Source organism: Antechinus flavipes, chromosome X, assembly GCF_016432865.1.
Source record: "Antechinus flavipes isolate AdamAnt ecotype Samford, QLD, Australia chromosome X, AdamAnt_v2, whole genome shotgun sequence".
Lineage (NCBI taxonomy): Eukaryota > Metazoa > Chordata > Mammalia > Dasyuromorphia > Dasyuridae > Antechinus > Antechinus flavipes.
Genome location: NC_067404.1, coordinates 46,196,968 through 46,485,325, shown reverse-complemented (window position 1 = coordinate 46,485,325; position 288,358 = coordinate 46,196,968). Strand labels below are relative to the sequence as shown.

At 40.0% G+C, this 288,358-nt stretch overlaps 2 protein-coding genes and 1 long non-coding RNA gene across 6 annotated transcripts; 2 read left to right on the top strand and 1 right to left on the bottom strand.

Annotated features, from left to right (window-relative positions):
- Positions 1-93,507: 93,507 nt before the first annotated feature.
- SMARCA1 (SWI/SNF related, matrix associated, actin dependent regulator of chromatin, subfamily a, member 1) lies at positions 93,508-204,627 on the bottom strand. Of its 3 annotated transcripts, none has more exons than XM_051967791.1 (24): positions 204,391-204,627; positions 195,356-195,430; positions 192,089-192,255; positions 191,708-191,808; positions 191,489-191,589; positions 188,533-188,712; positions 168,351-168,506; positions 167,116-167,247; positions 165,499-165,567; positions 154,259-154,368; positions 153,194-153,420; positions 152,832-152,953; positions 146,569-146,721; positions 142,406-142,538; positions 141,421-141,569; positions 139,547-139,666; positions 132,533-132,643; positions 131,987-132,103; positions 121,931-122,053; positions 115,375-115,507; positions 113,793-113,911; positions 113,475-113,687; positions 96,153-96,268; positions 93,508-93,993 (listed from the first exon to the last, which is right to left on the bottom strand). In XM_051967791.1, the coding sequence occupies exons 1-24, from the start codon at positions 204,493-204,495 to the stop codon at positions 93,930-93,932; spliced, it is 3,096 nt and encodes a 1,031-aa protein (XP_051823751.1). In that variant the 5' UTR covers positions 204,496-204,627; the 3' UTR covers positions 93,508-93,929. The 3 variants fall into 3 exon arrangements, with proteins under 3 accessions (XP_051823751.1, XP_051823749.1, XP_051823748.1); XM_051967789.1 differs by having other exon boundaries at positions 96,158-96,268; positions 131,990-132,103; positions 204,391-204,623; XM_051967788.1 differs by having other exon boundaries at positions 96,158-96,268; positions 204,391-204,622.
- A 4,768-nt stretch (positions 204,628-209,395) lies between these two features.
- LOC127542430 (uncharacterized) lies at positions 209,396-210,401 on the top strand. Its single transcript, XR_007948675.1, has 2 exons — positions 209,396-209,460; positions 209,884-210,401. It is a non-coding gene; the product is annotated as an uncharacterized LOC127542430 (long non-coding RNA).
- Positions 210,402-215,986: 5,585 nt separating this feature from the next.
- Positions 215,987-272,211, top strand: OCRL (OCRL inositol polyphosphate-5-phosphatase). 2 transcript variants are annotated; one of them, XM_051968010.1, is made up of 23 exons: positions 215,987-216,069; positions 225,606-225,685; positions 229,832-229,870; positions 233,447-233,560; positions 233,970-234,068; positions 234,513-234,633; positions 234,724-234,885; positions 237,231-237,332; positions 238,287-238,401; positions 243,222-243,338; positions 243,422-243,603; positions 245,444-245,555; positions 250,526-250,635; positions 251,840-251,975; positions 256,725-256,835; positions 257,356-257,521; positions 258,680-258,915; positions 264,704-264,727; positions 266,521-266,637; positions 267,541-267,625; positions 268,229-268,356; positions 269,462-269,573; positions 269,740-272,211. In XM_051968010.1, exons 6-23 carry the CDS (start codon positions 234,545-234,547, stop codon positions 269,862-269,864), a joined length of 2,229 nt encoding a protein of 742 aa, XP_051823970.1. In that variant the 5' UTR covers positions 215,987-216,069; positions 225,606-225,685; positions 229,832-229,870; positions 233,447-233,560; positions 233,970-234,068; positions 234,513-234,544; the 3' UTR covers positions 269,865-272,211. The 2 variants fall into 2 exon arrangements, with proteins under 2 accessions (XP_051823970.1, XP_051823971.1); XM_051968011.1 differs by having other exon boundaries at positions 215,996-216,069; positions 229,835-229,870.
- The last annotated feature ends 16,147 nt before the right edge of the window (positions 272,212-288,358 follow it).

Genomic DNA, 288,358 nt, shown 5'->3' with positions numbered 1-288,358 from the left:
CCAAAGACCAATGCCATACTTTTTTCACTAAATATTCATATTCTGCCTCTCTAACACTAGGCCAGTGAACTTGTCTATAATTCCTGCCATCAAACCTATATCATTTCCTTTTTTTCAGAATGACAAGACTACATCAGGAAACATCTCATAAATAGTAAACTTGTATATCAACTAAACATTTGACAGTCTCAAATGCTATTCTTCTGGACAAGGTAGAAAGATGTGAGTTCAGAGGGATGGAGCTGATAAAGCAAACTACAAGCCACAATCCAGTTGGACTTTCCCAACATTCCCCTCCAAACAACTTTAAAGTAACTCTTTACATCAAATTTTACATGGACAAAGATAGACATTTTTTCCAGCCTAAGACAACTTAGGCGGTTAGCAGGAGACGTCTTGACACTGGTTGGGGGGGTGGGGGGGAGTGCTGTGCTGGAGCACAACAAGAGCACAATAGTGTATGGCTGTAATAGCAGCAGCAGCTGGAGAAGCTTCAGGAGATCTCAATCCAGAGATGATAAGGGGTTCTGACAACTAGACAGAAAGAAATTACACAGGACCCTTTGCTAGCACTGGGTGCAATGGAATCTAATTGCCTATGTGCAGATCTGAGTTATAGTTCCAGTAGACAGGAGAACTGGTGGTCAGTCTCAAGGGATCAGGGACCCTGGTCACAATTCCAAGATAAACAGGAGTGCTAGTGCTTGTGGCTTCAGGAGAACAGAGGGAGCAGCACTAATTTTTGTGACCACAGGTGGGCAGGGGCTCTTCCTGGGTAAAGACCAGAGTGAAGACAAGAAGAGCAGGGACCACTCTCCCTGGCTCACATCACCTTGTAAGCACCCAAAACTTGTAGACCTGAGAGCTATTTCTGAAAACAGCAGCTCAAAAAATCCTGAAGCTTGGAATCACCATCAGATGAACAAAGCCAAACTTTAAGTTCAAAGTCAAGAAATAGGCTGGAAAAATGAGGAAACAGTGACAACAACAACAAAAAAAACTTGAATATAAAAAGCTATATGGGATTGTGGGGAAGACCAAGACAAACTCATTATACAACAATGTAAAAACAACTACAAACCAAGCCTCAAAGAAAATGCTAACTAGACACAAGACCCAAGACAACAAGAAGTCCTAGAAGAGTTAAAGAAAGAGATAAGACTGGGTGAGAAAAAATAAAAGTGATTATGTTGAAATGATATAAACAATGAAGGGACAAGAAAGAGAAAATGCATGAAGAGTAGAGGAAAGAGAGAAGTAAAAGGAAATTTTTTCACATAAAAGAGGCTTGCAAGAGAGAATTTTTATACTGAAGAGGAAAATGGGGGGATGGAGGCAGTGCTTGAATCATCAGCATTGGTTCAAAGAGGGAAGGACCATAGGAAAACAAGAAGGGAATGGGATAAAATATTTGGGGGGATAATATAGAGGAAGATCGATTATGGGAGGCAATGATCAGAAGCAAAACTTCGACAAGAGACAGGAGACAGACAGACAGAGAGATGAAAGAAAGAAAAAGCTTTAATAAATAGATATAAATATAATAATAAATATAATATGTAAATATAATAAAAAGAAGAAAATAGGGATAGAGAGAAATACATAGTAATCACAACAGTTTGAATAGGATGAGTTAACCCAGCAGATATCAGAATGGATCAAAAACCATAATCCAACAATATGTTGTTTAGAAAAGCTATACTTGAAACAGAAAGACACACACAAAGTTAAAAATGAAGGGCTGGTAAAGAATCTATCATGCTTTAACTGAAGAAAAAAAGAGGCAGCAATAACAATTATAATCTCACACAAAGCATAAGTAAAAATGAACTACATTTTCTGAAAAGGTATCAGGAAAAATGAAGTAATATTTTAAAATTTTACAGCAAGTTTCTCTTTAAAGATTTCATTTGTCAAATATAATATGTATATATATATATATATGTATGTATGTCTATATTGAATATAGAACTGAGTCAAATTTATAAAAATAACAGCCATTCCCAAACTGAGAAGTGGCCAAAGGATATAAATAGGCAATTCTCAGAAGAAGAAATCAAATCTCTTTATAGTCACATGAAAAAATATTCTAAATCATTACTGACTAAAGAAAGGCAAATTCCAAGAACTCTGAGATACCACCTCACACTTATCAGAAATGACAAATGCTGTAAGAAATGGAGGCAAAATAGGGACAGTACCAAACTGTTGGTGAAATAGTGAACTGGTTCAACCATTCTGGAGAACAATTTGGAACAATGCCCAAAGGGCTATAAAATTCTACATATATCCTCTGATCCAGCAATACCATAACTAGGTCTGTATTCCAAAGACATCAAAGGAAAAAAGAAAACTTATATGTACAAAAATATTCATAAAAACCCCTTTTTATGGAGGCAAAGTGAAAATTGAGGGGAATGTTCACTAACTGAGAAAAGGCTGAACAAGTTGTGGCACATGCTTGTGAAGGAGTATTAGTGCTATTGGAAATGATGAGGGAGATGATTTCAGAAAAACACGGCAAGATCTATGTGAAATGATGCAGAGTAAAATGAGAAGAACTGAAGAATCATTGTTCACAGTGACAGCCATGTTGTAATGATGATCAACTGTTAGAAACTTGCCCTGCCCCCCCTGATTAATATTATGATCCAACATGATGACAGTTCCAAAGGACTTTTCGTGATGAAAAAATGTTATCTACCTTCAGAGAGAGAACTGACAAACTTAGTGCAAAATGAAGTGTCAGTTTTCACCTTCTTTAATTTTTTCAGTTTTCTTTTTTTTATCCTCTGGCTTATACGGAAATAAATTATATATGACTTCACATATATAATTAATTGGCATCATTTTGCTGGGTTTCTCAGTGGGTGGGGGAGGGATGAGAGAAATATAATTTGGAAATGAAATTTTATAAAGAAAATGATCTTAGAAATAAATAAATGATAAATTGTTGAATGAGAGAGGGGAAAGGGAGGGAGATGGAGAAGGAAAGAAAGGGAGAGAGAGGAAAAGGGAGGGAGAGAAAGGGAGGGAAGAAAATGATTGAATCTAAAGAATGGTCAATAGAGGTTAATATCAACATGAAAGCAAGTCTCTAGTGATATTTACCAGAAGTCTATGCTTGGCTCTGAGTTGCTCCCAGTCATACTTAGTGTTTTCTCCACTAGAATATAAGCTCATTGTGAGTAGGAATTTTGTCATTCTTTGCACTTGCATTCCCAGTGCCTAGTGCATAATAGATGTTTTAAAATATTTGCTTGTTGATATAAGAGTTAAATCATTGGCTTGAATAAAGCTACATCAAATTTGCAAATGACAGGAAGCTAAAAAGGATAGCTAATATATTGAATGACAAAGTGAGGATACAATAAAAATGGCCACAATCTGTACCATGGGTAGAATAAAATAGGATGAAGTTCAATGGGGATATATGTAAAATCTCACCTAAAAAGTTGATTTCTCAAGTTTCCTCCATTTCAAAAAGAAAAAAGAAAGAAGAAAACAATGAGGGAAAGGTGAAAAAATAAAGGAAGGCAGGAAGGCAGGAAGGAAGGAAGGAAAAATGAGAGAAGGAAGGAAGGAAAGATGAGAGAAGGAAGGCAGGAAGGCAGGAAGGCAGGAAGGCAGGAAGGCAGGAAGGCAGGAAGGCAGGAAGGAAGGAAGGAAGGAAGGAAGGAAGGAAAGATGAGAGAAGGAAGGAAGGAAGGAAGGAAGGAAGGAAGGAAGGAAGGAAGGAAGGAAGGAAGGAAGGAAGGAGGAGAGTAGGGTGGTATTTGAGATTTTTTCTAATACACTGTAGACTCAATAGGAATTAACAGGGTTCTGTGAAAGTCAAAATATCTAATACAGGTTGGGGCTACATTAAAATGAAAAAAGGCCTGCTTTCTTCAGGATATAGGAATATATACTTCAGGATATTCAGGAATATCCTTCAGAAATAAGGAGATATACTGTACCTACTGTAATTTGTCCCAATCAGACTACGTTTGGAACAGCAGGTTCAGTCCCGACACCAAAGTCTAGGAAAGACAGAGATGGCCAATTACAATGGTGAAAGACATTGAGTCCATGTCCCATGTGGATTGTTTGAATCAAATGGGGTTGTTTCATCTAGTGGAGAGAAGGGTCCAGTGCTATATGGTACCTATCTTAAGCATTTAAAAGGCTATCATGTGGAAAGTTATTAGCTTTATTCTGTTTAGTCCTGGGGGCAGGACCAGGAGAAAACAAATGGCAGATACAAAAAGATAGACTTCAGCTTGAGGTCAGGAAAGACTCTCTAAAATGAGTCTCTCTAAGTGGGCCGGGCTACCTTGGAAAGTGACAGTTGGCCTTCTCTAAAGAGTTCTGATCAGAAGCCAAATGAGGACATTTCTATTGTTTCTGAGCAGGTCTTTTCTCAGGTACTAGTTCCATTGAATAATCATTAAAATCTCTTCCAACCCTAATCCTGTGATTCTTTAAGGAAACTCTTGCCAGCTCTGAAAGCTGCCCAACAGTAGAATGGACTACATGAGGAAGTAAGACGTCCAGAGCAGCTAAGTGTTGCTGCAGTGGATAGTCCTGGAATCGGGAGGACCTGACTTCAAATCTAGCCTCAAACACGTCACACTTACTAGTTCTGTGAACTTGGGCAAATCACTTAACTCCTACTGCTTTGCAAAAAAAAAAAATTTAAAGGAAGTAAGGAGTCCCTTCTTCCTGACCATCAGGTAGAAGTTGGATAGCCACTTGTCAGAAATACCATGCAGGGGGAAGGGGGGGAGGAGCAGCTAGGTGGCTTAGTGGATAAAGCACCAGCCCTGAAGTCAGGGGGACCTGAGTTCAAATCTGGCCTCAGACACTTCACACTTCCTAGCTGTGTGACCCTGGGCAAGTCACTTAGTCCCAATTGCCTCAGCTAAAAAAAAAGAAGAAGAAATACCATAGAGGAAATACTTGGGTCAGCTACAAATTGCACTGGGTTCTCTCTGGTCCCTCTAACTTTTAGATTCTGGGTTTATATCACTGAATGAATCTCAGATCTGTTGCTTCCCACCTGAATGATTTTGACTAAGTCAGTACTACTCTCTGGGCACCAATTTCTACCTATCTCTCTGATGAGAGGGCTGTACTAAATTTTCTTTAAGGGGCCCTGTCATCTCTATATACTACAATCTTAAACAAAGGAAGGAAAGAATCAGATTGTAAAAAGTGATAAATGCCAGAGAAGCAACAAGGTCTTTATATTTGGCAGACAGTGGGGAACCAGAGAAGCTTTTGGACTGGAGGAACATGTATTCTTTCCTCCCACCTCTACCTTCTACCATCAAAGCAAGTACTCTAGGTAGTAGTGTTAGCAAGTATCAAAACAGCAGTCCAATTTTCCTACAGATCTTAATGTGTAGGTAGCCCTGCTGATGATGCAGATAGCAAGCTGCAGAGACATATGCCCACCCATCCCGTGAGAATCTCATCCACGGCCTCAATCAAAAAGCAACAAGCATTTATTAAGGGCCTACTATGCACCAAGCATTCTGCTAGGCTCTAAGATATATAAGCACAAAGAAGGGAACACTCTCTAATCATTAGGAGCTTGCATTCTAATGGGGAAAACAGTGAGCAAATGTTTGCAGCATAAATAGAAAATGAATAAATGCAAATACAAAGAAATGAAATCCAGGGCAATTTTGGGAGGAAGGGCATTAGCAGTTGAAGTTGAAGGAAGAACATCTTAAAGAGAGGCAGAAATAAGGAGGAAAGCATGGGAGGTGGTCTCTACAAAAACCTGGAGGTTTCCCTTCTTCCTCTCTCCCTCCATTCTTCCCCTTCCCATACCCTGTTTCCTTTCTCCCTCTTTTCTTCCTTCCTCCCTCCCTGCTTTCTCTCCCTCTCCTTGACTCCTTCCCCCTCCTTTACTTCTGTTTTCTTTTGCCCCTCTCATGAGGGCTGAAAAATGACCTCGCTCTAAGAGACCTAAAATTATAAAGCAGAGGTCATGAAAACCATTCAGTACTGGCTAAGAAACAGAATAGTGGATCACTGGAACAGGTTAGGTTCACAAGACACAGTAGTCAATAATTATAATAATCTAGTGTTTGATAAACCCAAAGACTCCACCTTCTGGGATAAGAACTCACTATTTGACAGAAATTGCTGGGGAAAATGGAAAATAGTACTGCAGAAATTAGGCATTAATCAACATTTAACACACTATAAAAGTATCAGGTCAAAATGGGTTTATGATTTAGATAGATAAAGGGTAATACTATAAGCATATTAGGAGAACAAGGGATAGTTTACCTCTAAGATTTGTGGAAAAGGGAGAAATTTGTGGCCAAAGAAGAACTAGAGAACATTATGAAATGCAAATAGATACTTTTGATTGCATTAACGAAAAAAAAAGTTTAGCACAAACAAAACCAAGGCATTTAAGATTAGAAAGGAAGCAGAAAACTGGGATAAAAATAAATTTTATATCCAGTGTTTCTGATAAAGGCCTTTTGCTAAAATATATAGACAACTGACTCAAATTTACAAGAATATAAGCCATTCCCCAATGGATCAATGGTCAAAGGATATGAACAGACATTTTCCAGATGAAGAAATTAAAGCCATTTCCAGTCACATGAAAAATGAACTAAATCGCTATTGATTAAAGAAATGTAAATTAAGACTACTCTGAGATACTAGTCTTTATATCTCCCAGATTGGCTAAGGTGACAGGAAAAGATAATGCTGAAGGTTAGAGGGGATGTGGGGAACTGGTACATGAATGCATTGTTGGTGGAGTTGTGAAATGAGCTAACCACTCTGGAGAGAAATTTGGAGCCCTGCTCAAAGAGTTATCAAATTGTGTGTACTCTTTGATCCAGCAATATCTCTACTTTCTACCAAAGAAATCACTAAAAAGGGAAAAGAACTCAGAAGTGCAAAAACGTTTGTAGCAGCCTTTTCTGTAGTGGCAAGAAATGGGAAATTGACTGGATGCCCCTCAGTTGGAGAATGGCTGAATAAGTTATAGTAAATGAATGTTATGGAATATTATTGTTCTATAAGAAATGACCAGCAGGCTGATTTCAGAAAAGCTTGGAAAGAGTTACATGAACTGATGCTGAGTGAAGTGAGTAGAACCAAGAGATCATGGTACACAGTAACAGCAAGATTATGTGCTACTCAACTGAGACAGACTTGGCTTTTCTCAACAATGAGGTGACTCAAGGCAATTCCAATAGACTTGGGATGGAGAGAGCTTTCTGCACACAGAGAGAGAACTATGGAAACTGATTATGGGTCAAAGCATAGTTTTTTCACCTTCTGTTGCTGTTTGTTTGGTTGGGTTTTATTTTTCTTTCTCGTATTTCTTTTTTTATTTTGATCGAATTTTTCTTGCACAGCATAACAAATATGAAAATATGTTTAGAAGAATAGCACATGTTTAACTTATATTGGATTGCTTCCTGTATATGGGAGGGAGAGAGGGGAAAAAAAGTAAGAAAAATTTGAAACACAAGGTTTTGAAAAGATTAATGTTGAAAGCTATCTTGCATGGATTTAGAAAAATAAAAAGCTATTAAAATAAATAAATTTACAGAATGAGCATTTGCACTCAGAAATCAGCAAGCACTATGAATCTGGGCTTGATTTTTTTTTTTGTTTCATTGATTGTATTGACTTAAGAAAGTGATTTCAAAAAATCATTCTAATTAGTGTGCCCTGCATATATATTTTTCTTCTAGAGAGCCAGTTAAATAATTAGCAGCACACTGATACATAGAAGATAAGGGAATCCCCACCTTGTGGCTCTCAAGAAAATGAGAAGGTAGGCAGAGACAAGATGACAGAGAAGACACATGCATCATTCTAAGCTACTCTTCTAGCCTCACTAATAATTACCAAATTCAGCCTCAGGAATAGTTCCTTGACTGGAAAAATGCACGAATACTGAGAATAAAACAAATTACCAGCCGAAGATAATCTGGAAGATCCCCAGAAAAAGTTTATCCTGTTGGGGGGGAGCAGGCCAATGTAGACAGGGAGGCAGAACATGGAGGATGGCACACTGAGCTGACCAGGGGTGGGGGAGATCTCTACGGGTGGAGAATTTGCAGAGAGGACTCTACCACAGGTTGGCTTGCTCCACTTTAGTTGCAAAGCAGTAGATCAGCAGAGAAGTTAAAGCCAAAGGGAGAGTGTACTCCAAAAAACACCAGAATCAAACAGGATCTGGCCACACCCACCCAAAACCAGAAGTGACTCAGCACGAACCACAGCACAGCTGTGCAGCCGCATTCTGCTGGGGGGGGGGAGGGGAGCGTTTGCCCAGGGCAGCCACATTTCTGCACACTACAGGGGGGGTGGAGGGGGGAGGTCCTGCCCAAGGCAGCCACATTTCTGCACAGCAGGGGACCTCTGTCCTGGGTTATAGAATTTCTACAGCTGGGATGCTCTTCCCACGGCAGAAACATTTCTGGTGTAGGGCTCTTCCCAGGGCACTTCCGCAGCTCAGCAGCTCTTAGCAGTCCATTTGCAAGATAGCTACTGTCCATATATCTATCCCTGCTCTACAAAGGAAGCTTGCCCTGAAGGAAGACCTCAAGGGCTTTAAAAAAAATGAGTAAAAAAGCCAAGTGTATGCTAATCATTGATAGCTTCTATACAGAAAGAGAGAAGGTTTTCAACCCCAAGGAGACTAATAGCAGACAGTCTCCAGACAAAACTGCAAAGGGGGATGTAATCTGGTCCCCATCACACAAGGCTCTTCTAGAAGAAATTATAAAAGATCTTAAAAGACAGCTATAAGAAAAATGGAGAAAGGAAAGAGAAACTATGCAAGAGAGTATGGGAAAGGCATATAACTCACTTAAAGAAAAAATTGATAAAGTGAAAAAAGAAAACAACGTCCTCAAATGTGAATTGGCAAAGGTAAAGAACTCCCAGGGAAACAGAATTTGTGGATTGGAAAAGATAAAGAACTCAGTAAAAAAAAAAAAAAAAAAGTAATGAAATAGAAAAAAATTCCATAGAGCAGAACAACTCATTTAAAAACTCAATTGGACATATACAAAAAGAAGTTTAAAAAAGCTAATAAAGAAAATAACTCATTAAAAATCAGAACTGAACAAATAAAAATTAATGATCCATTGAGACACCAAGAATCAGTCAAGCAAAAGCCAAAAAAATGAAAAAATAGAAAAAATGTCAAATATCTACTTGGAAAAACAACAGACCTGGAAAATAGATCTAGGAGAGATAATCTGAGGATTATTGAACTTTCTAAAAATTATGATGAAAAAAAGAGCCTAGATACTATTTTACAGGAAATTATTAAAGAGAACTGCCCAGATGTAATAGAATCAGAAGGTAAAATAGGCATTGAAAGAATTCATTGAACACCTTCTGAAAAAGACCCTAAAATAAAAACTCCAAGGAATATTGTGGCTAAATTTCATAACTATCAGACTAAGGAAAAAATATTACAAGCAGCCAGAAAAAAAACCAATTCAAATACCGAGGAACCACAATAAGGATCACTCAGGATCTAGCTGCTTCCACATTAAAGTATTGAAGGGCCTGGAATCTTCCAAAAGGCAAAAAAACTTGGAATGTGGCCAAGAATAAACTACCCAGCTAAGCTGAGGATTTTCTTCCAAACAAGAAGATGGACATTTAATGAAACTGGTGAATTCCATTTGTTTCTAATGAAAAAACCAGAGCCAAACAAAAAATTTGACCTGCAACTGTAGGACTCAAGAGAAGCAGAAAAAGGTAAAAAGAACTCTTGAGAACTGTATTTCTGTTATGGACATACATAAAGAGTGCATGTATAATTTGATTTTACTGATATAATAAAAAAAGGAAGTAAAAATGGAAAGGGGATTGTATCAGAAAAAGGGAAAAGGGGAGATAAAAAGAGGGAAACTACATCCCACAAAAAGGCAAAGGAAAACTATCATATTGGAGGAAATTTAGGAGGGAGAGGAACATTGTGTAAAGCTTACTCTCATCAGATTTAGCTCAAAGAGAAAATAATTGACATATTTGGTTTACCCCCAATCAAATACTAAACTTGAAATTCTAAAATTAAAAGGAGAACTTGATAAAATTGAAAGTAAAAAACTATTGAATTAATAAATAAAACTAAGAGTTGGTTTTATGAAAAAACCAAAAAAAATAGATAAACCTTTGGTAAATCTGATTAGAAAAAGGAAAGAGAAAAATCAAATTGTTAGTCTTAAAAATGAAAGGGGAGAACTTTCTAACAATGAAGAAGAAATTAGAGCAATAATTAGGAGTTACTTTGCTCAACTTTATGCCAAAATTTGATAGCCTAAGCGAAATGGATAACTATCTTCAAAAATATAGGCTTCCCAGATTAACAGAGGAGGAAGTCAATTGCTTAAATAGTCCTATTTTAGAAAAAGAAATAGAACAAGCTATTAATCAACTTGCTAAGAAAAAAATCCCCAGGATCAGATGGAATTACATGTGAATTCTACAAAACATTTAAAGAACAATTAACTCCAATACTATATAAACTATTTGAAAAAATAGGGAATGAAGGAGTCCTACCAAATTCCTTTTATGACATAGACATGGTACTGATACCTAAACCAGGTGGGTTGAAAACAGAGAAAGAAAATTATAGACCAATCTCCCTAATGAATATTGATGCTAAAATCTTAAATAAAATATTAGCAAAAAGATTACAGAAAATCATCCCCAGGATAATATATTCTGCCCAACTAAGATTTATACCAGGAATACAGGGCTGGTTCAATATTAGGAAAACTATTAGCATAATTGACTATATCAATAACCAAATTAACAAAAACCATATGATTATCTCAATAGATGCAGAAAAGGCATTTGATCAAATCCAACATTTATTCTTATTAAAAAACACTTGAGACTATAGAAATAAATGGACTTTTCCTTAAAATAATCAGTAGCATCTATTTAAAACCATCAGCAAGCATCATATGCAAGTATTCCCAGTAAGACCAGGAGTGAAACAGGGTTTCCCACTATCAGCATTACTATTCAATATTGTGTTAGAAATGCTAGCTTCAGCAATAAGAGTTGAGAAAGAGATTAAAGGAATTAGAGTAGGTAATGTGGAAACCAAATTTTCACGCTTTGTTGATGATATAATGGTATACTTAGAGAACCCCAGAGATTCTACTAAAAAGCCATTAGAAATAATCCACACCTTTAGCAAATACAAAATTAGCAGGATACAAAATAAACCATCAGCATTCTTACATATCACTAACAAAATCCAACAGTTAGAGTTACAAAGAGAAATTCCATTTAAAGTAACTGCTGATAGTATAAAATATTTGGGAATCTATGTGCCAAGGGAAAGTCAGGAACTATATGAGCAAAACTACAAAACACTTTCCACACAAATAAAGTCAGATCTAAACAATTGGAAAAATATTAAGTGCTCTTGGATAGACACAGAGAATATAATAAAGATGATAATACTACCTAAACTAATTTATTTATTTAGTACTATACCAATCTGACTCCCAAAAAACTATTTTAATGACCTAGAAAAAATAACAACAAAATTCATCTGGAAGAACAAAAGGTCAAGATTTTCAAGGGAACTAATGAAAAAAAAATCAAATCAAGGTAGCCTAGCTGTACCAGATCTAAAACTATATGATTAAGTAGTGTTACCAAAACCAGTTGGTATTGGCTAAGAAATGGACTAGTTGATCAGTGGAATAGGTTAAGTTCAAAGGACAAAACAGTCGATAACTTTAATAATCTAGTGTTTGACAAACCCAAAGACCCCAGCTTTTGGGATAAGAATTCACTGTTTAACAAAAACTGCTGGGAAAATTGGAAATTAGTATGGCAAAAATGACACATTGATCCCAACTTAACACCATACACCAAGATAAGGCCAAAATAGGGTGATGATCTAGGCATAAAGAATGAGATTATAAATAAATTGGAAGAACATAGCATAGTTTACCTCTCAGATCTGAGGAAGAGAAGGAATTTGTGACCAAAGAAGAACTAGAGATCATTATTGGCCACAGAATAAAAAGTTTTGATTATATCAAGTTGAAAAGCTTTTATACAAACAAAACTAATGCAGACAAGATTAGAAAGGAAGCAATAAACTGGGAAAATATTTTTACAGTCAAAGGTTCTGATAAAAGCCTCATTTACAAAATATAGAGAGAATTGACTCTAATTTATAAGACATCAAGCCATTCTCCAATTGATAAATGGTCAAAGGATATGAACAGACAATTTTCAAATGAAGAGATTGAAACTATTTCTAGCCATATGAAAAGATGCTCCAAGTCATTAAGAATCAGAGAAATGCAAATTAAGACAACTCTGAGATACCACTACACACCTGTCAGATTGACTAGGATGACAGGAAAATATAATGTTGAATGCGGGGGATGTGGGAAAACAGGGACACTCATGCATTGTTGGTGGAATTGTGAATACATCCAACCATTCTGGAGAGCGATTTGGAACTATGCTCAAAAAGTTATCAAACTGTGTATACCCTTTGATCCAGCAGTGTTACTACTGGGCTTATATCCCAAAGAGATCTTAAAAAAGGGAAAGGGACCTGTATGTGCAAGAATATTTGTGGCAGCCCTGTTTATAGTGGCTAGAAACTGGAAACTGAGTGGATGTCCATCAATTAGAGAATGGCTGAATAAATTGTGGTTTATGAATATTATGGATTATTATTGCTCTGTAAGAAATGTCCAACAGGATGATTTCAGAAAGGCCTGGCGAGACTTACATGAACTGATGCTGAGTGAAATGAGCAGAACCAGGAGATCATTATATACTTCAACAACAATACTCTATGATGATCAATTCTGATGGACGTGGCCCTCTTCAACAATGAGATGAACCAAATCAGTTCCAATAGAGCAGTAATGAACTGAACCAGCTACACCCAGAGAAAGAACTCTGGGAGATGACTATGAACCATTACATAGCATTTCCAATCACTCTATTTTTGTCCGCCTGCATTTTTGATTTTCTTCACAGATTACCTGTACATTATTTCAAAGTCTGATTTTTCTTGTGCAGCAAAATAACTATATGGATATATATACATATATTGTATTAAACATATATTTTAACATATTTAACACATATTGGGGGAGGGGATGAGGGGAAAGAGGGGAAAAATTGGAACAAAAGGTTTTGCAATTGTCAATGCTGAAAAATTACCCATGCATATATCTTGTAAATAAAAAGCTATAATAAAAAAAAGAAAAGAAAATGAGAAGGGAAATGAAGGTAAACTGGCTACTGCAGTCACCAGCCTATCTTTCCTCCACCTCAGCACCACAATTTTATCTGTATAGAACAGGATCGAATAGAATGTCAGAGCTACAATTAGTTGGCTTTCCTCATTTTCTACAAGAAGAGAAGCCCCAAAATGGAAGGTGACTTGGTTGAGCAATCAGCTCTTCCCAGATGCCTCACTTGACAATTTGGCCAAAAGGACATTTCTCAGTTGGAAAAGGTGTGCTGAGCCACTTGGGGAAAGTGTCATCACTTTCCCAAGGACACCCAACAGATGGGACTGTCAAATCCAGATCTCCTGCGCTCCGGAAAAGCTCTGTGCCTCATTCAAGATACACAAAGGAGCCAGCTGTCAAAACAGTGATATCGAGAGAAAGAAAACACGCTGGCACTGATCAGGAAAGGAAAAACAGCTGTAGTGATAAAGCTGGGAAGGAGGATCTATCAAGTGATGCTTGCCTTCCTCAGGATGACAGTGGTCTTTAAGAAAGCCCAGAGGCAGGCGGGCAAGCAAGTCCTGACGCTAGTGATCTAGCCTGGACAGTTGTCTCTACTTTAGCAGGGGAATTTAATTGTTGAATTAAGCAGGGTGGATACTACCATGTAGACAGCTGTGTACCTACGTCCATCCCTACCAAAGGGTCAAGGCTGGCAGACTCATAAAAGAAGAGAGCTGTATCAGTAGCTGGGCCAATCCCTTTCAGATGGGATTCAGACCAAGCATTCTGCAGCCATCCCAGTTTGCTGGACCCTGACTGTTTGCCAGACCCTGATTGTTTGCCAGTCACAGCGAGTGGATCCATCCCTACTACAACTATGTGACTTGTTGCCATTGTTTCTGTTCTCTTTACATCAATTCCAGGTCCTAAAATAAAGATTTTCCCTGCTACCATCTCCATCCTCTGCCCCTGGACAGCATCTCCCAAGATTCTCTTCAAGATGCACTTCTAGGGGCTGGCTAGGTGGCCCAATGGATAGAGAGCAGCAGCCCTGAAGTCAGGAGGACTTGAGTTCAAATCTGATCTCAGACACTTAACACTTCCTAGCTGTGTGAGCCTTTGCAAGTCACTTAACCCCAATTGCCTCGGAAAAAAAAAAGCAGCACTTCCAGTTGGCCACCATTTTGCCTCCCATCAGTGTGTAGAAAGTGTAAAGCTTTGTTATCTCATTTAATCCTCACAACAACCCATTATCATTATTCCCATGTTACAGGTAAGTAAACTTAAGATGATAATATTTAAATGACTTGTTCAAAGGCACACAGCTAGTAAATGACTGAAGTGGGATTTGAACTAAGGTCTCCAAATGACAAGTCTAGCATTCTAGCTGGACCTGAAGGACTCCGCATCTGCTCCTTCAACCTCCCTGCTTTTTGAATGCTTATCGGGATAAAATTCAAAAGTTTGAAAAGGGATTATGCAAATAACTTTGCTGAGCACTAACTGACTTGGAGTCAGAAAACCTAGGCTCCGAGGTATACTAGATATTTGTCCTTAAACAAATAAATTGAGAAACTGAGCCTCAGTTTCCTCATCTATGACATAAGAATGCTTGCACTAATTATAGAAGCCTCATTTCTTTTGAAATAGTATTTTATATTTCCAAATATATGTAAAGAAAATTTTCCACATTCATCTTTGCAAAACTTTGTATTTCAAATTTTTCTTCCTCCCCTCTCATGACAGGAAGTAATCTGATATAGGTTAAATATGTGCACTTCTTCCATATTCATCATGCTGTGCAAGAAAAATCTGATAAAAGAGGAAAAAAACATGGAAAAAAACCCAACAACAACAGAAGGTGAAAATCCTATGCTGTGATCCACATTCAATTCCCACAATCTTCTTTCTGGATGCAGATATCTCTCTCCATCCAAATCTATTAGAATTGCCTTGAATCATCCCATTGTTGAAAAAGAGCCAAATCCATCAGAGTGGATCATCACATAATCTTGTTGTTGTCGTATACAATGTTCTCCTAGTTCTGCTCACTTCACTTAGCATCAGTTCATGTAAGTCTTTCCAGGCTTTTCTGGAAGTCTGCTTTTCAAAAGCCTCAATTCTGTAGCAATTTGTAGCTTACAAAGCATTCCTTACCTTATAGAGCTGAGGCTATGGAAAAGTGTCTTATGATCAGTGTAGGACAATAGAAATGTGAGAAATCATTAAGTGAGGCTGGGTTTCTTGGTGGAAAGAGCATGGGACTTAGAGTCAGAGGTTCTGGTTCAAATTCTGATTCTGCTATTTCCTACCTGACTTTGGGCAAGTCTTAGAACTTTTCTCGGCCTCCACTTCTGGTCTCCCAATTCAGTCACTTTGGGCCAGATAGTCTCTAAGATCCCTTCTAGGTCTAGGATCAAGTGATCCTTGTGAGCTGGGGAAAAATCACTCCCCCTCCTTGGACCTCAATTTGACTCCCTATAAAATGTGAGAATTGAACTAGCTAATTGTTGTTATAGATACATATCTATAAATGCATGTGTGACCTCGAGCAAAACTCTTCATTTCTCTGGACCTCAATTGCTTTCTCTGTAAAATGAAGGGATTAGACTGGATGACCTGTGTGTTCTACATTATAATCCTAGGAGTTCAAATTTGGCCTCAGACACTTCTGTGTATCTCTGAGCAAGTCCCTTCACCCCATTTGTCTCATCTGTAAAATGAGCTAAAGAAGGAAATGGCAAACCATTCCAATGTCTTTGTCAAGAAAACGCCAAATAAAGCCATAAAGAGTCAGACAGGACTGGAAACAACTGAACAACAACCATAAAAGGAAAAAAGAGGGACATGGTTATGACAATATAAGAAATGTTCCTTCAGGGGCACAGATTGATCTGACACAAGCCATAACAGGGGAAAAATTTTACTTAGCTCTGTTTGACTCCAGGCAAGGTCATAGTTAATAGCCAATCATGTAGCAAAGTTTTACATTTGTTCACAAAGTATCAAAAGCCAAGCTCAGAATTAGCCAAGTGGGAAACTTTCCTATTCAGAAAAAAAAAACCACAATGGGGAAACTGAGTCACTAGATTCCTATCTTTGTTTATGCCAAGATCATCCTTTCAACTTTTCCCATGGACAAACATCCACCTGTAGCAGTACTCAGACTGCACTCTCCTTTGGACAGCACATGATATCCCCCTTGAATGGTAGACTATTAGCTTCATGGCAATTCAGACAATCATACAAATCAAAATTTAGAATGAGTGAAAAACGTGATAACAATAACTCATTTTGAAATTTTGACAGAACCATTCATATGAACTTTGGCTTAGAGCAAATGCTGAGAGATCTTCAATATCAACTTAGCAGCCACATTCACTGATATTGATGCTGAAATATTCTCAATGTTCATTTAATCAGCACATTTCATCTAAAGTCCCATATGTTCCACTTAGTCATCTGGTCCTTTAAAACATTTTCCTTAGACATTGAGAATGGGTGATCATGTTGCAAGAATACTTGATGTCATTATTATTGGGTTTTCTCAGTGACTTTGATGATATGTACATTTCCCCTAACTAGTACATGGTGAGTCCTCTTGACTTAGTTTACCTATAAAGTCAATTTAACATTGTTTCCTTAAGGGATATATATGATTATGATTCTTTAAGTTTGTTCACCTTTAAGGGCATTGAAGGAGAGGATTTTGATTTGCGATACTTCTAGTCCCAGTACATTTGTTTTCTACTTCCCTAGCTTATAGCCACTAGTTGTGCACTGAAACCCATCTAAAATGGCTTGATAAGCTTTCTCTGGCTTTGTTCTATCTGAACATTAGACCAAAAGGGAAATTATACATGTGTCTCCTTTTGAAATGTTTTTTGAGCACGACCACCCCCATCCAAGCAAGACTTTTTCCCCTAATACATACATCTCTATTAGGAAAAAGTATTTCTTACTTCTTAAATACAGGAACTACAAACCAAACTTTTCACTACATGACTTTTACCCAAGAGATAAGGTCTATATCAAGAATTTCCAGAAGAGCACAGAATACAGCCAGCTTAGGAAGGCCCACTGCAGGTGCTACTGACCACTCCAACAGCAATAAAGATTAGAGAAAAAGATTCCTGGATACAGGAAAATTGCCTGTTAGATACCTTTGGTAAATAGGCCCTCATTACCCTCTGCCTTATAATCTGTTAAGACTTTGGGTGAGTTGCTATATTAAAGCCTGTTCTGAGTAGTTCCAGAGAGGCAGGCTCATGTTTGTGTGCTTGACTGACCATGACCATTAATTACCTTATAGCTAGTGCTCCATGTGGGACGAGTCATCCGTGGATCAAAGGGGAGAGCTGAGAAAACAAAAGCGACTATTTTGTACAGTTGTTGGAATTAAGTCTCATTTTTCAAAGTTCAGTTTTCCTATAAGTCACACAATTTTGAGGAAATTAGTTATTATTATATCACTAACTATTTTGTGGAGGCAGGTGAATGCAGCCAATTGGCATTTCCTAACTCTAGAAAGTTCTTAAATCTAAAAACAGTAATGCTAACAATAGTAACTGTACTTTACCATAAAAATCCCTTGTAAATCTCTCTTTGGGATCCTTGTGCCTACTGAGGAGGCCCTGGGCCCAATTTGTTTTGCATTCATGGTCAATAAATTGCATTGTTGGGGCTTTGTTTCCTCAGTTATTACAAAATTACTCATCACAGTATAAAGTATATAGTATAAAGCAATGGCTCTCAAACTTTTGTTTTCAGTATCTTTATCCTATTAAAAAATGATTGAGGATCTCTCCAAAGCATTTTTATTTATCTGGATTATATTTATAGACATTTACCATATTGGAAATAAAAACTATTTTTGAATTTGTAGACCTTCTACTAAAAGGGTTTCATAGATTCCCTAGGATTCTCTCCAGGGGTCCTCAAACTTTTTAAATAGAGGGCCAGTTCACTGCAGACTGTTGGAGGGCCGGACTATAGTAAAAACAAAAACTTTGTTTTGTGGGACTTTAAATAAAGAAACTTCATAGCCCTGGGTGAGGGGGATAAGCGTCCTCATCTGTTGCATCTGGCCCGCGGGCCATAGTTTGAGGACCTGTCTAGACCATACTTTGAGAACACTGGACTATAAAGTATAAAGAAGTATATAGTATAAGGTATAAAGAAGTATAAAGTTTATAGTATAAAGAAGCACATTTCTTCTAACAGTTGGGTAAACTGAGACCCAGAGAGGGTCTCAATTAGGAAATAGCAGAATGTAGAATTCAAAAAATTGCATCGTCCCAGAATCTCTCCCTCCTCACTTCTACCTCCCACTTCCCTGTCTTTCTTCAAGCACTAACTAAAATCCCACCTTCTACAAGAAGCCCTTCCCAATTTCTCTTAATTCTAGTTGATTCTTCCTTCTGTTGATTATTTCCAATTTATCCTGCAAACCCCCTATTTGGACATAATTATTCATGTTTTATCTCCTCTATTAGATTGTAAGCTCCTTAAGAACAGGGACTAGACTGTATTTTGTCTTTCTTTGTGCCCTCAGTATTTAGCATGGCACCTGGCACATAGTAGGCACTTAATAAATGCTCATTGACTGACAGCTAATGAGAGTCACCAGAGAAGAGATGACTCCATCACATTCTTTAACCTGACTTATTTTTTAGGATAGCAAGCACAGATTTGGGTTCTGATTCTCATGAAACCCAGAAATCACATTCAATCTCCCAAGGCTACTGGCCAGAAGCAAGGATCCACACGTAGCACAGGAAGGGTTTACTGGATTCAAATGGGACAGTGTAGAAGTACAATGAACCTGGCTGCAAATGACTGAAGTCCAGCAATCTGCAGGAGGGAGAAAGGACCACTCCTATTGTGAAAAGATCAAATGAAGCACAATAAAATCGAGCGCAGAACAGTACTGAAGGGCACCCACCTAGAATACTATTAGGGTAGAACCAAAGCCATCCCACCAAGGAAAGGATCCTGAATAACCAAGTGAGCACAGGTCTTCCTCATGGTCAATCCTACCTGGAGCTAAGTTCTAGTATTCAATAAGAGAGAGCCAGTGAATGATGACAAAACTCCAAGCTAAGGTCTTGAAACCCAGAGGAGTCCATGCCCAAAGACATCCACATGCATTCTCAGCCTGACGGGTTCCTGGGTAACACGTTTGGCATACAGGGGTCCGTGTCCTCCACCTACTGGTGCTTCCAACCACTACCAATCACTAGATTTGGAACTAGAAGGGATCCTGAGAAGTCATCTTCTCCAGCTCTGACAGTAATATGTTGAATTTCTTAGAATATATACATTAATCATATATTATATAAATATTCATGGCTTCATTTGGAACACTCTTTTTCTGCTGTACTGGGTAGAAATGTTCTTTCTCCTTTTTTTAATTCTCAATAAGAAAAATAACTTTAAAAAAAATAACATTTTTAAAAAGAGAAAGCTCAGGAAAGCTAGGTGCTTCAGTGGATAGAGCACCAGTTCTGGAATCAGGAGAACTTGAGTTCAAATGTGGCCTTAGACATGTACTAGCTGTGTGAATCTGGGCAAGTCACTTAACCCCAATCACCTCAAAACAAAGAGAAAAATCATATCCTATACCCCCACTCTTTTTTTTTTACAAATGAGGATACCAAGGTTATTCAGCCAGGAGGGTTCTGAATTCAGGTCTTCAGACTTTAGATGGGGAGGCTGCCAAGTGATCAGGGTCAAAAGTCAATCCGAACTGAGCTGGACCAAGAAGAGAAGATTTTCTAGAGACAAAGGACTGAATAAGGAAACATGGATAGGCAGAGAAGGGGAAGAAGGTCTCAGTTCCCCCGATGCTGCCAGAACAGAAAAACATAGGGAAACACGTTTGCACCCACAACAAAGGAAGATACAAAGATAACCTTCAAATCATTATTCTCTCTGGCAGTTTTGTTGTCGCCATTAATTGACTTGCTGCTATTAAAAACCTAATAATTAAAATGATAGGCTTCTATAGATGAATCAATTAAAATCTTCCTTGGCTAATCAATTTCCTTCTCAATGAATGCCATAGGGCAAACAGACATTCCATGTTTCTTTCTTTCGTTCCATTCCCATATCCCAGGAGCCCAGAGCCCTTTGGCTTCCCACAATATCTTCCTGTGACACTCCACCCCTTTGGGAATCTTCCCAACACTTCTGTATGCCCAACCTTCCCCCTGTTTATAATAAACAGACAGTTTATAATATCAGAAAAAATCAAGGAAAGCTCCCAACACATTGGATGGTCTCCCTTGTGTTGAACCTGTGAGACAAGAGTAGCACAGATGAGTAGGAATCGATGGATTGCACTGGAAGAATTTCCTCGTCAGTGATACCTTTTGGCATCCCCAACATGCCATCCAGCAGCACCTTTGACAGGGGATTCTTGGAATGCCCAAAAGATCTGGGATTTTGTTAACTGAGGGACCTCCTGTTTTAGAACTCCCTCTACTGAACCACATCGTGACTCATATATGACTTAATAGATAAATCCCAGAAGGTTGTTCAAATCAGTTAGAGAATGACTTGTCTTTCAAATGTCAAATGTCAAATTTACCCTACCAAATGTCAAGGGTAAATTTTGTGGGGTTAGAAACGCTCCAAACAAACCCCAAATTCGGTGAATCATTTAAGCACTTAAGGGTATCAGTTTCCTCCAATATAAAAAAATGGATGGAAAGCTTAATTAGATGGCCTCCATAGCTCCTTCCAACTCTAAATCTATGACCCTATGTGTGTTCATACATGTGTTCAGTTTCCTCATATTTAAAATGAGAATTTCGGACTATATGGTCTCTGAGATTCTTTAGGACTCTGAACAGTCATCCTTTTCCTGGTTTCTTGCCTAACGCTATCCACTACACCATTCTATCTCTACCTTACACATGGTAGGTACTTAATAACTTGAATCACATCAAACTGGATTAAATTGGATTGAAAGAAAGGGATGAAATGAAAGCTACTAGAAGAGAGATTGGCAGTGGCAAGGAGATGGAGCACTTCTTTAGCTGAAAATAAATCAAAGGAAGAAAGGATGGAGGATGGTGTAGTTGGGTTTTGAGGTATATAGAATTACGGAGAAGAGCAAAGTTACTATGGATTACTTGGATTTTGTCAGCACAAGTGGAGGTGAGGCCTTTTCTTCCCTAGAGCCAGTAGAGAAGAGTGCTGCACGAGCATGAAGAAAAGAAAGATTAGCACATTTATCTGCAGGGAGTGGACTGGAGAGTAGATCAGGGAAGAATAAAAGCACTATTCTGCAGAGATCAGGGTCCAGTTGAGAATGTGAAACCAATTGGCAACAGAGTCAGTCAACACTGCTGTATGGCTCTCTCCAGAGATACTCAGCATCACACAAGTAGGATTTGGTAAGGTATGAGGGGTAAAGAAGAGCAGAAATCTCTCTCCTGGCTTGCCTCTTCTTATCTACTTGACTGCTCCTTTTCATTCTCCTTTCATAGCCTATGAACATAAGTGATCTCCAAGATTCTGTTCTGGGCCCTCTTCTCTTCTCTTTCTATTCTTTCTATTGGTAGTGCCACCTGCTCCCATGGACTTAACTATTACCTCTGCAAATGAGTCCCATATCCCTATATCCACCAACCCAAGTCATTCCCTGAGCTTCTACCCCATATCCCAAACTGCCTGCTGGGTATTTCAAACCATTTAAGAAGCTTCTTAAACTCAACATGCTTGACACTGATCGTATTTCTTTCCCCCCGCAAACCTTCCTCCTCTTCCAAGTTCCCTATGTTCCCAGTCTCCCAGGTTTGTAACCAAAACTTAAACCTGGCCTCTATAATCTGTCAGCCCAAATATCTCATCAGTTGCCAAATCTCACCATTTCTACCTACATGATATCTCTGGCATCTGACCTCTTATTTCTCCTTTTACACATCATTTATTTCTACCTTATGAATGAAGCCCTTCTTGATCCTCTTCACTGCTAGCACCCTCCTTCCCAAACTAATTTGTAGCTTACGATTTTGTATATGGTTATATTTACTCACATCATACTTATTCTGTATATATTTATGTACTTCTTGTCTGTACCATTAGAATGTATGCTCCTGGGAGGCAGGGATTGTTTGAGTCTCTGTACCTATATCACCATTGCTTAACATAGTGCCTAGAATATAAGTGCTTAATACTTACATACACGTGAATTCTGGAGCTTTATTTTTACTAAAAACTTCTTTTATTCTTCAAAATACACGCAAAGATAGTTTTCAACATTCACCCTTGCAAAACTTTGTGTTTCAATTTTTTTTCCCTCCTTTCCCTCCACCCCTTCTCCTAGACACAAGTAATCTGATATAGGTTAAATGTGAAATTCTTCTAAACCTATTTCCACATTTATCATGCTAGTGCTTAATAGTTTTGGATTCTGATTCATAAAAGGTTCCAAGGTAGAAGTGATGGATTTGTACAAGAAAGAGGAAGAAAGGGACTGGAAGTCTCAGTGATGCAGTGGAAGAAATGAAAAAATAGGAGATTACGATCAGAAAGGGGGATTTCAGAGTTCTAGGCTACAGAAATAGCATCGTTATGGGCAAAGGGTAGATCTAAGGTATGACCATCACCATTTGGTAGCTAAAATAGAAAGATGGTGGTCATGGGAATTGAAGAGGTTGACAAGTGCAAAGCCAAGATGTTTAAGAGAATATCAATGAGTTTATTGAAGTTCCTAAGTAAGTATGTAGGTGTAGGGATATAGAAGAAGATGGTGATCCACATACTGATCACCTTAGGATAGGACAAGATGTCGTGGGGTCCAACAACCAGGCACTGATCAGATGGCTACACCTGGAATCTGAATAGAGCGATAAATTCCTGAGTTGTGGGAACAGAGACAGGACCTGAAAGAGAAAGTAAGGTATAATAATGTATGTAGTTATTATATACCCCTCCTGGATCACTGGCTTGTTGTGACAGAGGGGCTTACAACTCAATGAAACTATGAGTTATATTATGTAGAGATAGCCAAGATGGACAGGTTATAATGAAGAGTTCTGACAAAAGGTGATCCCACGTGGATGGAAATGGCGGCCCGCCCCATTATCTTTACCAAGAAAACTCCAAGAGTTCTGACAAAAGATGATCTCTCATAAAAGGAAATGGCAACCTACCCCAGACTCTTTACCAAGAAAACCCCATGAGCAGTATTAAAATGATAAAAGATATGGCACAAGAAGATGAACCTCTCAGGTCAGAAGATATCCAACTCATTACTAAGGGAGAACCGAGGACAGTAACTCCAGTACTAATTCAGTGGTTAGTCCAAAGCTGAAAGGAAGCTCAGTTGAGGCTATGTCTGGTGACAAAAGGAAAGTTCAATGCTGCAAAGATCAACAGAATATAGAAACCTGGAATGTAAGATTTGTGAACCAAGGTAAGCCGGATGTGGCCAAAGAAGAGGCAAGAAGATTAGACATTGATATCTTGGGTGTCAGTGAATATAAATGGATGGGAATGAGTGAATTTAATTGAGGTGATCATTACACACACTACTGTGGGCAGGAATCTCTTAGAAGAAATTAAATAGTTAAAAAAAGGGGGGGCAGTACTGAGCTATAATCTCAAAACAACAGAACAATATCTGTTCAAATCCAAGGCAAACCATTCAACATCACAGTTAATATGAGTCTATGCTCCAACGCATTGATGCTAAACAGGACAAAGTTGATCAGTTCTATGGAGACCTAGAACATCTTCTAGAAAGAACACCAGAAAAGACGTCACATTCATCACAGAAGGTTGGAATGCTAAGATAGGAAATCAAAAGACAGTTGGAACAGTAGGCAAGTTTGGCCTTGGAGCACAAAATTAATCAGGGCAGCAACTCATAGAGTTTTGCCACAATAACTCGCTGGCCATAGCGAACATCAACAATCCCAAAGGTGACTTTACATGTAGACATCACCAGACAGTCAATATTCGAATCAGATCGACTCTATACATAGCAACCAAAGATGAAGAAACTTTAGTCAGTTAAAACAGACTGTGATTCAAATCATGATCTTTTTATTGCAAAATTTAGAATCAAATTGAAAAAGTAGGGAAAACCATCAGACTGTATAGATATGACCTAAATAACATCTTTTATGAAAAAGAAGTAGAAATGATGAATAGATTTAAGGGATTAGATCTGGTAGATAAAAATGCCTGAAGAACTATTGACTGTGGTTTGCAATGTTGTACAGAAGGCATCAACAACAACAAAAAACATTGCAAAGAAAAAGAACAGCAAGAAAACAAAATGGTTATCCGCCAAGGCTTTAGGAGTAGCTGGGGAAAGAAAGAAAGGGAAAGGGAAAGGGAAAGGGAAAGGAGGAAGGAAAAGATATACCCAAATGAATGCGGAATTTCAGAAAATATCAAGGGAAAACAAGGTTTTCTGTTTTTTAATAGTTTTTTCTATTTTTCCAAATATATGCAAAGATAGTTTACAATACTGACCTTTGCAAAGCCTTGTGCTCCAAATTTTTCTCCCTCCCTATCTTCCCATCTCCCCTAGACAGCAAGCAATCCAATATAGGTTAAACATGTACAATTCTTCTAAACATATTTCTATAATCATCATGCTGCACAAGAAAAAATCAGATCAAAAGGAAAAAAAAGTAGAGAAAAAAACAAGCAAACAAATAACAAAAAGGTGAAAATACTATGCTATGATCCACATTCAGTCTGCATAGTTCTCTCTGTGGATGTTGGAATTGTCTTGAATCACCTCATTGTTGAGAAGAGCCATGTCCATCACATTTGATTGCCATATAATCTTGTTAATTGTGTACAATATTCACTTGGTTCTGCTCACTCCACTCAGCATCAGTTCATATAAGTCTTTCCAGGCTTTTCTGAAATCAGCCTGCTCATCATTGATAAGAAAGTTTTCTTAAACAAGGGGAAGATGACACTCATTGGAAAAGACCCTGATGTTAGGAAAGATTAAAGGCAAAAGGGAGAGGGGATGGCGGAGGATGAGATGGATAGATTATGTGATGGATGCAATAAGCATGAGCTTGGACAGAGTTTGGGAGATAGTGGAGGGTAGAAAAGCCTGGCCTGCTATCGACTCAGGGGTCCTCAAACTACGGCCCGTGGGCCAGATGTGGCAGCTGAGGACGTTTATCTCCCTCCCCCCAGGGCTATGAAGTTTCTTTATTTAAAGCCCTACAAAACAAAGTTTTTGTTTTTACTCTAGTCCGGCCCTCCAACATTCTGAGGGACAGTGAACTGGCCCCCTATTTAAAAAGTTTGAGGACCCCTGGCTCGGAGTTGCAAAGAGTCAGACACAATTGAAGGACTGAGCAACAACAAATGCATTATGTACATTTGTATGTTTTGTGTATCATGTATGTTTGTATGTATGTGTACGCCTCCCCCTCCTCCTGGCCCACCAATTGGAAGTGGGAGGGAAAGGTAGAGGAGCACCCTGTACTGGAGAGGATGGCCAGGAACATAGCATCTTATTAGGGCCCTTTTTGTGCCTGGAAAAGTCTGCTAAAGCCCACTGATGAACTTCCTTTTCAGAATCATGTTTTTAAAGCGCTAAAAGAAATATTAAATTTCATTTTGTGGTTAGTGAAAATAAAGATGTTGTCTTTCCCTTCTGGGTTTGTGGAGCATCTGATATCGATCTAGAAAACCACTGAGGTTCCATGGACCCAGCAGACCCCAGGTTAAGAATTCTTGTGGGAGGAGGTCTAGAAGGAAGGGGGATCAGAGGCTAGGATGAAAGGGGAGGGAAGACAGAATATGGTCCAGCTGAAAGGGAATGAGAGACCAGAGAGAAGGATAAGGGGAGAAGGGGTTTCACTCTGGCACACACTAGCTCTAAAGGGCAGGGAGTAGGGAAGTAGAAGGGATGCTTTGCTAACTAACCATTGGATATTAGGCAATGCTATCCTAAGGCTTCCACCCTCCAGGGCACTGTGCTGATGAATGAGGGCATCAACCTGCTCTCCCAAATACCAGGGACAAAGAAATTGAGTGGGTAGTCACACCAGCACCCTGAGGTCAAAGAACTAGTGTTCCAGTCCCCAAGGGCCTGGCTAAACTCAAACTCACCTCCAAGGTCCTATGCTACCCTCTGAGATATGGGGTGATGAATTACAGATAAGGAGATATGTTTAAAAGGATTGTACGTGTATAAGCTATATTGAATCGCTTGCTGTCTTGGGAAAAGAAAGGAAACTGAGGTGGTGACTTGCCCAAGGTCACACAGATAGTATTGAAAACTAGGTCCTCCAACCCTACCGTCAGACTCTTTCCACAGTATCATGAACGTGCCTTTTCTCACATGACTGGACGAAGGACAGTAGAGTATGATAGTCTCTTAGCCCATGACAGTTGATTCTGAAGCAAGAAGGCTTCCAAATGCACTCCTTGGGCTGGCCACCGGTTACAGGCAGTTCATCCAGGGGCTGGAGGTAGGTGGGTCTGTGTCACTATTAAAGCAACTCAGTGACAAGATGAGTTCAAAGCTAAGGTACTCATCCTTTACTGGTGGAGCCAGGGACATTCTATATGCTTTTCTAGGCTCTGACTCCCACCTTTTCATAGGATCAGAGAGAAGCAGACAGAGACAGACATCCAGAGACAGAGAAAGACATACAGAGAGAGAAGAGACGGAGACAAAGCGTGAGACAGAGAGAGGGACACAGACACACAGAGAGAGATGAGACAGAGAGACAGAAATGGAGAGACACACAGCATGAGACAGAAAGCTCAAAGAGACCTCACGGGCCCTACAATAGAATCCCTTCACTTACGAAGGTGGAAACTGAGGAACAAGAAGGTGAGGTGATGCCCGAAGTCACAGAGGTTGAAAATGACAGAACTGGGATTCAAACTCAGGCCTTTTCTCCTCCAGCTCCCAGCTTTCAGCCAGTCCCGCTGCTATACTGCACTCTCCCCATCCACCATATACAGCTGTGTTTCCAGTACAAGCAAACAAAATCCAAAAAATTGCAGAGAAAAATTGAACCCACAAGATAGTTTCTCAGCAAGAAATTAACATATGCTGCATAAGCAAAAAAAAGCCCATATTTTAAATTAAACCTTTATTAAATATTGAGATCAGTGAGTTTCCGTCAATATTACACGTGTCCTGAAATATTGTAATCATGCATATTTCATTAACTACATAGCCACATCTTTCTAATAACATTCACAATTTGGTCCCCCCACCCACCCCATGCTTGGTAGGAAGGCACTTGAAGCCAGTGAAGGAAGAATGGGAGGGGAGAAGGTACGTGAGTTCTCTTCCTGCTCCCTTTGGGGACATTCGTGTATGAAGATGCAGAAATGAAAACGATTTGTTTGGTTAAGGGTGTGCTCCATAGGAAAAAAGTGAGAGTCTTAGAGGGTTACATCAAAAGGGAATGGTAGGTTTCTCATTATACCTAATTATTCATCAATAAGCATTTATTAAGCGCTTACTATATGCCAGGCACAGGGGAGGCAAAGACAAGGAATGAAAGGCTCCCTACTCACAATGGGGCTCGTGATGGGAGGGAGGACTATATAAACACTCATACACAGCATAAATATAAAAGGCAGAAATACGAATATTTGCAAAATTGCTAAATCTAGCTGCCCCACAGCAGTGTGGGAGGGAGGGCTTTATGCAGAAGATGGGGCTTAAGCTAAAGGATTCTATGAATTATACAGGATTTTGATTGCTCTGTTTGCTGGGATTTCCCCCAGATATCCCTGGTTTCCTTTCCTTTTTTCCTACAAGTACATGTTATCCAGAAGCTTATTCAAGGCCAGGTTATGCAGAGGGAGGTCTGACCAGCCCGTCTCACCTCCCAAGACCCCCTGGGGCAGATTGGACCCTTTCCTTGCTCCTTCTATTTCATTGGTTGCCTGTCACTCACTTTTCAAGCCATCTTCTTGGGTTTGAACTTCAGTTGGGCAACATTAAGTCCTTGGAGTGACCTGAAATGACCTGAGTGCAAAAGACCACTGAATCTGATATCAGAGGACTCGAGTTGGAATCCAGACCCTGTTACTTATTCATTGTGTGAAGAGGCCTCAGTTTCCCCATCTGCAAAACTTAAAAGGTTGGACCAGGCAGTCTCTAAAGTCCCTTTCAGTTCTAAATCTCAGAAGACATAAAGGAAGTACACATGCCCATGATCTGGTCTCTGGGAGGAAAGTTTACTTGGAATTTGTGTTTATTTTAACCAACATCCACCCCTCAATGGGCAAACTGTGATTGAGCACATGTATAATACAGTGTAACCTTATTTGTTTTAATAAGGTCATTCAGAGCAGCTGTTAAATGATCCATAGTGTTAAATGAAAACCCCAGGTGTTCCAAACACAAACCTTATGGCCCACAGCCCCCCAGGCTATCACATCATCATTACAGTTATCCCTTCCACATTGCAGGGCTGGAGGGATGGTACCCCTGAGAGCTGGAAAATCCACATCACGTTTTTGGCCCTCCCTTTGTACCAGAGAAAAAGTTTGGATTCTTACGATGGTCAAAATTAAAATATGAATATGTTGATATTAAACAATCCCTCTCACTCTCTTTACTCTCTTTCTGTGTATACATACATAACATATATATGTGTATATATATATATATACATACATATATACACATATATTATTTATTTCAGAGTGTCTAAACTTTTGGCCTTTATGTATCTACAACTTCCACAAACCCCCCCAAATTTCTTAAGCTGACCCCCAATATAGCAAAACCACAATGGAGAAAGTCACAATGTGGAACAGAAAGTCACAATGTCCATTATTTCTTCACTTAATTCTCTACCCAAGTGGCTTCTCTCACAAGAAAACCCTGACTACTGGGAAAAAGCCCCACAACATGAGAGGATAGGGTCAATAGCTGCCCCCAGCAACCAGGGAATACAGACACTGAAGAGGATACTGCAGATTGTCCAATCTGACATCCCACAAGGTATGGATGAGGAAAATGATGCCCAGGAGTCATAGATCTCCAGAGGAGCTAAGAGAGACCCCAGAGACCAAAGCCAACATTCCCATTTTACATATAAGGACCCCAAGGCCCAGAGAGGTTAAGCAATTTGTCCAGAATCCCACAGGTAGTAAATAGCTGAGCCAGGATTCAAAGCCAGGTACTTGGATCACAGAGCCAATATTAATTCACTAGATTGTATTGTATTCTCTTTTTAATGTTCTCTGGCCTCTGGCCTCTCTGATTGATTGCCTTCTTTCTATTCACTTGCTTTCCTCTTCTCCATAATCAGAATTTATCCAGCACTGAAGCCATAACTAGCCTGAAGCAACCGGAGCTTTGCCTCATGAGCTATTTTGGGAATAGGTGGGAGTTTCTTCCCTGAGGGGATGCCATAGTAATGTTCCACCAACCCTCACTTCCATACTACATAAGCACCTGTGGGCCACTCCTCCAGGGACCGATCATCATGGTCCCCTCCTCCTAGAGTCGATTTCCCCCACTCAATCCCATAGTCACATGGCTCACACTTTCTGAAGGTGGACCATATTCCTTTCCGTGGTCACATTGCCTTCTTTTCACCAAAACCTCCTTCGTGCCACTTGGCTAACTTGGCCAACTTGGCCCCTGGCAGAATATTTCCTAGTTATGGCTCTACAGAATTCTATAATATAACCAGCACTGTGACAAGTGACAGAATTAAGGCCCAGAAAGGGACATTTCTTGCCTAGGGTCCCATTACTTTCCAGTAGCAACAGTGGTAATTTGTGACAGTCAGGATTAGAACCCAGACCCAGGGTAAGTGGTGTAGAGATAAGTGTTCCAGATAGTACTGTAATGCTGGAGAAATTGAGGTAAGGTAGAGATTAGAGAGTATTTAATATTTTATTTGAAAGGGAGAGATTTACTGGGACCAAATGGATCCATGGTTTGGTCCCAGGGCTGAATGAGACTATGGTCTCCAAGAATCTGGCAAACAATGCGAGTTCTCAATGACATATATACACGTGGCTCAGATTTGGGGGTAGACTGAGGCAGAGGCGGAGTCAAGGTGCTAAGAGCAGGAAGGGACTCTGACAGGGTGGGGGGAAGCACCAGAGATGGGGAGAGGGATGTGATAATCTGATGAGGTAAAGTATCTGGTATTCTAATAGATTGGGATGGGGAGTGGCATCTGATGTTCTAAAATATAAGATCTTTTATCCTTATCAAATATTCTGATGATTAAGAGAGAGGAGTGGTTTTGCAGGCTTGAGCAGAACAATTAGAAACTGAGGCAGAACAATTCAGGGAAACCAAGGCAGGATAATTTAGGGAAACTCAGGACAATTAAGGAAACTGAGTCAGAACAATAAAAGAGAACTGTGGCAAAACAGTACCTCTCAAAATATCTTCAAGATCCACCTGAGGGAATGAGGTCAATCTCCTGAGAGCACGTATTCAGGCCCATGGTATCACTTTACTGTATTGTCAGGAGACCTAACAATGGAGAAGTCAATATCTGTTCCTTTCTTCACCCAGTCTATCTATCATGGGCAGAAATCCAAGAAAATGGCCAAAGTCTGGGGCTAGGGATAATTAAAGCAACTCAGTCTCCTGCCTCCCAGTCCAATGCTTTTAAGGGGTCATAGTGTCCCTCCAGCTCCCTATCCATAAGCAGATGAGGGGGCTCACACCACAAAGCAGAGGAAAGCCAGGGCAGAGAGTTCCTGCTCTGGAGGCAAACGTTGGCCCCTGGTTGTTCCATGAACAAACTCACTTAGTTCTACTAGGTCCTGGGCTTTGCAATTGGATGTTTTCAACTTAACCCTCTTACTTTCATTTGGGGATAATAAAGTCGGTTTGTTCCCCAATGGGTGGTTGAACATGAGCAAAGAAATGGATGATCATAAATTTAGAAGGTACCTTAGAAGTCTTCTAGTTGAAATCACCCATTTTACAGAGGAAGAAACTGTTTTCTAGAGAGAAAATCATGCAGGACCATCTATAATCCTAGGTATTTTATTTTAAGCATTTAAAAAGATAATTCTGTAAGTTACAGTATATGAAGATAATGGAATATTACTGTTCTATAAGAAATGATGAGCAGGCTGATTTCAGAAAAGCCCAGAAAGATTTACATGAACTGATGCTGAGTGAAGTAAATAGAACCAGGAGAACATTGGACACAGTAGCAACAAGATTATGTGATGATCAACTGTGATGGACTTGACTCTTCTCAAGTATGAGGTGATTCAAGGCAATTCCATTAAACTTGGGGTGGAAAATTCACATCCAGAGAGATGGAATGGAGACTGAATGTGGATTGAAGCATAAAATTTCCACCTTTTTGTTTGTTTCTCATGTTTTTTCCCTTTTGATCTTATTTTTCTTGTACAATGTGACAAATATGGAAATATGTTTAAAAACATTGCACACGTTTAAACTATGTAAGATTCCCTGCTGTCTTGGGAAGGGGGGAAGTAAGGGAGGGAAGGAGAAGAATCAGAACATAAAATTCATTTTATAAAAATGAATGCTGTAAAACATCTTTACATGTATTTAGAAAAATAAAATACTATTGGAAAAAGTAAAAATATAATTTTGAGAAGGGGTCCATAGGCTTTCCCCAAGAGCAAAAAGGGTCCATGACCCATAAATGATTAAGAATTCTTGTCTTAACACAATGGCTGGCATTAAGTGATTAATAAATGCATGTTGTTGACTAATTAAGCACAAACAGGCTTGTCATGAGAAGGTTGACCACAAAGGATGAATTTTTCTGGCTATAGGAACTGACAAGGTTTATTATCTAACATGCATATGGGTTTGGGGGGGGCGGCATTTTGTCAGCAGAGGGAATCCCTAGTCCTCAAAGTATTTGATCAATTAGTCAATGCACAAGCATTTATTAATCATGTATTATTTTCCAGATGTTGTGGAAACAATTCCTACCTTCAAGGAGCCCATGACTGGATATATTAATGAAACTCATACAATTCAGCAAAGATTTCTGAATCACCTTCTATGTGTCAGGCACTGTGCTAAGTGCTGGAGATTCAAAGACAAAAGTAAAACTTGTATTCTTATAAGCAGCTTACATTCCTTCAGAGGAGAAAATATAGAATTATATGAATAACAATGATTATAATAATCCTTGTTAATAAGGAGAGGAAACTAACATCCTTAACAAAACCCTTCTAAGAAAAACAAGAAGATTATGAAAAAAAGTTAACCAACTAGAAAAGGAGATGCAGAGTCTCAAAGATGAAAATAAGTCTTTGAAAATTAGAATTGGAAAAGGGGAAGCTAGTGAATCTACCAAGAAATAACAGAACATTATAAAAAATGAAAAAATAGAACAGGATGTGAAACATCTTATAAGAAAAACAACAGATCTGGAGAACAGATCAAGAAATGAAAATATAAGAATAATCGTACTCCCTAAAAGTTGTGACCAAAAAAGGAACCTTGACACAATAATACAAGAAATAATCCAAGAAAATTGTCCTGAAGTGATAGAACATGAGGAGAAAGTAGAAATAGAAAAAAATTCACTCATCACCATCTCAATTAGATCCTTTGTGGAAAACACACAATCATATTATTGCCAAATTTTGAAAGCCCCAGATCAAAGAGAAAATTTTGCAAGAAAAAAGAAAAAAACAATTCAAATACACTGGAGCTACAATTAGAATTGTACAGGATTTATCAGCAGCCACAATAAAAGACCACATAATATATATATCATGAAGAGTACAATGCCCTCCAAAATCTATAAAGAAATGACAGGGGAAGGATGGGTAGAGGGCAAAGAAAAGAGTGAGGGAAGAAAACAAAGGAGAGATCCATGGGTGGGGGGAAGTTAAGTAATAGCAAGGAAAGTTAAGAGCAGAATTAAAGTAGAAGAGTTAGCAGGGATAGGAAAGGTATGTGGTATGTGTGTGGGAGGGTGTATGTTTATATGTATGCATATATCTACATATGTACACATAAATATCCTTTCTTAATTATAGCTTGCTTGGGGGTAGGAGGGATGAAGGGAGAAAAAAGAATAAAGTAAAAAAAAGTGCACAGTACAGAACAAAAGAACAATTTACAAGGAAGTAAAGAAAAAGATGAACATTTGTGAATATACTTTCTTCTACTAATATTTTCTTGAACTGTTAATTTGTTGTTACATATTTTGAATCCTCTCTGATGTTTTGCAGGGCACAAAACATGTTCTTTTATTTTATTTTGTCTTGTGTTCCTTTTCTTTTTTTAATAAAATAAATGTAAAAAATTTAAAAAGACACTTTTTCTGTTCCATATAAATAAAAAGCAACTCAAGAATGAATTTCATGCCAGACTGGAACCTAATCCAAGCAGAGCAGAGGGACTTTCTTGGGTATCTCTGTGTTGCTAAGTAAATGGTGAGGGAGAGAGATGGGCTGGTTTTTAAGATGGGGCAAGGGAGAATACCAGAGACAGACACAGAGACAGAAAGACTCAGAGACAGAGAGAAGTCATTTTCACATGATCTCCAATTTTATATAAAAGCTCATTTGAGTCTTGGAAAGGCAAAGAGCCAATTGGAGTATGAAAAACATAATCTGATTGTGGACTCCATTGTGTGTCCTTGATCAATAACAATCATTACAGTTTGGGCAGGCAGATTACCCAAAATTCTGCAGTGTGTCATGGTCTTTGGGATGACAGAGTAGACTCAAAGTATGTCCAGTGTCTCAAATATTGCCCATTAAAATGCTTAACAAACCGCCCACACTCTTGATGAAGTTAGTGGCAGTTAGAGAGTTGTGAAAACCCCCTTTTGGCCAGAGGCACAAGTTCTTCGTGAAGGAATTCACAAAATCCTAAATATTAAGTGGCAAAAATGGAAGTTTATTGTTGGACAGAAAGCCAGTTTTGCTAAGAGACTGACTTCTTTAGTGGCAAAATGCTATTAGGGAATTGAAGGCCGACACTGAGAAGAAAATATCTTCCCAGTGGGCAGAGTCCTTTGGACTTTCTACAAAGAAATGAGTAAAAGGAAACCTATTTTATGTGTGGCTTTGGGGAGGGGGGGGGCTGGGACAGCCTGAGCTGGATTAGACCAGGATTTCTCAATTGAATGAGAATTTAGAATTTCCTGAATAAGGATGTGACTTTTCCAAAAGACCAATGGGAGTTGATTTGCCCTTGAATAGTGTTGCTTCTCTCATCCTGGGAGGATGGGCTCTCTCTCTAGACTCCTTGGAGCCTAGGAAACTCTGATCTCTTCTTCAAAGGGGACATAGTTTCAGAGTGATAATTTTAAAGGAAACACAGTTTCATTCCCCCTTCACTCTCCCAGATTCCCAGGGCCTGGTCCTCTACCCACTGTGCTAGAGCCTTCGGCCACAGGCTGCTGCTGAGCCCAGTCTTTCATGCTAAGGAGCAGTCCTGCCAGTTCTTATATTCCTGCCCTACAAAGTGAAAAGAAAATCAGGGCTGAGAACAGACTTTCTGCCTTCAGAACAAAGGTTGACCCCCCCCAGAGTTGTTCACTGAACAAACCCAGCCACCCAGACTAGATCCCGATCTTCCTGGTGCTCCTGTTTCCATTTGGGAAAAATAATGTAAGTCAACCCCTTCAAGGGTTGGGCTCAGCATGTACAAAGAAATGATGATAGTCTAGAATTAGAAGGAACCTCAGTCCAAGGAGGGAGCATCTAGTGCAACTCTTTCATTTGTCAGAGGAAGAAACTGAGGCACAGGAAGGTTAAGAGATTTATACAGAGCAAGCATTAAAAGAACCTAGTTTTCCTAACTAGGAGACATTGTATAAAGATCAAGAAGGCAGTCCCAAAGGAGCAACAGCAACTCAGTGGAGTTGTGAGGATGAATCTAGAATGTTTGCTCACATCTTGAACTTGGGAGTTGACATCCAAAGTCTGAGAAGATTCTAAAGATGGGTTCTGCTCTGACTTAAGAAGCTAATGAATTGAGTGGCTTGGTCATAAAGCCACAAGGGCTGACAGGAAGTTAGGAAGAAAGTGCAAGTGAAAGAAGACATCAACCAGAGTGTCCTGAAGCCAACTCAATCAGCCAACTGCTAAAATTTTGGTGTAATCATTTATCCCTCAGAAATAAGCAAATGCTACAAAACAAGGCTTGATTCATTGGGGAGAGGGTATTCTGATTGTCTAGACTTAAGAAAATAAAAAAACATGTTCATATGCAGATAAATAAAACTTAATAGTGAATCACAACCACATCTTCCCTCTGGACAGCTGATTGTTAAACATTTACCAGAACATCTCTGAAAAAAAAAAAAACACCCATCCCTGTAATGTCCAGGCTAGCTTTCTGAAGGTTCTTCAGATGGACCTCGGTCTCAGCAGGATAGACAACAAGAGAATGGTCAGGATTAGAGTCTAGAGTCTTTATTCTGGCCGAGTCTTGATCTTAGTGCAGGAGGCATGAGAACCACTACAAGGCTGGTCAAAAATAGAATGTCTCTCTTCCAGTCCTTCTCAGTCCTTATATACCTTATTGTAATTACATCATTACAGCATACTGAGTATGTGTGAACTAGAGAGCCATGACATTATCATGCTGAGCACTAAGTATATATAGGAACTGGAGAACCATCATCTCATCAATCACACTGAGTTAACACCTTGTTTCGAGTATACTTCTGCAGAGTTCCACCCTCTATACATCCATCCCCTGCTTTCAGTAGAAGGGAACATAATGCCGAGGCTTGACTCAGTAGAAGGCAGAAAAGGGATTTCTGCCAGGGAGCCAACATCCATGTGACTCTAAATGACTTTGGGAACATATTTCTTAAGGAATAATAATTATTCATTTTAGGGTCCTCTGCTTTGGTTTCCTCCTTCTTCTAGTAAAATTTCCTTTAGTAATATGTTGAGCTATATGATTGCAAGAAGGAAGAAAGTAGGGGTAGGGAAGCATGCATATGTTTTCCCAAAGGAGGGCTATAAACCATGAATGCAAGAAAATGCCCCTCAAATGGACTTGGGGTAGATCACTGCATCTTAGGAAATGATGAAAAGGATAAGTTTCAGAGAAACTTCTGAGGTTCTATATGAACAGAGTCAATGGATAGAATCAGGAGAACAATTATATAACACTGTGAAGACAAACTATTTTTTCTCAATAGTGTATGGAATAGAGAGAGAGATAAGATGGAGAACTTACAGGAATGTATGAATTCTTTTTCTGTATTTTATTTTCATTATTTCTGTGTTTCCCCTATGACCTGTATAATATGTGCAGACTCATAATTACTTGAGCCTTGGCCAGCTAGAAATATATTTACTTAACCTGAGCTGATGACATTTATCGGTATTTGACATTTATCGATATTTAGCCTATTAGCTGGACCACTATCTGCTTGATTAAGCCTGAAGGCCTGATTTTCTCTTTCCTAGAAATCAGGAGATTTCCCTGAAACCTTCCATTCTAATCTCTCCAAATAGCAACAACCAATTAGATGCCTCCCCCTCCCCTTCTCAATGCTCTCTTACTTGTGATGTAATTTCTTGTATAAAAGCTATGTATCTTTACTACTTCTTTAGCCCTCCTACTGCAAGCTTTCTCTTTCTTACCTCCCGATGGGACAGCTCATCCTCCGGAGGTTTTTAATAAACAACTTTTCTGCCTTCTGCTGAGTGATGTCTGAGTAATCATTTTGGGTAAGGGTCTTCTACATCCCTCACAATAGTATTTTATTATTCCAAATACATGTAAAGATAGTTTTCAACATTCATTTTTGTAAGACTTTGTGTTCCACATTTTTCTCCACCTCCTTCTTATCTCGTCCCTCCCCAAGAGAGCAAGAATCTGATACAGGTTAAATATGTGTGATCCTTTTAAACATATTTCTATATTTGTCACGTTGTGTAAGAAAAATCAGCCTGACAAGGAAAAAACCACAAGGAAGAAAAAAATCAAGCAAACAAAAAGGCAAAAATAGTATGCTTCAATACATATTCAATCTCCATAGTTCTCTCTCTGGATGTGGATGGCATTTTCCCATCCCAAGTCTATCGGAATGGATCAACAATTTCTGAAGACTTACAATTTCTGATCAACACAACAACCAATCGGGATTACAGAAGTGCTACCCACTTTCTGACTCAAAATCAGTAATGAAGGTATGACTAGTGTGTAGACTTGCTTTCTACAACTATAATGATAAATTATGAAGGATGGGGTTTTATGGATGAGGACAAAATATAGAGGAGGCAATGAAAGAGAAGTAATGATAGTGATAACAATTAAAAAGGAAGGCAATGAACAATTTTCAGACAATGAAATTAAAACCATCTATAGTCATATGAAAAATTGATCTAAATCATTATTAGAGAAATGCAAATTAAGACACTTCTGAGGTATCACCTCACACCTCTCAGATTGGCTAAGATGACAGGAAAAGATCATGATGAATATTGGAGGGGATGTGGGAAAACTGGGACACTGATACCTTATTGGTGGAATTGTGAAATGATTCAACCATTCTGGAGAGCAATTTGGAACTATGCTCAAAAAGTTATCAAACTGTGCATACCTGTTGAGCACTACTGTGTCTGTATCCCAAAGAAATCATAAAGGAAGGAAAAGAATCCACTTGTGCAAAAATATTTGTAACAGCTCTTTTTGTGGTGACAAAGAATTGGAAAATGAATAGATGCCCAGCAACTGGGGAGTGGCTGAATAAGCTGTGGTATATGAAAGTAATGAAATATTATTCTATAAAAATTTTGAACAAGATAATTTTTTGCCATTTGTTTTATTTTATTTTATTTTTAATAACTTTTTATTCACAGAACCCATGCCAGGGTAATTTTTTACATTATCCCTTGCATTCACTTATGTTCTGATTTTTCCCCTCCCTCCCTCCACCCCCTCCCCCAGATGGCAAGCAGTCCTATACATGTTAAATAGGTTACAGTATATCCTAGATACAATATATGTGTGCAGAACTGAACAGTTCTCTTGCTGCACCAGGAGAATTGGATTCAGAAGGTATAAATAACCCGGGAAGAAAAACAAAAATGCAAGCAGTTTACATTCATTTCCCAGTGTTCTTTCTTTGGGTATAGCTGCTTCTGTCCATCCTTGATCAATTGAAACTGAGTTAGATCTCTGAACAAGATAATTTTAGAAAGTCCTGGAAAGATTTACATGAACTGATGCTGACTGAAACAAACAGAGCATTGTACAAGTAACAGCAAGATTGGGCGATGATCATTTTTAAAAGACTTGGTTCTTCTCAGTGGTTCAATGATCCCAGGCAATCCCAATAAACTTTGAATAGAAAAAAGTAGGAACAGAAGGTTTTACAAGGGTCAATGGTGAAAAATTATCCATGCATATGTTTTGTAAATAGAAAGATATGATAATAAAAAATAAAACTTAAAAAAAGATGAATATTGAAAACTATCCTTACACAAAATTGGAAAAATAAAATACTATTGAAATTAAAAAAAAAACACAGGGCAGCTAGGTGGCACAGTGGATAGAGCACGAGTCCTGAAATCAGGAGGTCCTGAATTCAGGTCTGTGTGACCCTGGGCAAGTCACTTGACCCCAATTGCCTCAGGGAAAAAAAGAGAGAGAGAGAGAGAGAGAGAGAGAGAGAGAGAGAGAGAGAGAGAGAGAAAGAAATTTTAAAAAACAATACAACAGTATAAGATTGCCTGCCATCTAGGGGAGAGGGTGGAGGAAGGGAAGAGTTGGAACAGAAGTGACTGCAAGGGATAATGTAAAAAATTACCCATGCATATGTACTGTCAATAAAAAGTTATAATAACAGAGGCAACAAATCTTGCCTCTGACATTTACTACCTATGTAACACAATCTCCCTATATATCAGTTGTCTCTTCTGTAAAGGAAGAGTTTGGAGTAGACATTCGCTGAATTTCTTTATCATTCTAGATCTTAGAACCTTATGACCATGGATCTAGAGCTGGAGGTCACTATAGTAGATCAATTCAGAGAAGAACATGAATGATTCAAAGAATGGGCTCACTCCAATGGACCAAGTCCAAGTCCCTTTTTTATGTACAAGAAAACAGATTCACAGAGGACTGAAGTCACTTGCCCAAAGTCAAGAAGGGAATGACCAATAGAGATGGACTTCAAACTCACATCCAGGATACATTCTTCTGTACTATGCTTGTACTTGTTGCTTACCAGTCATTTTCAATCATGATCCCATTTGAAGTGGTTTGGCATTTCCTTTTCCAGATCATTTTACAGATGAGGAAACTGAGGCAAATAGGGCGAAGTGACACAGCTAGTAAGGGCCTGAGATTGGATTTGAACTCAAGTCCTCCTGACTCCGGGCCCAGCACTCTATCTACAGCATCCCCTACCTGCCGACGCATGCTCATTGAATGAACATTCAAGATAAATCCAGGCTCTGAGGGATATAAAAGAAGTTAAAGAATACAGAAAGTTGGCATATAAAAAGGGTCTTAGAACATAGAATTTTAGAGCTTAAAATATAAAACAATATCAAAGCTAGGAGGAACTTGAGAATGTAGAACACAGCACATCAGAGATATGAAAGACCTTAGAACGTAAAGAATATAACGTCAGAGATTGAAGGGATGTTGGAAACTGTCAAATCCAATATTCTCGTAATACAGAAAATAAAATGGAGGTCCAGAAAGCGGGGAGTGAATTGTCCAAAATTCTATAGGTAGGTAATAATAGAGCTGAGACCAAAAACCAAATCTCCTTACTGTATCCTTGAAACATGGCTACAACAAAACAACAGTCACCTTTCTACTTAAATGTAGCCTCTGACCTTTTATTACCCAGCCCGGCAAGGACCCTTCCCCATGGTGAATTCAATAACGTGATTGGAATTGATTTGACTTTTATGAAATTGATCATGACTGTTGTATTTCTCACAGCTCTAGAAATTGATTTATATTCTGGGGGTGGGGAGAGTGTCAGACTATAGAAGGCAGTAATTAGTCTGAATTAAAATCACTCAAACTGTGAGAAAAAAAAAATCCCGTCAAGGTTTCAGGAGTGTTTCTGTCCAAGCTGGTGTGAAACTTACCAGTAACTCTGAGTTTAAATTAAGCCCTGATGAGGCCCAAGGGACATTTTGCTATCGATAGATTGAAAGTCTTGTATTTGGAATCTAGTTTTAATGAGGCAACTGTGGGATACAAGTCAAATTTTCCATCTTAGCATTCCCAGGGTGCATTTTGTCACGTGTTTTTAGAGTGTTTGGGCTCCCCCCACCACTTTCTCCATATTGATCAAGATTCATCCATTAGCTCCTTTGTGCTCTACAGTAATAATATGAAGAGAGGGGAAGTATGAAATTAAAGTGCAAATAAAATACTATTTCTTAGAACCTAGAGACTATAGGCTTTTGGAAGGACTATTTTGGGAAAGTTTTTATTTTTCCTATACTAAATATGTTTTAAATAATTGTATATGTATAACCTATATCAGATTGCTTGCTGTCTTAGAGAAGGGAGAGAAAAGAGAGTGAGGGAGAAAAAAATTTTGTACACTAAAATGAAGCCAAATCTTATTCCATCGTAATAACTTACCCCAGAGAAGAAATAAAGAGTCGTTTTTTATCTTTTTCCCCCCATGGAGAGAGGTGGGTATTACAGTTACAGAATGTTGCATGCATTACCAGATAGGGTTCTTGCGTTGCTTGGTTTTATTTATCTGCTTTTCCTTGTTTACAGGGGATGGCTTTGAGGGCAGGGCACATATCCAGAATTAAACTAATTTAAAAATTAAAAAGGAACAGAATAAAATTAATGAGAAGAAAGGAAATGGTAGCACAGAATAGTAGGAAAAGCAGTAGGCTCAGACTCAACTCAGAAGACTTGCGTTCAAGTCTCAATGTTAAATTTATTGTCATTTACCCTCTCTGAATCTTATCTGGAAAATGGTGAGAGTAATGCTCGTCCTGCCTACATCACTATAGTGGGGAAATATTTCATAGGATTTCAATTTGCAAGAGATCGTGGGATGCCTAGCACATAGTAGGTACTTTTGATGCTTATTGATTGAGATCAGCTAGTCCAACCCAACCTTATCATGTCCCAGATAAGGAAGCTGAAGTCAAGAGAAGGCAAAGGACATGTCCAGAGGCACACAGCAATCAACACAAGACTTGTTTATAATAAACAGAACTTGAAGCCTGCTCCTAAGACTTCATATCCCATATTCTTCCTAGTCCACCACACAGGGAGAAAAGAACATCTGGAGTCAGATGATATGGGTTAGAATACTGCATCTGCTATTTACTTCCCATATGACTGAACAAAAAATAATAATCTCTCTGGGTTTCAGTTTCATTAGCTAGAAAATGAAGGAATTAAATTCACTTGGACCTCAAACGGCCTCAAACATAGCACCAAGCTGTAGTACTCATTACATGGAACTTAGAGATCATATTGTCTAAGGATATTCGTTTTCATCGATATCAGATAAAGTCCTATAAGCATAAAGCAAGATATAAATTCAAGTTAGTATGCTTTATCAGGGTACCAACTCTTTTGAAAACGCCACTGGCTACCAGATGAAAGAAAGAAGTCAATAGCTTTTGTCTGAATGAATGAATCTATGAAATCAAATAATGAAAGTGCTCTAAAAATCCTAATGACTACTATGCATCGGGAAAAAAAAAACAGTCTAGAGTCAAAAGATCTGGATTCAAATTTTGCCTCTGCACAGTACACTTGTGTTAGGTGTCTCCTTAGTAAAATGAAAGGATTGGACTAGAGGGCCTTGGAGGTCCCTTCTTGTTCTAGATCTAAGAGTTTAAGCTCTCCATTGTAGAAATCAGAAAATTAGAATTATAGAGTTGGAGGGGCCTATAATCAACCAATGCAGAGAGGAAAAGCTACTGAGTAGGAAGGAGAGAGAGAGACAGACAGAGAGAAACAAAGAGAAGGAACCTGGTAATGGAGGGAAAAGAAAGATGGAAGAGGTCGCAAAGGATGAAAGGTGATATAGAGAAAAGAGAATGGATACAAAGAGAAAGGATCACTGGGAACTGAGGTGGGCAGAAGAAAGAGAGCACTGGAGTGGGAGAGAAGAAAAAAATAGGAAAGGACCAATGGCAATGCAAACACAAATAAAGGAAGAGGAAGAAAAGGATCAGGAAGGGAGTTGAGAAGAGACAGATTAAGGAAAGAGGAGAGAAAAAGAAACAAAAGGAAAGAAGCACTGCAGAGAAAGAAAGAAAAAAATGTAAAACATTTATCAGGCACTTACTGTGCGACAACAATATGCTAAGAGCTAGGACTACAAATACAAAAGCAAAAATAGCACCTGGTGTCAAGGAGCCTACATTATCATAAAGAGAAGCATCTATAGGGGAAACTGGGGCACTTGAGACAAAACTTCTAGAATCAGTGAGAGGATTATGTTGTTCATTCTTTTCAGTCATGTCTTAGTGAACCAATTTGGGGTCTTCCTGGCAAAGATACTGAAGGGGCTTTGCCATTTCCTTCTACAGCTCATTTTTACAGATGAGCAAACTGAGGCAAACAGAATGAAGTGACTTGTCCAGGCTCACACAACTTGTAAGCCTCTGAGACTGGATTTGAACTCACGTCCTTCTAACTTTAAGGCCCTGCACTCTATCTGCTATGCTCCTGCAGCCCCTAGTAAGGGGGCTTTAGGGAAGTAGATGGACACATCCTTTTCAAGAATTATAGCCTAATCCAGAGAGAGAACTATGGAGAGTGAATGTGAATCAAAGCCAGTATTTTCACCTTTTTGTTGTTGTTATTTGCTTGGTTATTTTCCTTTCGCGTGGTTTTCGCCCTTTTGGTCCAATTTTTGTCACACAATATGCCAAATATGGACATAGGTTTAAAAGAACTGCATATATTTAATCTATATCAGCTTGCTTGCGGTCTTGAGGAGGAGGGGAGGAAAAGGAGAGAAGGAGAAATGTTTGGAAAACAAAGTTTTCCAAAAATTAATGTTGGAAACTATCTTCACCTGTATTTGGAAAATACTATTGAAGATGTATGACAAAATATATAAAAAAGAATGATGGCAGAATTGATTTATTCATGGCTTAAGACCCAAAGGGAATGAAAGGAAAGATTATTCGTGATAACTTTGCTGGGAAGGCTGGTTAGAAAAGGGTCAAGGAGGAGAGAATGAAGCTAAGGATAACTGAATTGTGCTGGAAATAGCAGGCCAGATGAGGCAGTCATCAATTAGTAGAACAGAGCTCCAGGACAAAAGTTCTGCAGAAGTGAAAGGGAAGATACAACTAAGGAGGGAGGAGAGGGAGCAAGACAAAGGGAAGGGACCACTGGGGAGGGAGCATAAAGAGAGAACAATTAAATAAATCCCTAGGGACGGGAGGAAAAGAGAGAGGCCAGAGATTTTGAGTGGAGGAGATAGGTTCTTGGTCTTGAGAGGGAGCTACAGCTGTTTTATTTCCTCTCTAGAGCCTTCATCCAGAAAAGTCTTTGAGAACTGCTGATTGTGAGAGGTACTTCCAATGAGTAGTGTGGCTGCTGTGACACAGATTGAATTTTCCAGATTTGACATTTTCCCTCCATCTAGGCTCCAATCTGTGATGGAAGATAAGGATAAACTGTCCTGTCTCTGGTATCTAAGCAGAAAGCCCCTTCTTCCTTCCTATGATGCAAAAATTTCCAGCTGCCATATTTCCACTCTCTCTGATCCATAAAACCAATTTAGCGAATCAGCCTTGGTTACATGATTGTGGGGAGGAGGAGCAGGGGTGCCACTGGAGATGGAGAGGAAGTCTGAAATAAAAACAATTGATACAGAAAGTGCTCGATGATCTCACTGAGGAATATGGCAGTTGAACAATGGATTTCTCCTTGAAATTTACTAACTCCACGATGTTGCCGCAACTGCATTCTAAGGCTGTCCAAGGTTATAAGTGGGTGAAATAAAACCCAAAGAGGGTGATTTATAATCTGAACTTGAATTCCCCTAGCTACCTTAACAAGACCAGTAGCCAAAAAGAAGCATCCTTCTTCCTCTGATTTCTTTTTCTACTCATTTTATTCTTTTTTTGCCCTGAAATTTAGAAATTTCAGTTGTGATTTTGAATTTGAACTGGTCACAGAATCATACCCTCTGCTTTTCTTCTGAAAAATAGGATTGTTCAGTAACTGCAAATCAGTAAAATTGCGATTCTTTTTACCCTGCAAGATGGTTTGTTGATCATGTTGGATTGTTTCTTGTTTCTCGGTTTCATGTGTTGTACTTCGGTTACTGTGCTTTTTCTGTCCCACAGTGTTCTGCTCTATTGAGTGAATAAATTTTTCAATATTCTTTTCTGACTTCTTTTTTGGAAGCCAAGTAATTTTGTTTCATTTCTCGGTTGTATACTGGAATTGTTTCTCCAGAAAATATTCCAGGAAAGCCCTATTATTCTCATTTTTTCTTATTATTTTATTAGATGTATCTATAGACTTTTTCAGACCAGCCCGGTCTTTGATACTCTATCTGCTACTAACCTGAAATTATTGTTATGTAATGTTCCTATTGGTGAATTTTATGGATGCACTATGTATTTATACGCAAGCTTTGAATGCTTTATGAGGGCATAATACTTACTAGGTGTTAGTATAGTTCGTATTTTGAATTCACATCTTTTGTTTTTATATTGCTTTGCATAGGGACTTATTATTTATGAACTGCATTATAATTGAATAGAACTTGGCTTGCTGTAATAGCATACAACTTTATTGTTCAAATGAATATTTGGAATATTGATGAAGTTGTTGTACATGGTACAATTTCATAAAAAGTTGGAAGTTGAAAAAGTGAATTGTATTGCCACATGTTGGGAGCAGGGAATTATGAGAGCCTCCTGATAATACATATAGACCCGGATTATAAAGATAAAGGTTTTTTAAAGACTATTCCACAGGAACACTAAGGGTTTGGAAGATTATACAATTAAAGTTATTGAGATGAAAGCAAGTGAAATAACTCAATGAGTCTTTGTGATATTACCTGAGTCACCGGGACATGAATGCCTCCCTGAGGAATATATTAGGAAGTTTTACCTGGGATCTATATAGTGGTCCATTCCCTGAGGAGAAAAAGCTAATTAAAAAACCCTGGCATTCATACTAAGCAAAAGAAGGCTTTATTACCAAGAAACTGAATGTCACAATCAAATTCTGAAATACTACTTCCTCTAAATCCTTTCAGGAGACAGATACTGCAAGTTAAAGTTTGACATCTTCTCTTTTTTGTCTTGTTTTATTTATTTATTTTGCTGCATTTTGAGTTCTAAGTTATCTTTCTCCCTCCCTCCCAACCATATATAAGAAAAGGTGAACATTTGATATAGAAATATATATCTATGGAACCATTAATACATACTTCACATGTCAGTTCTTTTTCAGGACACGGATAGCATCTTCCTTCATTGGTCCTTTGTTTTTGATCATCATATTACACAGACTAGATTAGTCACTAACAGTTATTCTTCTGTATTAGTCACTAACAATTAGTCTTCTGTATACAGTGTCATCTTGGTTCTGCTCATTTCACTCCGTATTACTTTATTCAATCCTTTCCATGTTTTTCCAAAAACCAACCTATTCATCATTTCTTACACCACAGTCACATTCCATCAAAATTTGACATCTTCTCTAGACAGGAATCATGTTTTCTAGAATGGAGAAAAACTTGCATTTTCAAGTCTTCACCACAATGAAAGCAGTGGAATGAACTAAATTAGAAAGGCTAATTCATGGCGTCAGCATAAAACTGATTCACGTTAGGAAGTTTCATATCAAAGAGGAGATGTGTGATTGTCTGAGAATACCACTGAGCTAACAAAGGAATTGAAAGAAATCTACCCATCATCAATTCACTAGTCCACCAGACTGATTTGGGAGGATATTTTGAGAGGCTTTACGTATAGGAGGTTTAAAAAGAGTTCTGAGAAAAAAGCAGAAGATGAAAGAAAAGTCTGAAAGGAGATACATTCCCTACCTCAAGGAGATACGTGAAGAGCAATATCACTACACTAAGACTCGTTTCCTCCCCAGAATTTGTTTCCTGAAAGACTATAAGAACTACTGATTGCAGAGGTGCTGCCATGGGATACGCAGCCTAAATGAGTCTCCGCTGGGTAAGACACCACCTCTCAAAAACATTCTCTCTTCTCTGCGGCTCCAAGATGGAGGGAAGGGAGGGAAAGCACTGATTAACACACATACACACACACACTCTCTCTCTCTCTCTCTCTCTCTCTCTCTCTCTCCTAAGCAGAGATCCCCCCTCTGTTCTCTATAGTCAGAAATCACTAGCTACCATATTTCCAACAGACTGAGATGATCAATTGCTCTTTCCATTGAATGTTCTGCTCTGTCCCTTCCCCTCTTCTATTCTGATTTATATTTCCTGATACATAAGATTAAGTTAGTACACTAGCCTAGACTACGTAATTATTTGGAGAGTTCTGGAGGTGAATGCTATATATAAGAGAGATCTGTAGTACACTTTTCTACTATATTTGAAAATGCCTATTTTATTTGCTGTTGTTAAGTTGCAAACAGAAATATTTCTAACAGATAATTGGGGATCCGATGTCCTGCTGAGCACAAGACAATGTTTTTCTTTTTTTCTCATTTTGCACTTAAGTTCTAAATAAGTAAATCATTTTTAAGAGAGAGAGAGAGAGAGAGAGAGAGAGAGAGAGAGAGAGAGAGAGAATATGAATATGAATTCAGAGAATATTGGGGAGAGAAGGGCCAAGATGGTGGAGGAGCAGGAAGAAATACTACAAACTCCACACTGCTCCAATTTCTCCAAACAGAGCTACAAAACACATCATACTGAATCCTGATCAGAAAATCCAAGAAAAAGTCACAGTTAACTATTTTTCCTATCCAGATCGACACAGACAGACAATGGGGTCCATGGGCAATGGGGCAGGTACTGGTCAGGAGTGAGCAGTGAGCAGTCATGTTCATTCCAATATAGGTAGAAGCAGTATACCAGAGCAAAAAGAGCTCCCAGACAGAGCAAAGGGGCTTAAACTAATGCAGAGTATAGGAAGTTCTGTTGCTCCCTGCCCAGTTCTGAGTCCCAGATCCAAAGGTAGACAGAGGAGGGAACCAGGAGAAGCAGACAGGCTGGTCACAAGCCCTGTGCTGTGTATCAGACAAGGAGCAAGTTTCAAACTAAACTCAGCTGCCGAGGTTGGAACAGGGTTTCTCTGGGAGAGAAGACAGGGAAATGATCAATAGGGAAGGGGAGAGGGAAGAGGGAAGTGAAAGACACTATTGAGGATGAGGAGAGAGACAGGGGTAAGGGACAGATTAGGAAAGTGGGAGAGAGAGAAGCACAAAGAGATCAGACCACAGGGATGGAGTGAGGGAGACATGGAGTAAAGGGTCCACTGAGGTTGGAGGAGGAAGAAAGAGATGGAAGGAGTAAGAGGGGGAGGCACAAGGGAAGAGAGCATGGGGATATAGGGAAGAGAGAAGAGGGGGGAACAAAGGGGAATAATAAACGACTGGGGATGGAAAGGGCGAGGAGAAATAGAGTGAAGGGATCTCTGGTGAAGAGGAAAGAGACAGAGGGAAAGGACCACTGAAAAGAGGAAAGGAAGAACAGCTAGGGAGAGAAAGAAACCCCTGGGGAGTGGGGAGGGAGCTGAGATAAAATAAGGCAAACACTGACAAAGAGGCAGGAAAGGAAGGAGGGAGAGAGGCAGAGAGGAGGGGGAGAAAGAAAAAATGAGAGAGAGACAGACAACAGACAGACAGAGAGGGGGGAAAGAGAGTCAGAGACATAGATAGAATCAAAGAGAGAGAGACAGAAAAGCAGAGACACACAGAGAGACAGACATACAGAGAGACAGAAAGAGGGACAGAGAGAGACAGAAATACAGAAAGACAAAAACAGAGACACAGAGACAAGAATAGAGACAGAGAAACAGAAACAGTCAGAGAGAAAAAGAGAAACAGACAAAAACAGAGAGAAACAGAGACAGACAGAAAGCCAGAGACACAGACATACAGAAAGAGAGAGACAGAAAGATCAGTGAAGATGGAGATAGAGACAAAGTATCAATGGGATTCTTCCATCTATCTCTGTCTCTATCTCCCTCTTCTCCCCATTCCCTTCCCTTTGCCTCTTCCTACCACCACCACCTCCATTGGTCTCTCCTTCCTTCCTAATCTATGGTCTCTTCCTTCTGACCTTCTCTTCCTCTCCTTCCTTCCCAATATTCCCTTCCCCCCATCTCTCCCTCCTTCCTCACTGGGCAACAATCCCTCCTCTCCCTAAGGATTCATGGGATTTCACCCTACATTCTGTTGCTGAACCCCTCCTCTATATGTTCTCTTTCCCAAACATAAAATCCTTGAGAGAAGTAAGTGTCTCAGTTTTCCCTATCTCAAATGTTCTACATAGAGAAATTGCCCAACTTTTTTTTCATTCATCCATTCATTTCAGTAGACTTGATAGTTTACAAAGCACTCCCCTAACAAGCCTCTGAAGAAGAGACCCTAAGAATATACCTACTGTGCTTAGACACGCCTTCCTCCCGGACTCTTGGTATCCTTGACAAGGTTGAAGCCTCCGGTTCCCTTTCAGTCGGTCAAGAAACATTTATTAAGTGGCTGCTGTGGACCAGACATGGTGCTAAGCACTGGGGATACAAAGAAAGGCAAAAGCAGTCTTTGTTCTCATGGAAGCAAGCTGGAGACACAATCTGGCTCCAGGAAAGCAAGTTCAAGTCCTATGGAGAAAGGAAAAGGAGTCTACCTCCTTTTCTACCTACCTCTTTTTTTTTCTTTCTGAGAAGCGATTGGGGTTAAGTGGCTTGCCCAATGTCACAGAACTAGTAAGGGTTAGGTGTCAGAAGCCAGATTGGAATTCAAATCCTCCTGATTCCCGGACCGGTGCTCTATCCACTAGTGGTGCCATGGAGCTGGCCCTCTACCCCCTTTCTCTAGAGAGCATTCTGGAGTCCCTTTTTAAAGGCCAAAGGCCAATAAACTAGCCTGTGTCTGAGTCAGTGGCAGAAAGGAGGGCTCCTCGATAGGTCAATGAAGCCTTGAGCATGAGATTCAGAGAGAGGAAATGTTCCTCCTGAGCATGTGTGGACATACTCATTACCTTCCCAGGTAAGGCTCAGAGTGGTTAACCCATCTACCCATGGTCACGATCTCGATACCAAGCTTCCTGGCTCCATATTCAGTGACTTTCCCCTTGCACTACACTGTCCCTCAGAGGGAAACAGAACCAGATCTAAGCCAGCTGGGTCTGGGTTGAGCTTATAGGTTCTTCCAGAGTGCATCTCATACCAAGTGGCAGCAAATCAATAAGTTCATTAGCTTTTCAGAAAAAGGAGATCCCATTAAGATAATGAAGACAGGGCACCAGGAGCTATTGCTTAGTCTGAGGAAAAGAGCCATCGAAAGATATCCTTCAAGTTGGTTTGTGTGACAGAGTCAGGCTCTGAACACAGCAGAAGCAATGTCAAGCATGGGGAAAGGCTAGCTTGAATAGAGAAAAAAGTACAGAGCAGAAGTCATGTGAAATATGGGTGGAAAACCATACCGGGTAGGGTTTTAAACGTTGGCCTGAAATGGTTTGGATTTTATTCTAGAGGCAATAGGGAGCTACTTGAGGTTTTCGAGCGGCGAAATGCTAAGCTGTACCTTAGAATAAATTGGTAAAGTTGGATTGGAAAGAGTGAATTAAGAGGCTATTAGAATAGTCTGAGACAGAGGTAACCAAATCTTGAACTAGGATGGTGACTATGAGTAGAGACAGGGGGAAAGACTGGTGAGATATTGGAAAGATAAAATCAACAGGACTCGACCGTTGATTGGCCGTGAGGGAGAATCAAGGATGACTGAAGTTACAAATCTGGGTGATGGGTGAAGAACACTCTCCTCCTCCAGGAGAGTGGGGCAAAAAGTTGAGCCCTGGGACCAAAACAAGGACTCTGATATGATCACAGGGGCTGCCAGATTCAAAAAGAGCATCATTTATCGCTGGGAGAGAAAAACTTTCTTGCATTAAGGGATCATTAGTAGAGCTGAAATGGCATTCAGCCCAGGAAAGGGAAATTTGCCTGAAAATCCTAGCAGACAATTGTTCCTTCCCGGGGCCCATATTGATTTTCTTATGCCTTTAGGAGCCCTAATGCTACTGCTTTTAATTGATTGCTCCAGCAGAGGCCCCAGATTGCATACTTCTTCAATTGAGACACTAGAATATTCATTGAATGCAATTGGACAGCCCCAATTGACTCAAGAGACCTCTGGCTATCTATAGTAACAGAATGGCAGGGATACACAGTGTCTCTAAGTGGGATCATTTGGATAATAGGGCAGCTGAGAGTATTATTCTGCTCCCTACTATTCCCCTTCATTACTCCCACCCTGAGAAGATCCAGGACTTTGGGATCAATCATTGAGACAAGGACCACAAAATCCCCATGCACCAGAACACTCGGGAAAGCAGAGAGCCCAGACAGGTAACCAACACTTAAAATTCCTTGTTCTTCTTGTCACGAATCTTTACGGATTTTTGCCTTAGTAGAAAGAGCATATAGTCTCTTTTTGCTAGCTGAGGAACTTATGGGGCCTTCAAGGCATTAATCTAACTCACAGTCCAGGGCTGGAGACGGAGCAGGAATAGGAGAGTAAGCCACGTGACCAACACGCCAGGGACATCCTCAGAAAGCTCTTTGGTTGCTTTCTGGGATAAGAGTTTGTCTTCCAGAAATGATGGTAAGTTTGTTCAGGAGTTCTGTTCAGATTCATGTTCCCAGAACTATATTCTATAGTTTCCATGCAAATCTGTAGCTGTCTCAGAGCTCTCTGTCATCGAGAGGTTAAGTTTTCTCAAAGGTTCTTACCTTCAGGTCTTTCTGATCCCAAGGCCAACACAATCCACAGCAAGATTTCTTGGGGAAAAGTTGTCTATGTTCCACGGCCAGCGTTTGAAATTTGATTTGTGACTTCATCACTCACCTGAAACCTATCTCTTTATTTCTTTTTGAAAGGTCTTTTCTCAGACTTAATCCCTTTGGACCCACATGCTGCATTTCATACTATTAACCACCCTTTCCTCCTGAAGATTCTCTCCTCTCTGGATTTTGACGATCCTAAACTCTTCAATTCTGCCTCCTACCTATCCGTCCATTACTCAAATCCTCTACTGACTTATCATCCACGTCATGCCCCCTAACTCTGGGTGTCCCCCAAAGGTCTATTGTAAGTGCTTTTCTCTCCACAAATTCTTGTTCAGTAACTTCATCAGCTCCCATGAATTTAACTACCACACAGATGACTCCAAGATTATCCAGCCATAATCTCTCCCCCAAATTTCAGTCCCATGGCGCCAATTGCCTATTTGACATTACAAACAGAATGTCTCCAAGACATCTTAAATCCAGTATGTCAAGAAGTGATCAATTTAAAAATATGTATATGTCTAGAAAAAAAAGAAGTGATTTTTATTATCATTCTGCCTAAACCTCCTCTGCTTCCAAATTGTCCTCTTCCATCCAAGGTATCACCATCCCACCAGTCTCCCTGGTTCATAAGTTCAACATTATATTCAACTCCTCACTTTCTCTCACCCCATATATCCGATGAACTGATGACTATTACTGATACTATCTATATAACATCTCATATATGATGCCTTTTCTCTAGTCTAGGCTCAGGCCTTCATCGCCTCTCAGCTAGATGGCCACAATAGCCTCCGCATTGGTCTCCCTGCCTCAAGTCTCCCACTCTGGTCTATCCTACCTACGGCTGCTATCAAGCCCAGATCTTACCATGTGACTCTTTTATTGAGCCAACTTCTGGGGGCTTCCTATCGCCTCTGGGAGAAATAGATGCTCTTCTGTTTAGCTTTTAAAGGCCTACCCAGTCTGCCTCCAGCCTCACTTTCCACATGTCTGAGATGAACTTCTTCCAGAGCACTGTTTCAGGAGTGCCCCTTAAGATCCATCTCAGACACCATTTTCTCTTTTCTTTAATTTTAATAGTATTTTTCAAAAAATATGTAAAGTTTTCAGCATTCATTTCTGTAAGATTTTATGTTCCAAATTGTTCTCCCTCCCTCCCTTACCTCCCCCTCCCCAAGACAGCAAGCAATCTGATACAGATTAAATACATGTAATCCTTTTAAACATATTTCCATTTTTGTTATATTATGCAAGAAAAATAAGACCAAAAGGGGAAAAACCATGAGGAAGAAAAAGCAAGCAAACAAACAAAAAAAGAAACACCATTTTCTTCAAGAAGCCTGTCTGTGGTAATGATGATGAAGATAATAATTATTGTTATTATTTTATCAACCTCTGCCATGAAATTCCAGAGAACATTAAATATCATATAATTTGGCAGGATAGTGACTGATCCAGGGCAATTTCTACCTAGAGAATTAGAATGAGATAAAAATAAGAACAATAATAACTGCTGAAATCTATATAACATCTTCCTATAAGACATCCCCCTGAAATGATGCATGTACTAATTTTACAAATAAAGAAACTAAAGGACAGAAATGGGCCAAGTGCACAATCATCCTGGTGACCCTTGGGTTCTTTCATCTTAGTAGGTCAGACTCTCAGGTTGCTCTTCAGTGCGAGCAAAGAAGCTTGTCTAGAGGGATGATGTTGGCCGTTACTGTACTTCAGAACTACTCTGGCAAGTTCTACATTTGCAGATGCTTCCTCCCCCCCCCTTCCATACATTTCCTTCCCAAGGAATGACCCAAAGTCACAACCAATAATATTGATGAGATTTGAATCTAGACTTCTGACTCCATTTCCAAAAGTAGAAAGAGTGTGGAGGGAAAAATTTCTGTGAATTGAGCATTCTGATTAGTTGGGTTCTGATTGATCAGCTCAATTTACCAAATCATTAGCAAATATTTACTATGTGCCAAGCCCAGTAGTAGGTGCTACAGGGGATGCAAAAGAAATATGACATAGGACTAGCTTCCCAGGAGTTGAGAGTCTTATTAGAAGAATAAAATTCAGGCATATTAAACTCTGAAAAATATAAAACAGACAAAATCCAAGGTCATACTGTCTCTGAGGACACTAGAATATCTGAGAAGAGAAAATGTAGTCAGGGAAGGCTTCAAGAAAATGGATGATACAGGGCAGCTAGGGGGCGCAGTAGATAGAGCACCATCCCTGAAGTCAGAAGGACCTGAGTTTAAATCTGGTCTCAGACACTTAACACTTCCTGGCTGTGTGATCCTGGGCAAGTCACTTAATCCCAACTGCCTCAGCAAAAAAGAAAAAAAAAAAAAAAGACAATGGATATTGAGCTAGATGGGGAAAGAGCATGAGGGGGAGGAAAAACCTCAGTAAAGATGTGAAGGTGGTAAAGAATATGGGATCAGTAAGAGAAAGTAAGATCAACCTAACTCAAGCAAAATAGTTGGGGCTTTGAAGCAGAGATTCCGTCCAATGATCCCACGAATGTGTCTCATTCCAATTATCACTATTCGGATACAGCCCAGTGTGTCCCCTAAAAGAGAATGATCCATAACATTCAAAGAAGGCCATAGGTTGGAAAGAAATGGCTCAGATGAAGCATATATCCCCTACGTCCACAACTGGAGGAGTTTCACAACTCCACAGCAGACCCCACCTCACCCAGGGGCTAGAAGTATCAATACAGTATTGAGCACAGAGCAAAACCCAGATGGCGCTGAGTCTAGGGCTGCATGTCCCTTTTATGGCCGGATCATTCCTTTCCCTCACTTAGCAGATAAGTGTTGATTCTTTTTGTACCAGAAGGAAGTAGAATTCAGACCAAGTCTCTTAGAATTGGCTCTCGCACCCCAGGAACCATAAAGAAGGCAGAGGGCAGGATCCAGGAACTATTTTAGTGTCCATATGCCCCAGATGCCATTTTGATATTTGCCCTGAAGTTGAGCTGCCCCTTTGCCCAATCCTTCAGGCCCACCGCCACAGCTCTTTCAGACACTGATACTCCTGTGACTCCTGGAATCACATGGCTTACTTGGTTGCCTGCTCACATCTTCCATCCCCATCCCTGAGTAGAAAACATGAACACTTTACTAAGCTCAAACCACTTTCATAAAGAGCAAATACGATGACTACAATAATGTGAATTTAAAAAACACTTTTAAAAACCCCAAATCTGTATGATTGGAATGATTTCAAAGAATAAATGAAAAAAAAGCTACCTGCTTCCTTTAAAGAGGGTGGAAGTGAGGAGCATTTCAGGTACAAAATATCGCATACATTGTCAGTATACACAGTAACAGTGTAAGTTAGTTTTGCTTAACTGGTTTTTCCTTTGTTAAGGGAAAAAGCATAAATATAGAATTGCCTCCGATGTGAAAAGCAAAGGCACGAACAAAACATGAATTTTACAAAACCAGTGACAAATCTGACGACTTTTTCAATTTGAGATGGCCTGTAAACCGGACCCCAGAGGAACACCCAACTTGCCATCTGAATCCTAGGATCATACATAAATTAAAACACAAACCACCACTTGGTGTCAGTGTGCAGGAGGAAAAGTATGGAAGACGGGAGGAAGCATCTGCAAAGGCAGAACCGGCCAGAGTAGTTTGGGAGTACAGTAATGGTCATCATCATCCCTCTAGATAAGCTCCTTTGCTTGCACTCGAGAAGAACAACCTGAGTTGAGATGAAAGGACCCCAGCGTCACCAGGATGATCGTCCACATGGCACAGTCCCAGGAGAGAAGTGAAAGCCCAAAGGTAGTTATAGCAAAAGTCAGGATCCTTCCAGCCTATCACCCCATAGACAAATTGACTTTACCTAGAGTACAGAAAAGAGTGAAAAACAAAGTGAAACTGCATGAAGGAAGATAGACATTTTCCTTTGCTGACCTAGTGTGGCCATTGGGTATAGGATACCCACAGGAAGAGGATGAAGGCAGTTTCCTGGCTACAAAGTATAATCTGCTAGGAAGGGTATCAAAAAGTCAGATAAAAATGGAAGGGATGAGCGGGAAAGTCATTTGCAGCCATAGAACTCTTCAATTAGAGATTTATACTATCATCTCTCTTGGAGACATTGAATAATGAACCACTGAAACTCCCTGTATACAGGGAGCCAGCCCCTGACTTTTGGAGTTTCTAAGATTTAATCCCCCAATATATAATATGTTGGGAAGATGGTGAGAAATGGCCCATAATAAGCACTTATTAAATGCTTCATTCATTCATTCATTCTTAAGATCTCCTTGCTTTTCAGCAGCATCAATTCCCTCATTAGTCAATTTCATTCTGCTCTTTCCAATATGAAGACCATTCTCCTTTGCAGAGAAAATGGAAACAAAATGAGAATTGGGTAAGCCTTCCTTCTCTTGGCCATCAGTTATGATCTTTCCATACACCCCAAACAGCTGATCATCAGCTCTTCCCAAATGGAGCAAAAAGAAATCTTTAATTGTTCCTGCTTTGTCACACAGCTCACTCCTAATTCTAGTTTTCCAGGACTACATCATCCTCATCTTCTTCCTCTTATCCATCTTTGCTTCTGGGTTCACTATATTTTATTTACAGGAAATATACTTTCCTCCAGAGAGGTGAGGGACTACAGGTGCAAGATATTATAATACATGATAAGAAATCCATTGTGTAAGTTTGGCCTTGTTCATTGGCCAAGCGGGTGAGTTCCCTGTGCGTCCACATCAAGTCCTTCAGACAGATGTTGTTCTTCACTGGAATTAATTTCTTTTGTGTTCAGAAATTCATTGTTGAAATCTTCCCAGACCTCCTGGGCTGACTTCCCTTGAAGCATCTTAACAGTACAAGGAGTCAATTAGCTTAGCTGACCAGCAAGTCATATTCAGGAAGCCGGCATTTCACAAAGAACCCCGGATATGGAATCAAAAGTCTTGGGTTCTAGCCATCCCATTACAGCTACATGACTCTGACCTCTCCTCATTGTAAAATAGAGAAAACAATGGTCCTATCCAAAGGCTAGGCAGCTCAGTAGATTGAGTACTGGGCCTGGAGTCAGGAACACCTTTCTGGCCTCAGACACTAGCTCTGTGACTCTAGGCAAGTCATTTCACCTCTGTCTGCCTCAATTTCTTCTTCAGCAAAATGCAGATAATAATAGCATCTACCCGCCAAAGTTATTTGGAGGATCAAATGAAATAGTATTTGTAGAATGTTTAATAAATCTCAAAGCACTCTACAAATGCTATTATTATCACTACCATGCTACATAAATAGATACGATGAAGAATTCAGAGAAACATATAGAACACAAAGTCAGAAAGAAAAATTTCAGTTTCAGTTTCTGAAAAAAAATTCAGAAAATCAGAAGAGTTCCAAGGGCCTAGATCTGAATTCTACCTCTGCTACTAAGGGAGCCATCTTGGACAACTCACTTCACCTCTTCCTCACCCAGTAGCAAAGATTGTTTCCAGTTCGAAATTTTCAATCTCTCCAGTTACTTATTATAAACTTATGCAGAGTAAAAGATATAGAAAAAGGAAAAGCAGCACAGAAAGGCACTGGAACCCAGATGAAAGGCAAGGATAAACATTGAATCTAGATGGAGAAAAGGACAACACAAAAACTGTCGCTACATTTGTTGGGCTTTGCTTGACTGTCTGTCTCTGTCACACAGCAAGGGTCTTGGTGTAGGGAGGGTATTTAAGGAAATAATTGTGATGTGGAAAAATGTAGACATTAGCAAATGTTTCTTTAACAAGAAATTTTTTCTTCTTGGAAGGGATTTTAAGGAAAAGAAACACTGCCTTACTCTCCAGAAGCAAATTTAAAGAATTCTAGAATAATGTACAAGTCAGTCTTGAAATTGGGGTGGGGTAGATAAGGGAGGGAAGGAGAAAAAAAATTGGAACTCAAAATCTAACAAAAACGAATGGTGAAAACTATCTGTACATATAATTGGAAAAATAAAATACTATTAAGTTCCAAAAAAGAAAAGAAAAAATAATAATATATAAGCCACACGTACAGACTTGTACAAAAAGAGATGAGCATTCCCAAACTCGTTATTATTCCAAGTCCCTACTTTAATCTCATATAGGGAAGTGAAACCACATCCAAGGGTATCTCGGTTCCAGGCAATCCCCTTCGGTTCAGATCACCAAACTGTCCTGGATGGCCCCCAGATATTAGGGGGCAATGGAGTTTTACGCTGACATACAAAGAGATCTGGATGGGCCAATCCTGGATGAGCTCACCTTAGCAGCCTTTGGATATTCTGCTCATAGATAGGTTTGATAAGGATAAACACGGAGAGGAATTTAGAATTCTTTGGAATTGCAGGCTATACATAGGGATTTTTTCAGTCCTTCCGGCTGTCACTGTCCCTGTCTTGCCCCCTTACTCCTCCCAACTCATTCTCTGGGTGAAAGAGCCTGATATATACATGCACACACAGAGAGAAGTTCAGGGAAATCTTAGGGTGATCAGGGGAAATTTCATAGAGATGGTGGACTTGACCCTCCCCAAGTTGTCCCGATTTGCACAGACCAGAGTTCTCTCAACATGACACCAAAAGAATAAGTGAGAATATAGATGGCTTACTCCCTCTGTTAGAATACTTCAAAACTTATATCCTAATGACAATTTTTCACAGGCTGACTCATAGAACACAGCTACATGAACTGGAAAGGCCTTTGACACATGGACTGTCAGAACGGAAAGGGACATTGGTTCATCTGGTTCAACCCATCTACTACTACTATACACGCTTGCATACAAACCATACATATGCACTCACACATGTACTTGGCAGAGGAGGAAACCGAGACCCAGACAGGAGGTACCATCACGAGCATCCTTCACGTCTAAGGCTGGCACATTTATCATGTCTGATCGGACAGGTATATTTTATGGCTACTGAACAATATTCTCCATTTCATGGTAAGGCACTGGTCGGGAACCTCATTAGAAACCAAATTACTACCTGCACCAGGTTTACACTAATGTATTGACAGCTAGAGCACTCGTTAAATGAACCATGAACCCAATACCCTTACGTCACTTTCGACTGAATCAAATCCGGCTCCCCTGCCAAGACCTACCAGTGTGATATCCGTAATGTCTAACATGTTCAGGGGGCACCCGAGATCATTTCAGACAAAGAGAAAATTGTGGAGCCATGAAGCCGTGCAGACTCAATTGGACACACGGCAGGCATACTAACAGGCAGCTCTGAGTTTCGAGATGATAATTGACTCTAATTGACTACTTGGTGGGGTCATCCAGGCAGCCATGACTCTGTGTTTATAGATCCGCCTGCACAACACTACTTTCTACTGGCCTGCTCCCTGGTTCTTAAGCATCATAACAAATCTGCTCTAGCCTAACAGAGCTGGAGGAAAAAAAAGAAGGGATTGAGAGAAAAGGGGAGGGGGAAGGCCAATCTAACTTAAAGCACTCTGCAGGAAACAGAGCAGAGAAAATCCTCTTTGGACCTGATGAAGGTCTGGAAGGAAATTTAAATATTTTTCCAACATAAAGATGCTAACTGGGCTTCCAGCGTGCTTCCTCTATATATTTCAACCCCACATAATGATGTCCCAATGAACCTTGTCTCACAATAATGGCACTAAGAAATGGTTAGGGAAAGAATGTTTAACCAAACAAGGGATGAAATACATAAAAATAAAAAGACAAGTCAGCGAAGATAGAATTCGAAGAGAAATAGGGAAATGTGTGCATCAATTACCATTGATAAAAATTATTACTGTAGCAAAATTATGTGATGGTCAGATGTGATGGTCTTGGCTCTTTTCAACAATGAGATGGTAATTCCAATAGGCTCCAAAAGGGCCATGCTTATCTAAAGAGACAATCACGGAGACCGAATATGGATTAAAGCATAGTATTTTTACCTTTTTTTTTTTGTTTGTTTGAGTTTTTTTCTCTTGTGTTTTTTTTTTTTCTTTTTGATCTTATTTTTCTGGCACAGCATGACAAATATAGAAATACAGTCAAAAGAATTGCACATGTTTAACCAATATTGGATTACTCTCTAGGGAAGAAGGGAGAAAAATTTGGAACACAAGGTTTTGCAAAGGTGAATGTTGAAAATTATCTTTGCATGTTATTTGGAAAAATAAAAAGCAATTTCAAAAAATTATTGTTGATATCCAAAATAAATAGAGAATTGATTCAAATGACACTGAGTCATTCCCCAATCGATAAACAATACAAACAAGTAAGTTTTCAAAAGATTTGCAAACTAAAAATGACCACATGAAAACATGTTCTAAGTCATTAAGAGGAAGAAAAATTCAAAAGAAATGAGAAATTTTATTTCACATCAAGAAAGTTAGCAAAGATGATAATACATGAGAATTGCCAGTGGTGGAGAGGATATGGAAGGATAAGTATAAAGTGGTTCCCATCCATTTCTTGATGGCTTTCATTATTGAATTATACAAGGAAAGTAGGACACTGGTCTTTAATTCAGGGATTCCCACCCCTGGAAATATACTCTCAAAAAGACAAAAACATACCAGAAAATCGATAGCAGAATTCTTTTGGTAACCAAGCACTGGAAACAAAGTAGCTGCCCGGTGATTGGGAAATGGCTTAAAACCATGGAATATGAACATGTAATGAAGGATTGGCTAATGAGCATGCAAGTAACCCTTGGGAATCGCTAAACTATACAATACACTCCAATGTCTTAGTTTCTCATTTTATTGCCAAATCCCAGCTTTTCATCATTCTCATCTGTTTATTTACCCCTATTTGCATACTCTTAAACAGAAATACATAAAATCATGGAACTATGTTATTGGATCAACTGCAAATTTGTGCTATATAACCTCAGTTGGGCCCTCAGTGCAGTAATGGCTAGAGTGCTGGGCTTAGAGTCAGAAAAAGCTAAGTTCATTCAAATCTGGCCTCAGATACTTATTAGATGTGTGACCCTGGGCAAATAATTTAATCTGTATGTTTCAGTTTCCTCATTTATAAAAAAGGGGCTCATCAGAGCACCTATCTCTCAGGATTATAGTCAATAATAAATGAGAATATTTGTGAAAATTCTTTGCATATATTAAGTGCTTAATAAATTATTTTTATTCATTCATTATTTCTCTTGAACTTCTGACACTGTCAATAACTCTCTTCCTCTGGATGCCCTTTTACTCTGAATTTGAGGGATACTACTCTTTCTAAGCCAATCAGCTCATTTTACTTTTGCTGCTCTTTTTTATAAATCCAATCTTTGTTATTTTATTTTTTCCTCATTTATATGCAAAAACATTTTCTTTTTTTCTGTTCATTTAAAAAAACAGAATAGAAAAAAGAAAGACAAAAAAAGAAAATAAAACAAAACACAACACAACGTGTTATGTGTCCAGCAGAACATCAGGGAGGATTCAAAACATATAACAATAAATTTCCAAATCAAGAAAGAATATATAACAGTAGAAGAAATTATATTCATGAGTATCCATCTTTTCTTTGATTCCTTGCAGGTTGTTTTGTTCTCTGCTTTGCACTTTTTTTACTTTATTATTTTTCCCCTTTCATTTCTCCCCGCCCCCCACCTCCCCTAAACAGGAGATAGTTAAGCAGAAATGTATTTATGTATACATATAAAGATACATAAATACACATATACACACACATATACATACACATTCATATCCATCCACAGATCCTCCACATACACATATCTCTACATACATACTTACATGTATTCAGACATATATACATGGATTTATGTATATGTAAATAAGCATCTAAAACAATATTAATATGGCTGATATGATGTAGATTTTTCTCATCAATGAATCTTTAAGTTTCACTTTGTCTAAGATCAACAATAACTACCGATACTTTTTTCCTAATAAATTCTACCCCTGAACCTTGTTGTAGTGTTTGTGCCTATCTCTTATTTCCTATTCCTGCCGACTCTTCTACTTTAATTCTTCTCCTTAACTTACCTTGCTATTGCTTAACCTCCCTGACCTAGGGATCTCTCCCTTGTCTTCTTCCCTCCCCCTTTCCTTTATCCTCCCCCCATCCCTTCTTCCTTATTTCTTTATAGATTTTGGAGGGTGCTATAATCTTCATGGTATATATGTAGTGTTACCTATTTAACCATTCCCCATGTGAATAGGTTTTCAGAGCTATGAGCCCCCCTCCCTACTTCTAATGCCTCTGTCTCTATTCTTTCTCTGCACCTCATTTGTATAACATAAATTACGATTTTTACATTTCCTAGACAGTTTTACTTATCATATTCAACTCTGCTCCAATCTTTCTTTTGAGCTATCCAATTGCTGATGTCAATCTTAAACATATGGCGTACATTTCCATGTAAAAAATACAATTTGTCCTGTTAAGTTCCTTGAAATAAATCATTTCTATTGGCTTTTATATGTTAAATTCTCTATTAAGTTCGGATTGAAAGAAAATCCTGAAAATCTACAAATTTGTGCAATGACCACTTTTTTATTCAAGATTATGGATAATTTTGCTAGATGTGATATTTTTGGCCACAGGCCTAGTTCTTTTGATTGCTGGTTTATATGATTCCAGGACCTGTGGTCTTTTATTGTGGCTGCTGAAAAGTCCTATAAAATCTAATTGTAGTTCCAGCAAATTTGAATTGGTTTTTTCTTGTTTCCCGAAAAATTTTCTCTTTGATCTGGGGGTTTCAAAATTTGGGAACGATATCCCTATGTGTTTTCTATAAAGGATGTCATTGAGGTGGTAATAGGCAGGTTTTTTCTATTTCTACTTTCGCCTCATGTTCTATCACTCCAGGACAATTTTCTTGGATTATTTCTTGCCTTATTGCGGTCAAGGTTCTTTTTTTGATCAAAGCCTTCAGATAGTCCAATTATTCTTATATTTTCTCTTCTTGATCTATTCACCAGATGTGTTGTTTTTCTCATAAGATATTTCACATTCTGTTTTATTTTTTCATTCTTTATTTTCCATTTCATTATTTCTTGGTCTCTTGCAGCTTCACTGTCTTCCCCTTTTCCAATTCTAATTTTCAAAGAGTTATTTTTGTCCCTAAGACTGTATCTCTTTTTCTAGTTGGTTAACTTGTTTTCATAATCTTCTTGTTTTTCTTGGATGGTTTTGGTTTTCTGTTTGGTTGGTTTTATACTGTTTCCTCAAGATTTGATTTTTAAATTTCTTTTTTGAGCTCTATAAATTCTCTTTGGGCCGGGAGCCATTTTACATTATTCTCTGGGGTAGAAGAAGCTTTTTTTACTCCAGTGTCCTGCTCTGTAGATGAACTCAGTTCTTCCCTATTCCTACAGTAAATTTCTATGGTTGGATTCTTTCTTCTTTGCCATTTCAGTTTTTTTTTTTTTTAATGAGAAGTATTCATGTAAGCACCTCTAATCATGGGCCAAGGAGATGATGCCTTTAGCTTCACTTCAGCTCCCCCTCTGTTCTGGAACCCCAAGCCAACAGTCCCCTCTCCTGCAAGCGTCCATAGTTAGCAGCACCCCTGTGCCACTGCTACCGCACTCACCAGATGCTGGTTCTTTCTCATCCAGGCCCATGTCTCTGTAGCACAGCTGGGCCTGGCATTCCTAATCAGCAGAGGTTCACCCCCAGAAGCTGATCTTCTTGGACTCAGATGCCCCCTCCCCCACCACCAACTCCTCAGGCTGTTGGGGGAGGTAAAAATTTCTGTGGTTCCTGCTGAGGCTCCAGCCAAGCCCAATGAGTCCGAGGGCTCCCACTTGGTGTTTCTGCAGAGCTAACCAGAAGACATTTGCAATTCAAACAGATTAATAATCCCCAATCTAGGGTCTTTCTTCCGGTCTTCCTGAGTTATACATGAAGAACCCCTGTACTGACCAAAGTCTCCTTGGCTTTTCACCAGTCTAAGCTTATTCTGAGGCGTAAATTTGTTCTGTTTCTGGGGGAAATCTGGAGAGCTTGAAATTAATGACCTCTTCTGCCATTTTACCAGGATCTTCCCATAAAAACAAATTTAACATCCATTTTTAAAACTTTAAGATCCAGATTCTCTCCCTTCCTCCCTCCCCCAACTCCTCCATTGAGAATGCAGATAATTCAATATAGGTTATACATGTGTAGTCATGTAAAACCTTTCCGTAACAGTTATGTTGTAAAAGAAAACATAGACCTCCAAAAAACCCTCAAGAAAACTCAAATTTTAAAAGGAAGCTTCCATCTTTCTTCAGACACCATCAGTTCTTTCTGTAGGTATGGATAGCATTTTTCATTCCAAGTCCTTTAGAGTTGTCTTGGATCATTGTATTGCCGAGAATAGTTATATCATTCACAGCTGATCATCTTACAATATTGCTGTTATTTTGTACACAGTACATTTCACTTTTCATCAGCTCATGGAAATCCTGCTCATCATTTCTTATAGCACAACAGTATTTTTATAGCACAATAATATTGCATCATAACCACATACCACAATTTATTCAGCCATTCCCCAATTGATGGTCATCCTCTCAATTTCTAATTCTTTGTCCCCAGAAAAGAGCGGCCATCAATATTTTTGGTACGTATAGATCCTTTTCCTTTTATCCTTTTTAGCTCTTTTGGGATTTGCCACTATCTCTGAATGCAGTGTTGTCACTAAAATCTGATTCTGGCCAAGATGCCTTCTCTATGGATGGTAAATGGAGAGTAAATCCAGTGGGGATCATGCAGATCAAGATCTGGTCCCAGCTTCGTTATCATTTGCTCCTCCCAATCTGGGATGTAATGTGCATACTCTGGAGTGGATTGGGCACCAGCAAAAAAAAAATGGTACCCAGAAAACCTCCTACACAGCACAATGATGCTGTAAGGGAAACAAAGTCCCAGGGTCAGATCTCAAAGAGCACCTGGAAGCAGTGAGCTCCCTAGCCTCGACAAGTTTCTGCTCAGTGTTCATTCCACTCATTCTGACCATGCATTCTACATCCCACCAAGTAGAGGCCAATTTGTTCCCCCAGATTCCCTTTCCTTTCATCTGGCTACTACAGATGTTTGGTTGGTTGTTGTCCTTCATACTTGAAGAGCTTCAAAATGACATCACTTTGTTGGGGTCAAAGGACAGTGTGTCTGACTGTGGTCTGAGGTGGGAAAACTCTACTATAGGTCAGACACAACATAATACACCTGAACATTTGGGGTGGAGAGGTCTCTAAATTTACACATCTCATTTCTTTTGACTACTGCAATTTTGCTTTGCTTTTAGAGTCCACTAGCTTATTTGATGCTGGTGTACCATGCTGGGCAGTTCTGTTCTGGCTACTATAAATAACTTAGAGGAAATGCAGGTGCCATCACCTACCACTCACCTGAGCGCTCAGGGCAGGGAAACGTAACCGGGGTCATCTCGCACACAACACACAGGGCACCAACCATACCCTCTTCGATCTACACACGGCCCAACATCCCACTCACAGTCCGATGCGGCTAACGTGGAAGGGTCAGCCAGGAGGCCGAGGGAATTCTCAGCCAAGCTTGCGAGGCCGAGAGAGAGCCTTGTTTACTCAGAACCTCCACAGTCCAGTGACTTCCCATGAAAGTCTCCACATCTTAAAGTACCCTGATGTCTTCCCAGCAGCTGGGCACACGCAGTCTGATTTTGGAGTGGAATTTTGAAATGTTGACAGCAGGAAGCAGATGGGAATACTGTGCTAGCCCTGGTCATATCCCTGTAACTGTTTATGGGTGTTGTTTTTTCCAGGCTGTTAGCCTGTCTCTAAAAAAATAAAAATAAAAAGACTCTTAATATTCTCTATAAACATGTTACAAATGAAAGGAAATGTGCCCAGTAAAAAGCCCTAAGTGATACACTGTGGTTGTAAACGCTTTGTTCAATAGCATAAAACGTGCACGGGCTTGGTTAGTCGCAGAGTACCATTCAGCTTGGAGACAACAGGACACCTGGAAAACATTTAGCTCCCACTAAGTGACTTGGAAGCATGTTCCATCCCCGACCAAAAAAAAAATTCCCCCAACTTGAATATTAATGGTAATATAGTCTACATTACCCACCATCAAGAGTCAGCCCTGGTAAAGGGCAGAGCCTGCGACCTCCATCTTCACTTTTTAAAATCCATTTCAAATGTCACCTCTTCTATAAAGCTTTCTCTCATCTGACCAGTTGAAGTGTTCTGTCCTGCCAAAAATTTTCCCAAATCATTTTGCCTAGACGTTTCCTTTGCCTCCATTGCTTTCTACCTCACAGACATACACGTTTTTATTGCATGAAAGAATGAAGTGGTGCAGTGGATAGAGCGCAAGCCTGGAGTCAAAAAAAACTCTTCTTTCTGAGTTCAAATCCAGTCTCGGACAATTAGCAGCTGTGCGACTCCGGGGAGGTTACTTCCGTCTGTTTGCCTCAGTTTCCTCACTTGTAAAATGAGGCAGAGAAGGAACTGGCCAACCACTCCAGTATCTTTGCCAAGGAAACCCCAAATGGGGGCACAGAGAATCAGCCATGACTGAAATAACTGAACAGCAACGACCAACCAATATGTCTACTTTCTCATCATTCTAGAAACTTTATGAGAATAAGGTATTCATACACAGAGATCAAGAGCACCTTTGGCTAAGGGACACGAAGGGAATAGGTGAGGTTTTGTAAACCATATTCCAGAGCAGAACACAACTAAGAACTGTCTGTAGAATACAAGACTCTACTACATTTATTGTTTGTTTAAAAATTGTTTTATTAATATAAATTGTGACCACAAATGACTCTCCTCCAATAAGGCGTCTTCTTGCAAATGTAAAAATCAAACAAGATTTCCAAAAATATTCAGTAAGAGATAATTTTGTTTAATGTCCCTCTGGATGTTAATTTCAAGCAAGAAATGCTTGTCAAAGGTGGCTTCCATCGTCATGATGGACATTCAACACAAAATTGAAGTTGAAAAGAGATTCCCTAGAGATGATGAGATCCTCCAGGTGCTCCTGCCTGCAAATAACATTGTACTAATTGCACTGAGCTCCAGAGCATCACTAAATGTTCTGAATGAGATCCATGATTACTCAAAAGAGTTCAGTCTCACAGTCCACATGATAAAAACCAAGCGGATAAAAATGCTTATTATTCGGACTATGATAGGCAATTAGATCTCAGAGCTGATCCATTAATATACAGTATTTATTTTGGATAGATGGTGCAGATGGGCAATGATCTAGGCCTGAAGAAAAGGAAGAGAATGGATTATGCTGCCTTTGACAAGGAATGGAATACTTTTAATATCACCAAATTTCTCCTTTTTTGCAAGGCAGTTGGAGTTAAGTTGTAATATTCTTCTCTAAAACATAATATTCTCTGGGAGCAGGTTTCTTGGGGGAGGGAGGCTTCTGAAAACAGCCTTAGTTTCAGTTCAGTGTAATCACAAGTGCAGCCAGAAATTAAAGTCCAAATCCTTAATTGTCTCCTTCAAAGTCTTGTCTCTTTTCCTTGGGCCGGGTTAGCTTTAATAGAGGCCTATCTCTCTCCTTGGTTCCGAGAGTTCCTGCCGCCAGTCCTTTGCCTCTGTCAGCTTCAGCCTCCAGCCGGCACAAAGGTAGAAGATGGAATGAATCTGACTCCTCCTCTGAGAGCTTCTAGTGGGCTTCTGTGTCTGGCCCTGAGAGCTTTTTGCTCATATGCTGTACACCCATCATTATATCACTAGGAAACCATTATTTGTTGTAGGATTAAATCAATGGTAAACTAGATTTAACCATTGTCTCCTCAATTCCACTTACTTAGCACCTTGTAAGAATCCTAACATTAAGTGACTTGCCTGGGGTCACACAGCTGATAAGTTTCAAGTGTCTAAAATCATATTTGAACTCAGGTCCTCCTGACTACGGGATCAGGATTCTATCCACTGTGCCATCTAACTACCCCTTATCACCAAAACAAAGCCCCATCTTTTTATATTATGTTATATTCTTTAGTGCTGCTGTATGGTTGCAAATCATGGAATACCATAGTTGCTCCGCAAAAAATTTAAATTCCAAGTCACTAGATGGATGTGTGCTGTGAATAATGTGAACAGGCTACAGCATATTGCCAAAGAAGATCACTGTCCGGACCACTGGCATAAAGGACATATCTCAAATCAATGTATGACTGAAAAAGGAGATGGGCCAGTCATGTAGTGAGTACACGATATATGATCGACAGCTGTTGTGTTCCACTGCTGTCTATGTGGTATTAAGAGACCCAGAAGAAGAACACACATTGGGCAGACTTATTGAGAAGGATTTAGAAAAAGACATAAAATGTAAATGTGGAAACATGTGTAGAAGAATTGTACATATTTAATATGTATTGGATTACTTGCTGTCTAGGGGAGGGGATGGGGAAGGGAGGGAGAGAAATTTGGAACATAAGGTTTTGCAAGGGGGGATGTTGAAAAGTATCGCTGAAAATCAAAAGTCATTATTTTAAAAAATAAAGTTGTTTACTTTAGGAGGAAAAAAGAAAAAGACATAGACAAGAGTCACACACCATGAGAAAGAAAGAACCAACGGATTGTAACCTACAGTGTTGGAGGACGCAGCCTCATTGATGATACTGCATTCAGGGATAGACCAGGGAATAAGCAGAGAAGCAAAGGAAAGGGAATACACATTTATGAAGCACCTACTATGTGCTGGACATCGTGCTAGGAGCTCAAAAAATGTCATATCATTTGAGCAAAGTACCTACTTCATAGGGCCGTTGTAAAGAAGGTGCTTTGTAAACCCAAAAATGTTAGGGAAACATGAGCTGTGATGAGAATGACGGCAGTGATAAAGATTATAATAATGTTACTACAGCTTCCATCATGTCACTATCTTTTTATACCTTGTCTTTCCCACTAGAAACAAAGCTCCATAAGGGGAAGAACTGTGTCACTCACAGGATGATAGGATGGCAAGACTTCCCAGAACTCAGCACAATGCTTTGTAACATAGGGAGTGTTGATTGATAGCCTACTGAGCTAAGAGTCAGAAGCAAGACAGGTGAGCCACCTGGCAGGAAGGCAGCAGCGGATGCCATTAATGAACCAGTAGATAAAAGCTGGGCAATCCAGCACTTTTGGGTCAGTGCTTCTTCGGCGAGCTCTTAAATAGTGAGTGAAGAGTTGATTGTTTGGGTGGAAGGAGAGGGAGAGGGAATGAGGATGAGGAGATAAGAAAGAAGAACGAGAGAGGTTATTGAGATCCCTGTGTGGCAAAGCAGTGTCACTATGCAGAGCTGAGTTACCCAAATAGATTTTCCTGGACTTATGAGTTCCCCTGAGTGTGGGAGTGCGTGTCTGTGGGTGTGCATACACAATGTTTCTGAAAAAAAACCCAAAATGAAAACCCCTAAGAACATTATAGCCAAAATCTTGTTGTTGCCGTGTATCATATTCTCCTGGTTCTGCTCCCTTCACTCTGCACCAGTTCATGTAAGTCTCTCGAGGTCTCTCTGTATTCATCCTGTTGGTCGTTTCTCACAGAACAATAATATTCCATAACATTCATATACCAAAATTTATTGAGCCATTCTCCAACTGATGGACATCCACTCAGTTTCCAATTTCTGGCCACTACAAAGAGGGCTGCCACAAACATTTCTGTACATACAGGTCCCTTTCCTTCCTTTATTATCTCTTTAGGACACAGGCCCAGTAGGGACTCTGCTGGTATGCACAATTTAACAGCCCTTTGGGCATAGTTCCAATGTGCAAAAATATTTATAGCTTCTGTTTTTGTAGTACCAAAGAATTGCCAACTGAAGGGGTACCCATCAATTTGGGAATGACTAAACGCTTTATGGGACATGTGCAAAAATGTTTGTGGCAGCCCTTTTTGTTTCGGCAAGGAACTAGAAACTGAGTGGATGCTCAGCAGCCGGGGAATGGCTGAATAAGGTATGATATATGAATATTAAGGAATATTATTGCTCTGTAAGAAACGACCAGCAGGATGATTTCAGAAAGGCCTGGAGAGACTTACAGGAACGGATGTTGAGTGAAATGAGCAGGACCAGGAGATCATTATATACTTCAACAACAATACTGTATGATAATCAATTCTGATGGACGTGGCCCTCTTCAACAATGAGATGAACCAAGTCAGTTCCAATAGAGCAGGAATGAACTGAACCAGCTACACCCAGGGAAAGAACTCTGGGAGATGACTATGAACCACTACATAGAATTCCCAATCCCTCTATTTTTGTCCACCTGCATTTTTGATTTCCTTTATGGGTTAATTGTTCACTATTTCAAAATCCAATTCTTTTTGTACAGCAAAATAACTATATGGACATATATATTGTATTTAACATATACTTTAACATATTTAACATGTATTGGTCTACCTGCCATCTGGGGGAGGTGGTGGAGGGAAGGAGGGGGAAAATTGGAACAAAAGGTTTTGTAATTGTCAGTGCTGAAAAATTACCCATGCACATATCTTGTAAATAAAAAGCTATAATAAAAAAAAGTGGTCTAAAAAAAGAGAAAAAATAAAATAAAATATGATCAAATCATAAAAAAAAGAAAAAAGAAAATCTAACTTAAAAAACATTGCATTCTTATTACAAAGAAGTGTTCTTACTAGGGGACAGAGGAAATTTGGTTCAGTGAAGAGTATTAAGTGTAGAATCAGAGAACCTGGGTTCAAATCCTTGATCTTCCATTTGTTACCTTTTGGGCTTTAGACAAAGCACCTAAACTCTCTGGGCTTTAGTTTCCACATATGTAAAATAAGAGGATTAGACTAGTGGATCTCCAAAGTCCCTTCTAGCCCTAAAACTGTGATCAGAGGAGCCTATGATTATATGAATGAGAGAAAGAGAGACAGAATCAGAGACAGAAAGAGAAACAGAAACAGGGAGAGAAAGACAGAGAGAGAGACAGAGACTGAGAGAGAGAAGAGAGAAAGAGAAAGAGAGAGAGAGAGAGAGAGAGAGAAAAGGAAGAGAAGTGAAAAGGGGAGGGAGAGAAAGAGCATCAATAAAACATTTCCTTTTTAAAATTGCTGAAATAGGCGATGCAGACTTCATTTACCCTAAATGAAAAGCTCACCCAGCAGAGGAAACGAAACTAATAATGCAGCCCGTATTGTCAAGTGTTATATGTATGTAGATAGAGGAAACACATATTGACATAATAATAATAAATATGTAAAGAAAGCTCATGGTTTACCAATAAAATCATTTACCATGTTGCTGACTTGACTATAAAACAGTGAATGTTTTATAGCCAGTCCCTCAATTTGATTGATACCTAATTAAAAATTCACTCAACTCAACTTCAGGCATGTTGAGTTCCACTGAAGTTGCTGCTTGAACCTATGGAGATCTAATATTGTTTAATGAGAGAAAAGCATTTATTTAGCACTTATAAATAACCCCCAAATTTACAGACCTGCATAAAGTCTGTAACTACATGAAGAAAAAGAGCAGGGCAGATTCCAAAGGGGACTGGGATCCAAGAGATTTGGGGAGGTTGGCCACCAATCTATTGGGTGACCTTGGTCAAGTGCCTTCTCTTCTCTGGGGCTCATATTTCTTCCTAATTTCCTTATTCATTCTTTCATGAAATATGCATTTTGAAAAGTCATTATTTAAAGGAACTTAAAGGGGTTTGGGGGAGAGCTTGGATGAATCCCTGCCTTTACTCCTTTACTTCGCCATCTTGGCTCCATCTCCCAAACAAGCATTTTTCAAAGTCGCTGGTGTATGAAAGAGTCCCTGCCTTCAAGAAGATTCTATCCTATTGGAGAGAAACAATAAGAGAGACAGACAGACAGAGACAGAGACACACATGACGGAGACATAGAGAGAGACTGACAGAGAGGATGGTAGAGAGAGAAAAGATTTCTTTGCTGGAGGTATTTCAATTAGTGAAATCAATAAGCATTTATTAAACCCTACTTTATGCTAAGTGTTGGGGATACAGAGAAAAGCCAAAAGTAGTCCCTGTTCTCAAGGGGCTCCCAGTCTAATGGGGGAAGACAAGGATCCTGATACCTGCCCTGTTTACAAAATAATATTACTGGCCTTTCATTTCAAAAGCTATTTACTATGTTAGAACTCTGAGAATAGGTGCAATGGAGAATTCAAAAAGCCACGGGCCCAGCCCTGAAGGAGCTTATGTCTAGTGGGAGAGATGTGACAGAGCAAATGATAAAACAGAATGTGAAGCATGCAGAAGTAGCAGGAACAAAGGGCTAGCCAAAGTTGAGGAAGAAAAGACCATTACTGAGGAGTTATTCTGTAAAGGAGCTGACCTTTCTTTTCCTCGGGCCTGGGTAAAGTTTACACAGGCCCAGAGAAGAGGGCACTTATGGTGGAAGGAAAGACCTGAGCAAAAGTTCCTGGACTTCTGAGGTGGCATTTAACACTGAGTCGATAGCTATGATTTACTGGGTGCTTCACAAGAGAGTGAACTGGCTTTCCTGGATGTGCTGGCCTACCAGAAATGTCACAGAATCTGAGCATAGGATCATCTCCTCCAATCCAGACCTGGACAGGAAGTCCCTCTAGACCATCCCCCAATGAGTGATCATCCAGTCTCTGCTGAAAACCCAAAGGGATAGGACTAGAAGATTATAGATTATAAATTCACAGAATCCTACATCTAGAACCGGAAGAGACCTTGGAAACCATTGTGGTCAACCCACTCACTTTTCAAAAGGGGGAAATTGAGGCCCAGGCAGAAGGGACTTGCCCAAGCAAATTAACTGTTTGGACATGTATACATATATTGTATTTAACACACACTTTAACATATTTAACATGTATTGGTCAACCTGCCATCTGGGGGAAGGGGTGGGGGGAAGGAGGGGAAAACTTGGAACAAAAGGTTTTGCAGCTGTCAATGCTGAAAAATTACCCATGCAGATATCTTGTAAATAAAAAGCTATAATCAAAAAATAAAATATAAACTATAAAAAAGAAGGTACTTGCCCAGAGCCACAAACATAAGTAAGCATTGGAGGAAGTATTTGAAATCAAGGACCTAGGGCACCAGAGCTCCTACAGTAGGTTCTGAGACCCCCAAGCCTCCTATCCCACTTTGAAATAACTCTAATTGTTACCAAGCTTTTCCTAAGATGAATGTTCTCTACTCTGAGACTCCCATCCCAATCACTTCTGCTCTTCTGCCTCCTCACTATTCTAGTTACTCTCTTCATTAAGAGGACCAAGATTCCAAATCCCACAGGCAAGTCTCATTACATGATTCCCCTCTGATTCTTTATTCCTTTCTATTGGCTTTATTTGTAAATGATCTCTTCAGGTCTCAGTTTCCTCATGACTCTTCCCACCTCTAGATCTGGGCTCTTTCATTCGACCTCGCGAAACTCCCTTCCCCTTCCTGGGACTCAGTTTCTCCCTCTGTAAAATGGGGGGGGGGGGTTGGACCAGCTAGCCTTCAAGGACCCTTTCAACTCTTGATCAAGGATCTTATGCTTTAGTTAATTGATGTCCTCCCCAAAATGTGATGCCCAAAATGGGACACAGTGCTCCCAATGTCAACAACTGCCAGGGGGGTGTGGGAGCACAATATCCCCCACAATAGATACCCTGCCTCTCTTAAGGCTACCTATAGTTTCAACAGGTATGGGTAAAAGGACTCTGTATGGACCGATCATTCAAGCAAGATGGCAAGACGTCCCACTCATCAATAGTATCATAGTCGGAAGGGCCTTTGGGAGGCATCCAGTCCAACTTGCTCATTTTAAAGAAAAGGAAGCCGAGTCCCAAAGAACTCAAATGGCTTGCCCATAGGATCATAAATCTAGAGCTGGAAAAGAGGTCAGAGGCTATCAGATCCAATGCCCCCATTTCCAAAGGGGCAAAGTACGGCCCGACTAGTGAGCAACAGACAGAAACCCGGGATCTCGGCTACCCTCCGTTACTCTTTCCCCGTCCTCCTTCCCCGGCCTCCTCACCTAATCTGTAATACAAACAGGTCCTTCTCCTACAGCAGAGATGATGTGTCAGTGGAATTTGCCCACTCAGATTAGGCGCCAACTCATTCTTAATAAATGCTCCACAGATAAAGAAGTGAATTATCACGCTGCCTCAACTCCAAGAGGAGGTTGATAACTTTTCGTGGGCTCAGAAAGCTTGTTTTATTAATATATGGAGTAACAACATCCTGTAAACAACTCATCCTTCTTAGATTTACTCCCGTTAAAGAATGTCCTACTTAAATGCTCACAATTGACACTTGAACATGAAATACCGCTGCAAATAATGAGGATATTGTAGATGTATTTTATACCTCTCTTTCCCAAATCAAAAGGTCTCATAAATACAGTCTCTAAAAGTGTCAGTGGGGGAGTTAACATAACTGTACAAGCAATAAGCCTGACCTTTCGATGTGATTTATTTCTGACTCGCCCAATCTTTTTTTATTAAAAGTGGCACATCTAAAAGCAGAATTAAATCCTATTACGGCAGGTGTGTGAACAGATCGGCCTCGTTCCCCACCATTGGCCCGCTCTAATCAGAGTTACCTTGTTTCCTGGGGAAGAACTTGATTGAGGTGGCGGGGTACCTTTGGAAGGTGTTGGACTTCCCTTCCTAGCAAGGAAATGGGATTTCCGAGTTGGGGAGTGGGGGGGGGGGGTGGAGGTGGGGAATACAGCAGAGACTGGACATTAAAGAGTAGGGCGTGAAAGGGGGGGAAAGGCTGGATTTGGAGATAGTGGACTGGGTTCGAACTATACCTTTGACTCCTACAAGCTGGGATACTCACTCTGCCCCTCTGGGCTCTCTGTAAAATAAGGAGCTGAGACTAGATGGCCTCTGAGATCTCTCACAGCCCTAGATCCAGGAACCTATATTCTTTAATGCATTTGAGAAAGTCATCATGGGAAAGAAACATCTTTTGCTAAAGATTCCTCAAATTTACCTCTACCCTGGTCCTTAACTGGAAATACTCTTTGGAGAACCCAGACAGGAAGCAAGTCATCATGGGAAACATCTTTTGCTAAAGATTCCTCAAATTTACCTCTACCTGTCCTTAACTGGAAATACTCTTTGGAAAACCCAGACAGGAAGCAACTGCAATGTGGAAGCCTGACTAAGAGGTAATGATTTTGTTCTGCTATGTCTCTCATGAAGCCCCATCTCCTGAGGCGTGGAAAAATGGCGACCTCACACGGTGGGGATGGGGGACCCCAGCATGTCACCACTTTAACACTTTAGACCAATGTGGGATAAGTAGGGTAATAATGATGGTTAACTATTCCTATGGTCCTTTCAACTCCTCTTTCCCAGTGAGATTTTAGAAAGGTAGATAACATAATAGGAAAAAAAAGAGGGTCAGAATTATGCTGAATGATCCTAAGCCCACCCATCCTTCCCCCTTCCCCAAGCTGCTGCCCCTTCCTCAAATATTATTGATTCATCGAGGTTTTGTTTCCTTATTCCCCCCTTCCTAAGGAGCTCAGAGGCTCAGCTAGGTGGTACAATGGACAAAATACTAGTCTCAGATCTGGAAGAACTAAGTTAAAATGCTGCCTCAGCTGCTTATTGGCTGTGTAAGCACAACTCACTGAACCTCTTTCTGACTCAGTTTCCTCAACTATAAAATGGGAATAATAATAGAGCTTATACCTCAGGGTACTCATGAAAATCACATGAGGCAGCATTTGTAAAGTGCTTAGCACAATATCTGGCATAAGGTAGGAGATTAATAAATGCTTATTTCTTTTCTGGTTCACACATTCATGCTGTCCCAGTATAGGATAGAAGATGAAGCCAGAAAGAACACAAAATCCCATTCCCAAGAAAGAGCAAAATTTCAACAATGCATGTATATGACCAATACTGGGCTAATGGGGAGCTCAGGGAGGACCGGCACTCCTGGTGTGAGGGCTTGTCCAGCCTTTTCGAGAGCTGGTCATCTACCTTGGGTGTCCACTCTCACCCAACTCTCAGCTGTGGCTCCAAGAAGCTCTAGCAGGCACAGCGGCAGCCACACGCCGGTAAACCGAGGCAGGTGAAATCAGGTTGAAGATAAGTAACAGACCTCAAACCTGTTGGTGAGCTGGGGAGATATTTGCATCGCTTTCTCAGTGATGAGAAGTAGTACAGCCAGTAGCACAGCTATCAAGAAAACAGCTGGACAGCCTCAGCACTGTACTTGATAGAGACAGGGATAGGGCTGGGACTTCCAGAAAAGGAAAGACCCTCTATTAATGCAGTGGCAGCCCTTTCTGAAACTTACAGTCTTAGCTGGACCAAGATGTTCCCTGGATCACACAGCCAATATCTGGCAGAGGTGAGACTTGAATCCAGGTGCTCCTGGCACCGAAGCCAACTCTTTGTCCCTAAACCACACTGCTCCTCGTAACATATGTAATATCATCGAATTCATAAATTATTGCTACTGTTTATAATCGCAGAACTCAGGAACCCCAGCCCTAGAAAAAGCATCCTCCAGTCTCACTGCCTTATAGAAGCTCAGCTCTGGAAGACAATGACATCTCCTGGGTTTTTATTACTCCGTGCCTTCCCTGTCACTCCAGTGCACGGATCCCAGTGTGGTCCTAGGCCTATGACCATGGTCCCATCCTGCACTGGTTCATCGGAAATAACGCCATTTTTCACTAAATCCCTTCCTTCCTCTGCAAAGGGACTTCAGGTTTAGAAATAAAGTCTAAGAAAAGCATCCAAACAGCCCTCCAATCGAGATTGAATTTTACACCCACAGACAGTTCCTGGAGTTTTCATTTCTGTAATATTGACTGATAATTAACTGTGTTGGTGCTCTGAATTGTATTGAAGGTATTGGACAGCATGGCAGATTTTTTTTTCTATTGAAAACAAAAGAAAAATCAATTTCAGCCAATTCTATTGTTGCCATTTTATGAACTTAAGGTGCTCGATGTAAATTAATGCTTTGAATTTATGCTTTTGATCAATAGGTATAATTATTGATTAGCATCGCAGGAAGCCCAAAGTGAACCAGTCATTCTTGACACTGTGGTTTTATGATGTGCAAACAAATCAAAAACCTTACCGAGCCTCTAGGCTACAGCCCTCTGAAATTAGCCATCGAGGCAAAAGAAGGCAAATTCAGTCCGTCTTTCCTCTCTGTCTTGTTCAGTAGAAAGAAATTGCAATGGAAAAAAGCCAAGGACTGCACTAGGGGCATTTACTGGATTACATCAATTTTAACAAACCTTTATTAAACACTTAATGTATACAGGTAGTTATTATTAGCATCTGGGGAAAACACAAAGCTAAAATAATACCAGCAGCAACAACAATTGACATTTATTTAGCAATTTGAAGTTTGCAAAGCACTTTATAAACATTATCTCACTTGAGCCCTCCCAAGAAGCTCACAAACTCTAACTGGAGGCTGAAGCAAACAGGATCCAAGTTGATAAAGATAAAAGTAAAGTCCCTGATTTGGGGCTCAAAAAAAACCAACTGCATAAATTCTAGATAGGAAACCCAAGATTATGCAATCATTTTTTTTCAAAGGACTTGGAGTTTTTCCATGGACTGCAAGTTCAATGTGAATCAACCAAACAATCAGGCAGATAAATACTCTAATTTAATGGGGTTGTAGTATCCAGCCAAGTAACAGTGCTACTGTCCTCTGCCCTGGTCAGCCCTGTCTGGGTACCACATTTTAGAAAAGATATCAGTAAGCTGCATACAGCACATCCAAAGGAGGAAGAACATGATAGTGAAGGGATATAAAACCATGTCACATGAGAATCTGTCGAAAGAGCTGCAAAAGGATAGTTAGGAAAAAAAAAAAAAGACTTAAGGGGAACATGATACATGACTTCAAATGCTCAAAGGGTTGCCATGTGCAAGAGAGATTACATTGTTTCTACTTGGTCCCTGAGGGCAAAACTAGGATTAGTGAATAAAAATTATAGGGAAACTCAATTTAGGAAAAAGCTTCTTAACAATAAAACCTATTCAAACATGGAATGGGCTACTTCAAGCATAGTTATTAGTTCCCTGCTACTGAAGTTGTTCAAATAGAGAATGCTTTTGAAGAGAGGATTCGTGCTTCTTTTTTAAGAGGTAAGTGGGGTTAAAATGGTTTGTCCAGGGTCATGCAACTAGTCAATATTTAAAGCTGGATGTGAGCTCAGATCCTCCTGACTCCAGGACAGGTACTTTATCCAGTGTACCACCTATATTCTCCTAGGATTTGTGCTTCTAGTTGTGAGATTGCCCCCAGACAACAATATCTAGGCCCCCTCAAGATCTTTTTCTCTTTTTATTCCCCTTCCCTTATAGAAACCCCCCCCCTAGTCCTCTCTCTAGTTGATTAAGAACTAGTAAAAGTCCTTTTGGCTATTAGCAGCCCTCTGGCAGGGAGGGCTGGGCTCAGGCTTAGCTTAAAGCATCTACTACTAGACTCAAGAAGGTATTTAGCAATACTGGTGGAGGAGGGATGGAAATGGTGATCTTTGCCCCCTTCTTGTCTTAAGGATAAAGGAATCAGACCCCATTACATAAGATTTTATGATTCCCAAAGAGGGATATGACAAATATAAATACAGTACAAAATGATCAATTTCAAGCACATATATTAAGAGTTCCCACACCAATAAAACCATCAAGTTTTGCAATATTAGAAAAAAGAATATAAAAGCAAATTTCAAATGCTACCTGAGGTGCTAGAGATGGCTTTAATACTAACATCCTTTTAGTTCAGGTTTGATGTTGGCATGAAATGAGTTACTTGCAAGTCATTGAATGGTTAACAAAATGGGATTTACTTTGCTCTAACATGATTAGAATACACTATCAAACACACAGTGGCAGTTACTTTCTCCAACTCCATATAGAAGTTCATCTGGTCATCAGGACACATTACACTAACTGCCATGGAAGGTGATCTCTGTCAAGTCAAAGGGGCCCCAAGTGCACTTGGGTGACCAAGAAGCTGTGTCACAGAAACAGGGCCTACTTAGGTCGTAGGACTCCCTTGTCTACTTTTAGAAAAACCAAACTCTACTGCAGGAGTGAAGGAGAAGAATGTATCTAACCCATGTTGCGAGGAAACAACGATTGATAAATGTCCTAGTACGTGAGGTCAAAAAGATGAAGGATAATAATTAATTGGGAAGACTGAGGAAGACTTCACGGAGGAGGTGGCATTTGAGCTTGATGCTTATTAATTAGCTGATGAATACAGAGAATTGATATACTTGGTTTTTGTGTGTGGAGATGAGATTAGTATCTGTAGGTATGACTTTAGCAGGATGGAACAATGCACAAAATCTCACAGGTAGCACAAGCTGACTCTTCACAGGAGAGAAGATAACATGTGGTGTGAGAGTTGAATTATTGAAGACCCCTGTTTAAATAAATTGTCCCTGAAAGGGGAAACACAATGATCCACTATCAACATAAATTAGCTTATCAATTACCAAGACCCAAAGAGTATAAGTCAGAGACTGGGGAACTTTTGACTAGAATGCAAGAAGACAAAGAATTCTGGGAAGATCCATTGAATGGGCACCAGGATCTGATGATCCCTGAGTACCTGAATAAAAAAGCACCAAAAGAAAAAAGAAATTCCTGAAACAAACAATAGAAAGAAAACTAGCTTTGGAATCATTAGTCCTGGGTGCAAATCTAGCCCATCACTCATGACCTGTGTGACCTCCAGCAAATCACTCCATCTTGCTGTGCGCCTCAGTTTCCTCCTCTGGAAAATGAGGTTACACTAAAATGTCCTCTGAAGTTCTTCCCAACGATCTTCCTAATGATCCTAGGAAAGTGGAAGAGGTATCAGTATCATTGAACTAGAGCTAAAAAAGAAGCATTTGAAGAGTGGAACCGAAAGGGAAAGAGTCTTGCCAAAAGTCACTCAGTAAGTTAGTGATAGAGATGAGACTCAGACTTGTTTCCTGACTTTATAGTCCAGTGCTTGGTACCAAGAGCCTGCCCACTGTCATACTTCTAACAAAATCCAGTGTCACCAGTTCCTAGGGATCCTGGCTTTGAGCAAGGCTCATCCCTCCCTCTGGGACACATCTTTCCTGGTTTTTTTTTTCACAACTTGAGCTATAGTTACGATAAGAAATGGAAAATGGGGAAGCTCTTAGCTTCTCAGGCTTGGATTCAGGAGCCTCCAGGTCACTGCCAGGGGCCTGGCTCAGGTGTGGGCTTAGCTAAAATCAATTATTCTAGAACAGCAGGTGGCATGTGCTTTTGGAACTCGTCAGAATATTTGGTTCCCTATTTCTAGGGAACAGCTGGGCTCCCAAGCTCACCATCCCTACCCGTGGCGTATGGCTGAAACATCAGGGAAGATCCATTATCTGCCAGCCAGGATTCTCTCAGGGTCAGGTTCGGGGCTGTGGCGGCCAGTTGGAAAACATCCCCCCGCTGGCCTGCCCGCTGGCCGAAGAAGTCGAATTCTATCGGCAGGGCTCAGAATGGGCCCCCTTTTCATTAAAAATGAAATTCACAGAATTTAGAGGTTCATGGGGTTGGAACGTCGGGTCGCTGAATCTACCGTTAATGCTCTTTCATTTCTCATCAGCGGCTTCCTGTGCTCCGGCTTCCTGCCAGGTTTTCTATAATGTGAAGAAAATAGCCCCTTCTCAGCATAATCTCTCAGTTGAGAGATTCAGAAATGACAAAGGAGGGGTGGGGGGAGAGGGAAGAGAGAGCAAGTGCCCTGCTTAGCTAAATTCATTTCATTTGTGTCCATCACATTGGGTGCTTGGGGTCTTTGAGTTCTGTTTGGGGGGAGGGTAGTTCATTTCTACATTTATCAAGCAACATTTCTCTAGAATTAATGATAACCACACCCAAAAGTCAGAAAGAAGTCCTTTAAATCAGAAGGAAGACAAAGTACAATGAAAATAAGGCTGTGTGACTGAGTTCATTTCCTCCTCTCTAAAACAAAAAGGGGCTCTGGAGTCCCTCCCAGCTCTAAGATCCTATATGTGACTTTGGACAAGTGACTTTCCCTCCCAAGACCTTGCCTTCCTCCTCTACAAAATGACGGGGTTGGACCGGGACCCGTTCAACACTAGACATCGGATATGATCATCTTCCAGACTATCCTGATTTCTGCCTCTTCACTTTCATTCATGCTGTTCTTTGTCCTTGAACTTCAGCCTTATCTAAATGCTTTGCCCCCCACCAGGTCCTCCAGAAAGCCTTCCCTAATCCATAGGTTCTCTTCCACCTCTGCACTCCCAGAGCATTTATTTTAGCTCTTGGTTCAGTATCGTGGTGCACCAGTCTCTACCGGAGAGCACTGAATCTGCTATCTGCAATGAGCCTGGAAGATTCCTTCCCCTTGCTCCGTATCCCCCACAGTGTAGCCTAGCACAGAGCCGTTCTCATAGGAAGTGCTCAATAAATCTCCCCGAACGGAACCTACGCCAGGTCTTCTTGCCTGAAAATGGCTTCCTGCCTGCCTGTTTAGCAACTAGGGTACCAAGAGTGAGCCCCAGGTTTGTTTTCATGGGAGGCCCATTATTTGCTGGGATTTTAACTCTTGGCATTTGCTATGGTCATTGAGGGGCTTACATCAATATTTTAGCCATAAGAAAGCATTGAAAACCACTGAAACAAAGACAATGGCAGGTGTTTGGCCCTAGAATTTGGGGTCTCTCTTTTAAAAAACCACTTTCTAACCCGTGTGAAGGACAAATCCTTCTAGTTTTAAAAGTAGACACATCCAAGGCCAAAGTTAGCAGAGTGCATTACTTTAATGGAAAGAATATTCAGGTGAGCATTTCCTAAACCAGGATGGTCGAAGCGATGTCAGGATGCAAGCGGATGCATTTACTCTGGGAAGAAAGCAGGTAAACAGAGAAGAGGCTTTCATTAAGCTGTAAAAATTGATGGGGCCGATTATCTCCCTCCCGAAATGCTGCCAGTGGAGGCAAGAAGACACAAACGGCTTCGAAATGGGTCACACAGATCTCAGCAAATAGCATAGAAACAGCTTTAGGATAAATGGGGGAAGAAGCAAGAAGCAGGAGGGCCCCTGCTTAGTAGTAAGATGCAGCTGGATTCACCAAGTACTTTCCAATTCTGTATTTAGAGCTGGAAAGTGTTTCAGGGGCCCTCTAGCCTAACACTAACAGGAAACTGAGGCTGGGAGATAAACTCTAATGCTCTCATTTGACAGAGAAGGAAACTGAGGCTGGAGGTAAAGTCTAATGCCCTCATTTGACAGAAAAAAAAAAAAACTAAGGCAGGGAGGTGACGAGATTTGTCCTTCCATACAGAGAGCAAGGGAGACAGCCAGGTTCTCTGAGTTCAAACCCAAGACTCTTTCCACCATCCCACTACCACATTAGGCACCTAATATAGTTGTGTCTAGGGAGGGATGCAAGAAAAGGTACCGACCTCAAGGAATCTCTAGGTTGCTTGGGGTCACAGGACAAGTGAAATAAAAGAATAGCTACAAGATGATTTGCAAACACCTGCTAACGTAAGCTGTCCAGGAGAAGGAGAACAATAATGGTTATTGCGAAGATAAATCTTGTGATTATTATTATAGCTCACATATTTCTAGGAGTCACTTTGGGAGTTTGCTTTTTGTACAGGGCTCCTGTGAGGAAACACAAATATCATTCTCATTTTCCAATCACAATCAAATTCCCATGTACGGGATAGATGGGGCAGATATACCTTGAGGGTAGCTCATCTGAAAAAGATCTGAGCACCTTGGGAGATTGAAAGTTCAAAGTCAGCAGTGGCAGCCAAGAAAATGAACGTAGGGGCAGCTAGGAGGTGCAGTGGGTAGAGCACCAGCCCTGAAGTCAGGAGGACCTGAGTTCAAATCCGACCTCAGACACTTAACACTTCCTAGCTGTGTGACCCCTGGCAGGTCACTTAACCCCCAACTGCCTCAGCCAAAAAAAAAAAAACAAACAAAAAAAAAAAAAGAAAGAAAGAAAGAAAGAAAAGAAAAAAAGAAAATGAATGTAATTTTATAACTGAATTACAAAAGGCCAAGTTTTCAAGAAAGTGATCATCCCATTGTCTTCTGCCTTGGTTAGACTTTATCTAACATCTGAAAGAATAATAAGCACTATGGTTTAGGAAAATCAATAATAATCTGTGGAGTTTCCAAAGTATAGAGGTCAGGATTGTAAAAGCCTCACAGAGCCATCTACACCCAGAGAGAGGATTGTGAGAACTGAGCGTGGACCACAACTTAGAATTCTCACTCTGTGGTTTTTTGCTCGCATTTTATTTTCTTTCTAACTTTTTTCCTTTTTGATCTGATTTTTCTTGTGCAGCAAGATCACTGTATAAATATATATATATATATATATATATGTATATATACACACATGTTGGATTTAACACATACTTTAACATATTTAACATGTATGGGACTACCCGCCAGCTGGGGGGGGAGGGGGGGAGGGAGGAAGAAGGGGGAAAATTGGAACAAAAGGTTTTGCAAGTCTCAATACTGAAAGATTATCCATGCATATGTTTTGTCAATAAAAAGCTTTAATAAAAAAAGCCCCACAATCATGGCAAAGATAAATTAGATTAATTTGAGATGGTAATCACAGAAGATGGGCAACTTTAGGAGAGAACATGACAGTTGTCTCCAAGTATCTGAAGGACAGTCGTGGGCAAAAGGGAATGGGCTTGTTTTCAGCCTGACCTCCAAGGGTACAACAATGAACAATGGGCAGATGATTCCAAGGTGGATTTAGATTGGACAAAAGAAAAAACTTCCTAATAATTCTTGAGTTGCCCCAAAATGAGATGGATTTCACTGGAGGGCAAGCAGAAGCTAGATGATCCCTCATCAAACATATTCTAAAGGGGATTCTTGGTAACATATAGACATCTACATCATGACACACACACTCTCTCTCTCTCTTTTTCTTCTCTATCTGTACATTCTCTCTCTTTCTCCTCTCTATCTGTATATTCTCTCTCTCCCCCCTCTCTATATATACACACATATATACATATATATAACCATAATTATATATATATATAATGTATAGATCTAGTCACATGCATACTAGATGCACTAGATGATGGATCACAGAGGTTCCTTCAGTGTAGGAGAGGAAACCAAAAATGAGAGGCTATGGCATCCCCACAGTCATTAGATTTTGAGTTGGAAGGGATTCTAGAAGCCATTTTAACCCACCCATTTTACAGCTGAAGAAACTAAGGCACAGGGAAGCGACTTGCCAAACATGAAACAGTATCTCAGTCTTTCTGACTCTAAGCCAGTTTCCAATCTATGCTGTGATGCTTCCTTAAGCAGGGGAAAACTTTTTAGCACCTAATTCCCTTCTTCCACCCCGAAGTCCTCTCTCCCTCTTGAAACCATCCGGGAACTAACGTTCCCACCCCACCCCATCCTCCTCCTTCCCATCCTCCTCCCTCCTTGACCTCCACATCTCAGATGGCAAAGGATAAAGCTGTTCCCCGGTTCCGGGAGGGGGGTGGGAGTGTGTATCAGGTCCCTGTGTACTCACAACTAAAAAGCTTTTGAATTCAGCTCAATTTGTCATCTCTGTGATACCTCCTAAATGTGAGACTTTTTCTTCTGCTTTGTTTCAGCCATAAAAACTTTCACAATGGCAACTAGCGAGGCTCATTTAAACAAAAAGAAAAGCAACGCTCTGCTACTTCTTTCTCTGCCTTCTAAGTAGCCAAGAATGCTTTATGGAGTTTGTAAGCCAGGGGCTTTGATATGGACCATAGAAATCTCAAGCTGCTCTGCCCTTTGTTAGGAAAAATGTACAGAAAGCAGGTGCACAATGCTCCGAGCACTCAAGACGGGCCCCGCCCTCCATTTGGCTGTTGAAGATTGGGAACACATGATTTTTGCTTTTTAGATTTCTTTTTCTCTCTTCTACCTCCCCTTTTATCTCTCTCAGGGACATTTTTCTTTGCAAGAAAAACCCATTGACCCCCCTCAATGCTTAGTAACCGCATGCAGCCCAAGAAATGGAGTGTACATCCGTTACCGGATTGTATTTATGTCATGAAGACAATTTTCCTTTAATACAGTGCTGCATATGAAGAAGTTTTGTGCTTTATAAATTAACTTTCTGAATCCCGACTGTCCGGGAGATTTTTTTCCATAAGTCGGCTATCAAGGAGTCTTCAAAGTAATGAGCTCTTCTACCCCTGAGTGTCAGATTCTTGCTTGGCAACAGCTTGTTAAAACTCACTCCTAACAGCCAACATGGGGAACTTAGGATTTGTTAAGTTACTAAAACTTTTTGCTACCATTTTCTACAATTGTGTTTTCAGTTTTAATACTACATCCGTTTATTTCGCCTTCCTTCCTTCTAGGTAAAAAGTTCTTTGGAATCTGAATTTAAAAGAAAGTTTGAAAAGTATTTTTAACCTCTTAGTTTTTTCTGTATAAAAATCTCCCCCCAATTTTGCCTCTTCTGAGACCCCCAATTTTGCCTCCTCTGAGAAATTCATTGTCACGTATTGTCCACAGAGGATGTTGGAAAGTTAGTTTCCACAATGAAAAGGATAATCAAAAAGAGCTACTTACCATCCTGGTAATACTTGTATTGGGCTCAGAAAAAAAAAGAAAACTAGAAGGCAAAGAGGGCCCTTCCTAGGTAAAAAGACAAGAGCACCGATCAGAAGAATGGTGACCATACTTCTCCCCACATGATACTCCCTTGAAAAAAACCAAAAACTTACAAACTCTCAGAACTAGCTCTGAAAAAAGCAGCACAACAAACCTAAAGCTTAGCACAATGCCTCCCCACCCCAAGGTGAGCAGACCCTAATTCTAACTAAAGTTCAAAGTCAGGAAACAGACAGGAAAAAGAAACAAAAAAGCAAAAAGATAATTTGATCATAAATAGCTACTGTGGTAGCAGGGAAAACTGAGACAAACTCAAAAGATGGTAACAATGTGAAAAGCCTCAAAGAGAAAAGCTAATTAAACCCAAGTCCAATTAGAATTCCTAAAGTAGTTTTTTTTAAAGAAAGAAAAGTGGTACAAAGAAAAGTAGGGGAAAGAAATTTGAAATATGAAATATGAAAATATGAAAAGTATGAAAAAAACAGAATAAACAGTTTGGGGAAAGACACACAAAAAACATTGGCGGGGGGGGAACACCTAAACAAAAAACAAAACAGACTTAATGATAAAAAGAGGAACGAAAATTCACTGAAAAGGCAGAATTAGCTCACTAAAGAAAATAATTTCTTAAAAATTAGAATTGTGCAAGTAAAAGTTTATGACTCCATGAGACATTGAGAAATAATAAAACAAAATCAAAAGAATGAAAAAATAGAAGAAAATGTGAAATATCTTATCAGAAAATCAACTAACTTAAAAAAAAAAACAGATCAAGGAGGGAAAATTTGAGAATTACTTAACTACCTGAAATCCATGATGAAAGAAAGAATGTAGACATCTATTTCAAGAAATTATCAAGAAAAAAAATGCCCCAATATCTCAAATCCAGAGAAAGTGAAAAAATCTACTAATCATTTCCTGAAAGAGATCCCAAAATGAAAACACCCAGAAACATTACAGCTAAATTCCACAGTTCCCAGTTCAAAAGGAAAATACGTCAAGCAGCAAGAAATAATTCATATATCATAGAGCCAATGTCAGGATCACATAAGATTTAGTGGCTTCTATATTAAAGGAGCAGAGGACTTAGAATATAATATTCCAGAAAGCAAAGGAACTAGGATTATAACCAAAGATAGTTTACTCAACAAAAATTGAGTATGATCCTTCTGGAGGAAAAAGATATACTTAATTAAATAGAGGGCTTTCAAGCAATCCTGATGAAAAGACTGGAGGTGAATAGAAATAGTGACATTTGACATTCAAGCATAAATAGATAAACAAGAAAGAATAATAGTAAGAATCTCAATATTAGTTAAACTGTTCACATTCCTATATGGGAAGATGATACATACAACTTCTAAGAACTTTATCATTATTAAGGCAGTTAAATGGGGTTTAAAAAGACAGAGGACAGAGATATAAGTTGATTGTGTTAGAATAATCTCCCAAAAAATGAGAAAGAGAAAGGGAGAGATAAAATGGGGAGATTTCTCTCTCAAATAAAAAAGCATGTAAGGAGGGAAAATCAGGAGTGAGGTAGAATGTAGGGGGATAGGGAGTGCTTGAACCTTAGTCTCACTGGAATTGGTTCAAAGAGGAAGGGGAAAAAAAAATATATATATATATATATATATATGACACAAATATACATACACACATTAAAGTCAGTTGTATCTAGAATGTAATTTGCCCAATAGGGATATAGGACAGATAGGTGATAAAAGAAAGAGAATGGGAAATAAAAGGGAAGAGAGATTAAGGGAGACAGTAGCTAGAAGAAAAATAGACTTTTGAAGAAGGAAAGATAAAAAGAAAGAAGAAAGAAGAAAAAAGAGGATGGAAGGAAAAACACAGTATTTGTAACTATGAACATGACTGGGATGACCTCACCAACAAAACAGAAGGGGGTAGAGCAGAATAGATTAGAACATGGTCTAACAATATATTGTTTACGAGAGACACACTTGAAACAGGAAAACACAGAGAACTAAAATAAAAGGCTAGAGCAGAATCTAAAATGCTACAGTTTAACTACAAATAAAAGGCAAGGGTAGCAAGCATAATCTCAGACAAAGCAAACACAAAATTAGACCTAAAGGGTACCATAGGCAACGAAGTTAATATCAGAAATTTTATAGCAAGTTTCTCTGATAAAGGCCTCGTTTCTCAAATATATACAGAATATAGGACTGAATCAAATTTATGAAAAAATAAGAGCCACTCCCCATTGAAAAATGGTCAAAGGATATGAACACTCACTTTTCAGAGGAAAAAATATTCAAAGCTATCTATAGTCGGAATGATGCGGGAAAGCTTCCTTTCTAGATTCCCACCCTCTCCTAGTTAATAATGTAAATTGCCCTTTAACTCACAAATCTTGGTCCCTTTGAATTCCAATAGAAGATCTGACTTGTTCCCAGCCCCACCCGGATATGAGCCAACTTTGGGGCTACACCCGAAAGCCCCTCGAGCTAAGTCTCCTGTTATAAAAAGGCCACGCTGGGAACCCCTCTTTGCAGAGATTCCAAACATGGCTACCATGTGAGGACCCTCTGTCCACTGGACTCTCTGTCCACTGCCCTTCTTATCTCTACCTTCGCCTATACTTTAACTTTGCTTATCTAATAATAAACCTCTTTTATCAATCTAGCTCTCTGGGCCAATAAATGCTTTTATTGGGAACTCACGCTGCTACTAGACCCCCTTGAGCCAAATCTGTAACCCAAACCTGCCACTAGACCTTAACCCTAATTTCATTTAGGTACCCCAAAGCTAGACTTCAACAATAGGAAAAAAATACTCTTAAGTCACTAGTGATTAGTGAAATGCCCATTTAAACAGCTCTGAGGTATCACCTTGTCCCTCCCCAAAGTGACCTAGAGGGGATGAGGGAAAAATAAACCGTTGGTAGAATAATAAAGTGGTCCAATCATTCTGGAGAACTATTCCCAAAGGGCTATAAAACTGTGCATATACCCTTTGACCCAGCAATCCCAATCCCAAAGATATTGACAAAAAAGGACCTATGTGTATGAAAATATAACATCTCTTTTTGTAATGGCAAAGAACTGGAAATTTCCCAGATTATCAACTGGGAAATAGCTAAATAAATTGTGGCACAGGATTGTGATCTAATACTACTGCGCTATAAAAAATAACAAGGAAAGTGGGTTAGAAAAACATGGCAAGACCTATATGAACTGATGCAAAGTGAGGGGAGAACCAGATCATTGTGCACAATAAAAGCAATGTTGTTAAGATCATACGTGAAAGACTTGACAACTCTAATCAAGACAATGCTCCAAAATAACTCCAAAAGACACATGATGAAAAAATGCTTTCCACTTCCAGACAACTTCTGAACTCTTGAATGCAAATTTAAATATAACTTTCTCATTTTAATTTTCTGGCTTTTTTTTGGAAATATGGCTAATATGGAAATGTTTTATATGATTTCACATGTATAATTGATACCCCATTACTTGTGTTCTCAGTGGGCAGTCTACTTACATTCATGTCCCTTGTCTACGTAAAGCACTTTAGGTGCCTTTCTCAGAGGGAATTTGAAACTCAAATTTTTAAAAATAAGAATGTTAAAAATTATATATATATATATATATATATATATATATATATATATATATATATATATATATATTTTAAAGGCAAAAGAAAAATAGATTATCAAAGCGTGACATAAAGTTCAAGTTCCTTGGCAAAGGGTTGGTGGCCTGACATTTAAAGAGATTTTTTTCCCCACTAGCTAAGTAAGTTGTAGCTTAATTGTAGCTCAATTTCCTTTTCTAAATTGTATATAGTGGTGAGTCATCAAGGGCAGGGAGGTCAGTCAGAGATAATGAGAACTCAGTTTCCAGGTCCATCAATTTTGACAATTAGATTGATTCCATATTATCTATTAGCTTATTTTTTAATCCATAAGCAGAAACAGGAATGATATGCAAGTTAATGATTTAGGGTTTTTTTTTTAAGGATATGGAATCTTTCACCTGTAAAAACCCAGTCTTCTGCTCCTCTGCATTCAAGCAAGCTTTTTTCAAATCAAAGGCTTCTTAAAGAGTCTTCTGAATAGCATGCAAGAAGCAGTGTAATACACAGGAACAATAGGATTATATGCTGATCAACTCTGATGGACATGGCTCTTTTCAACAATGAGATGATTCAAGGCAATTCCAATAGACTTGAGATGGGAAATGCCATCCGCCTCCAGAGAGAGAACTGTGGAGACTTTGGGGATCAAAGCGTAGGATTTTCACCCTTTTGTTGATGTTTTTTTGTTGTTGTTTTTTTTGTCTTTTTCCCCCTTTGATCTGATTTTTCTTGCCCAGCATGATGAAGGTAGAAATATGTTTAGAAGGATTGGATGGCTTTAACCTATATTGGATTGCTTGCTATCTTGGGGAGGGAGAGGAGGGACAAGAGAGGGAGAAAAATTTGGAATACACAAAGTTTTGGAAAGGTGAATGTTGAAAACTATCTTTGCATGTATTTGAAAAAACAAAAAGCTATTTTAAAAAGTAAAAATTCTTTTTAAAAAAGAAGCAAGGCAATATAGAGGAAAGGAAACTGCCAGCCAAGTCAAGGGAACTGTTCAAGAATCAGCTCCGCTACTTCTACCTACATTACCTTAAGCAAGTCACTTGCTCAATCCCTCCTAATTCTAGAGCCTTCCCTCTGTTGATACTGTTATTTATTCTCTCTCTCTGTATATACATATACATATATATATATATATATACACACACACACATACACACACACACACACATATATACATACACACACACACACACACACACACACACACACACAGAACTTTGGATATATAGATGTGTTTACTTGTCTCCCCCCACTGCTTAGCACTATCTCCAGAATATAGTTGGTACTTAATAAATGCATGACTAATTTCTTTAGGTCTGTGTTCTCATCTTATAGATGAGGATGTTAGACAAGAATAGGAATTCTTAACCTGGAAATGTGTGAATTCGACTTTTATTTTACGCATTGAAAACCATTATTCTGATACATAGATTAGCTAGGCTTTGCCAGACTGTCTGCCAGGAGTCCAGGAAGCAAAAAAAGTTTAAGAACCTCGGGACCAAAAGATCTCTAAGGTCCAAGCTATGTCTAAAGCTTGTGACCAAGTCTTTTTTGCTTACTCTTTTAACTTAAAAAAAAAAAAAACCCATGAATTGATTGGTCATGTGAACAATGACCACCAAAGGTGAGGCTCTCTGCTAAATGATGGGAATATCAAGAACACAAAAATACTATCCTGAAGGACAGTCTGTTCTAATCTATGTAAATAACAGATTACAGACAAGATATAGTCAGAGTAGAAAATTGGAAGGTAATGGGAGAGGGGAAGGCAGTATTAGCTGGGGAGGACAAGGTAAGACCTTTCTGCAGAAGGTGGGATTTGTGTTGCCCTGGAGAAAGGCCCAAAACTAGGAGGGAGTTGAGGAGGAGGAGCATTCCAAGCTCGAGAGACAGTGAGTGCAAAGGCAGGGGATTGTAGCGTGTGGGAAGGCAGTAAACTAGCTCTATTACATATACTAGGAGGCCTCTAAACACTACTTTTAGGCTTTCTAAAGGGAAATAAAATTGTTGATCTGAAAAATAATAATTGCATTTCCAGTCTGATGAACCCATTAATTCTGCAGACACATCCCATGTAATTTAAATGCTAACTTAGGATGCCTACTGTAACGCCAATTACGATGCCCCTACAGTCACATAGGTCTCCATAAATAAAGAATCCTACTCTTTATGTTTAGGATCACAGCTTTATAAATTTAGAACTAAAAGCCCATAGAGGCCATTAAATCCAACCTCCCCATTCTATAGATGAGAAACTGAGACCCAGAGAGCTCAAGTTTAACCAGGGTCACATACCTACTAAGCGTCTGACGGGATTTGAATTCGGGAAAACCTTCTCCCAAATACCGATCTGCACAAAGTAAAAATGGTTTCCCCAAGATATACACAAGGGTGTCTCTTTCTTTTCTTTAGTCACCCCTTTTCCATAGGCCTTAATGAGGTGACTTTAATCACCATATACATGGAATAAATTGGCCAAAGGGTATGTAATCATTTGGAGGGCCCATTTTGCTCCCCGTAGAGTTTTCAAAAGCTACATGGGGGCAAGTATACTTTTAAATTTGTTGCAGAGTATAGGAATAAAATATTAGCCTGAGTTTTCTACAATCCTCTCTGCTTCTTATTGAAGTGACCATCTGTGGTGAAAATCTAGTGTATTCCCACCGTCCATTTGCTCTACATATCCCTTGAGTCACTTCTTAATCCTAATATTCAGTTAATCCTATCATGTTAGGATAACCCTTTGTATATTTTTAAGACACACATACTCTCTCTCTCTCTCTCTCTCTCTCTCTCTCTCTCTCTCTCTCTCTCTCTCTCTCTCACTCTCTCTCTCTGAGGTAGCCATGCTGGGAATAAACCCATTCCACATCTGGGTTCCTTCTCCAGCAGTTCCATCTCAGACCAGCAGCAATGTTTTAATGTGTTTCTACTCTGCCATCAGCTCTACATTTCAAAGAGAAGAACTGATTTTTTTTCCTTCTGTCACTTTTGCTGCTGTGTGGCATTAATCCCCAACCAAATAAGCTATTAATTCACAGGAGAAATTTCTTGTTCTGGTAAAGAAATGCTGTTTCTAAGGGAGGAAAATTGCACTTCAAAATACATTTGGAAAAAAAATCTAAAAGAAAGAAGACATAGACTGTTTCTTTTTGTTCTTTTCCTGAGATTAGCTTGCAAATGTTTACACAATAGAAAATGTATTGGCAGACACGTTAAAAGTGCTAACAGCACCTAAGAGCCATCCTGGAGGATTCATCATTGGAGACGACACTTGGAAAGTCTTATGTACCGTCTTTTGACCCCTTTCCATTCTGGTCATCTGCCAAAGCATATCTGTGTTTTTTTAAAGCCTCAAGGGAGCGGCTCTGGCTCTCAAGCCACGGTTCTTCAGTCACCATCCCAATAATCAGCCCAACCCGCAGCACCATGTAAGATGCCAATCACCAGTCGTGTCTTGGCTAGCCTCTGCAACGTCTCACCCTCTCCTCCCACCCCGACCTTAGCTCTGATGAACACCTGCTCTTCATAAAGAAAACCAGGGAATATACCTGGTTCATCGTTTCAATTTCCTTTTTAGAAGGATAGCCTTACAGGGTAAAAATAATATCTAAATTCAAATCTCTTAAGTGATAAAATGAAATACTGCCAAGTATATACTGTTTGCATCTTAAAAACTATAGAAGCAAACCAAAAAAGAGGTTTTCTTCTGGGCAGAAGCGATCCCAACCTATGGCTAGCAGTTGTCAATTCTCTTAAAACTGCCCCGGCGTAGGAAGACTGAAAAGTACTCAAAAGGAAGGAATATAGAAAAAGCAAGGAGGATGGTTGGGTGACATATATAAATTCCCTCAGGAACCACAAAATGTGATAGCAAAAAAAAAAAAAAAAATCCTAACAGGTAATGAGATTTTCAGGAAAAACTCCTTTTGGAATACTTCATAATCCCTTGTGGGACTGGCCAGGTACCAGTCTAATGCCAACACATTCAATCTCGCGTATTTCACGATGCTCACTCACCGTCGCGTCCATGTTTTGGTTTGTCCAGTTGAAGATCAGAAGTCTCTACGCTCCCAAGAGTAACTCCTGATACAACAGAAGCCTGAACTTTCAGTTGTTAACAACTTCAGCTTCTAATAGACCCAATGAATTCTCCAGCACCTGCTGATCTGAGAGGGCCGTGGACCCCTGAAAGAGCTTCTGGGAAATGCCCTTAAAGTCAGCAGTCATCTCTGATGGCAATGCCCTAAATTCAAGTGCCAGTGGATGAACTTTGTGAGAGAACCCTAAAGTGTAAGGCAACTCTCATACGCTTAGCTCCCTGCTGCCAATATGCAGGGTTCTAGCCTTGGGAGTCTGCATGTAGAAAATCCTAGACCAGCGGTCCTCAAACTACGGCCCGCGGGCCAGATGCGGCAGCTGAGGCCGATGATCCCCCTCCCCCAGGGCTATGAAGTTTCTTTAAAGGCCCACAAAACAAAGTTTTTATTTTTACTCTAGTCCGGCCCTCCAACAGTCTGAGGGACAGTGAACTGGCCCCCTATTTAAAAAGTTTGAGGACCTGTCCTAGATCATGATTTTTCCCTGTCCCTCCGAAAATGACCTCTGGTGTTTCTGACTGTCAACGTGCCTTGGAGCTCCCATGGAACAAAGCTGCTCCCGTTCTTATGAGCCCACCTCTGGTTTAACAACCAGACTCTGGCAGCCATGTCTCTCGTATGTTGGATCTTAGTAGCAAAGTACCTGGCACAAAGAAAATGCCTGATAAATGTTTGTCGATTGATGGACAGAGTTGGATTTTCAGTTCGGGTCTTAGACCACACTGAAGTCAGCAACCAACGAGTTAACTTATTGCCAAATAAAGTAGTTTATAGTGAAGAATGCAACTCGGCAAATATTACTGCCGTACCGCTGTCCCCCACCCCCAAATAAGAATAATTAAATTTCTCATAGATACTTCTTTATTATGTTTTCCCACCTGAATATTTTAGAGAATAATTTAAATGTAATGTGTACTGACAGCAAACACGGTATCAAATATTAGCTTTCTAATTTTTTTTTCTTTTCTCACCCTTTATTCCAGTAGGGAAAAAATATTTAGATGACCTCAAAGAAACAATTATTATGCTAATCAGTCTGCAGCTCATACTCCCGTAGAAAAGAAAGCAACAAAGAAGTCAGAAGTCTATTTCTGCTCAAATCTTTTTAATTTTATTTCTGCACAACCATATAAACTTTAAGTATGAAAGAAGAAAGATACAACTATAGAATCTAGGCTCTTTTTCAAAGCTGCAGTAGTGTTACAAAACATAGAAAAGCTCAAGTCTCAGCACGAACTTCCGAAGGATAAGGTCTGGGGGGATATTGAGGAAGGCATGAAATTCACAAACTACAGGACACAATTTGGGGGGAATGGATAATTATACCTTTTAGGTAAAAAGCCTTGTTAAAAGATAGAAAATGTGCAAAAAAATTAGAACTACCGAGAGAATTTTTATTAATTATTCGGAATACAATAGAACTAGCAATTAATGTTTGACCATAAAGAGGAGGAAGTTAGAGGGCTGGAGTAGAGATTTCTCAGTCTGCACTAGTTTTGGCCGATTTCACTTTCTTGGTGTGCTTCTTTCCAGAGCACTCTGCGGCTGGCTCTGCCTTTCTTTTCTGGGTCTAAAATAGAAAAGAGATTTAATACTCTGCTCCAGTATGCATGGGAGAAACCTCACCCCATCATTTTAAATCTAGGAAAATCTTTAAAACATGGCGATTCACTTGAAGGTTAAAAACTCTTAAGTTAACATTCTATTTGGTCCAAGAAAACAAATTCACCAAATAGTTTTTATAAGGAAAAAACCAACCCCATGATAACCTTCAAATAAGAGGCACTCTTGGTCCACCTACACATGCATGGGAAACGTACTTTTATCTTTAAAAAGCACTTTATTTTCATTAAATACATTTCTTGGACAAAATTTAATTTAGAAGAATGTGCTTTACAACCCCGAGGGTGGACGCACAGACAATCTATCCCAAGTTCTCCCAGGTAATGCAATTTATTAAAATAGTTCAGACTGTCTACACAAAGTCAAGACTTTGATTCAGAAGCCAGAGAAAGCTGATTCCACAACGAATTACCTAATGACTAAGGAAAGGTTCACGGATTGTTGGAGGTTCTGATTTACATGATGGGAGACAGAGGCCAGCCTAAATGAACTAACGGAGTGAGAACTCGAGTTCCTGTTCAATCCGGTTGGCTCCACAATTAGGGCTCTTACCTCATTCAAAGGGCACAGGCTCATAGTAGAAGTCATGTATCCACAACCCATTCTTTTACAAAGGAAGAAATCATTTGTTGTAAGCAACAAAGCTGAGATTTTAACCTCAGATCCACTCTTTGCACCGGATCAGACTGCTTCTAGTTATGTGGCAATATTTTAGAAGGCTTTTTAAATCATTGAGTCCTATTAAGAAAGAACTAGCGGGCAGGTAGGTAGTCCAGTGGATAGAGCACTGGCCTGGAGATGAAAGGACTGAAGTTCAAATCTACGCTCAGATATTTGACATGCTAGTATTTGACATACTGAGCAAGTCACCTAACCCTGATTGCCCTGCCCACCCCCAATTTTTTTTTAATTAATAAAACCCTTCACAACTAGCTATAACTTACCTTTCCGACCTTTAGTCATTTTACAACCGAATCAAACTGTCTCTCTGCTTGTTCCTCACACACAATATTCTCTCTCCCATCTCTCTACCTTTGGCTGGCTGTCTCCCAGACCCTCCTTAAACCCATCTTTATTAAATAAAAGAACTAGTAAGTGTATGATTATAGCATGATTCTTGTCAACAAAGACACTTACAATTCACAAAATAATGTGCAAGCTAAGTGCCACTATCAACTTGCCTTATTCTTTTTTTCCCCAAAATTAAGAGGAAAGATCTAAAATTGACTCTAATCGGTTTTAAAATAATTTGTTTTGTCTGGGACACTGATACATTGCTAGTGGAATTGTGAATACATCTAGTCATTCTAGAGAGCGATTTGGAACTATGCTCAAAAAGTTATCAAATTGCATGCCCTTTGAGCCAGCAGCGTTTCTACTGGGCTTCTACCCCAAAGAGATTTTGAAGAAGGGAAAGGGACCTGTATGTGCAAGAATATTTGTGGCAGCCTTGTTTGTAGTGGCCAGGAACTAGAAACTAAGTGGATGCCCATCAATTGGAGAAGGCCTGTATAAACTGTGGTATATGAATGTTATGGAATAATATTGTTCTGTAAGAAATGACCAGCAGGAGGATTTCAGAAAGGCTGGAGAGACTTACATGAACTGATGCTGAGGGAAATGATAAGAACCAGGAGATCATTATATACTTCATCAACGATTCTATATGATGATCAATTCTGATGGATGTGACCCTCTTCAACAATGAGATGAACCAAATCAGTTCCAATGGAGCAGGAATGAACTGAACCAGCTACACCCAGTGAAAGAACTCTGGGAGATGACTATGAACCACTGCATAGAATTCCTAATCCTTCTATTGTTGTCTGCCTGCATTTTTGATTTCCTTCATGGACTATTTCAAAGTCCGACTCCTTTTGTGCAGCAAAATAACTGTTAGGACATGTATGCTTATATTGTATTTAATTTATACTTTAACATATTTAACATGTATTGGTCAACCTGCCATCTGGGGGAAGGGGTGGGGGAAGGAGGGGAAAAGTTGGAACAAAAGGATCTGCAACTGTCCATGCTGTAAAATCACCCATGCATATATCTTATAAATAAAAAGCTATAATAAAAAGAAATAATTTGTTTTGAAATCACCTTACCGATGGCGCTTTCCCTCCCCGCTTCTTTTTTTCGGCCTTTTCTTTCTCTTCAATTTCCAGGTTTTCTTTTTCAATCAGGGATATGAGAGTATTACAACGTCTCTGGAATTCCTAAAGCAAAAGAAAAATTTTTTTAAACACTAATCATTTCTATGGCACAGCCTTAGTCCCAAATTGGGGAAATATCACTGCTTCACAGACTTAGGGCTGGAAGATCTCTTAGAGGCCACACAGTCCAGTCCCTTCATTTCACAAAGGGGGAAGGCGATGAAGTACCTTCTGGGAGATCAAAGGAGCTCCAAATGCAGTGCTTTTACCACTATGGCCTACTGCCTGGTTTTGACAGTTAAAATGGGAGATGATGGCCCCAATTATTATGAGACACGCTTCCTCAATGGCAGCTTGGAAAGATCTCTCCAGTGGAATGCCTCAGGGATCTGCGCTTGGCCCTGCACTACAACACCTGTATCAGTGGCTTAGACAAAGGCATAAATGACACGCTTCTAGGAGAGATGGCAAACATGGCAGATAATGGAGTGAGATCATAAAAGAGCTAGACAGGCTATACTGTGAGGGCACATCTAATAAGATGAAAGGTATTAAGAATAAATGTCAATTTTTGCACTTAAGCCCAGAACAATCAATGTTAGAAATACAAGATGGGAGAGGTGTGTCAAGACAGTTCATCTGCAAATAAGCTGGCGTTTCGAGTGGCCTGTGAGTGAGCACAATGTGAGTCAACTAAGTAAAATGGCAGCTGAGAAGTCCAAGGAGATCCCGGACAATGCTACGAGAGGCAAAATGTGCACGTGAAACACGCCTATACCGTCGGACCAAGTTGATTTCTCCTCCATTTTGCTGACCTGGTTTTTGCCCATTTTTTTCCTCTTTGTCACACAGGATGGGTCTCTGGGGAGGGGAGGAGGAGACATTTGCAAATGAAGGTGATGTAAAAAACAAGGGAGACCAATAAAAGTTTTTAAGAGACAGACATAGTGACTAGCATGAAGGAAGTGCCAGACACACGACCCTCTGCCCTGGTCAGACCACAGCTGGAGTACTGGCTTCACTTCAGGACACCACAGTTTACAGAAATGTGGCTAAGCCAGAGAGCATCCACAAGAGGGTAGACTAGATGGCGGCTTGCAGAGAGGATGAAGACATTCAAGATGTTGAGCCTATAAAAGGAAAGACTCCTTGACAACCATATTCAAGTATCTAAAGGGCTGTCCTGGAGAAGGGAGATTAGGCTTTCTGTTGGGACAAACCAAGCTTTATGAATGGAAGTTGCAGAGGCTACTTTAGTGAAATGGGCAGCTTTAGGGAAAGCGTGGATCCCCTTCTCAGCCTCTTCGAGGAGAGGTTGTATGACCAGTTGTCATTCAAGCAGCCAGATTGCTCAGTGGTTAGAACACCAGGCCTGGAAAAAAAGACACAGAGTCATGCCAGCCATGGGATCCTGGGCTAGTCACCTACTTAAATTTGTCTCAGTGTCCACATGTGAAATGAGGACAATTATAGCACTTATCTCCCCGAGCTGTTATAAAGATTAAAACAAGATAATATATTAAGCATTTTGCAAATCTTAAAACACTCTAGAATGGCTAGCTGCTTTACTGTTGTTGTTGTTCAGACATCAGTTGGACAAAATGGTCTCTGAGAAATCCCCTCTAGCCCTAAGATTCTGTGGGTGAGCCTTGCCACGAGGTGAATATACTGAGAGTTATCAGCAACCAAAATTTACAAAACAGATTTTTACAAATGGACAGCAAGCTCACATACTGGGAAATAACATGTGCTGTTACGGCCCCGTCTGCTTCATTTACCTTAGGGACAAAGGAATAGTCGTTTCTGTCAACCAGGCATTCAACAAACATTTATCCAGTGACTCTACTACTCCACAGCGCTGAGAGCTCATAGGATCAAAAGCTGAAAAATCACTATTCCTTTTCAAGATAAGGAAAATACAGTCTAGATAGTTTAAGTGACTTTTCCAAAGTCACACCCAAGTAGGAGACACGGGGGTTCAAACCAAGCTTACAAATCCAATGATCCCTCATCACTCTAGACCTCACGGCACTCACATCCTAATCGAGGGTTAAAACACAAACGCAAATCATGATTATACAAGTTATTACGTTATGAATGCTTTTGAGAGTTACCGAAACTCTTGTTAAATGAGGAAATCACGGACGAGGAAGCAGGTGTGAGGATTCTGAGAAAGGACGGGAAATGTGATAGGTAAAAAGACGGAAGGAGGGCATTCCAGTAAGAAACAGCATTTGATTTTTTAAATGAGAGCACATTTAGAATCTCTTCCCTCTTCGAACACCAAACCCAAAGTGGTACCCAACAAAATGCTTAAGTATTTTTTTAATTAATTTTCTTTTAGATAGGCAATTGTGGTTAAATGACTTAGTCAGTGTCACACAACTATGAAGTATTAAGTGTCTGAGCCTGGATTTGAACTCGGATCCTGCTTGACTCAAGGACTGTACCATCTAGCTGCCCTAAATGTTTTAAGTATTTTCAACGATTCTGTTTTCATTGTTCCATTCTCTAAGTCTTTACCTTGGGGTCCCTAAAATTGTTTCGGTTTCTTTTAAATTGTTTAACAAATGTATTTCAAGATAATTGATTTCCTCCATAATCCAATGCATTTCCAAATATGATTCAGAGAAGTCCTTAGGCTCCACGAAGATTAGTCACCCAAAGGGTTCAAGATTTGCTGCTGTTGTTGGAAAGCTACTGGAATGATTTGCCATTTCCTTCTCTGGCTCATTTTACTGGTGAGGACATGAGGCAAACAGGGTAAAGTGACTTCCACTAGTCTAGGAAGAGTCTGAGGTTAGATTTGAACTCTGATCTAGCATACTATAACCTCTGTGCAACGAGGCTGCCAGATCCCAGCTCAAGTTCAAGACAGAATAATAACCAAAGACCATACTAAGGTCTTTCTAAACCTCAAGGTGTAGTGAAAATGTGGGTTCTTTTTGTCTTAACTATTATGATCATTTTTACTTCATTCTCCTAATCTTTTATTAGGGTACAAAAAGAGAACAAGTCACTATCCTGCTGTTACTGGTTTATGTCCAGTGTTCTCTGGATTACTGCACAAGTGAAGAAAACAGATGCCTTCTGGTAATTAAAAACAATGAGTCTGGAAAGCTCCTAGTAGCCAAGATCACCGGAATGGCATGATCTTCATCCCATTCCCACAGTTTGAATTTCTCCTTGTAGATCTCTATTTTAAAAAACTTTATTCCATGTAGGTTCATAAATTTTGAGCAACTGTAAATGGCCACATCTGGCAAAAATCCTGTTGTTAAACCTTTACACAACCACATTAGATCCAAGCAGTTGTGACAAACAGACTCAAGGATGGTTTCACGTCTGCATTTATTGTCTGGGGATGACAGATGAAGGATAGGGACCTTCTGCTATCGCAATTCCCTCCTGGAGAGAGATTACAACTCCAAGGCTAAGAGAACACCAATGCTGACAAAGTAATAGAAGCACTTTTTAAAAGAGAATTATGCAGACTGAATGTGGATCAAAGCATGCTATTTTCACCTTTTTTTGTTTGTTCCCTTTTCCATTCTCATGATTTTTTTTTCCATTTTAGGTCTGATTTTTCACGTACAGCATGACAAATATAGAAATATGTATAAAAGGATTATACATATATAACTTATTTGAGACATGAAGTCTTATCAAAATGAATTTTGGAAACTAGCTTTATGGATAATTGGACAAAGAAAATATTACTGAGGGGAAAAAATAAATGCTATGTTTAAAAATATGAACTCATAGCCCATAAGTATATGGGCTATCTAGACAAAGTGCAGTGGATACACTACTGGGCTTACAATCGGGAAGATTTATTTTGATGATTACAATTCTGACCTTAAACGCTAGCTATGTGAGCATGGCTAAGTCAGTTAACCCTATTTGCCTCAGTTTCCTCATCTGTAAAATGAACTGGAGAAGGAAATGGCCAACTACTCCAGAATCTTTGCCAAGAGAATCCCAAAAGGGGTCATGAAAAATGAGATTTGACTAAAATGATTCCACAACGAATGCTATAAGGTTATCTAACAATAAAGAATCTGAGAAAAGCACATTTGAATATCCGTAGAGTTTTTTCATGCACTCACTCAAAAATAACCACATAAATTAAACAAAGTGTTTTTTCAATTTAACCGTTATAAAAAGGGCCAAGTGGAAAGCAGATAATGAGATGTGATCTTGAGTTTCCAGGGACTTTAGGTCCAGAGGAAGGCCAATTCTCAAACCATTAAAGCTATCTTCCGCTGGCTATTATTATTTTCAATAAGTAATAGATGTCTGTAAAGGCAGATGTCTTCAGAGAGGTTTTGTCTCAGATACATATTCATGAGTCATATGGATGATTCAGAAAGAACTAATACTTTTAGGGAAAGTATGCTCTACAGCAAAGTTAAAGCGTTTCACTGGGTCTATAAATAGGCTGCACAGTAAGTTTTAACCTTTGGGCTTTTTCAAGTCATCACTAATGATTCAAGGTACCAAAAAAAATAACCAGAGAAACAGGCGAGGCGATGGATGCGTATGAAGGTGGCTTTCCTAGACCTTCAATTACAGGTAATGTCATTTTTTCTAATGGTACCCACCCCAATATTGATCCCCACTCTTAAGCGATCCTAAAACTGAATGGATGGCTCTATAAACAGAACCCTGGCTTATACTGTCAGCCTTTTGTCAGTTTTTTTTTAAAGAAGTACCAGTATGGCAGTGAATCCACCTTTAAAATTAAAAAGAGTGCATAAAAATGAATGCAAAAAATATGTTAGGAGAATGCTTTGACTGCCCATAAACTCTCCTCCCTTCCTTGCCCTTAAAAAGCCTTTTAATTTAGATAGAATCAGAAGGACCCGAGTTCATATCAAGTCTCAGACATGACTAGCTTGTGTGACCCTGGGCAAGTCACTTAACCATGCCTGCCTCAGTTTCCTCATCTATAAAAATGAACCGGAGAAAGAAACGGTAAACAATTACAGTAACTTTGCCAACAAATTTTGGGGTTTGTAAAACCCCAAATGAGGTCACAAGGAATAAGGTCGTGACTGAAAAATAACTGAAGAACAAGATTCTGGAGTGAACGGACTATGTAACATCTACCAACTCTACCTTTCCATACTCAACCAGGCAAAAGGCCTTGCCCAAAGGGCTAAAAAATTGGGGGCTTATTCTCCAATTGATAAATGGTCAAAGGATATGAACAGACAATTTTCAGATGAAATTAAAAGCATTTCTAGTCATATGAAAAGGTGCTCCAAATCACTATTGATCAGAGAAATGCAAATTAAGACAACTCTGAGATACCCTTACACACCTGTCAGATTGGCTAAGATGACAGAAAAAGATAATGACAAATGTTGGAAAAGATGTGGGACACTAATACATTGTTGGTGAAACTGTGAACAGATTCAGCCCTTCTGGAGAGCAGTTTGGAACTAGGCTCAAAAAGTTATCAAACAGTGCATATCCTTTGATCCAGCAGTGTTTCTACTGGGCTTATACCCCAAAGAGATCTTAAAGAAGGGAAAGGGACCCACTTGTGCAAAAATGTCTGTGGCAGAGCCCTTTTTGGAGTGGCAAAAAACTGGAAAGTGAATGGATACCTATCAATTGGGGAATGGATTATAGTATATTATAAATTATAGTATATGAATGCTAGGGAATATTATTGTTCTGTAAGAAATGACCAGCAGGATGATTTCAGAGAAGTCTGGGGAGACTGACATGAACTGATGCTGAGGAAAATGAGCAGAACCAGGAGACAAATGTACCAAAAACTATGCTAAGCATTGAGAAGATGAAGGCCCAAACATCCTGTCCCTTAAGGATTTCATATTCTAATGGGGAAGACACCATACTAATAACAGATACCTATAAGATCAGTGTAAATGGGTAGAACTCTCCTAGGAAAGGCACTAACAAGTGGGCAGGGCTGGGAAAGGCTTTCTATATAAAGGAAGATCTGAGGAAGCCAAGAGGTAGTGAAGGAGAACATTCGAGGCAGATGCCCATTTGCAGATGGAGCGCCATATTCTGGACAAACACATACTGTCTTCCCATCATCTCAGCTGCTTTTTTTCAGAGACTTTTCTTCTTTGGAGATGGAACATTTTTTCCTTTGTAGCTATTTTCCCAACCTCTTTAGCAAAGTAAGGATCACTCAAGTCAGCATGAGAAGGAAGCTCATCTTCACGGGTTTCTTCTCCAGTAACAGACGGTAGCTTCTGTCACCTTTTTTTTCCAAACTCTCCTCTAAAAATTGCTCCCAAGGAGTCAATTGATTCATTCCTTCCAAGTGGATTTTTTTTAACTTCAGCAGTTTCTTTAAGACCTGGAACCCATTCATTATCCATTTCCATGTCACCATCTTTGCCTTTCTTTTCTTTTTCTTGAATCAGCTGCAAAAAGTAGCCTGTACTTGGCAATCCATTTATGAACATCTTTCTGGCTTTTCTTAATGTTCACATCTTCTTCTGTCATAGAGGAAGCCAAATCCGCTGAGACAGCCATGTCAAGAAGCTTGGCTTTTTAAAAATCGTCTCTTTGATGAGAGAAGTTTCCCATGATCACTCTGGTCCTAAGTGACCTCTACCATCTATGTTGCCATCACAGCAGATGTGAGCTCTATGGGCTATCTAAGACTATACCTTTTGGTCATCTACATGTGTTATGATCTTTCTAGATATTATTGCTAGGTGGTCTAAAATAATGGATTTAATTGAAATGGCAAAAACTTTGGAGCTGTTTCTTAAATCATGAGCAAAATTTTGACAAGCAGAGATGAAGTAGGAAAAAAACCCAGCTCAGATAAAGGTTGTGGAGGCAGGAAAACATGAGACACATTAATAGCAAAGTAACTAAGTTTAACAGTTGCCTGGGATATGTATGGGAGATAATGACTCCAAAATGGGTCAGGGGTTAGACTAGAGATGATGTTTACCTCAGGCAGAAGAATTTGGACTTTATTTGCTTGGCAGGGGCAGGGGCAGGGCTAGGAGGAAAATAACATGACACAGAGGATCAGAATTAGATTTGCTGGTGGGAAAATCTCCAAATGCAGTTTTTGAAAAGTAAAAATTCAAGTTCTTCTTTTTCTTCTACATGCTTTAGTAAACTTAGGCACCGGCTATAGGACAGTTAGGTGGTATAGAGCATCAGGCTAGGAGTCAAGATGATTCCTGTTCCCAAGCTCAAATCCAGCTTCATAAACTTATTAGATATATGATTTGCAGGTCACTTGATCCTGTTTGCCTCAGTTTCTTCGTCTGTAAAATGTGCCAGAGAAGAAAACAGCAAACTATTTCATTCTCTTTTCCAAGAAAACCCTGAATGGGGTCATGAAAAATTGGACACAACTGAAAAATGAAAAACAATTGCTGGCTGATGCTGATTTCCAATATGGCATACTGATATATAGATAGATACATCTTGAAATTAAGAAATAAACAATGCTTCTGACAGAGAATCGGAAATATCAACAATGGAAATTTCCCAAGTCTTAACATAGTCTACCCCAACATCCTCAAAGACTCAACTGAGAAGCACAGAAAGCCTCAGGAGACTTGAAGTGACTAATTGAACAAGATTAAAGAGACTCAGTGTTACATTTCCTATGTACTAAAAATGCTAGACACTGCCTAAGCCTGCCTAAGTCTGAATGACAGAAGATCTGGAGGAGTTCTGGCTGAAAGTCAAGGGCAAATGAGGGAGGGAGGGCAAAAAGCTACAGTATGTGCACCTGAGCACCTGAACTTGAAGGTACAAAAGCTCTTTATAAGAATCCCAGTTTAGTTCTTAGCAAATAAAGATGAATGTTCTCTCCCTCTCATTCCTCCTTTCCCTCCCTCTTCCTCCTCTTTCTGTTTCCTCACTTTATGTCTCTTCATCCTCCTCTCTCACTCCCTTCTTCCTGTCTCTTTCACTTGCTGCCTCTCCCCTTTTCTCTCTTCCTTTCTATTTCCTTTGTTTTCTTTCCTCCTCTGCTTCCCCACCCAGACACTCTCTCTCTCTCTCTCTCTCTCCTCTCTCTCTCTCTCACACACACACACACACACCCCTCTCTTCTCATTGTCTATCTCCTTTTTTGCTCCTCTATTCCATTTTCTCTCCCCACTATTTCCTTGCTTTCTTCTCTTTATTTCTTTTTCTCTGTCTTCTCTCTCCCCTTCCCTCCCCACTTTCTCCCTTCTTCCCCTTCCCTCCGTCCCTACCCCTTTCTTTGTCTCAAAAGAATTTTAAAAAACACTTACACAAAAATCACTCAAATTAGAAATTCTCTGAAGGGTTTTCCAGGTTACTGGCGAAGCAAGCGTTTCTCTGAACTGCTATTATCTCCCCAAAAGCCACAGCTGTTTCCCGAGCCATAAGTAGGTAAGGGCAAAAAGCCAGTCCAATAACGCTAGCCTGAATTTCTCAGAGCAGACAACATGTTCTAGTGTTTCTACTCAACTACCACTACTTGAACATTTTAAAAACAGACAATTATTTATTGCATGGTATATTAGGTTATCTTCTTCCCAAAATGAGTAGATGGGTGGGAAGACCCCAAAGTGACTGCTGGTGGTGCATTTCTAACCCTCCAATTGCAAAGAGCACCCAAATCAAACCCCCATAGCAACACGATAATACCAGCCTCAAATTTCTGAGCTTAATTAACAAGCATTAATGACACCTCCCCATCATGATCACCCTGGAAGGAGCTCTCAGTCTTTTCATTTAGCACTCCTCAGGGGCAGCCTTTCAAAGGGCTTTCCAATCTTACTTCTTAAAAGAATTCCTCATAATCAATATGTCTGATCTGAAATAGGACATTAGCAAACTAGGAAACTGAGGCAGAGAAAAGTTAAGTTGGCTGCACCAAAATTCGGGGATACAATAAATATAAAATTCTATACTTAATCATTTGACATTCAGTTGTCTCAAAAGACTCATATGCTTCTATGAAAAGAAAAGGATTTTTCTTTTTAACGCTGTTAAGAAGCCAGCACAAAATCTATTGACTATTACTGTGTTCTCTCCTACTGGCCACCTTAAATCTAGCCCAGGGGATCTTCACTTGGTCTATGTCTGGGACCCCCTGCTGGTTAGGGGGAGCAGGGAGAGGCTTCAGGTTAGTTCCATTCTCAGAATGTTTATAAATGCATACAATAAAATATTTAAATTACAGTGGAACCAATCATTTTGAAATGCAATCATGAAAATATTTTTAAAACCAAGTTCATGGACTATAGATTAAGAATTCCTTTAGAATGTGATTTAAAAATAAAGAATGAACATAGGATTACATACTAATATGCCAAGCAGCGGAGCACAAATGACCATACTCCCCCCCCCAACCCATCCCAAATTTCCTTCTACATGGTTGTAGCACCAACAAGCTACAAGTGACAATGAGTTATGGGATTTTAAAATCTGACTTTCAATTTTCTAGAAGAAAACTGCAAGGAAAATCCATCCCCAAACAAGCAGATAGTTTATTAAAAAAAACTCTTGTGCAATGAACTGCTGAACAAGTTAATGCTTACGATTCATCGTGAACCTTAGCAAACTGAAGAAAGTTAACACAAAACTATACCAGTAAAATAAGAAATTGTGTTCTCTTACAGTTCTAACGGGGAATGTTATTTTCTTAATCTTCATTAAGCTACGAGTTAATTAATAATAAAGTTGTGATTTGTAAACAAACCAGTAATAACACTAAAATCTAATTGCACTGTGGGCAGCAATATTACTTTGTGTGACTCACTCTCAAATTTCATTAAAAAAAAAAAAGCAACGTGCATGTTAATACAAAAGACTGAGTCATTCTTTTGAATGGCTAACACTTCACTGTGCTGCCAGCATCTACGACAGAGATAATAAGCATATCTATAGCTTTTTGAAAAGGTTTGTCCCCTCCATCCTACTCCTCAGGGAGGGAGATGACTCATAGTTTGAGCAAGGTGAAGAGTTCAAAAAGAAAAAACCCAACTCCAAAGAGTTAAAAAGGGTTTACTGAATTTATGTGGAAAAAGAAGAGAAATCGTGTTTGTGGAGGGGAAAGTAAAGAATTTCAAGATTAGGAAGAAAAAAACAACATTGGGAATCGCTTGGTGGCTCATTGGATAACACTAGCCCTGCACTCAAGAGGACCTGAGTTCTCTAATCAAGCCTCACTAGCCGTGTAACCCTGGACAAGTCATTTGATCTTTGAGGATGGAAGGAAGGAAGGAAGGAAGGAAGGAAGGAAGGAAGGAAGGAAGGAAGGAAGGAAGGAAGGAGGGAGGGAAGGAAGGAGGGAGAAAGGGAGGGAGGGAGGGAAGGAAGGAGGGAGAAAGGGAGGGAGGGAAGGAAGGAGGGAGAAAGGGAGGGGGGAGGGAGAAAGGAAGGGGGGAGGGAAAAAGGAAGGAGAGAAGGAGGAAAGGAGAGAAAAAAGGAAGGAAGGAAGGAAGGAGGGAAGGAGGAGAGGAGAGAAGAAAGGAGGGAAGGAAGGAAGGAAGAAAGGAGGGAAGGAAGGAAGGAAGGAAAAAAGGAAGGAAGGAAGGAGAGAAGGAAAGAAGGAGGAAGGAAGGAGAGAAGGAAGGAAGGGAGGAAAAAAGGAGAGAAGGAAGGAGGGGAGGAAGAAAGGAGGGGAGGAAGAAAGACAGGAATAGAGGAAGGGAGAGAGGTGGGTAGGCACTGAAGAGGGGAGCACAATGAGTAGAGATGAATTAGTGAAATTGAGGAATGGTTCTAATTGGCTAGCAGGAAATCTGAAGCTACTTTTCTCCCTTAATGCATTTAGAAGAAACAAAGTCACTGAAGAAGGCTCAGGTACCTGACACTCAAATATACAGTTCTAGCTAAGCTTTTTAGCATGTGTGATTGCTTCTCTCTTTTCTGGGTTAACTTGTTAGAAAGAATCACAGATTAAGAGCTAGAGGGAACTCATGGGTCATTGAGACCAAGCTCCTCATTTTACAAAGGAGAAAGCAGAAACCTGGAGATGTACAGCAACAGACTTCCTAGCAAACATGTAAGGTGGGAACTTGAACTCAGGCCTCCCTAACTGCAACAGCACAGTGCCTATCAAGGAATCCATCTAAGAAACTAGATGGTAAGAATTTGCCACCAATTCAAACTATCTAAAGATGGGAAAAAGCTGCCTAGAGAGTGACAAATCTTGTAAGTACTGTTGTTGAGGATGATGACGAGGGGTCATTTTTCAGTCATGTCTGACTCTGTGATTCCATTGGGGCTTTTCTTAGCAAGGATACCGAAGCAATTTGCCATTTCCTTCTCCAACTCATTTTACAGATGAGGAAGCGGAGGCAAATGGGAGAAGGGACTTGGCCAAGGTCACACAGATATCAGTGTCTAAGGTTAGATTTGAACTCAAGCGCTCCTACCCCAGGTCTAGTGCTTTATCCGCTGAACTCACTACTGGAGACACTGTCTTAGGGAATCCATCTATATACAGCTATACTGTGTGCCCTTCCAGTATTGAGATCTGATGGTTCTTTAATAATGTGTGTATGTGTATTTAAGTTTTCTCTATCAAACTGAAGTCTTTTCTCAGTCTTGTGGATTTACTTAATGGCTGTAACAAGGATTAATGAGTTAATGTTGGTAAAAAGATTTGGAAAGTCTAATATGAAATCCAGAAATATAAAGGGCTACCATTTCCTTTTCTCACAATGATTTTGAAATATCCCATTTAGGTTTGACAGTCTATGGCAATTCGAAGACTGAGAACCCATCCCGATACGTTTCTCTTGGGAGAAAAATGGTCCTGCCATTTGTATGCTCGGAGCCTAAAAAACTTACCAGTTGATCATACCCTTTCTACTTGTTTATGCAGTTCAATAGAGACTGATTACTTACTTAAATACCAAACAAGTTCTCAGGGAAAGAAATCACAATCTTTTTAGTTTGAAGAAATAGAACTGAACCTCATTTTCCCTTTTGTGTAGCCAGCATTCTGAACGGTAAAGAAACTCCAAGTAATCTCCAACCTTTAGTTGAAGGCCTTCAGAGTGAGGCAAATTTAGAACGGAAGGTTCATGCTTTGAAGTACTGTGAGACTTTCTGTTAAGTCAGAAGCCATGAATTCAGTATTTGAGATCCTTGAATAAATTAGAGCCACTGAGATTTCATGTTTTCTCTACTAAAGGGTTCAGGGTATTTGTTGTTGTCTCCGGGCAACAGAGTAGAATGATTTTTTAAAAAAAAAAAAAAGCAAAATCCTGTTTTCACCGTACAGCATCTGTGTGAGCTTAATTTTAATTAATAGGAGGAGTTCAATTTCCATCTAACAATATACTCAAACAATGAAGAAACTGCGCCCATTGTATTTGAGATACAGAATTCTCAACAAAACCAAATATCTTAGAAGTTCCAAAATAGAGATTTCTTTGCCTGGATTCTACATGACTGGCAGCACCCTTTAGGCTACCATTGATAAAACTAGAAGAAGATCATCAAATATAGGGATTTGAGCAATTTAAATATCTAGTCATCCTTGGTTTGCGATGCTCCCTGTCTGTGGTATTTCAACTTAAATACATAAACCATAATCCAAATGAAGTCTACCTTTTGTCATATTCCCAATACATAAATATAAATAGAACAATGAATTAATATTAAGTAAGAAAAAAAGGTGAGGACCAAGAATGGGTATGCTAGGTAAAGCAATAGCATAAATTGAAATGCATACATACGGATAGACACATATATTATGTGTGTGTGTATAAGGTGTGTGCTTGCACACACACGCACATATTACAGATCCATCAAATCTCAGTGCCAGAGGGATCCTCAGAGACCTTCTACATCTCATCTCACGGGTACCTATGGATGAAACACCACCCAATCCACCTCAAATGCGATGTCTCCCAAAGTGAGCTTCCATTTGGATGACTATCATCTCCCCAAAGAGACTGTTCCCACCTTACCTAGCACTGTTAGCAAGTTCTTTCTAGCTTAGAGACAAAATCTGTTTCTCTAAAATTTCTACTCAATGCTCCTAAAACTACCTTCTGGGGCCAAGTAGGAACAGCTAAAAATCCCTTCTTCCACATAACGGCCCCTCTAATATTTGAAGTTCCAGGCCACACACAGCCCCACACACACACACACACAGACATATACACACTCCATTCAGCCCACTCCCCTTTCTTCTCCAGATAAAACATTCCCAAATCCTTCCATTGAGCCCTCCTATGTCATGAACTTAAATCCCTTCCCCATCCAAGTGTTCCCTCCAACTCATTAATGTCCTTCATAGGATGAAGAATTATATTGAATTCACTGAAGAATTATATGAATTCATATAATGGGAAGCCTGGCTCTCCAAACGGATTACACAGACAATGAAGTTCTCATCCCCCCCTCGCTTTGGATCCTACTTCTCTTAATGTTAAATAGTTACAATATGAGACTATCACTCATTTTGCAAACAGAACTTCCAAAAATTTCTAAATGATTCTTTCTTAAAGATAACAAAAGACAAAGACGTTTTGAATCTTTTTTAAGAGGCAAAGCAAAGCACTTTTCAGAAAATACAATGAAGAGTTAAATTTGATTTTTAAAAGCGTTTGCTTTCAATTTTGAACATATAATGCAGTTGACATCTGCCTTTGGGGAAAAAAAATCAAGAAATGAAGGAAAATTTACATCTGTTGGTAGGAAAAAAAAAGTGTTCAGAGAGAAATGTTTTGAAGAAAGAGCAGAAGAGAAAATGGAGGGCAAAATCCATTATTTGCATGGAATATTGGCGACACCTGGTGGCTCTTACACTGTATTGACTTTTTCCCTCAAAATAATGCTGCATAAAAGTTGGGTGTCTAGGACTTGCTTATAGAAAGCTCACCAGGTTTTGCCTGGGTTTTTAAATCCATTTTGACAAATGGTTTAATACAGCATTGACAGTGTCCAAAAGGGAGTAAGAGTAGGAATACAGGTGCAAGACGTGACTGAAATAAGCTTAGAAACTCCTGAAGACATGATAAGCTGCCATTCGACTGGATTCCCAGTTGAACCTGTTCAACATGAGATGGTTGCCGGCCTGAAGTCCCATATGGCTCCCAGTTGGAGATGTGTGGTTCGGGGAGTAATAACTAATTGCTAAAGCTCGTTGACTGACTAAGCTTGGAGGGACCATTGATGTCCTCCCAGCCCTCAGGTCCATAAAGATCCCAGACCCATTGCAGGCAAAAAATCATCTTATTCCTCAAGGCATTGCATTGTTCCTTAATAATTGGAATCAAGGCACCAGCCCTGAAGTCAGGAGGATCTGAGTTCAAAATCTGGCCTCAGACACTTAATACCTCCCAGCTGTGTGACCCTGAGCAAGTCACTTAACACCAATTGCCAGCAAAAAATAAACTAAAAAATAAATAAATGACTGAATAAGATCATTGGAATCAAGAAGCAGCTAAGTGGGACAGTGGATAGAGCACCAACCCTGAAGTCAGGAGGACTTGAGTTCAAATCTGTTTCAGACACTTAACACTTCCTAGCTGTGTGACCCTGGGCAAGTTATTTAACACCACAATTGCCTCAGCCAAAAAAAAATTGGAATCAAAAAATAATCAAAATACTCTTTCCTTAATCTTAATGTTCTGGACTAATCAATTCCTATTCTTTCTTCATTAAAGAAAGAAACAAAATAACCACCAACATCTCACCAAGATGGAGAGAGGGGTAGAGAGAAAGACAGACAAGAGTACTATAGGCAGATAGATCAAGAAGCATGTAAGTACACAGACAGATAGACAGAGGTCAATATAGAAAGACAGATGGAGAAGTAGATAAAGATAGTCAGATATAAGCATTTCTACATTTTGTTTTCATATTTATATATCCTTAGAGGTTTTGTTTTATTTTTTAAATCCATCCCTATCTAAGACTCAATGCGTATCTGTTCTTCGGCACCATTACAGCACTAGGAAATGGGGACTATTTGAAGAGGCAAAGCAAAGCATTTCTCAGAAAATACAATGAAGAGTTGTCACTGTGTGACAATAAAGCAATGAGGGTGGGGATCCCAAAAGTCCCCAATGGCCATGAATCTCACATCTTTCCAGTCATGTCCTATAGCTGTACCTGGCTGCCATACCCGCTGTCAGGGCACACTGCTCTATATTCCATCTAGTCCATCAGAAACATTCGCCGAATTGCTGTTATCTCAACCAAGAACTACACAACAGCTACCCAGGGACGTAAGTCCCCACTTTACAAATAAGTGAAAGGGTTCCAGGAAATTTAAGTGATATTTTTTGCCTTTCCCTCACCCCTTATTGATCACACCATAAGCATGACAGGCAGGCAAAAATGGAGGCCACGTCTTCCAGGCCCCACACCCGGGGCCTCATCCTCTGATAATGGTACTAATGTTTAAATAACAGCGGTTTTATAGGGTCATGATAACAAAAGTACTTTGTAAACTCTAAAAAGTATTTCTACAAAGATGAGTAGGTATTTAATTTTTAAATGGGTCCAATCTCGCAGACACTAAAACTTCGATTAAAAATGAGTATTTGTCACAAAACACCTCTGATTCTTGTCCTTCCACTTAAAGGAAAGTGAGAGTGTCCTCTAAAACAAACAGGCAATGCTTCACATCCCTACCACGCTGGAGCTCTCTTAAGAACCAGTCATTTGTGGAAAATGCATCCCATTTTAGGAGCTGCTGTAGAATCACTGTTTGGGTTGTTGGCTTCTACTTATTTTTTTGCCTGAGAAATCTCAGTTACATCTAAACTGTGGCCACTATTCACACACTACCTCCATGAAAGTCCTTCTCTGACGCCACATCGTTGCGTGGAGGTGACCCGAGTTCTGGCAGACCGTGCCAGAGGAAGGCCAGCTCAGACAGATGCCCCCTCCCCCCAAGCTTTGAATCCATGGCCAGCTAGGGGCTGACAGATATTACTAGGCCAGCTATACAGAAACAACATTGGGGGTTCACAAAACCCAGGTTCAGATCTCGGCCACCATGATACTTTCTGCCTGTGAGACGACGGACATGTCACTGGGCCCGTCTGAATTGCAGTTTGTCCACTGGGAAAATGGGAATGACAACACTTACTAGGTATTTGTCCTTCTGTATGTAGAGTGCTTTGCCAGCCCTATGATGCTACATAAATGTCAGCTATTCTGACAACGTCCATGCATCATCTCTACGCAATCCATTTCCAACATTCTACAGACATCTCAAACTCAACATCTCCAAAATGGAACCCACTATGTTCCCTCCCCCCTCTCTATGCCATTGTACCCTTGTTCTTACTTTCCCATGTCTGTCAGGGATACTACTATTATTCCAGTCATAGTATTCCTGAGAAATCATCAGTTATTAAGTCTTGTTGATTCATTTGTTGTTCAGTCACGTCTGATTCTTCATGACACCATGGACCACAGCGCAACAGGCTTTTCTATCCTCCGCTTTTCTCCCAGTCTCTCCACTTTATGTTGGTTGTTTTTAGCCTTCACATTATAATTGCATAACCACCAGGCAAGATCAAGACCTTCTTACTTCTCAACTGGACTACTGCAAGAGCCTCACCCTTGATGTCCCTACCTCCAGAGTCTCTCTGCTCTCCAATACTTTCTCTCCACAGCAGCCCAATTAATTTTCCCAGAGCTCTGACTTGACTCTATCACTTCCCCTATTAGAAAGTTTCAATAACTCCCTACTGCCACTAGGATAAAATACAGCTCATCTGTTTGGCACCTCATCATCCAGAGCTAATCTCTTTCTCCACTGATGACACATTATGGCATCCTACACACGCCCTATGTTCCTGCATGGTGGACTATTTCCTATTCCCCCAGGAGGCATTCCATCTCCTGCTCCCATATCTTTGCAAAGGCAGTCCACCATGTCTAAAATGCGTGCCTTTCTCACACCTTCACCTTTTAGAATCCCTAAGTCCCAGCAAGACTCAGCGAAAGTGTTATGTCTTACAAGCAGCCTTTCCTGACTGCACTCCCTGAACTGACTTTGTTTACATTTCTATATTTCTTACCTGGTTACATACGGCCCTTTGCACCTCCAAATAATACCTAAGTTCCTTGAGAGTAGGGCCTGTTTCATTCCTATCTTGGCACCCCACAATTTAGCACGGTGCCTAACGTGCTCAATAAATGTTTGCTGAATTATAGTCATTTATATATTATCTGGTAAAATTGAGAACAGCATTTATAACAATGTACCTTTTCCCTAAATACGCTCTACCTTTCAACATCAAAAGACTAAACTGAGACAAGCAACAGGTTTGTTTTTTTGTGTACATACCATGGCAGTTCTTGATTTGATGAACCAATCAAATCTAAACTGAGGAGCATTGCGCACACACTGGCGTAATTCTTCATACACATTTTCCCTGTCCAGGCCCATTTTATGGAGCATACAAATCAGGAATCTATCCTCCTCTTCAGTGTAGTTCTTCCCTTTGTTGTTGCCATACTGAATGCGCAGCTGATGGAATGGTGCCTTGTATCTTGCGATCTGAAAACAAGACAAACACCAACTCTGTTTATTTGGGTGCAAAAGGGCAAATGAAGTTTAACCGCTACCTCATCACTAGATGATTCCAAAAGGGAAAAACATTACTTTGGCATCCAGAGCTTTCTTGATGCTGATCCGACGCTGAATTTTAGCTTCTCCTCGTTCAATCTGAGCCATGATTTTTTCAATATCTTGCAGTTCATTACAACGATCCCAAAACACAGCTGAAAGACAGAAATATTTACTTTTTGAACAACAACTCGTCACCCGTGCCAAACGCACGCAAGAAGTGGACAAATTAGATCTGATGGCATTAACCAGACCGCAAAGGAGAGAGCATTTAATGGGGTAAAAAGAATATGGGATTTACTTACATGACCGCTAAGTATAATGGATTATGAATTACCCAGAATCTGAGACTTACCTGTAGAACTTCTCAACAGTTGTTTTTCCCTTTCACAAGAGAGAATAAGGTTAGCTCAAAGGTTCTAAAACTATGACTTGTGATCCCATGCTAGGATGTCATAATTGAATGTGGATAAGAAAAATCATTTATTATAAGTAAATGTTTGTTTGATGGCCCCAATTTTACATATCGATATACCTGGGGCCACATAAAAATTTGTGTCATGTTTGACCTGTTTCACAAACTCATACTTAAGTTTTCCTTCTGTCCAGGTGGTCTGTAGTAAATCCCTGAAACAAGACTTCCATACGAGTTCTTAATATACAAAGCTACTCCACCCTATCTAGCATTTATTCTGTTCCTTCTAAATAAGGTATGTATTGTTCAAATTCTCACTGAGATTGACTTCTTTGCATTAGAATCATCCTGACTACCCATCCCTTGTGCATTTGTATATACCATCTGAGGTCCCAGGTTTTACTACTGACTGTGTCATTGAATTTTAAAACACAAGCCAGAAATATATTGAAACCTCAGGCCCTCTTTAGTCCAGATCTATCCTCTTGGAGTAAACGAAAACTAGACTAACTTCAAAGGGTTAAAGTTTGAGGCAGAATTGGTTGCATTTCTTGCTTTCAATATTGAGCGGGTAATACATTTTTAGGCGGCTATATTAAATGATCCCGAGTTTCTCTCTGAAATAAAGGCCTATCTTTAACATCAGTGTTATTCCAGTGATGCTATGTGACATCAATCCATGGAATAACATGGGCTCTAAATAAATTACAAGATACTCAAAGGACAATGCAGACTCATTGTGGGCATGCAACAAGTTAGCAAAAAAGAACTGTGCAACAGAAAAGGAGGTGGGTAAGTCAAGTAACAAGGGTAAACTAGTGTTCACCCATCCATATCCAGATAATATTAAAAGATCTAGGGAAATACCCTCAGGGAACTGGGCAGATTCCCTTTGAAAGGTTCTCGAGAGAACTTGGAGGAGAGGGTGCCAATGGATTGCAATGTGCACTGTTGGAGGGAAGCCTGCACTGCTGAGATCACAGATGCGCTAAAAATAAAAGTATCAGCCAAAATATTCTAAATCAGCTTCATACATAGAAATTAACATCCTCCAGAGAGAAATAGCTTAATATTCTACATTCGTGTAAGTTTCACACTTTAAGTTAAAATGATCTTTTACATAAGCCAAAATCCTATTTAAGTTTAAAAATTTTTGAAATGAATAAAACTTAACTGAGACATGATTTCAAATGATGAACAAACCTGAATATTCATTGACCTCCTCGGGTGATTTTCCCTCCACCTCTCGGGCAATATTCTCTAAATCATCACGCCCATACTTCTCATTAGCTTTAATAAACTGGTTAAAATCTCGTTTGTTCCAGTTTGTAAATCCCTGTAAGCCAAAAGAAAAACATCACTATTAAAAATAAACCAATACCAGACTTGGTGCTCTTGGCACAGTACTGTTAATAATGAGGAAGACTGGTGAAAACACCTTCTATTATATGCTTTTAAATTTAAAAAATAGGAGAGTGTTTTATTCCACAATCAAGACCTTAAGAGTTATTGTAAAAATAATTCTTCTCTAAAATTTTACAAATCCAGCATCATTACTGATCAATAAGTTCTGCACAGTAACAGTCAAAGTATTAACTATATGGGCAGCTAGATGGCAGAGTAAATAGAGCACTAAGGTTGGAATAAGGAAAACCCAAGTTCAAATTCAGCCTCAAACACGAGCTTTGTAGTCCTGGGCAAGACGCTTAACCTTGTTTAATCTCAGCTTCTCATCCGTAAAATAAGCTGAAGAAAGGGCAAAACTACTGTAATCTTTGCCAAAAAAAAAAAAAAAAGAAAGAAAAGAAAGTTTCCAAATGGGATCATATAAAGTTGAACAAAACTGAAAATGACTAAAAAAAAAACAAAAAATAGCAAATGCATAATCAGTAGAGTACAGGCTGTACAGTTAGAGAGACCTTGCTTTGAACCTGACCTTAGGCATTTACTACTTGTGTAAGAGAGGGCAAGTGAATTAATCTCTGGAAGACTCTTGGCTCAGCTGCAAAATAGGCAGATTATTAGCACCTCCCTCACAGGGTTGTTGGGAGGACCAAATGATATAATGGATATAAAGGGGTTTGCTGACCTTAAGGAGTTATAGAAATAGGAGCTATTAGGAAACTAGGATATTCATACTGCTACATTCAAGCAAATTATAGAGACACTTGGCAAGAATACGGGGTGTTAAGTTTTCATACAGTTGCACCTTCCATTACAGATTTCTGGGGGCTTTTTGTCTTTAAAAAAAACCCACTCATTAAGTAAATCATTTTTTAAACAATTAAAATGCTGGGAAAATATTCTCACCTTAGACTGAAAACAACAGCAAGGCAGGGAAAGATAATAAAAGATCTTTTAAGTAGCAGCAACGGCAGCAGCCGCTGCTTATGGCAGATTGTCATAATCTTTCCTTGCCCTTTAATGACAGGAAAAAGTGAGGGAAGAGATGCTAACTAACCCAGAAGAGAAATACGGAAGGAGGGCTTATATCCAGATAAGAAACAAGTAACACAGAATTAGTTCCCTCAATGCTTCAAGTCCAGTCCATATTTTCTGCCTGTTCCATCTAGAGCAGAAATGGTTAAGTATGCAGCAGAAGAAAGGAAGAATATGGCCAAATGTCTTAGAGAAGCAGTAAACAAAAACTTGGAAGCATGAAGGCTAGTAACAGGCCTGGATTTCCCAGAAATCCCTACACTTTCTATATAGCAGGGCTTACATCCAATCAACAACAAGCACTGATTAAAGCTCCTACCGTGCACCAAGCATTGCCCTAGAATACAAAAACAAAAAAATGGAACAGTTTGCAAAACTATGTTTAATCCACAAACTGTTTTATTTTATAGTTTGAATCTCAAGATAAAAGCTTTTCTCATTAGAACCCAGCAATGCTGAATATCAGCAATTTTTCTAAACTGATCGGTCAATCGAGCTTGTTGATACGTTAGAAAAGTTTTCCATTCGAATGTTCAGGATTTGGACGGATTAGTCCAAGAACTATCTGGAAAATAGAGAACAGAATTAACCCCCAAATCTTTGGCATTATCCATGTATTATTCCAAACTACTGTACCTATATCAACTGTGCTCACAAGGATCCTCAAAAATGGATGTTGTATAAATATCATACTGTCTCCATAATTTCTCCACTAAAAGATACTACAATATAAACTGTTTTAACTACTCAGTGCTGACAAAGAAGACTTTGGCTATTAATTAACATGTCTTAGAAATCACCAGAGGGGAAACTTGACATATCCACTCATCCAAGGGAGTCAGGGTAAATGTTTAACAACTGGCTCTCTGAAAAGAAGCCTATGCCCCAGGACATATTTTCAATTTTAATGTGTTATTAATATTCTTTTCATCACATTCTAGAATAAACAATCAACAAAACAATAAATTAAGCCCTGACTTTTTTCCAAGGTGTAGATAAATGCTAGCTCACACAGAAAATCTGACAGGAGTTCACCAACTAATCGGAGCTGGCTGTAGTACATTCCCGTACTCACCCTCCTTCCTCCAAAAATAATCTAATTGTTAAAAATACATCATGGACTGCAAACCAGCTCAAGTAAGCTAGAAAAGATTTAAGATGATCTTAAAAACATAGTGCTTCCACTCTGCCCACCTTCCAAATCCTCCCTTTTCTTAAAAAAAAAAAAGTAGTTCTCTTTTTGGGTAATAAATTCAACTACTGCGAGTGTTAGGGAGACCTCTTAGCCTCTGTATTACTACTTAAGCTTACTCCATTCAAATGCATTCAGCAATCTTCATTCATAATATAGCAACTGGGCAAGCCCAGTAGAATTTTTAAGAGCATAACAGCATAGCTTCATTTTTCTGTGTTCAGGAGGAAAAAATGAAAATAAGATATAAATATGGCAATGTTTTGATTCACTTCTGTGAATGTTCCCAATGTGCTGTAAACTGTGACTGTACTTTCAGATTAGACTTTAGCACCTGTGGGCACTCAATTTGAGAACTACAAATGTAATTTTTTAAAATTCACTTAAAAACACATTAGCAATGTACAATGTAATGTACAGTAAATTAAAAACCCATTTTCAGGCATAGTCTACCTTCTAATAACAAGTGAATTTAACTATCATGAAGCCTTGTATGTAAGTAGGTATTCAAAAATTGATTGAACAAATGGATGAATCTTGCTGAAGTGGGAACAGAGCTAAAAGGGGTAAGGAGTGAGAAAAGTGGAAGAAAAACACCAAATCTTGAAAAAGGTCTTGAAGGACTAAGAGGATTCCAAAGGGGAGTCTTATCTGAGCTGGGAAAAAGAAGCATTAAATAAAAGGGAGAGACCAAATAATAAAAGTAAACTCAAAGACTTTGGGTTCAAGAAAATTAAAGGGACAGACTAAATTAAATGCTGATATAAAAGAAGAGGTACATCGTGTATATATGTACATATATACACACATAAACAATTCATGTATGCCTATATAAATTTATACAAAATATATAAAAAATAAGGGAAGAAAATTTAAACTTAACAATTATAACCATAAATGTGAATGGATTAAATTTCCCCCAAAAAAGACAAAATAGAGGAAATGATAATAAAACTAAACCTAAGAAGAATTGGCTCGCTACCAAAAAAAAAAAGCATTTTAAAAATACAGACACATACATAGTGAAAATGAAGGGATAGAAGAAAATCTATTCTGCTTTAGGCGACTATAAAAAGCTAGAGTTGCAATCGTGATCTCAGATAAGGAAACAATAAAAATTGAAAAAGTCAAGGGAGACAAACAAGAAACTGCATTATGCTTAAGGGCATTCAGAGACAATGAAAATAGCAATAGCAAATGTCTATGTACCAAGTCACAAAGCAGCTAAGTTTTTAAAATCATAAACAAATGTAAAAAGGCAGTTACAACAAATGCTTTCTTTTAATAGACTTCATGCCCCCCCAAAATGAATAAAAATAAAGAAAATGTAAGCAAAGATACAAACCTAAAAAAAATGAAATAATGATAAAATTAAAGAAGAAATGGGTCAAAAAAACAAATGTAAGAAACAGGAAGCATAGTTTTGTTAAAGATGATAATAATGAAACAGAATACCAAAACTTTTGGGAAGATAGTGCAACAGTCTTCAGATAAAATTGTTTACATCTGAAAACTTTTATTAACAAAATAGACAAAGATAATTAAGAAACAAAACATGCAATTAAAAAGATTAGAAAATAAACAAGTTAGCAACTCTAAAACAAATACAAAAGAAGAAATATGTAGCCTTAAAGTTCAGAAATGCAGAGAAAGTTGAAAATTTTGGAGAGACTAGCAAGAATTAATAAATCCTTAACCTGATAAAGAAAACAGAGGGAAAACAAATGACCCAGAAACTGAACTATGCAAATTCACATAAGAAATAAAAATTATTAAAAACTGTGACATATAACTATATTCAAAACTGGTTAGTCAATTGATGAGGTTATATAATATTAAAAATCTAAACATAACAAGAAATAGAGTTTCAACACTCTCCTATCAGAAAAATATATAAAGCAAGCCATTAGTTAACTGCAAAAGGGAGTTTGGAGGGGAACGGAAGGGGAAAAACCCAGACCAGACATTATTTATAAATAAATTTCATCAAACTTTTAAGAGCAATTAATATTTAAGCTAAAAAAAAATCATAATTTAAAGAGAAATCACTCTAAGCAAACCCCCTTTTATAAGATAAGAGTCTGATTGCCAAAAAAGGGACAAAGCAGAGAAAGAGAATAATAGGGCAATTTCAGTAATACAGAGACTGGTTGGTTGTCTAGGAAGTACTGCCATTGTCAGGGTTCCTGTTTCTATGACTAGTGGTTGCAATTGGTGTTCATGAGGAAAGTGGGCCTATTTTCCACATGCTATTTCCCCTCAACCATGGTTGGGGGCACTAGCCTGAAAGCAGGTCTGATGGCGTGGGGGGCTCAGGGTTCTGGGCTGTCCTCAATCAGGGTCTCAGGACAGAGACTGTCACCCAGGTATCAATGGTGGTGATTTTACTTACCTGACACATGCTGCCTATCTTTTTTAAAGGGTATCCAGCTGCTTCAGCTAGGCTGGACTGCCTGCTCTACAGGCAACACTTAGTTGTGGCAATGAACACAAAGAACAAATTCAAAGACAAGCTTAGGTAAAGAAAAGACAAATGGTTAAAAATAAAAGACAAACAAAATACCCCACAATGTAAGAATATAGTAGAAAGAAATGACTATGAATTCAGAGAAACATATTATTTGTTAAGTGCTGAATCAGATCGAAAAAAGCTAAAAAAGACGACACATACGTGATTATAACAAGGAAACTGAAAAGAACAATAAAAGGAAATCACTCACAAGTGTAAGAATCATAATGTCCTAAAGAAATAAAGAAATATACATGGCTCCCTCCCTCATGGCCAGGGAGTGGGGATCATTCTGGGGCACAATGATGTAGAGAATATAAGACACGGTTCCACTACTGTATGGTTTTCCTAAATTGTTTTGTTTTGTCACAAGGCATCAAGAGACATGACAAAAGGAATCAATAAAATGTAATTTTTTTAAAGATGTGCCATCTTATTCTTTTATAAAAATCTGTTAAGTTTAACTTCCAGTTATCTGTCACTTATTTTACAACTAGCTATCTGGAACACAGAATAAAGAAGTTACATGAAAGCATTATGATTTTATTTCCTATTTCCTAACTGTGAACTTATAATTTTTCAGTAATCAATGATTACCTTAGGAAAAAATTCTATCTCCAATTGAAGACGGCTAAGGCATAAATGACAACATTAGAAATCTCTATGACAAGATCATTCTAGAAAAATAGATCAATGAATAGGATGTGTTTTGAAGTGCCAATTATTATTTATCAGCATAAGCAATTTAAATCTCAAAAAATAATAACTGTCTATTAGCATAATTAAATGATCCTGAAATAAATAAGATAATGTACCATTTCTTTTAAAAATGGTTATTGTATATATTGGATTACTTGCCATCTAGGGAGAGGGTGGGAGGAATGGAGGAAAAAATTTGGAATGCAAGGTTTTGCAAGGGTCAATGTTGAAAAATTACCCATGTGTATGTTTTCAAAATGGAACACTGGAATAAAAAAATTAAAAATATTTTAAAAATAAAAAATGGTGAGGCAGCTAGATAGTGCAGTGGATAGAGCACCAGCCCTGAAATCAGGAGGACCTGAGTTCAAATCTGGTCTCAGACACTCGATCCTGGGCAAGTCATTTACCCCAGTTGCCTCAGCGAAAAATAAATTAAATTTAATTTAAATGGTTTTAAAAACATGTGTCAGATTCCACCAGAATCCCTTTATAATTAGCAGGTTGAAAGAGGGAGATTGTCTTTTAAAATCTAGAAAGGATTCAGAGGCCCAAACCTCTTGTTTTACAAATTAGGAAACCAAGGCCCAGAGAACAGGGACTTTTTCTTAAGAGTTCAGAGAACTAGTTAGCATTAGAGCTCTGTGCCTGGGCCATGCTCTCCCGAGAACATGCAGAGCCAAGCTAGGTCAAGGAGGGCCTTAACTGGAATCCAACTGATAGCAGATGATGAGCAGCTGAAAAACCCCAGGCCTGCTGGAAGAGAATATTAGAAATGTGCCTCTGAGCACGTGTCACCTGTGGAGTCGGGAAAAGGCGTTCTGTCATTTGTACTCTCTTTCCTGAAAAGTGCCTCTAAGTGTGCCTTGGAACTATGTGAGGAAAGGGTTTACAAGTCTATAAGATATAGAAATTTTTACTTGAGAGAGAAGCTTTTCCTTCTCTTCAATCTCCTCAGCAGTTTGAGCTTCAGCTTCATCAATCTTCTTCTGTTCGTCCTGCTGCGCTTGAGCTGAATCGGGGAGTTCAGGATTCTTGGGCGCCTACAAATCAGCACAGCGAAGAGTAATGAACCAACAGTTGGGAACAGTTTTTATGCTCTAGACACACAGCCAACTTAATGAACGGCATAAAGTCTAAACACACGGAGATAGCCTTTGCCACATTTATTACAAAAGAAGCCATTCTGTCTGTCATGAAACTCTCCCGATGAAAATCGCTTTTTTAAATGCACCACACAGTGATTGTGCTAAAAGCCCATTCTAGAATACCTCATTATGCCCCGGGTTGGATTATGCCGTGGGATCAATTATTTCTCCTATGTATATGATATCATATAAGGTCTTCTCTCTCACACTCCGATGGAGAAATCCTAGAACGTGATAAGTGGGCATTTCCTTCCCCTCGTCCCCCCAATACCAGCATCACACAAACCATTCTCAGCTAGCCAGCATTTACCCATAGGCTCCCAGATCACCTTCAAAAATTCAAGTCAGCACCCTAGCCCTGTCTTGAAAACTTAATACAGGAGGGCAGAGGTGAGAGGAAAAAATGTTGAGAAGAAGGCAGAGCGAAACAGACAGTAGCAATGGCGTGGCTTCAAAACACTAAATGGCAGAGGGAAGGATTGAGATGACGGGGCTGGCAGTAGCCAACAGAGAAGCAGACATAGAGATGGCAGGGACCGGAGCTGGCAGGGACAGGGCAGGAAGGAGGGTGAGGGTAGAAGGAAGGCACTGCAAAGTGGCAAACATGGTGATGGTAAAAAAAAAAAAAAAAAAAAAAAAAGCCAGAGCAGAAACAGAGAAAGGAGAGGAATGGACTCCACACTCACAGTAGGGACAATCATCATGTCACCGTGTACACACAGTCTGAAGTGAGATAACAAGACATTAAGCCACTTCTGTGTCTCTATCTATGACAGCCAGGTTTACACCTACATCTAACAAAAGGCAGCCATCATTTAAGATGGCACTCCATGAGATCCAAAAAGATTTCTGTCAAAAAGAAAAAAAGCTTAAAAACTAAAGGGTGTCCTTAAGGAATACAGAATGATATTCCCTATGGGAACCAGGTAAGCCCCCTATAATGGGATTTTTTTTCTAGGCGAATGTCACAGAATATCATATTGCTCACTTTCCGGGTGTGATGCATGTTTGATGGCGACGTGGGGAGTTGGAAAACAAGGCCTTTTTAATTTAACACCCAAGTGACCACTCTCATCTAAGCTTAGCACAGAATCATGAAAACAAAACACTTGACCTTTAAAGGCTGAATGTAATACAGCAGAATGAAAAGAAGCATCTGCCGTGTTAAAAATATATTAGAACTCTACTTTCTCAATTTTTTTGTTTGGAAAAAAAAAAAAGCAAATCTGTAGGTCCAAGTGTTCACTTTAATTTAATTTAAATACTACTGTAGAAAAATAATTACTCTCAAATAATTTAATTGAAATATTACCATTAAAATAATAGTCTCAAATAATTTAATTGAAATATTAATATTTCCCGATATTATACCCGATGCAAACATTTTTGCCTTTGGCTTGACCCAGTTTGGGCCTACATCTCCCACCTTCCCCCATACTACAGACTGTTTTTCATTGATGCAAGTCAATCCAGCAGCACTCATCTTTCCTAAACTCATCCTGCCCTTCCATTTCCTAGGATATGAATTCACACCTGGGACATAAGACCCTCCCCCTTCCTCCCACAACTTGCACTTACCCTCAAAGTCAAACAAACTTGGATATTGTCTCTCTTCCAGGAAGCTTTCGCTTATCTCAACAACCTCACTCTGACCCTTCCTCCCCGACTCTTTTGTCAAACTTTTTCCAATTCCCCTAAAACAAAATTTAGCCCAGTCTAATTTATCTTAAAAGCTACCTATGTCTTTATCTTCTGGGATCAGTGGTAGAGAGCTAGAAATCCCTGACAGGCCATGGAGTCAGAGGTCCTCATTCATTTTTGGAGGGAAAAACAGAGGCAGTTAACGAGATTTTTATTTTAAGCTCCTTTAGAACAAAAACTCTCTTATTCCACTTTCTATTTTTCCCCCTCCAAGAGCCCAGAATTTAGACATGGTAAAATTTAATTCAGGTTTGTAAAAAGTAACACATGTAATTCAGAAGATTAACATTTTTACCATGAAGCTTTCTTTCCCTTATCTCAACCACCTCACTGCCCCCTTCAACTCTTTTGTCAAACTTTTCCAATGACCCTAAAACAAAATTTAGCCCAGTCTAATTTATCTTAAAAGCTACCTATGTCATAAAGACATCTGGGATCGGTGGTAGAGACCTAGAAATCCCTGACAGGCCATGGAGTCAGAGGTCCTCATTCATTTTTGGAGGGAAAAATAAAGGTGGTCAACTAGATTTTTATCTTAAGCTCCTTAAGAACAAAAACTCTCTTATTCTACTTTCTACTTTCCCCCTTCAAGAGCCCAGAGTTTAGACATGGTAAAATTTAATACAGATTTGTTAAAAGCAGAATATAGAACTCAGAAGATTAAAATTCTTACCTTAAAATAAAGATACTGATATGTGTAGGGGAACTCAGGTTCGAAAAAGCATGCCGGCATATTGTATGAGCTATTGGGACAGGATTGAGCCCAGATTCAAAAACCACCAAAAAATACCAGCCCCAGCAAAAACATGCAAGCAAAAACAAAAAGAAACAGGAAAAAAGCAGGATATAGCAGGATACAAAATTCAGGGTGTCCCTATGGGATGGCCCTCTCTCTTCCACAGTTAAGTTCTGCTCCTCGCATATAAAGCTGTTCTATGAAACGCCTTTGGACAAAGAGCTAACTTGCCTATATAGAAAAGAAACAAAGTAAAGAACCTGTAATATCACACATTCAAATTAGTCAGTGATAGAAATATGAGATCATTTGGCAGAGCTAGGAAGAAGAATAAGAAACAATATATAACAAGGTCAGGAGAAGAGATAAAAACAGAAAAAGACAAGGACAAAAAACACATAGATAAGGGCCCACAGTGAGGAAGGCCAACTCATGGTGTAACAGCTGCGGCCGTGATGCCTTGAGAAAGGAGAGGGTGGGACACATGGAGCACGGGCCCCTGGACCCTTGGCCCTATCCAAGATAACCAGCGAGGGGGCTCGGCAATCCCTGCTCTCTTCGAGCCAACAGGTACGGCCGCCCAATCTCCCAGACCGTCGGAGAGAGGGGTGTCCGACATTCGATGTCTGGTCAAAATGGTCAAAGTCTCCTTCTATAGGGCCAGGGGTTCAAGGACGAGGCTCATCGTGGGACAGGCAACCCAGCAATGTTAATTTACACTGCGTTCATCAGTTTCCATCATTTTCATTTCCCAATACACTACACAAAGTTCTTTCCCAAATTGTACTCCCATATTATCGTTCTCTATCAATCAGTCAATCAACCAGCATTTATAAAGTGTCTGAGCTAGGCTCTGGACAAAAAAAATTAGAGGCCGCCCTTGAGCGGCATCAGATCTAGCTGGGAGGACCCGTAAGTTCCCGTCTAGCCGGGATCATTTGGGAGACAAAGGCTCAGCGACTTTGGGGTAGAAAGGTCAAGAAAAGTGCTCCGAGAGCTGAACCTCATAGGAGTCAAAACTTTTTTTAAAAAGGGGAATTTTAAGAAGTGGAGTTGGAGGAAGGAGCAGGGAGGCCCATTAAGTTGGGTGAGGAGGAATGATCTATATCACAAGCTAAAATGACGGGCAGAGATCAGATTAAAAAGGGCTTTCAGTGCCAATTTGATCCCATAGGTAATAGGGAGCTACTGAAGTTTACTGAGCACAGGAGAGACATGATCAGGCCTGTTCTACAGGTGCAATTATATGGAGGATGGTTTGCGGACCAGGAGCACTGTGGGTAGAAAAGATGCTAGGGAGGTAAAAGCCATAAGCTTTGCTAAGTAGTGAGTTGGAGATGCTCAAAGAACAGCCAGTTTAAAAAAAAAAGACCAAGCAGTAACTTGTGGTCTTCAAGGTCCTGTACAAACATATATTAGCTAATGCTTTATTTTTCTTCCCCACTCTTCTTTACCTCCCCAGGTTCTTTCCAGACCAGTCTCCACCCTGTCTTCCCCCATCATGCTCAGCCACTTCCATTTGGAATGAGCTTGCTAATATCCTATCGACCACTTTTTTTTTATCGTCCCTTTCCACACTGTTGAACCAAATCTTTCACAAGATGATGAAATCACAGGATTTGAGAGGCAGAAAGGGTCCTAATGGTTATTTAAAACAACCCTACCATGTTAAGGGTGAAGAAACTGAGGCAGGCTAGGGTCACGTGACTTCTCCACAGTGACACAGCTGGTTAAGTAAACCAAGGGCAATTTCCACCGTGCCACCGAGTTGCCAAAATTGGAAGGCTGTATAAACTACCTTGCAAGGGAATAGAATATAGTATTTCAAGAAAATATGAGTATCTAAAATAATGGTGTTCATCAATCAAGTTTTTCTTGGGTAATTCCCAAAGAATAGAGGTTTGCCTCACTTAAAAGGGAAAGTTTAAGTCAAGCTATCTAGTACTAACAATTTTGAAAGTTTCCAATAAATAATATAAAATTGTCCCCCCTTTTTCTCCCGGCCCTTCCTGGATCAAATCACATAATCTCAACATGCCTCAATTTCCCTATTTTTAAATGAGGTAAAAAGAGCATCTGCTTCAAAAGTCAGCCAAGAGGATAAAATGAGGTAATATTAGTCGAATGCTTTGCAAACCTTAAAGCGCAATATAAATGCTAGCTATTATTATTCTAATCATCGTAATGGGAAAGAAGCAAGCAAAATAAACCGCTTATCCTTATTTAATCAAAGATCCCACTTGACTTAATGAAACTGAAGTAGAAAACAATGAATATTTAATACAATGGGTTCCAGAACCTGCAACAAAAAGCATCAGCAATTCTGAAACTAATAACTTCATTTAAAACTCAACCATCTATGTCTCCTCTTGATTTGCAGAGAGCCTCAACACTGGAAGAACTGAATATTGAACCTGCACTCCAAGTCTGATGGAAGACTGAGTACTCAGGCTTTCAGCAAGCTCCAAAAATCTCTCCCTCAATATTTAAAGCGAGCAGACCATTCTCTGATTTTACTTCATCCATTTCTTGCCAGCATTTAGCTTTTGGAGGTAAGCAAGTTACAGCCAGAGTACTAATACTGCCAGAGTACTCTGAAGGGATTGCTGATGGTTTTGGTGAGTATGTTGTCATTTGCACCCAGAAAACACACAGCCGCAATCTCCAAAAAGGAGATTTTAAAAAGAAACTGAACACAATTTGGATTTCGAGGCAGAAAACTAAGAGCATTTGATAAGGAACTATAGGGTGGGGAGAGACACAGGGCCCTTTTTTTGTCTTTAGCCCTACATCGGTGTTGTAGGCAGCAGTTCATAGATATATGGAGGGCCGGATTAGAAATGATGGCACATCAAAGGAAAACAGTCACTGAAAAGGTGCCTTTTAATTGCACCTCTTATTACCCACAGTGCCACATCCCCCAAATGCACAAACATTACAGAACTGCCTCCCTGGGGAGCAAATAGTGATTATCATTCCGATTGAGAACAAAGGTGCATTTTCCTCACTTCCAAAGAAGAACCTATCCAACCCATTCAATATCTCAGTCCCATCTCTATCCCTGAAGATACTGAAGTGAGTTTCCAATAGGAGTATAAACTGAGAAATTTCAGAGGCCGAATTCTCCTCTCCCAGCAGCTGGATCTTGGCAATTCCAGTGACTAGTGCTAGAAGTCAGGGTAGCTTCGGAAGGTCCCTGGTCAATGCACAATTTAGCTCTTTGGAAGCACTGGTTTACAGTCTATCATTAACTAAGAGACAGCATCAGCAGTCAGGACGACACCCTCTGACACGCACACTGACTGGGTGATCCTGAGCAGGTCATGTAAGTTCTCATCACCTCAGGCACCCGAATTATAAATCATGGCCTAAATGGGTACTGGGAATCCCACAATGAAAAAAAAAATCACAGCTCTGGACCAAAATAAAATCATCTTACTATACCATTTTTGAAATTGAAAAATAACAGCCAAAATGAACTGACTTTTATCATTGAGGGAGTGAACTAATCCTTGAGGAGTACATTAACTCTGTATCCTTTTAACTGGCTCATATCACCAGAATGGGAAAGAAACAAGTATTTCCGCAAGTAAGCATTTTTATCTCAGAGCTATTTATTAGAATAATAGCTTGCATTTAGGTTTAACATTTTAAGGTTTAAAAAGCACTTTCTTTACAACAACCCCGTGAGGGAGTTATCACATATCATTATCCCCATTTTAAAGATGGAAAAATAAGAGTCCGGAAGGTTGTCCGTATTCAAGACTACATGATCAGCAAATATCGGAGGCAGGACGTGTACCTGGGTCTCCAAAGTCTAGCGCTCTTTCTGTGACACTAGACCGCCTCCCATCTTGGGATACTAGATATGATTATCATCATCTTGATTATAACATTATTTCTCACACGGTGGCCAATGAGAATTATATAAAGATCTATACCTCCGAGCAGTTAAATTTGGGCCATCGGTAAGGACTTTTTTAAGATCTCTGAGCATTCTGCTGGCTATTAAAGAAAAATACAAAACTAAAAGTGACATTATTGGGCATTTGTGATTAAAGTTCAATAACACACACCTCAATATTTACAGAGAACAACTCCTCCTCGATCATATAAACTATAAAAATTATCCAGGACATTACAGACACTTCATAAATGACTAAATGACTGATTGATCCACCTTGAGAAAAATCCAGAGTCATTTTCTTCCCCGATCACCAATAAACTGGGGGGAGGAGAGGGGATGTTTTGTTTTGGAATGTTTATACCTAGCCCTTAATTAATCAAGGTTAGCCTTTAATTAATCAAATCAGTGAAAGAACACAAAAAATTCTTCATCTTAAGATCTAAGCATTCACATAAAAGGCAAGGCTTTTGTGGGACTCACCCGAGTGAAAAATTTCTGCCCGAAGAAATGGTTTCTCAATGCCCAGTGGAAGCGTTTCTGGCGAGGGTCACTACCCAGGAACCCTCGACCCAAATTGGCGATGAGTAAGATCTTCCGATCAAATCCGCCCCCCACCTCAGGACTGGTAGAGAAAGAGCCCCTCTCAATCCCCGGTGTCTATGCTGCCCTCAGACAACAAGAGACTTTTCCACACTCTCTGGGTGGTTGCAATTCAAGCCAGGAGAACCTCCATTTCACTATTTAGTTTTTCTTTTCTAAACAGAGACAGTCCTCGACTTACATAGATTGTGTTTGGAATGCAGAATGTATTTTCCCACTGAAACGATGTGATAAATGGGGCTTAGGTTCCCAGCCCGGGCCAACAAACTCAGCCATGACTACAGAACTGAACCACTGTTTATAACCTCGTTTCTATGGGGAAATGCATTCTAAGTTCCGACTTGGGATGCCAAGCGCACATCTCTCTCTAATGTGACCCCAGCAGTGGGAATTCCCTCAGCTCCAAGCTGCTGGTGAAACAGGGGAACTCATTAGAGCAGAAAAGAAAGCCAAAGCTTCTTAGGACTGTAGAAGAGGGTACAAAGCAGGGAGGAGGGGGGCGAATAGTGGCAGAGAGCCCCGCTCTCCCCTCTTCTCTCTTGCCAATTAACTTTTCAGGCAGAGAAGGAAAGGAGAGAGCAGCAGCAGGAGCCTCCAATATTCAACTCCCCCCTTCCCCCTCCACTTCCCACTCTCGTCCTGCTTTCCATTCTTCCTCAACAGCAACTCCCCGGGCAACAGCAGACACCATCCCACAGACGAGCAATTGAGGAAAGGGAAGGGAAGAAGAAGCCAGAGCATGGGGGAGAAAAAACCCCCAAAGCAATTCTTTGGATGCCAGGCTGGGAGAGCAATCAGGTGCGGCTGAGTTGGAACAGGAAGCTGATTAAATTCAATCCAGGACTGCACCCAAAATTCAGTGGGTCCCACTGTTAGCACTATTAAGGTTCATCAGAGAGCCAAATTGCACTCTCTAAGAGCCTGGGGTGCCATGTCACTGGCTACCAGCATTCCCTAACTGCTTCCCGGTGGTTCCTTGGCTCACACTGCACATCTCAGCCCTGATTTGTTAAGGTCACAGTTGCCATGCTCACAGCCCTTGCGTGTCTTTGGGCTGCAGAAGGCCATGTGATCTGACGTCAAGCTGAAATGGGTCCGCCCTATTTTGAGATCTAAGAGGGAGCTTCGTGAGTCAAATGCTAGATCTCCTTTTCAAGTCTTCCTTAGGATTAGCATAGTAAGTATTAGTTTTTAAAATGTGAATATTATTCCTTCCAACTTTACCTATCAACATAATAAGTATTAGTTTTAAAAATGTGAATATTATTCCTTCCAACTTTACCTATCAACATAATAAGTATTAGTTTTAAAAATGTGAATATTATTCCTTCCAACTTTACCTATCAACATAATAAGTATTAGTTTTAAAAATGTGAATATTATTCCTTCCAACTTTACCTATCAACATAATAAGTATTAGTTTTAAAAATGTGAATATTATTCCTTCCAACTTTACCTATCAACATAATAAGTATTAGTTTTAAAAATGTGAATATTATTCCTTCCAACTTTACCTCCTTTCAATCTCTAAGCATATTTGTTACAAGGGTTTTGTTTTTCTTTTTCTTGGGTTCAATAAAAAGGAGAGGAACAGAAGAAAGAAAACATGCCTTTATTAAGAAAATAAAATGCAATTTAAAAAACCTTACTTCTCATGGGCCAGTCCGTGGAAATAAAGAAACATAATGATCTGCTTATTAAGCTGATGATTTTTCTCCGGTCCAGTTTTTAATAAAAACAGGGCTTCCGTGTTCAGGCCCAGCTGGCATTGTGCTGCTTCTACAATCCCAAAATATCCCTCACCTACATTTACCACCTCACTATCATCCTTTTCTTATAAGCTCCTTGTATGCTCATTCTCTCAGAGTTGTCCAAAGGGGACGTACTGCCTCTCTGTCCACTAATTTGAAAACTGAAAATCTGTCTTATCAAATCCTGTTGGTTTTAAGAGATTTCTATTACTAACTATTTCCTCCCCGTTCTCTAATTAGTTTCCTATTCCTGGACGGATAAGAAATTTTCTGAAACATAAGTAAGGACATAGATACACTTGAATCATCTTAGTTGGCAACTTCTTTTTCAACATTTCACATTGTAGCCTCAACTCAAAGTCCTTCCTTCACCTTTGTATCTTAACTCCAAACTGGCAACATGGAGCATTTCTGGGCACTTGGCAACTATCAAAACACTTACCTCCTGGGAGTCACTGTACAAAGAAAAGTTACAAATATACATAAACTTGAGGATTTGAACAAATGCACAACAGTTTTATTGTTTTAATTTCCAGTATGACTATAGACATTGTTTTTTTTTAAACCTACCCTTCATACATTAGTTTATTTCTCAACTTCTGGAAATAGCCTACCCTTCTTACTTAACACAATCCGTTTGATTTATTCTGATTTACTGATCATTTAGCTCACCTCAAAAATGGGCCCTTCCTCTACTCTGTTATATCTCATGACATCCTAACTATAGGCTAATTGTCTGAAAATCACAAATTCATTCTTTTTCCCACTGAAGGGACCCCAAAAGTAAACATGCAGCCCCCTAAGAAATATCCACAAGCATAAACACAGAAACTGCATATATAGGCTTCAGCCCAAAGCATAGCTTTCCTTTTAATTACATGCATAAATCCCTCCATGAAGCTTTGATCATCTAAACACAGTCATGACAAAATTCTACATCGATATCACGTGCAGATACTGCATGACATCCCATCCGTCTCGTTAAGTAACTAAACCGTGGATTGAGGAGAATTTCACGATCACTTAAATCTCCTTTTCATTTTACAAACACGGACTGCCCTTGATTCAAGTGACCAAAATTTGACATTGCAATAGAATCCAGGGCTACACGAGCGTTATAGAGAGGTACGAACTACCTTGTAACCTATGGTCTTCCGATAATAAAGGAGTTCTTTTTCCAGAAGCTCAAATAAACGTGGTGGAAAGAATTGGAAATCTTGAATGTGGGGTTGTTTTGGTGGTCGGGGAACCTGTAGAGGGAGAACAAATGCATTGATGTGAAAAAAATTACAAAACGATACTTTGTTTTGCTTAAAAAAAAAGAAGGAAAAAAAGAAAATCATTATGTATGAATGACCACATTTTAACACTTGTGTTGGAAGACAAGATTCCATTTCCAAACGATACTTTGTTTTGCTAAAAAAAAAAAAAAAAAAAAAAAAAAAAAAAAAAAAAAAAAAAAAAAAGAAGGAAAAAAAGAAAATCATTATGTATGAATGACCACATTTTAACACTTGTGTTGGAAGACAAGATTCCATTTCCCCCCTCTCAAAGGTGTGTCAGAGCAGGCATTTGGGGGCACAGTTGCCGTCCAACTCAGAGGAGCATGATTCGGCTAGTGGTGTGCCCTGTTCTACTTGAGACCAAGCCACAGTCACAATACAGAGAGCTTCACTTACCTTTGGAGCCTTTGGCTCAGTAACTCGTAAAGCATCCCTGAAATAGGCATCCACTGCATAACTGGCTTTGCGTTCTCGCTTAGGAGGCTCTATAAACTCCATTATGTTGACCTAGATCCCAAACAAAAAGCAGGTATTTAAGCATTTCCCAACACACTTAGAAAAGGCAGCGTACAAAGATGCATGAAATGAGAGGGAATCAAATCAAATCTGATGAAAAAGTGGTAAACAGTGCTTCATAATCTTCAACCTCCCGAGAATCTCTGTTTGAACAGCCCTAGTAGGATACTCCAATGGAGTGGGATCTCTTGAGATACCGATATAAAAGAAATCTCCCACTTATGAGATGAACTCAGTGAGTGAATTCTGAGTGTCAAGGGAACTCTAGGAAGATACTGGTTTGGTGGAAGTGATACAATTATGAAAAGAATAAGAGATACAAAGGGTAAAGACTATGGCCCACATCACAATAGGAGTTTATCATGCATCCTTTGAAATCAAGAGAAAGAAGGGAATGAGGCAAGAATTACAATCAGCTGGAAAATATAATTCATACCCCTTTAGCTGCCCATACCCTTCTCCACACCTTCCAGAAGGAGGTCTTTACCACATCATCCAGTCTAAGTCCTTAAGGCTGTCATCTACCTGCCTCCAGATCACCTTAAAAATACACATGGATCCCTTCAGATACCCTTGACCTTCCACGCCACCCAACCTCCTCAACTCCCAAGCTATCAACTTGACACATTGCTTATAGCATTATCTCTTTGGAGCTTCACAATAACTCTGATCATCCTCATTTTAATAAGTGAGGGAAAAAAGTCAGAGGGATAAAGTGACTTGGCCACTGGCCCACAGCTAGTTTTAAGGGCAAGATTGAAACTCAACTCTTCCTACCCCTAAATCAGGACAATGAATCCGGCACATTATATCACACCACCTCAGTTGGACTACCTCTCGATCTCTCCTCCCAGATCAACAACTCTATTCTAGCCTCACTTTACTGTAACCCCTCAAAATTTTGACTGTACAGTTATCCAATTCAACTCTACCCCCAGCAGTGCCTTGGTTCCTTATCCTAATACTGCCACTGGGCTGTATCACTCCCCAAATTCCACTCATGCACAGTGCTTTGCATACAGCAGATACTAAATAAATGTTTACTGACTGACTGAATGACAAATGAGGCTGGAAAAGTCACGCCACTCTATAGATTCGCTACAAATTTAGGTGCCACACTCTCAGCTTGGCCCTTACTGCCACAGAGCAAAAGTTCTAATCTTCCTCAAATGGTTGGCCATCTCGCTGACCTCTGTAGCTGGAAAGTGTGTTTTTTCAAGCCTTTTTCCACTTGACAATGTTTTATAAATGGTGAACAGCTCCCCACAGAACAGAAGCTCATTGAGGACCATTTTTTTCTGTCATTTAATCTCCAGAGACCCAACAGACTCAGTGGTTGTTCAGTCATTTTTCAATCATTTTGGAACCTGTGACTCCATTTGGGGTTTTCTTCACATAAATACTGGAGAAGTGGTTTTGTAATTTCCTTCTCTAGCTCATTTTACAAATGAGGAAACTGAAGCAAACAGGGTAAAGTGACTCGCCCGGGATCACACAGGTAGCATCTCAGGCCAGATCTGAACTCATAATGAGGAGTCTTTCTGATCCCAAGCTCTGTACTCTTATCTACTTAAGTATCACCTACCTGCCCCCCATCAACATACATGAGTGTTTATTAATTTCTTTCATTTGTTAATTTAACTTCATTAATTCTTTTCTTTTTTTTTTTTTTTTTTTTTTTTTTTTTTGCTGAGACAATAGAATTAAGTGACCTGCCCAGGGTCACACAACTAGCAAGTGTTCAAGTGTCTGAGGCCAGATTTTAACTCAGGTCCTCCTGACTTCGGGGTTGGTGCTCTATCCACTGTGCCAGCTAGCTGCCCCAATTAATCCTCTAATTAATTTGTTGAAATGGACAGAAGATAGCCTCCTTGCTTCAGAGCCAAAAGGTGAGATTTAATCTGGTTCTAAAGATAGACAAAGCTCACAGGAAATAACCAGAGGATTACGTTATTGATCAAAAATGTCAAAAGTCCAGGGAACTCTGGGTTGCTCCACTCCCTTCCCACCTCCTTCCCAACATAAAAAAAAGCACAAGTCTTTTTCATTATGAAGAAAGTCTCCATTTATCCCTAACTGGCCCTTGCACCGACCATTCTAGCACCATCTCTTTGTGCTTAAATTTCTGGAAGGCTCCTACAAAGGGATTCCTGGGAGTCCCAACAATTTGGCTTCTATCCACCCTTAAAAGAATTTTTCAATCACCAAAAACTTGCAATGATGGCTTCTCTGGTCTAAGTATTCTTGGCCCCTTTATCCCCAGTAAACAATGGTAACCACCCCATGTTTCTCAAAATTCTTTCCTCCTTTAAATTAATTCTCTCCCTCCTCTCTCTCTCTCCCTCCCACCTTCTCTCTGTGTATATCTGTCTGTCTGCGCCTCTCTCTCTCTCTGACATCCTTCTTTATTAGCAGTTCTTACTATCCCATCAGACTTGTGAGATTGAAAGTCTAGTTTTTTCTTATTCTTCCTCCAAATGTTTAACATATACTGGATCACCAGCCATCTAGGGGAGGGGGGAAGGGGAAGGAAGGGGAAAAAATTAGAACACAGGGTTCTGCAGGGGTGAATGCTTGAAAATTAGCCATGTATATATTTTGAAAATAAAAAGCTTTAACTAAAAACAAATATATGCATATATGCATATACTTATATATGTATATATTTTCACTGCACATGTTTAACATATATTGGATTTCTTGCTGTCTAGGAGGGATGGAGCGAGTATGAAGGAGAAAAAACTTGCAATGCAGGGTTTTGCAAGGATGAATTTGAAAATTATCTTTCCTTGTATTTTAAAAAAATTTTAAAATAAAAAAATATAAATATTCATTTGTATTATTTAAATTTTTTTAGTAATACAAATGCATATTTATATAGAAGGATTGCACATGTTTAACCTGTAACAGATTGCCTGCTGGCTGGGAAAGAGGGAAGTGAGGGAGAAAAACTTGGAAAACAAGGCTTTAGAAAGGTGAATACTGAAAATTATCTCCTGTATGTATTTGGGATAATAAAATATTTCTATTTTATTTCTTTATATATATTTTTTTCACTCTCATATATTCAATAATCATCTCCACATATAAGATCACTGTTCTAAAGTTGGAAGGTCACTTAGAAGCCATCTTCTCCAAGCATCTCTTTTTGTAGGGAGGGAAACTGAGGCCCAAGGAGGAAAAAGGACTTTGCTAAGGTCACACGCATAGTATCCTAAAGCTATAACTAATAGGGAGAGCAGAGGCCACATTTTACAGAAAAGGAAACTGAGTTCTGGGGAAATAAAGGGACCTGCTGAAAGTCACATACAAAATCTCAGCTCTAGAGCTGGAAGGAGCCTCAGAAGCCATCTAACCTCCAAGCCCCTATTTAAAGTGGAGGAAACAAAGCTAGATAGCAAGGTCCCTCGGGCAGTAAGCAGCAGAGAGAAGATTTGAACATTGTTCTCATTACAGAACCAAGGCTCTCTTCCCTATGAAACATTTGCTTGATTCTGTATCTTCAGCGCTGACCTCTTAGCCTCTTTCTTCTGGTAGCTCGGTCACACCTAAGTCTCAACAACAGAACTCATTCTTTTCCCCAATATAAGATATGCTTACCCTACCCTAGGAAAATCATTCTCATTACTCTATCGGCACACTTCCTATTTGTCAGGGTTTGCATTTAAGCAATATTCCGTCAAGTTTCACTTGTATCCTTGGGGGAATATTTCCTCTATTTCGAGAATCTCGCTAGAAAAAAAGTAAGTCACAAAGTTTCAATGTAATCATGGCTCAAAGGGCTTTGGAGAAAACATCTTGCTTATTTGTTAGCGTGTATACAAATGATTTCTTCTTCAGTTTTACAATATCACTGAGATTATGCTCAAATGCTCAGGTTAGAGCTATAGATCTCTCTACGATGGCGTGAGATGAATTTTGTTGCTATGAGAATTAGCAACTTTCTATAAAATACCTAGATTCAAATTAGTTGGCACTGTTTTAAAAATCATGTTTCCTTCCCAGGAAGGAAAGCAAATATTTTTCCTCATATAGAGCTTCTTACAAAATGAATTCTTTCCTCAAAAGTAGAAAAGCTTCTTAGTACCGAGAAGCCCCTGGGTACAATTTTCAAATTCAGAAAAAGTCACATAATGAGTAAAGGATAACATAAAAGGATAATATAAAAAGGATAACATTACAAGGACAATTCTATCCTTAAAAGACAGTTAGGTTTTCATTGCATCAGGAAGTCAAGAGCCAGGGACAGTGACTGAGCAGCATCAATCTATTGGTCATGCTGTAAACTAAAATGGTAAAATCTCTGATCCCTATTAAAATGGACAAATATAAGAAAACATTTTAAATAATATTCATGAGGCTTTAAATTTATACTCCAAGTTGCCAGGCTGAATAAGCACCAGTCTCACTGATGATATTGTCCCTGGGTTCCACTATATGGGGCTGCATTATACAAGAAATTATCCAAAGGTTCTTTTAGCACTTCTCTTTTAAGTCTATGTCTTGGGATAGTCGGACCAGTCCATCTTCAAACTCCTCTGGACCGCCTTATATCCATATGAATAAGCCAGAGATATCTCAAACTTGCTAAGTCCCAAAGCAAAGTCATTTCCTTTACCCCCAATTTCCCCAGCCTTCCCTATTACTGTAGAGGATAATTCCATGCTCCAAGTCCCTCCGGCTCCCAAAGCGGGGGTGGTTTCTCCTCCTCCCTCTCTCCCTCACACCCTCACATCCAATCTGGTGCCCAGGTCCATCAGTTTCCCATCTGGAGCATCTCGGAAGCCCCCTCGTCTGATACCGCCCCCGCCCAGGGGGAGCCCACATCCCCTCATACCTGGAGCCTGTTGCAACAGGCTGCTGCTGGGGCTCTGACCCCTCTCCAATCTACCCTCCTCTCAGCTGCCAAGGTGATTTTTCTACAGCACAGGTCCAATCATGCTACCCGTACTGAACAAACCCCCAGTTTCCTAATATTTCATTGCATCGCCTCTCTTCTAATCCTCTGGTTAGCTTAGAAAGATTTTCTGAACCTGACCCCGTCCTACCTTTTCAGTCTTCTTACACTTTCCTCCCCTCCACGTACTCTGGGATCCTGTGTCACTGGCCTCCCGGCTGTGTCTTGCAAAAGACACTCCACCTCCTGCCTCTGGGTATTTGCTGGGGCTGTCCATCACGCCTAGAACTCTCTCCCTCCACATCTCCGCCTCCTGGTTTCCGTGGTATCCTTCAAGTCTCAGCTAAAGTCCTGCTTTCTGCAAGAAACCTTTCCTGGTCCTCATTAAGCTTAGTGCCTTTCCTCTGAGATTATCTGCAGTTCATTCTGGATATATATTCTTTGTATATAGCCATTTGCATGTTGTCTCTCTAATCAGATGGTGAGCTGAACTGCTTAAGAGATTTTTGCCTTAATTCATAACCCTAGGACTTTACCACACAGCACATAGTAGGCTCTTGATACATGATGGCTACTTTGATCTAACTAAATATAATAGGTTAAGTTCCAATCAGATTTCATGATCATGAAAAGTCCAGCTGGATCATTTTAGGATGAGGCAGACAGATGTAGGAGTCAGCGAGCCCTGGATTCAAATCCTCACCCCAAATTCTTAGCAAAATGAACGACTGTGGGCCAGGCACCTCTTCTCCCTGCGCCCCAGCTCCTCGTCTATAAAATGAGGTCCCAAACAGCCCCAGAGCCACTACCTGATGATCCCATAAGAACTTACACTCTTGGAATTTAACTCACTTCAATAAAGAAAGATGGAGGAACTTAGGAAGTACAAGGCAGAAAGAGGCAACCGGGTCCGATAGGTAGAGCGCTGAGCTTAGAATCAGGGAGCCCGAGGTCTGATCGGGCTTCAGCCACAGGCTATGTAATTCTGGGGGGCACTGTCACTTAGCTCTGGGATGCGTCAGCCAAGTCCCCAGAGCTTCTCCACTGAGTCAGGGAGCCAGTGATCTGGATTGGCAGAAGGGTCCCCGAACTGAGGAAAGAACAGGTCCTTTGAGGACATGTGTACAAGACACTTTGTTAGGTACTGAGAGTACCGAGACAAAAAAATGAAGCAGTCCCTCTCAAGAAACTTCTATTAGATAACTTGCCATCCAGGAGAGGGGGTAGGGGGAAGGCGGAGGAAATCGGAACAAAAGGTTTTGCAAGGGTCAATGGTGAAAAATTATCCTCGCATACGTTTTGAAAATGAAAAGCTTTAATTACAAAAAAGAAAGAAGCGTGTTTTATTGTAGGGTACAAATGAGCACTGAAAAGTAAAAGCAAGCTAATTTGAAGAGAAAGAGAGAGATGACTAATAAGACAAGGAGATCAGGGAGGCTTCTCGGAGGCGGCAGCACTTGGTCTATGTCTTCACAGAAAGGAAAAACTAAGAGACCAGAGCAAGCAGGACATGCATTAGAGACACTGGGGCCGGGTGGCTCAAAGCTTGGCAAGGTGATGGGAAACTAAAGGCAGAGTTCAGGGAACCGCTAATAATTTTGTCAGGATTTAAGCCCACAGGATGAAAAGTAATATGCAAGGTCTAGAAGGGTTGGCTGGAGATTATGGAGGGCATTGTATATCGTCAGGCTGCTGAATCTGTACTTGCCCCCTAGACAAGAGGCAGCCATCGAACATTTTGAACAGAGGGAAGGATAAGGTAAGACCTATGTCTCAGGAAGGTGGTTTTAGAAGCTGTGCAGATGGACCATAGAAAACTGAAAAAGTGGAATGGTGCAGAAGGTTATTAAAGCAATCCAAGCACGAAGTAAGGAGGGTCGAAACTAGGCTAGTGGCCAAAGGAGTGAAGAAAAGGGGACGGATGCAAGAGATGATGGAAATCGATTTTCAGAACAGATAATTGGGAAATTCTGAGCCTTTGGGTCCCATAAACATACCTTTTGTTTCTCTCTATAATCTTCTCCTTCAAATTTGTACAGACTCGTTTCACCATCCATGGTGAAATTTCTTAGAGAGCTCTCTCCCATTTTCTCCAGCCGTTCGTTCATTTCTGCAGTCTAAAGGTACATGGGAAAGCATGTTCAGATGGTCTAATTCTTCTATCTTTTCAACATTTTCCGACTCTATTTATATAATCACCAGTTTGACCTTCCACGTCCAAACTGCCCCAATTACAAGACGGGATATGTCCAAAAGACATACAAAAATAACCATTTATCAAATATCAATCTGAACAGAAATTCTATTTGTCCTCAAGTATTACTCATTCACTACTGACCCACTATTTTCACTGATGCTTTCTCACCAGCTCTCAACAAACAACTGCACGTTTATATTAGATTCTTTGTTCGATCCATTTTCTTTGAATCACTTTATTCTCGTAAGAGATGGAAGTACATGTGGGGCAAGATGGTACAACGGTACCATACATATACCATAAGATTATGCAAAATTTAATGGAAGAGGTTAGGAACCGAAATCTCATAAGAGTTAATACATATAACATTATGATAGTAAAAACTATATTAGTCTAACAATTAAGTAATGCTTTTAGCAAAAAAAAAATTAAACACAAATGGAAAAATATAAAAATCAACAAGTAAATCTGCTCTTGGATATGGCTGAGATTTAGGGGGATGAAGCAAATGATTACAAGATTATCTGTAGAAGTGATAACCTTAACGAAAAGACAATCAGGTAAAAGACACAAGGACTGAGATATCCTCTATTTTCTACATCCTCGGGATGGTAGTATCCCATCCCTTGATTCAGGCACCTTCCAAGTTAATCAGTAGTCTCGCTGGAAACAAAGATCCAGCCCCTCTGTGTATGTCTGATCTAGTTCAACTGTTTTTTCCCATCTTTGACTTCTTTAGTACTTTCCCATTTCCTCTAGGAGCACATCTAAGACTATGGGATATGGGGTCCCACTATATTTAAGGGCTAGAAACATTTGTTCCCACAGCAGCTAGTACTGGTCCATAGTGAAATGGGCTCCTCTATGGTGGTCTAAGCAATTCAGGCTTTGATAGGAACTGTACTGAATGGTCTGAAATCCCTTCTAACAAGTATTCCAATATATCAGACTCAGTGCCCTAAACTCATTTTGAAAAAGTAGTTGTGATTGAAGCTGGCAGTGCCGTATTCAATAAACTAAGAAACACAGGCTGCTGCTGGGAATGACTCCTTAACACGGACTAGTGGGAATATAAGAATGAAGACTAGGAGGAATCAGGTAAATATAAACATCCTCTGCCATTTCAACAATAAGCTCCTGATAAATACACAAATGCGTGAAGTACGCAGGGAAGCAATAGGAAGAAACAATGCAATGACTGTGACCTAAAAAGAAAAAGGATCAATAAAATCTGTTGATTGAAACTACTGTTGGCCACCATGGAAGCTTTGTCCTTCTCCTTTTCCCAACTATACTGGGTCGCTTCTGCTTCTCTGCCTCACTTCCCAGGAGGCTCCCCAAACTGGTGCAAAGCTTAAGACAGACAGATGCCTAATGGGCATCAGCAATCCTATTGTTTCCCAGAACTACAGAGTTCAAGTGGTCCTCCAGCCTCAGCCTCCCTCAGTAGAAGGCAGACTAGCCCTAAAATATGTACTTGACAAGAATGAATTCGCTTGGAAGTACATCAAGTTCCAACTTTTTTCAAAAGGCATTTTCAGCTTTTATTCCCTCCTCCCATGAAGAGCAAAGCAAATTGCCCCTGACTAAAATAAACTCCAATTTCTCATAATAAACATAAAAAGAGCTTAATTAAGTTGCAAAGTTCCATTTTTAAATTCTACTTTAACCAACCTTCTTTTCTCCTCTCTCTAAAATAGTTGTGATATCTTCCTCTGTCAGTTCACTATCTTTGGAAGCAAAAACGTGTGTGGCTCCATGGCGTATCATCTGTAGCATTTCATCTTTTGCCAACTTGTTGGACTGTTGATCAAGGAGCCGACCTAATATCAAAAGTAAAAACAGTGGTCTTTAAATAAGAAAGAGCTCGGGTGTTTTTGTTTCTTCGGGGCAGACTCGCTACGTGCCTTGTACCTGCATCGGACTACAAGAGTTACTTCTAGACTCCAAGAGTCTTCGGAAGCGCCAGGAGGTTAGGTGACTTACCCATACTCACAAAGCCGAAACAGACAAGTCTTCTCTGTCTTCGGTGAGAACCCTCTATGCACCTACGTTCCGCCTCTCAATCAAGCTAGCACATTTAAATCACCAGTACGGGTTGGGAAGTTCAGAAAGCTGTCTGGGTTTAAGTTTTCTTCAAAGCTATCTTTTCTGCCACCTCTTCCACTCTGCCACGACGTTCTTTGTCTAAAATTCTTTTAAAACCTAGACTGGTATCATTTAGGGGGTTCAGAATTTCCTCTAAGAGCAGGCACTCCCTTATAACTGTTGTTCACAGGAAAAACAACAGAACATTCTGTGCCCTGGAAGCCAGGTGTTCCAAATTACACGCTATTATAAATAAACCACTATCAGGTTAGCTGAGGTTCAAATATACAAGCTGCATATTAAGTCATGGACAGATAAGACAGCTTTGAAATAATTATGTTTTCCAAGTGGATCCTTTTATCTCATCACTAAAACTGGCCCTCTTTTTAAGCTCTGACCAATTTTATCAAAAAAGACATCTCAAAAGTAAAGGCCTTGAAATAGCCAATTTTCCCCAAGAACCAACTAAGGAATTAGATGGCTATTTATAGATGCATATTTATACATATCTGTACATATGTATATACATACTCACACACATTTATGAATATTATGGAAAAGCATTGGATACCTTGCTGTATAACGATAGAGTCAAGTCTCAATTTGATCTCTGCTCTTTCTACAATCCTGTCTTCAACAGTGTTGTCGGTAATAAGGCGGAATACCCGTACTGGCTTCTTCTGACCAATGCGATGAGCTCGATCCTGGTAGAAATGAACGAAATGGATATTACCGGGGATTCTGGGTCCAACTCTTAGCCCGCTTGAGAGTGCAGATTCTAACCAGATCCTTCGGCACAAGCGTCTCTATTGCAACCACCCTCCACTCAGCTGCCGAAATGTTATTCCTAAAAGCACGGGACTGGATGTGTCACTCCCCATTTACCCCATTCCCCAGGTAATAAACTTCACTGGCTCCCTTTTAGCTGGAGGAGCAAATGTAAAATTCTCTGGTTGGCAGTGAAAGCTTCCCATCTGGCCCCCTTTCTAGCCTTTCAACTTCCTTAACACAGTTGTCCTTTCTCTGCCATCCAATCGTACTAGCACTTCTTGCTGCTCCTCATGCATGACCCTGTATCTCTAGTCTCCAAGTCTTCGCACCGGCTCTCCCTCCTGACTTGAGTCTCCTAGAATTCCAGAATTCTTGGAAAGTCTTGGAAACGGCAAGCCGTTTCTGGTGTCTGCCATTCCAAGGTATCTTTCCATCTAAAGTTGTGTCTTATGCACACTGGATTATCCATATATTGCCTCCCCAATTAGAATATAAGCTTCTTGAGGGTAAGGGCTGCTTTCATTTTTTGCTCTTTATCCACAATATTTAAAGGCACAATGCCAGGAATATAGGAAACGCTTACTAAGTGTCTAAGCTTGGCCAAAATCCCCCCAAAATGGAAATTCCATCTTTTTCCCTTCAGGAGAAGGTGTCTGCTGTCTGTACGTACAAGGAGACATACAGGTGGGGAGAAAAGAAATATCTGGAAAAACTTTCTGGAGATTAAGAAATCAGGAGAGGTTTAAAAAAGGCAAAGATTCCAACAAATGAGGCTGAAAGTACCTAGGGTACTAGGTAACCTGACTTTCACACCCACAATAAATTACAAAAGCCAGTTACAAAGCAGGTGGACTTTTAACAAAAGAGCCAAAACATAGGTGCAGAGCTAAAGCCAGGGGCCTCCTACTTTGTTTTCCTAAGGCAGAATTTTTAGTGTAATTTGATGAGAGACAGGGGCGATGAGGGCTTAAGTGTCCTGTAAAGCTAGATGATTATGGGGGGAAAAGGGAGGTGTGATCTCCTCAGGACTCAGGACAAAGGCAAACGACACACACACCTTATCAGAGATCTCTGAGAAGCAAAAGAGAAGCTGATATTTAAAAGGTTTTCTAAATGCCCACAACCTAAAGAAGCAGAAAAAGCTTAAAAAGAAAGGGGATAGAGAAAAAAGGAAATACAAAATTTGCAATCCTGGTGTAGAAATCCTAGGGGTCAGAGTAATCAGTGCACAGAAACAGTTCTATTTCTGGACAAAACTGTTAAAAAGTATCATTAAAGCACAGTAACAAAACACAGGCCTGGTATCTGCTTTATAAATTTTAATCCTACTAGGGAGGAAAAATGTTAAGAGACAAGCTTCCAGCTCCCTGGTAACATTTCAAGGCAATGACTCCAGAGATATTGAGGGCAAGGACTAGGTTGATTTATTGCCTACTCTGGGATCTCTCAGGTTTGGAAAATCCTTTCAATAAGGGAGAGTATAAATTATGGAGAATTTTCCCATCGATCAGTAAATCCAGAAGTATTTATTCAAGTCTCACCTCCCATCTAAACCCTTCTATTGCTCCAAGGAGACCGCAAGGCAGGAAGAAAGGGCTTAATATTGTTAGTAGCATGGAAACAGTCCATGGATTATCATATGCCCATTTTGGAGATGAGTCAAATGAGGCTCAAGTGACTTGCCCATAGTCACATAGCCACACATTTTACCGAGAATCAGAAATGGGATTCAAATCCTAAATCTCTCCTTACTCCTAGTGTTGGGAGTCTTTTCTCTCATCACACTACTGGCTTCCTTTCTAAGTTTCAGTTTTTTCCAGCTCTATTAAATGAGGGGATTAGACTAGATGGCCTTAAAGTTCCCTCTCAGCTCTAATTTTAGGTATATTAATGTTCATTAACAGATTGATTTTGAAAAAAAAAAATCAATCAACTGACGGACTTCACCACCAAGGATTTTAAACATTTTAGGCATAAGAGGAGTAAATCTGTTGTTTTCATATTTCTAACATTCATTTTTTCCCATTTTCACACTTATTTATTCAAATGATATGGTAAATAATTTCACAGTGTGAAAATGATGGGCAACTCTTAATTTGTTAAATGCCCATGATGGGGAAGATGGGCATTCAAAAAATGTCTTTCCTTTAACCTATGCTGGGGGCCTTGGACTTTTAAGGCTTATAATCTAGAAAATGGGCACCAGATGTACTCCTCAAACTCAATGAAGGACCTGACAAGGAACAATCCATTCCAAATTACACCCTAAGCAGTCCCCAAAAAAGGCCTTCCCTCTTCTCTCTTCCTTCTCCCCCTCTTTTCCTTTTTTTCTCCTCTCCCTTCCCCCTCCACCTTCTTTAACAAACTCAGGGCCCTGAATAGCCAGGAAGGACTCTACTCAAATCCTTTCTAAAAACAGCTAATTGATTTGAGTAGAAAAGGAATAAGGTAGAGAGCCAACCAGTAATGACCTGCACAAAGGAGACTACGACTTCTCAAAAGAAAACAGCGGCCTGCCTTGCCAACGCAAGGTACGTGAATGTTGGACAATGCCAGTTAGGAACGCAGACAAACGTTGGGAGAATGGGAAAAGTGGAAAATGGCCAAGGACGTTTATATTCCTTTGCCTTAAGAATGGAATGGACACAGTTGGGCCAAAGGTTTAGAAAAGGCCGCATGATGCAGGGAGTTTCTGGGTAACCTGCTTGTCTGCCTCTATGATAACAATAGGAAGGCTTCACTCTGGATGGACTACAGAGCTGGAAGGGATCTCAGAGGCCATTAAGTCTAACCCTTCTCAATTTATAGAAGGGGAAACTGAGGCTCAGCCAAGGGAAATGACTAGCCCTTGATCAATGTAGAAAGTGGCAAAATTGAAACTTGAACTCAGGACCTCTGGCTTCAAATTCACTTATCTTTCTGCTACAGGTTTCTGACCCCCCAGGAAATCAGAATCTACCTTCTTATATTTACATCACACAAATACCTCCCATAGGGATTAAAAGGAACCATCAAACTTGAGTGGTTTAAGAGCAGTGAGAAAGAAAGACACTAAGATACTAAGGCCCAGGGTAAATCTACCTATAGGCTCAGTTTACCAAATAATCATTCCAGCTATCTAGCCCATGGCCACTAAGGGAAATTTTCACTTTAGCCTGTTCATGAAAAAAAATCTCATGTCAGAAAATGTCTTTACTCTGGAAATAGGAAAAGGCAGCAAGCTGGGGACACGATATTTGAGTCCTCCACCCTCTGCAGCCCAGCGCTAACCCTAATGAAGGTCTTCATTTCCTGAGGACACAGCAGCTGGGCAGAGCTGAGAAGAGGCCTGGGAGGGTGCCGCATAAGCAGGCTGGCATTAATGAACATAATGACAAAATGAACAGCGAGTGGGTAATGTCACAAGTAGATTGTCCACACTTGGATAATTAAGAGTCTACCATAATCCAAAACACTCCCCTGCCTCACATCCAGGGTATGTGGGGGCCAGTTTAAACCCAGATGATTGCTAAATTTTCACTGTGATCACTTCCACAGAAATGGGGAAGGTTCCAAATCAGGGCATGAACTAGTGCTTTCTTGATTATCCAGACTTGAGAAAGTGTTGAGAAAATGTTCATAATGCAAATTTATCCTTAAAAGTATGTTCATGGGGGGGTTGAGAAAGGGGGGGGGCAGCTAGGTGGCCCAGTGGATAGAGCACCAGCCCTGAAGTCAGGAGGACCTGAGTTCAAATCTGACCTCAGACACTTAACACTTCCTAGCTGTGTGACCCTGGGCAAGTCACTTACCCCCAATTGCCTCAGCCAAAAATAACCAAAGTGTTCACGGCCATTTTTTTATGGAAAGTCAGTAATTAAACATTTATAAATACTTCTATTTCCAATTCAGATCACCTCAGGAACCACATTACAACATAGATCACTGAGTGCAAATGAACAGACCCATTTCAAGGTGACTTACCATAGCTTGCAGGTCAACCTGTGGGTTCCAGTCTGAATCATACAATATAACCACATCTGCAGTGGCCAAATTAATGCCGAGCCCTCCGGCTCTTGTACTCAGCATAAAAATGAATTTGGTACTGTTGGGAGCATTAAAGACCTCGATTGCTTCCTATGAACAAAAAGAAGAGAAAGATCCAAAATGCGGCGATCTCAAAAACATATAAACACTTATTCAAATTCACTTTCAAATGCTTTCTTTCACCTGCACAATGTTCTACATATCATACTCTATGTGACAGCATAGAAAGCAAATCATTCCATATGCTTCAACAAGACTACATGATGATCAATTCTGATGGACGTGGCCCTCTTCATCAATGAGATGAACCAAATCAGTTCCGATAGAGCAGGAATGAATTGAACCAGCTACACCCAGAGAAAGAACTCTGGGAGATGACTATGAACCACTGCATAGGATTCCCAATCCCTCTATTTTTGTCCGCCTACATTTTTGATTTCCTTCACAGGCTAATTGTATACTATTCCAAAGTCCTACTCTTTTTGTACAGCAAAATAACTGTACGGACAAGTATGCATATATTGCATTTAACACATATTTAACATGTATTGGTCAACCTGCCATCTAGGGGAGGGAGTGGGGGGAAGGAGGGGAAAAGTTGGAACAGAAGGTTTGGCAATTGTCAATGCTGTAAAGTTACTCATACGTATAACCTGTAAATAAAAGGCTATAATAATAAATAAAAAAAGAAAGCAAATCATTCCTAACTTTTTGGACAGTCCTTCAGGGGTCCCCGGAATTCTGTGGCAGCATGATGAGGCCAATGGCCCCTTCTCAGAATGTTTTTAAATTCGCCAAATAAAATACATAGCATTAAAAATGAAAATATCCACCAGCCCTGAAGTCAGGAGAACCAGAGTTCAAATCTGGCCTCAGACACCTAACACTTCCTAGTTGTGCGACCCTGAGCAAGTCACTTAACCCCAATTGCCCCAGAAAGAGAGAGGGAGGGAGGGAAAGAGGGAAGGAAAGGAGGAAGGAAGGCGGGAAGGAAGGAAATCTCGTTCTTTTCCCCAATCAACATGGACAAATCCTAGTAGTATCTAGCAATAGAGATGACTAAACAAAATGGAGACACAGCTGGAGATTTAAACTGTCATTCTGTCTCCATAGCATCGGTATGGTGTTGTGGAAGAACTGGAACACGGGCCTAAGGAGAGGAGAAGGTAATCTGTGGGGAGTGGAAGAATAACAGAAACCTCAATCCTGCACCCTACTAGCTAGGAAACCAAAAAAATGTCAATTTAGAAGTTGGTTATCCCACTGAAAAGGGGGGAAAACTAGAGTTGGTGAAGACGAGGTGATTTGTCTGGGAACACAGAAAACATGTATGTTATAAAATAAGCTCATGGGCCAATTCCAATGGACATGTGATGAGGAGAGCCATCTGCACCCAGAGAGAGGACTATGGGAACTGAGTGTGGACCACAACATAGTATTTTCACCTTTTGTTTGTTTACTTTGTTTTCTTTCTCATTTTTTTCCTTTTTCATCTGATGTTTTCTGTGCAGCATGATAAATGTGGAAATGTGTAAAGAAGAACCGTACATGTTTAACCTATAATGGGTTACTTGCTGTCTAAGGGAAGGGACCAGAGAAGGGAGAAAAATTTGGAACACAAAGGTTTTGTATGGGTGAATGTTGAAAACTATTTTTACATGTATTTTGAAAATAAAAAGCTATTATTTAAAAAAAGAAAAAAAGATTATTCCTTCATATCCAACTCAAAAGCAAATTAAAAAAAAATAAAATAACTTGATGGTCTATATACTGCCCAGCTCCTTAGAGTTGATAGGCTCAAGATGTGAGAATGAGACATACATGGACCAAGGTGGGAACTGCTTTTATGTGCGCCTGTGTCTACCTGTCCTAAGGGTTGAGGTTGTCCACCTGTCTTTTAAATTGAGGGGGTCAGATTTTTTCATGTGCAGCATAAGTGTGTTAACATTTATATAAGAAATTGAACATGTTTAACCCATACTCGATTACTTACTATCTAACGGAGAAAGGGGGTGGAGCTGGGAGAAAGGTTTGGAACAGAAGGTTTTGCCAAAGGTGAACGCTGAAAACTATCTTTGCATGGATTTTTAAAATAAACAGCTATTATTTTAAAAAAGGAAAGAAGATACCCCTTCATATCCAATTCAAAAATATATGTAGATTGATAGACAGACATATAGATAATAGACAGACAGACACACTCAAATAAAATAACTTGATGGTCTACACTGCCCACCTCCCTAGAGTTGATGGGCCCAAGATGTGAGAACATATATGGACCAAGGTGGGAACTTCTTTTGTGTCTGTGTGTTATCTGTTGTAAAGGTTGGGGTTTTCTGTCTGTTTTTAAAATTGGGGGGGGGTCAGATTTTCTCATGTGCAGCCTGATAAGCATAGAAATAGTAATAGAAGAAATTGCATGTATTTAACGCATACTGGATTACCTACTATCGAATGGAGAAGGGGAAGAGGGAAAAAATTTTGGAATACAAGGTTTTGTGAGGGTGAATGCTGAAAACTATCTTTGCATGGATTTTGAAAATCAACAGCTATTATTTGAAAAAAGAAAAAAAAAAGTTATTCCTTCACGTCCAACTCAAAAATAAAGAGATAGATAGACAGACAGACAAATAAAATAACTTGCTGGTCTATACTACCCAGCTTCCGAGAACTGATGGGCCCAAGATGTGACATAAATAGACCAGGGTGGGCACTTCTTTTGTGTCTGGCTGTGTGTATCTGTCCTAATGGTTGGGTTTTCTGTGTGTCTCTCCAATTGTGGGGGTCAGATTTTTCATGTGCAGTATGATTACGTATAGAAATATTAATAGAAGAAATGGCATGTGTTTAACCCATACTGGATTACTTGATGTATAATGGAGAAAGGGGGGGGGGGAGAAAGGAGGGAGGAAAATTTGGAACACAAGATTTGCAAGGGTGAATGCTAAAAACTCTCTTTGCATGGATTTGGAATAGAAAAAGCTATTATTAAAATAAATTAATAAATAAGTTGGAGGTCAGGGTTGTGAGAAGGAAAGAAAGCATTGAGTTTACTATTTGAAGAAAAAAAGAGAAAAGAAGAAAACAGCTTCAGCATTTGGGAATACGAAGCAAAGACAAAGGAAGAGGGGAGGCGGTTTCTGTCTAGGACCGCAGACAGGAGGTAAGAGATAAGTTGGGCAAGTGCTTTAGGCCATTCTGTGGAGAGCCTGGACACCAAGGTCACTGCTAATCTCAGTCCCAAGGGGTTCAGTGATAAAGAGTATTTCTCTGTCCATAGAGAGACCGTGGGATCTCCACCCTCTTGGCTGGAATGGTCTGTTTTTCTTTTTAATACAAAAGGATTCTACAGGATGGGGGGAATGATTAAAAAGAAACTATTATAAAACACAATAAAATAATGCCGAAGGCATAGAAAAAATGAAATTCTGTCAACGTGGGAAACTTTATCGGGCCTCAGCAGTAAGACAGATGAGGAGCACCCACAGATTTGATTCAGTGACCCAAGGTCACACAACTAGGAAAGATCACTGAGAAAGTCTTCACCCAAGGTCTTCTCAATCCTAAACTCAGTATTCTATCCAATATACCAAACTGCTGCTTGAGAAAAAATGACTTTAAAGGACAATTATAGCCCGATCAAAGTTACAGGCAGAAAAGGAGGCTCACTGACAAAGTCATTCAAACATGCAGAGTCCACAGACAGGTGAGGAGCCCGATTAATGGAAGGCTGTGACAGTGAAAGCAGACTCAAATCAAAGATCAGAGATCAGAGATGCAAGTGGGAATTTTTTCAAAATAATATGAACAAAAAGGGCAATTGTAGAGCTAGAATTCGGGCACAACATAAGATATTTGCGACAGGATGGCTGGGACCTCTAGCTGTGATTTTATTAATATGGGTAATTTCTGTTTGCCAATGCAGGTTGACACTTTCTCTGAACTCACTGTCTTGTAGAGATGCCTAGAACACTGACAGGGTGAGTGACTTACCCAGAATCCCACAATCAGTATGTTAAAGGTGACCCTTGAACTCATGTCTGCCCAGTTCAGAGGTCCATTGTCTCCAGCCACTGTGTTACACTGCCTCTTGGACATTTACATAGCACCTTGAAGAGTACTTTCCTCACAACGATTTGGAAAGAACAGCTTCAGTTCAGTGAAGACGCAGATTACATCAGATTGCAAAGAGCTAACTAGTGATAGAACAAGGAAGTAGGCAGAGAGCACAATTTAGCTAAGAAAGGAAGGAGAGCAGTGGACTAGTGTGAAGGGATAGGAGGGGCTAGTGGAGGGGCTTTTAAGGATGAGGGAGACCTGAGCATGCTTAAAGACAATAGAAAAGGACCCAGTAGCTATGGAGAGGTTGAAAAGTACAGGAAGTGAGGACAGTGTGTTGGAGCAGACAGGAAGGAATGAGATCAAATGTAGAGAGAGGAGGTGACCTTTTCAGAGCCTTTTAGAAAGAAGAAAAGGGAGAAATTAGGTCAAGTGGCTGTGAAATGATAATGGAAGATGAGGAAGCTCCCATTGAACATCCTCAGTTTTCTCAGTTAAATAAGAAAGTAGGTCCTCAGATGAGAGAGAGAAGGGAGACGATAAGATATGGGGAGTTGAAGTAGGAAAAGAAGATTTTGAGTGGTTTCTGTGGAGAATGAGATAGTCAACTTGAGAGGAACAAGAAGATCGCCTTGCTCCAGCGAGGGCCCAGTTGAAGCCGGATAACATGAATTTGTAATGTACCTCCATCAGCCAATTGTGACATTTCCTCTGACTTGTGAGGAGGGCAGAGGAAGTAGATTACAGAAATAATCTAGGGCTGAGGTCCAGCAAATAAAACCCAAGTGAGAAAGCAAGGAAGGAATTTAAGAGCAGAGGATAAAAGAGAAGTGACTGGCCACTGGGTTAGACAGGAAAGGAAAGAAAAGTGACGTCAGAACAGGGGTGATGGCCGGAGAAAATACCAGGGAGTGGAGGGATGGAGGTGTTGACCAGAGCAAAATACAGCTATAGGAAGGATGAAGAAAAGAGAGATGGAGAGAGAAAAATTCATGGTCAGAAAAATGTCAGAAGGATCCAAGACAAAGGGATTCTTCTGCTTAGTTCTGTCTACATAATTATACTTGGGTCACCTCTTCCAAGTTTTAGTCCTGCTCAAAATGCTGACAAATGTTGATCTTTTTTAAAGAAAATTAACACTTTCACTCTGGTCTGGGAGCTATCACTGTCTTCACTACTTGTACATCAAACCTTCTTCTAATAAAATTGATTCCCCATGAAACCACACCCTCTAGGAACAAGAGAGCTATTTCGATATTCTGATTTCATTCATTTAATATCATGACTCAAGTTTGCCCTTTTTAAATTTTTGGATTTGTGAAGAGCTTTGACTTAGCATTTATTTTTCTGCTGCTACCACATAATTGGCTTAACAATTATTTGAGCAATGAGAATGATCCAAATATAATGTTTTCTTCTAGAAAGGGCTGTCAAAAACAACAATAAACTTTACTTTTTAAAAGAAATGTTTCATATATGTAGCAGAATGGACAAAACCAAAAGAAATGTGTCACTTTCTAATCGGGAAATAGGGTAATAGCAAGATCCAGTGTGTGGTCTGCCCTAAGCGTGGCTGAACTGGGGAGAAGGAGGAAGCTGAGGAAAATGGGGGTTGGGGGAACCACCGACACGGATATTAAAGTCCCTTAGCATAGCAATCTAAAGGCAAAAGCTAGGGAGGGGAAGGTGGCCATTCCCCATGCTGAAACCCTTGAGAAATAAAGGAGAATGATTAAGGGAGGGAGATAAATTACAGCCATTATAAGATGCACACAAACAGAGCAAAGGAAAAGAAAATCAGAGCTGGAAGGGCAACAGAGCAAAGGAAAAGAATATCAGAGCTAGGAGGAGAGTTTAAGAGGGCATCCTCATCATAGAGATGAGGCAACTAGACAAGAGAAGAGGTCACACAGCATATTTAGGGGCAGATGGAGGACAACCGAGGTCTTCCAGGACTTCTAGTTCCCACTACTGTATCCACACAACTATTCAAAGTCCTAGAACAGCGAAAGATTAAATGTTCCCAGTGAAAATAACAACATCATAAATGGAAATTCACTTCAAAGTGGAAAACACGAAGGGAAAAAAAAAACACTGCTTAATCAAGCTGTGAGGGTGGACACCTGCTTAACCTCTCTCACCTCCCTTTCCTCATGTGGTGTCTGTCCATCTAGCCGACAGTACTCATAACCCCGCCACATGCAGTAATCCTCCAGGATATCCAGTAATCGTGTCATCTGGCTGAAAATGAGGACTCTTGACTCTAAACATTTTCAAAAAATAAAAACATGCAAAATTGAAAAGGTCATTTCAAAATAAGAACATGACATGCCAAACGAAAGAACAAGAATACATCTGAAGTTGTTCAGAATCCAATTCAAAATGCATGTTGATGTTTTAAATTCATTAAACTTTATTCCAGGGACAAGAAAGGCTCAAAACTGGACAATGTTATTCCCATACAAAAGGTTTGCAAATAAATATTCTGTTTTACTTCTCTCACCCTGTTCTTTGAGTTTGGGCAACAGTTTATCCAGTGCCACCATTTTACCACTGTTATTGACAATATGAGCATCAGTTGTATATGGTGGGCCAGGTTCAGCCCCGTCAAACAGGTAGGGATGATTGCAACATTTTCGCAATTGCATGAGAATATTCAGCAGTCGCATTTTATCCGTCTTTCCAACTGAATTTAAAATATCAATATCTTTCATCAGAATTCGTGTGTACCTGCAATTTTGGAGGCATAATATAATTAAATGATTTAGTAAAAGGTTCGCTAATTCCATGAAGCAGCATTTCCTTAGTAGCTATTTTAAATTTCGTTTTAAAATAATGAGATTTCTATCAAGATTAAATTCAATCAGGAAAAAAAAAAGGGCAAAGAAAAAAGAAAAGTTATGAGGAGACATGTATGGACTTGAACACTTAAAACTATTTTTCTATCATTTAAACCCATTTCTTTTGCTTGTTTTAAATCCATCAATGAAAATGGGGATCCATTGGTAGCTAGGTGCTATAAAATGCTTTTTCTTATACTTGCATGGGGTTATCTAGTTCCAGGCCTTGGCTGCCCTCATTTGACCTAAACATCCTCAGTTCCTCTAATTGTCCTTCAGAGGTCATTAGCAATCTCTCAACCTTTTGCAAGTCAAAAGGGGATTAAAGGGCAGATCCACCCCAATCACAAAGGCACCTCAGAGCTCATTTCTAATGCTCATTAAAGTGAGACTGGATTCTTTTTTTAATGCCATTAAGCAATTGCCCTGTCTTGCCAGTGGTTCATTAAGACTCCCTATTCCCTCTCAATTTCCTCCATATTTACACTTGGGTAATCATCTCACTCTCCACTTAGGTAATAATGACAACCAGTTTTCTTCAAACTTAATAGGAAAGTTTCATGTCAAGCTTATTTAAAAATTTTAAAGCTGATTTTTATTTCTAGAAACAGAATATGAAATGTAAGTTATGAAATAAAAACAAAATTAAGATGCTACCAGGTAAAGTTCAAAGAGACAAAACTCTTTTAGGCAAATATATGGCCATTAAGTGAAATTAAAAAGCTTACCATTCTCTTTGCATCTTGCTCAGGCCAAGGTAAATTTTTACTTCCTTTTTAGGAGGGAGAGTCTTTTCAACTTCAGCTTTTATACGCCGTAACAGAAATGGTTTTAAAACCTAAAGAGGGAAATTTTTCATGAAAGTTTATGAGACATTTAATACAAGTTATATATTTTACATGATTTTAATCAACATTCTAATTGTGAATTTTCCTGCTATCATGTGAACTAAAAAAACGCAACTGTCCTAAAGATTTTAACCAACGTTCTAATTGTGAATTTTCCTGCCATCATGAGAACTAGAAAAACCCAACTGTTCTAAAGTTTGGGGCAGCATGTGGCAGGCCAACAATACAGTTATTTAGGTATGCCCTCCGGCAATCAAGTCTCATATTTCTGCTGGGATTTACCCATCCAGAACCAATGGGCCAAATGACAAATGAATGTCTCCTAATCACAGTGTCCACTCCAAATAGCACATCTTGACTGAAGGACATCCCTAAACCCACAGTATTAAAGAATAAGCAGTTGAGAAGCCTCGAAGGAGATCTTGAACTACAGAAGTACTGGTAAATGTGAGTAGGAGAATACAGTGAAAAGAAGATAATTCATTATGAGACTTTGGAACGAATCTCACTTCACACTAGATAGACATTTCACCCTCACTTTTCTGTATATCAGATAAACAAATCATTAGAGGAGAGTAATATCTCATGTACCAGTGGTTCTCAGACTTTTATGCTCAGTATCTTTATACTTTAAAAATCATTGATGATCTGTTCAAAGAGTTTTTGTTTCTGTGGGCTAGATTTACAGATATTTACTATATTAGAAATAAAAACTAATTTGGAACTTCTAGACCTCTCTGAAAGGGTCTATAACCCCCAGGATTTTCTGGATCGTACTTTGAGAAGTACTGCCATACACGACCTATCTCAAAAGAGCTGTTGTAGGTGAAGCCCCAAAAGAAATGTGAGATATCATTGTTATCCCGAATCATAGTAGGTCCCAGAAAACTAGTCAAATCCTGAGCTTAAATGAGATGACCAGACAAAGTCAAAAGTTCCCCAGTGGATGATTTAGTTGAGGAGCTTCTCTGGGAAATGCTCAGAGATCCCAAAGATCTAGACTGAAATAAGAGAATTAGTAAACCTAGATTAGAATGGGGGAGAAAAAAGTTACAAATGACCTGCCTGCTCTAGATGATACATGCTCAAGACCATTGTGGATGGGATCATAAAAACTCTGCTTCCAACTAATAATATTAACACCACCTCCAGGCACTCAAAAGCTAACCCTTTTGACTGAAAGCTAACAAGTTTGACTATATATGTAATCACATAAAATCTCCTTTTAACTTCACCTTTATCTCCTCCTGGGAAGGAAAGAATGCAAGTCTCATCAATCCTACTTTTACAGATTAAGAAACTTGAGTCGGAATGGGCAAAAATAACAATATCACACAACTGGCTAAAGGCAAAATCTCCTGACTCCTAGTCTGGCCTTCTTTCCACTAGAAAGTTGGGGAATACAAGTATGTACCAGCTGTTCTCCAAGCAGATGGCTAATGGCTTCTCTCATAAGTGATGAGCTACCTTGTGCACATGTAGCCTTTGGCACATATCCCATAAGTCATCAGACCTTTCGTTCCATAATGTTACCAGTCCTGATTATTAAGAGTTCCAATTTTTCATTGTAAAATCATTAATTAACCTGAAACAAATCATGAGGACCTTTCCAGGTTTTGTTACTTCCCAAAAAAAATGGAGAAAGAACTTGACATTTAGGACAAAGGACTGGTATCAAGCCTTAGACTTAAGAGGTAAAAAATTTAGTTTGAGATCATTCTGCCTGCCTTTTACTTGCTCAATATGACTAAAGGAATGTCAGTTCACTTTAATCAGGCAGAGGCTTTCTAGTCATTTCATCATAGAAGCCCAGAGATGGGCTAAGTGACAGGTATCCTTGAAGAGTAGAAGACAACAAGCTGGTGGCAGGGAGAAACAGATACATGGAGATCAACAAAGACATTCTCTTGCCCTGTGGCACCAGAGAATGCTGCTGCCCCTCCAGTCATATTCCCTGGCTCCATAAAGCCAATTCTCCCATTGATGATATATAGAGATAGATTTATTCCCCAAGTTTAAAAATGGAATGTTCCATTGTTATTCTTCTTATTGCTTGCTATACTTCTTAACATACTTTTCAACTAAATGTCATTGCTGCCTAGGAAAAGTAAATAAATCAATCCATAAGGACTAATAAAAGCTATGGTTTCCAGTCAAATGAAAGGGGTTTCCTGAGGTCCTACATTGTGGGGAACTAAATCGGGATATCCCTTTGAAATACCTGCAAGGATGGTTTAAAAAAAATAATCACAATTCAACTAGAATATTAAGTAATATAGTAATAATAATAAGTAATAACTCAGTAGTAATAGCTACCATTTTTATACTGCTTTAAGGTTTGAAAAATGGTTAACATAGCTTATTTCACTTGATCCTCACAATCCTGGATGGTACTATTACTATCCCCATTTGACAGAGGAAAATACTAAGGTACAGAAGAGAGGAAGAAAAAACTGATAAAATGCTTACTACATGCCAGAGCCTGTGTTAAGCACTTGACCAAGAGTCTCTCATTTCATTCCCACAATAACGCTGGGAAGTTTATAGCACAAGAAGCAGAAATGGACAAAGGCTAAGTGACATGCTCAGGATGACATAGCCAGGAAGGGTCTGAGATGAGATAGGCCTAGATGGCCTATCGCTGCCCCATCTTTCCTCCTGAACCACTCAGTGATCCAAGGAGTATTGAACTAAGTACTAAGTAAGAGGGAGCCAACAGATACTTGCGTATTTGTGTTACCAAGTTCATGCTGAGTGTCCATCCTGTGGGCCACTCAGTTGCTTGACTTGATGGGACCACCATGGTTTCATGGGAGGAGTTCCCCCTTTAGAATAATTTCTAGAATCTGCCTTAGAAAAAACTTCTGTTTGTAAAGGAACACAGATATAAGAGAATCTCTCCTCAGGTACTGGACTATTTGAGTTCCTTTTTTAATTTTTTGAAATTTGATTGAGATTTTATAATCCCAATATATACACTACACAAACAAAAACCCTGTTTTATCATTGAGAGGTTTATTGATTTGTCTAGGGTCATACAGATAATACATATCTGAGCAAGGATTGGATCTCAGGGCTTCCTGACTGCAGGGCTGACAGGTTATTCACTGAGCCACCTCGTTGCCATTTCCAAACCCCCTTATACCTAACAGGGTCCCAGTTATTTGACAGCAGTTAGTTTGACTGAGGAAACAAAAGGAAACACATTCAAGACAATCCACTTCAAATCACAGCCTCAAGGTGTTGAAACCTTGGAGCTCTTTCAGGGGAACTGACCCAAACTGAGGTCTGCAGCTTTGGGACCTTTCTTGTAGATATTCTACTGGACTGAGAGTGGTAGAGTGGTACCGCTCAACAAGAGCTGACAGGGGGTCAAATCTCATCATTTCCTGCCTGTGTGACCTGGGACAATCTCTTCCCCTCCCTGAGTCCCAGTTTCCAATTCCTACAAATGAGGGAGTTAAACTAGATGGCCTCTAAGATCCTTATTGCTCTAAGTCAAAGCTTCTCAAATTATGGTTTGCAACCTCCTATGGGGACGAGTAACTGAATTCGGGGATCATGAGATCATGATTTATTATCCATAAATGTTTGATTTGTATGGCGATCTTATATACCAAAATACACAAGGTCATGTAAAAATCTCTCAGGTAAAAAGGGTCACGAATGGAAAAAGTTTTGAAAAGCCTACTTTAAGTCAATAAACATATATATGACTGGGAACAAAAGGGAAAACTCTAGCCAGGCCACAGAGACAAAGGAGGATGGAAACGTTGGGAAATAATTGGAGAAGATATTTTAAAAGTGTTTTGCAAGCCTTGAAGCATGGTATAAAAGATACTTTTTCTTATTAATACAACAGTGGGGAATAAGTAGGAATTAGGGAGAATGTGTGAGGCCTTCCACGGAAGTTACGGGGAGCACTGTGAACAATGGACAGAGGTGTCACATATTGCAGTCAGTAGCTCCCGTTGTCATGACAACAGTAATCCCACACCTCCAGATGTTAAAGCTAGGGATGGAACCCACGCTATTAGGCTAACAGAGGGTGAACAGAACTGAGAAGCTGGGCTTGCTACAGAAAGTGTTGAACTTCATGGCCTCAATTGTTGTTGCATGACTGGTGTCCAGAACACCGGGGAGTTTGAAAGCAATAACAAGTCACATAGGACAAGAAGTAAGGGAATGACTCCTGAAGACCTTGTCCCTTGGGGGGAACAATGACTTCTCGTTGAAACAATGGAATCAGTCACAGCAGTGGAATGGGGTGCTAGAGCAAATGGTACCCAGTTCCACCCATGGCACCAGCAAGCAATGAAGCCCGAGGACGTCTGGGGCAAAAGACAATCCCTGAGTTAGCGGGAAGCAGATTCTCCTACTCCAGCACGCTGATGGATGTCTCTAAGATGTGTCAGACTTGTGTCGATGTATTCACAACAAAAGCCAGTAGCCGATTTCTCTTGTGCAAGAGAATTGTACAAATATGCTTCTACATACTGTTTTAACATATATTTTAACATGTAGAATATATATTGAATTGCCGGCCATCTAGGGAAGAGGATGGGGGGAAAGAGGGGACAATCTGAAACACAAGGCTATGCAAAGGTCAATGCTGACAAATTATTGGTGCATAGATTTTGAAAATAAAAAGCTTTAAAAATTTTTTTGACAAAGCTAGCACCCTGCACTGCATTTTGGGGTGGGGGGAGAGAAGTACCAGCAGTGATAGGATTGGAGGAGACCATTCTAGAAAAGAGAGGGACAATAAAGGAACCATCCTAATGGTGGCAGCTGATGGACACCAGTAGACCCAACATGGTCTCTCTGACCATGAGAGAGTCTTTGCAATTACCCAATAGGGTATGGCAAGAATCCTGACAGTTAAGAATCACGACTACCTCTCCTCAGGGACACTCATGGCCTGAATGCTTCAATCCATCCCTGGGGATTATTCTGGGGGCCTTTGAGATCTGAGCCTTATGGAACTTTGGAGCCCCACAGAGTCAATGTGTGGGACTGCCAGTGCCTTCAGGAACACAGGGCCACAAAGTCCTCCCAACCTACCAGCGGTGGCGTCAGAGCCACATTTTGACAAGTACCAAGTCTTGGGAGTCTCAGGAGATGGAGAAGCCAGAGGCTTGTAAGGACATCTGGGGCTACAAGATCGATGGGCAGAATCTGTGAGAATCACTGCTTGTTGGGGCCATGAGCAGAAGTGGCTACCATTTACTCTAGCACCCCATTCCACTGCTGTGACTGATTCCATTGTTTCTACAAGGGGGCGCTGTTCCCCCTAAAGGACAAACCTGGGGTCCTTAAGGGTGATTAGAGGATAAAGAAATCAAGTGTTGGAATCCACTACAAGATAACTGCAATCAACCAAATCTACCAGCTACGGCGGGGGGGGGGGGGGGGGGGGGGGGGGGGGGGGGGGGGGGTTCCTATTTAGATAGTGGGGCAGGCAGGAAGCCAGAGAGCACCCCGTTTTACCCTAATAATGTTGAATTGAAAGGCAATGAGAATGAACCAGGAGCTCCAGCATGGGCTGGAGTGAGGATGCTAACAGGAAGCCTGGGCCAAACAAAAACACAAGGATCAATCCTATTAGGCTCGTGACAGAGCTTATATCCGAGGCTTCAGGAAGGAAAGGGAAAAGCCATTCCCCATGTAGCTAATTAATGGAGCATACTGGAACACGTGCTTCATGTGCAAACACAGACTGGGTCACCACGGGCTGGATAGTATTTAAAGTTTTGCTGAGCAATAGGCTCTGATTGCTAATGTTCAGCATTCATACACACACATTCAATACCCATCATATACCAGGTATCATGGAAAAACTAAAACAAAACTGTCTCTAATTAGGGATAGGGTAATAGTAACTGAAAGGGAAAGCAAGGAAGGGAGATCAGAAGAGGCTTCCTGTAGAAGGTAGTACTTGAGTGTGCAAGCCTGGCCAAGGCATTTAACCTGTGGCGGCCTCAGTCTCCGCATTTATCAAATGGGGAGCATAACAGCACCTACTTTCCAACAATGCAATGAAGATCAAATGAAATAACAATTGTAAATGGCTCTATCAGTCTTAAAGTGCTCTATAAATGCTAGCTAGTATTATTACTATTGTTAAGAGGTAGAGGAGAACTTGTGCAAAGGGCATCCTCTGTTGCTATTACCCATAAGCTGCAGGTTTCCGTATTTGGTCTATACATCTCTTCATGACTGACCGACTTGTGATGTTATCATGCTTTGTACTGTGTAGGAATTGGGATGCTTAGTTTAACACATGTGATCCTGTCGTGTACTATAAAGGAAGGCTAGAAATTCTGTTGCTTGTGTGCCCTATTGACAGCTGTATGAAATTTTAAGGTAAAGGCCACATGTGTGAATTGGACTATGAATTGGATTATATGATTGAGAAGTAAGTCTTCTCAATTTATGTACTTTTATAATATGTGTTGGCTTGGGCTGAATATTTATTCAGCAAGAAAACAAGGCTAATTTTTTTGGCCCAAGTACATCATCAAAACCAGAAGAGTCTGAAGTAGACAAATAAAGCCCTAATAAGGGAGGACTATGAACCAAGTAGTAAGAGAAAAATGGCTTCCTTTACTTACTCTCAGTCCAGATTTATTTAGTAATTCAGAGAGGATTGGGGAATTTCTAAACTCAAGTCAAATAGTTGTCTGGGACAAAGTTATTTGATGCTATGATTCAGTACCAGAAAAAGGAACTGAAGGGAGAGACAATATTGGCCTGGTGGTACCTGGCCTGGGTGAGCTGGGGTTTTGTTAGCTGGGTGTGGTGGCTACAGAATCTTGAACTTACCCTAATTAGGAAGAAGCATTCTGTCCCTGTACTCTAGGACCTAGCTTCTCAAACTGTGAGTTGAGACCCTATGTGGGGTTTCAGAACTGAATATGGGGGGCCCAAATTATGATTTATTTTCAGCAAGTGTTTGATTTGTATACTTATATGCAAAGGGTCATGTAAAAACTTCCCTGGCAAAAAAGGAGCATGAGTGGAAAAACCTTAGAGACTGGAGCTGAAAAAGTTGGCAGATGGTCCTGAAGATGATCAAGCCCAAAAGGCAAGTAGAATGAGTAAAGAGGAAGAGAGAAATGATGTCCAGTGAGCAAACACAATGTGCCGCTCAAGCACGGTCCCAGAAAAGCAGCACAATGATGTGACCAGAGGACGAGAGGGAGCCATACATACAATAGCAGGGAGGTCAGAGTTGTGTTGTCCTGATCTCCCATGTTTCCTCTGTGTGTTACCTTGGATGAGCATCACACCTATGTGTATATCCTGTTCAGCCGTCCCTCCTCTTGAGAATGTATTTAGGGGAGGGTGTGAGAATGTTCTAAGTGGACTTGCTTACTGTGCTAGCTCATTAATTCTTTTGCTTCAAACTGAACTAACTGTAACTCCAGAGAATCTCTGGAGGGATGAGCAAATTAAGAGCGGATTAGAAGTTACCATGGATTGCTGAAAACAGGACAACAGCTACAAGGCTACCTGGGGTGCAGTAATAGCTCTGAAGGGGTTAGGACAAAGGCTAGGACTACATGGAGAAGTCCAGTTGGTAAAAAGTGATAACTGATTGTAAAAGTTTCAATCAGGGGCCTGTGATTGAGCTACAAATGTCCACACTGCTTCAAAGAAACAAGCCTGAAAATCTAGACCATTATGGAGAGAAGGGGAAGCTGTGGATGACACGCAAGGGGGTGCAATGTTCGTATTTCTGCTACAGCGGAGAGCCTGTGCTCCAAGTTTAGGCTGGTCTCTCTCACAGAGAAGGCAATGAGTCTCATCTTCCTCGCACCCCTCCCCATTCACAGTTGTTGGGGGGGATGAAAGACTCCTGAAGGACACAAAAGTAAAGCTTCCATGGGAAAGCCATCTGAGAGGGAATATAGGAGATGTTGTCAAGATTGAGATGACTGAGAATTATGGAGTATTATTACCCAGAAGAGAAGGGGGAAGGAATGAGTCCCTGTACAATTAGGGCTTAAAAACAGGACCTTCCTTGGAACAGCTAGATGGTACAGTGCATTCAGGAGGAATTGAGTTCAAATTCTGCCTCAGACACTTAATGCTTCCCAGCTGCGTGCCTCTAGGCAAGTCACTTAACCTTAATTACCTTGTCCAAAAACAAAAACAAAAACAAAAAACAAAAAACAAAAAACAAAACAAACAAACAAAAAAAAAAAAACCTAGGATTTTCCTGAAGAGAACTAGATGCTTTGAGAAGGAAAAAGCTGCCTGAATCATAGGAGCAATCTGATCAAGATCCAGCAGGGGGTAGAGGAAGAAGAAAAGAATAGTTACTGACACCCTGCTCAGGGGTATTAAGACAGCTATTTGTCAGGTGACTCAATAATAACAATAGGGCTCTATTATCTTCCTGGGGCATCTACCAAGGATTTAACAGGAAATTTCCCTCCCAAGATTTATAAAATTGAGGACATCTACCCAATTCCAGTAATTTTCCTGGGTATAAATGACACTTCCTGAAGGAACATCAAAAATAATATTGAACATTATGGCTGAGAAAATGAAGTCCAGGGTTGGGGGAAAAAAACATTTTACCAGTCGGTACTTTACACAACTCCATTAAAACTAAAAATTACAGAGAAAGTGCCGACCTTCACCACTAGAGGGAGTTCTCCTATCTGAGTTTTCTACATTAAAGAAAATTCAGATAAAGTTCTATCAAATTAAGAGAGGTGGGGAACACAATGCATGTGGCTTCTCTCTAGTTTTTAGCAGAGATTTGGGTAATATCTTCTGCTACTCTTGAGAAGATGGGGAGAGAAATAGGTTAGACACTTAATACAATCAGCAGGATTCAGAATTGGTTAGATGGCCATATGAAAAGAATGGTAGTTAAAGCATGGTTCGATGTCAAGATGATAGAAGGACCCCTGGGGATCTGTACTTAGACTTATGACATTTAACATTTTTATCAACCTGGCCATCCTCAGCAATGAGATGAACCAAATCAGTTCCAATGGAGCAGTAATGAACTGAACCAGCTACACCCAGTGAAAGAACTCTGGGAGATGACTAAGAACCATTACATTGAATTCCCAATCCCTCTATTTTTGCCCGCCTGCATCTTGGATTTCCTTCACAAGCTAATTGTATAATATTTCAGAGCACGATTCTTTTTGTACAGCAAAATAACGGTTTGGTCATGTAAAAAAAAATTTTATTAGTAATTCGGATAAAGGCACAGATGACATGAACTGCAGATCTATAAACAACACAGAACGGAAAGGGATGTTTAATACTCAGGATGGCAGAGTCAGGATCCAAAAGGATCTTCTTAGGCTAAAGTATTTGAGTGATCTACTGAGATGAAATTTAATTTTAAAATCTGTATTCTTGCACTTGAGTACCAAAAAAATCAACTTCACAAGTAAAAGTCAGGGAAAGCATGGATAGACAGCAATTGTCTTAAAAAAAGATCTGAGGGTTTTAGTGGACTAAAAGCTATGTGTTATAAGTCAATAATATGATGTAGAAGTCCAATGATCTAATGCAACCATGAGCTATATTTAGAGGAGTCAAGTTTCTGGGATTAAGGAGCTGAAAGTCCCCTTATAAGAGCTCATCTGGAGTATTGTGGAACCATGGTCCAACAAGGACATTGCTAAGGGGGAACGTATGCAGAGAAGGGCATCCAGGATAGTGAAGAAGGCCCTTGAATTTATTCCATATGAGGAGCTGGGTATGTTTAGCCTGAACAAGAGAAAATTAAGGCATTTATGCCAGTTATGTTCAAGGATCCGAAGGACTATCATATAAAGAAGATGAAGATCTGGGCTGTCTGGGGGACTCAGAGGGCAAAACTAGTAGCAGAAACTACAAAGTTTAACATCAGGAAAAGCTTCCTCACAATTAAAGGTGACACGAGAAGGAATGGACTGCCTTGAGAGATGATAGGGTCACCTTCCCCGGGGTCTTTTACCAATAGCTAGCCATCAATCTGGCAGGTATGTTACAATGGGGATTCCATTTGTGTAAGGGTTGGACTTGACAACCATGGAGGTCCCTTAAGAGTCTCAAATTCTGTGATTCTGAAAATCGATCAGTAGGGGGCTCATGAGTTGGGTTTTTGAATGGATATCAAGCCACAGAATACCCTGAGCTTAGGGGGTGGTTCATCAAGGGGCCCCATGTGCTCCACACATAGAGAAGATGAGAATCATTTTAGAGTGATCAGAGACAGAAGCTCTGGCTCTGGGACGTCACTGAGGAAACTTTTTCTACCGGTGCAAGTCGTCACCATCTTGGCCAATGGGGTCTTGGAGAATGAGTGGCCTTTGGCCTTTCCAACCTTAAGTGACTTGACCAGGGGCACGCAGCCAGGAGCTCTCAGAGGTAGGGCTTAAACCTGGGTTTTCCTGACTCTGAGGTCAGCTCTATCCTCTACTTAAGGAACTATATTAGGCACTCAGAAGTTGATGGTACAAAATGGATTGGATAGAAAACAATAAAGTGGGAAAGAGAGACAGCCTAGTCAGAACAGACTGGAATGTCCTAAGTAGGCATCCATGACAGTCAGACACTTGAGGGAACCAATGTGTGGATTTTGTGCTCAGGTTAAGATTTATTCTGCTCTATCTCTATGAAAAGGAAAAGTTGTCTTAATCTTTTTTTACTAGTAAAAAGGCAATTTTTACTAAATTATTAAGTAATTTACTAAATTACTTTTAGATTTACTAAAGTAATCTTTAGTAAAAGATTACTAAACCTTTTTTTGCTATTTTACTAGTAAAATAAAAATACTATTTATTTTACTAAAAATCTTTTTTACTACTTTTACTAAGTACTAATTTTAAAAAAGTACTTTTTTTAAAACTAATTTTCTACATACTTTTTTTTTTACCATGTGTCCAGCTAAAACCTGTTATTATCATCAATACCATCTCTGTACCCCAGAAATATAAATCCTAAAGGCACTTTCAGGAAGTAACTCGTCATGACGGGTAGCTAAAGGGCCCACCAGCTTAAGTTAGGGATTGCCCATTTCTATACCCCCAAGCTGGAGTTAACTCTGGGACTCCATTCATTTCATTTGTATTCACTCAATTATCTCAGTAATTATTACTTACGGCATGTAGTCTTTCCACAAGTTTTTGATCTCCAAGACAATTTTTAGTATCAAACCAGGAATCAAAATCCTATAGCGGGAGGGAAAAAAATTTGCAATTAAGTATATGTCTTTCCAAGAAATTAAATTAATATTTATTGAGACAGTTTACAGTAACTACAAATACAAGGAAGAATATGGGTAGGTGCCATAGGAGACATCTAAATTGTTGATGGAGACACAGAAGAAGACAGATAGCCTACAGGCTACAGGGAAACTGAGGTGGTGAAAGAAAGTCAAAGAAAGCTTTGAGAATGGGTAGCATTTAAGTGTGATTGCTAAGTAGGCTGACCCAGATAGACACAGAGGGAAAGGCACTGCAGGCAGGAGAGGCCAGTAGGAATATAAACAGTTGGAATCCTCAAGAAAATTAACAAAATCTAGTCCTCCACAATCTAATTTAATTCCTAATTGAAGTTGATCCTAAACCATTGTTTAACTATATGAACAGGTAGTGGGGAACTTCCAATCTAAGTTAGAGACAGATGATACCCAAAAAACAAAAGTTATCACACAGACAAGTGAACAAAGGATTAAGCGGGTGTTAAAAACAAGAGACAATGGGCACCAGAACTTTGTAACTGTCTACAGGCAGGTAATTTGGGCTCTGAGGAGAATCAGGCTCAACCACCCAAAAACCCACAAAGTTCAGATTGTTAGAGCAGCAATTTGTGCTTCTAGCAAAGAGAAAAAAGGTTATTATCATGTACCATGAATCCATCAGGGACCAGATCCTAATGGCTTCAAGAAATGGATATATGAAATCCTTTAAAAAACATTCTACAGTGTGTTAGCCCACTTGCTGAAACACTACTCAAAACACCTCAGTGGTGATTTTCCTATGTTAAATGTCTGAGCAAGTTGACACAAGAGGAGACTTGGGCCAGCTTTGGGCAATATCACATAAGTAGGAGCAGTCACATGTCATGTACATTTAGGTACTGGTTAATCTTGAAACCCTAAGATGAAATTTTAAAGAGACCTTTCCAGGTGTGTTCAAGCTTAAAATGGTTAAGAACTTAAATTCTTAAAAGTACTATAAACTCAATCAAGTTCTGTTTTACTAAGCTCTGGCTCCAAATTTCTTTTGAAATCATATTATCCACTAACTGTGATAGACTCCAACGTGGCTCTCTGCAACAATGAGATGATTTTCAAGGCAATTCTCTAATAAACGTGAGATAGAAAGTGCCATCTGCATCCAGAGAGAGAACTATGGAGACTGAATGTGGATTGGAGCATAGTATTTTCACCTTTTGTTGCTTGTTTGCTTGTTTGTTTTTCTTTCTAATGGTTTTTTCCCTCATGCATCATGAATATGGAAATATATTTAGAAGAACTGCACATGTTTAACCTCTATCCTATTGCTTGCTGTCTCGGGGAGGGGGAAGAAAAAGAGGAAGGAAGAAAAATTTGAAACATAAGATTTTGCAGAGGTGAATGTTGAAAACTACGGTTGCACGTATTGGGAAACAAAATGCTAATAAAAAAATAAAAAGTAATAAAAAAGAAATACCATCCAACTTATAAACAGATATTTGGCAACATGAGAAAATAAAAGTACATGGCTTAAATGTACCTCTGAAGAATTGAAGACATCAGGCAACAAGAAATTGAGCAACGCCCAGAGCTCATGCAGATTATTCTGCAATGGTGTCCCAGTCAGTAACAAGCGGTTTGTGGTCTTGAACTCCCGAATAATCTCAGAAAGCTAGAAATATAATAGATACATCAACAGTCCTCCTTAACAGGGTACTGAGAGATTGAGTTCTCACTCTCGAAAAGCTTTAAATGGAACAAAACATCAGGGAAGGTACTATGTTCGAGCACAGCAAAATGCCCATCCTCTCTGTGCTTATAGACCACAAAGGATAAGCACAGCTGGGACAGTCTTCAAGAAGTTCAGGGTTACTGAGATCAGATTTGATTATCTCCCTGGAGGCAAGGTTCAGCATCTTTACCTCATGGTCTCCTCATGGCCCAGCAACCTTGTTTACCCACAAACCTGACTACCTATCCTGAGCACTATGAGGCTAAAATCAAGTCCAATTTCATGAACACCCTATATTAAGCTTCTAAAACCTAGAGGAAACATGAAACTTAATCATCAAATGGCATTTAAGTTTTGCTTCTCAAGGGAAAAGCCAGATTATTAAAATGCTTCAAGTTAATTGCTAATGATAACGGCCACACTGATAAACAATTTTTATAATCTTTGCCCGCCCTTTTCTGAATACAACAAGCAAAGTACCATCACGCTGCTTTCTAACGGGCACTAATATGTGCCTATGAGTGGTTCTACTGTAATTCTGCTTCCCATTAAAGTATCCAAGTTGTCCAAAGAGACTATTCCCCCTAACATGAAAGGAGTTTTCCCAACTACTGCCAGAAATAAATGGCAAGATTGTCAACACATTTCATTATGATTCACAATCCTAATTTTACTTTCATAATTGCAAATGGTCAAGAAAATGTTTTTAAATCAAATAACACGCTATCTCAATAAAAGGCAAAAATTACTTCGAAATTATAATTATAAATTAGTTTATTAAATATAAGTGTTGCATCATATTAGTGTTAACTTAAACGTAAGGGAAATAATCACTGCATTCCCAATATCTTTTGCATTATAAACCCCATTAAACTCTGCTCTTATCTTCAGAGATGAATCCTAAAAAATTTGATTTTCCAACAAGAGTATATCACAATTCAAATCTACCTTGAGACACAGATTCATTATTATGACCTATCATGATCAAATAATAATAATGGTTTTTATAAAAACTTCAATAAAGAGATTGATCAGTAGCTTACCTTGGACTTTTCATTCTTAATTCTGTGAGCTTCATCAATGACTAAGTAGCGCCAATTAAATCTTTTGAACAGGGCCCTTTCTTTGATTACCATTTCATATGATGTGACACAAACTTCCCATTCTCCTGGTATTATTGTATCACGAATAAATGCAGCCTGTTACAGAATAAATTTGTTTCCATTAGAATGTCATTATATAAGATCATTGGTAAATTCTTTCCAAATTACATATTCTTAGCAAGCACCAGAGGATGCTTTTGGAAAAACTGAATAGAGTGTGGCCAAAAAAAGGGGGAGTTGGAGCCTCATATTATATAAACAGAAAGAACCCTAACTGGACAAGTGACCTAAGTGTTTTTTAAATTCATTAAAAATGGCAAGTAAAAGAAAAAATATACTTGTTTCAACTATAGAGGAAAAGGAGAGTTTTATCAAATAAATGGAAGAAAACAGTAGAGACAAAAATCAATGATCTTGATTATATAAAATGCTTTGGGGAGGAGTTAACGAAAAACCTTTAAAATTAAAAGAAAACAGATTGGTTTAAAAATTGTTTTTAATATACCAGAAAAAATTACTCAGAATCTATAAAGGTACTACTGCCCAGCTGTAAGATTGATAACACACAATCCCCAGTGTGAATTGTCAAGGGACATAAACAAACTGTGAAGGAATAAATACAAACTATTAGTAATCTCGTGAAAATATGCTCAAATTTCCCAATAATCAGAGAAATGCATACCGAGACAACCTTAAGATGCTACCTTATATCTACGAGAACTATTAAATTCAATGTTGTCATGGCTGCAGTGGAATATTTTGGTACAATAAAAATATAATCATAATTCAGAAGTATATAGGAAAGGGTCTAAAAGAGTCTATAAGAAGAAAAAGAATAAAAAAAGAGACCCAAAGCTTTAAATAGCCACAAAAGATATACAAAAAAAGGAGGGCAAGAAAAAGAAGGCAAGAAAACAGGCCCCAAGGGGACAGGCTATTCTCCCACAGGAGAATAGCCAGTTTGCTAATTCCCTTGAAGGGAGAGGGAGGAGAATGTTTGGAGGTTATCTTTCCCTACCTCAGAAGGTACTGGAAATACAGCAGCCTTAAATGGCCCCAGTCCCACTGCTGATCGGACCAAAGCTTTGACTTGCTCCATTTTCTGACTTGAGCAGATTATTTTGGTTCCAGTGATTTGGGTAAGATTTTTCTCTTTGTTTTATGTTTGCTGGATTGTTTTTCTTTTTTTATCCAAAGGCCAAATATACAAATACTTTCAGTTAACAAAAGTCAGGGTTAACAATTAAAAAAGAATTCTGTCTACTTTAGTAACTCCAAACCTAAAGTCTGAGAAAACATGCTCCCTGGTCCCTACAAGAATGAATTTTATATTTTTAAATAATGTACTGAAGTTCGGGGAGCTTCTTGTAAAAAATACAAGTGCTAATATCTACCAGTGAATGGAGACTGATGTCTGATGGGAGAGAAAAAGGGCAGAGGGAGAATTAGCAGGAAAAAGAGGAGCAAAGTTGGCAAGTTGGCATGGATCCAAACAATGAAAAGGCAGGATGACAAAAGAAAGAATGGGGCATCAAGAACCTAAAAATCCAAGCTAACATGATGGGATCAAGAAGAAAGATTCAGATAGAACAGGAGTTGAAGAACCCACTAAAATAGTTCAAATAATCATAAGGCTGATTATTTTAGGTTAATATTATGGAATAATGTCTAGGGAAGGTAGAAAAAATGGTGAAAGAGAAAATGCTATAATATATATCATCTCACAGCAAAGATGTTTAAAACCGTTTTGATCAAAAATTATTAGAAGAGATCAAGGGTAAGTAGGGAAAGTTCTTCCTGTACCCAGAATCAGAAGAGGGCTGGCTAAACCCAAGAACATGAAGGGGATGTGAGCTGAATGTCTTCAATCCCAAGCAAGCCAACAATCAGGGTGAAATTGACTGAAGAAATCAAAGGTCACATACCCTGAATGCTGGACCAGATATAGGTCAGAAGGAATCTCAAAAGAAATTAACATGAGGCAGTGAAGGACTATAGTGAGAAGGGCCAGTCTAATACAGGAAGACTACAATCCTGCTGAATAACTGAACTTTACCAGTAGGATTTTTTTCTATAGCCAATGAAAAATAACCATGAAAATTCACTGAAAGTCTCCCAAGTGCAAAGGAGTCGATTAAATTAAGGAGAGAATATGGAAAAGCTTGGATTGGGGAGTGGACGGGAGGGTGGGTGTGTCCATCTTAGCCAAGTGAAGATCTGACTTTGTGATTTGTGCCACCTGCTGGTTCTTCCACATTTTGCACAGCATGTGATTTTAGTCTTTTTTCATTTAAAAGAATTAAAATTATGCTTTAAGATGTCTCAACCCTTAAATCGTAACAGTCCGTCCCCTATTTTTTTCAGCTAAGGGCACAGAGGGGAAATCACTTTCCCAAACTTCTCCAAATAGTGACAGAGCTAGGCCTCAGAAACAAATCTGACACTCAGGCCCATGTTTTGTGTATACCGTGTTGTTCTAGAGATACGTGAATAGCTCACAAAACCCAGAAGCCAATCAGTACTTTGCATTCTTGAAGGGCTGAGTTGGTACTACACATGGATGGTGAGGGTTAACCCTACCGATTTCCCCAAAATAATCCCCAGCTAGTCCAGAAAACAGCTAACTTTGCATTACTGAAATAATGACTTCTGATAACACTGGGGGGGGGGGGAGAGGAAGAAAGTGAAATAACAGGGGAAAATAATCCTGGATGAGATAACCTTTCTCTAATTAACGATTCTCTCTTATATACCTATGTCATTCTTACCTGCCTCTATGTGTTATTATGCTAGGGCCTGCTGGACATGATAAGGGTGGGACTAAGTTATTCTATGCAATGGCCATGCTTTCTGTCAAGGAAGCTTCCCCATCTGTAGTATGCTCCAAACCTGGGAGAGGTGGTTGTAGAAGGGAGAAGCTCAATAGAGAACCATTAAGAACTACTATTTCTGAATGTTTCATCATCCAAGAGCCCACATTTGAAATGACTGTATCTAGAGGAAGATCAATATGTTAATAATGCAGATAGATGCAGATGAGTAAGAGGTTCAATAGCCTGGAGACGTGAAAGTCAGAACAGATCCCACACCCACCCCTCGGGTGCCTAATTTAATTCTTCAGGCAGACAAGGGAAGAAAAGAACCTCTATTTCCAAATTCATAAGCTGAGTATTTTAGTATATGAATGATTTATAAAATTAAGTCTAAATCAAGTAATTTTTCTTAAGATAAAATGGAGAGAATTACATAATTCATTGTGTTCCATACTTTGGAGGATAGCTCTTTATAACCCACACAGAACAGAGTGAATCCTTTATCTGAACTCTGTTCTCTAGAGGCAGAATCCTGAGACAAGAAAAGCTACCTATGTTCTCCAGGGCTGATTGTTCCATTCGATATTTGTGCAAAAGCAATTACACATCAAAGTACTAAGTCAACTGCTTATTAATGGGTTGTGTGGACACATCGATGTGTTCCGAAGACTAGGCCAATTGAAAAGTATCGATGCAGCTATAAATGCACCTTTGAGCCTAACTAAAAACCGAGCCTCCTCAACAGAAGGTTGGCCATTAGCAGAAGAATTCTTTGCTCACGGGAAGCCATAAAACAGGTGAAAACAGAAGTGGCCATCGGTCTTGCTGGATTCTGTTTAGCTTCTGCTGTGATGATGATAGAGTCAAAAAAAAAAAGAGATCCTACACAGGACCATAGCCCTAGAGCTAGAGGGGGATCTCAGAGACCAGCTGGTTCCATTTTACAGAAAAAGAAACTGAAGGCCAAATAGTAGAAATTACTTACCCAACTTCACCAACAGGAGCATAGCTCTAGAGCTGGAAGGAACCTCAGAGGCATCTAGTCCAATCCCTCATTTGACAGATGAGGAAATTGAGGCCCAGGGAAGGGAAGTGACTGCTTTAAAGTCACGCACAGTCTTGGTATTAGAGAGAAGATTTGAAACCAGGTCCTCAGATTCCAGAGCCAGTTTTTCCCCTTGTACCACGCTGCCATTCAAGTAGAGACTGTTGAGAATCATACAGTATTTAGGCCATCTAAAAACATGAACTACTGGTCCCCTAAATGTGAGATTTTTGTTCAAAAAGCAGTCAATACCCTACTAGTATCAAAAAAAAAACCCTTCTGGTAACAAAACCACATACACATGACAGTTTTGCTATTAATCAAAGCAGAAAACAAAGGCTCCGGCTTTTGAAGAGTCAAAAGAAGTTAGCAGGGTTGCTTTTACCATCTACCCAAAGGCAACAAGACATCATTTCATGGACTATTTAATCAGTTCATGTGCAGAATTGGGATGACGAAATCAAAAAAGACTAAAGGCCTAAGTAATCTACAAAAATATCACACTTCATTATCCTACAACTTTCCTCCAAGAAAGCTCCAAGTAACCGATGGTCAAAGGACATGTATACAGTTTTGAAAAGAATAGCAAATTATCAGCAACCCTGTAAAATACTGGTCCAAATTACGAATAAAAAGAGAAAGCCACGGGGGGCAGCTAGATGGCTCAGTGGATAGAGCACCGGCCCTGAAATCAGGAAGACCTGAGTTCAATTCCGGCCTCAGACACTTAACCCTTCCTAGCTGTGTGACCCTGGGCAAGTCAGCCCCAATTACCTCAGCAAAAAAAATAATGATAATAATTAATTAATAATAATAAATAGAGAAAAGCACAGTGAAATTACTAATGTCTCACCTAATTCCCCTCAAAGTATCAAAGACGAGTTGTTTTTTTTTCAATATGGAAATAGTCAATATTGGAGAAGCTATGTGAAGTCTCTAACCACTCTGATTCATTCCCCATTCAGCTACCCAAATGATTTCCCTAAAATATAGATCTCACCATATCATCAACCCAAACCCTCACTCAATAAACTCCAGTCCCTTTTACCTTTAGGATCAAATATAGAATCCTTTCCTTGGCATTCAAAGCCTTTTATAGCCTAATTCCCTCCAACCTTTCTAGTCTTCTTAGGCCTTACACCCTACTCCATATGCTCTTCCAGCCAGTGACACAGACCTCCTGGCTATTCCAGGACCAAGATAGTGCATCTCTCGGCTCCAGGCATTTTTCCTGGCTGTCACCCCATGCCTGGCTTGCTCTCTCTTGATCTCTATCTCATGGTTTCCCTGGCTTCCTTCAAATCCCAAACAAAATGCCATCTTCTACAGGAAGCTTTACCCAACCCCTCTTAATTCCAGTGCCTTCCGCCTGTTTGTTATTTTCTATTCATCCTGTATGTCGCTTGTTGGTGCGTATCTGTTTTGTTGTTGTGTCCCCCAACAGATTGTGAGCTCCTTGAGGGCGGATTCTGCCTTTGGCCCCTTTTAGTATCCCCAGGACTAGCACACAGTAAGAACTTAATAAATGTTTATTGATTGACAATGCACTGTTGGAGCTATGAACCTGACAATTCTCTTAAAACAATTTGGCATTTTGTGAAAAGAGTAACTGAACTATTCACATCCTTGATCCAGCAATCCCAACACCAAGTGAAAATTCCAAGCATATCAAAAACAAAAAAGTGGGTTCCATATACACCAAAATAATTAGAGCAGCACTTAGGCATTAATCAATTGGGAGATGGCTAAAGAAGCCACGCTATATGAACGTAATACAACACTTCTTGGGCGATAAAAAAACAATACCAAGAAAACAGAGAAACGTGGGAAGACCTATATAAACTGACACAGAGCAAAGACAGTCAAACCATGGATAAATGGATGACTATAACATTAAACAATGATTACGGTAATTTTAACAAAGACAACACTAAAAAACACCTTAAATAAGATTAAAAAGTGACAACTAATTTCTGTTCCAGAGAACCAATTTTGCAAACAAACCTCCTTCCTCTGAGCACCAACAGATAACCATGCTATCTGATGTTGTCACCGTGCTGTCACAAAACCTACTGGTTTTGGCAAGACATCTTTCAGCGTCTGTGGAAACTTAAGCCCCTAGGGCACACAGTCAGAAGGCCAAGCGGCTCCAGGATGAGAAGGCCATGCTGAAGAACTCTTCATTTTTAACTCAGAAAAGCTCAATGATGAGGAAATGGTTTTTACAGTAAAATGGTATGATATGGTATAAAAACAAAAGATAAAATGAAAACCTTAGAAAAGGTTTTTATCGACAGCTTTCACCTTCATGTCCAAATACATCCCTTTACCCACCCCAACTCAGTCATCTCCTGTAACAAAGAATAAAAAAAAGCAAGGGGAAAACAACAGTTCAATAAAACTAAATCTTACAACATAATAGCATACCGCACCCATAGTCCCCACTTCCAAAAAAAAGAAGGGGTACATTTCATCCTGTCTCTTCAGGTTCAAGCTGAACCGTCATAATTTTATAGTGTTGTTTTGGGTTTGGGTTGCCATGGCTCTTTTCATTTACATTATGGAGGTATCATGTATACTCTTTTCATTAGAGCCATATCACTTCAGGTCAATCTTCCCATGCTTCTCTGAATTCTTCATAGTCATCGTTTCTGAGAGCATAGAAACAGTTTATTGCATTTATGAACCACAACTTGTTTAGTCATTTCCCAATTAAGCAATCTAGAAGCATATGAAGCACCTATTGTGTACCAGGCACTGCGGTGGGAATACAAGTACAAAGAATAAAACAATCCCAACTTGTATAGAGTTTACATTCAAATGGGAGAGACAACAAGTACGTGTAAAAATATACACACTATAAATAGTGAATAAATGACAAGCAATTGAGGAGGAAGGCACAAGCAGTTGGGGGCGGGGGGGAATCAACAGACTTTATGCAGAAGATGTTACGTGGTGTTGGAGCGGCTGTGAGCTGATCCAACCATTCTGAAGAACATTTTGGAACTATGTTCAAAGGGCTATCAAACTAGGATCTAACAATACCACTACTAGGTCTATATCCCAAAAAGATCAAAGAAAAAGGTAAAGAACCTAGTTGTACAAAAATACTGATAGCAGCTCTTTTTGTGGTGGCAAAGGACTGGAAATTGAGAGGATATCAATCAACTGGGGAATGACTGAACACATTGTGGAATATGATTCTGATGGAATAGTGGTGTATTAAAAGAAACAAAAAGAGAGATGATTCAAAACTTACATGAAGTGATGCAAAGTGAAATGAGCAGAAGCAGCAGAACAGTGTACACAGTAAATGGTGACCTACTGGGAATAAATTAGCTATTCTCAGCAAAACAATAATCCAAGACCATCTCCAGAGAAAGAACTGGTAGAGCTTGAAGGCAGATAAAAGAAACTTTTTCTTGACAATGATCCAAAGGACTCATGATGAAAAATGCTGTCTGCCTCCAGATTAAGAAGTAATGGAGGGGCAGCAAAGTGGCACAGTAGATAGAGCACCAGCCCTGAAGTCAGGAGGACCTGAGTTCAAATCTGGCCTCAGACCCTTTAAACTTCCTACCTGTGTGACCCTGGGCAAATCACTTAACCCCAATTGCCTCAGCACCCCCCCAAAAAAATTCATTTAAAAAAAAAACTAATGGAGTGTGAATGCAGATTAAAACCTGTCCCTGTTAACTGTCTTTATATTCTTGAATTTTTTGATTCCTTCTCTTTGAAACATAGTTAATATAGAAATGTTCTGCATGACTATACATGAATAATCTAGATCAAATTGCTTAGCTTTTTCACAGTGCGGGGAGAGGAAGCACAGAGAGAATTTGGAACTCAATTTTTGTTTAAAATAAATGTTAAACAACTCTTTTTGTAGTGGCAAGGAATTGGAAACAGAGTGGATGCCCATCAGCTAGGGAAGGGTTGAATAAGTTATGGTGTAAGAATGTAATGGAATATTATTGTTCTCTAAAAAATAATCAGCAGGATGATTTGAGAAAAGGCTGAAAAGACTTACATGAACTGATGCTAAGTGAAGTGAGCAGAACCAGGAGATATATAACAACAGCAAGATTATGGGATGATTCATTGTGCTGGACTTGGCTCTTTTCAACAATGACCTAAGGCAATTCCAATAGACTTGTGATGGAAAAAGCCACCCACATCCAGAGGGAGAACTATGGACACTGAATGTGGAACAAAATTTCATTTTTTTTTGATGGCGGTGGTGGTATTTGCTTGTTTTTTTCTTCTTTCTCGTGGTTTTTTTTTTTCACTTTAATTGATTTTTCTTGTGCAGCACAATGAATATAGAAATATGTTTAGAAGAATTGCATATAAATTTAACCTACATTGGACTGCTTACTGTCATGGGGGGGAAGGGGGAAGGTAAGGAGAAAAGTTTGGAACACAAGGTTTTTGTATGGGTGAATGTTGAAAACTATCTTTGCAAGTATTTGGAAAAATAAACAGCTATTATAAAAAAAGAAAAAGTGAATGCTAAAAAATTTATTTACATGTAACTGAAAAAAAATTTTAATCCTCAGAGGAAAAAAAGTAAGATGGTTCACGAGGCACATCTTAAAAAGACAGAATGACTCTGTGAGGAAAAGGCAAAAGACAACATATTCAGGCACAGGCATAGAAATGGAGTACCTTGTGGGAAGAACTAGGAGAATATCCATTTAGGTGAATCCCAAAGTGTAAGAGGAATCGTACTGTCCAATCAGTCTGGGAAGATTAGGATCACGTGGTATAAGGCTAAAGTGATGGGTGTATATTTTGTCTTAGAGGCTGGAATTAACTGAGTAAGGAAATGACATGGTCAGATGAACATTTAAGGAACATGGCTTTCATAGCAACGTGTGAGATGTACTAGACAGGACAGAGAGAAGAATTAGAAGACAATTGCAATAGCCCAGCCGAGAGATGACAAGGATCTGAATGAAGGTTATAACCAGGTGGTGAATTCAGTTACAGATTTTATGAAGGTAGAAAAACAGCAAGATATAATAATTGATTGCCTATTTAGGGTGAGGAATCAAGGATGATGCTGAGATTATAAACCTGGGGAAATGGAAGGATGACAGAAATAAGGACATTTGAAGGAGGGGAAATCTATCTAGGGGAGAAAAGATAACGAGTTCAGTTTTCAACATTTTGAGCTTAAGATTTCTCCAGAACTGCCATCCCTATCCAGAGAGAGAACTACTGAGATTGAATGTGGATCAAAACATAATATTTTCACCTTTTTGTTGTTGTTAGTTTGCTTGGTTGTTTTCTCTCTCATTTTTTCCTCTTTGATCTGATTTTTCTTGCACAACATGATGAATATGGAAATATATTTAAAAGAATTGCACACATTTGACCTATATCAGATTGCCTCCTGTCTTTGGGAGGGAGAGGATAAAAGGGGGAAGAGAGAAAAGTTTGGAACACAAAAGTTTTACAGAAATGAATGCTGAAAACTATCTTTGCATGTATTTGGAAAAATAAAAGTACTACTGGAGGAAAAACGACTTCTCCAGGATACCCAATTTAAAATGCTAATAGGAAAGACAAGAGCTGGAATCAAAGCTCTAGGAGTCACCTGGATACATTGACAGTTAATGCATGGGAGTTTATGAAGTTACTGAGAGGGTGCAATATAGAGAAGAGATGAGGGTTTAGGACAGAACCTGGGAAAACCCATAGTTAGGGGGCATAATATGAAGAATGAATCAGCAAATGAGACTAAGGAGTGCTTAAATAGGCAAAAAGCAAACCTGGAAAAAGTGTCACAAAAACCAGGGAGGGGACAGTATCCAAGTAGGAAGGGAAGGTGACGATGTCAAATGCATCAGACAGGGTTAGGACTGACCAACAGATTTAGCAATAAGAGACCATTAGTAATTTTCAAGAAGTTTTTATTGACTCATAAGATCAGAAAAGAGATTATGAAAAGATAAAGAGTAAGGAAAGAGGAACAAAGGCAGCAAATATAGAACTTTTTCAAGGAATTTTACAGATAATGGCTAGGCAAGGCCAAGGGAAGATTTTTTTTGTTTTGTTTTGCTTTTTGCTGAGACAATTGGGGTTAAGTGACTTGCCTAGGCTCACACAGGTAGAAAGTATTAGGTGTCTGAGACCAGATTTGAACTCAGGTCCTCCTGACTTCAAGGATGGTGCTCTATGGACTGTACCACCTAGCTGCCCCAGGAAGTTTTTTTTAAAAGATGGACAAGAGATAGACATATTTGAAGACAATAAGGAAGAAAGCAATTGATAGTGAAAGATTGAGGATTTGAGAGCGGAGGAAAGGAATGGTGTAGTTTACCAGAGAAAAAGGGGGCAGAGGGAACAGACTGGTTTTGCAAAAAAAAAAAAAAAAAAAAAAAAAAAGGCCATTTTTCCATCAGAGACTGGGGGAAAGAATGAGTAGAAGTTGAAAACAAGGGGGTCTGAGATGACTAGAATAATAGAAGACGTAGATCACAATGCACGTTCTTAACTTTTCTCAGTAAAGTAAGAGGCAAAGTCCTCAGTTAAGGGAAAAAGAAGGAGGGAAGAGCTTAAGTAGGAAAAAAGGGATTTAGAATAGCTTCTGAGGGAAATGAAACAGGGAATCAAATGGGGAGAAATCAAAGCACTCCTTGCCCCAATGAGATGAAGTTGGAGAATAGGAATTTGGAATATACCATTGTGATTTTCTCTAGCTTCTTCAATGGCTCATGAAGAAGAGCAGAAGAGGTTGATGGTAAAAGGAATTCAAGCAGATGGTAAAAGGAACATCAGGAAAAAAAGCTGAGGTTTAGCAAAAGAAGAATGGCTACAGGGCAAGGGCAAAAAATGATTCAAGAGCAGAAGACAATTGAGAACTGAAATGGCTAATAAATGGGCTGAGGTTGAAAGGGAGGAGTGACATCAGAGCAGGAGTAATGACCTGCAAAAATACTGAAGGGAATGGAGGTTTCGATGGGCTTCTATTTTGTTTCCAGATCCTTGCTACTATAAATATGTTGGTGCATATAGAACCTTGCTTTCTATCTTTGACTTCCTTAGGATCTATCGCTAAGCAGTGGATCAACAGGCATGAACATTCTAATCACTTTTTTCCCATCATTGCAAATCTCCCCAACCTCCTCCCAGAAATTTAGAGGTTGTTTTTTTTTTTAATTTGAGCATTGGAACAACACAAAACAGCTCAAAACCTGAACTTGACTAATATCTTGGAAAGAAAACGGCAAGTTGCCAACATTTTGAGTGATTTCAGACATCACTGTCTGTGTTTCTAGTCAGAACATGATCTGGACAGATGTCCACATAAATCCCAAATCAGAATATAGGATACAGAAAAGATGCTATGTGCAACTATCAAAGCTCCTACCCAATCAATGTAAATAAATTTTGACTATGGAAAATGGATAAAAGTAAAGACATTGGCTGCTCTTCCCTAGAAAAGTTTAATCAATATAAAAAAGTTATCACAACAAAGAGGTCAAAAGAGTCTCCATACTGTTTCAGTTAGGAAACCCTTGATCTCTTTGCCAAAAAGAGCCAAGTCAGGACAATTCAAATTTGTATAAATTCCTGCAAAATATTACAGAGAAAGATGACAAAATTTCAAACAGAATCACCTAGCAAAATAGTGAAAAGTCTTGGAAAGAAAAATACTGAAAGTTCTCTCCAAGACACACCTAAGCTAAATCATCCCACAATTATGTATTTAAGAAACTAGAATGCAATGCAAAGATGAATTACTATCTCTTTCCATATTGTACTGTTGTATTGCTATTGCTACCTGTTCTTATCATCGAGGCCATAATAACAGGAGATGGAGACTTGTAAGTGAAACAATAGTATGATAATAATGAGTTCAAAATTGCTTTTACATTTGGTCTCCCTCCCAAAATAATCACTGATGGATCATTATCATCTTTCAAGGACATTGCTATATTAAGGTGCCCCAGGGATTCATGCTTGACCCTGGACTATTTAACAATATTATCAACAATTTAGATAAAGTCAGAGGCATGTTTATCACATATGCAGGTAACCAAAAGATAAAAGGGAAAGCTAACAGATGACATAAAGAATATATGAAGAAATCTTAGGCTGCAACACTGGACTAAATCTAAGAAAATATATAAAAGGGGGAAATATAAGGTCTTACACTTGAGATCAAAAAAATGAGGTTCATAAGTACAAGTTGGGGGGAGGTGTAAGAAGACAAGCAACTAATCTAGGAGATCTTGTAAACAGTGGGCTTGATCTAAGTCCACAATACCATATGACAATCAGAAAAGTGAATGCCATTTTATATATTAAATATGTATACAACATATAATATGTATACAATATAGACATTAAAAGAGGTGTAGAGTTCAGGACTAGGGAGGTGATAAACTTGCTGTGTGTGCTCAGTCCCAGTCAGAGCCTTTCTGGAGTAAGTTATAATTCCGTGATAGAATATGCAAAGGAGGACAACCAAGATAGTGAAGAAGTTCCAATTCATGCCATGAAGATGGGTTGGAGGAACTGGGTATATTTTTAGCTTGAAGAAGAGAAGACTTTTTGGGAAGGGTGGAGAGAGAGAAAAAGGAGAGCTATCTTCAAGCATCTGAAAGGCAATCATCTGGAACACAGATTTGATTCTATAAGAGTCAAAGATTTTGAGATAGAAGGTCAGAGATCATCACATTCTGCTTTGTCCCAGAGGGCAGAACTAAGAACAATAGGGAAAAGAGGCAAAGAGGTATTCGAGGCTAAACTGCCTAAAAATGAGAGGTTCTCCAACAGTGGACAAGTTGCCTTGGGAGGTCTGAGGTACCTGCTTTCCCCTGGTACCAACAGCTCTATATTTTCAGGTAACAGCTGGCTGCTCACTCTGGAGATGCTGTGGAAGGGATTTCTGCTCAGGCATGGGGGTTTGACTATCAGGCCTCTTCCAATTCAGAGACTGCAGAACAATGAATCCACCACATTTAGACTAACCCCTTGGGACCAAATGAGAAATCAGAAACGGCGTTCAAGAAAATAAAATCGGAAAGATTAGCAATATCTACAGGAGAAATTTCTAAAGGAGGCAAAATGACTTTCAAAAATCTTTAGAATTCCCTCTTTTCTATGGAGAGGTGGAGGACTATGTGGAGAACACTGCATAAACTGCCAGACTTGTTCAATGAGTAATACTGACCTTCCAATTTATCATCTTCATTACAAGGGAGAGGGAGGAATAGATTCAAAAATAAAGATGACATAAAATAAAAAAGATGATATTTTGCTTAGATGAAAAGTAAAGAAAATCTTTTTAAAACTCAGAAACATTGTAAAGCTCTCAAAAGAGGAAGGTTTCCCCTGAAATGGAAAATACCACCAACTATATCATCATTGCTCCCTCTAAAAAGTCAACCAAGAAGACATCAATAAGTACTTTCTCATTTCTAAAAAACTTTTATGATTTATGCATATACTTGACGGTATCTTTGATGAAAATACAATATTAATATTATGAAGGGAACAGATTGGCTTTTGCAGACAATTTGCTTAATTAACAGAGGTTTACCAAATACAAAAACTTAGCTGCCCTTGATGAGTTCAAGACACCAGGCCCAGATGAACTACATCTTCGAGTACTGAAAACCTGGCAGCTGTGATGGCTGGACCACTGCCAGTGACCTTTGCGAGCCTGTGGAGAGGTTACATCGTAGAAAAAAAAATTTAAAAACACAAGGACACTGCAGAGATCGACGATGAGGCAGAGAATTTATAACCAAAGGACAGAAGAGATCACAAAAGACAAAAATTAACCATTTTGATAAATACAAAAAGTTACAAGTTTGGCTTTTTATTTTTCACAAAAGTCATTATAACTGGAATAAGAGTTTCTGTTTAAGTATCAAAATAGGTATCACTGATTTTATCTCAGTGATCTTTATATCAAATCTCTAAGAAATCTAATACCCAAAATGGAGGTAAATATTACAAATTGAAGACCAAGCACTATAATCCAATAGATAAGTGGTCTAAGGGTATGAATAGCTACCAGAAGAAAATTAGTAAACCATCAGAGCCACATATTTTAAAAATGCTTCCAAATTAAGAATGAGATGAGAATTAGAAATAAAAACAGCTCTGAAGTTTAACCTGATAGCCTTCAGACTGGTCAAGACGATAAAAGATGGAAATAATGTCTAGATGTTACAGTTTAGTAGAGCCGGGTTTAACCCAACGATTCTGAAAAGAAATTTGGAATTTTGAAATATGTTACAACGCCATTCATACCCTTGGACTGAGCATTCTAATTGTCGGGCATATACAAAAAGGTCAAAGGCAAAAAGAAAGATCCCACATAAATCAAAATATTCCTAGAAGCATTTGTGATTACAAAATTAAGAACAAAACTGGTTAGAAATTCAACAAGATTTAATTTAACATACATTTTTCTTAACTTTGAACCAGGTGCTGAGGTTATAGAAACAAAACTCAAAGTTTCTAACTTCGAGAGGCTTACATTTGTGGGGAAGGGGAGGGAGAGTCAATATATACAAAAACAAGTAAATACACAGTACCTGGGAAAGGGGTGCAGGAGAGAGGTCACTAGCAACTAGGGAAATATGGAAATGCCTCCTCTAGGAGGGGGCATTTTAAGCCTTGAAGGCAGCTGTCCAAGAGACAGAGATGGGCCCATGCAAAACCAGAGTCAGAAATCCCAGTATCTCAATGTCATGTTCATGACATGGAGCAGATTTGCATGCTGGGAAGTAATGTGCAATTAGTCTGGAAAGAGGTTGGGGCCAGACTGTGAAAGCTTGTAAAGGTAAAACAGAGGGATTTTGCATTTTATTCTAGATGCAATAGGCAGCCCAGAAGCTTCTTGAGCATGAGTCATGGACTGTAGAAATATCACTTGGGCAGCTGCATGGGGGATGGGGTGGCAAGGAAAGAGATTGGAGGCAGGAAAGTCAGGAGGCCAGCACAAAAATTCAGGGGTGAGGGGGTGAAGGCCTCATCCAGAGTGGCTGTGGAATGAGTGAAAGAAAGCAGAGAGAGACTTGAGTGGTGTTGCAGAGGCAGAATTGATAAGAAATAGCAAATGATTTCATGGGGGAGGGGAGGAGAGTAGAGAATGAGAGCAAAGAAAATAGGTGCCCATCAAGTGGGGCACAGCTGAGCAAACTGTGGGATATGAAAAGTAATGGAATATTATTGTGCCACAAGAAACAATGAATATGAGAATTCAGAGGACATGAGAAGAGGATTCAGAGCAAGAGTTCTAAAAGCAGCAAGGCATTTTGTAAAATAAGTGCATGTAAATCAAGGCAGAGCAAAGAAAGCACAATCCAGAGACCAAGATACACAATAATTATAATATCAATGCAAACAATACTAAAAGGCAGCTAAACTCAAGACAAAGTCAAAGCCCAATGCTGATTCCAGAGAACAAAATGATGAAATACACTTCCCTCATCTTGGCAGAAAAGTGGGGGATTACCAATTTCAAGTGCTATACATGCCACGAAACATGATCGCTGTAGATCGGTTTTGTGTCATTATGGGAGCAGGGACAATTCTGACACATATCTGTAGCGTGAAAAACATAAAAGGCATCCATAAAATTTTTAAAAAGAAAAAAAAGAAAGATTGTCAAAAACGAGATTAGTGCAGCAGGACTGGAAAGAGGCAAATGCTGTCTCAATTTTCCACAACAAAATCCACAGCCTTTGGGTTAATGAACTTGACTTTAAAATCTGGAACATACTGTTAAAAGGGATGGTTAGTAAACATTTAGAAAAAGAAGCAATGATTACAAGGAGACAGCAAAACTCAAAAAAAAAAAAAATGAAGACCTTACTAACAATTTATTTATTGAGGGGGGTGGAACAAGTGAATGCCAGTGATATAAACTATTTCTAGATTTTAGCAAAGCATTTGAGAAAATCTGTTGTCATATACTTGTGAAAAAGAGAAGTATGGATCAAACAATACTACAGTTAGGTAGATATGAAATCAGTTGAGTGTCTCTACTCAGAGTAGTCATAAATGGGAGCCATCTCATCTGGAAAGACATTTTTGATAATGTGCTCCAGGGATCTATGCGTGGCTCTGGGCTACTTAACATTCTTATCAAGATCTGGATAAAAGTATAGATGGTAAACTGATCAAATTTCAAATTTGGGAAAAAAAAAAAAACCCTACAAAACTGGAGGGTTAATAAAATATATTGGAGGAGAAAATCAATTCAAAAAATTCTTAAAAGGTTAGAATTTTGGCTCAAATCTAAAAATGAAGTTCAACATCATCTTACTCGGGTTCAAAAATTCAGTTTCACAAGTATAAAATAGGGTAGTTGTGGCTAGACAACAGTTAATCTAAAAACTCTAGAAGTTTTAGTAGACTGTGAGCTCAATGAGTCTAACAGAGCAGCTAAAAAATAAATAAATAAATAAATAAATGAAATAAAAGGCTAGCACAATCTTAGGCTCTGGAGAAAGAAGCAGAGAGTCCAGAAGGGGGGAGGTACTAAGTCCAATTGTCCTTTGCCCTGGTCAGAACACACCTAGACTACAATGTTCAGTTCTAGGTATCAAAATTTTGGAAAGATACTAATAAGCTGGAGAGCACTCAAAGGTGGCCACCAGAATGATGAAGGACCTCGAGATCCTATCAGATGAGCATCAGTTGAGGAAATTTGAGATTTAACCTTAAGAAAACTAGACTCAGGGCAATGTAACAGGCCTCCTCAAGTATCTGGAAGGCTCACTGGCAGAAAAAGGCCTAGATATGTTCCGCTCAGACCTTGAGGGAAGAACTAGGAACAGTGAGCAGAAATATCAAAGAAGGAAATTTAAAGTTGCTAAAAAGAAAAGGTAACAAGTACAGATGGAGAATGGACTACCTCAAAAGAGGAAAGGTTTTCCTTTACTGGAGGTCTTCAAGAATTTCAATGACTACTTCTTGCCCATATTGCAGAGAAGATCCACGTTCATCTGTATTTTGGATTGAAAGGTCTTGAGGTCCCTTCCAACTTTTGAGATTCTGTCAATCTGCAGGGATGAGTTACTGGCGTCTGGAATAACAATACTGGTGAAGTCGCGGATCCATCAAAACAATAAATTCGTTATTTTCCTATTCTCTCTAGAGTCTTAAGAGTAGCTGAGTAGCTTGACAGATGCTTTGTTTCCAGGAAGAGACTGTTAAATTCTTTCTACTTTGTCCTCTGGTTCTAAGAGATCCAGGCAGTTTTCTTTTATGATGTCTTGAAATAGGATATCTAGTCTCTTTTTTTGGTTAATGCTTTCAGGTTGTCCAATGAGTCTTAACCTCTGCTTGATCTGTTTTCCAAATCAGTTGTTTTCCCTATGCTTTTGCTGTTCGCTTATATTTTCCTCCTTTTTTTCCCAATCTTTTAACTTTAACATCTCTTGTTGTCTTGTAGACATTATTCCAAGAATTCTGTTTGCGCTCATATCCAAGATCTGTGTTTCTTTGAGACTTCACCTGCAGATATTAGTCATTCTCTTTTTCTCAGTTTATACTCTTATCACATTCTTATCACCATAATAGTGCTCTATAATGGGATTCTTTTTGGTTTGCTCGTTTTCCCAGCCTACTTCTTTATGTGGGGCTTTATATTGGGGGGTAGGCTCTACACATTTTGGGGGAGAGGGATATTTGGCCCGAGCTCCTTTCCTCTTGGATCCTTCTGCTTTCTTGGCGTCCTAAGTATTGTGTTACTGGATCTCAGGAAGAATTCAAGCTGGAGACCTGCAAGTTTTTGATGATCCCCAAAATGGTACGGTATGGTACGGAAGGAAATCTGATCCCCGCTGTCCTGGTCTGAGTTCAGCAAGATCTTGATCCAGGTTTGCATCCGAGCAACACTCCTATGAAGCTATCCCTAGTCGGAAGTTACAACAGACTGCTTTTGGACTCAGTCCTTTTCAGCCAGCCAGGAAGCTCTTCTGGGTCTGAGGCACAGAACTTGCAGGATTCATCTTGGTCTGGGATTCCCGGCCAAGTTATCCCTCTACAGCAGGGGTCCTCAAACTACAGCCGCGGGCCAGATGCAGCAGCTGAGGAAGTTTATCCCCCTCCCCCAGGGCTAAGAAGTTTCTTTATTTAAAGGCCCACAAAACAAAGTTTTTGTTTTTACTATAGTCCCCCTCTCCAACAGTCTGAGGGACAGTGAACTGGCCCCCTATTTAAAAAGTTTGAGGACCCCTGCTCTACAGGCTTTAAACTAGTCTGGAAGCTGGAAAAGACATTCTGGAATGATCCTGAGGTCAGAGCCACACAGCCACTGCTCCTGTCTGAACTTAGTTTTCAAGAAGTATGCAGCCTAAATTAGTATACTATAGTCTGTATACAGCATAAGGCCTATGATCACTCCACATCCCAGAATGCTGTCCCTGGAAGCAGTCTCCTCCGTAAGCAATCGAGAGCTGAGTAATGAGTGGCAGAGTTGTCAGCTGGCACTTGTTCTCAATCTCTGCACAAGATCACAGACCTGGGACCTTGTCTTGCCTGATACCCAGAGATCATTCTCTTTTAGGCCCCGGCCAGAAATATTTCCCTTTGGCCCACTCCTGATCATATCCCATCTTCTGTGTCCACATCTCTCTATCTCCTTAGGCCAATCTGGGCTACAAATATAAATCACTGTGATTTCTTTTCGCTTGAATTTCCACAATCAGAACTTGGCCAGACATGTTTTCTTCATCTCTGTGGAGCAGCTGGGCTTTCTTCTTTTTGCTACTCCTCCATCTTGTCTCTGCCTTTTTCCCATGGCCCTGCCCCATGCTTTATCTATATATACATTACCAAACTATAAGCTTGGTCTCTGAAAAACCAAAGTGCTGGGTTTGGAACCAGAGGACCTGGGTTAGAATCCTAGCTCTGCCACTTATTACCCATGTGACTTTAGGCAAGTCCCCCTCTCTGGTGCTCAGTTTCCTCAGTAAAATGAAAAGGCTGGATCGGACAGCCTCTTTAGTTCCATTTGGATCTAAAGCCTACCCTTCTACATATTTCTTCTACATTCATAAACAAATCCAATTCAATTTGTTAACAAGCACTTATTAAGCACCTAATATCTATATATAAGGCACTGGTTAAGTGCTAGGTATACAAGGAAAAAAATGAAAAATGCTCTGTGTCCTCAAGAAGCTTACATTCTACTGGGGGCTACAAGTCTACGAGACAAACCGAGAAGTGAGACAACATTAACAACTAGGCAAATGGGGAGAGCCTTCCTGAGTGCCTCCCCCCAAGACAAGCCTTGAAGGAAGCTAAGCATTCAACACCAATAAGGGTGAGGAGGGGATGCATTCCAGGCAATGAGGCATGGTTCTGTGCCAAAGCATGAAGGTGGGAGATGGAATACCATAGTCAAGAAACCACAAGCAGAACAGTTTGACTTTAATGTAGAGGGTGAGAAAGAGAGCAATGTGAAATAACTCTGGAAGGGGAAGAAGCAGGAACCACACAAAACTGGAAAACAATGACAATGCGCAAGCCTACCCACACATAAATAAAATATTCCTCCCTTGCAAACAAAATCAGATCTAAGCCAAGAATCACAGCAAATGGCCAAGCCGTACATATTTACCGAGTAGCTATTGGCTTCAAAAGCAGAAAATACTGCTTACTTCAATCTAACATCAATGATTTAGCCAAAGATAACATTTTCGGGAATAGACACACCCATCCTGGTGAGATAAAGCAAATTAACTGAACATGAGTCAAATTTCAAAATGCTTAGGTTAATTTACCCACAGCTTTTTTAAAAAAAAAATGAATTGTTTATGACAAGAGTCATATGGATGGATGGAAAGTGAAGGAAACCAAACCAGGAAAATCAGATAAATATCAATTACCACAATGTAAATGGCAAGAAAAAAGGCAAAAAGAAGGATCTGTAGGACTCTAATGCCCCAGTTCAACTCCAAAGGAGAGGGCTGAGAGTGGACCACACCCTGCTTCTTTGCACAGGTCGGGGGACCTGTGTCCATGTCGGGGGACATGGGTGTGGAGAATCTCAGAACTGGTCCACGTTTCTCCTTTTTTATCCTTCGTTATAACGAATGGCTTTCTGGTCATGGAAGGGGGAGGACATATTTAGAAAAGAAAGGGTTAGAAAAACACAAGAGAGCAGTAATACAATTTTGAAGCAAAACATGCTCAGCTAGCAGGAGCAGTGGCAGCTCAGAAAGCGCAGCATTAACACACTGCTCTTCCCAAGCGCCACTGGTTAGACCTGGTTCTTACTTACTCTTGCATCCCTCTCTCCAATGAGACAAACAGCCTGGATAGAGGGCACCCAGCGTTTAAATTCGCTCATCCAATTGTGCAAAGTTGACTTGGGAACCAAAACCATGTGAGGTCCAACGACGTTCCGATAGTGTTTTAGGTAGCCAAGCAACGAGATGGTCTGTAAAGTTTTTCCAAGACCCTGTATTATCAACACAAAGGAGAGAAGTCACCAAACTTTGAAATACTGAAACATTTTGTCAGCACTGACACTGGAACTGAAGACTTGCCCATTCTTTCATATGCAGAATCTTGACTCTAAAAAAGAACAATTGAAAATACAACTGGAGGAAGTCAACTTTGATTCTCAGTCGGTATTTACTGAGTCAACAAAAAAGGAATGCAACAACATGCCCCAGGAGCCACTGGCGTGATAGAATTCTAAACACATTCAATCCAATCCAACAAGCATCAGTTACATACATGCTATGTGCTTGGGACCAGGCTGAGGGGCAGGGGGGAAGAAATCCAAAAGGAAAATCTATCCTCCGCCTTCAAAGAGCTCAGGGTCGGGTTGGGGGGAAGAGTTGAAGGGGAAGGGTTACTATAAGAAATGCAAACAGACCCATGTACACATAGGATTATTTAAGAAGAGACCTTTATCCACTAAGTAGACAGGGAAAGATGGCTCACCTAGATTGATACCCAATCTAGGCTTTGAAAATAAGAGGCAGAGGAATGTATTTCTGGCATGGAATTTTGCCTGTACAAAGGCAAGGAGATGGGAGATGGAAAGGAAAGGAGATGGGAGATGGAAAGCCAAGTTCTGGAGATCAATTAGTGTGCTAATTTAGTTAGAACTGAGTAGGACCTTGAGGGAGCTGACAATCTGTTATGGGCTTCTGGACTCTTAGATTACGCGTTTTTGTGCTTATTCCTCAAAGGCTTCCCTTTAATGAGCTGTTTGTGGCTATTAGTCTCCTTGTTTCTCAATGCTCTCAAAGCATGTAGGGCAAGGGATGACTTTCAGGCCCTGCTGAGTTGTTTGTGACATCCCCCCATCATCCTACAGTTTTTCAGATGTTTAATGTTATTAGTAGACTGTTCCATTATAATGGAACTTATATAGGGGGCATTCAGAGGCTTCTTTGGTTAATGGAGATTCCAGTATAGCTCCAGAAGCCAATAACTGGGAGTGCGCCCACTGAAGTCCTCCCAGAGGAACCCCATCCTACTAGAGGTGACTCTAGAGTCTTGAAGATTCTGGCAGGGTTCAATGAGCTACAAAGTGTTCCAATACAGTCCCAGAGGTAGACAGAAAGCACAGGCCTCTTTCACGTGGCTTCAGGTTGGCCACTAAGTAATCAATTTCTTTGCCATGAATGGATATTGATCGCCACTACTGCAGAGAATGACCAGATAGTGTCAATTCAACTCCACAGACATCTATTAAGCATCTACTGTATAAGGTACTATACAAAGCACCAGAGAAACAAAGAAAATCAAAAAAAATCTCTGCCCTTGGAAATCAATATGGAGTCTATCAGAGTAGCACTAAGTTAATCAAATCAAACAGCTCCATTCATTTTTATCACCTGCCATTACTTTTGTCTAAAACACAGCACAAAGGTGACGCTACCTTGAAATCTGCTACCTATTTACAAATTCATTTTAGTGCAAAGAATTCTGGGTCAACTCCGAAGCTCTAAAATAGAGCCAAGGTAGGGGAAAGGAACACAGTAGTGCAGGTTAAAAAACACTACCTCTAACAGAACACGGGACTCAAGTCAGGAAGATCTGACTCTGAATCCTGCCTCATTCCCTTAACAGCTACGTGACTCTGAACAAGTCCCTTTGGTTCTCTGAGCCTCAGTTCCCTCACCTGTAAAATGGGGATAACAATAACAGAGTCATGTGGTCATGAGGATGAAGTTCATCAAGCACTTTGCAAACCCTGAAGCACTGTAGATTTTCTAGCTGTTCATATTACATATGAAACAAGAGGTCTGGCTGACAAATTTTAGAATTTGGGAAATTGGTGAGGAAATTATAATATGTAATGTGTTATCAATAATATATAATATTATATCTATAAATAAAATATATAAACTGTATAATTTATAAACATTACTAGGCATTCCACATAGGTGCTACCCCAAAAGGACAATATGAATTAACTGTAGTCTAGAGGCAATGGACAAGCTTTTTCCATCATTCAAACTATTTTCTTTCCCCACAATGAAACAGAGATAATTCAGATTTATTTAAAGCCTTTGAAAGAAGAGGCAGTCCCTACAATGACTCCAGCGATTTCATGGCTTGGCATATACCCTAGGGATGTCACTGGCAAAAAGAAAGCTCCCTTTATACCAAAATATTCATAGCGTCACTTTCATAATAGCACAGAATTGTAAAGCCAAGAGATGCCCATTGACTAGAGAATGTTTAAATAAATCTTGGCACATGAATGGAATGGATATTACAGTGCAGTAACAACAACAACAACAATAATCAGGGTGATAGATACATAATGAATGGGGAAGACTTACCTTGACCAATATAAAATGAAATGAAGTAAGTACAATCAGGAAAAATACATGCACAATGCCTACAACATTACAAAGGAAAAGAACAACCAACCCAAAAATATATCTCCATATTCTAAACAACAAGCTTGGTCCTAACAATGAGGCAGAAGACGGTTCCCCCAACTCCTTTGCAAAGATGAGACTCGACAGGTAGAGAATACCAGACTTTAGGTCAGATCTGTTTAATGTTCAATGGTTTTGCTCAATTGTTTTTCTCTTATTTCTTTTCCCCCAAAAAAATATCTTGTTATAAGGGAAGACTCTCTGAGGGGAGAAGGAGAGCGATCTAGGGGAAAACATAGGCACTGTAAAAATAAACAATAATAAAAATGCATTTAAGAAGAAAAGAGAGGGAGTCTAGAGTCCACTCTTTTGCCCCTGGTCCCTTACCATTTCATCTGCCAGAATGCCATTAACTCCATTTTCATAAAGGGAGATCATCCAATTCAGGCCCCTAACCTGATAATCTCGCAGTGTTCCTCCTTTCACATCTGCAAAATTAAAATGACATCAACCATTTAACCATAAAGTCTCTTTTTCTTAAAGGCACCAATTTATGATCTTCCTAAGCCAGCCTGGAAAACATCATTCAGACTTGGTATTACTCACATGAAGGAGATGCTTCAAATCGAACACAAACTTTTGATGTATTTTCATTCTCAGATATCAGTTCCTCATCTTCTTCTTTCTCAGTCCGTCTACGGCGGTAACTGAAAGGGACAATAAAGAACTGCCTACCTTTGTGTTCAATATAAACTTGAGCTCTAAAAAAATAAATTGATGATAACTTTCTTGTCTCCTCTGTAATTTGATAGGAGACATTTGAATTCTGGTTAACCCTGGAATAAATCATCATTAAGCCTGACTTAGGAACTTCTGATGGAAAGAATTCTTGCCAACTTCATAGCATAATAACTAAGTTTACCACAATTTATTCATATGTGACTGAAGTTCTAACATATGACTAAAGAGAGAAAGATGCAAACGTACTCTCCAGCTGAAAGAAGACTTTGTTTTTCATCCTGTTTCCCTCTTGGACGTCCCGTTTTCACCTTCGGTGGTGAAACTGGCGATTTCTGAGTTGTAGGCTGCATGAAATGAGCAAACAGCTCCGTCTGCTTCAGTAGAAATTCAAATCTTTTTGCACGGTCTGCTTTCTAAAAAGAGAAATAATACATTTATAACATCTGCCAATTGTTATTAGAAATAAGGAAATAATTTTTTTCTCATTCTTAAAAATGCTTAAAATTCTTTAAAAAATAGTCAAAGAAATTTATCAGTGCTTATTTCATAAGAAAAAGGGGAAGCTTGCTTGCCATCTGGGGGAGGGGGTGGAGGGAGGGAGGGGGAAAATCGGGACAGAAGTGAGTGCAAGGGATAATGTTGTAAAAAATTACCCTGGCATGGGTTCTGTCAATAAAAAGTTATAATTATGAAAAAAAAAGAAAAAAAGAAAAAGGGTGAGCTGATTTTACCAATAAGAAGATGTGGGGGCAACTAGATGGCATAGTGGACAGAGTAGTGGCCCTGGAGTCAGAAGGACCCAAGTTCAAATTTGGTCTCTGACACTTAACACTTCTAGCTGTGTGAGGTAAATCACTTTACCCTAATTGCCTCAGGAAAAAAAGGACAACAAAAAGATGTGGAGAGATTGGATTATATGAGACATTCTGGAATCTTTTCAACCAAAAAAATCATTCTTTCAGGAAACTACTACTTGTTTAGTAAATAATCCCTCCTCAGATATTTGGCAAGTCACTTCCCCTCTCTGGGTCTCAGTTGACTTATCTGGATTATAACAGTGTCCTAGGGATCACCTCTGAGGTCCCTTCCAATTCACAATATATGATCTTTTCAGTACAAAAAAGTTAATAACCCAGTCACTTAGTAAGTCCCTGAAAATAAGCAGCATGGTCTCCTTTAACAGTTAAGACCAAAAGAACACCATCTTCCTGAAAAAAGATATGGTACACTTTATTAAAAAAAAGGAAAAGAAAAGAAAAATGATATGGTATTATTCTTTTCTAAACTAACAGAACTTGAATTCAGTTTTCATTTACAGAGTACCATATATAATGCCCTAGACTGTAAAGTGCCTAAGAAATATTAACAAATTTAATCTTCTTAACAATCCTGAGATACATCCTTAACATTATTTTACAAGTGAGGAAACTGAGGTTCGGGCATAGTCGTCCTCACAATATAAAACTTTGTACAAAATTCGAATATAACCCGTAACTATGAAGGAATGGCATGATGCCATATGCTAAACTTTTGAGGAACCTACAAACTACAACTCGGAAATCAAGTCTAGCTTATTTCTTCTCCAAAGCGGTTCATTCAATAGCATTTTACTAGTCTGACAAACATTTCTCCATTCAAATACAGTAATAGTGATGCTTGTATTGCATCAATAGCTAAGAATTTTCACTGTCTGTCCCCCATGCCTGGATCACTCCCTTTCCCAGCTTCCTGGCTGCCTTCAAGTCCCAGCTAAAATCCTACCTTCTCCTGGAAGCTTTTCCAAACTACTCTTAAGGCTTCCCTCTTTTAATGATCTTGTATTTATCTTCAACCTAGCTGGTTTATACCTCTTTCTTTCTCTTTTGCCTCCCCATTAGACTCCTTAGAGCTTCTCAAGGGTAGGGACAAAGGCAAAAAAAAAAGGCCTTTATTTGGCTCCCCAGCATGGGGAGAAATAACAATAATAATAATAAATGCTTGCTGAAAGACAGTCATTAGGTCATTCACTGTATGAAAGCTTGAGACATCACAGTATCGGAGATTAATTCTTAAAAACATAATATTGCTTCGTGCCACAGGAGGGCCACATGGCATTTGCCTTTGCTAGAAAAACACTACCCTACAGTCAGATCAGAGGATCTCTTTAGGCAAATCAAACAGTCCCATTTCCCAGCTAAGGAGCAGAAATACAGAAGCCTACAGTGGCTCACTCCATCTCCCGGACGAAAAAGGGGCGCTGAGTGCTGAATCAAAGGGCACAGGAGTGAGAGCACCTGGAAAAGCTGCCTCTCAAATTTATGTTAAACATTTTCAAAACAGCAGCTGGGAGAAACCTAAAGTTTCCATTTCATCTTGTCTCCTGAGGATGATCATTCTTATGGCCGGTAAAGTAACACATCAGCTGTCTGTTTTAGGGAATGGAAATTTGGGAAAATAAAGTGCTTTGCGTTTCTTGGGGGTAGTGCCAAGGCACTAATGGCATCCCCTTTAAGCAGCAATCTAAAAACAAACACGTGTGATTTCTCTCTAGTCTCTCCTCTCTGTCTCTGTCTGTCTGGAATTTCTCTGTCTCTCCCTCCTTGTTTCTCTCTCTTTTCCAGCTTTCCCAAATCACTGTTTTCATTTAACAGCCTCCTCCCTCTCCCAAAAGTGAAATTCACTGACCCAAGAATAAGAATAAGAATAATAGCTAATATTTCTGTTGCAGTTAGAATGTGCCAGGCACCATGCAGAGCACATTACAATTATTCTCTAATTCTCACAACAGTTCTGGGAGGGTGAGAAGAGATGCTACTCAAAATCAAAGCCCCCCAAATTAATAACTAAAATGCAATCTGAGAAATGTGGAACACAGAGGGAGTATCCTCCCTTAGGAACTAATTTACCCAGATCACATACAATTCACTCACAGAAGATACACAGGTTCATGAGAAAAGTGATCTGGGAATGCCTCCGTTTCCCCAGCTTTAAAATAGGGTTAATAATAAGAGCACCTACCCAGGATGGCTCTAAGGTTCAAAAGAGATCACCCAGTTAAAGTGCTATGAAAATGATGTCTATTATTATCTCCGCTATGAAAATGCTGGCTATTATCATTCAGGCTATGAAAACTCAGGCTACGATTATTTAATGTGGCTACTTAAAGTCTAGCAGGGAGGGAGAAAAAAGGCCCAAGAGGCTACTTATAACTTCTCAGAGCAGGGTCCAAAAGCTCACTGAGGAAAATTATTCCTTCAAAATTAGAAGTGAACAAATGGAAGCTAATGACCGTATGACAAATCAACATACAATAAAACAAAATCATAACTGCTCAAAGTTTTATCTTCCTTGGCTATAAAACTGGGGAACTTTTGGTGAATAGTGCAGCATTAGCCCAAAATCTAGAACCCAAGAAGCACTAGAGACCATGTGGAAATTTCTTTAGTTCTCTTAATATCCCACTTTTTTGCTACCTCCCACTGCAATAAAAAATAACCACCCCAATCACAAAATGACTCAAGCAAACACACATACCATCTTCTTTTCGTAATGAGGATCAGTTCCTTTTGCAGGTCTGCAACTTTTAGGTTCAAAAGTAGGATCATTTGCCTGGAATTTTGAAGAATAAATAAGGTCAGTAGATGACGAGACACATCCTAGAAACAATAACAACACAAATGTTTTCAGTTGACTCACAAAAAAATTAATTTCAACAGACAGAAAGTTTAAAAGTCACTTAATTATGTGAACCTGGACAAGTCACTTCATCCTGTTTGCCTCAGTTTGCTCATCTGGAAAATAAACTACAGAAGGAAATGGCAAAACATTACCCAAGTGAACCCCAAATGGGGTCAAGGAGAACTCAACTTAAACTGAAAAAAACTGAATAACAAAACACCTTCATTACTCTATTCAGTGCCCAGGCTGCCTAAAGGCTGAGACCTTTGGGGTGGAGTCTCCCCAAAGAAATGTAAAGCTCCTTGAGGGCAGGGACTGTCTTTGCATTCCCTTCCACCCACCCTAAATATTTTTTTTCTTTTACCAACTGAATCCAAAGTTACATCACTGAATATAATAGATTTTAATTAATCTGAAATTAGTAATGTTCAGTATATTTTAACAACCTAGAATATACTGCTTCATTGCTAATAGCACAAAGTTAAAGAACATGATTAAAATGCAGAAATTCTTATCTCCATTCATATAAATAAAATGAACTTTAGAAAACCAGTTGCAAAAGCTTATAAAAACACATGTTGAAAACGTTTCACATGTAATTGGAAAAAATAAAATATTAAGTGGAGGGAAAAAGAAGGAAAGCCAGGGCCAGCATTTTAATAGATGTTATGTTTTGATTAATAGTTTTTAAAATGTTAGTATTAATTCCAATAACTTGTGATGGAAAGAGCCATCCAAATCCAGTGGATCAAAATATATATAGTAGTATTTTCACCTGTTTACTTGTATTTTTTTTCCTTTCTCATGTTTTTTTCCACTTTAGATCTGATTTTTTTTTTTTGCACAGCATTTCAAATATGGAAATGTTTGGAAGAACTGCACATGTTTAATCTACTAGGATTGCTAACTGATAATAGAGGGTGGAGAGGCAGGAGGAGAAAAATTTTGAAAACCAGGTTTTCCAAAGGTGAATACTGAAAACTGCCTTTGCATGTGTTTGGAAAAACTTGGAACACTAACAGGTTTGGAAAAGTGAATATTGAAAATTATCTTTACATGTATTTGAAAAACTTGGAACACCAGGTTTTCCAAAGGCAAATACTGAAAACTACCTCTGCATATATTTGGAAAAACTTGGAACACCAGGTTCTCCAAAGATGAATACTGAAATTTATCTTTGCATGTATTTGGAAAAACTTGGAACACTAAAAGGTTTTGCAAAGGTGAATATTGAAAACTATCTTTGTATTATTTGGAAAAACTTGGAACCCCAGGATTAGTAAAGGTGAATATTGAAAACTATTTTAACATGTATTTGGAAAAATTTGGAACACCACCAGGTTTTGCAAAGATGAATACTGAAAATTGTCTTTGCATGAATTTGGAAAAACTTGGAACACCAACAGGTTTTCCAAAGGTGAATATTGAAAATTATCTTTGCATGTATTTGGAAAAACTTGGAACACCAGGTTTTGCAAAGATGAATATTGAAAACTATTTTTGCATGTTTTTGGAAAATTTTGGAACACCACCACGTTTTGCAAAGATGAATACTGAAAATTATCTTTGCATGTATTTGGAAAAACTTGGAACACCAGGTTCTCCAAAGGTGAATATTGAAATTTATCTTTGCATGTATTTGGAAAAACTTGGAACTCTTAACAGGTTTTGCAAAGGTGAATACTGAAAATTATGTTTGCATATATTTAGAAAAACTTGGAATACCAGGTTTTGCAAAGGTGAATATTGAAAATTATCTTTGCATGTATTTGGAAAAACTTGGATAACCAAGTTTTCCAAAGGTGAATACTGAAAACTACCTCTGTGTGTAGTTGGAAAAATTTGAAACACTAACAGGTTTTGCAAAGATGAATCCTGAAATTTATGTTTGCATATATTTAGAAAAACTTGGAACACCAGGTTTTGCAAAGATGGAATACTGAAAATTATCTTTGTATTATTTGGAAAAACTTAGAACACTCACAGGTTTTCCAAAGGTGAGTACTGAAAACTACCCTTGCATGTATTTGGAAAAATGGAAAACTACTACACAATAAATAAAGTCAGCATAGATACAAGCACTAAGTAAGCAAGAAGAGGCAAACAAGTGGTGGAGGCCCGAGTCAGTTTCTTTGTGTGAACTCTTCACCTCTCCCTCCTGGTCCAGTGCCACTGCTCCCAGTGCCTCATTCTACATCGGGCACAGGACAGAGTAGTGCAACCTCCCAGAGCTGGAAAGAACCCCAGTGCCAGGCAGATGCTCCCAGGAAATCCAAGAAAGCAAAGAAACATCCCCTATACAGCAGGCAGTCAGCAGGAAACAGTTATTAAGCACTGAGAACCAGAAGCTTGCCAATACCCGCTCGTGGTTGTTCAGCCATTCCATCCTGTCCAACTCTCCCAGACCCCAAGAAGCACAGCAAGCCTTGCCAGTCCTCCATGATCTCTCAAAGTCTGGAGAACTATGTATAACATATATTGGGCGAGAGGGTGGGGAGAAGAAGGGGGAAATACAGAGGTTTGAAAATAAAAACTGTAATAAAAATTAAAAATAAGATAAAAAACAACATCAGAGTCCCCTTAGGAAATCTAAAAAACAAAAAACCAAGACTGTTGAGGTAAGGAATGGCTGTAGGCAATGAGGCAATGAGACTGTGCTGCAGTGGTTAGACATCTGGAATCAAGATTTCTCCTGTGTCAGACACTTAGCATGTAGCCAAGTCATTTCACCCAGTTTGTCTCAGTTTCCTCATCTGTAAAATGAGGTGGAGAAGGAAATAGCAAAGAGCTCCAATGTCTTTGCCAAGAAAACCACAAATGGGGCCAAGAAAAATAGGACACAAATGAAAACAATTAAACAACAAATAAAATGTAGGATCTGAATGTAGAGGAAGATTTTTATTCCATAAGAAACAAAAGAGAATCGCTAAACATTCATTAAACACCAATAAATCAGAATTTTGTGAAGTCCAGATTCAGTTGTGAGACCCCATGTGGGATCCTGAACAACAGTTTAAGAATCTGGGCTCTGTTCTATTCCCATGGTGCCTCACCTCCATATTGATCTAGGCCTTTTCCTCTATTCTTTGTGGCCTAACTTTTTCATTGTAATTACACAGCATTCAGATGCTTCCTATAGTGCTTTTTCCTTTTCCACCGTTGTTACCGTCCATCTTTTGCTGGAAGCCTTTCCCAGTCCCTCTTAATCCCAGGGTCTTCCCCCTATTATTTCCCATTTAAACTGTACTTAGCTTGCTTGCTTTATTTTTGTTTGCAAATTGTCTCTCCCATTAGAGTGTCAACTCCTCCTGGGCTGGGGACTGCTTCTTGCCTCTAGTTCTGTCCCCAGTTTACGTTAGGTTCTTTTATGTTTGATTTGTATACCTATTTTACATACCTATATACATACAAATTTCTCTGCCCAAAAGGGGTAGAAAGTAGAAAAAGTTTAAGAAGTCCTGGGCAGGAATATCTACCCTCAGGCACAGTAGGTGCTAGGCTGATCAGCAAGGTTCTTTCTCCCTTTAAGGAGACTGGTCACAAAGGATGGCTAGTAGGGTCAAGTAGAGGAGGAAGGAGCTATAGGAAAATGAAAATACTATCAAAAGGAAAAAATAAAAATGAAATATTCATTCTTGGGAAAAATTTGCGGATGGCTGTGATCTAATTGTACACATTAAAAATAATATTTGTGAGGTTTTGGTTTTCAACAACTTGGAAAAGTAACTCATAAAAAGGCACTATGGGGGGTAATGGATAATGGGTCATTCAGAGGCAAGAAGACTCGAATTAAATCCCACCTCAGACACATCAGGTGGCCAGGTGACCCTAGAGAAGTCACCCCTCACAAAAAATTCCAAACAATCCCATGAGACTAAATCCTCTGAAGAACAGGTGTAGACTAGTATTGGTAGAAGGGTCATTTTCAAAAGAGAGATCCAATTCGGGGAGAGTTGGGGGTGGGGAGTCAGATTTATTTGTTATACAAATGATACAGTTCATCTGAGCTAGTCATTTCTGAAACTTTTCAGTATGGAAGAAAAAACAATAGAAAGAGAATCAGGAATACTGGATTCTAATCCTATTTCTAAAGCAAAGGACAAGAGGGAACTAGAAGCTCCACAGGCTCCAACTCCTCATAAACCTTTGGTGAGGAGGTAAAATCCAATTTTCCAATTTCATAATACTGAAAATTGCCTCATTCCTCAGACAAGAATATAAACATACACAGGAACTTTTATGAAAAGAAAAAGAAAGCCTTAATCCAACAAAGCACTTTGACTCAATAAGCTTTTGCTAACATTTCAGAAGAATCTGCAAACCCCCTGTTGATTTAATTTATATGCTAATTAAAATTCTAGATCTAGGAGGAGAGACCAAGTTTCCTTTAATTAATTTGGACTCTCTTCCCAAACTTTTTTTTAAAAACCTACCAGGTAAACTTTGTCTCCCAAAGTATGACTGTGTTAAAACAAGTCATAGACTGGGGGATGGCACTGGACCCATAGGAGGAATTCCGAAAAAGACAAGAAAAGGAAGAGAGGAAATGAACTCTTGAAGGAGACTTAACTGTATACATCTAAGATGTTAAAGGAAGAGAAGGAGGCGTGTAAAAATGAAAAGGACTGACAGAAAAAAAAAGAAAAAACAAAAGAGAATGACAAAATTTTTTTCATTTTTTTGAAGAGAAAAAACTCCATCTTACTGTGGTACAGTAAACTTTTAAATTTTATCTTGAGATATTTCAAACGGGTCATCATCATTTTCAAAGGCATGGTTTTTTAAAATTCTTTTTCTTCTCTTTTTTCCTTTTCTAGCCAATTGCCTGTGCTTCTAAGCCTGTTTCCCCATCTATGAAATGGGAATAAGAATCTAGGCACCTATATTGGATTATTTGCTGTCCAGGAGAGGGGGGGAAGGGAAGGGAGGGAGAAAAATTTGGAACACAAGCTATTGCAAAGGTGAATGTTGAAAACGATCTTTTCATGAATTTGGAAAATAAAAAGCGATTATTAAGGAAAAAAAAGAATCTAGCAATGCAATGTCAAGTTCAAAGAGCAATGATTCCAAGGAAGCGCTTTGGAAAGCTTAAAATTCTGCAAATCAGGAATTATTGGCTTTTTCCTGCCATTTCCGTTCCTGAAAACGCCGTCTCCAACAGAACAACTTCACCAAGCCAGAAAACATAACTCCAGAACTTAGAGGAGTTCGCCCCCAAACCTGGGATCCGTCCTAAGGGAAATCCGAAAGTCTCCCAAGTCCATCTGGCTCCCCCGTGGACTCCTTCCTCACAAGTTCAAAACCTGTCTATTTACTCTCACTTTTCACACAACTTTTACAAGTTCGGTTATCGGGCTCGCGAGTTGCTAACAGGTTGAAAGGAGCGAGTACGAAGAGGGGAAGAACCAGAAAAAGCAGACCATAAAAAAACCCCAAAGTACAACGGCCACGAGTCACTTGAAATAGAACATAGACCCTCATTCGGCCAATTTCCTCAGAAAATAGAGCTAATAAAAGCACCTACCTCTCTCTCGGGAATGGGGAAGATCAAATGAGGCAGGAACGTGAGTGGAAAACCTTAAAGTGCTATGTAAATGCTCTCTGGGTATTATTGTTATTATTATTCAAATAGTTCTGCAAAGATACTCCCTGAAGGCAGAGGGTAAATGGGTCATTAAATTTCCCTCAGCTGTAGAATGAGGCTAATAATAGCTTCCCCTTTCCCGGGCAGTAAAGGGGACCGGGAAAAATCAAATGTGAGCAAAGTCCAGGACCAATCTAAAAGACGGTGCGGGGGGAGGGTCTCAAAAGTCGTCAGGGATTTTTAAAGCATTTCAACTAAAAACTAAGTCTTTGGGGAAACCCTGCAGAAATGGTAGCCCTTGCGGTGGTTTGTCCTTTATTCTCAAAGGAGTCCAGGACTTCAGGGAGGGATGCCGGTACGTGCAAGTGATGGAGGGCTGGGCAAGGTCACCGCTCTCCCTTTCCCCTCCAGAGCCATCGGGGACCAGTGGCCTGATGAGAGATCAAGACGACTGGAGATGGCCCTGGATGCAAGGAGACCTTGGCCTTTGGAAACTAAGATTTTTAACAGGTCTCAAGGTGCCTGAGGCAACACCCAATCAGGGATTAAGGCTAGGTAAGAAACGAGGCAGGGAATGCTGCCTTTTACCTACATCATTATCAATAAAGTTTATTGTTTTATTATCAATAAAGTTTATTGTTTTATTTTTATTCAGGCAGCTAGCTACTGGTGGGAGAACACAACACAGAATCAGGAAAACTCAAGTTTCAATCCTATCTCAGACACAAGCTGTGGGACAGACCCTGGGCTTCCCTGCCCCACTTTCTCCATCTGTAAAATGAGGATTATAATAGCACCTACTTCATAGGGCAGTTGTGTGAATCAAAAGAGTTAATATCTTGTAAACTGCTTTGTAAACTATTATTTTCTGTAATCTCATTAGCATGAATACTCAAATCACAGCCCCTACATAATTTAGTAGAGACTATGGTTTTCAAGAATTACTGCACCCATAAAATTCCTCCCCGAGGTTATTAATAAGGTTATTACCTTATTAATTAGTCCCCTTTCCACAATGAGCTATTACACTCCTAAAACGGGTGCATACAACTGACATAGAGTCCATCACAGTCTCCACCTCAAAGTCTGGGAAGGCCCAGCCCAGAATGTACAAGTGTTTGTAGAAGCCTCCCTCTTCCAGTGACCTAGTCCTTGTCCTTGTCCCTCCATAAATCCTCCACAGGAGGTCCATTTCTGGGTATTCAACTGGGGGGCTATCAATGAAGCCAAAATGCCCTACCTCCCTTTCCCATTATTCATCTGGCTCCTATGTGCACATTGTGACATTTCTTGTGCACAAGTCATCACTGTTAATAGGCTGCAGCCTACTTTACACACTCACACACACAGTGTCTCCAAAGTCTAACTGCAGTTTAAAGTTTGGTTTTTTTCATGGTTGAAAAGTACACAGACTTTTGGGACACTCTGCATAAGAGAAATAGAAGTGTTAAGACGTTCGGGGTTTACAAAATCTCTTCTGCTTTTTAGAAAGACCAAAGCACTGACTAGAATGATTAAGTACCGTGTTATTTCACCATTTGGGAGATTTAAAGTATTATCTGCCATGTGAAAATCAAAACAGTCCAAAGGAGCATCATTCCCAGGGAAAAAGAGACACCTACTCCTGAATGGGGATCAAAGAATAGTATTTTCAGGAGTTTGTTGTCGTTTGTTTGTTTTTTCTTTTCTTTAAGTTTTTCCCCCCTTTTGTTGGATTTCCCTTGCCCAGTATAGCGACTACCTATGTTTCGAAGATTTGCACGTGTTTGGCCTACAGCAAGATGGCCGACTTGCGGTCTTAGGGAGCGAGGAAAGTGGTGCGAGAGGGAACACGAGGTTTTGCAAAGGTCAATGTTAAAACCACCTCTGCATGTATTTGGAAAGATCAAACACTATTGGGCAAATCAATAAGAGAGATACAATGCTCTTTAAGGGTCTTTATTAAAAAATAAAAAACTAATTAAGTTTTGCTCCCTACTGTTAGAGTCTTTATTAAAAAATAAAAAAAACTAATTAAGTTTTGCTCCCTACTGTTATTTGTAGCCAACTCTGAACTTTTATTAGAGGGTCATTTGAGGATTTCCAAGGGTCAAGAGGTAAAGGAACTCAATTTCACTCAACTGCCTTTTTTTAGCTCTGTGACTTTTTGACCTTCTGTCAGGGAAATCTTGCCACAGGTTCTCTTGAGAAAATGAAAAACCTGCTGAGTTTTAAGTCCCTCACATAAGGAAAAGTTGTAAGGGCCATTATGGCGTCGCCAAGACCAGAGGGAAGTGACCGATTACCCTATAAAGATAGCCATCTGGTCCTACAGCATCACTATCACGTCATAACCCAAGCCAGGCCCTAGAAGGATAGCCATTTGGTCCTACAGCATCACTATCACGTCATAACCCAAGCCAGGCCACGTGAGGGCTGGCGGCACCAAGTTAATGACCCTACATAGTCAAAATGCAAGTTTAGCATGCCTTAAAAGGGAAAATGCCAATAAATGCCCAGGCTACCCCAAAAGCAATTTTGCGCATCCACATCCCAGTTTTCTCCGTTAATATCTCGTTTGGGGAAAACTTCGAGGTCTACTTGCGAATCGCGTCTCGAGGGTTCTGTGCCCGAAGGCGGAGGGCAGAGAACCATCGATTCGAAAGGGCAAGAATCAGATCAGCCGAGGGTGCTCGGCCCCCAAAGCTTCTAGTTTAAAGGGGAAAAAATCAACTGCGTGGATCGGGGGGCCGGCTGAGGCTCTTGGAAAGAACGGGAAACGGGAGTCAAGATAGCAGCCGAAAAGGCCCAGCCCGCGGAGGACCATCCCACACACCCCGCTCCAAGGAGGGATTACGAACGAGGGGGGAGGGGGAATTGGGGGACCGCTGTCCAGGGTGGCCCGATTTGGTCGAGGGGGGCGGGGGGTGGGGGAGACCGCCAGGGACACCGAAGATTCTCTTTGCCCCCATCCCCAAGGCCCCGCTAGTTAGCGAAAGAGACGCGCTCGAGCATTCCCTATCCTAGCCAGAAGGAACCAAATTAACCTCTCTTCCCAAGCCTTCGCAAGTGCGGGACCCCTCGAGGGCTCGGCCCCAACGCCCCTGCCCAGACGACCCCCCTTTTCCCGGCCCTCTCCTTGCTCCTCCCCTTCTCCCCACCTCCTCCCCTCAGGGCCCATGCCGCCGGCTCCGACGGAAGGCGCGGAGGGGGTCACCCCTGCAGGCAAGGGCGCCGAGGCTGGAGAAGCCAGGCTACGCGAATGCCGCTTGTCTCCCTGCCACCCCCACCCCACCCCACCCCCGACACCGCGACGGGCTTAGCCTACCTCGTCTTCCTCCCAGTCCTTGAGGGCCATTCTCGCCTCCCAAGACGTGGACGGTCCCGGCTCCTCCTCCTCTCTGTCCCCGGGGCCGTGCTGCGGCAGCTCCATGGCCACGGCGGCTGCGGCGGGGAGGCCCGGCCGCGACTCGGGACTCGGAGCTCAGGCCGAGCTCGGGAACCTGTGCAGAAGAAGCGACCAGCTGCGAACCCCCTCCACTGAGAAAAGAGCAAGGAGCACGGAGCCACCGCCCCCTTTTTCTTTTCAATCCTACGTCACGGCCTCCCCCCTCCCCTTTCCGCCCCCCGGGGCCCCCTCCTGGCACCCCCCACAACAATCGCGAGACTCCCCCCTCCCAACCAGCGCTGGAGCTTTCGTCCCACGAGGGTTGGGGGTGGGTGGGGCGGAGAAGCTCGCTTTCCCGAATCCCCTCCTCCCCCTACCACCTCCCCCCTGGCGAATCTTCTGGACCACCCGTAGATGGGGAGAAAAGGGAGGAGGAAGATGGGGAGAAGGAAGGGGGAGCCAAAGTCCAGCTTTTTTTTTTAATTATTTTGTAACCTCCTAGGGATCTTAGTTCCTAGCTTATAAAATTCCCTGAGCAAAGCCCCACCGACGCCTTTAGGCCGAGATCAGGGGTGCAGTCTCTGGTCATCCCCAAACCTGAGAAACTCCCTGGCCCTTTCTTTGCTCCTAGGAGCTGTGGGATTCCCGCCTTCTAGTCTCATTCCTTCCTTTTTACAGGTGGGGAAACAAAGCAAGGAGAGGCAGACAAACTGGCAACGGTGGCCACACAGCAGGGGGAGAGGGAGAGTCACTTAGGATCCCAAAGGGGAAGCTCGGCATTTTACATTCTTCCTGCCACTTTTGAGACTGACACAGTGAGGTGGCCAGTGTCCCGAAGACCTTCATTTCCCACTGCTAACCCCAAGCTTCATTTGGTACCTGGTATATAGTAGGTGCTCAATAAAGACTTCTTGACTTAACTTGAATTCCTGTGGTTTTTCCCCACTATTTTCTTTCCGTCCTGCAGAGTTTAAATTATCCAGCAGTCATTTTAAAAAGTTTAAAAGTAAGCAGTGAACCAAAAAAAAAAAAAAAAAAAGAGCTACAGATTGAAAAGTTAAGAGAAATTAATTAGTTTCACCCTGGGGACTTCGCCAGTCTCCAGTGGAGTGTGCTTTCTAATCCAGTCTATCAACCATTTATTAAGCCCTTGGTATGGAGAAGTAAAGCTGGCCCTGTGGACCAAAATTTAGCTCTGGAATGAGTGAGAAGACTTGGACTGAAATGTCCACACCTGTGATTCGGGATAAGTCCCTTTACCTCCCTAGACCTCCTCTGTCTACTAATAGGGCTGAACTAAGTAGCTTGTGATGTCCTCCCCAGCTATGATTCTATGCGTCAGGCACTGCGGGATGGGGGGCAGAATGAGGAGAGAAATACCTTTTCCCCACCCTCCCCTATAAAAATACCTCCACAACCTGGCAAATGCCTTAAATTGGTAGATCAGAGAGTTTCATTGCTTTCACTAAAGACTATAAATCACATCAGAAAACATTAACTAGCCAAAGAATGGAGAAGCTTTTAATTATTAGAATAGATGAGAAAGATTCCCATTTCTTTAGGGAAGTTTTGACTGGAAAAAAGGACTTGAAAAACATGGGCCGCTGGGAGTGGTATCCAACAAGAAGGGGAGACTCTCAAAGATCCTAGCTTCAATTCTTCCATATCCTTAATTCTCTCTCCAAAATTCTTAACTAAGGGATTGTCAGAAGTGGGAACTACTTGGGCATCCCGGTTTGCAAGCTTTGGCTGGGAAATCAGAAGCATTTGACTCCTGGCTCTGCGATTCACTTCTATGACCTTAGAACAAGTTCCTTCCCCCCGAGGACCTCAGTCCCCCACTTGGAAAAAGAAGAACCCTTTCCAGCTCTCAGCTCTTTGATCCCACAAACACACTCCTTTTTCTTTTCTCTGCAATTCATTTCCTTACAAAGGCAGGAGAAAGGTGCCCAGTAAAAGATGCCTTGATTGATCAGTTGCCTAATCCACGGCCCCCTCCTTTCTCCCCCTCTCCTGCCCTTACAAATGGGATTACATTTCCCCAGGAAAACAAAGAACTTGATTTTAAAACTACACAGCTTCAAAGTCAACTAATTTATACGCTCGAGAGTTTCTTATATGCATCTATTATCTTAGGGTCAGAGATCTAGTTCAATCCCCTCACTTTACAGATGAAGAAACCGAAGTATAGGGAGATCAAAAAAACACCCCCAATCATACAGGTAGTATCAGATTTAGGATTTGAACACCCCCTTGATCATATACATATACACGTCGTAGCAAATTAGGTAGAGGGCTGACCTTGGAGGCAGGAAAACCTGAATTTAAGTCCGATCTCCAATGTATAAGGACTGTATAGACAAGACTTAATTTCTTGGGGCAGTTAGGTGGATAAATTACCAGACCTGGAGACGGGAGGACTGAGTTCAAATAAAGCTTTGAGACCCTGGACAAGTCACTTAATCCTGAATGCCTTAAAAAAATCTTTTTTACAACTCCCCAGGGCCCCAGGGGGTTCTGTGGGACCAAAACTTTCGCTTAAGTCAAAGACCAGGATTTCCCTAGTTAATAAAATGACAGGTTCAGGCTTCTTCCCATCCCCTAAAAATGTATGGGAGCAGCTGGAAGGACAGTGTTTGCTTATTACTCTTTTGCAAACAGTCTATGTAAAGAGCTGTTGGCCAGTTAGTAGCAACAGCTGCTATTGACATAGCCTGGTCCGATACCATTTATAAATCCACCTAAAAGCCTGTACTCAAGGAATCAGCCCTTTCAAAGTGGTCACTGACCCATCGCATTGTGTACAGTAAGCAGCTTTTTCTCAGAAAGTCCACTCCAGAAATGCCTACTTATTTACAATGTTCTTTTTGCTATTTTCTTTATTACCTCTAATGTTGACGAAACAAAGCAGACCTCTACAAGTAGCCTGACGCTTTATTAAGTCAAGGTTATGGGATCATAGATCTAGGGCTAGCCACCTTATCCATGTGGAAATTGTTAACCAGAGTGTCAGAGTTACTCATTGCAGAGTCAGAATTTGAACTCGGGGCCTCTGATTCCAAGTCTGGCACTGGTCTTTCGGAAAATTGTTCCGTCTAAACACATCGTGATCATAAAAGTATTCTGGGTCTTGTTTCCTTGATGCCTTTTTTGGTGCACGCCTCTCTCTAAAATAATATTTGCAAAGAGCTTAGTTAGTGTTTCCTGGTACATAGCAAGTACTCTCTAAATACTTATCCCCTTTCCCTCCCCTTCCTCCCTCATCCAAGCTGGGTCTTCCCCGGTAATTCAACTTCAAAAAACCAGTTCAGCAAAAGCAACTGACATTCACTATTTCTGACATAGGCAACATTCCAAAATCCCCAACCTCTGTGATAAAAGAAATGAAATGTTTTGTCCTTGTCTCTTCTCAGGGACCAAGACATAATCGTATCATTCAGTCTCATTTCTTTGTCTTCTATTTACATCAGGGCTTAATTTGATTCTGCATCAGTTCATATAAGCCTTCTCAGATTTCTCTAAGCCCATTACATTTGGAAAACAGTTCTATCAGCCAGGTTTCCAGGATCGGTTTGGTTTGGTTTAATCACACACAAAAAGTGGTAGCTGCTTTCAAATATCTAAAGGGGTCACATAGAAGACGGAGGTAGTGAGTAGTCTCTCACTAAAAGGCAGAAGCAGGATGGTCACTTACTAAGGATGCTACAAAGGGTTGAATTAAACAGGTGATGTCTCTTCCAGCTCTGATGTTCTGGGATGCTCTGACTTATTCCAGGGCACCCAGTCTTGTTTAGAAACTAACAGAGACCTTTAAAGGGCTACGAGCACTATCTAATACTCTCCTAAGATGCTGATCACTACTATCTAACAGTTTTAATATGGCCCTTGCCCTTTTCTCCAATCTGGTACTCGGACAGACGCATTGTGAGTTAAAAACCGACTTGGGGAATCTATTGCCAGGGTCTTAAAACCCCACTAGAGTCTTAATCAACAAAAAGTCAGCTTTCTCTCCCCTGCCTTTCCAGTAAATAGCTTCTTCAAAATCCTGAGGAATCGCCCCAAAACTTTGTATAATAAAGAAAAGTTAATGTAACCTAGGAATGGTTGAGCAAACAGAACCATACAAGTGGGATGGAATGTTATTATACAGTGGGAAAAGACAAATATGAGGAATTCAGAGAACATACAGCATCTATCGACTGGCACTGGTACTTCCAGGAGATATAATTACAAAGCAATAAAATCACCCCTAGCCTGGAGGATTTTGCATTTGCATTCTATTAGGGGAAACAATATGGACACATAAATAGATTAGGGAAAAAAATTAAATCTGTACAAAGCATTTGGGGGCCACTAGTACTTGGAAGGGCTCAGGAAAGTTCTAGGGGCAAAGGGGGATTGCAGGAGCACAATTTCTATGCTGATTTTAAATGAAAACATCACTCAAAAAGAAATTGAACCTGAAGTAATGGGGAGGGAATCAAAACAGGGCACTAAAGAATGGAGAGTGAAATCTTAAATCATTGGAGCAGGGGAGGGAGGCACAAATACAAGATCGATATCAGATATTTTGTTTTAATTGATTTTATTTTTGGTCACAAAGGAGGGCTTGATCTGGAGATAAAAGGCCTCAACAAAATTTATATTTTCAAAAATAACAAAGCAAATTGCTTTGAATTGGGGAGTGGAAACTACTGTCTCTCTTGTCAGGCTTTCTCGTGGCCCACAGGCCCATCAACAATGGAAGACTCTATGGTGGTAGGAAAAGAAGGGGAGATTTGAAAAGAGAAGGTACCGGTTTTTAACTCTGCTGAACTACAACTGTTAAACTCTCAAACCACTTACCCCAGTGAGCCCAATTACCTAATAAGGAAAAGTCATCACAAAGGCCTGCTTACCTCACCAGGTCTCTGTGAGGTCAGCACCCCAGACAGTATATAAGGGGGTGCCCGGGCTGGCACTGGCACTGCTGTGTTTTTAAAATATCTTGTGATGCTGGTGTATAATAAGGTAAGTTAGCTCTCTCTTTGCTTAGAAAGAGAGATAGAGAGATAGAGAAGATGCTTACATAGTTAGTTTAGATAGATAGATAGTTAGTTAGACATAGGTACTGAAACATAGAGACACAGATATCTGCAATATTACACATCTACAAATGCATATTTTTGTACACACAAACAAGAGATTTATCTACATCTGCATCTACAACTACAACTACATCTACATCTACATCAACATCTATATTTCTACATATATTTTTACATCCTCTTTGGTCTTCAAAATAATTTGATAACTTCATTAATAAGTCTACATTCATCTTCACCAATTTTTCTGCTTTCACTCTAACTAATGCCAGATCAGTAATGTGTGAATAGACAAGACTCTTTCCAGGTCGTAGCTTAGTGGTTAAGTAGTTTTTTTTTTTTTTAATAGGACAGGGCCAAAAACCCTGTAGCATGGCGCGGCTGACCTCAACCAAAGGCTCCAATCTCTGGGAGGTGTAGGGCCAACTCCAGCTCGACCTCACCATGAGAGCCAAGTGGAGAAAAAAGCGAATGCGTCGTCTTAAGCGTAAGAGGAGAAGAATGAGGCAAAGGTCTAAGTAGTTAATTCACACAGCAGCAGCGACGCATAGGAATAGCAGACCCCCCCTTAATGAGTCGCAACATCATCAAATGTCATGTCGATAGAGATAAGAACTTTTAGAATCATCTCTCCTCATCTACTAATCCAAGATCTTAAACGTAAGTCTTCCATCTGATAGTCATCTTTGCCATCAGATTCCTACAGCACCAATTTAAAGATTTTAAGACGGACATCAAGTTCATTCGACTAGGTTAATATTAATAAGCCCCTAACTATAAGACAGATCAGCAAATTTCGGTTTCTTGGTAGCTGAGCACGGCATAGGTACTAAGCTAACTAATAAATTGTCTCCTCTGCAAACAAAATTTGGTGTCTTGTGTGTTTTATTTTTAAAGCATATGAATCCATATCTAAAGCTTTTCAAGCTCAGAACTGGGGGGAGGGAAACTGGGGGGAAGACAGTGGGAGGTGGGGACACTGAGGGTGGGGACAGTGGGAGGTGGGGACACTGGGGGGACACTGGGAGGTGGGGAAACTGGGGGAGACACTGGGCAGAGGGGCATTGGGATAACTAGATTTCCCCCTGTCTTCCTGCTGAATTCACCCTGTCCAAGCATTATAACTCTTTAAAGAATCAACTTATTACTAGTGCAACCCTTGACAAGACTCACAAACCTTTTTTGACCATTCACGAACAACCCGGATTTAACTATTTCCTGGAACAGACATTTCCATTTTTTGGATTGCTCAGTTTAATGGATCATTTGTTGTTACATTTATGAATCATTAATTGACTTATTTTTTTTTTTTATTGTTACATTTATTATTTTCAAGGTTGATTCAATGGAATCAAAGTCAAGTTGGAACATTTCTTTTTTTTTTTTTCATTAATTGACTTATTATGGGGGGAGGGACACTGGGGAAAGTACAGTGGGAGGTAGGGATTTGGGAGGGACAAGTGGGGGGGGAGGGACACTGGAGGTGAGGGGTTCACCACCTTAGTCCAACCCATGGTATCTTTACCTCTATTTTAACTTGGTAATTGGGGGAAGCAGCTCAGGGGCTTCAGACCTACTCCAATCCATGCCATTTACCTCTATTCTAACTCTGAGCATTGGAGAAAACAGCAGAGGGCCCAGCCTTGGTCCCTCAATACTTGGCCTGGGTCATTTAAATCTACACATTACTCCTAGGCTTCTGGGACCAAGCAAATAGTCCATAAATGAAGCCTTAATGAATTCTTGTAGTCCTAATAATCAAATACCACTATTTCTCGTCCCTAAAACTGAGGATCTGAGTTAGAATTTGGCTTTCCGTCATTTAGCCCTCTCTGAGTCCTTCAGAAGTGGCAGACCTCGTAAACTACCATGTTGATTGCAGTGAAGTTTCTGCTTACCATGTTCCCTAGCTCTACACATGATTTCTCTCAAGGCACCTTGCAGTTTGAATTGTGACACTTAGGAATCTGCCCCAGCAATTCTATCAGGGAAAGTATTAAAGATTCTTTCCTCATTCTTGATCATAGCTTTAAAAATGCTATTGTATATCAGAAAAAGTGATAGAAGGACACTTGCAAGATCTCTTTTAAGAACTCTATAGCTGATTAAGAACTGGCATGTCTGCCCATGGCATGCCCTCATCAGAGAAGGTGCTGTGCACTATGAGCAAAGCAGAACTGAATTAGTTCAGAAGAAATGTAAGATATGCAAAGTTTGAGAATCCCACCAGCCTCAACTCCTGCTGGAAGGTGGCCTACTTAGAACACATCACTTTTTCCTGTGTTTCATCCTTGGTCTGTACTCCTTGAAGTTTCCTAATGTGACATTAAATATTGCATTTGCTCTCTTTATTTAGCCCAGTGCAGAAAAGGAAATTGGTGGGGATGGGGGAAGGAATTAGGGTGGGTGGTTCCCAAAAAAGGAATGTTTATCCTAAGTAGTGTTACTTATAGTTATAATTAATTTTAATTACATTAAATAATTTATATGCATTGTGGTCTACTTATTTTTTCTTTTATTGTTCACTTATGACTTTCATGACCCCATTTTATTTTTTTGTGGGCTTTTTTGGGTAAATGGAATGGTTTTCCAATTTCATTCTGCAGCTCATTGGACAGATGAGGAAACTAAAGCAAAAAACAAGGTTAAGTGGTTTGCCCAGGGTCACATATCACACACAACTAGAAAGTACCTGAAGGCAAGAGTAGAACTCAGGAAGAAGTCTTTCTGACTTCAGGTTTGGGTACACTACTTTTAATTTACTTTTGCCATCTATCTTACCCTACTTTCTTTCTCAGTAGATTGTAATATAATATAAGAATTTTTCATTGCTATCTTTGATTTTTTATAACTATCTAGATTTCCCACTGTATCCCTGCTTCACCTTGTCCAAGGATTATAACTCTTTTTAAAGAATCAACTTATATTAGTCCAACCCTTGACAAGACTCACAAACCTTTTTTGACCATTCACAAACAACCCAGATTTGACTATTTCCTGCAACAGAAATTTCCATTTTTTGGATTGCTTAGTTTAATGGGTCATTTGTTGTTACATTTATGCATCAATTAATTGACTTATTAAATAACTATGCAATTAAACATTTCATTGCCTACTATTTTCACTTGTGGGATTGTCTATACAAATTGGTATTTCTGCCTTCAGAGAGCTTACAATATTGAGGTCAAATCTACTCCTGGAACTTCCCCATAGTTCTCTTAATCACATTTTCTCCATAAGTAATCCCACTCAGGTGTCTCTCTGGATTACCTTGGTTTCTCTGGATATTTGTTAAACTCTAAATTTCCCATAAAACAAAATAAATACAATGCTCCAGGTGAGTGTAGTGCAGGACAACTGTGTACAGGACATTTTCTACCCTCCCTTTTTCTGGACCCCATACAAAGTCCCTGCAGCCCAAGATTACATCAACTTTAATTTTTTTTTTTGGCAGACACATCTATCTAGTGGTTAAAATTCATAATGAGCATATAGGCAAAATGACCATTTTTCTTTCTACCTTTTCCTCCCACACAGACAAATCTAGCCATGTCTTTTCCCTTAGCCAAGAAATGGCAGTTAATTTTTTTAACCTTTCAAAGTTTTCATGAGTTCACATTTTATTCTCCTCCTAATTATCTCAAGTAAGCAGTTCCCCTCACTGCTTCTTACCTTCGGAGAAAATAAATGATCACCCAGAAAGGAATTTATTAGATACTCTGCTTTTAACCTAATTGAGACTTCAACACAAAATCCTGTTGAACTCAGGGAGTTGATCCCCATAATTATTATGTGTATTTTTAATGCAAAAATGAAAGCAATGGCGTATGGATAAAGAGAGCCAGTTCTGGGGTCAAGAAAGGACCTGAGCCCCATTTGTACCTCTCCTATAGACATGTTAGCACTAAATGGCTGTGTGATCCTGAATGCTTGCATAGGACAAACTTCTTAGTGCCCTAGGCACAATACACATTGGAAAAAAAAAAAAAAACACAAACAGTTGTTAATAGGTTTTTGCACTTGGTGGGGTTTCCCATAACTGGTATAAATTGGATAAAAAATGGGAATGGGGGCATGAGGAAGAGTCCCATGTGGAAAACTCTCCCCATTGATTTGAGTATCTAGCTGCCCAACCTGGTAAGCTCCTGGAAGGCAGGGCTTGTACTTACCTGGCTCTTTATTAGACTACTCTTGTATCAGTTCCAGCTCACTACTATGCATATGCAGGTCATGATTTAATAATTATTTAAATTATTAATATAATATAAATAATAATCATTAAAAATAATGATTTTTCAAATTGGCCTCCTCTCCCCCTACATTAAAACGGTGCAATTATTAATGAATAATTCTTTTAAATGATGATTTTCCAGATTGGGCTTCTCCCTTCACATTAAAACAGCACAATTTCTTTTTTTAGGGAAGTACTATCTGGTTGTTTTGGACAGGGAGAAGAGAGATCAGGCAGGAGGAAAATTTCAGTAATGGGATACGATGGGATAAGGATGTGAGTGGGTGGGTTCAGTGGTGGCAGGCAAGTAAGAAAAGGGAGACAATCAAAGACCCCAGAATTTTCCAGATGGGATCACCAAGCTTTTGGTGATTAGAAAGGCGGGAGACAACCAGAGTTTTATATATATGCCTTTAAAGTAAACTCAAACTGAGGCGAAATGAGTCGGGGGGAAGATGTGTACACACACAGGTAATCATAATATAATAGGATGTGATGAAAAAAACCAAAACCAAACTAGGAACAAACCAAAGCAGGGTGCTCACTTCTTCCATAGCAAGAGACTTGAAAAACAAGTGGAACATTCTAGAAAATTCTACTCAGTGTGTGAGTGCGCCGCACTGGCTTTTAGGCGCCCTTGTGCGTCTGTGTGTGTTTTTTTTAAAGTCCCAACAGTAAACACATTAGAATCACAGAACAGCCCGCCAAAATGGAAACGGGCAGATTTCAGGGTCCTAGATGCTAAAAATGAAAGGGACCTCCCAGATCTTGTGGAATTCAAGAGCCATGATCACACAAGATTGTATGATTATTGTCTCGGGCACATTTTCAATCCAGGTCTTCAAACTTCCAGAGCCAACATTCATCTTTTATTATTATTAAAACTTTTTATTTTCAAAACATAGACATAATTTTCAACATTCATCCTTGCAGAACCTTGCGTTTCGTATTTTTCTCCTTCCCTTCGCCCCACCCTCTCCCCTAGACCACAAGTCATCCAATATAGGTTAAACACGTTTAGTTCTTCTATATGTATTTGTCATATGCACAAGAAAAATCAGATCAAAAAGGGAAAAAACGAGAAACAAAACACAAAGCAAGCAAATAACGACAAAAAAGGTGAAAATCCTATGCTGTGATGCACACGGTCCCCATGGTCTGCTTTCTAGGGGCAGATCTGGGGGCAGACCAGAGCCAACATTCTTATCTTTAGGTTTTCTGGGTTCATTTTCATCTTTTTACTTTTTACTTTTTACTTTTTTTGGGGGGGGACTTAGAAGCTATGAATAATTTCGTTTGTGTATCTGGTGAAGGAATCTCATCTAGCAATGCAGAGGGGCCCTTTTAAAATAGCGTGATCAGGTGCATAGGGGACTGATCAAGTGTGACCCATAAGCGAATGGCCAAGTGTCACCCAGATCCCCCAGCCAGGTAATGAAGTAGCTGAGCTACGACAGGAAAACTAGGCTTCCCAAGCTCTTTCTACTTGTCTGTGCATGGCTAACTGGAAGGGCCCCAGGTTGGAGAGGATGATCTAGGGCGACCATTGTCGCTCCATTGAAAGCCTGTGATCTCAGCAGATGGCTGGCTGGCTTGCTTCCCAGCGCGAGCCGGCCGCCCGCCGGGCGGCTCCGGCTCTGCAGTGGCGGCGTCGGGACACGTGGGGGCGCCGTTGGCGGAGGGCGGAGCACGCTCGCGGCGGCGCTCGCTCCCGCCTACGCTCACTCGCTTTCGTTCTCGCTTCAGTCGGCTCGGGGCGCTCTCTCGCAGCAGACGGAGCGCGCGGGAGCTCTCTGGGCAGCGGTTAATTTGGTCGTCCGGCAAGCCGGCGGAGGAGGCGGAGAGAGGACTGACGGTTGGGTCGTCGGGTTTACACCGTGAGCTCGGTGTTCGCCACCCCCGGCGCCCACCCGTCCGCTCGCCGGGATGGATCGGCCCCCGACCAGAACGCAGTACTTCACAGTATCCACCTCAGGGAAGGGCGAGGAGGGGCGGGGGCCGACGGAAGGGGGAGGCGGAGGACGGGAGAGGGGAGGCGGAGGACGGGAGAGGGAAGGGAGAGAGAAGGGCTTAGGTCGCGTTCGCCGATGCTAGCGGGCGGGGGGGAGGGGGGCGATGCCGCTGGGGGCGGCCGTGACCGAAACGGGGCCCGGGCTGGGCTGGGGAAGGAGCGGAGCCCCCTGCTTCTCTTTGAGCTTAGATCCCTTGACTGCCCCCTCTTCATACAATCGAGGGCTGGGAGTTGAAGGGGCCCGAACGAGAGGCCTGCCGCTTGACCCTGGTCCGAAGGGGCGGACAGTTTGAGTAAGTAGCCTCCGGTTCGGGCTGGGGGGAGGGGAATGCTCCGGGCCCCGGGTACCCCTCTCAGGCAGGCAGGGACTTCGCCGGTGCCAGCCAGCCAGCCAGTCGTGGCCACCACCGGGCGCGGCGCCCGGGCCCAGGGTGAAGAGCAGTGCCTTCCGAGGCTAGGCGGGGCGGGGCGGGGGAGGGAGGTGGGGGGGAAGGGTTGAGGTGCAGGAGAATTGGGAGGTGAGGAGGGGAGAGAGGGAGGCGGCTGGGGCACGAAGAGGGGAATGGGGGGAATTATGAGGGGAGGATTGGGGGGATTGAAAAGGGGGGAAACGGGAGAGGGAAACTAGGGGTGGCGTGCCCCAGTAGAAGGAAGGGCTGCCACCTTGAGTTTGTGGGATTAAGGGTTTGTGGAGCTGGGACTACTGGGAAAAGCTCGACGTTTTAGAATAGAGGGGGGGACGACCCCAACCCAGTCATTTTACAGGAGGAAACTGAGGCCTAGAGATATGAAATGACTTCCTCAGGGGTCACTAAAGTGTGTCTGAATCCAAATTTTCCTGACTTTTAAGTCCAGAGCTTTGTCCATGTTACATCTTGCTGCCAACCTCATTCTACTGAGCGAATAAGGCAATATAATAAGAGTAGTAATAATTGGAATAATATTTCATTTGGTTTTCACAATAATCTTGAGTGGAAAGGGCTAGAAACTGAGGCAAAGCACGGTGATTTTTTTCTCAAGGTCGCACGTGGCAGCTAGAAAGTACACGTGCCCCCCCTTAGGTGCGCTTTGAACTTGGGCCGTTAGCCTGGCGTTGGGCGCCATATTTAGCTTCCTAGAACTGGTAGGGGCCATGTGGCCTCTAGATAACACCTTTAAATTTTTTCTACTGCCCAACCCCTTTTCCCAAGAAAATTTTATGTAATCCTTATAAAATAGGCGTACAAATCAAGCTTTTACTGAGAATCATAAATTTCATGACCCCCATGTGCAGTTAACAGGATCCCCTATGGAGTCACGGCCCACAGTTTGAGAAAGGGGACTCTCTAGGGTAGTCCACCCACCCTGTTATTTTCCAGAGAAGGTATCCGAATGATGGGGGAGAGATGAGCTTACCAAAAGTCCCACAAATAGAAAAATTGGGGATGAAAGAGGATCTGGTTCTTTATTGTTATAGATCAAAAAACTGAGATTTTTGCAAAAGCCAATGTTTCTGCTCTGCTGATGACTTCCTTGGCTTGGCCTTGCCACTTCATCCTAGTAATAACAACACATTAATTTTCTCTATCTCCCCCGTCTTTTTTCTCTTTTATATGGACTTCTGGTTTCATAAAGGACTCTGCATGAGTTAATTCCCTCTACCATGGGAAATCAGCCCTGGGAGGTAGATAATGCAAATTTTACATTTTACAGGTGAGGGAACTTAGCCTTAGAAAGGGCTTTATATTCCCTTAGGCTTTAAAGTTCTTTCTCTCATACCTTAGTGAGGTAGGTAGTATAACTATTCCCATTTAATAAGTAAGGAAACTAAACCTTAGGAAGGGCAATTTTCCTATTCCCTTTTTATTTAAAGTGCTTCTCTCACACCCTAGTGAGGTAGATAGTACAAATACCCTCCTTTTACAAGTGAGGGAACTGAACCTTAGGAAGGGCATTTTCCTATACCTTTAAGATTTAAAGTGCTTCTCTCATATTCTTGTGAGGCAGATAATACAAATATCCCCATTTTACAGGTGAGGGAACTGGGAATAGGTATTTTCATACTCCATTATAAATTGTAAAATTCCAATTTTACAAGTGAGGACAGGCATTTTCATTCCCTTATAAGTGCTTTCTCCCTTGTGAAGTAAATAGTACAAATACCCCCATTTTACAAGTGAAGGAACTGGACCTGAGGAAGGGCATTTTCCTATTACCTTAAGATTTAAAGTACTTCTCTCATATCCTTGTGAGGTAGGTAGCATAAATATCTCCATTTAATAACTGAAGAAATTAAATCTTAGGAAGGGCAATTTTCCTATTCCCTTATTATTTAAAGTGCTTCCCTTCATACCAATATCCCCATTTTACAGGTGAGGGGACGGGGAAAGGGCATTTTCATATCCCATTATAAATTGTAAAATTCCCATTTTACAAATGAGGAAAAGCATTTTTCTATTCCCTTATTATTTAAAGTGCTTCTCTATCACTCTTGTGAAATAGATAATACAAATATCCCCATTTTACAGGTGAGGGGACTGGGAATAGGTATTTTCATACCCCATTATAAATTGTAAAATTCCCATTTTACGAGTGAGGACAGGCATTTTCATTCCCTAATAAGTGCTTTCTCCCTTGTGAAGTAAATAGTACAAATACCCCCATTTTACAAGTGAAGGAACTGGACCTTAGGAAGGGCATTTTCCTATTACCTTAAGATTTAAAGTACTTCTCTCATATCCTTGTGAGGTAGGTAGTATAAATATCTCCATTTAATAACTGAAGAAATTAAATCTTAGGAAGGGCAATTTTCCTATTCCCTTATTTAAAGTGCTTCCCTTCATACCAATATCCCCATTTTACAGGTGAGGAGACGGGGAAAGGGCATTTTCATATCCCCTTATAAATTGTAAAATTCCCATTTTATAAATGAGGAAAAGCATTTTTCTATTCCCTTATTATTTAAAGTGCTTCTCTCTCACTCTTGTGAAATAGATAATACAAATGTCCTCATTTTACAGGTGAGGGGACTGGGAAAGGGCATTTTCATATCCCATTATAAATTGTAAAATTCCCATTTTACAAGTGAGGAAAAGCATTTTCCTATTGCTTTATTATTTAAAGTGCTTCTCTCTCACTCTTGTGAAATAGATAATACAAATATCCCCATTTTAAAGATGAGGGGACTGGGTAAGGGCATTTTCATATCCCATTATAAATTGTAAAATTCCCATTTTACAAGTGAGGAAAGGCATTTTTCTATTCCCTTATTATTTAAAGTGCTTTTCTCACATTCTTGTGAAATAGATAATACAAATATCCCCATTTTACAGGTGAGGGGACTGGGAAAGAACATTATCATATCCCATTATAAATTGTAAAATTCCCATTTTACAAGTGAGGAAAGGCATTTTCACATTGCCTTAAAAGTGCTTCCTTCAGTTCCTTGTGAGGTAGATAACACAAATATCCTCCTTTTACTGATGAGGGAACTGGGAAAGGGCATTTTCATATCCCATTATAAATTGTAAAATTCCCATTTTACAAGTGAGGAAAGGCATTTTTCTATTCCCTTATTATTTAAAGTGCTTTTCTCACATTCTTGTGAAATAGATAATACAAATATCCCCATTTTACAGGTGAGGGGACTGGGAAAGAACATTATCATATCCCATTATAAATTGTAAAATTCCCATTTTACAAGTGAGGAAAGGCATTTTCACATTGCCTTAAAAGTGCTTCCTTCAGTTCCTTGTGAGGTAGATAACACAAATATCCTCCTTTTACTGATGAGGGAACTGGGAAAGGGCATTTTCATATCCCATTATAAATTGTAAAATCCCCATTTTACAAGTGAGGAAGGGCATTTTCACATTGCCTTAAAAAAGTGCTTCCTTCAGTCCGTTGTGAGGTAGATAACACAAATATTCCCATTTTACAGCTCAGGGGACTGGGTAAGGGCATTTTCTATCCCATTATAAATTATAAAATTCCCATTTTACAAGTGAGGAAAGGCATGTTTCTATTCTCTTATTTATTTAAAGTTCTTTTCTCACACTCTTGTGAAATAGATAATACAAACATCCCCATTTTACAGGTGAGGGGACTGGGTAAGAGCATTTTCATATCCCATTATAAATTGTAAAATTCCCATTTTACAAGTGAGGAAGGGCATTTTCACATTGCCTTAAAAGTGCTTCCTTCAGTCCATTGTGAGGTAGATAACACAAATATCCTCCTTTTACTGATGAGGGAACTGGGAAAGGGCATTTTCTATCCCATTATAAATTATAAAATTCCCATTTTACAAGTGAGGAAAGGCATTTTTCTATTCTCTTATTTATTTAAAGTTCTTTTCTCACACTCTTGTGAAATAGATAATACAAATATCCCCATTTTACAGGTGAGGGAATTGGGAAAGGGCATTTTCTATCCCACTATAAATTGTAAAATTCCAGTTTTAGAAGTGAGGAAAGGTATTCCTTTTCATATTCATTTTCAGATTCCCTTAAAGTACTTCCCTTACACCCTTGTGAAGTAGATAGTATAAATACCACCATTTTACAAGTGAGGGAACTGAAGCTTAGGGAGGGCATTTTCCTATTCTCTTATTATTTGAAGTGCTTCGCTCACACCCTAGTGAGGTAGATAGTACAAATACAACCATTTTACAAGTGAGGGAACTGAACCTTACAAAGAGCATTTTTCTATTCCTTTATTATTATAAAGTGCCTCATACCTTTGTGAGGTAGATACAAATACCCTCATTTTACAAAGTGAGGGACCTGAAGGGCATTTTCCTATTCCCTTATTATTTAAAGTGCTTCTCTCACACCTTAGTGAGGATAGTACAGATACCACCATTTTACAAGTGAGGGAACTAAGCCTTAGGAAGCGCCAACTCACATAATAACATCTGATATTCCTATAGTGCTTGGAGGTTTATTGATTTTAATGGCTCCTAAGGAAACTGAAGTTCAAAGAGGAGTATCTCTTTTATTGTAATAATATCTGACCCTTTGTTGCCCTTTAGAAGTTGTTTAGTAGGTGTATGATCCTAGGCAAGTCATTTAACCCCGGTTGCCCTTGCCAGAAACAAAAAGTTCTTCAAAACAGTCTAAAAATCATGTTTTGTATCATTAGTTTGCAGGCAAGAATAACTAAGGGTCAGAGCTAAAAAGTGACTAAGTAAATAAGTAAAGCCAAGTCAGTAGAGATCCAGTCTCCTACTGTAGATTTAATATTTAATTTATTTTAATCTCTTTGGCTCTTAGTTCCCATATCAGGACAATGAGAAGAATAACACCTCTCTACCTTGCTTTGGCCTTTTTGGTATGCCATGTGGATAAAATGAGATAATAATAGATGTGTAAATGTCTTACAAAAAGCTTAGATAAAAGTGTCTTAGAAATGTATTGTTACTTTTAATAGACCAGGCTTTGCCTTCCTTAATTTTGTGCAGCTTAGACCCTGATTGAACATCATCAATTAAAAAACTAGAAATTTTCCTTGAAATGGAGACTTTTGATACTAGAGTGGCTTTAGACATTAGCGCTTTAATAATTTGGCCCAGGGTCACACAGCCAGTGTCAGAGCTGGGACTCAAGCCAATCTCCTGCCTCTGAATTCAGTGCTTTCTCACCTCCCTCCCCCCAACTAAATAGTGACTAATAAATAACTCTCCCACTAAGTGATTTGGGGGCAAAATACTCTTAATAGCTTTGCACAGCACCCAGGGAGTTGGAAATTTCTGGTGACTGATGAAAAAAATGATCTGGTGAGCTGCCCATGTGGCTGCCAGCTTTCATCCCATCACCATCTTATCTGTACTTAAAATAGCCCTCATAGTGACCACAGTCATCAGCATTACCTGTGCCAAGGGAAGGCCCTCGATGTTGCCCTAGTCAGAACCATGAATTCTTCATGGTGACTAGTAAATAATCACATCGACTCTGAGCTGGCCGAGTCTTTGGCAGCCGGGTTCTGCTCATATCAACTCTGCCTACTCCTCTAATCTGTTTCTTTTTTAATCAAGAGACTTTCCAGTCCTTAGAGCACACTGCTATCTGTGCTATCCTTTGGGTCTGCATAAGATGCCTCCCATTTCTTATCTTGCCAGGTCATCCAGGCGACCTCATTCTGGACTGTAACTGGTCCTCTAGCCTGGTAAGGGCTTGACCCTCTGCAGTGATGCTAGTCACTTATGTTCTAGGGTCTGATTAATCGGTTTAATTTTAATGGTTCAGGGATACCTTGAAGCTTGGTACTACTCCCTGTGTAATTCTCCCCCATATTTTTAGCAGATACTCCCTAAAGGATGGCATATTAAATAGTTGTTATTTCATCCTAACGTAAGGTCAGACCACGTAGTAGCTTATAAATAATACAAAATTCTCAACAGGTTATGAGAATGATCAAATAGAACAGCATTTTATTTATTAATTTAAAAATAGTTTTCGTGTTAACAGTGAGTAAACTTCTGATTCAGGCTGGATGTCCTTATAGGGTGTGGTATCTCTGTGGGATTAACATGGTTCAGACTTTCTCATTTTAACTGTCTTCAGCTTGCCTGGGAGCACACCGAGACCTAGCTTAATTAGCCTAGCCAAAGTAGCCAGAGATCTATTTGCATCAGAACAATATTTCATTATTATTATTATTACCATCATCATCATCATTATCCACAAAACCAGGCTGGTTAACCCAGCCTTTTCCTGTGTCCTGTCAAGTAAAATTCTGCACCTTGATCAACCTGGAAAAGGTTCTTTGGCTGGCTGTGGCTCTCCTTAGAGCAGTGATAGTTTGTCACTTTATAAAGTGCACCCCTGAAGTAGATGATAGCTAGAAAGTTCTTTTTAGTGCACACATTATTGCATTTGAATATTTTGAATAACCCTCAGATAAGGAGGACGGGGATTATTGCCCCCTTCATTCTCTAAGGCCCAGGACCCAGTCTCCTAACTAGTAAGTAGAGGAGTAAAAACTCATTTTTTGTTTATTGCTGTGCCACACTGTCTCATGTGTCATTCTTGATTCAAATATAATATTTACATGTTATCATATTCATTATAATAACATGTTTATAGTGTTATTTATTCACACTTCCATATGAACTAATATCTGTATGCATATTATATTGTTAATTAATAACATTTTATTAATTAATAATGATAAAACACCTGTATACAAATCTATTATGATTTATAATCTATTCTTCCACATACTAGCTGTATTCATTACTCAGTTACTAAAAGTAACTTAGAAACTGAATTAGTAAACCAAGTTTGTGTACAGTGACCATGTAGTCAGAGCAAAAGGTGCTAGATGGTCTCAAAAGGTATTTCCCATAGGCCATGATTAAGTATTCTAATTTCATTATCGAAAACAACATCCTAGTGACCATATAGTTTTGTCTGAAAGTGTCTCTTGAACAGTACTTGATAAAAATCTGATTTTTACTTGTTGAATCCCTTTTTTCTGAACCTCGTAAGCAACACATATGTAAAATAATATAACCTTCAGCTGGTTTTCTTAATGTGCTATAAATTCCAGAGGTATAGATTATTCTTTGTTGATCACAGTTTAGGCTCGCTATTACACTACAAATCCAGAATTATTAATCTCATCATTAAAGTTTTTCTAAATCTCATTGATTTAAGGAGATGTTTCTAAAACGCTTATCTACAGACTACAATTCCCATTCATGGTGTGTGGTTTCTTTTGTGTTATGTTTCTTGGGAAGTCAAATTACATTCAGGAGGTTTTCTTGCTAAGAAAGAAAATAGGAGGAGAGATTTATGAGGTTTCGTTCCCCATAAGGGAGTTCTCAAATCGTGTACCAAGTACTCCATAGATCATGGTGTATTGTTGACCCTGGACTCGTGATGCTTTGGTCAGGAAAGTCCTATTTACTAGGAGGCCAAGACTTTGAGCACGAGCCTGATTAAGAATAGTCATCTTCATTTGAGGACTGTCCTCATTCAGCGTAATGAAGTTCATCCCCTAAAGATTGAGAACTGATGATTTTTTTTGTAGCCACCCCAATGCATGATGAAGACCATTCTTTTAATAGGTGCAATGATCTTTGAGAATCGGGAAAGTGCCCTCATTGATGAAATCACATATCTTGGAAGGATTGCCAATCTAGATTAGGAACAAAGCTCTTAGTTTATCCTCTGCCAGACGCGATGCTGGCTTCTCATTGATCCTTTCTCAGGCAAGCAGAAATTTTTTTGTTTCAGCCTCTTCTACAACCTCTTGGTAGTACTGCTTAACCTTATTGCTTCCTTATGACATTCTTTTATCTTTTTCAACTTCAACTTTCTCCTTTAAAAAGATTATGGCTAGATGGAGGGTTTAGACTCATTTCTAGCTGCAGTTTCCTGAGCTCTGGTTTTTACCGCAGGGCTATCATACTGTTTTATGGAGACCTCAAAGATTACAGTCCCCTTGAAATGTTTACGCTGCTTCCCAGTGCTATCCCAAGTCTACATTCTTTTACTTCAGAAGTGTCATATTTGAGTAAAGTTAACATAAACCAACAGAGTCCCTCTTCGTCCTTTACTTTTTACCTAGTTTGTGGTGGCCATCTGGACTTAGAAACCTCTCTTCTATTTCCTTCAAATACTTTCACAGGTAGCCTCATGTAAGAAGAGTCCCCATATTAAGCAAATAGAATCAAGGAAGGGAAGGCAGGATGAGAATTCTTCCCACAAATCTGGCTAGGCAGTTTTCTTCCCCTAGAGTATCTTTGTAAAGCTTAACAGATGTTTAAAAAAAGAAAATGAGAAAAGCATAAGACAAAATGGAAAGTTAACCCAGAAAACCAATTTCACTTTTAAATGAGAAGAACTGAACAATTTTAGGAAGTCCTTTTGAAGAATGGCTCAAATTAATTACTTTTCAAAAGATCAAGTGACAACAGGTGATACCTTGATTACAGGCCATCTGTTTCATAAATAGCATCAACTTTACAGTTCTTGTATTTTATTCTAAGGGATTTGGGGTAGTCAAAACTTTTATGTGGACACATATATCCCACCCAACATCCTCATGTGGAATTAAACAGATCATTTAAGGGACAGTTGGTCCCATAGGAAAAAAAACAAGAATCTCAGGTGGATTGGCCAAGCTGTTGGATTTTTGTGATCTGGTTATAATGGCCTGACAAAATAACAGTGATGGGTGCAATGTTTTATGGGGTATAGAAGTATAAAACTTGACTTAAAATGAACTTTTAGCTTTGGGAAGCAAAAGATAAGAATTTTCTTGTTCAGTTTGTATATTTGGAAACATGCCATGTGGCTTAGCTTGTAAACATTTATAGGGTGAGGACACATAACAGTGTTCTTTATATCATCTATCCTGGTGTGAGTTGTCAAAAATGACCCAGGCCAACCCTTTGGGGCAATCTCTAGCTGTCACTGGTGCCCTTCCTATACTTGTCACAGGGAACCACATGTACAGGTAGTATAATAAAATGAGATTTTGTGGCCAATATCTTCTAAGAATGTAAATTCTCAATATGAATATAACATCGGTGAGGCAATGCAGTGTACTGGAAAGAGCACTTGATTTGAAGTCAGATCATCTGGGCCAAAGGAACCCAGCTTTTCACCTTAATTGTGTGGTCATCTCTCTGCTTCAGTTTCCCCATTCATAATGACAATAACATGGTAATGAGAACATGATCATAATAACATTGGCTCCTTCATGGTGGGGTGTGAGGTTTAATTGAGGTAATGTATGTAAAGAAGTGTGTCACCTTAACCACAGAAACGGGGACTAATATCTGGTACTTTTAACATTTTTCATTGGTTACTGCTCTTAGATCCATCCTTCTGTTTCCTAGGTTATTAATCCAGTTTTATGAAAAGGAGGTGCCTGTACAAGATGTCATTCCTATTAATAGCCACTTTAAATGTATACAAGGTACAAGCTTTGATTACTAAGATAGTTTCATAATTTCCCTATTCAGTCATTATTGTATTATCTGGCATCACATATACTCAAATCCAATCACAATAAGTGTTATAAAACAGCTGTAAAAAGATAAATTATTCAATCCACCATTAGGAGGATATGTGCTTTGAATGGTCCAGGAAAGATTTTAGGTGGATTGAACTCTTTTATTTATTTATTTTTCAGGGTTGATGATTTTTAGCATTCTTTTTAAAAAAATTGTAGTTTAAGTCTTCAGGTTATGCATGTACATTCATTTGTTTTACATATTTCCATATGAGTCATGTTGGGAGAGAAGAATCAGAACAAAAGGGAAAAATCATGAGAAAAAAAGGTGAAAATAGTATGCTTCTATCTGCATTCGGTCTCCATTGTTCACTCTCTGGATGCAAATGGCATTTTCCATCCAAGTTTTATTGGAATTGTCTTGGATCGCAGAATTGCTGAGAAGAGCCAAGTCTATCATAGTTGATCTGGATTAAACTCTTCACATCCTCTTTACATACTTCACTTTGTGACCCATTCTTGTTGGTTGGCTCACAGTCTAGGCTTAAGAAAACCAAAGACCAGAGCTTCTCTCTTTGATCTGTCCCTTCATTTCACTTCTTATAACCTGTCATTTTCACCTGCAACATCCCTCACATTTATCCCCCTTCTCTGTTCCCATTGTCACCACCCCGGTGCAAGCCCTTGTAACTGCCTGGCTGGACTAGGACGATTTACTTGCAATAGATTGTTTTCAGATCCTCCTCCAATCTTTTCCTTCACACCATAGCTCAACTAATCGTCCTTAGGCTCAGATGTGATCACAATATTCCCATGTGCAGAAATCTTCAATGGTTTCCTTTTGCCTAATGCAGAAAGGTCAGACTCTTTGGCCTGGCATTCAGGGCTTTCCCAAATGTGTCACTACCCTACCTTTCTAGCCTTAGCTCATGTTAACTCTCTCCTGTACACACTCTACACTTCATTCAATCTGTCCTGTAAAACTAACCTGTGCTCTCATCTCTATCTGCTTTTGCTCGCATTGTTCCTTACGCCTTATCCAAACATTCCCATCTGCCTTATCATGGAACATGGTCCCTACTACACGGTAGGCATTAAATAAATGTCTTTTGAATTGAAATGAAAATTGATTAATTCACACGCAAAATGGACCTGCTCCACTTGCTGACCCAAACCATAGTTTTTACTCTTGTCTGAAAGTGTCAGCATTTTATGTATCTTTTGCCATTCTCCCCATCATGTGAAATTCCAATCCTTTGGGTTTGGGGGGGGGAAGCCCAGCCCAATCAAAATATCTCACAATCTGTAGTCCCTATTGCTAAACCTTAGTTTTGATGAATCCCAGGGAAGTAGATTTCAGGGGAAAAGTGTTTGGAGCTCTGCTCTTTTGAATTCCTAGCTAGGGATTGAGAACAGAACGTATGTGTTATTTCATTTCACAGTAGGTGCTAATTCTGTAACCTCAAATTGAATGGAGCTAGGCAATTGAACAGTTGAGGGTGGTTTTACAATGTCTCCTTTGGGCCCACCTGATTTAGCAGGCAAGGAGGAAGCTTAGTGTACCCAGGGAGCTTTTGAGACAGGCCTGGCTAGCATAAGTTACTGAACTCTTCCATGAGTAATGTTATCAGCACAGCACTGAAGAGATGGGAGCTATTTGGCTAGCCAGATGTTGTTTTAAACCAGACACCTCCATGCTTTGCTATGTGTATCTTGGTAGGTTCCATCAATCTTCCAAATGTGAAATCTCCTTAGGCTTACGTGCAGCCCCTTACCTCATTTGGCTGGGGAGTGGGGGAGCCAAAGCGAGCTCTTAGTGCTTGCTCTGCTTCTTGGAAACCCTATGTTCCTCCTACCTCAAAAATCAATCTTTCCCACCCCCAGTTCTTCAAATCACAGATGGACGGGAGAAGAAACGAACTGCAAATTGTTTTAAATTGTGATATTTCAGCATTTTTCTCTGGGCTTTAGAAACGATTATCAGTCTACTATTGGGCTTCTTAACCATGGACCCTCAAAACGTCCCAGGAATAGATTTTAGAGAGTCTGGGGAAAAAATTTACAGCTTTAATTTATACCAACCTCCAAGTACAGTTGAGCATTTCCTTCCATTATGACTTTTAAAAAATGCTTTTTTTTTTGAAAATGGGTTTGTAGGCTTCCCCAGACTGCCAAAAGAGTGCAATAATACACGAAAAGCTTAAGAACACTGAGTCTTATTTTTATAGGGGGTATTTACTTCTTCCATAGCCTATTTACATTCCAGTCCACATGTTATTTATACAAGTTGCGCATTGCACAGAGCTAAAAGAAGACACTCTGCAGTGCTTGAATTCTTTTTTTGGGTGGGTGGGGGGAGTAGGGGTTAAATGACTTGCCCAGGGTCACACTGCTAGTAAGAGTCTGAGGCTGAATTTGAACTCAGGTTCTGACTACAAAGATGATACTTTATCCTTTGTGCTACCTAACTGTCCCACCCAATTCCTCATGAGTTTTTAATTTTTATTGTTTGGGGGGTGGGCCCAAATTCAAAATTGTTTTAAACCATGCTTTCTGAAGCTGGAAAGACTCAGTAGCACTGTTGTCTACCTCACAGTCTCTTTGCCACCATTCAATTCAAAGATCTTTGTTCTGGCCCCTCCTCTCATGGCTCTGCTGATACTAGGGGAGAGACAAAGTTGAGATGACATGAGGTCCCTCTCCTCATGAAACTCACCTTTTCACCAAGATGATAATACATGAATCCAGAGAAATGAATGAATTAAAAAGGACCTGTCGTCCCTGTGCCCGATGCAGCATAAAATACACTAGGGCTATAGCAGGCAGAAGATTGTGTCTTTTAGTGAGGAGCAGAAAGACTTTGGGGAAGAAGATGGGGCAATGATCGACTTGCAAAGCTAGGTAAGAATTCATTGGGCAAAGAGGTCAAGGTGCAGGGAGCACTGGGCAAAGACATGAAGGCAGGAAAGCGGGGGGGGGGGTTTAGAAGAGACCAGCTTGGTTGGTAGCACTTGTAGCAGAAGGAAGTGATCTGAGATAATGTTGCAAAAGTCTGGCGCCACCAGATAGTGGTGAGCCTTGAATACCAGAAATGGGAAATTTTAACTGTATTTGTTGAGCAATAGGGAACCACTGAAGGTGTTTTGAAGAGGGAGTGACATGCTGTTTGCACAAGAAGCAAATGGATGCTCTTGCAAGTGATAAAGAACTATGGTAGAGACAATAACAGGAATAGGCTCCCCTGCACTAGAGGGGCCATAATCAGAAAGCTAGGAGAGGGAGGGATCCTAACAGTACAGTTAGGGGAATCAGACACAAGAACACATAGCTATAATCCCCAGTAGTATTCATACACATATATCTGAAAGAAAATCAAAGTGAAGGAACAGATAGGTACTATAGCTTCCAAGGCAGGCCAGAGTCTAAGGGGAAGAGAACTTGACAGAAAGTAGCCAGGACCAAAGAAGAGCCCTGATCCTCCTGAAGGAGCCAGTTACTGACTGGCTGCCTCTTAAGTGTGCATGGCTCTGAGGTCATAGGTGCTAAACAGCCAAAAGGCAGTAGAAAACCTACTGATGAACCATGTTCCCAAGTGGCTGGATCCCTAGGAAGACCATTCTAGAACACATCTATGTTAGGACTGTAATTTCTGGCTTCTGAGGTCCCTTATTTACCTTTAGACTATAAATAGAAAACATCAGAAAAACTAGTGTATTAAATCTGGTTATTGGCTTAAGAGGAATAAAATCTATAAATAGAAAACATCAGCAGAACTAGTTTATTATATCTGGTTATTTTGTTAAGTAGAATAAAATTTTTCTTCATTTGATTTATTTTGATTTTATTTCCCCTCCTGTATGAATTTGTACTCCAGGAGTTTGCCTTATTTTGAAGATTCCCTTTGGTTATCTGTTCAATTAATTTTTCTCTTAGTTGATCTCTGTGCAGTCTCAGAACCTTGGATATATTTTGAAAAGGGCAAGGTTTTTCTGAATGAGTTTCAAGACCTAAAAGTGATTATTGAAGGCAGTAATGTTATTTGAGTTGAGTTTGTAATTCTTTTGATGTTGTAAATTATTTTTCTCTTACTAATTCATGTTTTTTTCCTAGAAGCAGACGAAACACTACTGATTGATATAGCAGCCAACAGTAAGTATTTTCTTGAATAGAATAAATCCGGAAAAATAAGCAAGGAATATTCACTTAATTGAACATTTACTATAAGGAAGGCAGGGGAGAGAAGGGTGCCTCTTAGCTTGTTTTCCATCTTTTTAAGGCACCTGTATAATTAGCAGGAAGTCAAATGCAATAGAAATCTGGTGGTAAGCTAGAATTTTAGTAAAAATGGAAACCAGGCTGCTCCTTGAGATGCCCTCAGGCTACCAGTGCTTGTTGCCTTGAGCCAAATCACTAATATGAGCTTTCTAACTTTGTTCTGTATGTATTCTACCTTCTCTTAGCCCCTGGGGTTTTTTTTCCCTTGACTCATCAGTAGATAATTCTATTTTCCTCTTTACATTGTCTTTGGGGACTACAGAGTCACTGTAATTCCTTGTCTCTGATGACCCCTTTTCCCATTTTTAAACCCCTCTTTTCCTCAGGAATTTGTATCTAGGCCAATAGGAGCTTTGTCCATCTCTTTGCTTTCCTTTGGACTTTTCAAGAACACATTCCTCTTTGACTTCCTCTACTAGGTGTTCTTCACTGTTTACCATTTTTCATTGTAATGTGTTATGAAAAGGAGAGAAATCCACACTTGGGAAGTTGCTGTGGGCCAGCTGATCTGAGCATTGAAACAGAATCAAATGGGCTGACTGTTCTAACCTCGACGGAGTAGTGCATGACATGGTGCTAGAGGAAATGGGCCATATACATGGTTTGGTTTGGACACAGTTCCAGCCTTTAGCAGTGTCAGAGTATAATGTTCAGGCAGCCACAGCTTCCGTAGGCCCCTTCCAATTCTGATATTAGGATTTACTTGACAGTTTGGAGTAGTGTAGCCGCTCTTCCCATCTTTCTGATCTTGTAAGACTTGAGTTAAGTAAACCCAGCTGCTGGCCCTCATTTGCAGATGTCCAGGGGAGAACATAACTTATCCCTGTGTTCTTAGAGAAGAGGGAAAAGATGAAAAGAGAGCAAAAACAACAATAGCCTGAATCTTTAGCCTTAGCTGTAGCGGTAGCAGCAATAGTAGTAGCAGCTGCTGACCTCTCTGTCAGAATGAGATACTGGTGGCAAGTTCTGTTCCTGGTGAGAAAGTAGATAGCTGACCTGAAACTGAAAAGTCAAACTTAGCATTTATCCAAAAATGAGCTTTATTGTATCCTTTCCTCTAGAATAGAAATCAGTCATCTGTTAGCACATACATTGGCAGTGTAGAGGATTGGACTGAGGGGAAATTTAGCAAGAATCATACTTGCATTACAGGAAAACCTAGAGGAAAGCCAGTTTTCCCTTTGATCTCTGACCCAAACATTGCCTGCCCTTCAGGGCACGTAGAGTTTATTGCAAGAGAGCAAATAGTTGAGCCTTTGGGCCCAGCATTTCTCGGGTTTTCTGGTGGTCCTGATTTGCCTCCTTCAAGTGATTCACCATCACATAGATTTTTGTAGTCATTTTGTTCACTGAAATCTTTCTCGTGTTCAAAATTAACGGAGGATTGAGGAGAGGACTTTGTTATCAGCAGCTGATTAGCTGAAATGACAGAATTAACTTGTTTGAAAGAAGTTGTCTCTGCAGCCTGGGTTTAGGTTGGAACTCTTCCAGATTCTCTCCTGTAAAACACAAGGGTTGGCCTAGATCTCTCAGTTCTCTTTCAGCCTCAGATTTCTATGATTTTCTATGAGAAAGAAGTAACCTGATCTACAGTTGTGGTTTAGAGATCACTCGAAAGGGCTTATGTTCATCTTGGGTTCTGTGAACCACCACCACCACCCCCCTCCGGGGGTAGAAATGGTCTCAGAACCATTAGAAATTTTCTTTGGGTCCTGCTTTGAGATCTCCTTGGTACTGGTGCCACAGGATTTCCTGGCATGCAGCTGGAGTCCTCTGTCCAGATGGTGTTGTCTGGTGGGATATATGGCGCTCTCTGAATCAGTCTGGGACTTTAATCTTAGAAGTGTTCAATCAATTTTGTCAAAATATCTTTCAGGGGTTGGGAGTATTATTTAAAATCTCTTACTTATCACACAGTCTTATGCATGTTGGCATTTTTTCATAAAGATTCTCTAGAAAAGAAGTGATGATGGACTTAGTTGAGCCCCAAAGGTGTTTCTTTCTTTGCCTCCAGGCTGCATCTGATTGCCAGATCTCTCCTCAAGCCCTTGCTCCCATTCCCAACCCCCATCTCTTTTCTCTCTATCCTGCATTTTACTCTATTCTGTGCCCTTGTTATTTATTTATTATTTATGTCCTGCCTGCTCCCAGAAAGAATTTGAGGCAGCCTATGTATCACTCAGTGCCTTTCCCCTGGGTGCCCTCCTTTTAGTTTTAGTCTTCTTGCTCAAGCTTTCTTCTTCTGATTCCTTCAAAATAATTTTGAGTGCTCCCAGTGTGTGCTTGCCATGTAGTAAACCTCTTTTTCTTTCTTTTTCTTAACTAAAGCTCACAGATTATGAGCACGTGGGAAAAGAAACTAGCCAGAGGTTCATAAATGGGTCACTGCCCTAACAGGACAAGGAAGTTCATTCCGTGCCTGTCATTTCTGCCAAGTATTTTACTAGTTGGAATGCTTTGTTACATATAAAGAAAAGGCCCAAGATAGCTCTTCTGCTTGGCTACATTTATTTTCATTTTTATTAAATGACTAAAGGATATTGCTTTTATATTATATTTGGAAGGTAAAATTTTAATAGCCATCATGAATAGTGGTTATGATTACTTATTAGTGATTTTCCATTTGGAAGAGGATTTGGTAGAATAGTCTGGTTTCTTAAAGCCCTAAGAGAGTCCTGTATACTTTAAGGTGGCTGTTAAGTTAATAAATCATGTTGCTGGCCTTTTGTCCTCTGGTTTGAAGCTGTAATTAGTGAATAATGATGGGGTCCTACAGCTAAGAATCTAGGCCAGTTGATAGTACTGGACATATCTTCACTGGAAACAGATATCTCTTCCCTCTACCCCATCCCCACCTGCAACATCCAACATCATGGGTTGACTTTTGACTTTCTTGGAAGTAGATTGCTATAGCATGGGGGTACAGTGGGCATTATTATATTAGCTTACCCATTTTTCTGATCCATCAGCCTTTGGGAACACTCAGTTCTATTCTGGACTATTCCTATCAACATCTTGGAATGGTTTTTGTGGAAGTTGGTTCTTTAAAACATCAATTTACCTTGTGCATCAGCATAACCAGGCTCCTTTCAATCCAAATTCTGGTCCTCAGAATTTCTGAGCCAACCTTTTCCCTTTCTATTTCTTAATCTGTAGAAAAGCTTGAGGAAGTGTAATGTTGTGGAAAGAATATTGCCTTTATAATCAAGAAAAACTCAGTTTAGATGCCTGGAAATACCTACCTCCCAGGATTATTGGGAGGATCAAATAAGCATACATAAAGGGATATTTTCATACTTTGAGGTATTCTGTGGATGTCAGCTATTAATATGATTTTATTAGTGTTCTGTATTTTTTTGTGGTCCACATTCTCCCATTTGTCAAAAAGTTAAGAGTTAAGCTCCTGATCAATCAGTCCTATTTCCTAGCCTTCTGTTTGCCTCTTTCCAGCTCCCTGCAAAATCCGAGTCCAGGGTGATTGGGGTACTTCAGAGCGTTTCTTTGAAATCCCTGATGAGGATCGGTGCCTAACTTTTCTCACAGACATCCTTGCTGCTCAAGATGGTAACTTGATACTTGGTGGTTTGTTTTATTTTTTTTATTTTTTTTTATTTTAACTCTGCCTTGAGTAGAATTCTTACATATTGACACAGAGTAGAATTTACCTAGATCATTAGCACTTTAGTCTAGAGGCTCCCATGTTTTCTAGATGAACTTGGGAGGATAGGTTTAGATATGAACATTCAAATCTAGAACTACCTTGGGAGGCAAAACTGTCACTGCTTATCATAGACCTACTTTATAACTAATTTGGATTCCCTGAGTTGACTCCAGGGCCATCATAATAGGCTTCAGGGGAAAGTGATAAGTTTCTAGCTGTTGAGAGCCCTGAACAAAAATAGCTTTTTGTCTTTGTAAATTCTACTTGATATTGGGTGGCCAGTTTTTTATGCTTCTCTCTCTTTCTATCTAGCTTATAAACCTAGTGCAGTTTCTGAAATCAAGGAATCCACCAGCTGGTACCAGAAATTAGAAACTTCAGAAAAAACTGCCAGTGAATCCGATGTTGCAGGTATGGAAGAAATAACTCTTTCCATGACTGCTCTGATCATTTGTAGTCATGAGATTTTTATCTGGGCAGATGAGGTGACGTGAATAAATGACAGTGTGGGAGTGCTTTGTCTAGGGGCCCATTTTCCCCTAGTCTGCTTTAGCTTCCCCAAGGTTCCTTGTAATCCTCCTTATAGTATATGGTATCTCTTCAGACTCCAAATTAATGTGTCTCTACTTCTACTTACTATGTCAACTCTTCCTGATTAATAGACTTACTGCTCCCTCCTCCAGACTTCCAAGGTAATGTTTTTTCTCCACCCTCCTTGGTATCTTATTTCAGTCTGAAAGTGCTCAAATTTCTAGTCCTCTCCTACCTTACCTGGAAGTTACCTCTTTAGATTTTAACTTTTTTAGGGGAGGTGGGCAAAAACCTTGCTAATTCTCATCTTCCTTGCATTTTCAGGAGTGCTTGGATTTGAAGATAACTTCACTGAAATGAGTTTGGAGAAGAAAAGAAATATACACAACAGGCAGATGAGGACCCGCCGGGAGCCCCCACCACCTCCCAGCCACATAAGCAAATCGTAAGTTCTCTTTGAGAAGTACCTAAGTCCTATATGAGAGACTTCAACCCGAAAGACTTGTGTTTCTGATTTCTTTTATTCCCTTGCCAGGTTTTTACGTGAAAAGGAAGCTGTAGGCAAAGATCAGCCAAAAGTGACTAACACCATGCGGAAGCTGTTTGTGCCCACCCCTCAGACTGGACAGCGAGAGGGGCTCATCAGACACATTCTGGCTAAGCGAGAAAAAGAATATGTGAATATTCAGCCTTTCAGGTTAGCATTCTTTCCCTTTCCTCACTACCCAAAAGAAAGAAAAATAGATGTTTCATATATGGAAGGAGTGTGAGTTTGCCACCTTTAACCCTTCCTGCATAATTCAGAGAATGGTAAGGGGCATTTGATTCTCTCCCTTGCTTCTTGGTTAAGGTCCAAGACAGGTAACTGTGGTCTCTTCGACCATCTGGAGAGATTCTACAACCTCCTTTAGAATTTCTAATTACCAATTTATTGCTAAATTCTAATGGCTGAAACAAAGGATTTTATTTCTTTTTGTGGTCACTTCTGAGAATATTGTCTGCCTTTAAAGCCACGACAAGCTCTTTTAGGTTAATAAGAAAAAATTTAAAATAATCTAAACTAAAATTGCTAATCCAATATTTCCTTTGTTTACTTGTGAAATTATTTTTGAAGCAGGCATTTGGGTAATTAAATATTAAAGACCTTTCCCCTCTCCCCATCATCTGGTGATGATTCTGATTCAGAGCTGCCAAAAGTTTGCTTACTGTCTCCTTGGACAATTAACTTAGTGCTCTACGCTATTTTGTACATATAGTACCTTAGTGTAGGGTAGCGTTACTTGGCAAGGAATAGAGTGCTTGCATGACCTTAAATGCACGCTGAAGAATTCAACTTTATGGGAATGGGCTCCTTATTTTTATTGCTTTTAAAAAGCTTTTGACTACTTGGTCAGAGAAAAGAAGGCACAGTTTCTACCCTCATAAAGCTCATGGGCGGGGAGAGAGATGGGGATAGAATTTGTGTACAAATAATTACAATGTACAAACTCAGAGTACAAATGATTTGAGATGCATGGGAGAAAAGGTCAAATTTCTACATCTAACCCTGCTGTGTCCTTATTCATACTCTTCCCATTGTCTGGGATGTATTCTCTTCTCTAATCATCCTTTGAAATTCAAATTTGACTCCTTCCTCCTACAAAAAGACTTATAATTTCCAACCTTTACCAAAACTGGTAATGGATTCATTTTGAAACTTTAATTCACTTTACTGTGTGATACCATTGTAAAGAACTTAGCATGATGCCTTGTCACAAAGTAAGAGCTATGTAAATGCTGATAGTTGTCATCATCATCATTATTTTTATGATTCTGTGTCTTATTCTCTTACTAGATTGTAAACTCCTTGAGGATAGGGAAACAGCATTTTGTCTAAACCTTGTATCTTCCCCTCAGCATCTGGAAGACCACTTTGAACACAGTCATATACCAAGTAAACATTTGTTAGGTTGACTTGTGGTGCCATCTTCCTTTCAGTCTTTCTTGAACAATATAGTCTGGGATTCCAGACTTTTCCTTTCATATTCCATGCATTCTAGTGAAGCTGTCACCACTGTACTAAGTCATACCTTGTGACCTTTCTATCTGTATGTAAACAATTTACATAATTATAGATTTCCCCCTACTGATTCCCCCCTTGGTGTTATTCTGTGTAGTAAGGAGACAGCATGGAGTAGTAGCTAGAGACCTCTCCTGAAAGTCAGGAAGGCCTTGATTCCCATTCCTCTCTCCGATACATACTATAGTTGTGTGACCTTGAATAAGTCACTTAACTTCAAAGGGCCTCAAAGCTACTCTCTAAGATGAGAAACCATGAATGAGTCACTAAGTTTTGTGATGGAGAGAGTTTGTCTACTGGAACCTTCCCCACATTGATGAAATCACAGGTCTGTACAGTCCCATGGTAATCTATGGAAACAAAATTGGCAGACTTGACTTAAGCTTCCAATAAAGTTCTATCTTCCCACCTCTCTTGGCCTCCCATTAAAAGTCCTAGAGTCTGAGTATGAATGAAAAGAACTTTGTTGTCTCTAGGTTATTCCCATCAAATAGCTGCCTAGTTACTTTGGATGTAAGAGTTGGGGGTGATAATTAATTAATTAATTGGTGTATTCGGTTAGCTTCATGACTTGTGAGCAAGATTTTTCCCTTTGCTGAACCTCAGTTTCTTCTGTAAAATGGGAATAATTATTCTTGTGGTATGTTGTGAGGTGAGTGTTTTGTACTATTAGCACTTTTAAAGTGCTAGAAAAAATGTGAGCTATTACAATGCTCATTTTGGTAGATTTTCCTAAGAAAATCAATTTAGGTGATATGTGGTTCCTAAGGAAAGTAAGTCTAGTGTATTTATGGGTGTTGGAACAAGGGTGTTTGCTTGCATGTCTGGCCAGATCCTATTTCCAATAGCTTATTTTTCTCCTGATTGCCACAACCTCCAATATGGATAATATAAAGAAATACTTTATAGTGGTTTGTATTTGGATTTGTGTATGTGTGTGTGTGTTTATTAAATAATTTGTTTTGGTCATTGGTATGTGCCAGATTCTTTATTGGAACATGGAATGTGAATGGTCAGTCACCAGACAGTGCTTTGGAACCGTGGCTGAACTGTGATACTGATCCTCCAGATATTTACTGCCTTGGGTAAGGAATTCTGTTATTTTTTTTGCCTATTTGCTTGAGGCCAATCTGCTAATCTCCTTGGTTTCCTTTCTTTGGAAAAATCTTTTTAATTCTATGAAAACCAGCAGTATGAATTGACTTATGACTACACATGACATGTAGTCTATATGACTACAGACTGGTAGTATATACAACATAAGGAAACATCTTAGACAGTTCCATAGAAAATCACATTTTCAGGATAGATTTTCAAATTTTAAACTTAGTAACCATTGGCAAATCAAATTTTAGAAATGACTATAAAACAAAACCAGTCATCCAAATGAGTTATATTTTATGTATGATTATTATGACAATAAGAAGAATGCCTTGCTTCTGTGAACCCTTCTGTTTTCTTTTTCCCTCGCTGTGGGTTTCATTGCTGCTTTTTATGTAATTGATACTTGTAAATGGTCTGATTCTGCCTTCTTTATGTCTTCATGGAAGATTTTTCATATTTCTTTGTATTATTTGTAATCGACACAGTAATACCATTCTGCTTTATCAGTACACCACCGTTTATTCAGCCATTCACCAATCATTGGCTCATGTTATTTATAAGTTTTTGCTATTAAAATGAAGTTTCCATGAATATTTTATATAGATTTCTTTTTTTCCCAAATCTTTAAGAACCAAAGTTGGAGATAATTTTGTAGCAATGACTTTCTTAGATCTCACAACCAAACTCTCTTCCTCCCTTTTTGGATTCAACATTCAGTGAATATTTTTATATGGTTTCTATAAATATAATATTACAGAATTTTCAGAAAAGAAAGTTCCATGTCATCACTGGACACTGGGGTGACTAGCACAGTTGTAGGAAAGTTCTAATTGTTATTCTCTTCCCTTTTTTCATCTTATATTTCTAGACTTGAAAGAGTGAGCTAGAAATAGCCAAAGCAGTATATATTAATCTCTTTATCTCCTTCTTATTAGATTTCAAGAACTGGATTTAAGCACTGAAGCTTTCTTTTACTTTGAGTCTACCAAGGAGCAGGAGTGGCTGACTTCTGTGGACAGAGCCTTACACTACAAAGCCAAATATAAGAAAGTAAGTCTTTATTTGAATTTTCATCTTTAGCATGGGATTTATAAGCATCCATAACTTGCTGTAATAGGATAGCTGAAACTGAATTTGTTCCAGCCTGGAATAATGCCAGACTGATTCAGTCCATCGAATACCTGGGTAAAAAAATGCTCCAAGACTAAAATCATTCTTAGATAATGTGGTCAGACTTGGATATTTTACTCACAGAATCCCTAAGTTGGAAGGGCCCTTCTACAGAGGCCATCAGGTCCAAGACCCTCCAAATCCAAGGCTGCCCTACAGAGGCTATCAGGTCTCTGAACCTGAACAAGAATTACTGCTAGTGAAGAAGAACTCACTACCTTCTAAGGCAGCCCATTCTACTTTTATCTTTTATAGTTCTATCTTGAAAAATATTTTTTCTATCAATTAGAATTTTCTCTTCATTTCTCTTTTAAAATGTGTTTCCATTTTTTTAAATTTTAAATTAAGTACTACTCTAGAGAGATTTGCAGTTGTAAAACGGCAAGTTTGGAATTGAATTTAGGTTTTCTTTAAAGTATTTTGATCACTATATTTCAATATACTCAGTTTCCTTTGTAGTCCTATGTATTTTATTTTATGCTTTTAAAAAACTTTTTCTGAGAAGGGGGCCCTAGGACTCAAAAAAGGTTTAAAAGCCTTCTGCTAAGAGCTTTAGTCTATATTACAGAATTATTCTTTTCATGTGTAGGTTTCTGTTCTTTTTCTTTTATCTCCTAGTATTTCCTCACTGCATTAGGACCTCTTTTTTGTTGACTCATTTCTCAATTCTCTGTTAGTTTCCCATCAAATGTTCTTTGTGAGGATTTCCTCAGTGCTGTCCCCTTTTTTTGTCATGGCGATTATATTTTGGGAGCTTTCTTGCTTTTCTTGAGGTAATGAAGTGTCTTAGGACTTTGATAGAACTGCTGACCCAGTCATCTGGCCAGAAGTTCACACTCCACTTTGGATCAGCTAGGATTTTCAGGAATTTTTATCTTTGATATTGAACAAAAAAAGTATCTCTCCAAAACTTTTGTCCATAGCGCTTCCTTTTGCACTTTGGAACCAATCAGAATAATTCTAATCCACTTTCACATGACAGCAATTTAAATACTTGAAAATGGCTTTCATGGACCTTCCCTCCTTCCCACCCTCACAACTTGACTTGCTTTTCCAAACTTAATTGTCCTCATCTCTTTCAACCAGGTTTCATGGGGCTTGAGCTCAAAGCCAGCCCTCTGGCACCTTAGTTATCCTTTTCTGGGTGCTCTCTAGTTTATCTGTGTGCATCCTAAAATGTAGTCCCCAGAGCTGAATACTGTATTCTATATTAAGTCTAACTAAGGTAGAGTGGTTGCTAAGGTGCCTTCTGGTGCTAAAATCCTATAAACCAATGAGGTATTGGGGGGCGGGGAGAGCATTGCATTAGGGTTCAGAAATACAAGGTTCATGCCCCAGCTTTGCTACTTATTATCAGTTTATCCTTAATCACAAATCACACATGGGGTCTCATAAATGAAAGTGGGAGTTGTGTATCTATTTTATATACCTGTGGTTATGTAAAAATTTCTTGTTAAAAAGGGGGCATGAGTGGGAAGTTTAAGAACTAGATGGCCTTTTCAACTCTTCCTATGTTCTCAAAAGGAGTAGTGAGTGATAGGCTTTGGCAAAGTGGAGTAGCTTGTTGAACTTTAGAAAACTTGTAGGACAAAGGTCGCTTGCTAAGTAAAGCAGTAACTTTACTCACCAGTCTTTCACCTTGCTTCTGAGAGAGGCTAGCCTATCTGTAGAAATTTTTCTATTTCTTTTGAAGGCTCCCATTGGGCATCAGTCACTTGGAGGTTTTGGTTTACTTCATTTTCCTATGTTTTCCTTCTTTCTGACATGTCCCCAGGCTCTCTGTATTTCAGCCACATCTGTAGTCCTGTATCTGTCATTAAATGATTAAAGTAATAAGCTTTGTTATATAGCATGGCTCTGCAAAGAGGGGAGGGAGGAATGCTGGAAGAAATTTGGGCAGTGTAAAAACAATAAAATAATTCAGTAATGAATTTAGTAAACAATAAATTAGTGGATTAAATTTAAATAAGTAATAAACAGAGCAGTAACATTTATTTTTAAGAAATAAAACAAGATAATAAAAATTAAAAGGATTGGGCCATTTCACAGATGGAAGGGTTTTGGGGGAAAATCTGAAAATGCAACAGGCATTTAGAGAAGGGTAGGAGGGCTCATAGTTCTGAAAACTACTTACATGGGGAATGGGTTAAAGTGGGAACCATACATATATACACCAAAATCTATAAAGAAATAAGGGGAGAGGGAGTAGGATAAGATGTGACGGTTATAGAAGGATGTATAGATTTATGGCAGTGGAACAAGGGTGTATAAGATTAATGGGAATGGAATAATGGATAAGGTGGGTTATTGGAAGGTAGGTAGAGCTATAGCAGTGGGATAAGGTGTGTAGATTAATGGATAAGGGATAAAGAGGGAGGGACACAGTTGGGGGAGAAGATAAGGGAGGGATACGTGGTTGCGGGGAAGTTAAATAATAGCAAGGCAAGTTAAAGAGTACAATTAAAATGGAAGAGTTTTAACAGGGATAAGAAATGAGAGATATATACAAAAATAACAATGATCAGGAGTAGAATTTATTAGAAAAAAAGGGTAGTTATCACCAATCTCGACCAACTCAGACTTTAAAAAGATTTCAGTCGAGAAATCTACATTATATGTCCACCATATGAATATTATTTTAGATATACACATATGTACATGTGTATGTGTGGGTGTGGGTGTTTAACGTGTATGTGTGTATATGTACATAAGTATATCCATATTTAACTGTAGCTTCCTTTGGGAAGGAGGAAAGGGGAAAAAAAGAATAAAGTAAAAATACAGATTAGAGAACAAAAGGAAACCTACAAGGAAGCAAAGAAAAGATGGACAGTCATGAATATAATCTCTTCTATTATGTACGCTTTCTTGAAGTGGAAGTTTATTGTCGTATATTTCAAATATTCTGATGTTCTGCTGGGCACAGGACAATTTTTTTCTTTTTTTTCTATTTTGGTTTTTGTTACTTTGCATTTAAATTTTAAATAAATACATTTAAAAAGAAAGGAACTAAAAATGGTACAGTAAAAAAAAAAAAAAAAAAGAGTTTTGGCCAAGAGAAGATCAGGCTTTTTTCAGTATTCTCTTGCTTTAGCTGAATTTCACTCTAACTCTTTACTCTTTGTTCTTTCATCTGTGAGGCTGGATCCCGCTCTGTATTAGATGCATTTCATGAGCTGCTATCTTTCCCCTCAAAAAACCCAAAAAAACAAAAACAAACAAACAAAAAACCAAATTAACCCAAATGCTTGTCTTCAGGAGGTTGACAGTAACGAACCTCCTGTGCTTGACAGCTCTCTACCTTGGTGCAGGCCTTGCCCAAGCTCGCAGTTCTTTGATGTAACTTTCAGAAGCCATGGGGCACTTGAGAAAGAAATATTTTGTTTACTCCAGGTGTTTACATTCTCATTTTCTAGTGGACTCTTTTAAAAAATTCTTAATAGCTTTTTATTTGGATTTCCAAACACAAGCAAACATAGTTTTCAATTTTTGTAAAATCTTGTGTTCCAAATTTTTTCTCCTTCCCATAAACAGCAAGCAATTCAGTATGGGTTAAACATGTTCAATTCTTCTAAACATATTACCATATTTGCCATGCTACACAGAAAAATGAGATCAAAAGGTGGGGGGAAAAAATAACAAAAAAGTGAAACTGCTCTGCTTTGATCCACATTCAATCTCTATAGTTCTCTCTCTCGATGTAGATGGCTCTTTCCATCACAAGTCTATTGGAATTGAATCACTCCTCAGTGGATTCTTCAAAATTTTATTTATTTAATATCTTTTCCCAGTTAATATTCAAAACATTTTTTTAACATTTGTTTTTAAAGTTTTTGAGTTCTAAGTTCTCTCCCTTATCCTCACCCACAATTAAGTAACCACATGTGAAGTTGTGCAAAACATTTCCATAAAAGTCAAGTTATGAAAGAAAATATAGCTCTCTTACCCTACTGAAAATAAAAACTGAAGAAAAATTAAGTTAAAAGAAAAAGAGAGAATGCTTCAATCTGTATTCAGATACAATCGATCCTTCTCTGGTTATGGATGAAATTTTTCATAAGTCCTTCAGAGTAGTCAAGGATAATTGTACTCTTTACAATAGCAAAATCATTTACAGCTGGTCATCCCAGAACCCAATGTTTTTCAGGTTTAGGAATCAGTTTCTTGATAAAATTTACTTCAAAATTTTATAGATATTGGAAATAGGCCGTATGGTGTTGTAATTCTCAAGTCTTAGTAAGAATGATGATTGTATTTGCTCGTCTCAAGTACTTAGATGGCTCTTTATTAGTTATTCTGGGCAAGTTAACTTCTGAAGAATTTCCTTATACTTGAGACACAGCATAGAAGTAGATAGAGAACCAACTTTGAAGTCAGAAAGACCTGGCTCTTCTCATCTATAAATGAAGTGCTGAGCTCTAAATCTCATGATCTTGGCATAAGCCTTCCTTCTAACATACTATAGAGTTAAGTGACCTCAAACAAGTGACTATTGCCTAATTCCCAAGACCAGATGTTAGAGTTGGGTGACTGATCTGCATCAGTGAAAGGCTTTTCCTTACTACAGGACATATATTCTTTACTTTACAGACTTGCTGGGAAGAGAGTGTTTTATAGATTTTAAAGTGCTCTATATATTTCAAGTAATCTTAACAATCAATAGTTCTGCTAATCTTTTAAATATTCCTTTCCATTCTTAGGTTCAGTTGGTCCGCTTGGTTGGGATGATGCTACTTATATTTGCCAAAAAGGACCAATGTAAATTTCTCCATGATATTGTGACAGAAACTGTGGGAACAGGACTCATGGGAAAAATGGTAAGTTGTGTCAGGTTGTGTTTATGTGAAATACTGTTCTCTTGGTTTTTGTGACAATTATCCATCATTGTTCTTCTCACCAGGGTAACAAAGGAGCTGTTGCCGTGAGATTTTTGTTCCACAACACTACATTTTGCATTGTTAATTCCCATCTGGCTGCCCATGTGGAAGACTTTGAACGTCGAAATCAGGATTATAAAGACATCTGTTCCCGAATGTCTTTCTTTGTCCCAAATCAGGGTCATCTGAACATCATGAAGCATGAGTGAGTACCTAGCTGTACTTTAGCTTCCCAGGGGCATGATGGGATCAATTGGAAAGGTTGCTATAAAGGATGAGGTCTTATCATTTGACAAAATGGATCAGGAGAAGAAGGAACTCTCTTAAGAGTAGTGTTCTCCGAGTATCATAGGCTTAGATCTGGAAATCTTAGATCTTAGAGGCCACAGAATTATAAATCTAAAGTTACAAGGGCCAAGATTTGAACTCAGAGGCCTTGTTCCCATACCTAGTACTTTTTACAGAATTTTCGGATTGTTACAAGGGTTTTTTATGTTTGTTGTCCATGGGAACTCAGGATCTGTTGGCAGGCATCATTGGGGGATTTTGTTCCAGGAATCAGGGAACAGTGAAATCTTAGGGGGTGGGCATTTAAAATGGTTAGAAATTGATCATTTTGAAAGGCTATGAACTAAATATGGAGGATTTTTTAATTGTTGGAGTAGGGGGAAGGAAATGTGAATCGTTAGTATAGTTGAGGGCTTAATATATAGGTGAAGGTTAGTGATAGACAGAAGTCAATTGAAAGTGGATTATCAGTGGAACAATTAGAAAATGAGTAGTTGTGTGTGACTGATGTGTAATTGAGAGAATTTGGGAGCTGTGAGGTGAATTGAGCAGCCAACTAAGCTGTCAGATGAGCTCAAAGATCTGGGACTATCAGGATCAGCATCACATGAAATAGAGGGTGGTGAATTGGACACATCACAAGCCCTGGAGCCCAGGAGAACCTGAGTTCAATTCCAGTATAGACACTTGACACTTAAGGGCTGTGTGACCCTGGATAAGTTACTGAAACCTGATTTCTTTGCCAAAAAATAATGCAGATGTAGTGAAATGCAGAAGGCGGTAATGGTAGCTAAGAATAATGATTATATTTGCTCATATCCAGACTGAGCCATTGATGAGAATTTAGCGTCCTTTGATTTGCTCTAGATTTTGCCCATTTGAAAATACAACTTTGATCAGCAAAAAGCTCCTTCATACTGTGTGATATTGGGCAAATCAGTTGGGATCTCTGGGCCTTAGTTATCACAGCTCTAAATGAAGGACCAAATGATCTCAGAGGTTCCTTCCACCTATTAGGTTATCCTAAATAACCACTTGGAGGTAGAACTTGAGTCAAACAATTGATGACCAAAAGTCCTTAGGTTCCTTAACATTCACGTACAGATAGTTTCGGGTGCCCCATGGCGCTCCAATCATAGCAGCCCATTTGGGGACTTTCCTCAGTCCACATAGCGTGACAGAATATCTCCCATGCCAGAAGTATGACACCCAACTAGAATGTGCCAGTGAAAGTCACAGCCCTTGAGCTAAGTTGGGCCTTGGGAATAGGCGTCCTCACCCCTGGGCAGCCCTGACACTGCTTGTTCTGCTGAAGGAAAAGGGAAAGCTCTTACAGCAAACTTCTAGTTTTCCCTCTCCTGAGGGCCTGGCAAAACTCTGAAATGGTCCAAGGAATCTCTCATATTTTAGGCTTCTTCCTTGGAGTCTGAATCTCCTGTACTTCTCCTAGATTTTTTGCTTCATCAGATTTGGATGGGAGAGAGGGAGTTATGGGAGTGGAGTTAGGGGTGGCAGGGAGGACCCTGCTTTCTCTGTAATGTTGCAGCTATTTGTCTTTCACGGGTGTGGATTTTTATTTCTGGAGGGATTTGCAAGGCAGAGCCTCTCTAGCTGTGGGCCAAAAGATGCTAGATGAATCATGTCGTATCAGCATCCTCCCCTCCTTCCATTAGTGCCTTCAGGGAGATGTTTTGGCTGAAGTGTACTCAGTCTGCCTGAATTTGGCTGTTCATTCTTGTGTCTGTCTTTCCCTTCAGTGTCGTCATTTGGTTGGGAGATTTGAACTACAGACTCTGCATGCCTGATGCCAATGAAGTGAAAATGCTAATTAACAGAAACGAACTTCAGAAGCTCTTGAAGCTGGACCAGGTGAGATAATGGGCCCCATTTGCATTCCATAACTGTTCTCTGAGGTCAGCTTTAGGGTGGCAGAGAAGAGAGTGACTAATTAGGGAAGGGCCTGGTGACTTTCCAAGCTGGGAAAGTGAGTGGAGGGCCTGTTTTGGGAGTCTTGGACTTGGGAAGAGTATGTGTAATCATTGTGAAAACAGCTGTGTGTCCAGTCATTCAGCACATATGGATTGTGGCTCCACCCCCGGCTTTCAGCTAACACATGGATGCTGGGAAGTACGAATTAAGCATTAGATAACATCTCTCATCTCAAGGAATTTCTATTCTAACAGGTCAGACAAATACAAGAGAAATTAGACAAGTGATGGACCAGAGGATGGGGAGGGCTAATTGGGAAGAGCTTTCTGTAAGAGGCCAGCTTTGAGGCTCGATTTAAAGGAGGGGGAGAGGTGTGGTTGGACTGTGGGAGGAGGTAGGACTGTTCCATGATGATTTAGCAGGCTGAGAAAGTGGGAGGGAAGAGCCGAGTGTGATGATTGGTGGGAAGTACAGGAGGACCATTTGCCTAGGCCAAATGATGGAGGCTGTTGTGCTGTGGGAAATGAGACAAGCCCGGTAAGGGGGGGGGGAGCGGAATTGGTTTGCAGTGGAGAGATGTAAAGACTTTGAAACCGATGTTGAAATTTCTCTGTAAAAGTCAGTGTTAGGAGAGCTTGACATTTATTCTTTTTTCCCCCCCACTGGCAATGAATTTGTCTTCAAGTCCTACATGTAACTTGAGGATTTCTCAATAAGGTGATTCCTTGTAAAAAGGTGCTGAGTACAGTGTCTGGCATATAGTAGATACTATATTTAATCTCCTTTCCCTTAGAGCAGGAGCACACACTTGGAAATTCCCAGGATAGTCTTGTGGGCAGGAACAGGCCTAAGAGTCAGGAGATCTGGCTGCGGAGCTCAACTTGGCCTTAGCTTGTTGGGAAGCTTTGAGCATGTCACTTAATTCAGCTCACCCAAACAATTATTAAGTGTTCTGTCTGTGCTGTGAGCCAGGGATCCCCAACTACAAACCAGTCTCTGTTATGAGGGCACTTCCATTTTGGGAGGTGAAGCCCCAAGCAAGCAGATAGTTTGAGGATAAAGAGAGAGCTTGGTCTTATCAGAAGTGAACTAAGGGATCTAAGAATTAAGGAGCAAGCCAGGCATTGGGAAGAGACTACAGAGCTAGAGAGGCAAGAAACGAAGTGCCAAATTTAGTAAAAAGCAAGCAGGCTAGTTTTATTGAAAGCTAGAATATGTAGGTAATGAGCCTGGAAAAGGGGGGCTAGAGCCATATTATGAAGGAATGAGGAATGAATGCCAGTATCAGGAGTTTTATGTTTTATCCTAGAGGGAATAGTGAGCCATTGCAGTTTCCTGCACAGGGGTGGGTATAACATACTGAAACCTTTGGTGTAGGAAAATTATTTTGGTAGCTATGTGGAGAATGCCCTGGATAGGGGAGGGATGTGAGGCACAGAGAATAAGTAGGATGCTCTTGTGATGGTCCAGTAGTGATGGGAACCCCAAATTAAGGGGGTGGCTATGAGCATAAAAAGAAGGGACAGATGTTTCAGAGATAGAACTGATGAGATTTGGCAGCTGATTCGATAAGAGGGTGAGGGACCAAAAAAAAAGTCCAGGACTGTGCCAAAGCTGTGAACCTGGTGACTGAAAGAATAGTGGTGCCCTTAACAGAAATGGGGACCTTTAGAGAAGGGATGGTTTTAAGCGGGGAGAGACTATGACATCTCCATTTTGGACGTGTTGCTTTTGAGGTACCACTAATGTGACTTCCAAGGGAGTTGCTGACAGGAATAGACTTCAGGGAAAAGACTAAGACTGCAGCTATCAGTTTGAGAGGAGTCAGTGGGATTTCTGAGAAGACAACTCAGATTAGAGCCTTGAGGGACCAGAAGTTTAAGAGGAGAACAGACAGAAAGCAATGACACTGAAATTTAGTGGAGGGTAATGTCAGGTGCTCCAGAAAGGGAAAGAAAGCACATGAAGAAGAAGGGAAGCCAGTAAACGTGGGAGGGTTAGAAGGCAGATGGCAAGGGGCTGAAAAGTGAAGCAGTGTGAACATCTACTGCAGGCCACTGTTTCTAGAATTTGGGCTATGAAAGTGGGGGAGACATAGGATGATAGCTTGAAGAGGTTTTGTTAAGGATGGGGAGAGACCTGAACGGGTTTGAGGATAATTGGGAAGGCGTTAACTCATAAGGAAACATTGAAAATGAGAAATAGGAGATTATCAATGGGCCAAGTATTGGATGAGGAGGAGGAAAGGCTCAACTGTAGAAGTAGAAGCCTTAGATTTGGTGAGTGGAAAGGCTACCTCTTCCTGAGCCATGAGAGCAAAGGAGAAGAAGAATGGAGGACAGTGCAGAGCCACTTTTGAGGCATGTGAAGAAGGTGGAACTTGTGATAGATGATCGTACTTTTTTCTTTTTATTCAGTAAATTGGAGTTTAGGTCTTTTGCTGGAGTGAAGTGGTGTTAAAAGGCTTAGCGAAGTCAATGTGGGGCTCCATCAGTGAGGGAAGAATAACTAGACTGGGGGGCTAGCAGATTCTAGTTGATATTATTGTGGTGTCATTTCAGTTGTATTCAACTGCTTGTGATCCCAATTGAGATTTTCTTCACAAAGAGACTGAAGTGATTTGCCATTTCCTTCTCCAGTTTATTTTAAAGATGAGGAATCTGAGGCAATTGGAGTTAAGGGACTTGTCCAAAGTCATACCACTAGTCATGTGTGAAGCCAGATTCAATTCAGTTTTACTTACTCCAGACCCAGTGCTCCATGCACTGCAGTGCCACCTGCCGGCCCAGTAGGGGGATCAGACAACATAAATTTGTAGCATTTCCAGTGTCAGTGTTCAGTAGCACCTGAATAGGAGAGGAAAAGGTGAGTGGGGGTGGTGGTAATCAGGCTTGAGGTTTAGGGAAGTGTGAAGAGCAGTGGTGTATATAGGGCTAAGTTTTTTAAGGTGCCGAACACAGGGTAGAACTGAGTTAGTTGTCTGTCAACAGGGTTGGGATTGCAAAGGAATCAAAGTCAGATCAGACTTGTGCCCAGAAATTGGTAAGCAATGTAAGCTCATTATAAGTAGGGAATATTCCATTCTGTGTACCTCTATCCCCAGAGCTTAGAAAGTCAACATGGCTATGTGCCAGGCACTGTGCTGAGCACCAGGGCTACAAAGAAAGGCAAAAACACTCCCTTTTTTTCAATCGTTTTTTACTTTTCCAAATACATGTCAAGATAGTTTTCAGCATTCGTTTTTGTAAGGCTTTGTGTTCCAAGTTTTTTTCTTCTCCATTGCTTCCCCTTCCCAAAGACAGCAAGTAATCTGATATAGAAAACAGTCCCTTTTTCAAGGAGCTCACAGTCCAATGGAGGAGATCAGGTTAGGGCTGCAGAAATAGATCTGAATCATTTACATAGAGATGATAATTGAATCCATGGGAATTGATGAGACGTGGGATGAGAAGGTATTGAGGTATAGAGGGAGAAGAGAATCGGGTCAAGGACAGACCTTTGGGACACCTACAAACTGAAGAGCCAATAAAGGAGACTGAGGAGAAGTCGGACAGGTAGGAGAACTAGGAAAAAAGCACTATCGTGAAAACCTAAAGAGAAGGGAGTATCCAGAAGAAGAGGCCGGGCAGAGAGGTCAAGAAGGATGAGGACTGACTGGAAAAAGCCCATTCGATGTGGCAATTAGAAGATCATCGGTAACTTTGGTGAAAGCAGTTTCAGTTCAATGTTGAGGTAAGAAGCCAGACCACAGAAAGTTAAGAAGAAAAAGAGAGAAGAGGAAGTAGAGGCATTAATGGTAAGATGAAGGATGATCATAGCCATGGACAGATCAAGTGGAAAGACATGGGCATGTTTGTTATCAGGAGGGAAATGGCTAGGAGGAGGGGGGAGATTGAAGATTAGGGAGAGCGTGGGGATGATGAGGGGTGAAGGAGAAGTTGGGGGAAGACTTCTGAGTGACGTGAGATGAGGAGGGGAGAAGAGGGAACTGTCAGTGAACAGCATCACAGATTTTCACTGAAGTTAAGAGATGGGATTCTCAGCTGAGAAGCACATAGCAAAAACTTAATGAATACTTGTTAGTTGTTGGTTAGATAGATTTAAGAAGTTTGGAGGGAAAGCTCTAAAGTGAAATCGGACTAGATTAGGGCTTCTTAAAGTTTTCCACCCGCGACCCTTTTTTGCCTGAGAAATTTTTATGTGATTCCGGGCATATAGATATGCAAAGTGGAAATACAAATCAAACATGTACTGATAGCAGGTCATAATTTCGCAACCCCCACATTCATTTGTGAAACCCAACATGGGGTCACAAACTACAGTTTAACAAGTTGGGAGCTAGATTATCCCTTATTGTCTACAAGTCCCTTTGTAGGCTCCAACATTCTCTGAATCCCTGTCCTTAAAAGTTCCAAGACTTACTTTGTGAATTTCTACTCTCATGTCTGTATTGAGGTTAATTTTAGGACTGATTATCCATGTTTCCCCCATCTTTTCTTTTTTTTTACTGCTGCTCAGCTCATCTTTTAGCCATTTTGCTCTCCTAAGCATCAATTTTGCTACTCGTGTATCACTATGGTAAAAATAATTGATTAAGGAAGAACTGAAAAATTCAACCCTGTCCCTAGTGGTAAAAATTATTGGTAGAAGCTAGAGATTTAATTTTTCCATTTTATCCTTGACCCCCATTAGCTCAGAGACATGGCTGGATGCTACTAATGAGCCTCTTACTTGTTATGAAATGGGTGCTTTAGAAGTGCTCAGAGGAGCTGTTGATTCCTAAGATGGAAAACTAATTGTCTTTCTTTCAAAGAGCTTTGGGGGCTCTAGAAATGGGTACTTAGAAACTAGGAAAGGGTGGTGATTAACTTGATGATAGTGTATACTAAGATGCTTCTTTCCTTCTCTAGCTAAACATTCAACGTTCTCACAAGAAGGCATTTGCTGACTTTACTGAAGGGGAAATTAGATTTATGCCCACCTACAAGTTTGACCCGAAAACAGACAGATGGGATTCCAGGTAAAGCAGGAGCCACCTCCTAGAATAACTTAAGGCCTGATGAAACTTGCCTTTGAAACATCCTAAATCCTTCTGTGGAGTGTCAGTGGTAAAAAGAACAATATAATATCCGAGAAGTTTTTGTTGGGGTGGAATTAAGTTCTGGTGTTAAATAATACATGTCCACAAGGACAGACATCATTATTTCTGTTGGTGACGTTGGGAAAGCAAATTCATGCTGACGGTCCCTTCTCATATTTTAATATCACCAAAGATGTGCTTAGATTTGCTGCCTTCTTATTCATCCACTACCACCACTACTCCTCCTACTCCTCTGGATCTTTCTAAACTACTCTGATAGAGAATTACTATTTTGAGGGTTATGGGGGTATCAGAGTGAGGAAGGAGTGATAGCTGTGAGGATCCCAGAAGAGTGAAGGGGAGAGGTGATCAAAAAGCAATGGAACCTTCCTTGGGAACCTCTGATCTTTTAATCCCTGCCCCTCAAGATTTTGTTCCCCCTCTGGGCAAGTTCCTGCCACCTCTTTGTTAGCTTCTTCCTAAGCCCTTGCTGTTCACCATTTCATATCTGGCTGAATGCAGAATTCTCAGGTAGAAGCAATGGCATAGGCACCAGGCATGCTTAGCTGTCTTAGATGGGGATTGTTGTGATGCTTCTGTCACTAGCATTGAACTATACAGATGCAAACCAACACCCCTGAGGCGATTTGGACAGATCTTGCCTTTGCATTTTGGTCTATAGCCACCTTCTGCATCCAGGGCAAAGGTTTCCCTCTTTTCTCAGCAGATTATTGAACTAGGTCTCTTCACTGGCCTTCTAATACACTGTGAGCAAAGTTATATGTTCTTACATTTGTTTTGATACCTCTAAATTTGAATTTGATTATGAGAAGACAAAAGTCATAACTTCATGAAAACTTCTCAGTTTTATATCCAAAATTTGAAGACAGTGAGCCTGAAGTCAAGGACAGGGAAATCCCTTTTATTAAGAATGGTATGTTGTCCAGGCTTTCCCATTCTAGTTGGCCGCGATGGATAGCTCCCTTCCGTTCTGCTGGGAGGGCTAGGGTTGTGCTCAAGGTCACTCTTGTGACTTCCCACAGCACGTTCCTTGGCACGCTACAAGGCAGAGAGGGGACTTCAGGTCAGATTTACCATTGGACTCACCCAACTTGGTGTTGATGAGCTCATTCCTTTTTTGCAGTGGGAAATGTCGTACTCCTGCATGGTGTGACCGAATCCTTTGGAGAGGGAGTAACATTAATCAGCTGCGCTACTGGAGTCACATGGAGCTTAAAACCAGTGACCACAAACCTGTCAGTTCTGTCTTCCTCATTGGGGTAAGTGCATTTTTGTTGGGGTTTTTTTTTCACCAAGCATTTATGAAGTGTCTTCCTTTGTCTCAAGAGCATTATTCGGGAAGTAATTCACTCAAAGACAAATGGGATTCTCAGTCAAACAATCAATTTCAGGATTAAGGATTCAGGATTAAACTCATTCCTTTTCTCTGGACCTCAGTTTCTTTCTGTTCTGAAAAATGATGAGGGTTGAACTAAATCAGGGGTCCTTGAAGTTGTTCTCTTGAATATTTTGATCAACATATTTCAATATAATTGGTTTTCTTTGTAATAACCATGTATAGTTTGTTTTATGGATTTACAAACATGATTCTGAGAAGGGATCCATAGGTCTTACCAGACTGACCAAAGGATCCAGGACACTAAAAACGCTTAAGAACCTTTGAATGGGCTGGGCTCTTTTAGCTAAGTCCTGTGATGCTATGACTTCCATGAAGCAGGACGCCTGTTTTCCTCAACTTGGGAATAGTTCAGTCAGCGGCAGTGTCAGTCAACAACATTTCTCATTCAGAAGAAGTTCGAAGTTTACAAAGACTTAGGAGCAACTCTCACATTTCAGCACCTTTAAAGGGCACCGAACAGCCACGAAACATGCCAGCCAGCCAGACAACCCTGCCTTGGCCATAGGGTCCTTTCTAGGCAGCTGAGATCCTCCCAGGGATGTGGGCCTAATGGGATAAAGCCCCCATGGGGAGACTCAGTTCTGTGCTGGTAAGGGGATTCCCCAGTGGGATGGCTCATACAGAGATGAGGAGGCAATATTTCTACCTTCTGTCTAGTGCTTTACAATTTATGAAGCACTTTTGTGGATGTTATCCTGTTTGATTTTCACCGCTTTGTGAGGTAGGCAGGAGATACAAGGAAATGAAAAAACTTGAGGCCCACGGTCATATGACCACCCTGTGGTTAAGCTGGGGCCCAGACTCGGCTATATATACACTTATAACAGTGGTGCTGTTATAAGCAGGCTGTGTTGCCCTAGAAATGTGAGCTCAATCCTAGAGAAAAAACGATATGTGAAGAAATGGAGCTGGACAAAGGTCTTAGACCTCTGCTGCCTTCTTTGCAGGCTGGTTTGGTTCTGGGCTAGGTTAAGGATATGACTTAGGAGAAATGCACAGGTGAAGAGTCCTGTACCAATCCAAGTCTACAGAACCAATCTTGATTGGATCTGACCATAGCTTGGGCCAAGATTGGGATTTGGGATATTATTGAGGCGGGAAGTAATGGGACATCTCCTCAGAGGAGAATGCTGGCCTTCCAGATCCTAACACTGCAAAGTGTGGTGCCTTCAATGCGTTGCATGTGTCCAAATGGCCGCTCGCAAGTTAGGTTGGGGTTCAGAATGTTCTTCTCTTAACTCTTGCTATGCAGAAAATGATAAAGGACAGCACACCAAAATCCTTTGTATATTTGTAGTGGTTTAAGGTACCCCAACCTTTCTAAATAAAAAGTTCTTTGGGATTTTGGTTTCCTTTCTTAGATGAGAAAACTATGAAAGACAAATCATTTGCTTTTCAAATTAAGGACAGTTATATAAAGGTTTAAAGTATTTTTTGATCTTGTACTTTTGGCACTGGAAAAAGTGGCCCTCCAACCCAAGAAAGATGGAGGAAGTGGCATCAAAGAGAAAGGAAAAACAGAAGCAACAGGGAAGAGACCATCATATCTTACCTATCCAGCCCAGGGCCCCTCTCCTGTTTCATGCTCTTTCTTTTTTTTCTCGGGCCTACTTTTAATCCCTGATTTTTAACTCTAGCAGAGAAAGTTGGTCACTCAACAGTCATATCTCCTTCTAGCAATTTTTAAGATTTAAGAACTTTGATTACAACTGTTTAAGGTGATAATTAGTCCATATGTTATTCCCATTTCACAGATGAGGAAACAGGCTCATGCAATTGAGTTATTTCCTCAGCTGTTTATGTGTTGGAGCTAGGAGTTAGACCCAGATCTCCAGATTACAATTTTGATCTTCTGAAGACAAAACCTTGGGCATTATTCTCATGTTCTCCCAAAGGCCAGAGCATTGGGCTGGAAGAACATTTGATCCGCTGTGGTGTTTGTGCCCTTGCATAATAAATATTCTGTAGCTGTTTTCTACCCCTTGGTGTTTTTTTTAAAAGAGTTTCATTACTGTTTTCTTAGTTGTTCGTCCTAATTTCAAATTTCTCACCTGTCAAACTGTGCAGACTTCACTTTGTTAACCATCTAGGTTTTTTTATACTAGCTTTTTATTTTTCATAATATATGCAAAGATATTTTTCAACATTTTGTCCTTGCAAAACTCAAATGTTCCAAATTCTTCTTCCCCCCTCCTCTAGATAGCAAGTAATCCAATATAGATTAAACACAGGCAAGTTCTTCTAAACCTATTTCTACATTTATCATGCTGCACAAGAAAAATCAGATCAAAAGGGGGAAAAAAAACAAGCAAACAACGAACAGTAAATAACCATCCAGTTTTTGAAAAGTACCTTATTTCCCTTCAATAGGCTCTTTGAATTTGCCAGTCAGTCCTGGGTGGTGGTTTGTTTGGGTAAGGAAAGGAAGGTTGTTTTTTTAATACCTCGCACTTTTGATAGAAATGTTACGCTATTAATATGGTGTTTTAAAATAGACTTCAAGCCTCTTGTGAGACAGTGACTGAACATTTCACCTTGATACTTATTTCTTAACTAACACCTTACCTGTATTTTGCCATATTCTCTTTTTTCTGAAGTGGAATAAGTGAGGAAATTCTTTTTTTCTCCCCTACCTGAATGTTGAATTTAATAGTGCTCTGATTCCTCCTACCATAGTTCACTCTGAGTGAACTACTCAAGAGTTCACTGAGTAACATTTCCACCTGAGAGATTCTAGACTGTTACTGCAGAAGACTTTTAAAATGATGCATTTTGGGGGTGTTAAAAGAAAAAAAGAAGAAGAAATGATGCATTTTCGTATCTAGAGATGAATGGATGTCAAGTAGAGGAAGAAGGGATGCCCAAGAGATAATTAGTAGCAGAGAACTAGTTGTAGGCCAGTGAAAATTAATCCAAGGGTTTAAGGTTTCCCTCGCCTCTCCTCTAAGCACTTTCAGTTCATTAGTAAGGATTTCAGTAGCAATTAGAAACTCTGAGTCCTAGACCACCCAAGGAGCTATGTTGCTTTCAGGAACATTCCTTAACTTTTCTGTGGCTGTTTCTTTATCTATAAAATTGGTGCAGTATTTCTTTATGAGGTGCTCTGATTAAAATGCTTCCTTAGTACTTCAAAGCTGCATGATTTCGTCCCCCCACTGATGCAGATGGCACCCCCTCAGTAGCTTCATTGGTTTTCCAGAAATGCTGTGACCTGAGCCTAGAGCTCAGTGAAGTTGGCCTTACTGCATTATTACATGATGGGTCCTAGCGAAGAAACATATTACAGTCATGGCTTGTTGAAATTAAAATCTCCTAACACTTACAGATATATCTAGAAATAATATTACTTGTAAAATTCAATTTCATAAGCATTTATGAGGTGCCTACTATGTACCACACACAAAAACCAAACGTCTTTTGCCCTCAGGTAACTTATATTGAGGGTACAGCCTCTACACAGCTGAGGAAATACAAAATAATATTTAGGGCTGGGAAGAGGCAAAAAAGGCCTTGGGTAGGAGGTACGACCTGAGCTGAAACTAGAAAGGGGATTCTTAGAGGCAGAGGTGAAGAGAATGTTCTGGCCTGTGCTGAGGTACCAAGTTGCGAGAAGCAGTGCAGAGTTTGGGGTAGGCCACTTTGGCAGAGTTAGCTCCACTTCTATAAAGTACTCAACTGGGATGGGAAACTGTCCTACTTGTTTAAGTAGCTACCTTGATTTCAGAAATATTCTTCCAGTGACTTCTTCTGGCCACTGGTTAATGTGAAGTTATTGAACTCAATAGCCACATTAATAAGCCATGCTAAATTACCAAGTGTAGCGGGTTGGAAAATGTTTCCCATTTGTTGGCTGCAACTAATTGGTCTGTTATCATGACTTTATTCTAGTATCTTTTTTAGGGTCTGTTTCTGAAAATATGAATAATGTTGTTACACCTCTTGGCGTCATCTACAGAGCCCAATGTGTTGCTTCCTTTAACAATTTGTCCTGTTATTACCATCATGATAATTCACATTTCTGTAACACTTAAGTTTGTACAAAGCTTTCCTCACAAGCTTATGGACCTAATTGACTCAAGATTTTCCTGTGAGATAGGAACTTGTATTATCCCCATTTTACAAATGAAGAAATCGAGGGTTGGAGAGGTTGATTAATTCATGTGAATTCACCTAAGTGCAGAGTCAGGACTCAAGCTTAAGTCTCCCCAGTTCAATTTTCCACTGTGCTATGCTGCCTGTCTTTTAGCATTGTCACTTATTGGCATTATTATAAATAATAATGACAGCAGCACCTAATACATTTTGTATCGGTTGGTATCATTTTGATTTATAAGAACTCATTTTGCCACGTCATATTTCTTTTACCAAAGAATTTAGCACCTTGAAAAACTCATCCTAAATAGTCAATTATTATCCATTTTCTTGATCATTTGAGATTTTAATTCATGGGAAGGCAGCCAGATAATTGCCCGCTACTGTGTTTAGGGTTCAGTATTATCCCTGGATGATTGTTAATGATCATTTCAGGATTGTTTGAAGGCTTGGAGTCAGTGAGATATAGGAGGAGGATGACATATGAAACTGAAAAGTGGCCTGTTTTTTTTTTCAGGTGAAAGTAGTGGATGACAGAAGATACAGAAAAGTATTTGAGGACAGTGTTCGCATTATGGATAGAATGGAAAATGATTTTCTTCCTTCATTAGAACTCAGCAAGAGAGAAGTGAGTTGGATCATGGGCCTCCTTTGCATGTCTTGTATATCAGCTAGGCTAGAGGAAATTGGGATTACTTCCCTTTCAAAGTTTCTGCGGATTTCATCTCCTTAACACTCTTGAGTAGAAATTCCGAAACTGGATTTGGTCACAAGGCCATTAGCAGTAGTTGACCCTGGTGAAGCTCAGATTACTGAGACACCAAGAGTGGTGACTTGGAGAATTAGCAGTGACAAGGGCTGGCCAACATACATACCTGCTCCCTTTATTCCTTCCCCTGCTCCCCTCTTCCAGCATCCATTTAGGGACTCAATCATAGGATGAACACCAACTACAGGGAGTCAGGTGGCAGAGGAAGCATGTTGGGAGGGCATGGTCTGGGCTTAGTGATGGAGTTCAACTGGTAGCAACATATTTAGCAAAGACTAGCTCTGGTGCCCATTATCTAGATCCCCTTTGAAGTCACTGGCCCAACTTCATTCCCCCTGCTGATGACATGAATTATTTTCCCCTTATTCTCATTCTCCAGTTTGTATTTGAGAAGGTGAAATTCCGTCAGCTGCAGAAGCAGAAATTCCAGGTCACCAACAACGGCCACGTGCCCTGCCATTTTTCCTTCATCCCTAAACTCAGTGACAGCCAATACTGCAAACCCTGGCTTCGGGCTGAACCCTGTGAAGGCTACTTAGAACCAAGTGAGTTCCTTCTTTTATCTTCAGTGCTCACAGCACTTACTTTCTAAAGACTGCATTTCTTTCCCTTATCTTTTCTAATTGTGGTTCTTACTTTCACTTTCTTTGTGTTGGGGGGAGGGTACTATGTTTTATGTTTCTAACATCTACCTCTTCTACCCCTGCCTCCATTGGCATTTAATTCTCTTGGAGGCATCTTTGGATGTCATATTATTATTGTTTTTCCTTTAAATTTTACTTACATTGCTATCACTTGCTTAGCACATTCCATATATGTCCCTCTGTCCTTCCCTAAAAATAGAACCCTTCCTTGTAACAGAGAAGGACAGTTAAGCTAAACAGAGCAACATATTGACCATGCTTGATGGCATATGCTTCATCCTGTACCCTTAATTCACCACTTCTCTTCTGAGAGAAGAAGAGGTATTATGGTTCCTCATTAGGCCTTTAATTTAATCCTTTAATTGGTCACTATAGTGAGATGAACATTCTGATATCAACACTGGTCTGATGTCTTTTAAGGATGTTTTCCTTTCCATTCTTGTGATCATTGTGTATTTTCTCCTGGTTCTTCTTAGATGAGCAGATCCTTTCTTGTTAATCTGTATTTCTCATTTTCATAATTTTTTAGAGCACAATAATGTGCTATTATGTTGTTTTACTACAATTTTTTCAACTGTTCCCCAGTCAATGGAGCCCTCCTTTATTTCCAGGTTTTTTGTTTCCACCAAAAAAAAGTGTTTCTATGAATATTTTGGTATTGGGACTTGCACAAATTTATCTTTGAGCACCTTGGTGTTCATTCCCAGTAGCAGTGTCAAAAGGCTTGAGTGGTTGAGCCACTTTTATAATAAAGTTTTCCATAGTATTTACTAAGATGTTTCTCAGTTACTTTCTTAGAGCAAGTAGACTGATTCTAAGGTCCATGCTACACTGTTTTATTTGTGTACCTCTGTTTCCACAGTCCATCCTACATTATTTCCATCCTTTATTATCTTTGTCTTGGCTGGATATCAGGTGAAACTTCCAAGTTGCTTTTATTAGTGATTTGGAGTGGGTTTTTTTCACATGATAGTTAAGCATTCAGATTTCTTCTTTTGAAAAATTATCTACTTTTCCTCTGAATGTTTGTATAGCCAAGTTCTGTCTGCCTCATTTCAGGTGAGACTGTTGATATTTCCTTGGATGTCTATGTCAGTAAAGACTCAGTGACAATCCTGAATTCTGGAGAAGATAAGATTGAAGATATTCTTGTCCTTCATTTGGATCGAGGCAAAGATTACTTCTTGACCATCAGTGGAAATTACCTCCCTAGCTGCTTTGGCACATCCTTGGAAGCTTTGTGCCGTATGAAAAGACCAATTCGAGAAGTTCCTGTTACCAAACTCATCGACCTGGTAAGGAGAATTCCCAGAAGGACATTTGCCGTGCTTAACCTCTCACCTCCATGCGTCTGTCATCTTGTGTTGATCTTTTGTCGTTGTCTAATTTTTTTCCCTCCACTCTTGGGTTAATAACAGAATTTATAGGTCAAGGATGACCTCTATGCCAATAGACTAGAGGGAAATAAAAGGTCTTTAAAAATGTTGTAGCTGGTGCTGGGCTGCTAGTGATTTGACAGATCAACTCCAGTGAATGAAATTTAAGTCTTTCCATTTCAGAGAAAGCACTTTCTCATATGTTGTCTTACCAATAGCATTCTAGGGTAGTATTCATTCATAGCTTAATTGTGTTCTGTGCAGAAATCTCTGTGTGAATGAGGATCCTGTGGCATAGACATAGTAACTTGGTTAACATTTCTTAGCAAGTCCATGTTATAACCAGGATCAGAAATGAGGTCTTCTCAATTGCTAATCTATTGCTCTGCTCACTACCATTGACTGTCTCTCTAATGAACCCAGGTATTTTTCTGGAGTAGGGACCTTTGAGTATGTAGCTGCTTAGAAGGGAGTTATTCTCTGTTTCTCCAGCCAAACGTTGATTATGAAAGTAATGTTTATTCTCAATAGTAGAAAATTGATAAGAACTTTTCTCCCCTATACAAATGGCGTTAGGCTTTTCTACATATCTGTTCTGGCTCTAAAAGTTTGGAACTCTTGGTTTTGAGCCAGAGTAAATTAGATGAAATGATGGCCACACATGACATTAACATTCAGGCCCAACTGTAGCAAATGATTGAGTTGGCCATGGGAGGGGTACAGCCACAGAAACAGTGGTGGGCAGGTGGGCAACAGCGGGCAGCTGACTTGTCTGTGGGTAGTCTGTTCTGTTGCCATAGCATTATCTCGGCTATGACTCAAATACATGAAAACACTTCTATCTAATTCCTATATCCTTCCTTGAAATTTACTTATTTCCCTGGAGCCTTCTTGCTGCTACAACAGGGTTCTTTAATCCTGTTTGAAAGAGAATGATTTCCCTCAACACATGAGAGCCCAACATTTCTGATTATTTCTCATGATACCTGTTCTCTTCTATCTCTATATCACAGTCTTTCATATTTACTGCTTCATCACTTAGAATGCCAATGATATCATTTAATAAAGATACTTCCCAACTTTATTTTTGACTGGTAAAAGCTGAGAAATTAAATTGCAGCCGTGTACTACTCTTTTGGCACTAACTGCTATTACCAAGTAGTAAAATGATGTTAGAGCTTCAAGTTAAGCCATCCTATGTAAAGATCTGATACTTGAAACACTGGCTCTGCAGAAAGGCCTCTTCCATCCTGGTTTCTATCAGTCCCTGTTTATAAGGGTGATTTGAAGCATATTTTATTATTAAATTATCTCCCACCCCTTAGAAAGACCATCCTTTTAAATGGAATTCTAATTAAAAAGCTGTGTTTAGTTGTAACCTGCTTTCTGCTAGCTTTTTCTTCCTATAGTCTGTGGAATTTGGTATCCTCATTTCCTTTACAGCTCTCAGTATTCCAATATTCTCCAATTCCTGCATTCTCCCCAAGCAGGGGCTATGTTTCAGGGCTAAGTGATTCAAATTAATGTTTGGCAGCAAAGAGCAAATCTAAGATTACTTGTGAGCTGTCTTTAGTACTCACACTCCCATCCTGTCAATTGACTTAATTATGACCTTCTAACACGTTTTCCTTTAATATTTTTTATATTCCCAGCCACAAGAAGGTAGTTCAATATTATGAGATAGTAGTGTCACAAACTGGTATACTGTGCTATATTATTCACTTTAAAATGTGAACGTAAAAAAAAGTAAAGCTCTTTTTTCCATGGATCTAGATTTTCAGTTTGCTGGCCGTAATTCCTGCTCTCCCTCACCCTTTTCTTAACCACCTTTCAGGTGTCTGGGCTTAGGCTACCATATGTAATTTGCTTTGTACATAATTGTTTGCATGTTGTCTCCCCCATTAGATTGGCATCTCCATAGGATCAGGGATTATCTTTTGCCCCTTTTTGTCTCTAATACTTAGCACAATGCCTGGCACATGGCATTGAACTGATTTCCCTAATCTTAACACCAGACGTACTCCCTGAATTATTTCTAATATGTTGGGCACTTTGTCATTCTGCTCTGGCAAATCCATGTTTTACAAAGTCAGCGGCAGTAAATTCTGCAGTTTGGAGTTAATAATAGATTTTAAAAATTTCTTGGAAAGTTTGTTCCAGTCCTTGAACTTGATTGATTAGTGAGCTAATCTCAAAGTCATACAATTTGAGATTATAGATATGACACATAGATCGTTCATATGACATATGAAGAAATTAGCTAAGTTCAGTACACAGTAGAAAGTGATTCTGGGACAAATGGGGGAAAACTTTCTGAAAGAACTCAATTTTGAATCAGATCCAGAGACCTGAAGAGTACTTATTGTAGGAGAGTTCCTTCTAATATAAACAGGGGAACAGTTTGAATCAAGAAGTGAAAAGTACAAAGAAGTCCCAAGGTTTCTCTGGTTGGAGTAGATAGCAAGGATTTAGTAAATAGCAGTCATTCATCAATCTCTCTATATAGGAGAAGGATGGATTATTGGAGTGCCTGAAATTCACTAACAGGAGTTAGTCTTTGATCCCTAAGCCACTTGGAAGGCTTTGGAGGATATACAATATGATCAATTTGTATGTCTAGTGCAGGGAGAACTCTCCCTCCCTCCCTCTTTCTCCTTCTCCCCCCACATTAGACTGCAAGCTCCACGAGAAAGGGAACTAGGCTGGATTGTTTTTGTTTGACATCAGTTTGTATCGCCAGCACTTAGCAAATAGTGGGCATTCGGTTGACTGACCTGGAGGGAGGCTAGAAATGAGGAATTTCATGAGAAAAGGATAAGGACTCAACTTGTAGCTTCATTGATATAGAAAACTCCCAAATGTGTAAACTCTTCTCCCAATGGATGCCGTTTCTCTCCTGGAGTTGCTTAGAGCAGCGGAAAGTTAGGATGTGTCAGACAGGACATGGAACTTTAGTTTCCCTGAGTTCAAGGGAGGCTGTCAAATGGGAAGGTGTTAGAGTAAACTGAAAATAGGATGACTAGAATCTAATGGAAGGTGTGGATTGGATTTGGGTCATTTGGATGACCCAAAGGAAAATAAAAGGTTGAAGAATAAGTAGCAAAACCATTTGGGGGAGAGGAGTTCCTTAGGAAGGGAATAAGAATAAAGAAAGCCCTTAGATCTAAATACTTTCAGGATTTACTCTTTTTCTGACTCCTCATTCCACTTCATCTGTGTATAGTTAGAGAGCTTTGATTTCCAGTAGCTTTTTTGCTTTTTTATTTTGAACACCAATTCACATTGAGTATGAGATTTCAAGGCCTGAAAAAACCATCCTCTATGCAAATGTAATTAGGAGTAAAGACATTTTAGCCTTCCCAGGGAGTAGCTCTTTAGTAGGCCACAGGCCACTGCACTGGCTGGACAATTTTGTGCTTGGGAAGTTTATTTCTGCTGTGCAGTGACCACTTAGGCATTTTTTAACAAATTTGACCCACCCTTCCCTGGCTAAGGGAAAGGAGCCCCAACTGGGCACCTTAGGGAGCCCTTTTCAGCTTTGAGTCTAGGCTTGAAGTTCTCCCTACTTTCTCCTTCCCAGACATGAGGAATTTTTACAGAATAGCTGTCATCCTCACCCTCGTTCCTCCCCAGGATCCAGTCAGAAATGTCTATTCTCCATTCATTCATTGATGTGACTTCCTCATATCAATCCTCTTCCTAGCCATTTCATTCCTAGTTCACTGTCTCGTAACCCCAGGCTAAGACAAATAAGACAAATGAAAAGCAAAAGGAGTAGGCGTTTTGTTCTAGGAGTTCTTGCCCTTCCTCCTACCTCCTTCCCCTGATCATTCAGTTCACCTCCTAACTGGTTTTCTTCCTTCTGACCTCTCCGTCTTTTTAATCCAGCCTATATCCCATCATTGGATTAATATTTCTAAAACACTGCTTTAAATCATCACCCTCTGGCTACAAATGTTCTTGTTCCTGAGTTGCTGCTCATTGCCACAGGATAGCATTCAGACCACTTAGTCTGGCATCATAGGCTCTCTCTTATGTTTCCGATTTACCTTGTCTACCTAATTTCCACTTTTCCCCTAACCTGTCAATTTCCAATGTCACAGTAGCCTCTGGATGTTGCCTTGTATGGCTGCCTCACCACTTTTGCTCATGGTCACAGCATTCCTTCTGCTTAAATGGCCTACCCAAACCTCTTTCTGCCAACCCAACTCTCTTTTTCTCTTGCAAAATCTTCTCTTTCTTTCAAGACCGCTCAGATGCTGCCATCAACATCAAAATTCCCGCACGTGTTGAAAGCACTGGGGATGTCAGAGGACGCAGTTCAAATTCCTACTCTACCACTTACCAACTATGGGATCTTGGACAAGTCATTTAGCCTCTCTTTATGTAACCATTGAATATCTTCACACTTGTCATGGTCTCATGAGAGACAGCAGGGAGACAATCGCATGAAGGGTTTTTCTTTTGTTATCATGCCCAATGGTTGGGTTCCCAGGGCAGCTCCCAAAAGCATATTTAATGGTGTGCATGAAGAAAGGCCAATGTTTTACTAGTACTGGTATTATAGAACCAAGAGCTGTGTCTGACAGCATCTTTGTGGGGACATTCATCTGGAATTTCAGCTTGCGAGAAGCTCAAAATCTAGCCAAAGCAGTCAGACTCTAGATTCCAAACTAGGAATGGTTTGCCTCAAGAAACCTCAAGAACTCTGGGAAGGACATTTGGCTTCTATAGTGTCATCAATCTGAGCTGCTTCCCTATTACCCCCTTATTTCTTATTCTAAGACTCCTAGTGATTGATCTACCCACTTCTCTTTCCACTGTTGTCACCTGTTACTTACAACCACAGTTTCTCTTCTTCTCTGGCCCAGTGCAACAAGTGGTTCTCTTTGTACTGGGCCATTCTCCCCTACATTTCTGTCCCTGAAAACACCCGCATCTTATTAGATGTTTTCTACATCTAACAGAAGAAATAGGAATAACAAGGTTCAGGCCTTTATCTGTTGGCTCCCTACTGCCTTTCTCCTTTTTTACTGTAGTGAAAGGCAAAGGAACACATAAGTGAGAAAGGATCGAAGTGACCTTTAATTGCTCAAAGTCAGTATGCCTTCTAGATCTCTGGGAAGAGGTGGGACAGAGATTCTGTGGGTAAGGCCAACTTTGGGTAGAACAATGAATGGCCAGTGAGGTAGAGGGAAGAAAAATGACTTGGAGGACTTTCCATCTTCCCTCTTTCCATCTCTGCCTTCTTGGTCCTGCTATTCTAGATGTACTTCAGACCAGCACTGAAACGAGGTAAGAATGGGCAGCAAAAACTTGGTCTTTAATAAACAAGAAAGGAAGTTCCTAGAGCCCACTGGTTAAGGTCATACATTCTCAAGTAGCCATTTATATGTGGGGATGTTAAGTCAGGGATTGCTAATGGGCTTTTTTTTCCCTGTTAAGAAACAAAAATACATTTTTCATGACTGCTCTGAGTAAGATTCCCTGTGACTGTTTCCTCTAACATCCCTATTTTAAAAAGTGTGTATTTGTGGTATGTTGGGAATTGTGCTACATGTTTCCCACTTATTGAACAATCCAAGACGATTTTAAAACATTGTCAGAAGATCTGGTTAGTTCTGATAATACTGTTTTCTGCTTCTATTTCTGTAAATTTAACCATTTTCTGTCTGTGAATAACATTCTCTTCCTGCTCTTCTTTCAGGGAGAAGACACCTTTGTTGAAAAGGTAATGCAATCAATTGGTGGGTTCCGAGTTTCTCTGGTTTCACTCTTTGTATTTTCCCCTTCGGGTTAACCCTCTCCTGAATATGTCCAAAGTAAAGGAAAGACATTAACTATGCAAGTCTAGTCATTGTGCTGCCAGTGCAGAAAAGCAATAGGACTGTAAGGGTTCTGAATGCAGATTTAAAAAAAATAAGATGTGACTCTTCAGTGTTACAAAGGTTTATGAAAAAAATGAGGGAAGGCTCAGTATTCCATCTTCATGGAGGACAGAACTAAAAGAAAGATTTCCGTCACTTATTATAACTGCTATAATTAGGTTAACAGTACTGATAAATCATTAGAACACTGGTCTCAAAATCTTCATCTGTTCCTAGAGAGTTTCTAGAGCTGAATCACTAACTATGGGAAGAGCCTGTTTAGAGGCAGGACTCCGAGTCTCTCAATTTAGAATAGATTAAAGATATTTGTGGAGAGTTTTTAATAGCATCTGGCATGACAGTGACCTGCAGCTGGCCTTAATGATGCTTTCGGTGTTACGTGGCTCTGCATATTCTAGAGGGGAGCCATAGCACATTCGTGTTGCCCTTGAAAATTAAAATAAAGTTTACTAATGTATCTTAAAAATTGTAAAAGTCAACTTGCCCTACCTTCATATAATGGCTTGTCTTCTCAATGGGTAGGGAAAAGGCAAGAGGGAAGGAGAGAATTGGGAATTCAACTTTTAAAAAATCATGCTAAAAAGTAATGTGTGCACATCAGAGATGGTGATGTTGGTGGAAAGTGGATTAGAAGAATAGAATGAGACATGCATTTTTCTACATGGGCACTAATTCTGCCATTTCTTTTTGCCGGATTCACACACACACACACTCTCTCTCTCTCTCTCTCTCACAATATAAATTTATATATTACAAAGAGAACTGTATTCCATTTTAGAGGAGAAAAGTAAATATAGGCAGTTACCTAGTTCCTTCCTACATTGTACAGTGGAGGAAAAGAGTTAGTCTTGTCTTACTCTTTGTGATCACTTGAACTGTGATAACACACCAATGGTGTTTTCTTGGCAAAAATACTGGTGTGGTTTGCCACTTCTTTCTCCAGTGGATTAAGGTAGAAATGAAGTGCCTTGTCTAGAGTCACACAGCTAGTTGGTGTCTGAGGTTGCATTTGACTTTAGGTCAAATTAAGTTAATTGGCTCTTGAGTGTTTCGATATGTTCATGCTTAAGATCACAAGATTTGTACCCAAGTTAGTGGCAGTAATGGGGCTGGTTTTCATGAGCCTTCCATGAACAGAGTTTAACATTCATCAATCTTCAGAAGCTAAATGAAGGCTCTTGAACTATTGATGTTTATCACATAATTTTCAGTCACACCCCATTGGTTTATAGCCCATGCTACAGTATGAATATAGAGCTCTGGCTCTCACTATCATTGGTCTAAAATGGCTTATAACTTAAAAGAGATGGGTCTACCAGAAGCATAGAGGTATAGCCCTACAAAGCATTTCCTCAACAGTGCCTAAAGAAAACCTGGAAAACATTAGAAGCTCCAGCATGGCAGTGCCAGACATATATAGGAGATTTTTTAAAAAAGGGATTAGGGGGATTGACTAAGGAATTTAGTCATGTGTGCTTCCATCCAGATATGTCTATGGCAGGGACCGATTGAGAACTATCAAAGATGAAAGGGAAGCTATATTGCTACTCACAGATATAAGGAATTAAATAACCCTAGGAGCCTCTTTTAATGTCAACTGTTGACCTTCAATTTCTTTTTCCATTTTGATAATTAGGAAAGCCCTCTTCTGCCATTGGCTCCTTCGGAGGGGAGTGTTGGTGACAGACCTCTTCAGGTTCCCAAAGAAATCTGGCTTTTAGTGGATCACTTGTATAAAAATAGCTGCCAACAGGTAAGTGGGAGATATTTTTTGTGTTTCCTTTGAATGTAGGTGAGTGCTGTGTGAAGTTATGATTCCTTCAATTTGTATGGTTTTCACTTTTCAAAATATTGTTACACATTTGTGATTTTACTGGTTGTCCCTTTCTAAAATTTTATATACATGACTTCATTAGAGCCACAAATTATTACTCTTAAGGTAAGAAAGTGTTTGCTCTTTTTCCCAGTTTACATTTAAGACTAGGATCCTGATTAGGGCTAGGTAATTTGCCTGAAATCCCCCAGCAAGTTGAGAGGCAGAACTGCAATTTGAATTTAGGTTTTCTAAATTCCAAGTTATTCTCTGTCCCCAAAAATCAGTTTGAGGAGCATTGCTTTTTATATAGACGTAATATTTTAAAAGCCTCAGAAAAATTGAAATCGGATAGTTTTAAGACTTGTACTTAATGTGCCTTTTTAGATTGACCTCAATTCTTCAGCAGAGAATGATGTCTCTTGAGGCAAAACCAGAACAAGGGGAAAAAAAGATTGTAAAATATCTTTTCACCCTTTAGTAACATGAATAATATATGATTCTGCTTTACTGATGATCTTGCCTCACTTCCCAAGTTGAGTGCTCAAAGTTGTCTACCTGATCTAGGGAAAATTCATTTTTTCAGCATCTTCTGCAGAGAGAAATGAGAACATGATTTTCTTATGTTGTAATGCAGCCTCCATCACATCCATTTTTAAAGATAATTCAGGAAAAGGCATTTTTTAAAAAATTTCTATTCTGATGTGTCCATTTCTGTGTCTCATCCAAATGCTACCCCTCCTTTTGCCTTCTCACTGCTGTTTTCAGTTGCTAACCGATCTCTGTAATCCTAGGATTTCTGGGATTTGGTTTGTTTCCCCTCACTCTTGACTTCTTCGATAGGAGGACCTGTTCCAGACCCCTGGCATGCAAGAAGAATTACAACAAATCATTGATTGCCTGGATACCAGCATTCCTGAGACAATCCGTATCCTTTTCAATACTGGTTTAGGAAATTCAATGCACCCCCAGCACCTTTTTTGCCTTCCTTTCCATCTTGGTAGTTATGTTTTCATTCTCTACACAAGGAATCTGAGATTTTTTCAGCATAGAGGACTTCCAGTGTGGGACTTATTTCCACCAATGCAAATTACAAACCAAGTTCATGTAGAAGCCTCATAAGCTTTCTAGATAAGAGAGCCAATGATTTGCCCAGGACTATCTAGTTAATAGCAGATCAATTCTTGAACACTGGTCTTTAGCGTAGCACTGTGGACCAAGTATTAGCCTCTTAGGAGTGGAAAAGAACCATGGTTGTTTGGCCAGATGGGAATCAGAATCGTAGACTTTAAAAAACACTGACCCTGAATCCAAGAAGAAATCCTGGTTCCCACCAGCTCTTACATCTTAAGGGTGCTGATTCTAAGAATCTTCAGAGGCAATAAAATGTGAAACCCCTGTGAGAATCAGTGGGACATAAACAAGAAAAACAAATCCTGGTAGAGCTCAGGGAAGTGGGCATACAACCTAGTTTAGAGTTGTTGCCTTCATAGTCGTGAGGATATCTGCTCCTTGACCTATGTTTGTTCAGCTGGTAGCAATCACTCTGTGGCCGAAGCACTTCTCATCTTCCTGGAAGCCCTACCAGAGCCCGTCATTTGTTATGAACTATATCAGAGATGCCTTGACTATTCCCATGACCCACGCCTCTCTCGACAGGTCAGTTCTTCCATCTGAGGAGACAATGTAGTTGGAATGGCCCACCCTAAGGGACAACTCTTAGGCAAAGTCAAGTCAGTGGCCATGTGATAACTTGGGTCTAGGTCTAGTTTTTTCTTTCTTTTTTTTTTTATATTTTCAATGGCATTATTTTCCAAATACATATAAAGTTAGTTTTCAACATTTGTTTTGGTAAAACTTAGTTTCCAAATTTTTCTCCATCCTTCCCTTTCTTCTTCCCCTCCCAAAGATAGCAAGCAGATAATCTAATATGGGTTAAATATGTGCATTTCCTTTAAAACATTCCTGTAGTTGTCATGTACAAGAAAAATCAGTAGGTTTGTTTTTTTCATGGTAGGATGTTAAAGTTGATACTTTGGATCCTTAAGACTTAGAACTTAAATTGTATCATTCTCTATTCTTTTTGCTGCTTTTTTGGTTAGCCTTTTTTTTGTTTGTAGAAAACATAGTGAGGTAACCACTCTTGTATTCCAAGGTGAAATTAATGGCCCTTTCTATATAAAGTTATATATCTTTGGGATCCCGTTTAGAGTGGTTGGTAGCCATTTTCTCTTTTTGGTGTATGAGTAGCACTTGAGAATTTCTAGCTCCACTGAGATAGATCAGTGTGAACCTGACAACTTTCTACCGGCCACACTAAATGACATTGGGGAGATCTCATTTGTTTGGCCTAGTTGTTCCTGGGTTGATCTGCATGGGGAAGGTGGAAACAAGCAGATTGTAATACTGAGCTACTGGTGAGGCAGAGCACACCAATAAAAGTGGCAATAGTATGGCTTGGCCTACTGGGTGAATGGGAGTCAGGCAAGAAGACCATTAGCTCTCCTTGTGTGTCATAACTTGGCAGGTGTTGTTCCAAAGTAAGCAGTGGGTTGTCAGGTTATCTTTAACAGACCCGTGTGTAAAATTTGGAGCTGTAGCCAATAAAATTTGCCACTCTGGGATGGTTTCACAGCCTCCATTAATTTGTGCATTGGTCAAGATGAAGAAGGGGTGGGGAGGGTGTTATAAATTTTGAGGTATAAACAGGTTTTTGGCAGTGCCTCTATTTCCTTCTTCCTGATGCTTTTTTTTTTTTAAACAGGTGATTTCACATCTTCCACGGTGTCACAGAAACGTTTTCCGGTACCTGATGTCTTTCCTTCGGGAGCTCTTGAAGCATTCTAAGACAAATAATATCAACGTCAACATGATTGGTAAGGTTTCTTTGCATTCATGGCTGGGTTTTTTCAGAAGCTGCTCTCTGATTTGATTGGACAGAAGGCACTCAAATCATTTTTCTCTGTAATCTCATCCCACCCTCTGAGTCCATGCGTAGGTGTAGCCTAATCAGTAGGTCTGCCTTCTTCCTTCTTCCTCCAGCCAATCTCTTCTCTGGACTCCTGCTGCGACCTTCACCTAATCTGATGTCAAGACAGACTCCAACTGATCGCCAGCATGCTATCCAGTTCCTCTTGGGGTTCCTGCTTAGCGGTGATGAAGACTAATTCTCTTCATCTCACATCCTCCACCCCTTCCTGAGATTCTAGTTTGGAGGATCATTAGCTTTGAGTATTAAGAATTAGTTGAAAGAGTTTTTGCCACCAGGGGAGTTGCACAGCTTTGAGGCTGCTGGCCATCAAAAATCTACAGTTTACAGTACTTAGGGGAGTCTTTTAGTAGCTCCTCCACCCACCAAAACACAAATGACATGTCCTTATACATTAGAGAATTTCAAACTCGACATATTGCCAAGCCAAAGTCTCCACATTTTGGTAGTTATGTGCTTTATCTTTATGGGACAAAGAGATACGTATTAACACTTCAGTGTTCTCCAAATCTGTTTGTTGCCCAAATCTGACTGTCTTATCTGTGTTTAGCACCCTAGACTTGGGATTTGAGATGTGAACATTCTAGACTGATATGCACTATTTTGCTTTAGATGAGATTTGTATCTGGTCATTTATCTGAAACATCTTTGGCTCTCTTCCCCCCCATTCCCATTTGCACCCCCACTTTACCAGTAGTATCACTTTGGAGAAGGTCTGGCTGGGTAAGGCTCCTTGGGTGACTTACTCGTCTCACTGCCAGAATTTGTGCACTTTTACTATAGTGACATTTATGTGTCTCAATCTGTTTATGTGCCTCCAATGGCTAGGGCCATCTTCCCTTCTCTCGAACCATATCCAGCAACTGAACCTTAGTGACTACTGGAAAAGGAACTTAGTTCTAATGGCCCATTGGCCTCAGAGGCCCACAACCAAATTGATTGCAACTTGGGTACCTTGAGGATGTAAGTCCTTCCATCTGGGCGGTGCAGGTATGAGGAATAATTGGCTCTGGGTGTCCCTGGGACTTCCTCCCAGCCTTGGAATCTCATCTTCCCAAACAGCACTTAGACACCACATAAAAGTGTTGGGGCTAACCTCAGAATCCTCAGGAACTTCCTGCCATTCATCCTCAGTACCAAAGGGCAATCAGAATCCCCTTGCTCACCCAAAAACATGCTCCTTCAAGGGTTTATGATCAAGGTATACAATATTTGAGGAACTTCTAGTATAACACACAACCACCTTTTGAAGTATTAGGTTAAAGAGGCAACAGTTTACCAGATGACATCGGGGCCAACAAAGCACCTTATTACCCCAACCTTTACCATCTTTCTGAATTGTTCATTGAGTGGACCAGTAGGTCCTTTGTTCCCTTCATGCCCACCCCCCGATTTGTTTTTTTATTTAACTTTTATTAGTAAGCAGGTTGGTTTGCCCATCAAATTGCTTGATGGGGAAATCACCCCACTCCACCCCTTGAGAGCCACAATAGGAAGTGACTCATTCTTGCCTTCTCTTGAAAATGCCATTAGAAGTGCTTGACATACAGTCCTTTTATTCTGTTTGTGCATTGGGCACTTGTTCCTTAAGCATACTTAATGGAGGGACATTGGAAGCCATGCTCCAAATGGCTCTTCAATCTCCTGAAAATTATTTTTGACATGGAAGAAATGTTATTCTACCTGACCGAGAAAGCCAACCCGATTCAGCCTTTTGGAAATAAGCAAGTTTCGGTGCCAAACGGTATGAAAGATCTGTTAGCCAAACTAGACCAAAAAAATCCCCCTGGGGCTAACAGAAGACAGCAGTCATTAAGGTCTTACCTATTTCCAATGGTCCTGAAAGTTGGGGAGATTGTAGGAATTAGGATGTGGGCATGGCAAAGGGCAGGGAAGGAGCTTTGCAGATGAGCTTTCTGCTTGATGGTCATCTTGGAATCTCAAAGGTCAGCAGGGATGTGTGGCTATTGGCTGTTAGTGGGTAGTAAGTGTGTGGCCACCATACCGATTCCATTTTAAGATCAAAGTACCAAGTCATTTTTCTGCCTCTGTCTGTTCCGTAGCTCTGGCCACAAGATGTTACCAGAGCTGAGGGCTTTGGACAATCTGTAGTAGGAGTTTGGGGGGAGGGGGAAGCTCCAGGTCAGAGGTGCTTCTCTGCTCTGGCTACCTGCTCCAGGCTTCCAGCCTCCACTAAAGTACCTCTTGTGTTCATTCATTATTGCCGCTGAAGTTGGATTCTGTATCCAGCTGATGGGGAGAAAGTTGGCATTTACTGTTGTTGTTGTTGTTGTTGTTGTTTGTTGTTGAAAAAGATTCCAACCCTTGGGGGATTTCTTGTTTCTTTCTTGTTTTTTCTTTGTTTTGACTCAACTTTAAAATAGGTTTTTTTTTTTGTCTCGTTTTTCCCCAAGGGGTCTTAGCTGCTAGTAGAGCCCCCCCTTTATCTTTTTGGTATCTTTTTTATTATTATAATTTATTGGAAAACTCAACATTTCCTTGAATAAAATCTGTGTTGTACAATATTTGAAAATGTTTTCTTGGGATGGAGGGGCTGAAATGGGTGGCTGGGGGTGGGAGTTCACAGGCTGGATTCTCCCTGTGTCTGAAACGGCCTACTTCCCCTTCTTTGCTGTCCTCATCTTAAAATTCCAAGACTATGGTTGAGAAGTACCTTCATATTACCCTCACCAAAACAAAGGCCTCCCCCCTCTTTTTTTTAACTGCAATTCGAAGAGAGCTGGTCCAAGATCACCCAGCCATCTGGTATGGGAGCCATATAGAGTGGAAGAGTAATGTAGTGAGTGGAATGTGTTCTGGATTTAGTGTCAGATGGGCTAGGACTTTTAGGGTTATATGAGAAAGGGGATATAAAATTACCATTTTCCACACACTTCCTCTTGTAAAACTGGAGGGGCATCAGACGCCTAGGCCAGTGTTCTTACTAAATCTGGCTACTTTGGGAAATCTGGCTCTGACAAAACTTGAATGCCTGATCTTCTGACGGGATCCCTCTGGCAAGGGGGTGAATGGGTCTGGGTCTTTGTAATTTGAAGCTGACAGGTTTGAAGTACCACCAGAAGCTTGGAAGAGCCATGATTTCCTTTATATGGACTCATTGACACCAATCCCACCCCTGTCTTCATTAGTTGCCAAAGTTAAAAAAAAGAAAAGTTGGAGAATGCCTGTTGATGAGCTTCCCAACATGAGGCAGGCTGGTTGAGCACAGACCCATATTTGGTGCCATTACAGCTTGGGAAACTTATTGGGGCTTGCATTATTTTTTACTGAATCCGGGGCCACCTCCATACCAGGAAGAGCCATACTCTTAAACTAGAGTCTGATGTTTAGTAAAACATTTTATCATCTCCTTTAACAAATCCATTCTGGATCTGCCATTCAGGACCACCAAAACCTTTTTAAAGGTCTCCGGAGGCCGTGCTAGTTGTTGAGGACAGTGAGTTCTGTAAGCTCTCAAGCTGTTAAGTTTTAAAAAAGAATTTTTGCTCCACACTTTCATCCCTTTCAAACATTAAAGGAGAGAGCCCCTGGTGTGAGTGTTGTAGGATGTGGGGGACAAAGTCACTTCCTTCCCCTCCATAATTGCGTAGCCTGTAGAGCTCACCCCCTCTGGGCCTTCCTGAACCTCAGAATTTCCTCACCAGCCCAGTGCCTTCCTCCCTCTTCTGGGGTGAATGTGCTGACGGAACGATCCTAGCCTGACCTCTCTAACCACACCCAGAGCTTCGAGAGTGCCATCAGCCAGCAATGACACCCAACAGCAGCAGCTCGTGCAGGCACACTGATGATGTGGCAGGCCCAGCTCTTCTCAATTTTCCCAGAAATTCAGAGGAAGAAGCATGACTGAAGTGCTGACTGGCTGAGTACCAAAATGTTTGTTAACTGCACACTAGGAGGAGGTTCCCCAGGGGTTTCCCAATCCCATTTCTAGCTACCTCTACAAAGTGACCATGACATGTTTCTTGGGATAATGATATGCACAGAACTCCGAGGATGGGGGCTGGGGTGAATTAGAATTGGAAGGGATCTTCAAGTCATTAAATCCAACTCCCTCACTTTGCAAAGGAGGAAACATTTAAAGTGGAAAGGAATTCCTGAGGACTGTGGAACTAGTGAGGGCACAGGACCCAGGTTTCTTTAGGCCCAAGACTATTGCTCCTTGAATGACATACTATCTTTTGATTATAGCAGAGGTTTTTAACACTCCCTGGCAGGCTCCTAAAGCCTATGAGCTCCTCAGAGTAACCATCTTAATGAATAAAAGAAACCAGTTTTTTAAATGTCCATTAGGAATATCTTCCTTTCAGCCTTTCATCATCTTGGTTTCCCTTACAGAATTGCTTCATTTGTCTTGAATAGTATCTTTTGCCCAATTGCATAGATAGTTTTCAATATCCGTCTTTGTAAGATTTTGAGCTCCAAAATTTCCTCCCTCTCTTCTCTCTAGGAAAGCAAGAAATCTTGATATAGGTTATACATATAGAATCATATTAACTATTTCCACATTAGTTAAGTGAGAATCACTTCATTTGAGAGGTGAAAGGATCTCAGTGGCTGTCTAGTTCAACCCATACACAAAAAGAATCCGCACCAAGACCCAATACCTTGAAGACCTTCTTTCTAAAGTTACCACCTTTCTAAAGAGCCCATTCCACTTTTAGACAACACCAGTCTTCCCTGACATCAAATTGAAAGTTGCTTCTTTGCAACTTCTACCCATTGCTTCTGGTTCTCTACCTTTTGGGGTCAAACAGATTTAAGTCTAATCCCTATACAAAAGTCACATCCTTCAAAAGCAGTTCTTATGCTGCCCCTGACTCCAGTTTCAGTAAAAGCCTGCTCTTTCCCTTCACGGTCCCTAGACAGATCCTCATCTGCCGTGGATGGCCTCTAATTCCTCCATTATCCTGATAGCTCTATTCTAAAAAACTAACAATACTCCCTACAAAGTCTGATGAAGACAAAGCACATTGGGACTATTACTTCCCTAATTCTTAGAAGCTGTGCCCCTCTTATATCAAAGACTGCCAGTTTTCAACGCCCTTAAAATGTATCACTCCAAAATAAACACAACACTCAGTCAAGGACAGGGAAGATATCCCTTCTCTAGTCCTAGATCTTCAACCTTTCTTAGAATAGGCGTTAGTGTGATGCTGTAGTGCATCATCTGACTCATTACTGAGCTTGTGGTGCACTAGGTCATCCAGGTTGTTTGCAGGGAAACTGCTATTAGTGTCACACCTCCCTGACGTACCTAAGAAGTTTTTTCTCATCCCAAGTGTTAAGACCTGACACATGTCCCTATTACAGTTCATCTTAATGGATTTTGCCAAACCTAGCTTGTCCTTGGGATCCTGACACCATTGTCCTGGCTATCCCTCCCAGTTTGGGTTTTCTCCAAATAAGATATACTCTTTGCCTTTATCCAAGTCACTAATGGAAATGTCAACCGCCCAGGATCAAGCACAGATCTCTGGAGCACTCCACTAGAGGCTTCCTTTTAAGTCGACGTTGAATTTTTAATAATGACCCTTTTGGCTATGGCCATTCAACCAGTTCTAATTCCACTTAACCTCACCATTGTCTACCTCAGTTTCCTCATCTTGTCAACAAGCATAAGTTGAATGACTATCAAGTGCTTAGCTAAAACTTGGTTGGTTGTTACTGTTTGTTGTTGACTTGCCCAGGATCACACAACTAGTAAATGGGTAAATTTGAGCTCTGGAAGAGGAGTTGTCCTGACTCCAGACCCAGTGTTCCTACAGTATGGCGCCACCTAGCCGCCCAAATGTGCCATTTACCTTGATTTGCCATCTAAAAGGCTAGGGTTTTAAGGGCTGGGTTTGTGAGTTCATTGGTATATGGAGGTCTCAGATAAGAAAACTCCCTTTTCCTGGGCAAGCTGACACCTCTGCCACACATCGTCTTAGTGAGATACCTAGAGCACTAAGGTTAAGTGATTTGCTCAGGGTCATACAGCCATTGTCAGAAGCAGGATTTGAACGGGGCAGGTCTTAGGCTGAGTGGTTACAGTGCTGACATTGTGGTCAGGAAGACCCGAATTAAATACTTGCCTCAGATGTCAGCTGGATAACCCTGGACAAATTATTTCACCTCTCGGCTTCAGTTTCCCCATCTGTAAAATGAAAGAGTTGGACTTTATGGCCTGTAAGATCCCCTCTTGCCCTAAATACATGACCTGTGACCTTTCTGGCTTTGAGGCCCGCCCTGTATTCACTCCCTCTGTCTAGTAACCCTGTCACAAAAGAAAATGAGGTTAGTGCACTCTTAAACCTGCTTTTGATGCAGACATGCCGACTGTCATCACCACTTCCTTTTCTGAACATTCACTCACTGTTCCTTTGACGCTATGTTCTAGAATCTTGACAGGAATAAAAAGCCAAGCTCACTGGCTTGACTAGTTGCCAAACTCTCTTCTCTTTTAAAGAAAATTGGGATTTTTCTGTTCTCCAGTCCTGCGGTGCCTTTCATTCTCACAGCTTTTGAAAGATCACCAGTCAACAAACATGAGCATTGAAAACATTACAAACTACCAAGAGCTATGCGAAAAAATCTACCAATGGTGAATTCGAAATAGTGTCGGAAGATTTGGAGCATGAGCCCAATTTCCACCCTGGCGATTTGGAAGTCAAGAATAGTTTGCCGCTTTCTTCCATCTCTCTTTGAGTTTCAATTCCTTGTTAACCATTTTTATTCTGTACATTCTGGCCCAAAGACCATTTTCCTTGGCAGAGAAAAAAGTGGTCAGTGACTCTATCCTCTTCCAATTTTAATAATAGCCAGTGTAAAAAAGCACTTTTGGGTTTGCAAAGTGCTTTACAAATAGTATTTCATTTGATCCTCATGACAATCCAACGAGGTAGATGCTATTTTATTTCCTTTGTTTTATAGGTGAAAAAAAAACCAGGCTGAGAGGCTAAGTGACTTGTTCGACATCACCCATCCAGCAATCAGTTATTTTGGTTCCACCAGTTAATAAAAGCCAAATCCAGCATAGAAGTTCCTCTTTTTTCATCTTTTGAAGGATGAAATCATTAGGGCAAGTCAAAAAATTATTAATTGCTCTGCTTTTGGCAGAGCTGATTTCCAGAAAATCAAAGTCTCCATCACTACCACATTAGGCCTTTGTATCAACTTTGTGATATGTCCCAAACTCCTCATCCATTTCTTCTTTCTGTCCAAGTAGTCCATAACCATTCTGGCCCCCTTGCTCCCAACCCTTAGTTACTGGATTTCCTCACAAGAATAAAGAATTCTATACTATCCTCCTCCTTATCTTGTTCCTTTTGAATAAGGTCTGCCATTCTAGAATCATATTCTAATTATGAGTTTCATCTCAGCACTATCAAAGAGGTCCAGTTTTCCTCCTTGTATTAGAGCTCCCTAGTTAGATAAAACCAGTATTGAGTATTTACCACGTGTTAGATAAATATATTTCTGCCAGCCCCTGTTAGGTGCGTTCTTTTCTGGCCGAGACCCTGGTGTTCTTGTAATGGGAAAACTGGATTTGATGATCTTTAAGGGCCCTCAGCTCAAAGTCCTATGGAAAGTTATTGTTGAAAAGAACCTCAAGGATTATGTGATCCAATCTCATCTGAGAAAGGAGGAAATTTTGACCCACTGAGGAGAAAGTGCTTGTCCCAGATCATTCAACTGGGTAGTAAAATAGAAAATGTCAGAAACTATTCTAACATAACTGTCAGCTTATAAATAATAATTATGACTCTCCAGTTCATACAGCAAGGTAGTAGTAGATCTGGGATTACCGCCCTCTTTCCTGATACTTCATCAGGAATCTTCACCATTGTACCACGTCCTGTCACCCAAAGCACCAGCTCCTCCTCTTCTCCTTTTTTTTTTTTTTTTTTTTTTTTGCTGAGGCAATTGGGTTTAAGTGACTTGCCCAGGATCAAACAGCTAGAAAGTATCTGAGATTAGATTTGAACTTGGGTCCTCCTGACTTCAGGGCTGGTGCTCTATCCACTGCATCACCTAGCTGTCCCAGCCCCTCCTCTTCTACGGACGTTACCTTGCTTGCTTCTTGGGTGGCAACATCTTCCTTTCCTACTTCTTCACTCTGCAGAAAAGCTTCTGGGAATTTTAAGGAGCCTACAAATAGTCTCATACTACTGTCCTTTATAGGTCACCTAGGCCAAGGCTTCTTCAGCTTTTTCCACTCACAACCCCTTTTCACCCGAGAAATTTTTACATGACCCTGGATATGTAGTTAAATGAAACATTTACTGAGAACAAGTCATGTTTCATGACACTCCGCAATAAGTTACATAATCCCATATGGGGTCACCGACCGTAGTTTAAGATGCTGGGGTCTAGTCTACCCTTCTCATGTTACAAAGGGGGAAACTGAGACCAGGAAAGGGAAGCTTGCCCCAGGATCGTGAATGTCAACCTAGAACTGACCTCAGAAGCCATCTTGTCCAACCGTCCTATTTTACAGGGGAGCAAAATGGGTCCTAGGGAAGTAATTGTCCAAGGCCTCAGGGGTAGGAAGTAGCAGAGGCGTGGATTGAAACCAGAACCAGGGTTCTTTCTGCGTTTCATTGTCCAGTTTTCAATACAAGAGTACCTCAATTCAACAAACATTTATTAGGCACCAGGCACTGGGGATACAGATATGAAAATAAGAGTCCCTGAGCCCAAGGAAGCTACATTCTACCCGGGGAATAGAGTGTGTTCATAAATAGTTAAATACAGAAAATACGTACAAAATGAATATTGATTCATCCCACAAATGGGATGCATTTGTGGCTAGGGGGAGGATGGTCACTAACAGCTCAGGGAATCTGAAAAGGCCTCTCGAACATGACCCTTGGATTGAACCTTGAAGGAACACCGGGATTTCAGGAGGCAGAAGTAAGGCAGAGAGCACCCCAGGGTGGGTGGATGAGAACAGCATGATGGGAAAAAATGTGAAATAATGCTGGAAAGGCGATTTGGAGCCAGGTTTGTGGAGGGCCTTTCATGTCAGGCTGAAGAGATAATGTTTTACCTCATCAGCAACAGGGAATCTTTGAACAGGAGAGTGGCTCGTGAGTTTTAAGAAGATGATTTTGGCAGCTACAAGAAGGATTTGAGAGGGGGCCCTCTGGACCAGTTAGGAAGTGAGAGGTGATGATGGTGTGAACTGAAAGAATAGCAGTGGCTGTGGAGGAAAATCGATTCAACAAGACTTGGCAACTGATTGAAAGTGGGTCATGAAGAAGAGGAAAAAGTCAAAGGTGACTTCAAGGTTATAAGCCTAGCTTCCCGGAAGGATGGCGGTATCCTCAATAGAAATAGGCAAATTGGGGAAAGGAGCAGGTTTGGGGAAGATGAGTTAAATTGCGGCCGTGTTGCACTTGAAACGCCATTCATCGGTCCAGCTGGAGTTCAGCAGGGAGATTTTTCATAAATACATTAAAGCCCGGAAACATGAAAAATAGATATGTCAATTTGGAAGTCTTTCACATAGAGATAATTGGACCCATGGGAATGGAGGAAAATGACCCATGGAGGGAATGTATCAAGAGAAGGCAAGAGGGCTTGAAATATGCAAACTGGACGCTAGTGGCGATCGCCAAATGTCCCTGGAGCTTGGGCTCGGGCCCAGGGAGTGGAAGGTTGCTGGTCCTAGAAGCAGCCAGCAGGTGGCAGAGGTTTACCAGGATTTTACTCTAGCAGTAATGATAGCAATAATCAGCATCCCGATAGTAGTCATAATAATATTGATAATGATGGTAAGCAGCCTTTCCCTAGCATTTTAACATTTTCAGTACACTTTATGTATGCTATTTCGTTTGATCCTCACAGCAACCCTGGGAGGTAAGTGCTATTATTATTATCATCTCCATTTTCTAGCTCAATTCTCACCGGATAGAGTGCCAGACTTGCAATCAATTTCTCATTTTTCTATTGCGGTGCGTCTATTTACTGGAAATATTATGGACTGTTCACTTTACCTTCCTACACTGAAAACAAGCCTGTTCAAGCATGTGTATCAGGTGGGTAGAAGGGCCAGGGGAACCGAGGGAAAACAACTCTAGTCCTGCTTGAAAGAGTGGGAAGGTGAATTTCCAGTCTCGAGTACCCATCTGCGCATCCCTGCCGGGTGTGGCCTTGAACAACTCAATTCAGCGGCTCCAACGTACAAGGCCCTTTGGGGATGGTGTCGGGGAATAAAATGGCAAAAAACCAAAACGGTCCCTGCCTTCGCATTGACGCTACGGTATGGGTACAAACAGCAGAGAGAAAGATCTCGTAGAGGAGCCAGTGCCTGAGCCAAGCTCCGAAGGGAGTTGGGCGTTCCAAGAGGTGGAGGTGGGGAGGAGCAGAATCGAGACCTGGGAGCCCTGCCACCTGTGCAGAAGCACAGGCTAGAAATAGAATGTTGTATACGGAAACAGCGAGAAGGCTGGTTTGACTGGAACGGAGAGCATGGGAAGGAGAGAAACATGCAAGAAGACTGAAAAGGTCACGTGGGAGCCAGATGGTCGAGGGATTTAAGTGCCAGGCTGAGGATTTTGTATTTTGTTCTGGGGAATAGAGAAACATTAGAGATTTTTGAGTCGGAGAGTAATGTGGCCGCATTTCTGTTTGGATATGTCACCTAATCTCTCGGGGCCTCCGTCTTCTTATTTTTAAAATGAGAGAGTTGGACTGTACGACCTCAAAGATCCCTTCCAGCTCTAAATGTCTGCCAAGCTCAGTTAACCCCAAATGACCAGTCTACCTGTGAGACTTCTCGTCTCTGTCTTCCATCTCTCTCGTACGTCTACTCTCCACTCACACGCACTTTGGTACAGGCCCTCATCCCTTGGCTAGTTAAACCCGCCCCTTGTTCTCCCTGCGTCCAGTTTCTCTTCATCCTCCATTCAGCTGGCAAATGGACCTTCCTAAATCGAAGGTCTGAGCACGTCACTCCCACCTCACTTCAGGTAAACCGCAGGACTTCCCTATTACCTCTTGGATCAGATGGAAAACACTCAGCACAGCGCTAAATCCCAACAAGCAGGCCCCCTCCCGCCTGGCCAGCCTTTTTGCATTTGACTGTTCCAAAGACAGTAGTACCGAGTTGTTTGCATGTTGTCTCCTCAATTGGAGCGTGAGTGTTTTTGTCTTTCTTTGTATCCCCAGAAGGGAAGGAAACAAACATTTATGTGCCAGGTTAAGCCCTTTACAAATATGATCTCATTTGATACTCACAACCCTGTGAGGTAATAACAACTGCTGACACTTTTATAGCACTTGTTACGTGCCAGGCACTATACTTGGCACTTTGCAAATATTACCTCATTGATTCTCATGACAACCTTTTGGGTTAGGTGTTCTTATTTTCCCTACTTTATTTTTATTTATTTATTTATTTTTGCTGAGGCGATTGGGGTTAAGTGACTTGCCCAGGGTCACACAGCTAGGCAGTGTGAAGTGTCTGAGGGCAGATTTGAACTCAGGTCCTGCTGACTTCAGGGCTAGTGCTCTATCTACTGTGCTACCCAGCTATCTCTTCCCTACTTTCTAGATGAGGAAATTGAGGCAGATAAGTGACTTGCCTTACCTTTACACAGCTAGTAAGTGACTGAAGTCAGATTTGCTCTATCCACTGAGCTACCTAGCTACCTACAGAACAAAAAAATCCCTCAGGTTGGAATCTGGTTCTGTCCTCTTCAGCCTCCCAACCCCAGCAGAGAAGCAGGAAAGAATCAGCCTTAAAGTTCACTGTCTTATAGTGAACTTCCCATCTCAGGAAAGTGGGAGTGGGACACGGTTAACTCGGACACTGAAGAGCTGCTGGCTGTGCTCATGGTTGCATTTGCTAGAGTGGACAGGGCACCACAGTCTCAGAAACGGGGCCGGAAATACCCCACGTGGCTGTCCGGCTCATGTACCTGGATGTCCTTGAATCCCGGGTCAGGGGAGAGGAGCTGTGCTTAAAGGCTCCAAAGGCTTACACCACCCAGACATTACCGGCAGGGGCAGCTCTATCTGCGCTGTGCCCCTGGCTGTCCCGGTGCCTCGGTCTCTGTCCTTTCTCCTTCACACTTCACACACTGCCCTTCATCGTTCGTCTCTCAGTCCATGCCAAAGGCCAAAAAGATGGCTAAAGCCCCGTCCAAACATCAAAGTGCTGGCAATCAGCTAACCCGTCCCTTTGGCCATCAGCCTTCTTTCTTTTCCTCCCTTCTCCCTTCCCCAAACTTTCCTCCCATTGTTTCCCCTGACCCTCTTCTAAATGAATCATTGAATTGATATTATATTATTGTGTGTGTGTGTGTGTGTATATATACACACATTTACAATAAATGATATTATATTGAATTATAATACTACACATTTATTAAGCACCCACTGTATAGAGAGTCTTGTAGTCAGTGCAAGGGAGATAGCAAGTTATCTAAGGAACCATCCCTGTTTTCATGAAATCCATTCTAATAAGGGGACAAGACAGAAAATCCAAGAATTATGCATGATTTTAGATGAAGCTCTGGCATTTCTATGTGGCCTTGGGCAGGCAAACACCCTGAGTCTCAGTTTCCTTATCTGTAAAATGAAGAGGAGGGTCAATGAGACAACCTCTCCTTTCTTTTCCAGCTTGAAATCTATGAACTTGCGATTATAAATATGTTAGTGTGAGCAACTCTTTATAAATCCGGGGGGGGGGGGAGACAATAATAATACTAAAGGGAAAAGAAGTAGCTAAAAAAACCACATGAAAACAACTAAAATAGAAAATGAACAAAGAGAAGAATGCACGGATGCAACACAAAATACTAACAGACAACGGAGGTAGCTTCAGATGAACCGCTGGTGCAGTCAAAGAAATTCTCCTCTAATCCATGGCCCTCGGTCTTATCCATAAGCAAGACACGAGGGACCTTTGGCAAATTTTTTTTTTGTCGCGGTAATTGAGGTTAAGTGACTTGTCCAGGGTCACACAGCTAGGAAGCATCAAGTGTCTAAGTCTGGATTTAAACTCAGATTCTCCCGACTCCAAGACCAATGCTCTATCCACTGTGCCACTCAGCCTCCCCCCTTGTCAAATATTTTGCCAAAGTCTAACCAGATTGTGTCTACAGCATTCCCTTGACTTATCTGTTTAATGACCCTGTTCAAGACAAGTGATCCAGTGGTTTCAAATTCTGCTGCCTGGGTGATCATAAGCAAGTCATCTTGTGAATTTTCAAGATGGTCAAGCAAGTAGCCAGAGAAGGATAGGAAGATTGATTCTGATGAACAAAGCAAGTCATACATGCTCTATGAACCTCATTTTGTTTTTTTGACACAGGTGGATGGATCATAAAGCCAAGGATTGGGAGGTAAAAGGGATTGAGGGATTGTTGTGGCCTTCTAGTTCAACCTTTTTTTGTTGTTTGTTTTGGTGAAGCAATTGGGGTTAAGTGACTTGCCCAGGGTCACACAGCTAGGAAGTGTTAAGTGTCTGAGGCCAGATTTGAACTCGGTTCCTCCTGACTCCAGGGCCAGTGCTCTATCCACTGCATCACTGAGCTGTCCCTTACCTCCTCCATTTTTACAGAAGGGGAAACTGAGGGCAAGAAAGAATTCAAAGAAATGTGGATATTGATTATTCAGTCTAATTCCCAAAGGCACTAAGTACAAGGAACCGTGCTAGATTTGGGAATACAGAGACAAAATGGAAAACTTCTCGTGTTCAAAGAGCATATATTTTATTGGTGAGATACAAAATAGGAACAAATAGAATTATGCAAGGAAGAAGAGAGTACTAACAATCGAGGTGGGGAAAGGATCAGGAAAGGCTTCCTGTAGGAAATGCTGCATGAGCTGAGCCTTGAAGGTAGAGTTTCTAGAAGACAGAAACAGGCCAATTGTGCTGGAACAGAGAATGCAAAGAGAATTCATGCCGAATAAACCTGGAGAGGGAGGCAAAGTCAGATTGGGAAAGACTTTAAATGCTAGCCAGCCAGAGTGGGTGTCCTATTTTATCCCAGTGGCAATAGGGAGCCACTGACGTTTCCTGATCCAGGGGAGTGTCATGGGATCTGAGAAGATTACTTAAACAGCTTTGTATAGGATGGCTTGCAAAGGGCAAAGGTAAAGAAGATCTGAACTAAGGTGTTGCTAATGTGAGTGGAGAGAAAGGGATGAATGTGTGATTGTGGTAGTGACAAGATTTGATCACTGGTTATATATGGGGAGCAATAAGAGTCAGGATGATTATGAGATCAAGAAGCTGGGTGATTGGGAAGGACAGCGGCCCCTTCGACAGAAATAGGGGAGTTTGAAGGAGGAGAGATTTTAGTGGAGAGAATGATGGGTTTTGTTTGAGGTGCCTGTGGATCTCTAGCTCAAAATGTCAAATGGGCTTTTCGATATGGCACGAGAGCCCATCAGAGATCCTAGGGTTGGCTATTTAGGTCCAGAAATCATCTGGATAGAGATGATAACTGAACTCATGGGAGCTGACGAGGTTGCCAAGTGAGAGAATATAGAAAGAAAAGAGGAGCCAGGATGTAGAGCCTCGAGGAGACTTTTGACTTGGGGATGGGAGATGGAGGATCTTGCACCAAAGACTGAGAAGGAGCAGGTAGAAAACTCTGGGTGGGGAGAGACAGAGACAGACAGAGAGAGAGAGAGAGAGACAGAGACAGAGACAGAGACAGAGACAGACAGAGAAAGAGACAGAGACAGAGAGAGAGACAGAGACAGACAGACACACAGAGACACACAGAGAGAAAGGGGAGAAGAGAAAGATTTACTTACATATTAGCAAAATACTTGAGAAAATGATTTGTCATTCTTGAGGAAAACGTGGGGTGGGGTGGTCAAGATGCTCTTACTCTGAGGTGGATTTGAAGCAAGTTGAAAGATCAGACATAATTGCTGGTTTGATGTCGGCTCAGAAGGAAGTTTCGAGCGAAGCATCCCAGAGATCCGTGCTCGTCCCCAGAGAGCTGTTTTAACATCTTTAATCAATGGCTCGGATAAAGGGATGTATTGGAATGCTTCTCAAGTTGCAAATGACACAGAACTGGGAGAGATAATTAACACATCCCTCAGATGACAGAGTCGGGATCACAAAGATTATGACAAGCGAAAACATTGAGCCAAATTGATGAGATGAAATTGAACAAGGCTGAATGTCAATTCAATCCCCAGAGTCCAAAGAAAACTCCCTAAGTGCAATACTGGAAAGGAATGGCTAGATGGCATTTCCTGTGAACAGCAAAGATCTGGGGGTTTCAGTGGACCTGGGTTCTCGTTATGAAGCACCACTACGCTGATACCCCAAACCGATCAATTTGCAAGCTTAGGTTGCATTAAGAAAGGTGTAAATTAGGAGTGGAGAGGATGTCCAGGAGAAAAGGAAGAAGTAGAGAAGTAATGCTAGTGATACTCAAAAGATGAAGAAACCAAAGAAAAGAACATCAATGAATCCTTTGAAAATAAACGAGAGAGAAAGAGGAAGTTCAGAAGGAAATACAGACCGAGGGACAGTGTTGGAACACCCATATCTAATTTAAAATACACAAAAAAGAGCAAGCCTTCGAGCTGTATGTGGGAGAGATTCAGGGTTTCATAGGCTGTCCTGCCTTTGTTCCTTGGGTCCAGGAAACTGCTCGCGTTAGGGGATGGTGATCGAGTTCAGTTCTGGGCAGCGGCACATTTCAGGAAGGAGTTTGATAAGCTGGAGGAAGTTCAAAGAAAAACAACCAGACGGGTGAAGGTTCTCGAGATCACGCTGTACATAAATGGGTTGAGGGGATAGTTAACTTCAAGAAGAGAAGACTTGAAAAGGAAAATGGAGTTAACGAGGGGAGGGAGAATTTGGGGAGCTGTTGTGAGGTATTTGCATATAACTGTTCCAGGGAAAAGCAAGAAAAAGAGGAAGGGGAGCCGAGTTATCCCAAAGTAGAATGGGCTTCCTTGGGGAAGCAGTGGGACTTTTCTCTCTGGACATCTTCAAAAAAATAAAAAAAAAGGTTAGACGGTCTTTAGTCAAAAGACTCCTGTTCACATATGTCTTGACCTAAATGGTCACCGAGGTCCCTTCCAACCGGGAGATTCTGTGGCTTACTTAGCTATGGGTTTTATTATCACTTGAGACCAGGATGAGAACTGTCAGACTGGGGCCAGGTTACAGAAACAGAAAAACGAACAGAGGTCAGGAAAAAATGCGAGTTTGCATTGAGATCTGGTCATGTGCTATTTGTTCATGTGGCTTCAGTTATTCTTCCCTCAAAATCTGATGGACCTTAGAACACGGAAGATCAGAGCTTGGCGGGACATTCAGACATGGAGTAGCAGAGCTAGGGAGGATCTTAGACCATGAAATGTCAGAATTTGGAGGAAATTTAGGTCATGGAGTGTTAGAGTTGGGATGGGGACCTTAGAACACAGAAGGCTGGGAAGTACCTTAGCCCTTTGAATGCTAGAGCTGGGAGGGACTGCAGAACATGGAATGTCACAGCTTGGAGGGACCTTGGGACATGGAATGTCAGAACTTGAAGGGGCTCGAGAACATGGAAAAGCAGAGGTTGGAGGGACTTTAGGATGGGAAAGATCAGAGGTGGAAAAGCCCACAGAACATATGTCAGAGCTGGGAGGGACCTTAGGACATGGAATGTCAGAGGTTAGACTGTCCTCAGGACATCAAATGTCCTAGCTGGAAATAATCTTAGAAAAAGGAATTTCAGAACGTGAAGGGACCTTAGAACATGGAATGTCAAAGCTGAGAAAAATCTTAGAAAATGGAACGTCAGAGTGTGGAAGGACTTTAGAATGTGGAATATCATAGCTCGAAGAGTAGTTAGAACAAGGAATGTCAGCGCACAGAGGGACTCTAGAACATGGAATGTCAGAAGTCAGAGGGATTTAAGACATGGGATGTCAGAGCTTAGAAGGACCTTAAAATATAGAATGTCAGCACTAGGAATGGCTTTAGCCACTTGCAATGTCAGAACTTGAAGGGGCTCGAGGACAGGGAAAAGCTTGGAGGGACCTTAGAATGTGGAAGACCAGAAGTTGAAAGGACATCATATGTCAGAGCTGGGAGGGATCTTAGGACAGGAAATGTCCGAGATTAGACTGTCTTTAGGACATAGAATGTCAGAATTGGGGAACTCATTAGAACATGGAATGTCAGATCTTGGAAGGACTTTAGAAAATGGGATGTCAGAGCTTGGAGGAAACATAGAACATTGTATGTCTGAGTTGGGAAGCACCCTAGAACATGGAATGTCAGAAAATGGAGGGACCTTAGGGACATGGACTGCCAGAACTGGGAAGAAACTTAAAACATGATATATAAGAGTTAGAAAGGATCTTAGAGCACAGAAAGTTGGAGCTCGGACAGATTGTAGAACCTGGAATGTCGCTACTCAGAGAAACATTAAGACATGAATTGCCACAGTTTGGAGTGACCTTAGAATGTGAAATTTCAGGGTAGAGAGGACTTTAGAACATGGAATATAAGAGTTTGAAGAATATGACATGAAGTGACAGAGTTTGGAGGGACATCAGTACATGTAATGTCAGAACTTACAGGGACCTTAGAACATGGAATTTCAGCGATGGGAGGACCTTAGAATATGGAATGTCAAAACTTGGAGTGACTTGACAACACGAAATGTCATAGCGAAGAAGTACCTTAGAACATGAAATGTTAGAGCTCTGAAAGACTTTAAGACATGGAATGTCAAAGCTGAGAAGGACCTTAGAACATGGAATGCCAGAACTTTAAAGAATCTCACAACATGGAATGCCAGAGGTTTAGACAGACCCTAGAATATGTAATATCATAGCTGGGAGGGGCCTTAGTACATGCAGTGTCAGAAGTTACAGGAACCTTAGAACATGGAATGTCAGATTGTACCTCCATGAAACATTGAATATATGAGCTTGGAGAGACCTTAGAACATTGAATTCAGAGCTTGTCGGGAGCTTAGAATATGGATTGTCAGAGTCAGGAAAGACCTTAAAACACGGAATGTCTGTGCACGGAGGGCCCTTGGGACATGGAATGTCAGAGATGGAAAGGATCTTAGAATATGGAACGTCAGAGCTTGGAGGGACCTTAGTGCAGAGTGTTTTAGAGATGGATGAGAACTTATAATATAGAATGTCAGAACTGGGAAGGACCTTAGAATGTGAAATCTAGAGCTTTTGTGTCCCCCACTCTCCGGTTAAACATAGAGCTTCCAGACCACGTTGATTTTCCCATCACAGTACCTGGGGGAATATACACTTGAAACAGGGGGAGGAATAGCAATGAGCTGAGCCAGCTGTCCTTGACATTTGGTCCCATGCCCCAGCCTCCCGTATGATTCCTTCTCTAATCAGTTGGCTTAAGAACAGCCGGACAGCTCGGACTTTTCTAGCTGTGGCCGGTAGAGGTTGGGGACGAGGATCGGGGACCCTGCCGAGAGGCTCCCGAGTCCCCAAGGCTAACATTCACTTGAGGACAAGAATGGAAAATCCATCAAGTTTGAGGCAGGAAATTCCACAGTGAAGGCTCCTTGAGTGTCATCCTCTCGATGCAGCCCCCTCCCCCATTGGAGGCGGGACTAATTCCCATTTTGTTTTGTTTTTCAGATTCGATGTTATTGCCTCTCTCCCCGATGTTTATATCGAGGAATGTTTACCATTAAAAACAAC

Bases quoted from the DNA above. Each gene is read 5' to 3' on its own strand.
- SMARCA1 (XM_051967788.1), bottom strand. From the start codon at position 204,495: ATGGAGCTGCCGCAGCACGGCCCCGGGGACAGAGAGGAGGAGGAGCCG. The intron at 188,713-191,488 runs GTAAGGGACCAG...TTGATAATACAG, and splicing joins GCATTCTGGCAGATGAAATG to GGTCTTGGAAAAACTTTACA. The intron at 96,269-113,474 runs GTATGTACACAA...CTTTTGCTTTAG, and splicing joins TCAAATCAAGAACTGCCATG to GAATTCCAGAGACGTTGTAA.
- OCRL (XM_051968010.1), top strand. From the start codon at position 234,545: ATGAGTTTGGAGAAGAAAAGAAATATACACAACAGGCAGATGAGGACC. The intron at 234,634-234,723 runs GTAAGTTCTCTT...TTCCCTTGCCAG, and splicing joins CCCAGCCACATAAGCAAATC to GTTTTTACGTGAAAAGGAAG. The intron at 238,402-243,221 runs GTAAGTCTTTAT...TTCCATTCTTAG, and splicing joins ACAAAGCCAAATATAAGAAA to GTTCAGTTGGTCCGCTTGGT.